Source organism: Thamnophis elegans, chromosome 9 (assembly GCF_009769535.1).
Source record: "Thamnophis elegans isolate rThaEle1 chromosome 9, rThaEle1.pri, whole genome shotgun sequence".
Taxonomy (NCBI): domain Eukaryota; kingdom Metazoa; phylum Chordata; class Lepidosauria; order Squamata; family Colubridae; genus Thamnophis; species Thamnophis elegans.
The window spans coordinates 27,707,456-27,995,813 of NC_045549.1; the positions used below are offsets into that span (position 1 = coordinate 27,707,456).

The 288,358-nt window shown below is 38.8% G+C and overlaps 2 protein-coding genes across 2 annotated transcripts; both read left to right on the forward strand.

Moving 5' to 3' along the window:
* Nucleotides 1-13,433: 13,433 nt before the first annotated feature.
* TMEM154 (transmembrane protein 154) lies at nt 13,434-45,842 on the forward strand. Its single transcript, XM_032223576.1, has 6 exons — nt 13,434-13,628; nt 20,356-20,664; nt 22,334-22,361; nt 29,902-29,987; nt 34,709-34,766; nt 45,547-45,842. Exons 1-6 carry the CDS (start codon nt 13,565-13,567, stop codon nt 45,590-45,592), a joined length of 591 nt encoding a protein of 196 aa, XP_032079467.1. The 5' UTR covers nt 13,434-13,564; the 3' UTR covers nt 45,593-45,842.
* Nucleotides 45,843-61,164: 15,322 nt separating this feature from the next.
* FBXW7 (F-box and WD repeat domain containing 7) lies at nt 61,165-196,109 on the forward strand. Its single transcript, XM_032224220.1, is given in 14 exon segments — nt 61,165-61,266; nt 116,060-116,233; nt 116,236-116,271; nt 116,274-116,605; nt 157,595-157,677; nt 160,829-160,970; nt 164,449-164,583; nt 179,428-179,551; nt 180,074-180,210; nt 182,413-182,526; nt 186,951-187,132; nt 188,279-188,504; nt 193,235-193,445; nt 195,781-196,109. Coding segments are annotated over 13 exon segments (2,097 nt in total). The 5' UTR covers nt 61,165-61,266; nt 116,060-116,127; the 3' UTR covers nt 196,050-196,109.
* Nucleotides 196,110-288,358: the final 92,249 nt, after the last annotated feature.

Below are 288,358 nucleotides of genomic sequence, written 5' to 3' on the forward strand. Positions count from 1 at the left end.
TGAGCTTCGCCTAAGGCGGTGTCTCAAAGGGGAATAAAATGTTAAGGTTCCACGTTTCTCTTTTCCAGAAGAGAGGCTGCGGCTGAGATTTTGCAAACAGCTTTTGTAAAGAGCAATATATATATATATATATATATATATATATATATATATATATATATATATATATATATATATATATATATATATATATATATATATATATATATATATATATATATTCTCTTACTCTTTATCAATATGCAGCTTTCCTACATTTACTTTCTAGAAAGTAAATCTAGGAAAGCTGCATATTGATAAAGAGCTAGAGAAAAAAAATATAGATGGCTTTGAATTATTGGTTTGGAGATTATCTAAATTTAATAGGATTACTATGGATGCAAGAAAATTCAGTCAATCAATTGCAGAAGAAGTAAAATATTACTATTTAAGATCATAATCAAAAGAGTATATTTCCTATGTGGTGAGACATTTGTTTATGTCTGTGAGGTACTTTGTCCTTGCAATAAAAGGTACAACAATGAAATAGAATAGATATTCCTAGTGGGAGCTCTATCTCAGTGCTTAAAGTAAATACTGTATTTTTACCGCACTCTCCATCAATGTTTTACAGGTGCAGTATATTCAATTTCAGTTTCATTCCTAGCCAGCCCAGGGTCTGTGTGGGTGGTAGCTGCTTGCACTTTTCAATAAAACTATTCAAAGCCTCAGTGCAACTTGTAAATTCTAGTTTTTGATTCATTTTTTTAATCATTAACCATAATCAGTAAGATATAATTCTGAGCCAATGTCAGTCTTTGCTGTCTTCATGAAAACTTTTAGTCAAACTTTATTTGAATGAACTTACTTAGCTTCTTATCTGGGGTGCCTTACATAAATCTCAAGTATGATCACCACATTCCAACTATATTGTTTTTTATTGTCACATAGCACATGGTTGTGATTTAGTTGAAAAATGTGTACAACAGTATTGACTGTAATATCCTCCAGTACTTATATCCCCAGATAATTTCCCATGTGAGTATTATCCAGACTATATACCTTACTTAACTTTCAATCTCAGAGTAGGTATTGTCCAGTACAGGATGGACCAGACTAAGAAATCAATGCTATGTAAGTCAGTACTATTATTATAACAACAACAACTGTATAATAGAATCTGAATCTGCTTCCCCCTTCATCACTTTTATCTTTGTATGAACTAAGTGAGACTCACCTGACGTGTTTCTCAGTTATGTTCTTGGCCCAGGTTCAGGCTGTTTTTATCTGACTGTTACCTTAGTAGCAGCTTTTCCTTCTCTCCTTCAAGGTCATTCCTTCTTTCCTCTAAATAAATTAGCTGATGCTGCCAGCTGTTAAGATTAAACACACAGACCAATAAGTAAAACATTCTGTTTTATGGGCTTATCAACATAACCTCCTTTCCCTAGTTTTGATACAAGCTGCCTATGGGTTTTTTTCCCCAAGGTATGTCCTCACAATGGCAGCATGGTAACTCAGTGGTAAGGACCCTGGGCTTGCCGGCTGGAAAAGCCAGCAGCCTGGGTTTGAGATCCGAGCACCACACAAACGGGTTGAGCTCCCATCCTTTCCTAGTCCTGCCAATCTGGCAGCTCAAAAGCATGCAAATGCAAGTAAATTAATAGGTACCACTTTGATGGAAAGGTAACAGCACTCTGTGATGTCATGCTGGTCACATGACTGGAAATGTCTTTGGACAGCGTTGGCTCAATAGCCTTGAAATGGAGATGAGCATGGCTGACTATAGTCAATGACCGGTGGAGTAAAATCTGCAGGGACTTCTTTATGTAGACTCCTTTATGCAATCTATGCAAGGTGTGCAGCTAACGAGTAAGCTAGCATGGTTGTTCCCAGCGAGACACTGATGAAGCGGGCACAGCAGCACCTGCATTTTCTGCATCACTTTCTTTAGAGGGATGATCAAGAGCATCCTGTCACATTACATTACAGTCTGGTTTGGAAGCATTATTGCTTCAGACAGGAAGGGGTGTAAAGAGTGGTGAGTATGGCAGAAAAGATTATTGGTAGTTCATTTCCTTCTATTCAGGACATAGCATAAAAGTGTGCAGGATCCACAGGATTGTCTGGACATTATAGATCCTCTTCACAACTTGTTTTCCTTGTTACCTTTTGGGAGGAGGCTTTGTGGGATCCAAAACAGAATATCCAGATTCAGGCACAATTTTGTATAGCATCAATCGTGTGAACTCTCTTCCTCTTTGTATTCAAAAAAAAAGAGTGATTTAAGTGTGTGTGTGTGTGTATGTATGTATGTATATGTATGGGTGTATGGGTGTGTGTGTGTGTATGTATCGGGTGGGTTCCTGCCAGTTCTAACCTCTTCTATAGAAGAGGTTCCACAAATCTACAGTGCCGTTTAGAACCGGTTCCAGCTCCCTCTCCCTGCCCGTCCGCACATCATCAAGATGAAGAGAGAGAGGAGGAATTCTGGGAGTTGAAATCCATAAGTCTTAAAGCTGTCAAGTTTGAACACCCCTGGGTTTTTTTTTCTAAAGGGTTAGGGGTGCAAGGGTCTTGTAACTTGACAGCTTTAAGACTTGCGTGCCTCAAATGCCAGTGTTTCTGAGCCAACATTTTGGTTGCTAAGGAAGAGCGTTGTTAGGTGAGTTTCACCACATTTTACAAGTTGGCCCACCCAGTCACATGACTGCCAAGCCACTCCCACTCAGTCACATGGCTGGCAAGCCACTCCCACCCAGTCACATGGCTGGCAAGCCACTCCCACAAAGCAGGCCACACCTACAGAAGCGGTTCTAAAAAAATTTGAAACCCACCACTGGTATGTATGTATGTATCTATGTATGTATGTATCTATGTATGTATGTATCTATGTATGTATGTATCTATGTATGTATATAGCATGTGTATATGTGTGTTATGTATGGATATGGACAGATGCATACTTTCTTTTGAGAGCAAAATTTAGGTATTTGGCAGCCTGCCCACATTTAAGCTTGCAAAGGCACTGCAACTCCCTGCACCCACCTGTCTCTCCTCCACTTTGGCTGCATCTCGGCTGCATGTGTTGATTGAAACAGCCCCGAAATAGTATGGAAAAGATCCAACAGGAGCCAAGCTCGAGTCTTGATTTTGCCACCCTGCTCCCTACACCACCTCACCCCACTCTCCAACCCTTATTCACCTGATGGGTTTTTCCTGGGATAAAAGCAGAAGTTCCTTTCCCCCAACCCTCTGCCATGAAGTCAGTATTCCGTTTGGTAAGTTCCTTGCCATAAAAGCAATATTGAGAAAGATTTCAAGCCCCAAGGAAATCAAAAAATCCAGGCACTTCAAATGTGTACAAAGATTTATTGCACGCTTAAACTCTCTACAAGAATCTGAACTACTAACAGTAAAAGTTGGAGGTAGATAAGAGTCAACAGAATTCAAGGTGGGCTGGATTTAGATCTCTTGTGGGCGTGAAAGGATTTGTGACTGATGGCTTGTTTAACCCCTCCCTCTGGCTCAGCCTGGTCATCTACAAAAGCGAAGACAACAACACCTCTGGTACCCTTCCTTCCCCAGTCTACTAAGACAATCCTCACAATGTATGCAGCTGAAGAACATGCTGCTTCCCAGGCTACTATAAACTTTCAACAGAGGCTCTATGTGGTAGGTAAAAAAGAGGGGGAGGATGATTGATTCTGGTAATAACAATCAGCAATTAAACCAAAACTAAGGGAGATCAAGATTGCATTTCTGAGTGGCTCTTCTATCTTACTATATGAACTGTAATAGCTAAGAGTTGGTCACAACTAAATCTGCTGCTGCCCCCTACTGTGTCCTTTACTTACCCCACTCACATGACATTTGTGCAAGAATCCATCACTGCTTGACTGACATCCTCTTTTAGTCTCCTATAGGGCTCTCTCCAATGAAGCATTTGACTCTGCCATAGGCTGTTGGGTGGTGGGAGGGACCAACTCCATTGATCTCAATCTTATGTAGCAGTAAACAAAAAAATAGTGAAGTGGGGCAGGTTAGTTAGTTTTGGAAATGGCATCTCCCCCCACCCCCACCCCCCCCATATTCAAAATACGAACAGATCTTTGTGCATGAATCTACATGTCTCTATTTTTCTTCAATTAACATGCAGGCAACAGATGAAGGAAACTTCACCCAAATGCACAGATGTTCACTTACCGTAGATAACTTCAAACAGTTCATCAATGTGGAACATGATCCTCCTATGTTTGTCTTGCTAAATCGGAATTTGCAAGTTATCTAGTTCGGATATGACCAACTTATAGCCTCCTAGACTGATTCTTCTCCAAACCTTCCTAACTCAATGTTTTCAGCTACAAAATGCAGTACCTTGTTGTAGAACTGGGGTTTTCTTCCTTCTTCAGATAGGAAGCTCATGAAAATCATAACTATAGACTTAGAGTACATTTAAATGCAATCTTCTGAGGTGGCAGGAAATCTGCATTTGTGGTAAGAAACAGGACATCTGAGGCTGTAGTTAAAACACATTTATTTATATTTAGCAATAGATAGAATTGCAGCCTGTTTAGGAAAAGTTGTGACTGACCACAGATCTAGTAAGCCATCATAACTGAACTTGAACTCACGTCTTCCCAAATCTAATTCAACAATACAAAAGCATTATAAATATAAATAAGCAAGAAAATGTAAAATATGCTGCAGTTCTTATTTTTTTTATTTTCATATAATTTACTGAAATGAAACAGGCTTTTTTCAGATTATTTTACAACAACAGAATGCAAAGAATTCCATAGCTGGGGGACAATCATCTAATTCTATGTTTCTGCATAGGATAAATAAATGATGCATGAATACATGACTATAACACTCTACAGAAGGGAAGGCTTCAGTTTTTTTTAATTTATTCCAAATATTTGTACTGTATCTCACTTTTATGTTGCAAGACACATAATGTAAATCTCATTTTTATGTTACAAAACACCTTATTATGAGTGGAGTGCTTCAAAAAAATTCTCTTGGTTCATTTAAGATACTCTGCTGGGAGAACAGAGGGAGAATTCAAACCATGTATATCAAATATCAATGTGGACATTTATCATATGTGCTTGTACAGGTAATTTCCTGGCTTTTGTTATTTGGCAATCCTTGGCTATAAGTGTAACATTCAACCATCAAGGAAACAGAATCTGAGCACTATGTGTTGCAGTTTATACTATATCAAAAAAATAAAGAAATTTGAGCCTGTATATTAAAATTCCTTATCAAGAAGATCCCTGCATTTTGTGGAGTAAAATTCCTATGCCATAGCTAAGTAAATCTTTCTTAGCAGTCCCTCTGACTTCTGTTCCATCTTCATTAAGCATTGCCTGCACATGCAGATAAGGCTTCCTGGATGGTTCAAACATCTGTTGGGATGCAATGCTTAACGATGACCTTTTCAATCTAATCTCAGAAGATCAGAGTTGTTATGAGAATAAAAGAGAAGCGCCATGGAAACCACCCATGCAAACCTGGTAAAAAGGATGGGGAATATTAAATAAAATGGAAAATGCTTTTAAAAAATGAACACTGATTATCCCAGACCTCACGTGACACACTTATGTGGAATAAACATATGCACATGTTTTGCCTTTCCCTTTTGCCTCTCTTCTACCTTGTTGTCAAATGGTGTTGGCCTGATTATGCATCTGTATGATGTGTTAAGCAAAAAAGATTGGTTTAACCAGGTGATGCCACTGCCTGTGTCTCTTTCAAACATCACCAGTGAGTGGAAAAACATCAATCTGTGATGACAGTAATATGGAATGGGGCAAATCTGTCTTCTGAAGCTTAACATCTTTGAAAATGTATTCCCTATCTCTTGACTGTTAGAGGCACTAGGCAGTAGCCATTATTACATAGGAGCTGAGTTGCTGAAATTTATATGCAGGTCTACTTATGTGAAAAACATAAGCATCAACTTCCCCTAGTTACAAGGTCAGAAAGGCCACCATTAGTCATTTCATTGTTTTGTCATTTTAGCTTTCTGCAAAATCTTTCTCTGAAACCGCACCTGGAAATGCAGTTAAGCAAGCGAGTTCAGCTGTAGCCCTTTTAAGGAACTGTGCCAGTCTGCTTTGCACAGTGGTGAAAAGCTGCACCAGCCTTGCACAGAGAACAGAAAAATAACATGGAAGCAAAATTATCCACAGCAACCCATGTTTGTATACTGCTTTAAGTGCTAGTAGAAAAATGGACCCGGAAAGTCCAAAATAATCAAGATGTAATATTTGTGATCAAAGTATAAGGCTTATATTTACAGTCAGAGTTTCTCAGGGCAGAAATATTGGTAATTTGTTTGGCTCCATGACTGAAAAGTTCAACGACCCATTAAACTGGGAAAATTCAGACTCTACAATTAATCCCATCCAGTATAAGATGGGCCTCCATTGTTCTCATAGGGAGTAGAGCTTTGATTGCCAAGACACAACTGACATCTTGCGTTTTCTGATTCTCTCCCATGATCTATGAGCTTAAGGGACAGGAGCAGAGGTGGGTTCCTACCAGTTTGCACCTATTCGGTAGAACCGGTTCGTCAAATCTACCGAACCAGTTAGACGAGGTTCCACCAGTGGACCCGGAAAGCAGGCCACACCTACAGAAGAGGTTCCAAAATTTTTTGAAACCCACCACTTGTCCTTGGATATGATTATTCTACACTATCATGCTCATATTTATAAAACTCAGAAAGGTAAGGATGACTACTGCGTTTGTGGTGCAATCAGAACATTGCGTGTGTTGAAGTTGTTTTAACTCAAACCAAAGATGCCTTAAAAAAAAAAAAAGTTTACAACATATTCTTATGCATGCCAGTGCTGTGTGTGAGGTAATTTAAGGTGGTTCTGACAAGTGTCGTCGGCATCGTCATATCCGGTCACATGGGCGGCAAGCCACTCCCATCCGGTCACATGGGCGGCAAGCCACTCCCACAAAGGAGGCCACACCCACAGAGTAGGTTCGAACAATTTTTGAAACCCACCACTGGACAGGAGGGATCTTTTTAGGATAGAACTCCTGAAAGTTTTCTTTTAAAAGAAAAGGGAAAAAGAAGGGAAAAGCCAGGTGAAGTAGAGAGCTTGCTGTATGCTGACTAAGGCATCTTTGGATATTTGTCGATGAAGTCAACAAATCATAATGAATGTTACACCTTTTGGTATCCTCAGGATCACTGGGAATGAAAGCCTAATTAGAGCTAAACATAGATTTTGGCTTCAAACTTGATAAAACCAAGAAACTTGCTGGGTTCCTTTTGTCAACTCTGTGTCGTGTATGTTTCATGTTACCTTCAGATTTGTTCTGTCTGCTGAACAGAACAAATTTGTTTTCTATTTTTTTTAATGGTACTAACATTTTCCCAAATTCTAATTTAATCTTTAAGTTGTTCTTTAGAGATATTTTTGCTGATTGTTTCTCCAGCTGCCATCCTAAAACTTAAAATTTACAACAGAAAGCAAACTGATTGACAATACACATCTGTAGTCCTCAAACTATTTGGAATGATGCCAGATGTTTTTTGTTTTAAATTATGGTAAGCAGCATCTCAATGACCTGGGAGCAATCCTGAAAGCTAAACAGAACTGGCCCTGGTTAGCACCTGGATGATAGGTCATTTGGAAGTCGAGGATTGCAGGTGGCACTGGTGAGAAAAAAAATCTCATAAGATAGCTACAGCAAAGCACTTCTGCATTACCATGTTTCCCTGAAAATAAGACCCTGTCTTATTTTTGTTTGATCCCAAAAGTAAGCACTTGGCCTTATTTTCGCAGAGGCCATTATTTTTGAGGTGCAGGAGGCCCCTTAACCTCAGCCCGTGGCCCACAGATCAGCTGATCCAGAGAGGGCTGGAACTTCTGTCTCTGTTTCTGGCACACTCTTGCCACCCCGAGTGTCACTGAGCCTGCCACTCTTTTTGTGGCTGCCACTAAGAGAAGAGACACGGAAGCTAGTGTTTGTGTGAATGGTCTCCACAAGGCTGTTCTGTGTGGATGTGGGGCATGTTCCCCCTTCCTGCCCCCCAGGAAATGGCGGGAACTCTCATAAATATTTTAGGGGAGGGCTTATTTGGGGGGAGGGCTTATTTTAGTGGATGCGCTCAAAAGTCCAATTGGGCTTATTATCAAGGGAGGTCTTATTTTCAGGGAAACAGGTTAGTATCAAGGAAACAAATGATGTGAATAAGAGCTGAGCTTTGCTGAAAGGCAACTTTATGAGTTGAAGATGCAATGGTTGCTAGAAAGAAGTTATCCATTTATTTGTTTATTTTTATAGTTCTCTCATACTTCATTTTATTTTTAAATGATAAGAAGATGTGCTGAGAGTGACTTCCATGTGAAATGTTAGTCCTTGCCATCTTTATATGGTAGATTCAGAATCTAAGTGGATCATAAGAGAAGATAATAGTAAAATATGTAAGTAATATTGTGGACACTTGCAAGTCATTGGCTTCATTGTGAAATATTTTTGTTAAAACAAGGAAGAAAAATATGACTTGCCATTGTTCTTATGAACTAGAAATGACAGTAGGTGAATTGAGGAAGATGTAGAGTTAACCCAAAAGAAAATAGGTGAGAAGATGGTCAGGTTAAGAGAAAGGATACTGGTCAAAAACACTTCTATCTATGGATTAGGTGTTGCCCTGCTTAATCCAAATATATAGGGTATCAGTTTGATTAAAGACAGGGGGCATAGGTATTCGAGTAGCAGTTCTTGGTCCCACCGAGGAATCACTTCACCAAAGGAGTTGCTCTTCTCACTGCTTCTCTGGCTATTCAAACTCAGAGAAGCAGGGAGTAGGAAGAGGGCAAATGAGGCTTTTTAGGAGCAGTTCCCTAACACCAAGAACTGCTTCCCCTACTTTCACTCTTCTTGAATCACCATTCCTATCAGTTAAATCATGTATGGCAAGAGAAGAGGTAGAAGTGAGCAAGGACAGTGCTTTTGGTGCCTATCCTCCAACAATGTAAAATGCCCTCAGTTTCAAGAGATGGGTTTGAAGCAAAACAGCAGAGGGCAATGCAGGCAACAGAGTTTTGAGAATGCTGTTTTCTAGGAGGAAAACACTTCAGTGCTGTCACACTGAAGAGTCTACAGTCTGTAACTCTGTCCCTAAATTCAACCTCTAGCGAATATGCTTCACAACTCCACCCTAATTCTGATCCCAATCTTGCTGAAACTTGTACTATTAGCAGTCTGCATGCTCAACAGATAAATATGAAAGAAAACCTGAAATGCCCAAGTACACAACGTGAATTTCAGGAAGAACACCAGGGAAAGAACAGTAAGGCTATTGTGCATACATAAGGTTATAAGGCTGAATGTACTTGCAGCTACATTCTTATCATACTTTATCAGTCTACTGTACTGTTTGGGGAAAAAACCTACAGCCACCAGAGACTTATATTTACAGATATCTGAACAGATAATTTATTTCTCCAGTTATAGTATGCATAACTCTCCCCACCCAAAAAACCTGGCAGGAAGTTCTATGAACTTTGTACTCCTTAAAAAAAAAAACCAATCATGTAACACTATCTGTCTTCCCTATTTTCAGTTTAACTTCAAATGTTTGGATTCAAACACCATCTTAAACCATAATATTTGGTTTTTGGCTTAGTTATATGAATATAAAGATTGTGGTTTACAAATCTTGCAATTTGTAGTGAATCTCACAATTATAAATTAGCCAATAGCCGTTGTTAAAACAAACATGGATAGTGCTATGTGTGAATCCAGCATGGGTGTATTGTAACTCACTTGTGCAACTCATAAGAAGTTCTGCAGTGATCAAGACAGCTGCAAATCTTGCACTGTTGTTCAACACAAAAGATGCAATTTTTTTCATATGGTTTCAATAAAAAGTAAGCTTGATCTAGAAATTTTATTTTGAAAATTTAAAGTATAGTTTCTCTTCAATTAACCATAAAAATATACTAATTTAGACATTGCAGATTAATTATTGTAAAAGAAATACATGAATACTGCTTTTAATTTTTAGTCCTTTTAAGCATAAATTTAAACAGTATAACTGAAGTTGTAAGACATCTCTTTATAGGCCATTAATGCAGCAGAAATGTTGAGCAGCATGATGGCCTACAGGTGAAGATGCTGTTTCTCATGGAAAGTTGAAAATTCAATCCTAGGTAGCAGTAGATATTTCTCTCCTAGAGCGCAAAGAAAAAAAATCTGTGAACTCCACATTGCATCAGGAAAGGCATCTGGCCAGTAAACTCTCAGCTCCATCCAGTCGCTCTGACGCCACCAGAAATTAAGGGATTACAGGGTCATAAAAAAAGGAATTTTTAATGCTGAAATGTATCAGCATTAATTATCATTGAAATTATATTTTATAAATGCTACATATTAAATTATGAATGTTATTATCTGTGCTATTTACTCAACATCATTGAATATAACTTGAATCTTGTTCAGCTTCCCACTACAGACATGGAAGTGCTTCACCTCAAATAAAATATTGTTTATTTAGTCGCTTAAATTTATTGTAGTCATCCATCTCAGCAGACCTTGAATAGCTTACAAAATCCAAAAATAATCAAAACAGTTAAACTCTGAGTTGTATTCTAGGGATAGTAGTGAACATAAATATGACAAAAGTGATGTTTATTGAGGAATGTAGAGAAACTTACAGTTCAACATTGGAGTGCGTGTTTGATCATGTATGATCATATTTGAAATGGGCAAATCATTAGCTAAATTCCTTTCTACACTATTGCTTTTTGAATAAACCACAATGAGTTAATTTAACATTACACAATAAGCTGTAAAAAACATAACTTACAAGTTATAATAACTGGGATGGCAATAACGGCTAAGCCAAAATCAAACTAATCGTATTATAGATTAATCCAGTGGTTTGAACCCGTCTTTCAACCTCATTAATCTTGTGGTTATTGAATGCATTTATTGATTGATGTATTTGTAATGAATATGCAGACTTTCAGGAAAACCTTTTACTAAAGCAATAAGCAAAAGCTGATTAAAGCAGAAAAGTGTTGGTGAGAGATTGGCCGAGCCAAGGGGGAGAAGTAAAATGGGGAATTGGTCTGCAATCCTTACTTTGACATAAGAAGGCAAAGCCTGACCAATATCCCTTTGAATGCTATTGAATTTTATATAATCTGGACAAAAGCCAGTCTGAGAAGATTCCTGTGTTATAAGCTTGAGCAATAAAATAGCTACCATATTTTTCAAAGTATACGATGCACCAGAGTATAAGACGCAGCAAGGTTTTGAAGAGGAAAATTTTTTAAAAAAGTTTTTGCACTCTGCAGACCTCCCCAAAGCAGCCCATTTTTTTAGAAAACAGGCCCATCCCCCCCCAAAAGGGGCATGAATAGCCCTTAGGAGGCTTGTAGAGTGCTCCTGAGGGGGGGGTGTCGCCCCCCCAAATGAACAAAAATGGTCCGTTTTTTGCAAAAACGGGCCCATTTTTTGTACAAAAAAGGGCATAGATAGCCTTTAGGAAGCTTATAGAGTGCTGCTTGGGGCTGGGTGGGGGGAGGCAAAAATGGGCCATTTTTTGCTCATTTCTGCCCTCACCAGCCCCCATGAGCTCTCTGAAAGCCTTCTAAAAGGTATGCATGGCCATTTTGGTAAGTTTTGGGAGGCAAAAAATGCTGTATTCAGTGTATAAGACGCACCCAGATTTTCAGCCTCTTTTTTGAGGGAAAAAGGTGCATCTTATACTCCGAAAAATATGGTAATTGAACTCTTAGAGGTGAGGATATGATTGTTCATAAGTGACAAAAAGAGATGCAAGAACAACAAAAGCCTCTTGGCATGGCACCACTAAGCCCAAAAGTTTTGTTAGTGGGAATTGATAGGATCATCTCATCATTGGTAATGTCAATGCCCATCTTCAGCTGCTGCAACAGCCATGCCCCTATCTGAAGCACTTAGACCTTTTATGTTCCTCTTTACACACAGGATATTGCACTGGCCTTTGAAGAGCGTTTGAAAACTACAACTGGCGCAAAGTGTATCAGCTCAGTTAAAGGGCAAGGATTAATGTCTAAGGGCTTATTATGCCGGCACTCGAGGCCAAAAGACTTCTGAATACAAATCAGAATGTTGAGTTTTGACCTATGAAGTCCTTTGGTAGGATTAAGGGCTTGCACTAAAGCATTTTCAGGACTCCCTTTTCTGGCAAGACTCAGCTCATCCTGTACATATATCACAGAAAAAGCTGCTGACAATCTCATATTTTCATAAGTCATGGGAGGGAGGGAGTTGAAAACTATAGCACAATGGCCATGGCAATGGCAGCACCAACACTATGAATAGATTAATATTATTTGTGATATTCATCCAGAAAGTATTAAAAACAGAATTATTCCAAAATGCCCTCAGGAGTTAAATCATTTATTGCCATTAATGTCATTGCATCTAATGGTGCATCTGTGGAGTATCTATCATATAATCCCACGATAAGGATTTTAATGTTAATATTATGACTATATTAGTATTATATTTATTGTGGATCTTTTATTGTTTGTAGCAGTATCTGTTCTGTGGGCACTTCCTATAAACTGTTATGAATTGAAAGACGCCAATGTTGTCTTTATTTAATTAACCTTTTAAAAAATCACCAATGTTAAACTTAAAATTTCTGGTTTCTAGTAATCCAAATGGCAGTTGACTTGGAGTTAAATGACATTCTAAACTGAAGATTTTGACTTCTAAATTATGTGCAAAAGGAACCTACTTTTGTTTTTAAAAAAATCCTTTTCGCATTGAACTAATTAACAAAAGAAAACCATCTTTGCTTACAATAGTGTTAATTAGATGATACAATTTCAATAATAAGATCAAAGAAGAGGGAGGGGAAAAATGTATGTGTGGGAGGGAGAAATATGCAAATAAACCAATTCATTGATGATCAAAACTGGGGGAAATGCAGACAAATCTATATAGCTCAGAAGCAGAGCATTGGCATGTTATGCAGCAGCCTTAAGGCAGGACTAGAAAATGCTTTCCTACAGCTACTAATTTGTATTTATTGGTTAATGGTCTATCTTGCTATAAGGTAGCCTCCTGCATAACAAATGAGGAGGAAACTAATCATACAGAAGGAGCTGGATAACAAAGCAGCACCCAACCCCATACATTCCTGCGTTGGTGTTTGTACAATATTTTGGGGGGGTCTCAACTTTAGTGTATTATATCCACATGTGATATACATTATATTGGTCCCACTTTAAAAAGTTTTTACCCCTTTTTCTCTCTCTTAAATACCATGATCTGGATAGCATTCAGGTTTTGAAGACACAAAAGGACGGAGAGAGAGATACTCCTAGGGAGGTTTCACTGTTCACTTTTTTTCAGTTGAATCAGTGCTTTTCCGGGAACCTTTTGCAATTGTTTTTTTGTTTGATAGGCCGAAACTGAATTACATCACTTCCTAAAAGTAATTGAACGTAGCACATCTTCCTAAGGCATCTTACACATCCACCACAGAAGCAGTAAGCAGGAAATGTGCAAAAGAATGAAAGCACTGTCACCTCTGCTTTAGAGAAGTAACATGAATAAGTACAACTTTTGGTTGTCCTTCTTTCTGTTTCTGAGTGGAGTATCTGACTTCCACGGTAAGTAGGAACATGCCTTCTGCATTGTTAAGAATAATCATGCAGACAATATTATGCTGCAGGCTATAGTACTGTTTTTGATGTGTCACACCCAAAAAATCTGGTCCCTGCAAAGACTCTACAAGCCTGCACCATTTCTTTCAGTGTTGTTTCCCAACTGCATGCTGGCTTGTCTTTCCATGGATCCAGTTTGAACTACAAATCCAAGGTGTGTTAATCTGTATGTTCTGACCCATTGTTAATTGTGCTTAAGGTATTAATTCACTTGAATTTTTTTTAAAAAAATAATGCCTGTATTCCTATTATTATAATATACTCTTAATAAACACAAGTAATTTCTTTTTCTAAGTTGATTTCTAGGAAACCCTGTGCTATTTATATATTAGAGGCAAATGAAATAAAACTGTAACAATCTACTAACATGATCGGTAGAATATATATAATTGTAAGGAAGGATTAAGTTCCTAAAATAATATATAACATGAAGCGTTGCTATTTAAGATAGTATAATTTAAAAGGTGTGTATTTAACTTTCAGAGAGGCACGCTGTCAAAAAAACAACAAAAATGTGTTGGGTGTTTTTGTTCCAGATAAAAATCATTAGAATAATTCTTTTCATTTCATCTATGTAGAATTATATACATAACCAAGTTTTTCTAACTTGTTTCCAAAGCAACAGCCTGTAAACACCATCATCTGTGGCCAGAGTGATGTAATCTAATATAATCAAATGTACAGATCATAACGGTTGGGAAGGCTGGACCAAACATTTTTATATTAAAATATTATTTGCTTTTCCTTTTAATTTTAAAACAATTATCTCTAAAAGGACTCTCTAAATATACTGTACCTACATTAAGCAAGTGCCTAAATTAGATGAGACATTTGGTTTCTGAATATTTACAGATTTTCCTCTCAATTGTTACGAAAGAAAAAATATATATCTAAAAGTTAATTGCAGAGGACAAAATATAGTCTGCTTCATGTCTTTCACTGCTGTAGATGTCATCATTTTTACCTGCTGAGTTACTTTCTGCACGTCTAAGCTTGCTGTTTAGAATAAAAGCAGTATCGGCGCATGTAGCCCTATTGCTACTTAGACAACTGTTTTGTAGTTGGGACTATTCTTGCATTGTACAAATCGAAACAGCAGTTCTTGAAGGCTACAGGAACAGAACTTCTGATGGGATATCACAGCAATTGGTGGCACTAAACTTTCTGACTCTTTTTTGTGAAATAGCTTAAATCAGATTTAAAGGCTGAAATAGGCACCTTATCACAGTATTCTTACACATTCATTTTGTTCCTTAATTTAGCAAGAAGGTATAGAGAGGAATGGAGAGAGGCAGGATGTTCACATCCACCCATTGGCCACTCACAACTAATTAAAATTAAGAATATAATATTCAGGTCATAAATAGTTATCTGGTATTGTTTATTTGTCACCTTTTAATTGTCATTTACAGTAGCTTTTATCCTACGTGAATCTCTCCATCCTCTGCACTTGCAAAGTGGTACAGTATAAACAAGTGACTATATAAAGACCAAATGTATAAATGTTTGTCCATGTTATCACTATAGTCTTATGACAGATATTATAAGCTTGTAAACTTTTTTACAAGGAGATTTTTTAAAAAGGGGCGTTCAAAAGAATGATAAAAGAATGCAGTTCTTGGTCAGGCGATTTCTAAAATGGATAAAGATTATTTGACATAAAATCAAAATAGTTTATGCAAACATGGACAGAGTGTATATGTCTTTCTATGAAAACTGAAGAGTATGTCATATCGGAATAGACAAGTGTGAAAAGCCCTGATAAGAAGAATCCGAAAATTTCAAGTTACCTAGGTTTAATAGCATTGCATCGCTCTGCTTAAATATATTAGATCACAGGTGTCAAACTCACGAGTTCACATTGCTGTCACGTGACGCATTACAACATTTCCCCCCTTCACAGAGCTGGGATGGGCATGGCCTGTATGGATGCATCCGGCCCGCAGACTGCCAATTTGACACCCTGTATTAGATCAATGCCATGGTTTGGGTGGCTCCATGATGAAACACATTTCATATGTTGATCTATTGGAAAACTGAACAACTATTAGTGAAGTACCTGAAGGTTACCCATTTGGGTTTCAAACCATTTGGAAGGTTCCCTTTCTTTACATTCTACCTATTCTGAGATTCCACCCTTTGCTGAAATTCTAACTCCTCGTCTATTTTCACTCCTCATGCAGAGATAAAGTTCACGTATAGCTGATCAAGGATAAATAGGCTTAAATTACTCCCTAGTGCAGTGGGTCTCAAACTTCCTAATGCCATGACCCTTTAATACAGTTCCTCATGTTGTGGTGACCCCAACCATAAAATTATTTTGTTTTCCGTGTTTTTTCAAAAATATGTGTTTTCCGATAGTCTTAGGCGACCCCTGTGAAAGGGTTGTTCGACTCCCAAAGGGGTCCTGACCCACAGGTTGAGAACCACTGCCCTAGTGGGTTCCCACAGGCTTAAGATTGTTCTTCATGGGGGGAACTGGAGCTTTTCTTTCCTTTGCAGCCTCTACTGTTCCCCATTTGGTCCTGGGGTTTGTGAGATCTTTAAAATAAGACATGGAAGGAAGCAAGCAAGGAAGTCAAAGTAATTCCCTCTAACATGCAAAGAAGAGCAGAATGAAGCTTATTGTTTTAACAGGTGAACAAGGGGAAAGAGAAGTATCTATATTGGGTGTCTTTTAAAATGGACTATTTACTTGACCTTGTGCAAAAAAAAGAGAGCTTGAAACAAATATTTTCTTCATTTAAAAAAATTGTATTAAAGCACTGTAATGTAGTGCTGCATATGCATTTATTAATCTGGTCTTATGGCTTAGTATGTTAAGCGAAAATATTGTGAATTTCTATTTGGTCTGGAGGAGCAATAAGTTTCATGTCTTCAATCAGTCCAAGATAAAGGAACTGAGTAGTAGCTCCTGCTCACTTCTTTAATAAAAAAGAGACTTTTTATGTGTGCAAAGAGTATTATCTGCATCTGGGATAACTGTCCACTGTTAGCATTCTAGCTTACACAAACGTAATTGCTGATAGGATTGAAATTTGCACAGCCAACATCCATGCTGTAAGCATGAATCTTTCTTTTTCACATCACTCCTTCAATTGTTTATTTTTCTAAGAACAATATAATGATGGCTTTTTAAGGGCAGGAGATGTTTATTCACCTAGAATGTTTATACCCCTAGAATGCTGAGAGAAGGATGTACTTCTGGCTTGTAATCACTGCAGCTGGGAACTCATAGGCTGGGATGCTTTGCCATGTAATTAATTTCAGATGGGAAGCTTTTATATGCGGGGAAAATAGGGGTTTTATTTTTTTATTAAAAATTAATTTATTTGGCTCACTTTATTACCACTATCCCAAGGCCAACGTGCATACATGTACATTCTTAGTTGCAAAAATACAAAGATTGCAAAACAGGGTCACATGTACTTGTGCATCCACTTCAGGGGTGGGTTCTGGCTTCTTTTACTGCTGGTTTACTCAGGGATGTGCTTTGGCAGTGCAGGCGCTTGATGCACACAAGGTGCGCATGCACAGTAGTAAAAAATTGCTTCTGTGCATGCACAGAAGCAAAAAACAAGATGTACAATATAAAAACAATATAACCAGTTCAGGTGCATGCAGCTGAGTTACTACCTACTCAGCCAAACCTGTCCAAACCGGTAGGAACTCACTCTAATCCACTTGCCACAACTATTTTCATCTACACATAATACCATTAACATGTGCTTCACTGGTCTCCATCCATCAGTCTCCCAGGACCCATTGCAGAATATGTTTGCTCACTCCTATCATGCATTTCCTCCTGTTAAGAATCCATACTCCAGTCTCCATCAGGCAGATGATCATGAATGGCAGAAGGAGATCACATGGATACAGAAAAAAGTGACATATATTTGATTGGGATGGCACCAGATTGACAGGAAAAATAAGAATTCTTCCTGTCCGGCATGAATAGGATTTAATTGAACTGAAGAAGCTTGCCAGTAACTGGATTTTAGCAACAGCAATAGCACTTAGACTTATATAACGCTTTACAGTGCTTTACAGCCCACTCTAAGCAGTTTACAGAATCAGCATATTGCCCCCAACAATCTGGGTCCTCATTTTACTGACTTCAGAAGGATGGAAAGCTGAGCCAGCCTTGAGCCTGGTAAGATTTGAACTGCCAAATTGCAGGCAGCCGGCAGTCAGCAGAAATAGCCTGCGGTACTCACTCTTATCACTGCACCACCATGGCTCATGTTAACAAAGGTTTGGTCAACATTTTTCTTGGGAAATCTCCCCTCTCATTATTGCCAAGACTTGCCTGCTGCACCCGCCATTAGTCAGTCTGTAATCATTGCCCTGTCACTGTCTGGTGCCCTTTCTTCCTTTTGATCCTTGTCATCATCACACATACCATGACAGCTAAGATCTTTTTGAAAGGCTAGATTGATCAATCTTCAAGTTTGATCATTTAAGGATCATTTAAGGATCCTTAAATGAGACTGGGACAAGGAGAGACAGGGGCATGCTAGTTGAATGTGTTTTTCCTTCTACAGAAGCGCATCAAGCAGCTCTTCATTGCAGACTGCCTACTCATAATCTAAACAAGGAACAGGCAACCTGGTGCTGTAAACATATTTCAGGGTCGGACCTCCATCTTCTTCAGCAAGGATGGCCAATAGCAACAGATTGTGGGAATTCTCTAAAATGGTCCACAGGCAACCTTACATATTTTCTTCAGAATTTCATGACTTTTCAAGAGGTCCATTTGCTTACAGACAGCTTTGCCAAACAATTTATGAATTGGCTAAGTAGAGTTTTCTCTGGAGAAACGTATAATATTTGTATGGTTGGATTTTATTGATCACTTTTGGGATGAATTCCAATAAATTGGCCAATGTAATTGTAATGGTTTTAATTCAGTCTTAGTGAATTCATTTGATATGCTGATTTCTGTTCTCGAACAAAAATGGATAAAGTTATCCTAGTCATATAGTTAGAAGATCTTTAACCATAATATTGGTATGCTGCAGCAATCAACTGTGGCATTCTTTTATCTCTCTTCCCCAGCTTTCCCTAAGCATCTGGCATAGATGGGGGAGTGACAGAGCTCAGACTGAAGTTATTTTGGGAGCAATTAATTTGCAAAGTGTCTGAAGTATGTGTGGCTGTTGAAGGCAAGAACAAATATTTACTTCTCACCAACGGTAACATCAAGCTTTCAGAATGCATTTTGAATTCAATACTTGGAGAGAATGGATTTATTATCATGGTGTATTATTAATTAATAAATCAGAATATCTTTAAAAAATGTTTTTTCATTGATTGCTCTTTTTTTACAGCTCCAGATCCAGAATTTTGTTAGCAATAAACTTTTTGTTATGAATTTGAAAGTCTGTTTTTGCCTGACTAATTGCAGTTATTTCAGAAACCATCTGTATTTGCGTGTGTACATATAGAAATACAAACATACACACCAGTGGTGGGATTCACTTACCTTCCCTACCACTTCACAAATGTGAGTGTGCACATGCCACGTCTACGCATGCACACCACCTTCTACTCATGCACAGTGCTCACGCATTACATTGGAGTGGGTGGGCGGAGCCTCCTGTCGGTACAGGTTTGCCCGAACTGGAGAGAACCAGCTGAATACCACATCTGATACACACCTATGTGTGTATAAGTTTCATTTGTTCATTCTTACAAAAATCAGAGGGAACCACACAATACTAGTACATATAAAACCAAATGAGTAAGGATTTGTTCAGTAATTCAGTTATTTTAAAACAAGCTATTTGGTATCTGAAAATTTAGGTTTCTAATGTCCTAGAAAGAAAAGGGATTGGTGGTAGAAATCAATCAGTACCCCACAAAGACTGGTTTGGCATACCCCCTAAACATTATTTGCTTTTCCTCTTAATACCCTCTTCTGTATGTTCTCACAGAAGGTTTGAGAGACCAAAGAGGGGGATTATTTATTATTGTAGGATGTGCAGAACATCAGAAATATTGAGAGTTTCTTCCATTGCTTAAAATACTCTTGCTTGAAAATGGATTGGAAGTAAACCTATGTGGCAAGGATTTTTTATGGGATACCTAAGCAGAATGCAAATGCTCACATATTTGATTTAAAAATATGAAACTCACAGAAATGTATCATTTGAGTGAAAAAGCAAATAATGCAATTATACTCAAATGCTAAATTAAACTTCAAAAACAAGCATGAAAAAATTGCCTGCTATGTGTGCATGTACTTAACTGAAAAACTTCCAGTAATTTACCTGCTAGTTTTTAAATTCAACTTTTTGTCACTGTCTACTGAGGTTTGTACAATTTGGGTTTAATTTCTTTTTCCTGAATGCTTTGTAGTTATTCACAAAAAGAACATTCAACTGGACAATCCAACATCAAGATTATTACCTTAACGTTTACCCTTTGAGCCTTGACCAAACTTGGTGAAAATGAATATCTATCGAAAGAGGAAGTATGAATCATTACACAATCGGGAGAAGATAGTTGCGAGAGAAACCCCAATATGATAATTTAACTATCAATAGCAGTTCTTGAACAGTTACATTGTACTTATCATTTTCTTGTAAGAATGTTAGAGATCAAAATATAAATATTCACAATAGTATGAATAGATTAATAATATGGGTTTATGGTTTTTCCTTTTTTGTAGAGTCCCTAAGTACAATGGCAGATCATGAACAGTCTGGTGATGGTATACTATCTACTGGGGTCCCTGAAGTAGGATTTACTGTTTTATTTTCAACTTCTGCTAATAAATCAGAAGAGCAAAATGCCACAACAACAATCAAAACTGAGGATGATGTAATGGAAGGTACTCAAACTACAGAAATGAATGAGAATGAACCCATTTTACATCCTGCTGTGATAATTGGAGTTTCTATAGTGCTGATCCTAGTGCTCTTGATTATCCTGGTCATCTTTATTGTAAGGTGTCGCAAACAGAAACAAAGCCAAGAAGGTAAATATTAATATCACTTGGGTAGGGAAATAATGGTCCCGTGGGAGAAAATAGCATTCATGCTATAAATGGAATGTCCCAATTAGACCTATGTCTTATAAAGCTCTCAAAGCTTAGTCAGCAACTGTGTAAAAAACTTTGTTTCACGTATAACCAGGTCTGATGTGTTATCATTGTAGTTTGGGTTATCATACAGGAAGAAAAAAATGAATGAACTATTTTATGGTAACGCAAAACATATGAAACCACTTCTATCTAGAGGAAATATCTCTGCTATGAGTCCTAGCCTCATTTATTTCCATGATAGTATAGGTTTCCCAATAATCCCACACTGTCCAAAATTTTAGTAATGGACCACAAACAAAAATCTTTTTTAAAAAGTTTCTTTGCTTTCCTTTCTTATTGTTGATAAAGCGTACTCCATGACTGTCACTTCCCGAATGTTATATGTAGAATTTCTGAACAAGGTGTGAAGCAATGCTCCATTCTCACTTTTATTTGGGATACCCATGATTTCCAATAAAATCTGGGTAGAGGTCCAGTTATGGTCCTCAGAAAAAAAGACAAACAAAGCGCTTCTTTTCTATTCTTTTATTCTTTCATCTGTATGTCAAAGTCATCCAATTCAGCTATTAATTTTTACCTGGATTAAAATCTCTCTCTCTGCCCCCCCTCCCTCTCTCTTCACATTCGTATTAGTTTACATCTAATATATCTTAGTCAATGGTGGGAATCATATAATTTAACAACCGGTTCGCCTAGGGTCAGGTTGGCTGTCATGGCCCATCCCTATCCTCCTGGTCTGCAGCACATGCGGGACGAGCCTCCTGCGATGGCCAACCTGACTGTGGGCAAACTGGATTGACCATCCCCTAAGATTCATAGTACATCTAATAACTGCATACCAAGGATATGTAAATGTGGCAGGTCTGCAATCCCCCAATTTCCAACCAATATGCTTTTGGTGAGGAATAGCACTCCCAACAATTCCTTTAGCAGACAAATGTAAAGGTGAGCTGAGTCAAGTAGAATTTTGTTTCTTAGCTACTCATTGTGGAATGTCTTGGACTCCCCAAGAGCAGAATGAAGGGACATATTAGCGTATTTGCTGAAACACAAATAACTTCATACTGGACTTAACTTGAAAAAAGAAAAGTGATGGAGAACAGAGCATTCCTTGCAGTGCACTTTCATAGTATCTATGTGATCATCATTAAGGAGTACTAAGAAAATAGGCTAAGGGCTATTATATGCAGGGGACATATTCTGTTGAAGCAGGCCTGTTGTTTCTTGATGGGGTTTCAAAACAGGTGAATAAAGATGTTAAACTACTGGGAAATATACAGTAAATTATGCTAGTGTAGGCCCTTCACTCTGAAGGGGGGAAAAGACTTTAACTACTGTTTTTCTAAGAGCAAGAGAAAGGCCTTAGGCCTTGATCTGTCTGCATTTCTTTTTATCAAAGTTGCAGACAAGTCATTATAGGGATATTTCTTCTGCTACATAAATGTGCTGTAGGTTATTGAAAGTTTCTTCACTAGTAACATTGGGGGATAGTTTGCATGAGCTAGTCTTTCCCAATCTTTGGTCTACTAATGTGTTGGATTTAGTTCCAGTGATTCCCATCCAGCTGGATTAAGCACGTCTCTCTTTTTTTTCTCCCCCTCAGATGAACTAGGAAGTGAAAATGTTAAAAGGTAAGAAATATATAGGTCTACTTCTTGTTGTTTGTTATTTATATTTTAAATATGGCACAGGAATTCTGGGTGTTGAAGTCCACAAGTCATAAAGGGGACATAGTTCCTCACCTCTGCTCTAAAGTTACATCATGACTCTTTTCTTTTTTTCTATAATCTGTCCTATCTAATCATTGAAACCATAGGTCATAAATTCATCTTTTTACTGTTTTATGCAAAAAAAAAAAAACTTAAAATTTTCCAGTCAACAATAAATACAAACACGGGTAGTCCTTGCTTAATGACCAGTCACTTAGCAACTAGAAAGAGCCGAGGTGGCGCAGTGGTTAGGGTGCAGTACTGCAGGCCACTTCAGCTGACTGTTATCTGAAGTTCAGCGGTTCTAATCTCACCAGCTCAAGGTTGACTCAGCCTTCCATCCTTCCTAGGTGGGTGAAATGAGGACCCAGACTGTGGGGGCGATATGCTGACTCTGTAAAACCGCTTAGAGAGGGCTGAAAGCCCTATGAAGTGGTATATAAGTCGAACTGCTATTGCTACTGCTAACTGTTTTAAGAGATGATGGACTTCTCCAGAGCTACATACAACCCATTGTGGAATTTTGATGGCAGCACACACATACGTACTTATACTCTGCATTTTGGGTGTTTGAAAACCAGTTCATAGGGATGGCAGTTGCAGCATCCTGCAGTCATAGGATTGTTTTTCTGCATATTTTGCCAGGTTCTGGTTTCCAGAAAAAAAAAATCCATACAAGTTGTTAAGTGTGGGTTGAGTGAAGAGGCAGGACACTCAGCTAAACAACAGCTCTTTATTTGGTAGACCAGTACAAAGAAGCATGTGCGCTGTCTGGCAGCTCCCTCTTTTAAAGGGAATCTGACAGCTCAGCCATTAGCTCTCTTGAATTTCCCGCCTGTAGTGTGAACCAATCAATTTAATCCTCCAGTCTTTTACATCTGACAGGCGGACCAGAAGGAAACCTTCATCCAAGGTTTCCCTTCCTATTATCATATTCAAAAGAAGTGATAGCCAAATCTGGCCCTAGGCTTGTGCCTCAGCATGCATAGATTCAATAAAGCAGATGAGTCAGGAAGATGATTTTATTATGATTTATTCAGAAAGTTCTGATAAAAAAATCCTCTCATTCAAAGAGGGAACCTCAAAACTCATAACATTCCCTATATTAATTAAGACATTAAAGGAAATTACAAAAGAAAAGTTGATTGGACAGGACAAAAGTATCTTCCCCTTTGCATAGGAAATCATTTACATGAAGTTAAACATATCACATATTTGCATCCGTAATACCACATTTAAATGAGTTCTGACGAACGAGGTCTTAAAATTTAAGATGTTAATGAAGGAAAATGCCATAAGGTTGCTTAGAGTTTACAAAGAGACAAAAACGTTGCCAATTAACACTAACAAACTCTTTTATCAGAAGACAAACTACAGTCATCCTATTTACACAGTCCTATTCTATTGTGGGCTGGAGAGCCATGACAGTTTTAGCTTGCAGTTTAGGAATGTTAGAAATTATCAATCTATCCATCCAGCAACAGAATAAAGATGTTTATACATTACAATCTGCAAGTTTGATAAGCTATTAACCTCAAATTAAAAGTGGTCAACAATCAAATTAAAATAGAAGAAAAACCCATATTTATCAAGTGCAACAATATTACAAAGCCCATGTTGTGTGGCCCCTAGAAGAAAATATGTTTAACAACTGCTGCATTTGTTAACAGCTGCTGTATTCACTTAATGACCACAACATTAATTTAACAACCTATGTAAAAAAGGATTGTAAAATCAGGCATGGTAATGTGATGACCTGCTTAATGGCTGCCTTATAACCATAATTCTGGGCTCATGGTCATAAGTCAAGGACTACCTGCATTGACTTTTCTCTAATCAAACAGGTCAATTTCACCATCTCAGCAAGTTCTATCATCTTCACCAACTATTTCTCCACTGTAGGTACTGCCAAATCTTCCCATCTTTGCATGTACAGTAACCTCATTGTGATTATTGTTGAATACTAGCGCGGGAAATACAAGCGCGCGAACAAGGACTCTTCCTGATTGGCTCCCGGGCAGAGCCGGCTCAATCCTCGCCCTGATTGGTCGAGCTACAAAGGACTCTTCCTGATTGGTTCCCGGGCAGAGCCGGTCCAATCCTCGCCCTGATTGGTCGAGCTACTCGACGCCCCATTGGTCCCTCACTCAAACCTGGAGGTATAAATGTAGGGCGCGAAATACGCCTCGTTGAATCGTTCCACTATGAGCTGAATAAAAGTCACTTTCCTTATACTTCTTGTCGCGTCCTTTCCCTTCGCCCCAAGATGTAAAACTGGCGACGAAGGTGGGATCCCGATTCCCGCGACCACGAAGAAGAACAGCCAGCTGCCACCGCGTCTGAACCAGCCAGAACGCTATCGTCAGACCGAGAACTCCGGCAGCGAACGCGAATTTTTCTTCGTCCTTCCTCTCCCCTCTCCGGCCCCACACCACGATGGCGTCATCGCTTCCTCCTTTCGCGCCATTCGGCGGAGCCACCGGAGAATCATGGGACGGATTCATGGAGCGGTTCGAGTGTTACCTGATCGCTTCGAAAAACCAGGCTCAGACCGATGAGGAGAAATGCAGCTTCTTCCTGTCCTGCTGTGAGCCGTCCATGTTCGCCTCTGCGAGAGCCCTGGCCGCCCCGAGGCCAGCATACAAACTTGGGTGGGCCGAGCTGATGTCCAGGCTGAGGAACCACTACGCTCCCTCACCCTCTTTATTTGCACGTCGTTTCGCTTTCCGCCGCCGAGTACAAAGGGCTAATGAATCCATTAGCCAATTTCTGGAGGCCTTGCGCACTGTGGCCGCCCAGTGCGATTTTGCAGACCTGGAGGAAAACCTTGCGGAGCAATTTGTGTGCGGGGTCCGCGACGCACACTTACGCGGCCGATTGCTCCGGAATCACAAGATTACCCTGATGCAAGCCGTGGAAATAGCGCGAGCCGCCGAACTCTCCGAGCAATCCACGGCCGACATGGAACGCCTCCAGCTAAACCCCCCCGCACAAACCGTCGCGGGGCCGCTCGCCCAGACGAACCTCGTCGACGACCTCTCCCCTGCCGAAAACGAGGAGGAGGAGGAGGAGGAAATCGTCGGCCAGATGAGGCTGCAGCCCAAACGGAGGCCACCCCAGCAACCACCGGCACCCGTTCAGCCGGCCTCAAACGCACCTTGCCGCGGATGCGGCGGCCGCCACAGCCGCACAGCCTGCCCGTACCGTTCTGCCGTCTGCCGCCGTTGCCAAGGAGAAGGACACCTCGCCAGAGTATGCCGGGCTCCCCTGCCAGCCCCGTCGTTTATGCAGCCCAGCGACCAGCGCCCGGCACCACCACGCCGCCAGCAGCCACGTCCCGCGAGGCGCACGGAGGACTGCCACTCAACCTACCAGCCCCCCAGCGCCGACTGCGTGGTCTACCAGGCATCCCCCGTTCCCGCCGGCCACCGGAAAATAAGCACCGCCGTCCGTCTCGAAGGTCAGCTTTGCCAAATGGAGGTGGACTCCGGTTCATCCCGTTCTCTCCTATCTTGGGCTTTGTTCTCCCGCCTTTGCCCCGGGGTCCCCCAGAGAAAGCTGCGCCCCGCCAGGGTCTCCCTCCTAGATTACCAGGGAAATGGGATTCCCACAGCTGGGTTATACCACATCCGGGTGGAATATGGAAATTTTAAAGGGAAACTCCCAGTTTTAGTCGTAAGGAACAACCTGCCCGCTCTCCTGGGGTTAGAATGGTTCTCCGCTTTGGGCCTCACCATAGAAGGGGTACACAGGGTAGTTTCCCTCCCCGTAGATAGCGTCCTAGACGAGTTCTCAGATGTGTTCGACGGGAAATTGGGTTGTTACAAGGGTACCCCCATTTCTCTCTGCCTCGATCCTCAGGTCGCCCCGGTTAGGCTAAAGGCACGCAGGGTCCCTTTCGCATTGAGAGCAAAGGTAGATGCGGAACTCGATAAGTTAATTGAACAAGGGGTACTCGAGCCCGTAGATCACGCCCGCTGGGAAACCCCCATAGTCCTCCCGGTCAAACCCGACGGATCGGTGAGAATATGTGCCGACTACAAGTCGACCATCAATTTGGCCCTACAGGCAAACCCGTATCCGGTTCCCGTAGTACAGCACCTACTCCACTCCTTAGGACAGGGCCGCATTTTCGCTAAGCTAGACATGGCACAGGCCTACCAGCAGCTTCCCGTAGACGACGATGCGGCTACAGCCCAGACTATCGTCACCCACCGCGGAGCTTTCCGTTGCCGCCGTCTGCAATTCGGCGTCTCGGTCGCCCCTGGGATTTTCCAGAGCCTCATGGAGCGGTTGCTCCACGGGCTCCCAGGCGTCGTTCCCTACTTCGACGACGTCCTGGTCGCAGCCCCCAGCCACTCGGAGCTCCTGAAAACGCTGCGGGAGGTCCTCACACGTTTCAGGGAGGCGGGACTGAAATTAAAGCGCAGCAAATGCGAAATTGCAGTTCCCAAAGTTGAATTCCTGGGGTTCCTCATTGATGCCCAAGGCATCCACCCCACTCCTTCCAAAGTTGCCGCCATCAAAAATGCACCCGCACCCACCTCTAGGGCGGAGTTACAAGCATTCCTGGGGCTCTTAAATTTCTACGCCCCTTTTATCCCCCACAAGGCGTCACTAGCTGAGCCGCTGCACCGTCTACTTGACCGGTCAGCAGCCTGGAAATGGGGTAGCCGTGAAGCGCACGCGTTCGCGGCTATAAAGGATATTTTAACTTCATCGGCAGTCCTAATCCAGTACAGCGATAGGATGCCTCTAATTCTGACTTGCGATGCCTCCCCCTATGGCGTAGGGGCGGTGCTGAGCCACGTCCTCCCAAACGGCTCAGAAGCCCCCATAGCCTTCTATTCCCGGACACTCTCCTCCACGGAGCGGAACTACAGCCAAATCGATAAAGAAGCCCTGGCTGCAGTGTCCGGCATTAAGCGGTTCCATGACTACCTTTATGGTAGAAAGTTCACCCTAGTCACGGATCACAAGCCCCTCCTGGGGCTACTGGCGGGTGACAAGCCGACTCCCCCCATCTTGTCCCCCCGCATGACACGCTGGACAGAGTTCCTAACGGCGTACTCGTATACGCTGTTATACCGTCCGGGCAAACAGCTAGGACACGCAGACGCCCTGAGCCGCTGCCCCCTGCCAGAGACGGACACAGCCCACGTGCCCGCGCTCTCTGTTCTGTCCATTGCCGAATCCGACCTCCCCGTTTCTGCCACGGACGTGGCAGCCTGCACAAAGGCTGACCCCGTCCTATCTCAGGTCGCTTCATGGGTTTTGAGGGGGTGGCCCACGGAAAAGGTAGCGGAACACTTCCGCCCATTCAAAGTGCGACAGGCCGAACTCGCCCTTCACGGGGGTTGCCTTGTCTGGGGGGATAGGGTAGTGATCCCTACAGCCCTACGAGCACGAATCCTGCCCGCACTCCACAAAAACCACCCAGGCATAGCACGAATGAAAGCCTTAGCCCGTAGCTACGTATGGTGGCCCTTGTTAGACACAGAAATCGCAGACTACGTAGGCCGATGCAGGATCTGCCAAAACTCTAGGCCGAATCCCCCCATAGCCGCCCCTCGAGAGTGGGAGATCCCTAGAGGCCCATGGTCCCGTTTACACATCGACTTTGCCGGCCCCTTCCACGGCCGGAACTTCATGATAGTGGTCGATGCTTACTCCAAGTGGGTGGAGCTAGTAATCATGACCTCCACCACAGCAGAGAGTACAGTAAGGGCCCTCCGTAAGATGTTCGCTACCCATGGGTTACCGGATGTGATAGTCTCGGATAACGGGCCCCAGTTTACCTCCACCACGTTCCAAGAATTCCTGGCCGAACAGGGGATCAGACACGCGGCCACAGCCCCCTATCACCCAGCTAGCAACGGCCGGGCGGAGCGCGCAGTTCGCTCAGCAAAAGAAGCCTTGGGCCGCATGGACCAGGGCGACTGGCAAGAAAGAGTAGCGGCCTATCTCTTGAGCCAGCACTCCATACCCTGCCCAACGACCAACAAAAGTCCCGCGGAGCTCTTGATGGGTAGGAGATTGCGAACCCCCCTAGACAGGCTCCATCCACTTTACGCAGGAGATCCGCCAAGCAACCTGGGGGCCCTTCCGTCCCACGCGTTTAAGTTAGGGAATCCTGTATGGGCCCGTTCCTTTTCCGGGGATCCACGGTGGGTTCCCGCAACCATCACAGCTCTGACCGGCCCCTGTTCCTTCAGGGTCGGCCTGGCCGACGGGACACAATGGAGGCGACACGTGGACCAGTTAAGGCGTCGCCTCCCTGCGGAAAGAGACGGCCCCAGCTTCCCAGAAATCTGCTCTCAACAGGAGCCACCCCCATTGACTCCTTTCCCCACGGACCGTTTCCACCCGGCGAACGGGGGTCAAGCCGTCGCGAACCTTCCGGGCAGGCGCACCCCAGCTGGTTACTCTTTTCCGCGGAGCCCTTCTCGAGACTCTGAACCTACACCCCAACCGGACTGCACGGGGCCCCTACCAGACACCCCGTTGGCCACAGAGACGCCACCCCAGGCGGACGGACATCGGGCACGGGACCCGGAGCCAGTGCCCTCTCGCGGGGCCGCGCCGTCGGCTCAAGCCCCCACCACGGACACGCCTCCGCCAGCGGTTCCCCCCCCGTCGACGACCGCCGGGGAACCACGGAGATCGGGACGAGAACGCCACCGTCCCGCCTACCTACAAGACTATGTTTGCCCCTCCTAAAGGAACTCTATGACTGGGGGGGGAGGGGTGTTGAATACTAGCGCGGGAAATACAAGCGCGCGAACAAGGACTCTTCCTGATTGGCTCCCGGGCAGAGCCGGCTCAATCCTCGCCCTGATTGGTCGAGCTACAAAGGACTCTTCCTGATTGGTTCCCGGGCAGAGCCGGTCCAATCCTCGCCCTGATTGGTCGAGCTACTCGACGCCCCATTGGTCCCTCACTCAAACCTGGAGGTATAAATGTAGGGCGCGAAATACGCCTCGTTGAATCGTTCCACTATGAGCTGAATAAAAGTCACTTTCCTTATACTTCTTGTCGCGTCCTTTCCCTTCGCCCCAAGATGTAAAAATTATCATATATAAAAACAACATTCCATGATTCCCCCCTCCCCCCCGTTGTTTAACCATTAGTCTCAAGAGCCAAAGTTCTGTTTCAGTTGTTCAGCATTAATCTTTATAATCCTCTGAATCAGTGTGTGCAATTTTGCACCCCAAATCTTCTAGCTTTTTGCATGTGCACATCTACTGTACCTGTCTTATCATATCTATGCTCTGCAGTTGCTAATTTAACTACAATGTAACCTAATGAATAATATTTATTTTTTCAAACTAAAGCCACCAGTTGCTAGACACTTAGCTATCCTTGAGCATGTGCCCGATATAAACAATTTTATCGGAAAACTAAGAAAAGCAATTCTAAACTGCCAGCTCCAAAATATTTTGTTTTGTTTTTGTTTATTAAGTCCTATTTTTGAGGAAGATACGCCTTCTGTAATGGAAATTGAGATGGAAGAACTGGATAAATGGATGAACAGCTTGAAAAAAAATGGTATGTATTTATTACTATCCGACTTACGACTTTTTTCTTCCCTGATATATCTGTCACTGACATAGATAAATATTTTAAACAGTTGTAGATAATAGCACATCATAAAATGAGAGCAGAAAGACATACACTATATTTTAAGAACCCTTAATTTTTAAAGAAGAGCTAATACAATAAGGTGTCCTTTACATTAAGAATATTTTATTCTGAACATATAAATGTTTGTGATATTTTAAAATGTACCAGGTGTTTGTTGAAATTAGCAGGCATTAATTTATAATATAGTTTACAACTGATTTACAACTTCTAGAGCTTTTTCTTCAGTTCTCTCTTTGGGATAATTCTACAAAATAGGCAGTGACCACATTGGGCCATTTGTGTAGATCTTTTAGATCAGTGTTTGTCAACCTTGGCGACTTTAAGTCCTGTGAACTTCAACTCCCAGAATCCCCCAGCCAGCTGTGCTGGCTGGGGAATTCTGAGAGTTGAAGTTCACAGGACTTAAAGTCGCCAAGGTTGACAAACACTGTTTTAGATTGACCACCTAACTACCATTTTCTGTGATGGAAGATTTTTTCCCCCCTTCATGTGATTCTAGTCCAGTCTGGAAGCAAAAACTGCATATACAATTATATTTAAGATGTGTTTCTTGGCTTCTTTATTTTAATCACTATGCATGGTTGTCTCTTTCGCTGGATTAAATCAAGTTCCTTGGCAGGGTAAATATAGGATCAAGTTGTTTGTCCAAGAAGGACTTTGACAATGTTTGGCTCTTAGAGAAAAATGACAGAATTAATCAGAAAAGGAGAGAAATATGTGTAGGCATCCTTGGCTGAGTATTGGATGGTTTGTTAGGGCAAGTCCCTACAGCCAATTTGACATGGCCAAATTGCCACAGCCAACTCACTATAGTCAACTCACTATGGCCAGCTTGCTGCAGGTCAACTCAGCACAGCCAACTCGCCACAGGACAACTCACGGTGGGACAAGAGTTACACTAATATGAAAGAAATGGTAGAATAGAATCATTAAAGAAAGGATGCAAGAGGAGGGACAGAATGAAATGCAAATGGGAATTTTTTAAAAAAAAATGTATTTACTTTAAATAATTAAATAAAATCGTGAAATTGTCCTGCAGTGAGTTGGCCATGGCAAGTTGTCCCATTCCGATCCCAGGAGGATGATTGGGGGCTTAGGGTTTCGTGTTTAGTTTTGTTTTTATAGTTTTTGCTATGTTTGTGATTTTATTGTTATTGTCAGCCACCCAGAGTTATTCTCTAAGATGAGAAGCCTTTACATTTCTAAAAAAAAAAGCAAGAAAACAAATAAAACAGAGGTTTAGAATCCCCCTTCCAGCCTAGCACCTTCCTGATAGATTGGATTATAACATTCATCACTCCAGTTGGGTTGGCCTGGGTAGCTATGAGTTTTAGTTCAATTGTTAAAACCCTGCACACCAAGAATCTAGTTTAGAATAAATGTGAAAAGACCAGTCATGTAAGGAGGAAACTACACATGTCAGGTACAATCCAGTTGCGCAACAACATTGACACTGGAAAGTACAGCCCATATAAAACCTATTCCTTGTTACTTTGCACAAAAGTTATCTTCTACTCAATGGCCAGAGTTTGATTCACTCTTTCACTCTTTCCTTATAGTAGGACTGAAGAAATGCACGACTTGCAGATCATTGAATTCCTTTACACAGTAGGAATTTATGTATTTATTCGCATAAGAGAAAGTAATGGAGGCAGGATATTAATTGATTATTAAAATGTGTATTATTGTTATCAATATGACCCATTTGTTGCGGATAGCCATGCAGACAATAATATGCAGATACAACAATATTTGTATATATGCATTTTTCTTCAACTAAGAGTAGAAATGTATAAGCTTTATAAATCTCTTTCTCTAGTCTAACATAGATCAATTCCACGCCTTGACTAAAAAATGTGTATCCTTAAAGGTGCCAACCCATGAATTTAAGTGAATATTTGTTCTTTTTTTTAATCCAACAAATAGTGAAATGATTTTATGATAAGTCAGGCTTGAGGAAGCATAATCACAGGTCTTGATTAAGCTATATGAAAATTAAGCTTCAGTTTTCAGAAACAGTCTAATTCCTCATTTGTTTATACAGCATTCATAAACCTGGCATCTCATTTTCTAACTCTGAGCCAGAACAGGAATAATTATTTTAATAAAGTTACTCACTTTGCTTACCCTTCTGTTTCATGAAGCTTTATAAAGCATAGATCAACTTGAAGACTGAATTAGTAAGAATTTCTATAAATTTGGGAGGGTGTTGTAGCCTTTTCATTTGCACAGCCATATTGGTACTAAGGACATCGTTAATATTGAATTGGAATGAAGGACATACTTAATCTGAATGCCACATCAGGACCTAACTGAATTGGACTGAATTTAAATTCAATTAATTATATATAGTTTAATTGAATATTTCACACATATTTAATCATTTCTCCCTTTCAATTTGTAATTTGATAATAACTTGCAAAGGAATTCTGAGACCATATACAAGACATCTCAAGTTGTGTGCTATAGAGCCACAGTAGTAAATCTATTCAACTTTCCGATACTGCATATATTTTTAATGATATTTTTCCTCTCTCCAAAACTTTCATGTCTCTTCAGAGAAATATATTTCCACTGCGCAACAGCAAAATCACTTGAAACACACAATTACATTGTGTACACCTACACATGCCTTATATAAGCAAACTGGTAGATACTCCTGCTAGGCAAATCATTTTGGAAAACCACAAAATATTTGGACATATGGCTTAGGACATAAAAGGAGGGTATATAGTTGTATACCAAAATAACAAAAGGGTCAGATTTTATAAAGGCGGAGAGCTTTCATTAGGGTTATGTAGGTAAACCTGTATAGCCATAACAACATTCTTTCTCTGGGAGTCAAGGACGTTCAGCCTGCACCTGGAGAGGCGTGACTGGAAAACAACTCCAGTTAGGATGGTGACCTGATTGGACCATGTGATGGACATGTGGGTGCAGGGCAGTGGTGGGTTTCAAAATTTTTTAGAACCTCTTCTGTAGGTGTGGCCTGCTTTGTGGGAGTGGCTTGCCAGCCATGTGACCGGGTGGGAATGTCTTGCCAGCCATGTGACCGAGTGGGAGTGGCTTGGCAGTCATGTGACTAGGTGAACGTGGCCAACTTGTAAAATGTAGTGAAACTCACTTAACAACGCTCTTGCTTAGCAACCAAAATGTTGGCTCAGAAACTCTAGCATTTGAAGCGCGCAAGTCTTAAAGCTGTCAAGTTACAAGATCCTTGCACCCCTAACCCTTTAGAAAAAAAATGCCCAGGGGTGTTCAAACTTGACAGCTTTAAGACTAAAACATTTAGATAGGACTCTTAGAGGTGGATGGGGCTATTGGTGAGCCAGCCAATCAGTGGGCGGTGGGCGGGGCAAGCGTGGTGCAGACGGGCAGGGGAGGGAGCTGGAACTGGTTCTAAATGGCATGGTAGATTTGTGGAACCTCTTCTATAGAAGAGGTTAGAACTGGCAGGAACCCCCCTCCCCGGTGCAGGGGAAGGGACTTTGACTTCCCTTTGGGTGGGGGAAACCTAGGAGATTTTCAGATTTGGGTTTTCACAGATGTGCATATATGACATTTATTAAAAAATGGAACTTTGAGGAAATGCCTCCTCAGAATCTTACTTTTGTTGGGGGTATTACTTGAAACCCTGACAATACCTCTACACTGCATACAATGCAATGTTTCTTATCTATGGTTTGCAACACGATCACTTGTCAAACAATATGAATAACAGTAATCGTGACCTTCTACTAGGGGGCAAAAGATGGAATTCTAGGTGTTATATGTGATAGCACTTTCCAGTAATTTGTTTATTTCTTTATTTCTTTATTTCTTTATTTGTTTATGCATTTATGCGTTTATTTACAACAATACAATAGACAATTTATTATTATCCATTTTATTTTTAACTGGTTGGCAAAAACAAAATGCTGGAGAGGAAAGCCGTTTTTATATACTACTCAGATAATGCATTGCAATAAATGAAACAAATGCTACTATGGCTTCTGAGACATCATACACACACACACACACACACACTGTATGTATGTATGTATGTATATACACACACACATACATACATACACACACATACACATACATATACATACATACATACATACATGTATATATAAATAAATGTGTGTGTGTGTGTGTGTATGTGTGTGTTCCAGGATAACTCTGAAATGCCTCAAGCTATTTCAACCAAACTTGGTACCCAGATGACTTACTCTCTGGAAACAAAAACTGTGGGGGTAAGACACCCATAATACCCCTTGGGGTGTGTGTCTCTGTGGTTCCAGAATAACTCTGGAATGCCTGGGCCACTGAAATGAAAAGGAATGGATTATATCTATAGTGTCAAATCGCAGTACTTTTGACAGTGATAGTGTGCATTTTGGATTCAAGCTTGTTTGTGTGTATGCGTGTGTCTCTCTGTGTGTGTGTGTGTATCTGTATCTGTATCTGTGTGTTCCAGCATTGCTTTGACTTGATAGTATAAATATAATTCATTCCTTTTTCTGTCTAATATAGGATGGGCATAAATAAATACCATTTGAAAGTATTAGACATTGCTATTCCAATTGAATGGCTGTCTCGCCAATTCTCAAGGCTAATAGTTTGTTGTCTTTTCACAGCAGAAAGTGATTATTTGCCTCCTGTAAAAGAAGAGAAAGATGGTAACACCAACCCAAGGTACTTACAATTCTCAGTTCCTAAAAGTGACACTGTCAGTAGATCTACAATTGCAAAAATGTTACATCTTCCTTTTTTGCCTTTTTCCTTGATATCTCGCTTGCTTCTAATAATATATACATATATATATTCCTCAAAGCACAGCCTATACAGGTAGCACTCGACTTACAACAATTGACTGTTGAAGTTACAATGGCACTGAAAATGTAACATATGACCCAGTGGTGGGTTGCAGGCGGTACGCCCCGGTACGCCTTCCCTCATTCCTTACCTGTATTTGAAGGAAATGGGCCATCTGCGCACATGCGCGCAATGTACGGTGCCTGCGTGACACTCCGCCTAGCAGCTGGAGCATCGCAGAGGCGTCATGGAGTGTCGTAGAAAGTAAGGACACATGCGCACACTGCACTCGTTAATGTGGTGGCCGCCGGGCCCCTTTGCACCGTACCGGTTGCAATGGGATCTGGAATCCATCACTGATAGTTTTTCATAGCTATGACCTTTGCAGCATGCCCATGAACATGGGATCAAAATCCAGATGCTTGGCAACCAGTTTATATTTATGACTGTTGCTGCATCCCAGAATCATGTGATTCCTTTTTCTGACCTGCTGAGAAGCAAAGTCAATGGGGAAGCCAGATTCACTTAACAACCAGTTTACTAGCTTTTCAGCTGCAGTTAATTTAATTTAATTAACCACATTTATATGCCGCCCAATCCCGAAGGACTCCGGGCGGCTTACAAAAATAAAGAGGAAAAAAAAGACACATAACGAACACATAACAAAAGAAAATGGTTTAAAATAGCAACACCTCATACATTCATTCTAATCGGGGCTGGACCTCAACAGTGAGGTCGACAGCCCCAGGCCTGCCGGAACAGCCAGGTTTTTACAGCTTTCCTGAAGGCCATGATGGTATGGTCCAGATCTCTGGGGGTAGCTGATTCCAAAGAGTCGGAGCAGCCACAGAGAAGGCTCTCCTCTGGGGGCCCGCCAGCCGACACTGTCTGGCTGATGGCATCTGAAGGAGGCCCAATCTGTGGGATCTTACTGGCCGCTGGGAGGTATGTGGCAGTAGGCGGTCTCGAAGGTACTCTGGCCCTAAGTCATGTAGGGCTTTAAAGGTGATAACCAACACCTTGAATTGCGTCCGGAGACCAATTGGTAGCCAGTGCAGCTCGTGGAGGACAGGTATAACGTGGGTGTACCTTGGTGCACCCAATATTGCTTGCATGGCCGCATTCTGGACTAACTGCAGTCTCCAAACGCTTTTCAAGGGTAAGCTGTCTTTCGGGGGCAGCATCCAATTATTCCAGTTATTCACCTTTGTGGCAATAAAAGGCACAAAATGGGGAAAAGCTCACTCAACAAATATCTCACTTTACAACAGAAATTTTGAGCTCAATTGTGGTCGTAAGTGGAGGACTACCTGTATTTATTTTGGCTCCTTCAGAAAACAATGGAGATTTAAACTCTTCTCTTGTGAGATTGAGCAGAAATGCCATAGAGATTCAGGTCACAGTCCTACTTCTGCCTGTTTCTTAGTTCTATAATGATTGAACTGAAGCTGAGCAGTTTTCCATGGACAAAACCAAGTCCATAGTCCCGCGGGAAATGGGCATTTTTCTTTTCCTCTACTTCCTTTTTATACTTTCTTCTAAACCTGAGAATTGGGGGGAGGACTTCTAAATTAGTTTTGTGGGAAAGAAGACCTAAGATGATCAGAGATTTTCTGGGTTGCTATGGTAGTAAACATGTTAAATGAACTTGCACTCGATTCTGCAAGCTATAGAGATAATTTAATTTTTTTCCTAATACAACTTATAATAATACTATAGATATTGTATAATATGAAAACATAATTTAAAACACGATTTTAATTTCCCCCCTCGCTATCACTGTCCAAGAATGAATGGGCCTTTACAAATTCAACCCTTAAACTCTCAGTGCTACAGCTCTTTTCGAGGTTATTAAAATACCATTGTAATTGAGAAGGCAAATAAATCCAATTTATTTGGATTACATTTTCAAGTGGAAAGTCCAGCAGAATACAGTACATTGGATGATGTTCCCTGACCATCTCTTGTTGATTTAAAAAAATCCAAATAAATAGAGAGGAAAAGAGAAAGGAAGAATGGCTGTTACCACTAGATGGCTCTACCTTATTGTAAATGATGGCACAACTATAGCTCATATTACTTGATTCTAATTCACAGAAATTGCCATGTTTTGCTAAAGTAAATGATGTAGGAAAAATAAGCTTCTCTGGGATAACTGCAGCATGAGAGGCAAAAAAAAATACTGAATAAAATCTCTGGGAAGGAAGATCTCTTACCATTTGCTCTAGTGGAGAGGTCTACAATCTAGTGCATATCAGAAATCATGGAAGTATGCTCATCCCACCTCCCATTTGCAGTCCAAACATAGCTAGCATTGCTAGTGAGAGACGGAGAAGAAAATCATGTACAACACGATCACTTCGAAAATGTTGGAAAAATCCCAATTATCTATTATACCACATTAACATAGAATGTGATCTCCTGTGAACTGTAAAAATATCATTTGAGTTTTCTCTAAAAATCAATGTTTTAAACACAATTTCTAGAACTAACCAAAAGATTTACATAAGAGTTCAGTCCAGAGCAACTAAGTCAAGTCTTGTATTCTATAGATCCCTGATGGCAAACCTATGGCATGTGTGCTGGAAGTGGCCCACAGACCCATCTCTCCAGGCATGCCAGCCGTTGCCTGCTGCTCTTTGGGGTTGACAGCTGGTTTTCACACATGCATGCGGGCCAGAAACTGGAAGACCAGGTGACTGGCCCAGGGGAACTGCTCTTCCGGTTTCTGGCGCTCCCACGCATGTGTGCCAGGGAGCTTCTCCCCCCACGCACACACTCCCATTTCGGCACTCGGTGCCAAAAAGGTTTGCCAACACTGCTATAGATGGAACATGAAGGTTAAGATATGTACAAGTAATCAATCTACGTGCAGTTACTACAGATTTTAAAAGATGCGTAATATTTTTTAAAATGGCAAATATAATTTCCAGCATCATAGATGAGAAAGATAAGAGTTTGTTGCCCATTGTTTCAGGGTCAGTTTGCTTTGTTTTGCTCCTTTAAGAGATAGGCAAGTATTTTTTGTATAACAGATAAAAGTTAAAACCTTTTGCCATATCACTGAACCTCATCTCTCTCTTTTTTTTTTTTTTCAAATACATTTTATTTATTTCATTTTCATTTTCATTTTATACAATCACTTATATACTGTGCGTAACAAAAAAACAAAGAGAAAAAAAAAAAAACAAAAAAAAAAACCCCCAACATAACACTTCAATCCCCCATACACCCTCTCTTCTCCCCCTCCAACTTTCATTTCACCCCTCCAGCATTCCCTTCTTCTACTTCCCTTCCCCCTCAGACATCTCCCCCTCCCTCCATCTCACCCTCCTTACATTCCCTCTCACTCCCTCTTTACTTCTCCCTCCTCTTTCCCTCTTCTCCTCGCTTTGGTGTATCCATCAGTTTGTTGTTTTTTTTTTTTTAAAAAAGAATAAAAGAGAAAAAGAAAAAAAAAAAGGAAAACGAGCCGCAGTATACAAGTGAATTCTTATTGTTCTAAGAATTATTCCACCCTCCCCCCTCCCCCCTATAATCCCCCCTCCCTAACCCCCTTACGGCTTCGCAGGTCCCATACCCGGCATAATTCTTTAACAAGCATTTGAGTATAATAAGGCCAGCTAACTTTAAAATTAAAAAAAGAAAAGAAAAGAAAAGCCAAAAAAAAAAAAAAGAGAATAATAAAAAATACACACACACCTAAAAAGAAAGGGGAAACAGAGAAGGGTCAATAAACCCACTACGTTAACACAGCTTCCCATTATCTGTAAATCTTAAACAATGTAGCTCATTCCAAATTTCGATTATTTTACTACTTGCAGGGTTTCAAACTATATTAGAGCCAGGTAAGTTGATCAATTAGGATTCCCCAACTAAAAGTCTCATTGCTTTGTCTATCTATTCAAACCTTTAATTTCTCTCTTTTTTATCCGAATATCCAAACCTTTCTATAAAACCATTAAACTCAAGTACTTCTTTCATTTTTCATTTCCAACACCTCCCTTTCTATCCTTACCCACCTCCACATGTAAATTTTTTACCTTCCACCCTGCCTTTATCCATGTCCATATATATATTTTATCCGCGTCCATTGCTCCTCCCATATTTACTCCACTTTCCTGAAGACTCTCCGACCAATCTTTCTTGACCTTATATTGAAATAGCAACTCAAACAAATATCAGCTTGCATTCTAGCCCCAAGTAGTCTAATTAAGCTTTCGCTACCCTTCCCTCTCCCACGCGCCTCCCAACTCCGTTCGTCCCAGACCACAACTCAAAAAGATCGCAATCTCCGCTCTCCTCGCCTAAGAAAATAATTCATGCGCAATTTGAGTTAGAATTCAGACAAATCTTATATACAATATGTGTCCACAATCAGCAACGCTTCTTTCAGTCTCCATGTCTCATCATCAATATACCACTTTTCCATTTTATCCCAGACGGAAATCATAAAGCTTTAAGAACATCGCTTAGTCTTTATTCTTTAGTCTTCTGCCCTTCCGGAAGAGGAAAGCAACACCCTCCGCCTTGTAGCCACGTGTCTCGCTGTTTGTCTTCTCCTTCTCCTTGTCTCTCTCCAGGTCCGGATGAATCAGGAAGTCCCGCCTTCAGGGTCTCGTAGTAAAATTCTCGGGCTTCACAGACAGAGTTAATGCGGTGTTTTTGGTTGCCAAATGTAACTGTAATACCAGCTGGGACTTCCCATTTGTATGGAATCTGAGAATTTCTGAGTTCTTCGGTTAAGAAAGCGTACTCTAACCTCATCTCTCTCTTGATCAGCATATTCTTTTCTATATTCTGCTTGATATTGTCTAGCTCTGTGATCCTGGGACACATTTTAGATGTATTTAGATGTATAATTACAAATATGCACATGGTTAGACCACCATAAGCTATTATACCTGGGTGGGTAGGTGAAATAGGAGGAGGAGGTATTTTGTAAACAAAAACAAGAAGTAGATTCAAGAGGGGATCATCTGATATGTGGGAATCTGTCAACCTGACAGAAGATAGCAATAGCAATAGCAATAGCAGTTAGACTTATATACCGCTTCATAGGCTTTCAGCCCTCTCTAAGCGGTTTACAGAGTCAGCATATCACCCCCACAGTCTGGGTCCTCATTTCACCCACCTCGGAAGGATGGAAGGTTGAGTCAACCTTGAGCCGGTGAGATTAGAACCGCTGAACTGCAGATAACCGTCAGCTGAAGTGGCCTGCAGTACTGCACCCTAACCACTGCACCACTGTAACTCTATAACTAATGAAGTATTGAAGGAAATATGATTAATTTTATATCACAACCATAGATTCATTTTAGACAGTTATGGGTTTCAGAGTGGCCCATAATTAATATATTATACATATTTTTGTTGAGAAAAAAAAATGAAGAGTTTATGAGAAAACAGATAGGCAAGGGGATCTCTTCACTCAATGTCTGTAGGAATCTTAACAGAATAACAGAGTTGGAAAGGACCTTAGAGATCTTCTAGTCCAACCCCCTTCTTAGGCAGGAAACCCTACACCACTTCAGACAAATGGTTATCCAACATCATCTTAAAATCCTCCAGTGTTGGAGCACCCACAACTTCTGGAGGCAAACTGTTCCACTGACTAATTGTTCTAATTGTCAGGAAATTTCTCCTTAGTTCTAGATTGCTTCTTTCCTTGATCAGTTTGTGTGCAATCATGGAAGATTACAAATCATTTCTTGTTAGATTTCACAACCATTCTACTACTTGCAGCAAATCCAGAATTCTGTTATTCTGTATGATAGTAGATTCTGTGTAATTCAGACATTTATACACTGATATTAAAATATATTCATGGCTTATATTTAATTAATGACAAATAGCCTTGAAAATAAGAAAATAAAAGTCTTAGTTAAACATTGAAACTGCACTTGCCAAAGGAAAGAAGAAATGAAGAATGAGCATTAATTTAAAAAAACCTTTCCTCAAATGTTGAGATGAAGTTTAATCTTTTAAAAATTTTATACAGTGACTGTGAATCTTAAGATAAAGAAGAAATTATGTGAAATAAAAGAAGAAAAGCAGAAGTAACATTGTTGCTGAGTTCCAAGATGCTCTGAATATGAAATATCTTCATGTCACCTGGTCGTGGAGCCCAGTGTTTCTTTTTTCATTGATGGATTTGTTTTATATATTGATAAAATTCTGAAAGATGGAAATCCTGAAATCAATTTTTAACACTGTGAAAGTGGGGAAGCATATGTAGAGAATGATATTCTTCCAGGTATTTCTCTAGAACACTTTGTTCTCTCAGCTCTTTTTATCGACACAAATGATATATTTTGTAAGATTGTCTATTACAGCAACGCCTGTAAATACAATAGTACTGTGCCCTTCATACTGAATTTCCTTGCTCTGGAAAGCAAATTTCACAGTTCTGAAATATGATCCTTGGCATTGATTTTACTGATGGCAATCCCTCATGGAGATTTGTACAGCTGAGGGCAGCAGAAATGAAGTTTGTACAAAGAATGTTTCACAACATTTCAGTTATTTCAGTGCAGCCAATAGTTTTGGAATAAGGAGGTAATTACAGAGGATTTGTTTAAAAAAATCTTTGTGGATAGCGTCATTGCACAGATTTGTCATTAGCAATAGCAATAGCACTTAGATTTATATACCACTTCATAATGCTTTTGCAGCCCTCTCTAAGCGGTTTACAGAGTCAGCATACTGTCCCCAACAATCTGGGTCCTCATTTTACCCAATGATGGAAGGCTGAGTCAACCTTGAGCCGGTGAGATCTGAACTGCTGAACTGCAGCTAGCAGTCTGCTGAAGTAGCCTGCAGTACTGCACTCTAACCACTGCACCACTCACCATCTCGGCTCATCATTAGATGGCTTTAATTTAATCTGGGAAGATTCTACAGTTTCCTAAAGCTTATGTCTAGTTTCTTGACTGTATGTTTTCTAACTCTTTTATCTTAATAATCACAGTCTTCACAGGACATAAGGTTTTAGTGCAAATTTCAGCTATGGATCTACTCAGCATGTAAAAGCCACCAATGGCACACTGTCCAGTCTCTCTAAGAGTAGGATTTTTTTAAAAAAAATAGTTTTTGGTTTTATGTATATATGTATGCGTGTGTATGTGTGTTTATGTGTGTGTATGTGCATATGTATGTATATATATATATATATGAACTGCACCATGATTGGAGTATGCTGTGATAGAGTCACCCCAGTCCATGGTAATTCAGCTGGCATAATGTCCTTTCAATCTGGATAGGAAAACACATACGTGCCAAAACCAAAATAAAACAAGTCAACTTCTGCCCTTTTAAAATACTAGGAAGTGGTAGGATGTAGGAGAAGAGTAGTAGAACCTGTGGGGGGAGGGGGAGGGGTGTGGCATTAAAAGGAGGATCAGCCTAGAATCCCAAACTAAGTAATCCAACCCCTCCTTGAATTCCCGTTGACCCTTATCTAACTCCAAGCAAGTGTTAACAGTTAGTTGAGAAGATTCCTGTGCATAGGCATGAGTAGCAATAAATCAGTTTAATTAGACCTTCATGTGTGGACTTATCTTTTGCTCCTGACATAGGACAACTTTTGCTACGTTGTAATATATTGCTCAACATCTGTGCTCAGTATGAAGTACTCTGGGTGTTTAACTTAAACATATTTAAAAGTTTAAATGAAGCATTTCCAAAGGTTTGTTAGTGGTGGTAGGAGAATCTCTTTTGTTGCTTCAACAGCAGATGTGAAGTATCTCCCCGGCCTTTGGATTATGACATCCTCTGAATAAGAAAGGATCTATCATGATTGCAAATGTCAAATGCAATCTATAAATATAAGAATGCCCATGTCCCTTATAATTTATGGGTGCTTTAGCATACAGATGTAAATTCTTACGTGAATTCATGTATTTAACTCAGTTTTGTATTTATAATGTAATACAGTTAAGGAATAGCAATAGCAATAGCAGTTAGACTTATATACCACTTCATAGGGCTTTCAGCCCTCTCTAAGCGGTTTACAGAGTCAGTATATTGCCTCCACAGTCTGGGTCCTCATTTCACCCACCTCAGAAGGATGGAAGGCTGAGTCAACCTTGAGCCGGTGAGATTTGAACTGCTGAACTGCAGATAGCAGTCAGCTGAAGTGGCCTGCAGTACTGTACTCTAACCACTGTGCCACTTCGGCTCTTAGGAACACTACACAATATGGTGAATCAGAAATTAGAAAAAAATAGTTATATAATATAGACTTTATTTTATTCCTGGGATCCACTTTCATGTTACTGCTGATCATCTAACCCAATATATAAAAGCCTGGAGATACACTCTCTAGTTCACTTCCCCCCTCACATGCCTAAATATGAACTTGTATTCATCTAATATAGATTGACTATGTTGAATGGAAATTTTGATAGCTGCAACCCTAAATAGCCAAAGGATAACAAACTGGGGAAACATGACTTTCAAGAAGAGTGAATCCTTATATTCAAGATAGATAGCATGCCTATCAGGTCAGTCAAATATTTATTCTCCTATTCAGGGTATAACAATATTGAGTTAAGTAGATTAAAGCCTTGAACAGACATAGGGTAGATTAATTGTGTAGTTTGTATAATTAACCTGATCTTTCCCCAAATCCCTAAATTAAAAAGTGAGACTTGACGCAAGTTATATTTTGGTCTTACTTAGTTGCTATGTTAAGGCTCTAAATTTGAATGACTATCCCTGCCAGAGAAGAGTTTCTTATTTATCACAACACATCCCCCCCCCCTCAAAATGACATTGCTCAAAATGCAGTAGCCAAATTGCTATTATTCTCGCAGGAAACAATTCAGAAATCCCTGAAGAGATCGCTAAAAGGGTACTGGCACTAGGACTAGAAAACGTTTGCAAAATCAAGGGCAACATTCAACCTTTGATTTATGTGCCAATAGGCATATTTTAAAAAGTCCTGTGTCCAAGACAAAGGAATAGATCAAGGTTAGGCCAAAAGTTAAATTAAATGAAATTAAAATTTAATTATGAATAAAATGATTACTTCCAATGCATTTAATCATTTTCTTTTATCATATTACAAATGGGAAACAATGTTTGGAAGAGCTCTACACTTTGCACCAGAGCTATTAGTAGTCTTATGTAGTCTAGGACCAACAACTTTAAAAGAGGAAAGGCAGAATGAAACTCCTGCCTAGTGGTTAGAAAGGCCCAGTTGATGGAGTAATGGATTTGAACTACTCATACCTAGATTAATATTTTGAGCCATGACATGTTATTAACTGTGTTATTCACTTGGATAATCAAAATAAACCATGCCTATGCTATAAAGTTGTAATAAGAGTAATATAATTTCATTTTACTTTGCTTGTCTTGAGCTTTGAGAAGGAAGATATATAGTAACAGAATGGGACAAAATGTTTATGTATACAAGTCCATATATAATCCATTTTTACACAAGATTCTATGTGGCTTATTATAAAAGTGTGAGAACAATGATTAATTCAAAATACACATTAAAATATGATCATTGCTGTTAGCCAAAGACCTTGTGGAAAAATACATTTTTAAATAGATTTCCTAGATATTAGCAGAGTGGGAATCATTTTGACTTTGGGAAGCAAACTATTGTAATAAATGAATAAATAGAGAGCTCCTAGTAGACTATCCTCCATGGCTTGGACTTATGATCTCTCAGGTTGTGTGGACAGATTCAGCATAGAGTGGTACCTTGGTACCCATCATTAATTGGTTCCTTGAGGCTCGACGTATACAAAAATGAGTACCAAACCGTTTTTTTCCCATAAGGAATAATGTAATGAGTCATAAGATAGCCAACACCAACAAGTTCTAGCTTGTGAGTTGAGAACAAAACATATTTGAATACCGGGACAAAAGTTTTGCATCAAAATGAAAAATTTGATGAGTTTCAAAGCAGTTGAATATCAAGGTACCAGTGTACTGCAAATCATTTCAAAAATAATGACAACTCAAGCTATAAAAGATTTAATAATTAACCACTACAGCATAGACAATGCTTTCAAATGAATTGGCACAAATCAGCTGGCAGATAGCCAGTTGTAGACTCTAGGTCATCTTCAAGAGCAGCCTTATGAAGAGTAAACTGTAGTAGTCGATTAAGAGATGACAAGGGCATCAGCCACAGTTTACAGAGTGTGTGAACTATATCTGTCACAGAAATCCCAAGATAGCAAGCTATTACTGAATTGTTTCTGTCAACCATTAAACTATACCATTGATTCCCTCCCCAAACCTTACATACAGTACATATATGCATATTTGTTATATACACAAATGACTCAACAATATATTTGGCAAGGTAAATGAAGCATGCTTAACAACTTTTGGTAACATTTGTAGAAACCAAGTTAACTGTAGTATATTCAGTTATTATTTTTTTATTTACAGCTTACATTGTGATTTTTTTTATACAATGTTTTATACTGTAATCATACATGTGTAATATAAATAAGAATAAAATATTCTTTTATACAGATGTACAGTGATTTTCTTCAGCACACTTGTGCTCAGTATAAAGTGCTCTGGATGTTTTGTAAGGAAAAACTAACTTAAACACATTTGCAAGTTTAAATGAAGCATTTCCAAAGATTTGCTAGTGGTGCTAGAAGAATCTCTTTTGTTGCCTCAACAGCAGATGTGAAGTATCTCCCCTGCCTTTGGACTATGACATCCTCTGAATCAGAAGGGACCTATCATGTTTTGAAGCCCTTAAACTGCAGCTTAAGACAAAAGATTCAACCTCATACTCAGAAGTCTCCTGGATGAAGAACCTAAAGGACCCTTCAGCAGAATCTTCATATTCCTTTCCTTTTAAAAGCATGAGGCTGAAAAATGAAGTAAGGGCTCATGAATAGTTTAGACCAGGGGTGTCCAAACTTGGGAACTTTAAGACTTGTGGACTTCAACTCCCAGAATTGCCCAGCCAGCCATGGTTGAAGAGTTGAAGTACACAAGTCTTAAAGTTCCCAAGTTTGGACACCCCTGGTTTAGACTCTTTAGGCACTGGAGTTAATCAAAATAAAGTCCTTGTTATCTAATATAAATCTTCACTGTGTGGAAGAAAGCATTAAATTATTGCTGTAACAGAAGAAAGCTCGGTCAGCCCAATTTATTTGCTGCTCTCCAAGGTCCTGGGGGTTTGGTTTGCCCTTTCTCTTTTGTCTGTAGATTCTGCCCTAACCTTTCCTGCAGTTTTAATTTCTCCTTCAAGGGTTACGGAGTGAATTTATATTTTATATTTAGAAATCAGATAGATAAAACAGATTCAAAGTGAGGCATCTTACATGTTCCTTAGCCAATAAAGGTAGCAGGGAAGGTAGCCAGCTGGGTGGCTTTGGGCCAGTCACTAACTCTTAGCCCAACCTGCCTCACAGAGTTGTTGTTGAAGGGAAAATAGGAGGAAGAAGGTGTTTTGGATACATTTGCCATCTTAGGTTATTTGTAAAAATAATAAAGGTGGTATATAAATAAATAAAAGGTTGTGGACTCCATCAGCTAAAGAATTCTGAGTTACAAGGCCCAGGATAGAAGCTTTCTGTATCATTTCAATTATCATGTAGTAGTTCATATGATGGAAAATATTGAGAATTGCTGAATGAACTTATTAACTTGTTAAAATTAATCCTGATCTGCAGGGCCTCAGACTTTGCTTTTGTATGTGTCACAGTTCAAGATTGCTATTATATAAGGCCTTCACCTCAGTGAATATGTCTAGTTAATGACATTTTTCCTTTTCAGATCTGATTTCTATACCATTAAAGAAATTGCATACCTCTGAGTCTGGGAAATCTATATTAAGTTTCAGGGGGAATACGAACACTAGATATGATGAGAGTAATGTAATTCAGTCAAAATATATAGCATTAAAAGATCTTTATTATAATGATCTTTTATAATAACAGCAAATTACTGATTTCTTTAACAATAGTCAGGGATTATTTTAAACTCATACACTGTCAAATAAATATTTAAAGCCCAACGAATATATAGGTAATATATATATGCAATATAAAAACATATAATTAATATACATATGTTAATATAGTATGTGCTATATGCAAGTGAAACATGGACGCTAGGTTCACAATTGATACAAAAGGTACAAGTGGCGCAAGGAGCCATGGAAATACATGCTCAGCATTACAAGAGAAGATAGAAAGACCTGCACATGGATTAGAGAACAAATGAAAGTATATGACAGCATCAAGAGAGTAAAAAAAAATATGAAATGGAAATGGGCTGGTCACATAGCAAGAAGAACTAATGGCAGGTGGACTGAGGCAGTCCTAGAATGGATCCCATTTTATAAAAAGAGAGAGGGAGAGGAAAAAGAGAAAAAAAACAGAAATGAGAAGGAGGGAGAGAAAGGGGGAGAAAAAGTGAAAGAGAGGGAGAGAATGAGAGAGAAGAAAAAGAGAGTAACAAATGAGAGAGAGAAGGGGAGAGTGGGGGGAAAGAAAGAGAGAGAGAGAGAAGGGGAGAAAAAAGAAAGAGGGAGAGAATGAGAGAAAGGAAAAAGAGAAAAACAAATGAGAGAGGGGAGAGAGAAATGAGAGAGAGAAAAGGGGAGAAAAAGAGAAATGAGAAAATGATGGAGGGAGAGAATGAGAGGAAAAGGAGAAAGAAATGAGGGAGAGAGAGAGAGAGAGAGACAGACAGACAGACAGAAGACAGACAGACAGACAGACAGACAGACAGACAGACAGACATTCCCAGCAGAAAACACCGGGAGCCACAAAACCTGGGTAGGCATGGCTGGGGGGGGGGGTCATGTCACTGGCTGGGAGTGACGTTGAGTTGGCCCCACCCACCCAGGTTTTGTGGCTCCTGGTGTTTTCTTTTCTGTGGGAAATGGGTCCAGATGTCTCTTTGAGTGTTTAAGGTTATAGATCTTAAAATGATGTTGATGATAGCAATAGTACTTAGACTTATATACCGCTTCACAGTGCTTTAAAGACTACTCTAAGCAGTTTATAGACTCAGCATATTGCCTCCAACAATTCTAGATCTTCATGTTACCAACCTCGGAAGGATGGAAGCAGTGACGTGCAGTGAGGTTTATGGCTGGTGAGGCAAGCAGGCAAAAGCCGCCCTGCTGCCACGGCGCTATGTCCAACATAGAGGCGGGATGCCTCTATGCCAGACATAGCGGCAGGGCGGCTTTTGCCTCTAGCACCGGGGTGGCAGGGAAGCTTTTGCCCATTTTCAAGAAAGCTTTCTTGAAAGTGGGCAAAAGCCAACCTGCCGCCCCAGTGCTATGTCCAACATAGAGGCGTCTCGCCTCTGTGTCGGACATAGCTCTGGGGCATCCAAAAGCCCTGCCATTATGTCCAAAAGCCCTGCTGCTATGTCCAAAAACCTTGCCGCTATGTCCAAAAGCCCTGTCGCTATGTCTGACATAAAAAAAGTGCCAGCCCGTGTGCCAGCAGAGTCGGGTAAAACACACACATACACACACACACAGACAAAAATTACTTACAATAATACAACTACTTACAAATTACATTAATTTTGAATTCCTCCCCCTCCCTCTGACCCACATACCTTTTCCAGCTGTTTCACAGAGGATTTCAACTCTGCTCTTGTCTGCCATGATGAAAATGTAAAAATGTAAAAGGAAAAAGGCAAGAGCTGCTGAGGTCAGGCTGTGTTAGCTGCTGCCAGAGTCCCCAATGGATGACTCTGCTTAACTGTTTAAAAAAAGCCTCTTAAAAAATGCCCTCTACAGGAGGAGGCAAGAGAACCACGTGCCTCATCTACATAAGGAATTTTTCGGCTTTTAACCCTTGCTTAACTCTGCTCGAGTGATCATAAAGGCAGACTAAATGAGGCACGTGGTTCTCCCACCTCCTCCTGTAGAGGGCACTTTTTAGGGACTTTTTTAAACAGTTAAACACTAAGCAGAGTCATCCACTGTGACTCTGGCAGCAACTACCTCAGCCTTTTTCCTTTTACATTTTTTTTCCTTTTCATGATGACAGTGGTGAGGCCCTGCCTCCCCTGCCTGCACGTCACTGGATGGAAGACTGAGTCAACTTTAAGCCTGATGAGATTCGAACTGCCAAACTGCTGACAGCTGGCAGTCAGCAGAATTAGCCTGCCGTACTGCATTCTGACCACTGCACCACTATGGCTTATGATGATGATGATGATGATGATGATGGTGATGGTGATAGTTAATACAACTTTCTCAAAGTGTGAAAGTTGTTTTACTGTAGCAGCACATAAACCTAATAATTAAATGCACATACAAATACATGGAAGCTGATCCCTATAAAAAAAACTGAGCTTGTTCAAGGCAATAAATTTTACAAAAACAAATTCTATTGTTAGTGAAATATGTCTTTCCCCATTTTTGGGGAAAACTGAGTTGGCCTGGCTGCTGAGATGGAACTGATATCTAGGCTCATGTCTTTTCTCAAATTTCACAAAATTTGCTTCCCTAGTCTGTATGTTGTAAGGAGCCTCTTTGAACACTGCCCTGCAAAAAATGTTGTCTACAGTGTAGTTCTGTCTGCCTTTCCTTCTGCTCATTCTGAATTTATCCTATTAAATTATAATAGAATAATAATTCAAACAGGAATGCCAGTTCAGAATTTAGTGAAGATGTAAGCATCACAGCAAGGTTGTGCCTTAGAAGTTGTTGTTGTTTTTTTAAAAAGGAGAGTGTTTTAAAGAGCATTTGTGATCGTAATTTTCATGCCATTATTTCAGAAATTTAGACATTTCAGAGGCATCATCCTAAACTGGAAAGATGCTAATTGGTGCTCGAGTGTTACAGTTGCTAAGAAACCTGTGCAGTTGCCAGTGATGTGCGGTAAGAAATAGTTCTGGAATTTCATTTTTTAAAAGAACTCTCTTTCAGTCCAGCTGAAATTGGGCAGCAATCTTCCACTGAAGAGGCTGTTTTCTTACCAACCACAGGCAGGAATCCTAAAGCATCACCTGGACTAAACATTGGCTTGAGCTGTTTGTGACCAAGCCCACGCATTGAGTAAATTGCTTGATCATTTTGCTATTGTCATCTGGTAACTTATGAATTGCATTTGATTAATGAATTAATTAATTGATTTCTTAATTACTGTAAAAATGTTTTAGATGCTTTTGATATTTCAGGCGGGTGATCTGAAAGAGTTTCAATTGCAGAAAAGATTAGAAATAATTTATCTTCATCTTGCAGTGCAAGTACCACACCCAGAAAAAAATACTGTATTTTTCATAACTCGATACCATGATTTTGAACTATTTTGGAATTTTTAACTCTCAAAAGTTGCTTATCAGGAAGGGACCTTAGAGGTCTTCTAGACCAGGAGTGTCAAACTCAAGCCAACCAGGGGTGGGGCTTGGAGGTTTTCTGAACCAGCCTAACTTTAGCTATGGGTTCTCCGGGCGAGAACCCATAGCAGCCCACTCTTGCTCTTAATAGAATGTTACTAAGTTGTGAATAACATTGACAGGCAATACTTAGGGACAACCTAACCAAACTATCCTTTGGAGTCACTCCTAAGCCTGCAAATAAATCAGGGAATTAAATGAAATCAACAGTTCAGAAAAGAGATCATGGACATAAGTCCATGATAAATAAAGAAATAAAATAATATATGCATATTATTTGTATACAATTTAATAATAAATATGAATTATCTTATGATTGCATTTTTAAAGAGATTAATCTCATCCACATAAGGTAGTTTAATATTTGTCAACTGGACTATATACTTTACCAAATGAAGCAGGGCACTTTGGACAATGACTGAGTACAAAATTATTCTGCTATTTAGAAAAGTTATATATTTACATTATTAAATTGTAATATGAGGTAAAAATATGTTAAGGGAATACATATGAAAATGCACATTTCCTTTCTTTTTATTTCTTCCAGTCCAGCACAATGTTGGAAATAAATTCTGTACTACTAGGTCTCAGGATTGATTATTTATCAACGGGATAACTCCAAGACCAGAGGAAGACTAAATTTGGGGTGCTAGGATAATGTCAGCCTCTGCTTCGCTTTCTTGCTATCGGCTGTCATAGAAACGGGGAGGGTGGGGGCATGGTATTGGGGAAGGGAATTGTATGGTACTGGAGGAGTTATGTAGTAGGGAGTTTTGTTCCCACCTGCACATGCTGATGGCTGATGTTTGGAGTTGGTCAAGGCCAACCATCCCGCATACCAACCTGATGAGGCTTTTTGAAGATGCACCCCACATGCCACCTTAGGGAGTTGCAGATTGGACACTGGGCTGGGGTAACTTGTGGGAGGGGGCAGGGTAATCATTTGATATGTGCTTGTTCGAGCCTTTTTGGCTCAGATCTTGCTTTCCTTTTTACTGCTATCAATTCATATCTAGTTAAAGTATTTTATCTCTATTCAAATGGAGTTGAGGTTTTTCTTTCTTGGATACTGAGGAAGACATGCCTGACAGATAAGCTGACAAAAGACAGTAGAGTTCAAAAATGGGATAGATCCAGCCAGAAACTGTATGGAAAAAATTTAGAAAAAAAATCTCTGTCATGAATCTTTAATGGAAAAGGAAGCAGGTTGCATTTTCTGACTATTCCATTCCCAAACCACTCTTTTTTTCCTCCCTTCTAATGAGGCAGCCAAGGCAAAAGGGTTGGATTAAACATGCTCTGTAGGCCTTCTTTCCAACCTGGCAAAATGTTGGGGAAAAATTACATTTAAAAAAATCACACAGAGAGTTCACCACTATGTGTATTTATGAACAAGGTCATTACAGTATCTCTGAATACTGAGTAGATCAGGACCAAATTTATGTGAGGGAGAAGACAGCAAAAGAAAGACCAAATTCAAAAAGAGGGTCATGGCCCAGGAAAGAAGAAGAAGAAAAAAAACCCCAGAAAAATGTTCCAGTGTTTCTCTATGGAAGGTGGCAGTTCAGTAGCACCTCAGAATGTTGCTTAGTGCTCTATTCTTAGCCCTCCCCCCATGCATTCTCAGTCAGGTGACCTTGAATAGAGGCATTTTTGAGAGGGTGGAAAGGGGTCCAGAAATCTTCAGATTTGCAGAATTTTGTGGAAATGTGATGAAACATACATACAATAAACTTCCCTTTTATGACCCTGTAATCTCTTAATTAGGAGTTACTGGATGGACCTGAGTGTTTACTAGCCGGATGCCCTTCCTGACACCACACACACAATTTGAAGACTTTTTTTCTTTGTGCCGTAGGAGAGAAATATCTGCTACTACCAGGATTGAACTCTCAACCTTCTGAATGGGAGGTGAGTGTCTTCACCACTAGGCCAACACACCACTCAAAACATACATACAATGTCTACATCAGAGGTGGTATTCTACTGGTTCGGACTGGTTCACCCGAACAAGTAACGGAAAATGCCAGTGGCCCCACTTCCCCACCCCAGCTCTATGGCATCCCTTTTAAAGTGAAAAGCTCATTCATGGAAGGCTTAGAGCATGCACAGAGGTGGGCGCTCTCACATTTGTGAACCGGTAAGGAAGATAAGTAAATACAGCCCTTGGACTACATGTAGGATGCAACCTGGACCTCACTTACAGATGTTACTTAGGTTTTTTTACAAAGATATTTTAACTTTTTCTTAAACTTTATTTAATTTATATTCTGTTAGATAGAATACGCACACACATACTGTTTATTTTCATTCATTCATTTATCCACAGAGCATTCTGCTTGCACTGATCTATGATTGCAATAACTGTTTGATTGATTGACCACATTTAAAATAGATATCTGTTCTGACCCCCTCCTCCATCCTGTAAAGACTGCCGAGACAAGCTTAACTAGAATGTACTTTAATAGCAAGAAACCAAAACCTCGGTGGCTGAAAGCCAAGCATAACAAACAGATAAGGACCTTGGCAGCAACTCAGACAAACTCAGGCAGCAATAAACACAGATAAGGCTTGGCAGCAATCCAGCCTGCCAAGCTCACAGTAATAATTGTTCCTGACGCCTAGTAGCTCTTCGATGGTGTGCATCCAGGAACAACTCACTACTGGCCTCCGGCTCACTCTCCCTTGTCTCCTCCCCACTGGTCCAAGGCTCAGGTGCCTCCTGGTGGCCAACCAGTCTCTCTGTGCCCTGCTCGGAGTCGAAACCCTGTCCAGGGTCCTCCACATTCTCCAGAGCCGACTCAGAGGGCCCCTTGCTGTCGGAGTCTGGTAGCAGCTCCAACGGCACCCGCTGGGCCACAACCGATATCATACAGATAAAAACCTGCTATATCCATTTAAAGTTTAAAGTCAACTGGGCATAACTATTCTCGTTTTTAAAATGATGTGGTGAAAAGTGCAGCATGGCTATATGTACTGCTCTACAATATAGTGTAAATAATTGGAAACATCTTTCTGAATAATGATGTATAAAAATGTGGCAGAAGAAACATACTTGGAAGAGCTTTCTTTTTATTGTTGCTATTAAATTTTTTAAAAGCTAGAACAATGCAAGGCCAACATCTGAAGTAACCACAGTCATAGAAGAATTATGAACTACATAAATAATTCAGCATTTCTTAGAAAACAACCAGCTATTTTCTGGGATAGGAACAATATAGTATGTTGAGAATCTGATGCCAAAGGGAGTGGGTAGTGAGGAAAAGATCCTTAGCCAAAATCTTTCAGATGAAATTCTTTAAAATGTAAGAGATCATTTGGGTTTGAAAGTTTCCCATCATAAATCCTACTCTTGGGAATAGAATCGTTTTTACCAGCCTTCTAGTAATAGCTGGTAGTGTGATAGTGTGTATCTATATCCATTAACCTGGACTGATGCATGTGAATCACCCTTTCCATCCAGATGTCCTCCAAATGTCTGAATTCCCAATCAATACACAGAACAATCTGTGGTACTGATATCCTTGTCTGATTTCCCAGTACAGGAACAACATGGCTCTTGTTAAAAGAAATGCTATTCAGCCCCTGCTGTGTGGAATTGTATTCTCCTTTGAAAATCAGATTTTAAACTGGCGGATACTCAGTTTGTATCTATGAGCCAGAGGATCAGAAATGAACATTTAAAATTCATTAATGTTTTGGCAAAATCCAGACTACTGCAACATACAGTATTGCATTTATAGGTAGCCCTCCACTTAACAATTGCAATTGGGACTAGCAACTCTATTACTAAATGATACGGTCTTAAGTGAAGCATCACATGACCCTGCTGGACTTATGACATCAGTTCCATTGAGTCAAGCAGATCACGTGACCACGTTACTACAGATACACTGCAACAGCTATAAGGACTGATCATGAAGCTACTTTTTCAGTGCTGTCACACTGCACTGAATAGTCTTTGAATGGTCACCAAACAGGGTGCCATTAATCAAGGACTACCTATACATTAAAATACCTTTGAAGTATGCGTCATATCAGATGGTTCACGGGGCAGAAACCAGACTTCAGCTGAGATTTACCTAGGAGAGTATATTTGTATACTTACAAATCTCTATTGTTCCAACACCACTGAAAAAGTAGTTTTATGTCTAGTCCTTAAACGTGTTGCAGTGTACCTGTGCTCATATGGTCTGCTTGACTCCATAGAATGGATGTCGTAAGTCCAGCAGGGTTATGTGATGGACTTGAGGTATTAGTGATACTTGGAATTTTAGACATCTTATCATGGCATTTATACCTCCTTTAGACATCTTATCATGGCATTTATACCTCCTTTGAAGTCCAGGAAATGATTTCTTTTTAGCCAGTCATTTCTTTGTTGATATGGCCTTTTCAGCATTTAAACAATAGGGAGCAGTAGGTCTTGAATAAACTTCCAAGTATTAAGAAAGATACAAACTTGATTGGGAAAAGGGATGATATTCACCATAAATTTGTCACTTGTAGAATTATCTACAATTATATGTTTTCTATTGTTTAATTTTCACTAATATCACTAGCATAACTTTGACAATCTATGGATCTTTTAGGCCATTCAGACAGTTAATAGAAATGCCTGAATATGATTACAATATGAATTGTTTGATATTGTTGTAGTTTGTTAAGTAAGATTTTTGAGTTAGTGAGAATTGGAGATGCCAACATCCAATATTCATGTCAATTTGGATAGTATGCATAATCCTTTATTGCCTTTGCCCAATATTTTTGGCCAATAACAACATTGGAAAGCTATCAGGCAAATGGAGACAGATGCAGTTGCATGGAAATCTAGGTATTTTTTAGGAGACATCATGATGTAAGTACACAATTGACACAGTGTAATTTATGCCATTGATGATGTATTTACCCTGCTTCTTCTCCCCTATGCCCCACCCCAAATGGATATCTGTGTGCAAGATGGGTAAGTGTTGAGTGGAAGACAAGGGCAAACAAAAATCAAAATCAAAAGCATCCTTTTCGAAAGGATTAGTGGAATGTACATGTTAGCTGACATTCTAAAGTCCCATCATTTATGCTCATGGTATTTTCACAGCTGTGCTGTGGTTCACTGGTGTTGCAATTCTTTTTGATCTGGCCTGTTTCATTTTTTAAAGCTTCATAGTTTTTAAAATTCTTGAAGATTTTATCATAATTGTTGAATTATTTTTGTTTTCATTGTTTTGAATTAATTCTACGTTGTTTTCAAGGAATTCTACATTTTAATATGAAAAACTGTGATATCATGATTTTATAAATATTTAAATTTACCCATTTTTGTAGAATTCACAGTCAAATAGGTAATTATCTCTTTTTAAAGAAACAGAAGCTTTTTCCCACTATTAGCATGCCCATGTTAATCAGATTTTATGTAACCATAATATGAAAATGTATTTTTATTTGCCCTGAAATATAAAAAAAAAACAAATGAACTAAATGTGCCTTTGTGTAAAGAATGCAGAATAAAATATTTAAAAAATTGTCAGAAACTGAAGCAGTTTTCTAGCTGTCACTATGTTTTTATCTTATTAAAAAGGTGGGTAGAGGAGCAAAAAATTGATTTATGATATAATGACAAGGCTTGCCATATATAGAATCTAATACAGTGCTTCTTTGGTGAGAAGGCATTATTACTTTGACTACAAATGTTTATTTTACCCCAGAATTCCTCCCCCCCCTACATGTTTTTTTCTTCCATTTCTGCAAACAAATGGTCCCAAGCATTTCTGTGTTCCAGTACAGTATAATTTTTTCCTGTTGAATTGTTAATAGACTAACCAGCACCTTTTAGCAAACCTTTTTAGCATGTTAATTGAATAGAAAGAGGTTCAGCCATTGCCAGGCAATCTGCAAAATGAAGATAAAGTTCATGAATAGGAATTTATTAGACTTTTCCAATATTAAACAGTCCCCAGTATAAACACATCGGGAAAACTCAGCATTAGATTGAGGGGTGCCATTATAGTTATGTTGTTTCTAAATGAACATAATTTTGTTCCATGGATATGAAATATTAAGCATTGCCATTGCAGCCACAAAAACCAAGGTGATGCCAAAATAACACAAGTAGTGACAACATCACTCAAATCCTGTCACATGAAAAGATACGTCTGTTGTGGTATTTGCATGATGATACCCTTCATGTTTCATCATTTGCTCCTCGTTACTGTTTCCTGCAGATGCCCTTAAAATCTGTTCAGGAAGACGTTAAGTAATTCGCCTAAAAGTACAGGTATAAAAGAACTCTTTTGTCAACCTCCCCCAGCTAGTCAATCAGAGGTGGGTTCCTGCTGGTTCACACCAGTTCAGGAGAACCGGAAGTGGTAATTTGGCCTGGGTCGCAGAGGTTCATCCACCTATTTCCCTGCAATTGGGTTACTGAAATGCACTGTGCATAAGGCTTGTCTGGAAAGTACTAGGAAATTACAATTATTTTAGTATTGACCACTATTATAACAGACAGATAGTATCATGCTACAAGTGGCTAATTTCATATCAGACTTGCAGCCATTCTTGATCAGCATGTTGTGCAAATTTTTCCCGGTAAGACAGGAGATAATGCAATTTATAATCAGACTATGGAATTATATAAAAAAAATTATCTTTCCACAGTACTGTGAGAATTGACAAAAGCTGAAATTATATAGACTTTATTAGATCACACAAATAAATAATATTAATACTATTTGCCTTTGAAGAAATAATCTAATATTAACTCAGGTTAGAATGCATACCTCTTTCTACAGAAATAGTCATTGTTCTTAGAACAAAGATCTCATGCATATGTAATTTTTTTTACCTGTAATTTTTTTTGCTTCTCTTTCTCCTGGAAATTCCAATATTAATCTGAGGTTCTGGGAAAATTAGTTGATTGCCTTTTTCTCATCCTAACAAGTATCAAATCTGGATGAGATTTGTTTGTTCAGATTCCTTTTACAGCTTTGAAAATATTTAGTGGCAAAAATAAGTATGCTGGAAAACAAACGTGAGGCTCTAGTGGTAAGGAGAAAAGTGGGCATCTTAATTCTCATTCCCAGAAATCCTCAAGGTTTTATTACATTCTCTGGCCCATATTTCTGCTTTGGTAGCTGTTTGATAGTTTTATGGCAGCCAACACCATCTCCTTTCACAATACTTTTCCTTGGTGCTCTCTGTTTTATACCCTTGCAAATGGGACAGATAGAGGTCCTACAGCTTGTGTTAGCAAATAATAGAACATAAAGACTGATAAAAGTGAAGAAAAGTTGACAATAATCTCTTACAAATATACTGTGAGCTTGAGGTGTGTGCTAAAATAAACATGCTTCAACATAATTTTTCCCTTCCATTTTAGCAGTTTCCTATGAAAACCATCATATTGAAGAACATAATCCTAGATAATTGTAGAGTGCTGTGCGAGTCACAGAAAATGCCTTAAAAAAATTCTCCCATAGAATTATAAAAGAGATGTTCTTGAGAAGGACAATGCAATGGTTAACTGCTTTGTTCTTGTTTATAATACTCTAATATAACAAGTTTCCAAAGTAACACACCCACCCACAGCATATAATTCACTGGGCATACAGTACATAAAATCAAGAGACAATTGCAGATACTAAAATCTCATACATTAAAGCATTTAATGTGCAGGCATGCATTAAAATAAAGCATAAAATCCCATAACAGTGCTGAACTTGTTTCACTGTATTTTACCGAACCATCCCTTGAATCAGATTTCCCTTTCTGATTCATTGTTACATTGACTTGCTTTTAGCTCTTGTTTCTGTGTGTAATGGGGAGATGGTAACATTCATTTTGCCCCAGGCACCACTTCTTACAGTTCTTTTACCCATTTGAGACTTTGATTTTAGACTGCTTAAGGGCATGACTAATTCATGACTGATTCCTTTAGGTTTCTTTACTTGGGAATGACTGGACTGGTTTTTATTGTTTGATCACTTGTTTTCAGACATTATCAATGTGCAAGTTAGTATTAAGTTCTCTGCCTAGCTAAAGGGGAAGCACTGTCAATCTTGTAGACATTGTAGGAAAACAGCCAGGTGTCAATATATGGTACCAAAAATCAGAAATTGCATCACGTGTTAAGTGAGCTGTAGCTGCGGTTCATGATAGGTTATGGCTTTGAATAAAATGTGTTAGTGTGAAAAGATGCTATCAGTTTCTTTTGATTTTGCAAAAGCTAGAATAAGTGAAATTAATAGGTAGGAAGAAATTTTGCTCATTTTTTAACGAACAGTTTTACACAAACAATTTTACAACATGTAACACTATTTGCCTATCTTAACTCAAAAGTGTTTGTTTCAACAGAACTTTCCCAGAGCCGCAGGTAGAGGTTCCTTTATCATTTGCTCTTTTTAACACTAGTAATGCTAGAAGTTGAGCAAGGAGCCTTCTGAATACTAAAACATTCTCTCTGCTACTTAACTGAATAATCAGCAAATGTTTTCTCACAGTCTTATTGAAAATACTGGAAAACTGCATTTGTATTAGATCCTGCAGCAAATGGGTCAAAAATCTTGCTATTTGACTGTAGTAATCAGATTCACAAGATTATCCATATGTGTTAAATATAGCAATAGCACTTATATATCGCTTTACAGTGCTTTACAGCCCTTGCTAAGCAGTTTACAGAGTCAGCATATTGCCCCCAACAATTTGGTTCCTCATTTTACCCACCTCGGAAGGCTGGAAGGCTGAGTAAACCTTGAGCTTGGTGAAATTTGAACTGCCAAATTGCAGGCAAGCAGCAGAAGTAGCCTGCAATACTGCAGTCTAACCACTGTGCCATCACACAGCTCATAAATATAGCTTGCTTAAGAGCAAGTAAGGCAATATTTTAAACAGATCATAGGCAAGATTCACATAAAAAGCCCAAATATGGTTCTTCTCAAGCAAATGTAAGCTATAGTTTGTGGATTATGATAAGAGTCAATCACCCAGCATTTACTTAATTAAGAAAATCTAGAAGCCCATTAGCATTTAATAGCCACAAAGAACTTAGCTAAAACAATATGTGAAGTGGGGACCTCTATTGTTAGCATTATGTTGTTAACTTCTCATTCCTTGTTCTTTCTCAAAATCAAACTTTTAACAGATTGGTTTGTGATGAAAGTTACAACATACTACAGAACGATTTGTGAACCATTATTGGTTTAATCATAGTGTGCCAATATGGTATATGCAATATGGTGAGCTTTGTTTTGGATTCATGCAACATAACAGAGAACACAGAGTACACCATATTGCATATACATAACAAACTAGTTCCATGGCTGAGGAAGCAATTGAACCCAGGTGCCTTCACTTACAGTACAGTGAATCCAGCAGTGAGCTTAATTTATTTATTTTATTTTGTCAAGCATTAATTAGATAACAGATATAAGTATAAACATGATCATGAACACAGTAAATGGATACAAATAAGTGGGGACAGTAAGACAGGGACAGTAGGCACGCTGGTGCGCTTATACACGCCCCCTAAAGACCTCTTAGGAATGAGGTGAGGTCCACAGCAGACAGTCTAAGGTTAAAGTTTTGGGGGTTTGGGTAAGAAACCACAGTCAGATAGTGCATTCCAGGCATTGACCACTCTGTTACTGAAGTCGTATTTTCTGCAATCAAATTTGGAGCGGTTTACCTTGAGTTTGTATCTATTGTGTGCTTGTGTTGCGGTTGAAACCGAAGTATTCATTGACAGGTAGGACTTGTGTGAATCCAAAAAGCCCTGCTTGAAGAAACGGAGAATTAACCATAGTAGGTGCTCTCAAGGAGCATAGCCACTGCATAGCCATTATATCAGAGCAGAACCGACTGCTTGGTATTAAGATCTCAACAGAATAGCAGGTTTGTGTTTGGCAAATCCGGTTCTGTCCCAACCCCAACTACTGCTCCCATCTTCCAGGTTGATTAGCTACAACTGCTGTCTTATTAACGAAGTAACTCTTTACCGAACTCCAGCCACTTTATTTAATTCGCCAACTGCGATTGCGCACAACCGAATAAAGGGACAGACTTTTTTTTTTAATGCTTCAATGATCTATCCCCGAGCCCGGGATTACACAACCCCTCCACGAAGACATTTAGCCTTTCAACTTCTTTACGTCATTCATCCGCGCCCGTGGGAGGCGGGTAGAAGGTTCCTGTTGCCAGGCTACGATCTATGTCATCTGCCTGCGCCGCCGTAGACGGGCCGTCCCTTCTTTGCCTCCTCCCTCCCACCGCTGGCTGTATATGCGAGGGACGGCAAATAAGCGGCTCTGGACCACCGGGCGGACCGTCTCGTGGCTCCGCGTCCCTCTCTCTTCCCTCCCGAGACCGAAGCGGGCTCTCCGCGTCCCTCAGGGTCCGTCCCGCGGAGTGACCGGAGCCCGCGCGGAGAATTAGTTACCCACATGCCTGGGTGCGGGGCGGGAGCGGCGCTGACCCTGGCCGTCCGGCGCCGCTTCCACGCTCCGTCTGCCTGGTTGGGGCCCTAGCACCCCCGGCGGCGGTAACTCGGGAGTGTATGAAAGCGAGAGCCGGTCTGGGGCCGCGGCCCGACCCTCTGGCCGCCTCCCCCTTCAAGGCCAGGGGTGGCCGGGCCGGTCCCGGGGGAAGCGGCGGGTAACGCTGTGGTGGAGGCGGCAGCGGCTGCTCCGCGGGAAGCGACTCCCGACCCATCGCTGCTGCTGCCGCCGCCGCCTCTACTGAGTTTCCCAGAAGCCTTGAGGCGACGAGAGCTTCGGTGACCAGTCCTGGAACGTCAAGCGGTGCCCGCCTCAGAAGCCCCCCGAGTGGAGGGGTCCCGCTCCCCTCGAACTTGCTACCCAATCCTGTTGGCCGCTGCTTCCTCCTCCTCCTCCTCCTCCTCCTCCCCCTGTGGGGTGAAGAAGGGTGATCCCGGCCAATCTCTCCGCTTGGTCCCAGCTCCGCTTCGTTATCCCTGGAAAGCCGGTTGGACGCTGCTGCTGCTGCTGCTTTAGCTTCCGAAGTGTGCAAGGCGAGTGGAAGGGAGAATGAAATGGGGGGGGGGGAGGTCGTGGTGGTGGTGGTGGGCTTATCTTAGCATCCTGGGGGGTCTCCAGGCCCGGTAATTTTGGGTGATGCACGTGGTGCCTCCCCCCCCTCCCTTCCCTCCACCCGGTATCGCATGAGAGGGAATGGGAAAGGATGCCGGGCTTCGTCCTGAATGGTTCCTGGTGGAATATAAAGGGCAGCCGCTGTCCCTTGTTTCATATGCGCCTCACGTTGCAGGACTGTCTGCATGGTCTGCTGCGCTCAGTGACCCACCCTGTTAACTACGGTGGGGAGTTCTCCCTCAGGGTCAGCCAAAAAAGAAAAGAAAAGGGGGGGAAAAACGCATTGGTGCATCTTGAGGGAACTTTTAAATGCCTTTGTTAACTAATGAGGGAAGAGAAGGGTTTGAGAAGGCCAGTTAAGAGACTCCGACTGTTTTCTTTCTTTCCGTAGAAACAAAGTAGTTTTAAGTACACTGATCTCTTCCACCATGGAGGCAAAGAGGCTGGTTAGTGGGTGATGAGAAGTATTCTGGTTTAGCGTTTTACCTTTATTTATCCAGAATGGGTTCCATGGTTGCAATAAAACTGAAGTGCATTTAAATATATTCTATCTACACAATGGGCAACATCACTTAATATTAAAACAATAGTGTGTTATGAAATAAAGTTTTCAGCAGTTATAGTATCCTAATCTTTATGTTGCTTAAAAGTTGGAGATTCCTTGTATCTGAGGAATCAAACACTCTTTCTTGAGTCTTGCATTCCTGTATTTTAAATTATATTTTAAAGTATGTTGCTTCAAAATCCCATATATTGTCTCAAACAATGAAAATGTGTATAATGCCTACTGGTACATTTGTTGCAGAATTAGCCCTCTATTTACGGTAGCCTTGTTTACCAGATGCATAGAATATTCTGAAAGAAAACCATATTTGTGTGTATGATTTAGTGTATTTAAATTGTATGTATAATATACTACCAATGTTTATTTTGCTAACATTAAACTCCATATGTTATGAAATGAGCCTTAGTTATCAAAAATTATCCCATAATACATTTGCTGGTCTTAATGATGACAGAGGACTTTGCTTTTGTTTCAACTAACACAATGATCTTCTGAAAACAGATACCTTACCTGTAAAGTGTTTGGTGTATACTTTTGATTACATGTATAGTATGTGAAGACTCAGGTAATGGAAGGGCAGACAAAAACAACTGTGACTATATATTTACTTCTCACTGATTGCTATTAAATTCAGTGGGAAATGTCTCTGAATAGATTATTTTTTCTACATAGCATTTTACAATTATACTATTTTCTCTGCACTGATTTTAAATGAACTTAGGCATTTACATCAAAGCAAACATAGTTTCATTCACATAATTAAATAAGGCCTAGTTTGATTATCCATGATTTATTAAATCACAATTATATGAGTTTGCAATGCATATGTAAACATAAGGGGTTTGTACAGTATATTGAGTCAAAATAAAATCACATTGGGTGGAAGTTGAGTCATGGGAACTGTACTTCTTTTCTTTTTTAATTTGAAATGTTTCACTACTTATCCGGTAGTGTCTTCTTCAGTTATTACAATGGTAGTTCAAATATAATTTGTTTATAAAAACAGTTTTTAAACTTTATTGAGATACATTATTGATAGAAAATGGAAAGGGCTTGAGTAAAAATGATTTTTTAAAATTCTACACAGTCTTCACAAAAGTTAATTTTTATATTTTTATAATCTATTTAGAAAGGTTAAACCTTAAATTATAGGCTTACTACAGAAGGAATATATGTAAGAATGAATTGGTTTACTCTGGAGGGAAAAACAGGTTATGGCCTCTTCTGTCATCTCTTTATTATACATGCAATCCTAAAAGAGTACCTTAGATAATACATTTTACTGGATTTAAAAAAACATGCTTCTGAACAAACATTTTTTGAATGTTTGGGTAATTGCCAGTCTTGCATCAGAAAATAATGGAAATGAGTGTACTACAGTTTTTATGAAGTACATAAATTACTTTTATTGCAGTCTTAATGCTAAAGACTGATAGTGAAATACTTGCATATTGCCTCCTGGAAGCAATATGAAATAGATGCTTTTCCCAGATCCTTCTAATTAGTTCTTATTAGTTTTATTTTTTACTCGATCTGAATTTGTCCTTGTTTTCAGAGGTTACTTTATCAACAGACCTGCAGCTTGCCTTTTTGATTTGACTATTTCTCAGCAATTATGGATATTGCTTGGCATATCCCTGTTTTACCTACCCTAGCTCAAGATAACAATATTAATTTCTTATATTAAGTTTTAAGATTTTATCTGAAGATAAGGGCAAGATTAATTCTTACTCTTGTGGCAGTTATCCTTTTCACTTCTCTGTTATCTTGTTCTCCCCTAAAATCTGCTCTTTCAAACCTCTGAAAATGACAGATGTTATCTATGATGTTATCTATGAGTAACATAGAAGGAAGGAAACTCCCTTTCCCATTCACTGATGAATTCGAAATAATAAATATATGTAAAACATATTGATAGTTGACTAAGTTATTGAGCAGACAATTTGAATACTTGTATAAGAATGGGAGAAAATGTGCATTTACATACACAATGTAGAAAATAAGTTATTTGAAATGGAAAGCTGCTTCTGAGATGTTTATATAATTATGTGGATTCATCCTCCTTTAAACAAAGCAAATATCTTGTGTAAATAAGTGAGAAATTTGGCAAGTGAAATAGTTTCTGCTACTTCTTTTATTGATGAGGAACTGAATTTTTTTCCACCACTAAATCTAGTGAGTTCACAAAAAGAGATGAATAAGTAGAACACTAGTATGTATATTCTCATACTTAGATACCTAAAAATTATGTCAATTTCATGCAATAAAATTATTCACAGTGTATCTTTTACTATTGGACTTGATTTCTCATTAAATGTCTTCAAAGTTATTTTAAGACTGGTAGATCAGAGCATACAGTAATGAAGCTTACATTTTTTAAAAAAATTATATAATTTATTTCTAAATTGTACTTTTTGTGTACTTTTTGAATCCTTAGGGAGTAATTCTGCTTTAACATGATTGCATTTTCTGTGATTTTTCCTGAATGGATTTCAGCTTCACTTGAAGTATATGAAAGTCCAAGTAAAGTCCAAGTAAACCAAGTATGATTGCTAGCTTGTTATAAATGTTAATTGATGTTGGGGTTGTATAGCAAAAATTGCATATGTCTATAATTAAAAGCTGTATTGTAATGAACATGCACAATAGGACAGAGTTCTAGTTTTCAGTTAGTATTTCACAAATTTGTCAGGCTGTTTTGATTACAACATGCAAAATTGTTTTGCTTTTTAACATTGTGTTGAAGATATAAAGAATGCTGGCTATATAAGTTTTGAAAAGTGTCCTTAGATAAAAATATACATATAAGCAGTGCATCGTATTTTTTGTAGATGGAAAGGTTCTAGATAGATTATCAGTGGATTCAAGTTCTGAAATTGTTTTCATGTTAGTTTACTATGGGCAGAATCTTTTTATGTTGTTTTTAAATTTGATAAATATCCTCTTAGTTATAGAGAGACATAAGATCCTATGGTAGCTTTGGTGATAAGCAATTTGAGGGTCTTTACATTGAAATTTAGAGTAGTGTATTCCATAATAAAGAATTAAAAGACTATTTTGTGTATCTACATTTTTAATACGAAATCACTGTCTTCCTAAAAGTTGTTCTAAGATGGTCCAGTCACTAGGTGCTACTTACCTCATGAACTTTTTGCCTTGAACAACTCCTCATCAGTTTCAACTCAGACAGCTAAAAGTATGTTGTAAGTTTTTCTTTAGTATTCATCAATTAAGTATTAAATTTATAGATTTGGATACAATATTACACAGGGAGATATTGGTCAGTGATTGTTTTTATACAATATATTAGAATAATGAACATACATAGTTTTTATGTGCACTATTTGTACCTCAGTAACAAAATTTACTGCTTGTTTTGACTTTGTAACCAAAAATTACAACCTGTGACATATTAAGTCACAAAACCTGTTTGAAGGGCAGTGTATCATGGAGAGTTAAATTGTAGTATATATGTGTTACAAGCCATGTCTTTTAACTTAATTTGTCCATTTGACTGAGCATTGAATATCCTTACTATTATTTACCAGGGTTGCATCACACTTTTATATTGCCATACTAATTAGCAGGGCCAAGTCGTTAACACACTTCTGGAAAACCAGGGGAGTAAGTGCTTGCCTTACTTCTGTGGGTAAGATGTTCCAAGTGGCGAAGGTCACAGCAGAGAAGGCCCTTTTAGATCCCATTAGGCAAGGGCATTGTTTTACTTGCATTTGTCTCAAGATATATTGTAGATGTATTTTTACCAAAGTTTTAAAACATACTTGACTTTCCTAATTTAATTTTTTATTTGCTGGAAGGAAAAAGATAGTCAAGACGGCTTTCAGAAAAAAGCTGGAAGTTTCCAAGAAAAGCATAGACATTGAGTTTGGATAGGCCTAGAAAAAAAGTTGATTATATGAAAAGGTGCAAATGTAAAAAAACAACAACCAGAAACATCAACTATTCAAAGTGAAATTAAGTTGGGGTTTATTTTTGCTTAAAACTGCAGCTTTAAGTATAGTAGATATCTATAGAAGAATGTATGGTAGATTCAAAGGAGATAAATGATGTGGATGGATAAGAAAAATGGTATGTTGAAATTTAATTTGTAGTAATGTAGTTAAATAAGATACATATCTTTAAATTTTATTTTTATATTGCTTTTTTAAATATGGTCTCAAATAGCAATAAAGCAAAAAAAAAATTGTGTATTTATATTGAGATTGTGACTTCTTCAAAGCTGACATCATTTTAATTAAAGAAATGTTTTCTAAAATAACTTCTATAAAAATTTTAAGCTAAATTTCTCCTGTAATCACTTAACTGCAAATAAAAATGGTTGGGAAACATTTAAATAATTAATCTAAGTTAGTTAATCTGTTAGTTATACATAAGTGCATAAATATTGAGGATTCACAAGACCAGGGCATTGCTGATGGAAATTGCATGAAACATAAACTGTCTTTATAGTACCATAAATGCCTTTCCTACTGAAATAGCAATTCAGAATCCTTTTATTTAAATTTAATAGCTTGCTCATCATTTGTGAGATACCATGTTCACTGTAAGTACAAGTGATTTGTTCTTTCCTAATTTGCTTTAGACATTTTAGAAAAAGAGTACAAAGAGGCAAAAGACAAGTAAGGTAAAATAATAAAGATATAAATAGTAAATATTTATAGTAAAATACCAATAAGTAAAGCAAGGGATCTAGAATGTCATTGAATGTATGTTAAACTGAGATCCTGATTCCACCTGCCTTTATATTCCATATGTTCTATATAAGCAGCCAAGTTAACAAAATATAATTTCCTGAGATCCATTTGAACCCCCCCCCCCATCTTGCTGTTCTTTATAACAACTTTATTTTAGAAATTGCTTTTCAAAAACAGTCCAATTAACTTATGGCCTGAAAAAGAATTCTATAGCTGCATGTTCCATTATCCACTTGCACACATAAACAGAGGCATGATAAAGATAATCCTCAAGTTACAATCATTTAGCGACCATCCAAAGTTATTACAGTGCTGAAAAAAGTGAATTATGATCAGCCCTCACACTTAAGACCATCTCAACATCCTTACAGTCACATGATCATGATCCAAGAACTGGGATTTTTATCATAAGTTGAGGACTATCTCTATACCAATGTTGTTTTATTTAAGTACAATGACAATAAAAATTATACTTACTATACACACATACCTCTCTATGGTTCCATTAGAAACTTCAAAAAATATAAAATATTGTAGATAGGAGGAGAGGCTTATATTACTGAAAGGAAACAGAGAAAGAGAAAACTGAAAATGAGGCAAAGGAAGAAATAGCTGTGCAAAAGAAGAAATAGTTTAGATTATTCTTAAACTTTGTGACTTCCTAAAATGATAAAAAAAAATTCTGAGCAATGAGTTGAACTAATGAACATCCTTTTCAGTCTAATCTGTTTTGATTGTGAGAATCAAAACTTTGAAAAAAGAAGCTTAAGAGCTGAATGACGAAGAGTTTAGCCCAATTCGCATTTTGAAATAAGGTAACTGAGGCTTTTTATTTTCAACTGACACTTGGATTTTGATTTCACCCCTTCAGTAGTTTCACTTGTTCTAAAAGTGTATGGTACAGATTATACCTCTTTCCCTGAATAACTGCTGCTGATTATTCTAAGCATTCTAAATCTTAATTTTATAAGTAGTAAAGTCAAAACAAATGCCCCCAAAACCAAAACCAAAATTGAAGACTGCTTTCCTTGTTGTATAGCTCACCCATGAATGCTAACAGATCCTCGTGATTGGCTTCTCAAATTTTATTTTATTGGGCAATGTTCTTTTCCTCTTCTAATTTTTAATGTTTCTTATTTGGAGTTTAATGGTTGCCTTCTATACAATTTATAATTTCTGTGTTGCTGGCCTCTGATTGATTGATTAATTGATTAGCTGTCCATCTTACCATAGGGTACCTCTGGGTGGCTTACAATATTAAAATGATAAATCTGTATAATAAAATACTATAATATTCAAAACACAATACACAGTCCTAGATAAAATACAGGAGAAACTAGGACGAGCAGGGGGAAAGGTGGGATCTATATATTAATCTGTTTTATTAATCTCTGAAGCCCCTCCTTTTGTGCCCCAAGCCAATTGGCAGAGCTAGGTCTTTAAGCTCTTGCGGAAGGTCAGGAGGATTGGAACCGACCTAATTCTGGGGAGAAGATCTTCCAAAGGGCGATTTTATATATAGAAGAAGCATATAAAGGATCCTCTGGCTCATGAACTCTCTTCACCTATTTCTTCTCTCACACTATAACTAGAAGATCCAGTCATATCATGTATACATAGTTAGGTTTGACTTAAATATAACACTTCTGAGAAGTATCTAATACAGTATTTGTTTAAGAGAAAGGTATGAAAGCACATGAGGTTTATGCTGACATAGGATACTTGTAATAGTAAATCATTGCTGAATATTTAAGGATTGTTTATCACTATTCCCAAAAAGCAGTACATCAATATTTAATAAATGGGTTCCTCCCAATGATGAAATTCAATTTTTTTACTACTGGTTCTGTTGGCATGGCTTGGAAGGATATTGCAAAATCCCCATTTCCACCCCACTCTGGGGCCAGCCAGAGATGGTATTTGCCGGTTCTCTGAACTACTCAAAATTTCCGCTTCCGATTATCCGGAACCTGTCAGAACCTGCTAATTTCACCCCTGCTTCCTCCATATTTTGGATTTACATTATTCTGTGTCTATGATTTCAAAACATTTTCCTTGTTTGGCAATTGAGCCAGTCTTTCTCCATAGTGAGGGTAGGAGTATCCAGGATGGGTTGACCTTGTCCTCTCGTTGATTGGACCGAGTCAGATAGGCTTTTTGGGACACGCCCCTGTCCACCAGATACTGCCCAGTTATCGACTCAGTCCCTCAACTGGACGGTTTGCCATACTGGATCTCCATTAAATTTGGGGAAAAAATATTCGAAAGGACGAAAAACAGCAAAAGGAATTGCCTCCCTGCTGCAAGAAGCCGCATGCGAGCTGGACAGCTCCCCGGGCTGTGAAAAGGACTGCTGTAAGCCCTCAGGGGTGGCACGCTGCCCAGGCCACTGAGTGAGACAAGATCACTCAGTGACGAATCCTGCTGGGCAAGCCAGAGACAAAAGGCACAAGCCTTACCAAGGCAAGCCCTGCTGCGGAGGCTCCAGCAGCGCCGGAGCGCTCTACCGCTCCCCACAAGGGTCAAGCGGCGAACCGCGGCTGTTTCAAGCGCTGTGGAGTGCCGGCGCCACTTCCACATGACCCAACTGGTTGGGGCCACGAGCAGAGCCAGCCTAAAGAGGCGCTGGACTCCTGCCACCAAGCCAGAGGCACAAGGTAAGCCTTGCTGCGGAGGCTCTACCGGCGCCAGAGTGCTCCGTCGCTCCCCACAAAGGTTGAGTGGCGGACCACGGCTTTTCCAAGCACTGCGGAGTGCCCGTGCCTCTTCCATATGGCCCGACTCATCAGAGGGGGCCACGAGCAGAGCCAGGCTACAGCGGCCCCGGAAGGAGGCAGGAGGCGAGGAAAACCGGTGGCAAGAGCGCGCGGCAGCCCTTGTCTGTGAGGACTAGAATGTGCCTGTCCTTGACAGAGCAGTGGCATTGTACCAGGTCCAGACGGACCGCCCTGAGTTCCAACCAGTTGATGTTGTGAGTCAGTTCCGTCTGGCTCCATTGTCCCTGCACCATCTGATCTTGCAGATGGGCGCCTCACCCCAACAGGCTGGCATCCGTGTTTACCGTCACCAAGTCTGACGTTCTGAAGACTTCGCCTTGGTTATCGCTGAGGACGTCCACCAGGTCAGTGAGCAGGAGACCTCTGCTGGGAGATGGACCATGGTCTGGGAACAGCTCCTGCGCCTTCACTGGAAAGGCAAAAGGAACCATTGTAGGCCTCTGGTATGGAGGCTAGGGACAATGCCAACGGTGGAGACCATGGTACCTAGCAGTTTGGACAAAGTGGCTAAGGACACCCTACCTCCCGTGACTACCTGGGTAGCTAGCCGTCTTAGGGAGAGCTGTCTTTCTGATGACAGAAAAACCCTGCCTTCCTCTGAATCTATCAGAGCCCCTAGGTGGATTAGACTAGTGGATAGGTGGAGATGGCTTTTGGCCAGGTTTACTGAGAACCCATGGTTCCTCAGGATTGTCATAGTGGTGTCTAGATCCCTTGGAGTCCCTTCAAAGGAGGATGACTGTATCAGCAGGTCATCTAAATAACATTGAATCCCGACCGGGACCTGTCTCAGATGCGCTGCCAAGGCAGCCATTGCTTTGGTGAAAACTCGGGGGGCGGAAGACAGCCTGAAGGGCAAGGCCCAGTATTGGAAGTGATGCCCTAGGTAGCAGAACCTGAGATACCTCCAGTGCTCCCGAATGATTGGAATGTGTAGGTAGGCCTCTGTGAGGTCTATGGAAGTGAGGAAGTCCCCCTGCCTAATCCCCTCCAAGATGGAGTGGAGTGAGTGCATTTTGAACCTTCTATAACGGATGAAAGATGTTTCAGGTCAAGAATTGCTCTCCAGCCCCCTGATGCCTTGGGGATTACAAAGAGGATAGAGTAATACCTCTGACCCTGCTGGTCTAGAGGCACTGGATGGATGGCTCGGATGTCCAGCAGGTGCTGTATGGCCTCCTGCATCAGTAACCTCCGTGCCGGGTTATTTGAGACCGGGCAGATCCGGAAAAACCCTGGGGGGCGGAAAAGAACTCCAGTGACAGGCCATGCCTAATAGTGTTCTGTACCCACTTATCAGAGGAGGAGCGGTCCGGTGATCAGCGAAGTACGCCAAGCACCCCCCAATGGGAGGTGAATTGGGTCTAGAATTAGTTTTTGCAGAAGGAGCGTCCCCTGCCCCCTCCTCTGCCCCCTCAAAAGGGCCGCTTCTGCTGCCTGTCTCTCTGCTGTCTATCTGGGTATCTCTGCCTGGCTGAGAAATCCCCCTGGTACTGCCTGGCACCTGAGTACCCCGCATCTGACCCCCTGAAAGAATCCTGACCCTGGAAGGAGGACCCGAAGTCTTGCCCCCGGGAGTAGGACCGTCTGGGGTAAGGCGTCACCCTGCACTGTCCCTTCCTTGGAGCAGTGGGAAGCACCTTCTGCTTGTCCTTATTCTCGCCCAGGTAGGGGTCCAGAGCTGCCCCCAAAAGGGCATCTCCTGTGAAAGGAGCAGATGCCAGGCGCCACTTGTGGCATACATCCGCCTGCCACTGTCTCAGCCACAGCAACCTACAAAATGCAATGGCTGAAGCGATCACCCTGGAGGCAAACCTGGCTGCGGACAAGGTGGCATCCGCCGAAAATTGGATGGCTGCCACCAGTTTGTTGATGTCTTGGTGCGCTCTGACCTCGGTGATGGGGATTCGTTGCTGCAGCTCCTGTAGCCAGAGTAAGGAAGACTGGTTGAAGAAGGAGGTGGTGGTGGTGGCTGCCTTCACCGCCCATGCAACTGCTTGATGCTCCCTTTGGAGGGTGAGGTCTGCCTTCCTGTCCTCCAACTTCAGGGCCTCCTCTGGTTCCCCTGGCAGATTAGTGGGGGTATGCAGTGCCAATACCAATAGCATCGATGGAAGGCTGAGATAGTACCCCGGCCATGTCCTGGTCCACACTGAAGAAGGTCTTTTCTGTGGATGTGGGCGTGGGTCCCACTGTGGGGGCTGCCCATTGGCGCTTGACTGACTCAAGAAAGGCCTTGGGAGTTGGCACTGTGTTGGTCTCAATGGACTGCTCATCAAAGATGGTTTCTGCAGAGAACCCCTGGTGTTGAGGTGGTGCTTCTGCTGCTGGGTTTCCGAGCTTGGGGCTGCCTTGGCTTTGAACAGGAGTGACTTATACAATGAGGGCTGGAACAACTCGGTGAAGGCCGGCTTAGGAGGGGGCATGCCTTCGTCTTCGGATAGTTTATCCTCCCTAACTTCCCTTTCCTCGCAATCAAGGTCACTGTCCTCTTGTGATGAGACTGAGGAACTAGAAATGTCTTCCCCCTGGGATTCCAGGCCCTCTGGTATCCTAGGAGAGGATGCCACCTGAGGCTGCATTTGTGGCTGCTGAAGTGCCGCTGTCATGCATTCCTGGAAGGCCTGCATCATTAGGTCCTGAAAGTTGGGGACCCCTATGGGGGGTTGCTGGCTGGAACCCATGCCCACCTGTGCTGGAGGGAAACCCAGAGGTGGTAGCCCCGTGGGCAGGGCTGAACCCAGTGAAGCCATATGTGGGGGGATTGCCACCCCTGAGCAAGACCCCAAAGACCTGAAGTGTCAATAGGGATCCTTGCTTGCAATGTGGGTTCCTCCCCTGTGGCCTTGCCTGTTGCAGGGACTCCAGGGGCCTTCCCCTTCTGTCCCAGGCCTGGGATGGACTTATGGCACTTGCCTTCTTGTAGAGCTGCTCCGGCCTCCTGTGCCTTCTCCTTTCATACTTAGAGGGTTTGGAAGGCTTGTGACCACCCTCTGCCTCCAGCTCTGCCCTGGGGGAAAGGTGCTTTTTCTTGTCTCTAGCCTTTGTCCCCCCCACCTTCTGGGCAGCCTCTGGGGTGGCCACTAACCTGGGTTGATCCTCTGCCCCTCAGGTGGGGCTTCTGGCTGTTTTCTGGCAGCTTGTGCTCCAAGGAGCTGCTGTGCGCCCCTGCTGCCGGTTCTTCCTCCTTCTGCCTCTTTCTGGCGCTGCTAGAGGCTTGGCTATGCCCGTGGACCCCCTCCAATGAGGTGGGCCATGTAGACAATGACGTGGGTGCTCTGTGGCATTTGGGAAGCCGTGGTTCGCTGCTCAAGGGGAGCAGCAGAGTGCTCCGGCGCCCGGCAGAGCTTCCGCGGCAAGGCTCACCTTCTGGGTGGGAATCCAGCACAGCCTTTGCTTGCCGATGGCCCGATTTGTGCCCCGCGGCGCTTGAGAAAGCTGCGGCTTGACGCTCGACCCTGTGTGGAGTGGCAGAGCACTCCAGCGCCTCTGGAGCCTCCGCGACAGGGCTTGCCTTTGGAAGATTTGTGCCATTTGTCTCCTGCTTGCTCAGCAGAGTTCCTTTGCTGAGTGATACTTGTCTCACTCAGAGACCTGGGCAGCGTGCCGCCCCCAAGCGGGCTTTTGGCAGTCCTTTGTGCAGCCCAGGGAGCTGTCCAGCTTGCATGCGGCTGCTGCTGTAGGGAGACGGATTAATCCTTTTTCTTTCTTGAAATTTCTTCCAAATTATTAGAGATCCAGGATGGCAAACCGTACAGTTGAGAGACTGAGTTGATAACTGGGCAGTGCCTGGTGGACCAGGAGCGTATCCCAAGAGCTTATCTGACTCAGTCCAATCAACGAGAGGATAAGGTCAACCTATCCTGGATACTCCTCCCTCACTATGGAGAAAAAGAGGTTTTTCAAGTGATTTAGACAAAAGTTTAGCTTTCCCTAGTTTCATGGATATGTTATGTGTTGAGATTATATTTGTGTTAAATATTACAAACAGCAGTTAAGCAGGTCTTTTTTTTAACATTTGAACTCAAGTGCAACAAATAACTGCATGACTCACAGATTTTCTCTGTATTAACAATCAAATCTCTATTTCTGACTGTTATTATTTCTCTTGAAATTTATTATTATTTATAAAATTTATTGGCTGCCAATCTTATTATAGGCCAGTGATGGGCAACCTTTTTGGCGTGGTGTGTCAAAAATCGGCAAAAAATCGAGCATAACTCGCGTTGTGTGTCACTTCGACAAAAACATAATTTTGCGCAATTTATAGTTTAAACTACAAAAATATATAATTGCAATATAATTGTATTTAATAAACCAAAAACAAATTATTTAATATACCTGCTTAGTAACTTCTTTGTTCATCAGTCGATTTCGTATGTTGCCCTTGATATTATTGAACTTGTTTGGGGTGCCGTGAACCAGGGCTGTGGAGTTGGCTGCCGTGAACTGAGATAAGTGAGGGGGAGGGCGAATTCTTTAACTAACCTGCCTATTAGTGACTTTTTTGTTGCTGAATTTCATTGGCTAAATCTTCAATTGAAGGTTGGTATTTTGTACACTTCAGGCCCAAGAAAGCGCTACTAACCTCATCTGTCAATCTGTTTCTTTTGTTGGTTTTGATATTATTTAATGCTGAGAATAAGGTCTCACAAAAGTACGTAGAAGGAAAAATTGTGAGTAAAGCTGTTGCTTTACTTCATTTACTTCATTTCTTTTGCCTATCTACCTTCTCTGTCTTTCTGCTCTTTCCCTGTCTTCCCCTTACCTCCCTCCCTCCCTTCTTTCCTTTCTAGTTCCATCTTTTCTTCTTTCCTCTCTCCCTCCCTTTTTCTTTTTTCCTTACTTCCTCTTTCCTCTTGCCTATCAACTTCATCCTCTTTGTCTTTCTGCTCTTTCCCTCTCTTCCCCTTTTCTTCCTACCTCCTTCCCTCTTTTCTCCCTCCCTTCTTCTTTTTCTTCTTTTTTTCTTCCATCTTCCTCCTTCTCCTCCCATTCTTTCTCCTTCCATCCATCTTTTCTCCTTCCATCTTCTCCCCCCTCCCTTCTTCTTTTCCTTCCCCCCTCCCTCCTTCCTTCCTCTCCTTCCCTTTCTCGCACACAGGAAGGGGAGGGGAGGCTTTCTAGTCACTTTCACAGCATAATTTCTTTATCTAACTTTTAAAAAACAGCAAATCAAACTTGAGATTTTCGTAATCTGCGAAGCACCAAGTTATTATCTTCTGTTGTTACAAATTCGCAGCTACTCCATTCTTTCCGATAGGGAACTGCATTTCCCAAGATGCCTCAGGTCCTCAAAGCGCTGAACGCGGTTTTGCAATTGACTCCAGCGAGGCCCGGTAGCCTCGCTGGGGTGGCTGTCAAGGCGCTGACAGCGGAGCAGACGCGCCGTTTGTTACTGCTTCCAGCAATCGAGACGGACGAGGGAAGCGGCGGTGGCGGACGTCAGCAGCGACTGTAACGACCACGCGGGCGAGGTGCGGAGGAAGAACGGAAGGTCGCTCCCGCCCGCGACGACGGCTCCAGCCATGGACGAGCAGGCTGGCCCCGGCGTCTTCTTCTTCAACAACAACAACGCGCTGCTCTTGCCGCCACCTCTGGGTGGGAAGCAACCAAGCCTTGCAGACTCGCTTCCCACCGCAGCACAGGGGCCGCACAGGCGTGGTTGCTTCCCATCCGGAGGTGGCGGCAAGAGCAGTGCGTTGTTGTTGTTGGGGCCAGCCTGCTCGTCCATGGCTGGAGCCGGGCAGCGACTGTAACGACCGCGCGGGCGAGGTGCGGAGGAAGAACGGAAGGTCGCTCCCGCCCGCGACGACGGCTCCAGCCATGGACGAGCAGGCTGGCCCCGGCGTCTTCTTCTTCAACAACAACAACGCGCTGCTCTTGCCGCCACCTCCGGGTGGGAAGCAACCAAGCCTTGCAGACTCGCTTCCCACCACAGCAGGCTTCTGGCGGCTCCCGGGCAGCGATCCCACTGCCATCCGCCCGCCCCAGACTCCCTCCCTCCCTCTTGCAGCCCGCCCCATGCGAATCCCCCCCCGCATCTTCAACAACAACAACGTGCTGCTCTTGCCGCCACCTCCGGGTGGGAAGCAACCAAGCCTTGCAGACTCGCTTCCCACCGCAGCAGGCTTCTGGCGGCTCCCGGGCAGCGATCCCACTGCCATCCGCCCGCCCCAGACTCCCTCCCTCCCTCTTGCAGCCCGCCCCATGCGAATCCCCCCCCGCATCCCAGGTTTCTCTCTCAGGGTAGGGAGGCTGCGGGCTGGCAGTAGCCGCCGCGGGCTGGCTTCCCCCTCCCGCCCCGCCTCACCTCGCCTCCTCCACTAGCCTTTGTCCCTCCACAGTAGGGTGGCTGGGGGGAGGAGACGGCCCGCCCGCCCAACTCCGCAAAGGGGGAGAAGGAGAGGAGGGCTGTCTCCTCCCCCCAGCTGCCCTGTGGAGGGACAAAGGCTAGTGGAGGAGGCGGGGGGGGGGAAATCCAGACTCCCGAGGGAAGGCCTTCCCTTGCTAAAGGCTGCCGCCACCCACTCTAAGCGGCAAAGCCTCCCGATTCCCACCGGTTACTCACCAGTGAAGCAGCAAAAGCAAACAGCGAAGGTGAAATGAAATGGAGACTCGTGCGGCGTGCTTAAGCTGACTCCAGCCAATCAGTGAGCTGGCTAGGATGCCGCGTGCTTAGTTTTCCATCCCAGCCAGCTCACTGATTGGCTGGAGTCCAGGCCAATCAGTGAGCGGCAGACGGCTGGCTTAGATGGGGGAAAGGAATGAGCGAGCTAGCGGCAGCTAATGATGGGCGGGAGAGCCAGCAAGCGCCGAAATAAAGCGGGGGTTTTTGAGAAGCGGGCGGGACGCGGCAAAAATGATGAAAGATCGTTCCTGTCCCACCAAAAGTGGGACGTCTGGTCACCTAGGGATGAATCCTGTGCGTGTCACCCCAAATGGCTACGCGTGTCAGCACTGACACGCGTGTCATAGGTTCGCCATCACTGTTATAGGCTAATTCTGGGTGGCTTACAGTCATAAAAATATATTTACACATCTACAATTAAAACATAAATAAATTAAAATCAAACATTAACATCTAAGGACATGTGGGGAGATGGGGGCAAAGTAGGATCTGTTGTTACTCAACCAGCGACCTCCACTGTGCTATTTCACCGCTGGGTCCCCAAGCTGACTGGCAGGTTCTTACAAAAAAATAGGGTTGGGGCCAACCTCACATCAGTGGGCGAGATGTTCCAGAGGGCAGGAGCAACAACAGAGAAGGCCCTCATCCTGGACCCTGCCAGCTGGAATAATCTGACAGGACCTGCAGCATGCCTTCTCTGCCGGCACAAGTGGGACAGGCCAATCCCAGTGGGGTGAGATGGTCCCTCGCGTAACCTGGACCCATGCCATGAAGGGCTTTAAAGGTGATCACCAACATCTTGAATTGCACCCGGAAGTAGACTGGTAACCAATGCAGCTTGTGGAGCAATGGTGTTACAAGTGCCATTCTTGGGGTTCTCAAAACTGCCCATGCCGCCACACACTGCACCAGCTGTAGCTTCTGAATGATCTTCAAAGGTAGCCACATGTAGAGCTCATTACAATAATACAAGTATTTTGGATATTTCATTAGCATAGGATTATCGGCCTAATTAAAATATTTAATACATGAAAGGAACAAGAGATGTTTGATAGTTTGGGATGTTATTTTAATCTTTTTTAGAATGGACACTTGAAACTTGTAATGCTGAACTTAAAATGAACTGTTAGCTGTGAGATGAAAAAATGCACAAGGAAAGGGAAAATCACTCAATACAAAGGGCAACTGCTATGTTTCAGTTTCAGTAATGGGGATGAATCCTGTTGACTGTTGCCTATTGGACTAAAACAGACATGTAAAAGTTTGTCAAGTACCATCGCAGTAGGACTAATGTCTCACTTAAATTTGTTTCAGTCTTTTTATTTTTGCCGACCAGTTTTGTTTTTACATATTTGGGATTAATGTTAAAAGCACAGTACATTCTTAATGTGCAGTGATTATAAGGAGAAAGTTTGATTTTTAGTTATGAATAAACTGGAAAAAATAGGGAATTGATAATGTTTTCAACCTATATAAAAATACTAAGACTTCAAGAGACATTTCTAGACTTTGTGGGAAAGCCAGAAATATTGCAGTTTGATGCATTCTCCAATGCGTCTGATGTTTCATAGACTAACAAAAGGTTGCTTTATTAGTAGCTTTAATGAACAAATCGCTTTATTGGCTTAGGCATACTGGTAGCTTTGTCGGTCCAAACAGCAATGAGTTCTTATTTCAATTCACTATTGTGCTCAAGTAGTGAAGTGATAGCCATTGACCTTCTACTAAAGCACAATAAAAAGTTTTTTTGTGAAGAACAGAAGTATGCAAGGAAAATGGCAATGCCTTCATAGCTTGTGTGTTCAGATAAGCTCTTGTTTGGTTCTCAGTATATAGCCTTAAAAATATAGTATTAATTGTCTTTTAGTGGACCTGCTTAAAAATGTAACTTCATATTTAATTTGCATTTCATCCCTGAATTGTTACTCTTGGATTCAAGGCACATTGACATTTATATAACTGAAAATAATGTTATATATAATAATATATGTTATATAGCTTTTATACTACATTAGTATCCCAGATGAAGAATTTTATAATTTAAAGAAATTATACTTTGAAATTAAATTGAAATGTTGTTATCACTATGAAATGGCTAGAAAGGAGTTCAAAAATAGTACAGATATATTTTTTCATGAAGCTTTATCATAGTAACCTTCCATTCAAGAACTAACAATTCTGCTTATTTTTTTTCTGAAGACAAGCATAAATGGCTAGGTGCTTTCATAGCTCTTCAAAACAGCCCTTCACCAAAATAATTAAAGTGCAGAATTAAAAGATGGTGCATATACACACATTTCAAATTGCTTAATGTCAATTAGCGTTACTACCAGAGATGATTGTGAATAAATAATAGCCTACATTTTGTGTCCTATTGATTGTTTATGGGCTAGGTTTCAGCTGAGCACTCAGTTGAACTTTGAAATACATAACAGTAGTTACAGAGGAGGAAGCATAGCAGTGCTCCTTTTTGTTTTCCCAAGACAAACCCTTACACATTTTAGGATTAGCTGCTTAGGTTGTCCCTTTTCTGAAATAGAACTGCAGAACCTATTGTGAGAAGGTGGTTGAGGAATTTCTTCTTCTTTCCCGCTTTTCTCATTTATTGGAATATTTGTGTAAATACTTGTATGAAGTAGCCTGTATGAAAATCAGTTAGGATATCTGAAATTCATGTTCAGGAAACAGGGTATTTTTTACTACTTTTTAAATCTTATTTTATATTCCTGCATAAATGGGAAAGGTTCCATTGAATAGCAACTTGGTTTGGGGTAATATATTTTCTTTGAATTTAACTGAAATCAGATGAGCATAGCTTAGGTGAAAGATTTGTCAATAGCTGCAGAAAGGCAAGTGATAGTAAGCAAAAAGTGATGGAACTTGGAAGTAAAGAGAAATTAGATACTGAGGCTTTAGATCAGGGGTGTCAAACTCGATTTTATTGAGGGCCGCATCAGGGTTGTCTTTGATCTCGGGCAGCTGGGGTGGGCATGGTTGGGATGGGCATGGCCAGCTCAATGTCACTCATGTTGGGGAGCTTGTGGCGTCCCAAGAGCTCTGCCAGGAAAAACGGGCTTCTGAGCTCTGTTTTTGACTGAGAAAGTCTCCTGCAACCTCCTGCCAGCGAAAACAAACCTCAGCAGGGCTGCATGCGGCCTTCCCGAGCTCTGTTTTTGCTGTCAGAGGCACTATGAACTTGTCTTTCACTGTTTCCAGGGTGGCCCTGTGGGCCAGATCTAAGCATCCCACAGGCCCGAATCCGGTCACAGGCCTTGGGTTTGACACTTCTCCTTTAGATGGAAAGTTATTGACCCAGGAATACAGTAGAAAATAAGGCAAGAATTAATAAAGATTAATGCTTGTTCAGGGGCACAGTGGCTCAGTGGGTAAGATGCTGAGCTTGTTGATTGAAAGGTCAGCAGTTCAGCGGTTTGAATCCCTTGTGCCGCATAACGGGGTGAGCTCCTGTTACTTGTTCCAGCTTCTGCCAACCTAGGAGTTCGAAAGCATGTAAAAATACAATTAGAAAAATAGGGACCACATTTGGTGGGAAGATAACAGAGTTCTGTGTACCTTCGGAATTTAGTCATACTGGTCACATGACCACAGAGACATCTTCTGACAGTGCTGGCTCTTTGGCTTTGAAACGATGAGCACCGCCCCCTAGATTTGGGAATGACTAGCACATATATGCGATGGGAACCTTTACATTTACCTATGAGTTCATTAACTTTGCAGTCTGGCTTTTTAGTTGTATTTTTGTGTGTGTATTAAGGCACAGGAGTATATTAACTGAAAGATATATTCATTCACACACACACACACACACACACACACACACACCATAAACATAAACAAACATACATACATTCTAGGATAATTCTAGGATTATCAGCATTCTGATCCTAGGAATGAAAGGATTCTTTCTGTTCAAAAGTGATCCAGAATCTACCTGTTTCTGGCAACTGACGGACCTGAAAGGCTTTCAAAGGGAGCTGGAGCTAATATCTGATGACCTGCACGGTCCTGTGAATAACCTGGCTGCTGCCTAAAATAGGGAGGTGGCTGGATCCTTGGACAGAATTGTGTGTGCACAACCTCTCTTTTCTCCCATCATTCCCAGTACTCCCTGTGAGGAGTTGAGGGGGTTAAAAAAGATCAAGAGACATCTAGAGCACTGCTGGAGAAAAACAGGATATGAGTCTGATTGGGTACAAGCTAGAGCTGCTATTAACACCTATCACATGGTGGGAAGAGCAGTGAAACATCAGTATTTCTTTGCTTTTGTCATGTCCTCAGCATATCAACCAGTGGGTCTATTTAGGATTCCCTAACCCTTTGGGGGGAGGGCAGCTCAGAGGCCTACTTTCAGGACCATATAGAGGAATTTTCTGTGTATCTCGCAGATAAAATTGTCTGATTTTATTCCCAGTTGGATGCTAACCCTGTTGAGATACCAGAGGAGCAAACATATCCAGTTATCTTGGAATAATTTCACCCTGTGTGTCCTGAGAAAGCGAACAAAGTCAAAGTCCTCCCAGAAGGAGATGTGGGTGGGTCCGACTGATGGTGAATTCATCCTTGATGGAGATGATGTTTTTGACTTCTTTAAAACAGGGCTGATGTCCCCTCTCCTTTAGAAACCTTCATTGTTGCTCTTGGCAATTTTTGTCCAGGCTCCCACCTTCCCATTTTAGGGATGGTGGTTGAGAAGATGGTGGCATTGTGGTGCATCCATCTTAGCTCTTCTTGATCTCTTGATGACTTTCAATACCACTGATCAGGATATCTATTTAGACCGATTTAGGAAATTGGGATATGGGTAGGGGAAAAGGGAGGGACGGAAGGGGGGAGGAGAGAGAGAGAGAGAGAGAGAGAGAGAGGGAGGGAGGGAGGGAGGGAGGGAGGGAGAGGGAGGGAGGGAGAGAGAGAGAGAGAGAGAGAGAGAGAGAGGGAGAGAGGGAGAGAGGGAATGAATACCATTTTCTTGGTATTAATAATGTCTCAATCTCTACAGATAGATAAATAAGGTATTACTTTTTTTGGACTGGACAATGCAGTTATCAATATACAAATATTTAAATGTGAGTTATGTTTGCAAATGTTTTATTTTTTAATGAGAAATAATTTCTGCAAGAGCAAATTTTACAAATGCAAAAATATTTTTAATGCACTTTATAATTTCTACTATTTTAATATTCTAAATTCTGACAATCCTGCAATTATTATACATATGATTAATTTTTTGATCTAACTGCTTTTCATAATGCAAGAGACAGGCAGAACTAGTGATTTTATAAATGGGTTATCTTCTCAAATAAACATAATGATTAATTATGAAATTTTAGATATTATTAATACACATAGATTTTAAGAGAAAAAATGAATGTGGAAATGAATAATTCCTAGAAATATAGAGGGATACGAAATACAAAATTACATTTGGTCACCCAGAAATATTTAATGTGAATTATGCCCATGAAAGTATGCAAGAAAACTATAATTTATTTGAGGAAAATGATTTTATTTAGAGTTCCATGAAATTGACAATTATGACCATAGTAGTTTAGAATTTCTTTATGTGTTTTGTCCAAAATAAAACACTACAGAGAAAAATGTATGCTATTGATTACAAGGTAGCTTCTATATTCAAGCAATAGCATCCTCCCAAAATTTAAATATGATTATAGTTATATTGAATTGTTATTATATTACGTAGCCTCTGCATATGAAAACAAGGAGGAAGAAAGGTTCTCATGCCTCCATTACCATTCTTGTTGACCTCTCTGGGAAGGTGAGGCTGTAACACACTATCGGTCTATCAGTGAGTGGGAGAACATGGTTCATCTTGTTCATCTTGCTCCACTTCCTTATGGATTGAGATTATATGGTCAATAATGCCTCAGAAGGGTTATGTTTGTAACTTGAGAGAGTTGCCATTAATATGGCAGTAATGCTTGGCAATACTAAGTCAATTTCTGACTTAGGGAGGGTGTTGCTTGCTACATTACATTACATTATATTATATTACAGTTCATTTTTAAATCTCTCAACAAACCTCACATATGAAAGTAGGAAGAGCTACTGGCTAGTCCAGTAATAACTGTTGTCCAGAATTACTGGATGGTTTTTAGCATTAAGCTTTGGTTTTGGTTTTCTTCAGTTCTTGTATATGCACATGTTTTCTCTTTAAATGCACTCTTAATTTCTTGTTTCCTTTGGCTATTTTGACCATATTAATTTATTAGTCATGTCACTTATTTATATGCTCCTTGTTACCCTTTAAAGTAGGGGTGTCAAACTCAAGGCCGCATTTGGCCCCCTGGAGTACTTAGATTTGGCCCTTTCTGGGCTGCCCTGGAAACTGTGAAGGACCAGCCTGCAATTCACTCTGCTGAAGACTCCTTGCTTAGCCTTTTTCATCTAATTCAAAAACAATTTTGTACTTCTGTCACTAACACTTTCTTTCAGTCTTAACTGTTTTCACTGTTTCACTCCATTCTTACAACCATATTTTTCTCTGTATACATATTGTATCTTTTATGCTTACTTTATTTGCAGCAATCTGTATCTGATGTGTATTTTTTATCATCTACAATCTTTATACGTCATTGCCTCATCAAGCATTCTTTTTTATATTCCCAGCATACTTGAGTGGTACTCATAACACCATGCTTTTTACTCTGTTTCAAACACAATCCACAGTATCTTTTCTCTCATACCTATTCATTCTGTAGATATTAATATATCTAGTAATAATATTTTAATATATGACTTATTTGTTTTCTTCCTGCAGTCATTCTGCTTTCATTTCTTTCACCTTTCTCTCTTTTCTTCTGCGTCCATTTTGACACTTATCAATATTTAGAATATCTCATTACTCTTGTATCTTTCACAAATTCTCTGAGTTTTTTATCATAAATAACTAAAAGTCATGTTTTTTCCATTGATTGCTTTTCTGTGCATGAATAGACTTATTCTTAAAGTAGATATTTGAAAACAGGCTGTTTTGTAAGCTGATGATCATCAGTCATCTTATTCATTCATGGGTCTCTGAAAGACTGGTCACTGTTTTTGTACATTCATTAAATTTCTTTCAGTCCATTTATATCACCTAACAGAATAATCTTTTAACCTGGGTCACATCATACAGAATGTTGCACAATTTCCAGTGAAACTTCAATTTCAACACCCCAAAATGCTCATTTGATTTATTATCATTTTAGGAAATGAAACAGTCAGCTCTCATCAACCACTGAATTCTCATTTTGATATACATTCACAGCAATCTAATGATATCTTATAATACTTTTTGGATGTTAATTTTTGTATTCATTATAAATCCATATCTTTGTTCCCTGTATGTAATTTTCAAATCAACCCCAATCAATCAGACTACCTCTTCTCAGATGTAGTACATTCTTCCTCCTTAGTTTAGCAAGCATCCCTCACCCAGCGCCATTGCAACTTTTTAAACAATCACTGACCAAGTGGATGATAAATGAGGATTACCTCATTTAAGAGCAGCAGCTAAAAATACTTTAATATATTCTAGGGAAAAACAGAGAGGACATGTTGAGACTATAAGAAATAAAATATAAGAATATTGCACAGAAACTCAACGAATTATTTGCAGTTGTCTTCATTTCTGAGGATGTTCAAGTACAAACTTTTTTGGAAGGGAAAACAAATGACTGAAAAAGTCAAAATGACAAAATATGGATTTGATAAATAACTCTGCAGATATATTATTTCTCTGTATTTCTTTAGAAAATGATATTCCAAAAAATCATTGGCAACTATATTAATCCTAAAAGGAAGGAAGTCTTTTAAATCAGGTAGTTTACTTGGGTATATTTTGGAGATTAAAGATAGGGAATTTTCTTTAAGAAGAAGTATGTTACAAAATGATAGTTAAGTAGTATGATTGTAGTGGTTATTGAGAAAGGAGAGAGAAGTAAATGAGGTAAACCGAGGCTGAGCTAACTTAATTGATAGTGGAATTAGACAGAATGGGTGTAGGCTGGAGAGACAGTGAACAGAATCCAAAAATTGTGCCGTATGAACTCTGCAGCAGAAGCAGTGGCAGAAAAGCAAAAATGGAAATTACCTTTTGCAGAACCATTGTGGCTACATCTGTCTGGAAATCTATGGACTTAAAGGACTGAGGTGAAGGTGGAAGTTAAATTGGTTGCGATTAAAACTTGTGCTGTTTAGAGAAAAAGCAAAAAAACCCAACAACACCAAAAAACGTTTTGGTGCAGTTTAGAAATAATTGGGAAAAGCTTTAGTGCAGCCAGTTAGGAGATGGCGTGCAGGCACCCAGTGTGAAACTTCTTTGGGTGGGAAGAGAGAAAGAGTCAACAATGGAGAAAATCAGAAAGAAGGGCTATGCTGGAGGGTTGAATTGGAGTTAGAGAAATGAAGTCAGCAAATTAAATTGAAGGACTATGAAGGTGACAATGGGAGTAACCAGATTAAAAGATTGTATTAGAAATTGGAATTATATAAATAAGAGAGAAGAAAGTGCAGGAACCTAGGCTGAAGGATTAAATTAGAGAATAGTACCAGAGTGAAGAAAGAAAAAGAAAGAAAATCTTGTTGAATCTATGGGAGAAAGAAGAGATTAAGATGGAAGATTGGAGGGATGATGGGGAAGTGCGCGGAGAGATGTGAAGGAGGGAGGATTTTGAATATGAAGAGCAGCTAAAGAGATTACTGGCATCCTGAGTGACAGGCGGGGAGTTACCTGACCTGTAGTTAAGGGCAATAGGCTGAATTTGGGCTACAGTGAATGACTTGCTCTGAGAGGGGAAAGTGCTGATGCCTTTGAAGAAGGTATTAATGCATCTTCTCAAGAAACTATTAGAAACTATTAGAAACGATTTAGCTCTACTGGTCAATTCTTGCATAGTGGCCAATCTTTTGTTTTTGGGAGGTTGTTGAGAAGGTTGTTGGCAGAGTGAACAACCTCTGATGGAAACTGATCCAGGAGAGAGATTCAACCTAGAAATAAGGAGAAATTTTCTGTCAGTGAGACGAATCAATCAGTGGAACAGCTTGCCTCTGGAAGCTGTGGGAGCTTCATCACTGGAGGCTTTCAAGAAGTGATTGGATTGCCATTTGTCAGAAATGGTATAGGGTCACCTGCTTGGGTGGGATGGATAGGTGGACTAAATGACCTACAAGATCCCTTCTGTTAATTTGTTAACAACCTAAATTCTTTCCAATCAGCATTCAGACAGCAGCACGGGATAGAAATTTCATTGATTGCTCTTGTTTTCAAAACAATTGAGCCCAAAGTTTCTGTTGCTAAGTGAGATGTTTGTTAAGTGAGTTTTGCTCCACTTTACAGCCTTTTTTATCACAGTTGTTCAGTGAATCGCTGTAGTTGTTAAGTTAGTGACACAGTTGCTAAGTGAATTCCCCATTGACTTTGCTTATTAGAAGGTTACAAAGTGTGATCACATGACCCTGGGACACTATCATAAATATGAGTCAGTTGCCAAGGACCTCAATTTTTATCATTGACCATGGGAATGCTGCAATGGTTGTGTGAAAAAGGTCATGTCACTTTTTTCAGTGTCGTCGTAACTTTGAATGTTCATTAAACGGAACTATTGTAAGTTGAAGACTACCTGTACTTTTTCTGAAAAAAATGTTTGTTACAATTAAGATGATGATGATTTTTAGCCAATTTCATGAAGTTTGGTTGGTCATTTTATGTTGTAATACAGGTACATGATTATTTCAGTATTCATAATATATTTACATCCAAAATGGTTATCATACATATCTAATAATTTTTAAAGTTATGAAATTACTCACATTTGTGATAGTGAAATCTTAATATTAAATTATATTAATGCATAAACAGATGTAATAATAACTATACATATGATATTTTTGTCTTAAAAGAATTGTTTTAAATATTGAAGTAGATTTATGCAGTTAATAGCTTGGTTTATACATTGTACTAAACTAGAATGGATTGTTATTTTGGGTTAGTATAATGTGTGAGTTTACTGAGTATCGTTCAGCGTTAAAGTATCTTATTGTTTCTTGTTCAACAAGTCATGTTTAAAAGTTTCATTTAATGATACTGATGCTTTAATTGCTTTAGAAAAAACTGGTTCATATTTAGTATTTGCTTCAAAACAGTGCTATTTGTATGTTTGTCACTCAGAATTTATGCCTCTCAAATTATTTGTGAAGATATCTATGTAAGCCATAACTTTGCTTTATTTCTTGGATGGTTTCCTATGTGTGGTCTGTCACTGGCTCCATCTTTATGCATCTTGAGAATCAATAGTACATTAAGGAGACTGACATGAGGTGAGAGGGAAAGCACATAAATAATGAATATCGGCTTTAATTGCTAATCTTTCATTCCTGTTAAGGGAAATGTAAATTTCATTGAATAGCTATATGTTTTTTATTCAGTGTAGTCCAAATTATTATAACTAGTAATCTTGAATTATATGTAGTATAGATTAGAAGTGGTTTCTCTTTTAACCAGACAAGTCTATGCCATTAAAATGGCATTGGATCTCATGCACATTAAAACCTGATTTTCTTGAAGAAAAAATACAAATATTGATGAAGCAGCCTTATTAAGTGGATTATTTTCGTCTCGAGTCAGTACCTGTGTTTAAAGCAACAGCTAAGTTTTTACAATCTTCCAAAAACTAAAACTTATTTTGCCTTCTCTGGCCCAGTATAAACTGATCCTTACATTTTCATTTAAACTATGCTATCAGGTATATGGGTTTTTTTTGTAAATAAATTCTATGATAGTAGTGGTGGTTAGCAAGCTAAAACCCAGGTTGGAAAAAGGTCTTTTGGAATTGCATGGGATAGCTTTAATCATATTTGTTAGTATTATGCACCTGGACATTCATGAAAAAGGTGAAGGTGGAAAACAGTCATGAATTTTTTCCTTTGAGATGTAGGTGCTAGAAAAGATACTTTTAAGTTATCAGGCGAAGGATTAGCAATGAATTTTAATTCTGCTTATCTTTTTTATTAGCTTCCCGTGATTTCATGTGCTGAATATCAGTGCAACCCTGCATAAGCAATAATACTTTATTAGCTCACTAACGTGACGACACAAGATGTGGTTGACTTTTTCCAAGTTGACCTGTTCCATGTCATCTTGAGTGATTCCACTTAATATTACTTTACATTTTCCCTGTAATGTTTTTCTCTGATGAATAGCTGTGTAGAATCAGCACAGGAAGAGCAAAGTCCTTGGCAATACCAGCTCAGTTGCATCTGCAGATGAGGATTTAAAATTCTATGCAGCAGACAGTACCTCCAGCAGGCAAGTAAAAGGTTACTGCATTATTTGCTTGTTTGCATACAGAATCTTTTTATACAAAAGGCATTTTTATTTAATTTGCACTGGCTGCTTGAATTTAAATATTACTGGAAAATGAATTAATAAAAATGTGAATATCAAAAGGGCAGAGCAAGGTTGAAGGAAGAAGCAATGCTGGCACAATATAGCTGTAACCAGTCTCTGTGGAGGGGAGGAGGCAGAACAAATATAGCTTTTGATGCAGAGTGAAAACAAGAAGTTTTGCTTAAATATGTGTCCTTAAGCTGCTGTCCTGCCCCTTGCTTATTAAATTACCTGATGACTAAGGTTTTGTAGGTAGCTGCTAATAGTGCTATCAGTATAAATGACAATTATTTCAAGTCGGATTATACTGTAGTTGGGTTGAGCATCTTTGTTAATGTGAGTGCGCTCTTTGAAAATACTTTAATGTATACTGCATTAAATGAAATAAATGCATTGCTTTTAAAAGCTGAAGGACAGCATGCCATCTTTTAGTATATAGGGTTTTCACTTAGTACTGCTTCAAGTTTTCTATATGCATTTATTTTACATTGCAATTCACTTAAGTGAAATTTGAAAAATTACTGTTATTTAGGCCACTTTTTAAATATTTTATCAGTACTTTTGTATATAAAGGACAAACATTTTATTTTTGTTTACTTTTCTCTCCAACTTGAATGAACTAGTTTGCAAGCATATGTCTGTTGGAATTGCATAACAATACAATATTTTCTTTGCAAGGATTTTATTTTTAATTCCGTTGGGTTTTCTTTAACTGAAATTTGTTTTCTTCTTTGTTATTGTGTTGTCTTGCATTAAGTTGTCTCTTTGTTCAGCTTTATGTTTAGGAAATAGCTTTCTACTTTTTTAATTTAAGTACAGTTATGTTGTAACAAAGGCAGAACTTCAAAGTTTTAACAAAGCAAAACAAATCACTCTGTCTAATTGATACTCTATTAAACACTAAATGGCAGGTATTCTTACAAAACATATTTCAATTGTAATTTAAATTGCTCACGGTTTCTATTCCCACCAATGCCAAATTTCCCTCCCCCCCCCGATATTAGGCGGATCTTGCATAGTGAATATGGGAACAGAATAGGGCGTGGTTATTTTCTGTTGGCTGCTAAAGGACTGAGCTTTCAGAGCGGGAATAACTTGGACAGAGAATGTCATTGCAGACACGAAGCTACAAAACAACAAACTACTTAGTGTATAGTGTCTGTTACTTTAGTTAATAGCTCTTTTACAAAGCAGTAAACATTATAAAAATTGCTTTTCTCATGGAATTGTAGTTGTAAAAGGCACTTTAAAATTGCAAGCTTTGCTTAGCGTAGAGAGAGTGGCTAGCATCAGCTTTAGAGAACCACTTTAAAATATTTTTTTGCAGTATTAATTTTTGCCAGAAAGCTGCAGAATGAGGCAGTCAGCCAATTTTGGTTGTTTGTGGGCCAGTACCAGTACTGATTTCTTAAGGAATAAACTCATCTAATGAGCAAGTCAATGTGTGGCTGTGGCTGCAGCATTATTTCTTCTTTAATGAAGAGGCTGGGCCGTTTGACCTGCTGCTCGGATCTCCTATCTTGCAGCCATACATCAGACCAGTTGCAGAGATTATCCACCAAATGTCCTAATCAGCCAAAGAAGGTAATTATTTAGATTTATTTAAAATATTTATTTTAATATGAATACAATGTTGAGCTAAATATAAGCCACATTTTAAAGTGCCTTTAGGTTTCTTGACCTTGCAGCAGCTATCTAATATGCTTTTGCAATCTCTAGGTTGTGTAGCAAAAGAAATGTGCTGCAGTAATTGATTTTATAATGGAATCAGGTGATTTACTAGCTTCCCTGATAACCACTTGCTTGCTCTGAATTGTGGAACACTTTAAGAACATCCTGAACTCTAAAGTATGAAGTTGCTGTAAGAGGGTTAGACATTCTAGAATGTCTCATTTGAGTTAAAATTGCTTAATTTCTTTCTATTGTGGTTCTCCTATATGTGCATTATATTCTTTAGAACTTGGGTTCTAGTTTAAAAAATACGTTTTGTAGGAATTTAATAATACTGTGTTTTTGTAAACATATATTTATGATGCTGGTTTTAACAATATCCTTAAACAATAAGAAAGTCTTTGACCAAATGTGGTTTAAAATAAAACTATGGCTTTGGAAGCTTGTTGGGTTTCAGATGCCTTCTATTACTGACCATAGCCAAGATAGTCAGGACAGTTGGTATTTTCTCTTCAGTCCTAAGTGTGTGATTCTCAATTTTATGTCTTGTTTAAAATTTACATTTCTTCTGTTTTTTTGAATTAATGGATAAATTTATTAACACAATTGAACATTGTGACTTACAATGTAAGTTAGTATAGGTACAGTGGTGGATTGCAGGTGGTACGCCCCGGTACAGGTGTATCGGTGCCTGCTGGGACACCGGGTACCGTTCTGGTACGATGCTCCAGAGGGTCCACCCGTTCGCCCTCGTTCCTTATCTGTATTTGAAGGAAATGGGCCATTTGCGCATGTGTGCTCAACGTACGGCACCTGTGTGATGCTTCGCCAAGGAGCTGGAGCATCGCAGAGTGTCACAGGAGGTAAGGATGCATGCGCGCTGTGCGCGTTCATGTTGTGGCTGCCAGAACCCACCACTGTATAGGTACTAAATATATAATGATTATTACTGATAAATTTAAGGAAGCATACATACATATGTTGCTGTTTTATTTGTGTTTTTTATGTCTCTATTCTATATTTTGATATGTGGGAGATCTGAAAGATTTAGCATATCACCATTTCTAATGTGTCTCTAATTATTAATAATTATTCCTGTGTCGTAGATAGATATAGCCATGTGGAAGGAGGAAACTTTTTATTGGCTTAAGTCACATCCAATGTTCCCTCTAATTTTTTTTTCAGTGTGAGCAGAAAAGTATAGTGTTTGAGTGGCATATTTTCATGCCTGAGCACCTGAATTTTTTTCACAGATGTCACCTAAGACAACAACAAAATCAGTATTATTTGAAACTCAAAGTTATGTTTATTCAAGGTACCCGCTTAATTAAAAGTGTTATATAATATCAGTATCACTTAACAACGCTCCTGCTTAGCAACCAAAATGTTGGCTCAGAAAGTCTGGCATTTGAAGCACGCAAGTCTTAAAGCTGTTGTTACAAGACCCTTGCACCCCTAACCCTTTAGGGAAAAAAAAACCCAGGGGTCTTCAAACGTGACAGCTTTAAGACTTGTGGACTTCAACTCCCAGAATTCCTCCCTGAGGGGAATTATATATTTGGACTGTTTCATAGTTACATTAGAGAACTACATTGTTAGAACTTAGCACAAAAGATACCTTTTATCTGAAAATCCAAATAGAGTAAACCTGCTATTATCCCAGAGCACTAATGTCATTTGTCCCAATCTGTTTTACGAGTCTGTATTAAAATAGATAGAAATATTTTCACTAAATTTTATACATCTATATTTCAGGAACCTATCAGAAGTTAGGGCAAGATAAGAGTGGAAGAATGAATTTTGTTGCAGGTCATGGGGATTTTTTCAGCATCTTAAAAGGGGAGCGCATGTGCATTGAACTAGCAATACCCATTTAATAACAAAAGGAAATGGCTGAATTAAATTTGGTAAAGTTGCAAGCGAGCTGTAAAAAGCTTGTGGTTTTTAAAATCATAGAATCAGAAGGGATACTGGAGGTCTTCTAGTCTAGCCCCTTGTCCAAGGCAGGAGTCTTTATATCATCTGAGACAAATGGCCGTCGAGTCTTTTGAAAACCTGTAGCAAATGAATTAAGATTCCATTGATTTTAATTGTTCTTACTGTCAGATTTCTCCTTATTTCCAGCTTGAGTCTCCTCCTGACAAGTTTCCATTGGTTCTTGTCCTGTCCTCAGGTGCTATTGCTGCCGCCTCCTCCTCCTCCTCCAACAGCACCAACACATTTGCTGCCCAGCGCTGCGGCTGAGATGAAGCCGGCAAAGCTCCCGCTGGCGCCCCGGCAGCGTTGGGCGGAAATCCGGCAGTGCTGTTGGAGGAGGAGGAGGAGGCGAACCAGCCTGCCACCACCGTCCACCGCCAGCCCCGCCGCTCTTCCCGCCCCCTTCCCAGCCCCACAGTCCAGTGGACGCAGCAGAAGCAGCCCCGGGGCTCCGCTGCCGCTCCCCGCATTTTCTGGACGGGGTCTCGCAGGAAGGAATCCCCCTTTGAAGAGCCGTGCTCTTCAAAACAAGTCTGGGGAGGTCCTTTGCAGGCGGCCAGTTGTAGCCGCCTGCAAAGGACTTCCCCACGTTTACTTTACAGAAATCTCTGCGCGGCAGTTAGAAACTGCTGCGCGGGGGTTTCTTTCCACGTGCGTGGCCGCGCAGCCGCACACCTTAGAGGGAACAGTGGTCACATCAAGGAATCCACCTGTAAGGATGGGTTTGTATATGTCCATGTGTACACACATTGGTAAAACCGAATTATTTTATATTAACAATTCAGCTAATGTGGCTATATTTTTGTACACACTTACATGTATAATACAGATCAGGATTTTGAAATAAAGAGAAAAAGCTGCTTCAGAGCGCACAAGGCTATAAACAGCAATCGTATGCAAATTTCTGAAAATGTACATACATTTTCTTATGTTCACATGGGATTTGTGTTATTTTGCATCACTATGTTGTTGTTCTGAACTATTTTTAATTTCTTTGGAATAGAGAGATAATTCTTAAAGATTAGGAAGCATGGGTAGTCCTCGATTTACAGCAGTTAGTTTAGTGTCCATTCAATGTTACAATAGCACTGAAAAAGTGACTTATGGTATGATTGTTTCACACAGCATCTCCATAGTCATGTGATCAAAATTCAGATGCTGGCAACATTCATATTTATGACAAGGTCATGTGATCACCTTTTGCAACTTTCTGACAAACAAAGTCAACAAGGAAGCCAGGTTCATTTAAACAATCATGTCAGTAACTTAACAACTAGTGATTTTAGAACTAGTAACAACTGTGGAAAGAAAGGACGTAAAATGGGGGAAATTCACTTAACAAATGTTTGCTTAGCAGCAGGAATTTTGGGCTCAATTGTGATTGCAAGTTGAGGATTACTAATAGCAACTTCGAGATGCAGAGATTTTGTATAGTACATACTGCAGTGCTATTTATTAGATTGTGAATTTCAATCAGATGTTATGATTAGCACCATGGCCTCTTAAAGCTTTATAAAACACCTGTTTGGATAATATTTTGAGGTTTTAATTTATTTAATCTACTTTATTTTATTAATCAAATAACTATTGGGTTCCATAGAATTTGTAAATTCTAAAAAAATAGAAAAAATAAAAAGGTAAATGAAAGTAGTGATGAAATGGGAAATATATGACTTAATAGGTAAGTTCCTGTTTCTCAATAGATGGGGATAGCATCTATGTATGGGTTAACACTGTCCGTTCTCTGATTTGACTGAGTCTGATTAATAATTAATTAATACCCTTTATAACCTGTCCCTGTGGGTAGCTCCACCCAGCTTTCGACTCAGTCCACTCTGAGGACAGTCGTGTTATCCTAGATAATTTCTGCTTGATGTTCCTATTGAGATAAATTGGAAAATTTTAATTGGAATTTCTATGAGTAGACATATATACTATTATATTGCTGAAGCATTATTTCAGAGGCCATCTGGACTGTGCCTCTTGCTGCCCTTCTGGCCGCGTTGGGCTACAACGGCGCAGGCCTACCAGACCCACACATCACTGAGGCTCTATCTTAAGATCCATTGGTGGGGGAATGAGGAGTTTTTGTTGCTACGCTCTGTGATACTCATTGACAACTACCTGTTGCCTACTCTCCCACCATCTCCTTTATAGCTGTGGTGTAGCAAAAGCTACAAAGCTCGCTGTGTGGTCAGCCTTGCTGGTGAGAAATCTGCACGAATGGAGGCCGCTGAGGCTTATCTCCCCGATCGTGGCCGGCGGAACACTGCAACAGCTGCACAGGCACCCTCACCAAGCCACCACACTTCTGAAGTCCCCAACGGTGGCAGGGTTGGACAAAGGAGCGTGAAGAGCATTATTTTGCTGCGGGTGGGCGGCAGGAGCGACACGGCGACCATTGACCGTCAAAGCCTCGGGAGAGTGAAATAAAGGCACAAAATGCCATTTTTGAATAGTGAATGTTAATTAGAGGACCGCGGGCACCATTTTGAGACGCAAGCAGCAGCACCTGGGGCTACTATAATGGCAGACAGCAGCATGCCAGGACCCTTCCTGGAGGCAATAAGGGCCCTCCCCCATATAGATCCCACGCAGCCTGTCCCCTGTCTCTGAAGAAGGGGAGATCAGAGAAGCGGAATGGTCTGAGGGGGAGGACGCTATCCCAGGAGACAACAGTATAGACAACAGGAGTATAGGGGCTCGTTCCGGGGCTATGAGTATAATCCGTCAGGGTTCCACTCACAGGGCAGCTTTGGCCAGTGCCAACGCCAGCAACTCTATAGACAGCAGGTTAGATTAGATTAGATTTAATGAATTTATAGGCCGCCAATCCCGAAGGACTCCGGGCGGCTTACAGCAAATACATTTAAAAATAGAAAAGTTAAAAACAAAGTAACATAGATTAAAAAAGCCACAATATACAACCAGTCTAATTGGGAGGGGGCAGTCAGGCCAAGCGGTCCTTTCAAGGAGGGGGGAACCGGTATGGTTGTAAGCCTTGATCACTTACAGGACGGTTCCCCATTGGTGCATGTTTGCTCCATTTTGTGGATCAGTGGGACTCCACAACTGTAGATATTTGGGTTAGATCCACAGTTAGGGCTGGTTTGGCCCTGGAGTTCGTCTCCTCTCCTCCCGGTTTTTTATCCATTCCCCCGTCTCCCCTCAACTCTCAGAGGCAGCTTGTGATGCGCATGGCTATCCAGCACCTATTGGATATCGAGGTCATCCAAGCGGTGCCGGAGGGCCAATGCCATCAGGGGTTCTACACTATCCTATTCGTTATCCCCCAAGTTCTCGGGGGTGGGTGGGGGTGGAGGGCTATATTGAACCTAAAAAAGGCTAAATAGGTACCTAAAGTTTAAAAAGTTTAAGATGCATTCAGTACATACTATCTTGGAATGTTTAAGATGGGGGGACTTTTTAACCTTGATCAACCTAACAGAGGCGTACCTGCATGTACCTATACTCCAGAGACATTGTTGGTATTTATGTTTCTGTTACGCCAATGTTCATTACCAATATAGGGCTATGCCCTTTGGTCTTTCTTTGGCTCCTCATGCATTTTACTAAAATACTGGCAGCCCTTGCTGCACATCTGAGGACTATACCTATCTGGGTTCATTGTTATCTCGATGACATCTTGGTACAATCAGTCTCAAGAGACAGGGCCAGCCTGGACCTGGCAATTGATTCAGTCACTGCAAGCACATGGTTTCCCTATTAATATGCCAAAGAGCCACCTTACACCCACGACCAGGATCCTACACTTGGGGACCTGGAACGACACTCAGGCGGAGGAGGTGTTCCTCTCTGAGGAATGTTGGGATAGCATATGTCAACTGGTGACACAGGTGATGGGTGATAGCAGGGTTCCCTTAGCTACACTCTCGAAACTGCTAGGGAAAATGGTGTCCACCATTGTGATCGTGCCTGGGCTAGACTATATTCCAGGGAACTTCAATGGTTTCTTCTACCTTTCCAAAAGCAGAGGACAAGCACATCTTTATCAAGGGTTCCTCTGACGAGGGAGGTGCGTAATTCCCTTCACTGGTGAAATTCCCCAGCTATTGATCAGGGATGTCACTTCAGGGTAGAACATAGGATCACCATTACCACGGATGCTAGTCTCATGGGCTGGGGCTCGCACCTGAATAGACACATGGTGCAAGGTCAGTGGAGCCAGGAGGAAACTGACTTGAGCATTAACATGTTGGAACTCGGCCATATATCTGGCTCCTCCAATGCTTCGCTCCATATGTCAGGGGCCGACACGTTCTGATCCTGCAGATAACATGATGGCTAAGGCACACATGAACAGGCAGGGGGGCACGAGGTCACGACAGCTCATGCAGGAGGCCAGTGAATTGGGAGGTGGGCAGAGGCTCACATCCAGCTATTTCGGCTGAGCACATCTCAGGGGTAGAGAATGTTGAAGCCGATTGGCTCAGCAGAGCCATGGTTGACCAAGCAGAACGGCAACTAACCCTTGTATTTTTCCAGGAGGTCACGCAGTGATTTGGGGTTCCAGTTGTTGACCTGTTCGCCTTCCTGTCCAATGCGCAGCTGACCAGGTTCATCAACAGGTTCGCACATCAGGGAAGAGGGAGTGGATGCCCTTCATCACCCCTGCCCTGGGGGCTCCTCTACACCTTCCCTCCGGCTTCGTTGCTGGCCAGGGTTGTACGCAAGAGCATTTACAACAGGGCAGAAGTCATCCTTATTGCCCCACACTGGCTACGCCGCCCGTGGTTTATGGACCTCAGGGCGTTGTCCGTGGAGAGGCCCTGGAGGATTCCACCGGACAAGGTGTCCTGCTGGAGCACCCGGACCTGCAATGGCTCCAGCTGACGGCCTGGCAATTGAATGGAACGCTCTTGACGTGGGAATCGTTCTCCACTAGAGTCGTGGACACCATTCAGGCTTCCAGGAGTCTTCCACGGTCCATATTTATGACATGACCTGGCAAATCTTCTCTACGTGGTGCTTGTCCAAAGGTATCAACCCGACCATGGCCTCCGTACCTCAAGTCTTGGATTTCCTCCAAGACAGATTGGATATGGGTTTATCCCTGAATACAATCAGATGCCAGGTAGCTGCTCTGACCACATTTTGACCAGGGTAGTGGGGCACCCCTGTCTCAACATCCCATGGGGAGACGTTTTTTGAAAGGGGCATCCAACCTTAGGCCGCCTACAGTAGCTGCTCTGACCACCATTTTGACCAGGGGAGTGGGTCAACCCCTGTCTCAACATCCCATGGGGAGACGGTTTCTGAAGGGGAATCCAACATTGGGATTTGCCAAAGGTACTCTTGGCCCTTACCAAGCCTCCCTTCGAACCCCTTTGCACCGTCTCGATGCAGTTCCTCACGTGGAAGGTGACCTTCCTGGTGGTTATCACCTCCGCCAGGAGGACTTTGGAATTGAAGGCCCTGTCAGAGAAGACCTGTGTACCTTCCACGAGGACAGGGTGGTGCTACGGCTTGACCCATCATTTATATCTAAGGTCGGTTCATGGTTTCACAGGGCACAGGAGGTCGTCTTGTCTAATTTTTGCCCGTCCCCTGCTCGGCCATTAGAACAACAATGGCACAAGTTGGATGTTAGGCATGCGCTGAAGATTTACATACAGAGGAAGGCAGATTTCTGACCTTCTGAGTCTTTCTTTAGCTCCTTTCAGTTCACGTCATTGGGGCATAAGGTTTTGATATCCACAATAGGTAGGTGGGTCAGGAAGTGCATAGCTACAGCTTACCTGTCTTCCCAGGAACGGTACCCCAGGGAGTCACCGCGCACTCTACAAAAAGTACTGCGACAACGGCCGCTTGGGCGACTCAAGCTTCCCTAGATGAGATTTGCAGGGTGGTCACATGGGCCTCGCCTTCACCATTCATTCACAATTATAATTGGATAAATTTGCATCTTTGGATGCGGCGTTTTGGGCATTGAGTCTTACAATATGACATAGGGACAGATGACTCGGACCTGGTTGATCTCTCCCATATGGGCAATCCGGCTTGGGTATGTCCCATACATGGATGCTATCCCGACCTTATTGAGAAAGAGTGTTGGTACTTACCTGATATGCCTCTTCTAATAAGATGGGGATAGCATCCGGCCCATTCTAGTAAGTGAATGGTCCTCATTCATACATTTTGGATTGGCCCTGGTGTTGGGATTTCTGGAGCCCTGGGTATTCGTTGGTTGCATTTATGGTGCCTTTGGTTCATTAAAAGTTTTCTCAGTTTCTGGATAATATGTTGACTCTGTGTGTATGTTTTTCCTGGTTTTCACCGAAAGCTGTGTGTATGTTACAGGGGCAGGTTATAAAGGGCATTAATTAATTATTAATCAGACTCAGTCCAATCAGAGAATGGATAGTGTTAACCCATACATGGATGCTATCCCCACCTTATTAGAAGAGGCGTATCAGGTAAGCACCAATGCTCTTTCTTCAGCTCTAAAGCAAAAGCTTTTCCTGTACATTACCCTGGGAAAATGTTGGGTTCAAAAATATATTTGAGCCTCAGAGTTGAAAAGGACCTAAAGATCAAATCCAATCCTTTGCACACTACAGGTTTTAAAATATTATGTTTAGTAACAATAAAAAGAAAAACTTTTGTAATATCATTTCTCTCTTTCCCCTCCCTCCCTCCCTCTCTCTCTGTCTGTTTCTCTTTCCTCCCTCCTCTCTTTCTTTCCTCTCCCCTCTTCTGCCTTTCTCTGTTTCTCTCTCTATCTCTTTCCCTCTCTCTCTCTTTCCCCTCCTCCCCCTGGAAGGGGAAAGGAATCCCATAATTGGTGCTGGGTGGTGGGTGTCTGATGTCTGGAGGCTGAGGAGCCCAGGAGCAGCATGCCCACACTCAGCTGGTTGGCGGAAAACAGAGACCAGCTGGACATCAGGGAGGCGGGACATCCTAACACCGCAACCCTGCAGTAAAAGCAACTGACATCCGGGGAGGCGAGAATGAGCCCACGCAGACACAGGGTTGCATTGTGGCTCCGCGTCATAATGGTCTCCAGGCGGAGGATGGGACCCATCTCCCCCATTGTTAAGTACACTAAATTTCACTGTGCTGAACAAGGGCAAGCCATGGAGGCAGCACAGCAAATGGCACCGCAACTAAGGCAGAATGCTGTTTTCAACCATTTTTTAAGCCTGCAAATGCCGGCGAGAACGGATGGAGAAACGTGATGGGGCTGGGCTGGGCCGACGGCATGCATGCCCACAGAGAAATCTCTGAGTGCCACCTCTGGCACATGTGCCATACGTTCACCACCAAGGATCTAGCCTGTTTGTATTCCTCCAGTGAAGGGGAAGAAAATATTCTGAGGTCAGCCTATTCCACTGACTAACAGTGTTGATTGTTTAACAGATTTTTCTTAGTATCTCTTTTGTACAGGTTTTTCTTAATATCTCATCTGTACCTACACCCTGAAATTGCATCTTGTTAGTTTCTAATCTACCTTCTGGAGCAAGCGACAATAGGCTTGCATCTCTACAATGTGACACCCTTCAGTTCTCTGAAGGTATATTTTTCTCTCCTTTTCTCTGTCAAACATTTCCAGTAAGTTTGATTGCTTACCTCTCTTCTACGAACTGTGAAAGGACATTTATTAGTAGCATGTATTCAGGGGTGGGTTTCAAAATTGTCGAACCTACTCTGTGGGCGTGGCCTCCTTTGTGGGAATGGCTTGCTGCCCATGTGACCGGATGGGAGTGGCTTGCCACCCATATGACCGCATGGGAGTGGCCTGCCACCCATGTGACCGGATGGGAGTGGCCTGCCACCCCATGTGACCTGGTGGGAGTGGCCAAGACGATGTTATTACTAGATATTACTAATTACTAGATATTATTAATATTACTGGATCATTATTAATGCATAGATAACTGCGGGACATTACACACCCACCCACACCCACAAACTATGGCAGTGCTAGGAAAACAAAAAAAATAAAAATCCCCCCCCCTCCCCCAAAAGACTGCCAATGAAACCAGTTTTTTCCCTAAGCCGAAGAAACAGGAAAGACAAAGTCACTGGAATAAAAACCATCAAGGCAATGTGGAAAATTATAAAGGACAGGCGCTGAACCATCAACCACCTCAGAATTACTTAAACAAGGCGGGTGAAACACACTGCCTTGCAACCAACCTGGCCTTCCCATAGCAAAGCAGCCACTTTGAGACACATAAACCTGGTCTGAACACTTTAAAGCAACATATTGCATCACAAAACATTTGCAAAAGGAATAACATTTCTTGTAATAAACTTTCTATAAACAATAAATAATAAAATTCCCTAAAACTAATTAAAAACTACCACGTTCAGAGAACACCAAAGGACCCCACAGTCCTCTCCCTTCTTATCTTTTCTTTTTTGTCCTACCTTTCTCCTCCTTCTCCCCCAACCCCACTCCCTTCTAGCACTGATGATGTTACCAAACTAGGAGTGCTGGAGAGGAGCTCTCACAGGGCAAAGAGCTTCCTGCTACAGGCACAATCTATCTGCAGCCGTAACTGACTGCAAGCAGCAGCTTCAGGCACCTGCTCGCAGCTGACAGTTGCGTTTGGGAGCGGAGGTGGCGACAGCAGAAGCAGGCACAGATGGGATGTCCCGCTTGCTGAGTAGAACGAGGCGGCGGGGGATGCGTTGTTTCAGGGCGCCCCAAGCCCGGCTCCTCTGAGTGTAGCCCATTCCCCCTCCCAAGAAGACCATTTTCTTTTTAAAAACGCCTCTGCAGATGATCTTGAAAACCTGCGAGGTTGCTTTGGGAGGAGGAAGACAAGCAGCATTCCCCCACCCATTTCTGGTGCCTGCAGCCTCGGAAGCTTCCGCAACTTCACAGTAAAAGCAATTAAGAACTTCTCCTTGTGAGATTTTCTTTACTGTGCAAAGGCTTGCTTTAAGGCTGCCGGATCCCGGGGAGGGGGGCAGGGGGAAATGCTGCCCATCTGTCCCCTTCCAAAGCAACCTTGCAGGTTTTCAAGATCATCCGGAGAGGCATTTTTTAAAAAGAAAATCCCTGAAAAGCCACAAGATTTGGAGAGATGGGCAGCTGGTCTTTTTTTTGGGGGGGGGGAATCCCCAGAACCAGGAGCGCAACCCGCCGGCGGGTTGCGCTCCTGGTTCTGGGGATTCCCCCCCCTCAAAAGACCAGCTGCCCATCTCTCCAAATCCTTTTCAGGATTTTCTTTTTAAACAACGCCTCTCCGGATGATCTTGAAAACCTGCAAGGTTGTTTGGAAGAGGTTGCTTTGGAAGAGGTTGCTTTGGGAGGGGGAAGACAGGCAGCATTCCCCCACCCCATCTCTGGTTGCCTGCAGCCTCGGAAGCTTCCGCAACGTCACAGTAAAAGCAATTAAGAACTTCTCTCACTCGTGAGATTTTCTTTACTGTGCAAAGGCTTGTTTAAGGCTGCAGGCTCCTGTGGGAGGGGGGCAGGGGGAAATGCTGCCCATCTGTCCCCTTCCAAAGCAACCTTGCAGGTTTTCAAGATCATCCGGAGAGGCGTTTTTTAAAAAGAAAAACCCTGCAGGCACCCAGCGACGGGGGCCAGGAGTGGTACCCGGCGTTCCGGAAGTTAATTATTTCCGGGTTCACCAACGAACCGGTTCGCATGAACCGGTGCGATCCAGAAGGAACCCACCCCTGCATGTATTGCATGTGGAGTTGCATTTTAGTATAACACTATTGAGTCTTATGAAGTAGAGTCCTGGGAATTCTTATTTGATGTGTTTTCATAGCGACCAATAGGAAAATGCTCCCCAAATTATGCAGGATTTTATCCTTTTTCTAAACACATGTCTTGTCTAAATATTATGCTTCTTTTGAATGCTGGAATTTTAGTTGCCGATACCTGACTTAGTAGCCAGGACACTATGAATAAGATAATTAAATCAGAATACAAGAGAATTAAAATGTAGCTAGCTTGGCTTGGAGGTATACATAAACAAGTACCTGGATGGCAAATAGGAGATCCCAGAGACAGAGGAAACCTAGTGAATTTCAGATTGTTTATTGAAACTTCAATAAGAGAACTAGCTATCAGATCTTTATTTTTGGATTTGTTGATGTTTGTGTCTTGTAACTTGGAATATTTCATAGTGTTATATCTGTACCAGAAGTGATCTGAACTGTCTACAGTATTCTTCTGTCTTCAGACTGCTCAAAGTAAATGTATACCAGATGGTCATTTCCAAAGTTTTGGAACTAAAACTGCCATAAAGCCATATAACACCAACATTCAAAACATCTGGAGGGCATTGGATTAAACTACATATCAATTATTTGTTAAACCAGGCTCTAGGGCAGGGCTGTCAAACTCTCAGCCTACAGACCGGATGTGTCACGTGCTAGCCCTGCCACGTCTGGTTTAGCAAAGGGGAAAAAATCCTGATTATGTCAAGTGATGCTGCTGTGACGATGTGCGTTTGACGCCCCTGCTCTTGGGAATATGTTTGTCTAGTTCCTTCAATTATGTATAAATAGGATAATATAATTGTACAGATGGCATAGATATTTCTATTTTGTCTTAATGGCTTAATGGCTTCAAGCTTTTCTTTTTGGGTGGGAAGGTATAGTATATTTTTGAGACATCACACTACTTTTCTTCCTCTTCAATCCTATCTTGATTCCTGGAAGTTAAATTGAAATGCCTTCTAAAGAAAGTCATAATGATTACAATATTTTATTTCAACTGCATTTTAAAAAGAACTACTATTCTTATAATATACTTCAGAAAATATTGTCCTGGGAACAGACTATAGTTAGATAATTGTAATGAATGCATCAACAAAATGGCTAAATGTAATGAGGTAAAAAGCAAGTTTTCTGACACCATGCAACTTTTTATGCTAGTTGAATAATGTATGATGGCTCACATGTTTAGTATGCTTTCTGTAAGAGGACACATTCACTTCATTGTCAGGGCCAATTTTCATCAACTTCTGAAGTTCCAGAGTCCGTGCCAAATGAATCACATATGGGTGTAACTTATATATGCTGTTACTATATTGGCAATGAACACAGGTGAAAAAATGTAATGAAAACAAATATGTTTGCTTTGTGAAAAAAGTAGAGATTGGGATATGATTGACTTTTTTTCTAAAGGAAAACATTGTTTTGTTACAGAATATTCATTTTCCTATAACAACATAGAGAGGAGTGGTTTATGTCTAAGGCAGGATTAGAATTCAGTCTCTAGAGCAGTACTTTAACCACTACACCAAACTGCCTCTCCTTTTACATTCAGTTCTGACCTTTACTAATAATCGGCTTCTTCCTTTTCACTGTTTCTCCTCTCACAAACACATTCTTTAGCTCCAATCTCTGCTGAAATGGCCCTTTTGTAAGTAGTGCACTATAATTATTGTCCTCTAGTGTTATTACTTTCCTATCATAATGTAGAGTGAAAAAGGTGGTTGTCTCACAATTATGAAAGTATGTTGTTCTTGTTTTTTTTTTCCTGCATTACCTTGTGTCCCAATATATGAAGACCCAACACTTAATCTGCTAGAAAGAGTCTACTAATGTAGCGCAATTAAAACTGAAAGCTATTCATACTATTTTCATTCTCTTAACTGTTAACCCCATTCTATATGGTTCTTCAGTATTCAGAAAGATCTCATTTAAAACTTATGTACCAGGCTGCTCAGTCAGAAAAAATCTCTGAGTAATATGTGTAGCAGTGAAAAAGAAAAAATCCTGTCCTCAGAATTTCAATCTAGAAATATTGGAACATATTTCTAGATTGAAATTCTGAGGACAGGACTTTACCTTGATTTATGATGGGGAGAAAGATAGATTTTTCCCTAATGACCTGCTATAGTAGCAGTGATTTACTTATAGTATAGAAATGAAGTTCTTTATGTACCCAAGAAATAGCACGTTAAGCAAGTTTTTTTTCAAAGCAGCTGTGTGATATGTTAAAGAATCTTGGCCTCTTTGGAATCTCCTGAAAGCAGCTTGAGGGGAAGAGGAATCTGTTCTGGTAAAAAATGTTATTAGATTGAAAAAAAGACTACATTAGGGACACTGTAACAATTTTTAGTGAAAGGAGCAAGCATTCTTCACTACAAAGCACATACACAAAAAAGACATAGATATGAAAATAAACTAGAAACTATATTTATATCAATAAATAGTCTGTTTCTACTTCTATTTTACATGTACATTTGGTAACTAAAATATGTAGACCAGTGGTAGTCAACCTGGCCTCTACTGCCCACTTGTGGGCGGTTCCAGCTTTCATGGTGGGCGGTAGGGGTTTTGTCCGATATTGAAGCACTTTCTTTTTTTAAATTTAATTGACTTCCCTACTTTATAAATCACCATTACTGGGGAACCGGTGGATGGTTAGAAAATTTTACTACTAACAGAGATACAAAAGTGGGCGGTAGGTATAAAAGGTTGACTACCCCTCATGTAGACCATGTCTAAAATATGTTCTTACATGTATTGAAAAAGTGAAATTTGAAATTATAGAATATTTATTTTAAGCCAAGAGATGGATCACTTAAGACTTTCACTTCAAATCAGCACAAGTCTCTACTGCAGCCACTTCAGCTGACTGTTAGCTGCAGTTCAGCGGTTCAAATCTCACCGGCTCAAGGTTGACTCAGCCTTCCATCCTTCCGAGGTGGGTGAAATGAGGACCCGGATTGTTGGGGGCAATATGCTGACTCTGTAAACCGCTTAGAGAGGGCTGAAAGCCCTATGAAGCGGTACATAAGTCTAACTGCTATTGCTATTGCTATATATACCTAACTATGAAGGACTATTGTTCCTAAAAAGTTTTTTCCACGATGCTTGTAAATTCTGGGTTCCTCTTCTAAAGGCTACATAATTGTGCATTTACATTATATATTATAATAAAAACAAAACTATTCTGGAGGTAAAACAGTTATATGGTGGCAGGAAATCTTATTTATAAGAATAATATTGTTTTAGTCATGTTAATGGTTGAATATATTCTTGGCCTCATTTCATTTCATTCATCTGGAAAATTTAAATCTCATTACATTAATAGATTAAATTGGTGGCATTTATGACTGTTCTTTTCTTTGGAGTGCATATATCAATTTACCTTGAAACAGAAAGTAATCTAATTAGTTCCGTGAAGCATCAATATTGCTGCTTCAGCTGTTACTAAATATAAAGATGATGTACAGTCAGAAGAATAATTTTTTAGGTGTTCTTTACCATAGCTCTATGGTAATAATATTCTTATATTTTGGTCTCAGTAATTTTAATCTATTTATCACTTTTCTACACTGCCCATCTTTCATTAAAAAAAATCTGTATTTATTTATCCTATTCACTTACCTCATCTTAGTTTTCTTACTAAAAGAATTTTATTCCTGTTTATATACCACTACTTTATTTTTGTTAGCTGTGAACCTTTACTCAGTGATTGGCCATCAATGTTAATATTATTTGATTCACAAAGGAAAGAAATAATCAAATGAAATACAGGAAGGTAGAATATAAATTAATCTACATTTTATTTTTTTGCTGGAATTTTAAAATGAATTAAAGGGTATAAAGTGCATACATAAGTTCTGTATTAAAGATGCATCCTGACATCAGATAACACTATTAATCTGTATGGAGGGTGGGATTAGCCTTTAAAGAGAAAGTAGGAAAAACATTTTGGGGGGAAAGTAGAAACAGTCTTGTTATGTTTACTGCTGGATGAATGGATGGAAAGAATGAAATAGAGCGACATATTAATTAAAAAGAATTGCCTTCTGGAATGTCCAGTCAGAGTAGCAGTGTCTTGTTTTGATTCTATTCCATTCACATAATTGTAAATTATACTTCTTAGATATGACAGAACAAATACACACACACACACACACACACACACACACACACACATATACAGAGAGATTAATTTCTGTTATATGTGTTAATATATACAATACATGCTATTATAAAGCATAATATTTTATCATTTCAAATAATACATTAAAAATCACATTTAGATAAGAATTCCAGTGGATTCTAATTATATTGATTGTCTAGTACCCTAGTATTATGATTATTATTATTATTATTATTATTATTATTATTATTATTATTAGTGCTATAATTATGTAATACTGGTAGTGGCTGGATAATGTAGTGGTTAGAGTGCCACATTTGATGCAGAGACTGGGGTGGTGGTAGTCAAAATCACTTCTGGTACCTAACTTACCAATAGGGGGTCCTTGGGCAAAGACTTATGAATTGTACAATGCCTTGTTTGTTGTTAGTTGCGAAGTCATGCCCAACCCATCACGACCCCATGGACAATGTTCCTCTAGGCCTTCCTGTCCTCTACCATCTCCCCGGAGTCCATTTAAGCTCATGCCTACTGCTTCGATTACTCCATCCAGCCACCTCATTCTCCTAGGCGCTGCTTGGAGTGTCCAAGCATGGGTTAACTTCAGCTTGCTGCCCAAGGAACTGAGTTTAATTTTGATTGTAGCTCCGCCTCTTGGTTGCCTCAGAGGCTCAGTTTCAAAAAACTCAGTCGCCCTACAGGACATCTTTTCTGGGGCTCCAGTCCTTGTGCAGCAAGCTGGACCCCAAACTATAGCTTGATTAGTGTATTGTAGCTCCCTTAGTTTAGAACAGTTAGATTAGGTTGCAGATAGTATCTCTTTACAATTGCCTTTCTGTTATCTCCTTCTGCCTCACATCGCACAGACAGGCTCCCTGGAGCGCTGGCAGCCAGGCATCGCCTTGGGCTGCTTTTAACGTCGAATTTCACCAGGAGCAGCGATTTCTGTGAGTACTGGGGAGGCAGCCAGATAGCTAGAGCCCCCCTGAGCACCTAGACAGGAGCGTTAGGCTCCGTTCCAAAGCCCGATGATGCTCCAGGCGCTGCGCGAATGGCTGCCATTTTAAAAAATCATTTTGACGCGCTTTCGTTCCCAGGCTCCAGCCTTTCCCGCGCTGCCTGTCTCACCCAGTGGATTGCTGCGGAGGGGCCGCCTTAAGTCCGGAGCCTCGCGGTTGGGTGGCCAAGCAGGCTCTTGCCCTCCTACTCAAGCCAGCTGCGGGGAACCTGGGCCTAATCAGCCTGCCTACCTGCCATCAGCGTGGATCCGCCGGCGCGAGGCTGCCCGTTTCAGCGAGCTCCAGCCTCCCTCTCCTCTCTTCAAACCGGCTAGGCCTCGGAGTCCCTCGAAGGCCCTACGTGTGGATCAGGTTCTGCCTTACATCCTGGTCTACTGCCACTGCTAGAATGAACAGCAGCTCAGCCCTCGCAACGTAGAAGAGAGGCAAGGGGATAAGACCGGGCCCACTCCCAGTAAACGTAGCAGGCCCAATCCATCGGCCAAGGGAGTTGGGGGGGTGTTTCCCCAAGGGAGAATCAGCCAAAGGCAGGCATGGCCTCCAAGGCTGAAGAAAAGATGGCACTGCGCCGCCAGAAGGCCCTGGAAAAACAGTTCCAGAAGGCCCAGGCCGCACAGCGCAAGAATCCTGTGGAGTCCTCCCCAAGTGAGATAGGGGGTGGGTCTCCCAGAGGTGAATCCCAGCGAGGGGAATCTCCCTTAGGCCAGGCAGTGAGGACTTTGGGTTTTCCCCCAACCCTCATAGGGCATCCTTGGAATCTCCTACCCATTCCATGGCTGTAGATTCCCTGGCAGACTTGGATTCAGGGGCTGAGGAGGAATCCTTAGCTCCCTCAGAATTTGAGCCCCCTCCCTCTCAGGGTCAGGAGTCTATTTTGTCTGGGGCCATGGAGGAGGTTGTGGCTCGTGCCATATCAAAAGGCATTTTCTGATGCATGGTTCAGTTAGCGGCCAAGTTGCCCTCTGTGGCGCCCAAGCCAGCTGCCAGCCAGGCCAAGGGCCCTAAGGCTTCAGAAGCCAGGGCACCATCCCCCACCCCAACGGGGCTTAGTGAGGTGTCAGACCTGGAGGAGGCTGAGATAGAAGTTTCTGGTTCTATCTGACGATGAGAACCCCGCCCCGGAGCAGGCTACCAGCTCAGGGCTGTTTAATCCCTCCATGTTTAGGGCCCTTCTTACTAAGGCCCGGGCAGCGGGGCCCCAAATGGGTCTTCCGGCCCCCGAGACCAAACCTGCATCTGAACCAGGCACGGGCGTAACCATAGACCCCCAGGTTACCGGTGCAGGCCTTTTTAAAGAGGTGCCTCCACCCTTGGACCTTGTTTCAGCCGCTCAATTATTTATAGACATTATCCAAGGGCAATGGGCTCAGCCGGGGACAATGGCCAATCCGAGTGGGACGAACAGAAGGCTGTTCACCCTGGACGCCCCTCTGGAGGAGCTCCTAAAGCTCCTCCAGTGGATGATCCTATTGTGTCCATTACATCCCCCTCTTCCCTTCCAGCGGAATTGCTGGAAGGGCTAAGGGGGAGGACAAGAGGGCGGAATCCGCGGCACTAAGACTCACCAGGCTACTGCCTGGGCCATGCGCGCTTCTGCCAGCTCTCTTATTTTGGCAGGGCAGCCCTCTTCTCGCTTCGCAAGTTGTGGGCCGGGCTCCCGGCAGGGAACTCCAGGACTAGCAGGACATCACTAAAAAATTTTTTTCCTCACAAATTTTTTTTCATTTTCATACACTCACGTGTATACTGTACATAGCCAACACCCTACAGCATTAAACAATAATGGCACCAATCCTCTTGTGAACAAGGCCCCAGAAAATAGAAACCCACTATAACTCTTCCGCTCTCCATACACCTCTTTCTTCCATCACCACCAACTTTTCTATCTTCCCTCCATCATCCCCCTATACGCTACTTCCCACTCCCCTTCTACCACTCCCTCTCTCCACATCCACTCACACTCTCCTTCTCACCTTTCCCTCCCATCCTCTCTCCCACCCTCTGTGCCCATCTTTCTTCTTTCCCACTCCTCCGCTCCTTGGTGTATTTCACTAGTACATGTATTTCACTAGTACATCACTAAAATTATTGCTGCCATGGAGTATTCAGCCGACGCATCCCTTGCAGCCACGAAATTTTCCTCCAGAGCCTTGGCCTCGAATGTCACCTCGAGGCGCCTGCTGTGGCTCTGCCACTGGTAGGCTGACATGAAGGCGAAATGGAAGGTGGCTTCCGCTCCCTTCAAGGGGGGGTAAGCTTTTTGGGGAGGCCTTGGATCCATTCCTAACTGAGACCAAGGACAAGCGCAAGGTGCTCCCACCGGTCACTAAGAAACAGGAGCGGAAGGGCCATCCCTTCCGCAAGAATTCCTTCGGAATAACGAGCCCTCCACTTCCTCAGGCAGTCCCAGTCGCGCCTACAGCGCCCCCCAGGATCGCTCCCCAGGGCAGGTCCTCATTTAGGGACAGAGGGAAGCAGCAGGGTTTCCGTAAGCCCTTCCGAGGGGGCTATTCCAACAAGCCCTTTCGGAGTCCAAGTGACCGTCACAGGGCTCCCCCCATAGGCGGCTGCCTCCAGCTCTATGCCGCCCAGTGGGAGGAAACCACGATGGACAGTTGGGTCAGGAACACGGTCGCCACGGGCTGACCCTGGAGTTCCTGTCCTTTCTCCTGAGAACCTTCCTCCTTTGCCCGTCCCAGGTCCGCTCACAAGCTCCACTGATGAGGGCAAAGATAGACACCTCCTGGAGATAGCGGCCATAGAGGAGGTCCCCAGGGGTCAAGAAGGCAGGGGGTTCTATTCCATTCCTCTTCCTGGTCCCCAAGTCATCGGGGGGTGTGTGAGGGCGATTCTGGACCTCAAGAAGCTGAACAACCATCTGGCGTAAAGCGCTTCAAGATGCAGTCCCTCCAGACCATCCTGGGCTGCGTCAGACCGGGCAATCTGCTGACTTCGATCGACCTGAAAGAGCGTACCTGCATGTTCCGATCCACCCAGCGCATCGCAAGTTCTTGAGGTTCCAGTTAGCCATCGCTATTACCAGTACAAGGCCCCTCCCCTTCGGACTCTTGTCAGCCCCGCGGACTTTCACCAAGCTGCTGGCTGCGGTGGCTGACACGGCTCCGGTCTCTTCCTGTGAGATTGGAATGCTACCTGGATGACATCCTTATCCACTCGTCATCCAGGGGGCAAGCCCACACAGACCTGACCACCACATCAGACCCTGCAGCTTCACGGGTTCACCGTCAATCTGACCAAGAGCCCACCTGAACCCGACCTGCAGGATCCAGCACCTCGGGACGATCATTGACTCCGGAACCTGTCAAGTCTTCATCATCCGGGAAAGAGTCGACAGCACCTGGACCATGGTGAGGACCATCCGCTTGACCGGGTCTGCTTCGGTCCTCTCTCTCTCGCAGCTGATGGGGTAAGCTGGTGTCTTGCATCTTGGTGGTCCCGTGGGCGCGGTTGCACACGCGAGAACTGCAATGGTTCCTGCTTCCTCTCCAGAGAAAGAAGGCTAGCAACTCCAGATGGGTTATACGGGTCCCCCCGAAGGTCCTCCGCTCCCTCCGGTGGTGGCAGTCGGATGCCCTCCTTAAGGGCAGTCACTTCAGGGAGCCGGAGCGACTGATCATCACCACAGACGCCAGCCTCTTCGGCTGGGGCGCTCATCTGGGGACATCGGTGGTCCAGGGTAGGTGGTCGCAGGCGGAGCTCGCCCACAACATCAACTGGCTGGAGCTCCGGGCCGCAAACTCGCCCTGTGCCACTTCCTCGACCAGGTCAGGGGCCGCGATGTACTGATTCTGACGGACAACATTGCCGCCAAGGCCTACATCAACCACCAGGGCGGCACGCGGTCCCTGGCTCTGATGTCGGAAGCGGAGGCTCTGGGTCGCTAGGCAGAGAGACATTGGCATCAATTCGAGCAGACCATATCTCCAGCGTGGACAACGTGACGGTGGACTGGCTCAGCAGAACCACCATCCAGAACTCAGAATGGCGGCTGCACCCGGACTGTTCTAGCTGTCCCAGAGGTTCGGCCACCTGGTGGTCGACCTGTTCGCCTTGCCAGCCAACGCCCACCTTCCCAGGTACTTCACCTGATTCCATTGCCCCGGGGCGGAGGGCACAGACACTTTCAGATCCTGCTGGCCCCCGGGTCGACTGTACGCCTTCCCCCCCTCTTCCTCTGATTCCACATGTCATCCGGAAGATTCTGGAGGAGGGGGCGGAGGTGCTTCTGGTAGCTCCTCACTGGCTGAGGAGGACTTGGTTCGTCGACCTGGTCAGCCTGTCAGTGTCCCGGCCGTGGCGCATACCTCAGGAGCAAATCTCCCTCAGCCAGGGGGTTGTCCAACATCTGGAGCCCCAGTGGCTGCAACTGGCCGTCTGGCACTTGAGGGGGACCTTCCTGAGGCTTCATCGCTTCTCCGACAGAGTCATTCAGACAATTCAAGCCTCTAGATGACCTTCCACCGTCAGAATCTATGAGGCAACCTGGTCGGCCTTCTCCTGTTGGTGCCTCAACCATCACCTTGTGGCATCCTCCGCGACCATTCCGCAAGTCCTTGAATTTCTACAGGACGGTTTGGACAAAGGGCTGGCGCCAAACACTCCGTAGACAGGTGGCTGCCCTGAGCACCATTCTGTCTTCTGACACTCAGCTACCGATTTCCCGGCATCCTCAGGTAAAGTGTTTCCTAAAAGGGGCGTCCGACCTCTGTCTGCCCCCATCCATAGGTACCCTACCTGGGACTTGACTGTCGTTGTGCAGGTGCTTGCCGCGCCACCATTTGAACCATTGCCTGCACCACCTTACACTTAAGACTGCCTTTCTGATCGCCATCACCTCCGCCCACAGGATATCGGAGTTGGCCGCCTTGTCTGTTAGGGGTGACCTCTGCATCTTCCACTCCAATAGGGTCATCTTAAGACTGGATCCTGCCTTCGTCCCGAAGATTAACACCGTCTTCCACAGGGCGCAGGAGATGATACTCCCAGACTTTTGTCCTCGCCCCAGGCACCAGAAGGAAGTAACTTGGCACAAGTTGGACATGCGGCGGGCGGTGCACATCTACATCAAGCGGACCTCTCCTTTCCGTAAGTTGGAAGCCTTATTTGTGTCTTTCCAGCGGCTTCCATGGGGAAGAAAGTCACGCCCTCTACCATCGGATGCTGGCTCAGAGCGAGCATCAAGATGTCTTACGAGACTCAGGCCAGACTGGTTCCTCCGCATATCACAGCACACTCTACAAGGAGCCACAGTGACTTCGGCTGCCTGGGCTACTCAAGCGCCGATTGAAGAAATCTGCCATGCTGCGATGTGGTTTGGTCTGTCTCCATTCATCCGTAATTACAGACTTGACACTTTCGCCTCCGCTGAGGTATCATTTGGGAGGAGAGTTCTACAGAGAGTCGTGGCAAGCACCGCGGCCCCGGACATTTCTTCTTCCCTCCCAACTTCGACATAGCTTTGGCATGTCCCGTGCTTGGACACTCCAAGCAGCGCCTAGGAGAAAGACCATTGGCTTACATGAATGGTCGTTCTCTCGGCGCTGTGGAGTGTCCAAACCCACCCTTAAGGTGGGGCCGCGAGGTGTGTTATTAGCACCTTCATGTCTTGGATTTGGACTTGGACTAGTTCGGTCATGGACTATTGATCTCCTTCATTTTTTGAAACTGAGCTCTGAGGCAACCAAGAGGCGGAGCTACAATCAAAATTAAACTCAGTTCCTTGGGGAGCAAGCTGAAGTTAACCCATGCTTGGACACTCCGCAGTGCCGAGAGAATGACCATTCAGGCAAGCCACTGGTCTTTCTCTGTTGTTCCCTTCTCTTTTGCCCTCAATCATTCCCAGCATTAGGCTCTTCTCGAGTGAGTCCTTCCTTCTCATTAGGTGGCCAAAGTATTTGAGTTTCATCTTCAGGATCTGGCCTTCTAAAAAGCAGTCAGGGTTGATCTCTTCTAGGACTGACGGTTTGATCGCCTTGCAGTCCAAGGGAATATGAGAGTGATGCATGAACTGGGAGAGTCATGAGTGGAGAGGATGTGAAGGCGAAAGTGGTCCCAATGGGGTAGTAGGAACACTCGGGATTGCGACTCCTAAGCTGGGAGAGTGGCTTATCAGAGCTCTCTTCCCTGAAGAGTGCAGTGCTAGGAACAGCTAAGATACCTCATAGAACTCTCAACCGCCCCGGCTTCTGGTAGAACTGAGATTGAGGAAGACACAGCCATTCATAAGGATGGAAAGGACATTTTTTATGTACTATATATAAAATCTATTACTATTAGAAGTGTTCTTCGGGGAGTTATGAATGGGAAAAATGTATTACATTTTTTCTTCTTCTTACAGACATCTAGCTTGCATGAGAAAGGATGTTGAACTAGACCAAGCCTTGCCTCTGATTAAGCATGGGTCACGTTTGTGTTATTATACCCATACAACAAACTCTCCTTTTCCAACCTGCATAGACATTTCCCCGATTTTCTTCAGCTAGCTCTTGTCTATGATGATGGTATGAAAGTGAGGTGAATTACATTAGTCCAGCCTAGTGATGTTATCATGCATAATTGAAATTACATCTATTCCTGTTTAGTTTCAAGTACACATACGTGCCTAAACTAGTAAAAACACTTCTTACTTGAACCTGCCCAGTTAGCAATATATGTTGGTCACTTGAGAGAAATGCAGACCTGACTTTGCAAACTGCTCCCAGAATAGTTCAGTTCAATTTCAATTCAATTTATTATTACAGTCATAGACCAAAGACTAGAACAATAAAAAACCTCAGTAAATACTTAAGTTTCTATACTCATACTTCCACCCTCTTCTCCAAACACAATTTCAACTGGTTCATGTTCATGAGAATGTCTTGAAAAATATGATTCAAGACTTTCAAAATATTGGAAAAATAATAATATAGGTAGTCCTCAACTTACAACCGTAATTGAGTCTGGGAATTATTAGTCCTATAACATCACCAAAAGTTAACTTTTTTTTTGTGTGGCAGTTACTAAGTGAACACAGCAGTTGTTAAGTGACCTCATTATTCTCCTCTGGGGCATTCCCCCCCCCCCCGCCCAAACTGGAAGTAATGCAGGTGTTCAGAAAAAAGTGTAAGAACAGTCATGTATAACGAGGGTGTGCTACAAATGATGCCTAAATGTGGGCCAGTTGCCAAACCACCCAATATGGTGACATGATTGTATAAGTATAATTTTTATTGTCATTGTACTTAAATACAACGGGATTGATTGTGGGGAGGGCTATCATAACTTCAGGACTGGGTTATAAATAGCCTTTTGGGAGGGTTTCATTGTAACTTTGCACAGTCGCTAAGCAACCCAGTCATGATGTCAAGAATTACTTGTAGGTTTTTTTAGTGAAGTAAAAGGGGAGCGCAAGTTGAATCTGGATCTTCTGGTCTCTTAATTGCAAAACTAATTTTTAAGTAGCTCTGATTAGGAAACTGGGAAGAAAGATTTATAGTGTTCCTTAAATTTGAATCCCTTTTTCCTAGAATATAGAAACCAACGACCTTTCCAGATTTAGCCAGGACAGATATATCAAATTAAATAGAAAAAAAAATAGGAATTTGGACTTTTGAATAGTTCTGATTCTGAATAACTCTCTGTTCTAGTAACTATGTATTTGGACTTCTTTTGTATTCTAATTTTAGGTAACAATTAACAAAAATATCTTATCTCCAGCACAACATCCTGCAATTTGAGCTGCTGAAACTTTATTTCATGCATAAATAGATATTAATGTAATTAAGATAATCTTAGAATTAAGCAATCTTAAGACAAAATTTAACATTTATGGAAACAAATGCTATAGAAAGATTCTTTATAGATACTCTGAGATCTCTATACTCATTATTTAATTTCCATAGAATGAAGATGTATTTTAAATAACACATTAACCATCTGGCTGTAGTGGTTTTCTTACTTGATGATCTCAAGTTACATCTTACGCTTATTTAAAATAATTTGTCAGTTACTTCAATAAGCAGAAAGAGCTACCCTCTAGTGGAGTAATGCGAAAATACATCTAAAGTGATATGTTTTTCATTTTTAGTCTAGCTTGAAATCAAATTCCATATCATTGCATACGCAAAAGAATTCAGCGGATAAAAGTGTATTACTTTTGTTTATTACTAGAGAACAAAACTTAGCAATGCAAGAGTGGTAGTATACTATAGCAAGCTAAAACATTTTCATAATATCTCCATAGAATCATACATTAGCTATTTAATGTTATTTTTTGTTCATATATAGCATTATTCTCCTTAGAGTGGATCAATTGGTACATATCTCCTGTTAACAAATTAAATTAATTGGATTTTCAATGTTATATTGTATTATCATTATGTTGTGGGTTTTTTTTTGGGGGGGGGGGCAGAATTTAAAGAACCAAATAGTAGTTTGTGTGATCAAAGATCCGTTGGTTTTGATGTCTTGATTACGACTACATTTCTAAAATGGTTTGGTTTAACTGGAAGAATTGAATCTCAATATTTCTTCCAATCTTGCCATATTTTCATCCAGTTTTATACTAATGTTATATACTAGCCAATTAAAAATGTCAATAGCCAGTGCTTTATTACCTCTTAATGTAAATTAGTATTCCATAATCTGGTTTTTCCTAGGTCCACAAATCTTATTCCTACAGTCAGTAAAGCAATAAGGCATAAAGATTTAAATATAGTCACATGCTTCTGAGACTATTGGAAATTACTCTTTTGAACTGAAGATTTAGTTTATATTTAAAATGAATATTTAAGAAAATATTACAACTTAAATATTTTAATAGCACATATGACTTTTCATTGCTTATATAAATGTACAAAATTTTAAAAGTTCATTGAGAACTTTCAATGTCATTTAAATTTTATATACAGAATAGTGTTTGTTATACAGTATACACTATCAAATTGATGGCAGGTGGTTTAAAACAATTTTAAGGGCACTTTTATTTTCAAGCCATCTCAGTTCTTAAATATTTTTGAAAATTAGGATTGGGGTCAAAAGATTCATTAGGGATTACTAATTGAAATCTTTAAGAATTTACAGAATGATTTTTGAATTGTTAATACTTTTTGTAATCTTTTAGCCAAATGTATACTTTGTAAATCTTTTACAGTTTTTATGTTGTCAGTTACACATATGTATATATTATTTGATGCATTTCGATCCCCCTAAAGCAGTGGATAGTGAACCTTTGTGGCTCGATGTCAAAAGCGGAGGGAACATAAGGGGGGTCATGTGTGGGCGTGCCACACCCATAATGCTATGCACATGACCCCAGCGCGCATGCACACATGACCAGCCCTCTCCCCTCATTTTTGTTGTGCTTTTTTCTCCCTCCCCAGGCTCCAGAGAGGCTTTATAGGAGCCTGGGAGGCCCTCCGGAGGCTTTCAGGAGCTCCCTGAAGCCTCCGGAGCGTGACAAACCAGCCCTATGGGCAAACCAGAAGTTCGGGAACAAACCTTCCAGTTTGCTCATAGGGGCGTTCTTTTTGCCACTTCGGAGGCTTCAGGGAAACTCCTGAAGCCTCCGGAGGGCAAAAAAATGGCCTCAAAAGAAGGCCGAAGACAACTGGCCAGTGCGTGCGTGTGTGTTGGCTAGCTGACAGGGCAACACCTTGTGTGCCCAGACAAATGGCTCTGTGTGCCACCTGTGGCACCTGTGCCATAGGTTCTCCATCATGGCCCTAAAGTATTTCCATAATTAGAGAAAATACATCCATAATCAGTTGTGAAATAGATTTTCCAAAACAATGGATGCCTTTATTAAATATTTTCATATACTTGACATCAATGTCAAATTCAAATGCAATAGTCTATAAGATTCTTACCGTGTTATTGTGGGCATATAGTGTTTTGTTCTTAATATTTCCTCCTTGAATTTAATTTAATATGTAAAACAGAATATTTATTAAAATGCATAGGAACAGATTTGTTTGCAATAAGTGCACTGCAATATAAAGTTAAGTTGACATGCTCCATTATAAATATTCTGTGCTAAGAGATATCCTTAATATCTAGATCTATATAATTAAGAGTATAATAACATTATAATTGTGACAATTCTCTTCTTTTTCTCTTCTCAGAATGTAAAAACATTGCATCTTCAGATAGTTTAGGGAAGGTCCAAGAAGTAGCAAACTGGCTTTTGGAAATGAATCAGGAACTGATATCTGTTGGCAGCAAGAGACGACGAACTGGTGGGTCTATTCGAGGTAATACTTCATCAAGCCAAGTGGATGAAGAGCAGATGAATCGCGTGTGGAGGAGGAACAACAGTTACGACAACAAGATGAAGTTGTGCAAGAAATGGGGAAATTGGTGGAGGCCAACCTGGACTGTGTCATAGAAATGAATCTCAATTGGAAGAAAACAACAACAGATTTATTGAAGTAGATGAAGATTATTCTGGCAACCAAGAAGAGGAGGAAGAAGATGAACATACTGGCATACCAGAGGAAGAGGAGGACATGGAGGAAGAAGAAGAAATGGACCAAGACAGTGATGATTTTGATCAATCTGATGAAAGCAGCAGAGATGAGCAAACTCATTGTAACAGTATCACAAATTCAAACGGTAACCTGGACTTAGCAATACATCAGCAGTCATCACCATTCTATATTAAATCTAAGGTGAGTAACTTTAAATACTTCTAAGTACAGTTTTAGAATGTAGAGAGTACAGTTCCCAAGATAAATATATTCAATTTACTAGTAACTATTTGTAGCCTGTTCAAACATTTTTCTTTGAAAGCATGTATAACTAAAGAAAATAGCATTACTATTTCTGTTCTTGCTTCTTAAAAATCTGTGCTATGATTTACGTCAAGCATTTTTTCTTTTTCTAATTTCTGAACTAAATGTTCATATTTCTAAATAGGCTTATTCCCATAATTTCTGACACATCAGATTTTGCAGGAAAATATTTTAACTTCTTATTTTTGTTTATAAATCTGTATTTGCAAAGTACTGGTGCAATAGGCTGTGAATAACAAATTGTTTTTTCTGATAGTCTGATGTTTTGCTAAGAAATGCTTCCATTTTAGTATTCTGGGTTTTATATATTAGAAATTATGAATTTAATTTGTCTGTGATTTTGCTTGCGAGACTTGCTAAGCCATGATGCGGTTAAATCTAGCATGACATCTGAATGTGAACTTTGGTTTAAACTGTTTAAGAAGAAATTGTAATTTGAACATTACTGTCATGGGTGAATTCACTTAAAACACAGTGCAAACTCATATATATATACATATATTGGACATGGTTTTCTAGATCAGCCTTTTACCAGCGTTGTTAAAACTGGATCATAGCTCCCTGCCTTTCTGAAATGAAAAGTACCCAAACACTTTAATATAATTAGTTCCAAAAACAGGCTTAACATAGCTTTAACAAGCAAGAAAAAAGAATCATCCCTAAGAAAGATGGCCTTTCAAAAACAATTTCTATTTAAAAAAAATCTCTTCTATTCATTTTGCATTATCACAATTCACCCCAAAAATATAAAATGTGATTCCTGTGCTGATTCCTGATATAGTATACAGCTGTGATTACCTTTCCTTCTACTCTTGCCATGAAAAAGAGGAAATTCAAAGAGGAATTGTTCCAGTTCTAGTCTGCTATTCTCAGGTCTGCCAATGTCAGTGAAATTTTTCATTTGAAGTATTTACAAGTTAAAAGAATCAAGTAAAAAACCGGATATGTTAGGTAGCCATCAGAAATGTTGCTGTGGTTTGTTTTATACATGCCATGGTTGGATAGGTAGGTAGCTTTTAGTAGTACTGCCAGATGTAGTTTAACGTATCTGTGAAGATGTTCTCTTTGTGGATTAATTGTTCCACGACAGTTCCATTCCAAGTTCAAACAGGTAAGATGTCAGGGAGGTAGCCTGTGAGTTACTGATATTAATTTGAAACCTGCTATTGGAACAAAAATACTATTTCGAGTGCTGTGAAGGTGAGACAGGGCGCCACAGTGTAAGTAACAACAGAATTTGTTGTTAAGTAAGATATGAAATGGAAAAAAAATCTGTATAGGTAGTCCCTTAATTTATGATCATTTGTTTAATGACTGAAGTTATGATGACATTGAATTATGAGGCTTACATTGGGCCCAAAGTTTATGGCTATTGCAGCACCCCCACATTCACACCTCATGTGATCAAAATCCGGGTGATTGGCAGCCCTCCTGCTTTTAGACCACAAGGTGGCTGCAACTTGCCCTGCCTATTTTTCCATCTGTGCCCTTTTGGCCCGCTGCCATCCTGCCTTTCTACTGCCCTTGCTGACATTCACCAAGGTCTTCACCAACTCATGATGAGGCGTGCCTGTCCTGCCTGCTGGGGTTGACTTGATATGGCATAAAGAAAAGAAAACCCTGCACAAAGCAGCTGAAAGGCATCACAGTGCATGGAACTTCCTTTTGTGCCAGGCTCCTGCCAAATACTGAAATTTGCTGGCAAGTTAATGAATGCTACCATTGCTGGGGCAGGATGGCGAGAGAAATAATGACTTGCTGGGGAGTGAGGGCTTCCCAGGATGTGACAGGCAGCCCAGAGCTTGCCTGATTCTGGGGCTGTTTGCAAGGCTGGGTGGCCAGAATGGCATAGCAGGGACAAGTTAGGTGGGTGGGAGGAGTTGGAGGCTGCCCCTTATCTCAGCTCATGGCTGGGAAGGATTGGGGTGGATATTTGCTTAAAAGACCCGTGATTCCCAGTTAACTGCAACAGGAAGAACTGGGGTTGCCATAGTAAGTCAGTGCAGCCATGTGACATTTCACTTTACGGCTATATGACTTACGACAGCAGTTCTGATCCCAATTGTGATTGTACCATAGGTAGAGGACTATCAACTTTTTTAGTTAATCAAGAAAAAATGTGGAAAAGTCTTACCTTTTCTACATATAATTACAAACCTAATTTGATCTTGCAGCTGGCTTGGGTTCTTGAACCAAAAATGGTTTCCTATCATTTGACTATAGTACAATAGCCCTTTACGATAGCCTTACAATATAGTACTATAGCCTTTGTGTACAAGTCATTTTTAGCATCATGCAGTTTAGTTTAACAACTTAGCCAATGTTTTCCTTCTGTTGGAAAGGAAAATGATGCACAGAGCATTTCATTTATTTGTCTGATTTTCAGGGCCACTCAATTGACTAACAACTCAAGGCAGTTTTCAAGAAAGAGGGTTAAAATATGAATTGAGAAGCAATAAAACATTACTAAATAACTCCATAATAGGTTGCTGTATATTTCCTAAACTTATTAAAATGCTATTTTCAACTATGAACACTAGAGGGTGCAGTTAGATGCCTTCATATATAACATTCAGCGATGCTCCAGAATAAATAATAGTTGTACTGTTTTCATATTTTTGATATTTTTCAAAGGGTACAGGTAGTCCTTAACTTACAACCATTTGTTTAGTGACTTTCAAAGTTACAATAGCACTGAAAAAAGTGACAAACTACTATTCCTCACACTTAATGACTGTTGCAATATCCCCACGGGCATGAGATCAAATTCAGTGCTTGGCAACCGGCATTTTATGACAGTTGCAGTGTCCCAGGATTATGTAATTGCCATTTGTGATCCCCTGTCTGGCTTCTGACAAGCAAAGTCAATCAGGGAAGCCAGATTCACAACTGCATGGTTTACTTAACAACAGCTGTGATTCACTTTAAAACTATGGCCAAAAAGGATAACTATGGGCATGACTCACTTAATAACTGCCTTGCTTAGCATCTGAAATTCTGGTCTCATTGTGCCATACTTTTTAAACTATGGAGTACAGATAGTCTTCACTTTGCAACCTTAATTGGAACTGGCAAATCCCAATCCCTATCAGTAAATGAAGTGGTGTGACCGCCTGCTTCACAATGGCAGTACCGGAAGTCTTGCTGTGAAACAAGTCCTGCAGACTGTTAGGTGGAGGACCGACTGGATCCAACTTGGTCCTTCCAGCCTCAAGCCTACATTCTTCCAAGGCAACGGACTAGCTCCCCTGCATCTCCCCTGTTAGTCTGTCTCTCCTCCATCCCTGCCCTTTTGGCCACCCAAACATCATAGAAAAGCTGCTTTATTCTCCCACCACCATTGCATGTGGACCTTCCTCCTCAGCTTCATCGTTGTGTGTCCTTTCTCCCTTCCCCTGGATTTGTCACTGTCATTGATGTGTGCAATCTCAAATCCTATAGTGCAGCATATCAAAAAGTCTCTGAACAGTGTTGTACAAACAGAACTGCAATGCAGCGAGAAGCACTGGGACATTTTTGCCACATCATGGCTTGAGAGCATCTTGTCCCAAATGATCTCTGAGCTGCAGCATGACTGGCAACCCCTGAGCACTTGGTTAGGAGCCCATTTCTTCTTGTGTCTCATCAGCTGGTTCTCTTGCAAGGAACTGGTTGCAAGTTCCATTTTTTCCCAATATTGTCATAACACTAAACTATGAGAACTACCTGTAATTGTGTATTATATGTATGTAAATTATTATTTACATACTACATACAAACTATGGATAATTTGTCTCTTAGATTTTGACTATAACAATTTAATAATGGAATGGAATGACATTTTAAAGGAATATTTGTCCTGATTTTTGAAGATATCATCCAAACAAATTGATAAGAATCATTTAAATTCTCTCCAATAAAAAGAATTTGGACTCACTAGCTACATAGTAAATTTACATTACTCAATAAGACTGAGACTGTTTGCTTATGCAAATTGTCAGCAATTTAAGGCAACTGCTTCCTGTAATGATTAATTTGTATTTGTGTGTATGTGTCAGATAATATTAAAATCAGTTATAGAAAAGTCAAGGCACTTGAGTGTAAAGAATAAAACATTGGATTTGGAATATAATGAATATTTTTATAATGGTGTATTTTCAATATCCTTATAAATTTTACAACTTACAAACTAATAGGTTATTTAATGCGAAATGTGTTCTTTCTATATTCTTGTCTTGTGTTATCTGGCTATTTAGAGTTTGATAGATTTATTCCACTTTTTTCCTGGATATGAAGATGGTGTACAAAACCTTCCCTTCAACTTTCTTAACCAAGAATTTCATGTAATATACAGAGAGAGAGTGAGTGAGTTCCAAGTCACTTCGTCAGCTTCAGTGTTGGGTTGCAGGTGGTACGCCGCAGTACGGGCATACCGGAGCTAGCCCAGAGCACCGGATACCATTCCGGTACGGTGCTCTGGAGAGCTGGCCCACCCGAGCTCCTTACCAGTGTTTAAAGGCTTCTGCGATTCCGTGCAGGTGCATGACACATACAGTGTCTGTGCGACACTCTGTGAAGCAGCTGGAGCGTTGCAGAGGCACTAAGATACACGTTCGTGCATGCGTGTCCATGAGGACGCCGCCAGCCCCGTTCCACACGTACTAGTTGGAACGGATTTGCAACCCCACCACTGGTCAGCTTCATATGAAACAGTAAATTTGAATCTTAGTATTCTCAGCACAGTCTTCTTAACCACAATACTGTAGTACTCTGGTACGTGTTTTAACATTTGAAACCTAAACAGGCACTGGATACTGTAAAATAAAGCTTGTTTTTTTTGTATGAAAATGCTTGCTTTAATGAAGCTTATATATCTGAAATTATACCTAAAATGTAAAAAAATGTGAGGGAAAACTGAGTATTGATATAGGTTCCTTACAACTCTCTTATACTTAAAGTGAATAGAGGTTACTAGAAAGAATTAATGAGGATTTATAGGGAAAGAGGAAGACAGTACTCTTTTCAAGTTGTGTGAATGGTCCTTTTTCCTTAAAAGCTATTTCGAAAATTTTGATGCTGATACAAATCTTAAAGATATTTATTAAGTGCTTATGTAGGTGTTGTACAAATTGTTCATTTCTACTTAATATATCTATCTTTATTGAAGAGAGATGAATATATTTATTTAATTGGATCTGTGATGGCACAGTGGTTAGAATGCAGTACTGCAGGCTAATTCAGCTCACTGCCAGGAGTTCAATCCTCACCAGTTCAAGGTTGATTCAGCCTTCCATCCTTCCCAGGTTGGTAAAATGAGAACCCAGATTGGTTGAGGACAATATGCTGACTCTGCAAACTGCTTAGATAGTGCTATAAAGCACAAGGGAGCTGTATATAAGTGCTATCACTATTGCTATTAAGTTGGGAGTCATTAAGTGTAGTTCGTTCTGTTGTTGGATATTTAAGCTTTTCCTGTTTAGTTTAAATGTATTCTTGCTAGTATTGTCACTATCTTACAGTAGTCTATTTGAAACTGCTTAAAACATTTTATTTTTTTAATTAATGATTTTAATTTACCTTTATTCAGACACTTCATTATAATATTTGAAAGACTAAAGCAGTATGTATTTGAGAAGTAAAGGACTATTCCTATTGACTAGAGAGATTCATCATTTTCAGCTGCCTGGAAAGAGACAATCCAGAAGCTTCCAATAGTCCAAACTGTAGCAGTGGGAACAGTGGTGAACATGCTTGATATGCCCATATAACAATCTGCTTTGCAAGCTGCACTGGTTGCCAGTTTTCTTCTGGGTGTGGCAGCTGTTATCTATAAAGCTCTACATGATATAGGGCCTGATTACTTGAGAGATCACTTTTCTTTTATAGTATCTGCCCAACCACTTTGATTTTGTAGAATTGGTATCCTCTGGGTTTCATTAATTAAACAATGTCATCTATCAGGACCCAGGAAATGTGCCTTCTGTAGCAGTGTCTGCCCTCTGGAATTTCTCTTAAGATCCAGATGGGCCCCACTCTGCTGTTGTTTAGAAAGAGTCATGAAGACCTGGTTATTCACCCAGGCCTTTGGTAAAGGAGAGTGAGATCTTTCACTTCATACCATCATTCTGTTGTTGTTGTCTTGTTTTATATTTTTTAAAAAATCAATTATATTGTAATTTATTGTGAATCACTCAGAAACATTGGCAGGTATATCAGTATTGTTATTATTAAGTGAACAACAGCCTTATTCCCTCTATCACTTTCTCTGCTGTCAGTGGAATTATTTGATATACATTTGAAGGTTTCCAGATGTTCCTGAATCCTAATAGTGTAGGCTTTAGGTCTGTATGGCAGCTAGTATAAAACAAAGTTGACAAGGTATGAAGTACTTATGGGAATCACTCTCACTTAAATTTATTTGTGAAAGGCATCCTTTTGATTTCTTGACGCTTAGAGGATGAATCACAAATATTATAAAGCAAACTATGATAATAAGAAAAAAGGTGTTAGTGGAATGCTCTCCAGCACTTACTGGACTATCAACTCATTTTTTTATTATGGCCATAAGGCCAACAGATGGAAAGAAATAAAATAGTTAAAAATGAAAATAGATAACATTTAAAATGAATATACGTTTTCCAGACCCAGGGAGAAATGAATAGTAGATGCAATGCAGAATTGGGCAGCACAAAGTATATTTATAAAATGTGGCGAGGCAGGAGAAAGGACAAACAGAATGTATGATCCCTCTCAGAAATGTCTTAAAGGAAGGATAAATGAAAGATATACAGGCGTGATGGTGAACCTATGGCACGCGTGCCACAGGTGGCACACAGAACCCTCTCTATGGGCACCGAGCCATCACCCTGGTCAGCTCCACCACACATGCATGTACTCCTCCCACTGGCCAGCTGATTTTCGTGTCTACTGTGCATGCAGGAGATGTGTGCACATGTGTGGGAGGGTGAGGGGAGCACAGGGGGTGCAGCGCCCCCCCATACCTAATTTTTGGTCCCAGGAGGCTTCAGGGAGGCTTGCTAGGCACAAAGCAGAGTGCAGGGGGGGGGGTTGCATGCATGCATGGAGAGAGCGCAGGGTTGCACGGATGCATGGGGTTGGAGGGAGTGTGGGGATCATGCATGTGCGTGCAGGGGAGCATATTGCATTATAGGTGTGGGCACACATGCGCCTGCTGTCCACACATGCACATGTGATTTCAGCAGTGAGGAGAAAAAGGTTAGCCATCACTGATATACAGGATTTTCTGTACAGATAGAACTGAAAAAAGCTTTGCAGTCCATACAATTAAATATACATTGAAGAAGGAATATTTTTGTGACATTGAACCAAGATGGTATAGGACACTGGCACTGAACTAAAAAAATGCCTCATCAGTTGAAAAAAGATGTTGATGCTGACTTTGAATAGGTGCAGATTTGAAACTAGACAGGATTTGATTGATTAGTATTTGGATCAGAGACCGTAAATAAATGCCTATACATTAAATTAAGAATCCAGAAAGCCTCTTTGATCAGGGGTGTCAAACTCACCACATCACATTGATGTCACGTGACATAATGTGACGGTTTTTGCTTTCATGGAGCTGGGGTGGACATGAACATCATGGCCTGCGGGCTGCCAGTTTGACACCCTTGCCTTTGAAGAAAAAAGTGGCCTATTGCTTTCATAACACACTCATGTTTATCTAGCCACAAAATGTTGACACCTGAGGACATTGTTATCTTTCTATCTTGTTGAAAGTTTTGTTTGCAGGACTGAATTATCCAGACAAACCATAATATTGGACTTAACTTTACAATCTCAATTTTCTTCCTCAGAACTTTTGCCTTTATTCTTTGAAGTACCCTAAATAAGATTCCTCTTGATTTGTCAGACACGGTGAGTGAATCCACTAATTTGTGTGAATTATTTCTCACAGTGATAAAAAAAAACCTGACAGACATCAAAGTAAATTTATTTTGTAAATTTATATAGCTGGTCATCTCATAAATATGGAGGAGCAATGTACAAAATTAAAACAATACAAAAACATATTTAAAAATCTTTTAAAAGATAAAAAGTAATTTAAAAATAATAAATACTCACAAACTGCCCTTCCTTCTGAAAAGAAGCAAGAAAGAATGGGAACAAACAAACATAAACAAGCCAGTTTAAAGTTGTCTTTATGTAGATTTTCATTTGAACAAAGAGCACTCAGTGGAATCTTTCCTCTAATAGATTCTGTTAATTAGACCTCTAGGAAACCAGAAAAGTCCTAAAAAGTTTAAACTGAATAAAGAGATCTTAATTTCCAGATCTAGACAACTGTCAGATATAACAGCTAGAGGCTGCCAACATGTAGTGATCTCTTCCAATTGTACATTATGGCACCTTTATCTGACCATATTTCTATTACAAGTATTACAATACACTAATTGTAATTGGGATTGAGAATTATCACTGAGCAACACTGGCATAAAGCATGATCTCATGAGCGCACTGACCTATGATGGCAGTTCCATCAGTCCCAATTGCCATGTTAGGTGAATCTCGTGGTCACTTTGAGCTGGTTTCTTTGTTTGTTGGAATCCAGCAGTGAGTTTTGCAAATGTTGGTCATGTGATTATGGGATGTTGTAATAGCAAGCTGGTTGCTAAACTCCAGAATCATGATAACATGTCCATTTGGGGTAGCTGCAATATGAACACTAGTTGTAAATCCCCTTTGCTCAGCACCATTGTAACTTCAAATAGTCACTGAATGATTGATCGTTAAAGGGGATTACCTATACTTCAATTTTTATTCTCTTTTCTATTCAGAAGCACATAAGACAGTTTAAATGCTAATGTGAGGGAACTTATTTACAGAGGATGTTAAAGAACTCTTCAAGAAATTACATCAATACATAAAGACTTACTTAAAACAGGTAGCAGTTTGCATCAGAGAAGTAAAAAAGATATCCTTAGTTTCCTGCAGTTAAACTCACAAGAAGATCACACAGAAACCCTGTAATAGTACCTTAGTTTGCAAATGGAACAATTCTGTAATTCATGTAATTCCAGGAATTTAAATAGGGTACTTTCTGGCAGGCTTTCAAGATCTGATATTGTACCTAGCAATAATTGACTTCAAATAGTTTTTGCAGTGTCTGTTTTCTGGTCTGGCCTATCTTGAAGAGCTGACACTAGTGAATCATAAAGAGTTTGTGTCTTAATTGCATTCTCTTCTGTTCAATTGATGGAACACTGACAGCCTTTCATCTGAGGTACTATCAAATAAAGCTACAGATAGCTTCCCTGTTTATTCCAGAAGCCGTAACAGGGATTTCTTACCTTCTTACACTTAAGTCTATGAAAAAAACAGGAAAAAGAAGTGCCATGTTGACACTGCATGTTTAATCTGTTTCACTTGTGGCCTATCAGGATGGATCAAAGAAAAAGACCATCTCAGCCATTTTTAAGCAATTGAGAGATCATGAGGCCGTGTACAATAAACTATCCAAGCACAGCACAAATCATTCAGTGAAGGGATTTCAGCAGATTTCAAGAACTTTCCTTACTATAAAAAAAGGATAAGGTAACAGTCTGGTTTATCACTTTCTTCAGCTACTACACAATGCATGACATTTTTTTTTCCCATATTAAAGGACTACTGTTTATCTAAGTGCCTTATCATGCAGCTGCCATTGCTTGTTAAAATGGCTTCTGGTCTAATTTTCTCTTTCTGTTCATGTTCAAATAGCTTTTAGGCACATACGACTGTAAATTATAGTATTTGGTTTATGGAACTCATTGAGAAAAACAATAGTTGTTTTTTTTAAAGTAGTATTGTTATCATTTTTACCCTGCTCTGTTCCTTAACAAAAACCCCAAAGGTGATTTACAAAGTTAGTGATATGATTTAAGTCTTATAATCTTCTAAACTGTATAAATTGGGATGGAAATAATTTCTGATAGCTGGCTCTCTAGATGAATTTGAGCACATCTAGCAAAAGAGAGCCTACCAGTTTCATAATTATTGGTTTATTAAACCAGTCTTACTGTTTTCTAACATTCAGTTGAAACTATAATCCATTAGTTTATGTTCTGCACTCTGGAACAATGGAAAACAAGTTTTTATCTTGTGTCACATTCTTTCAGATCCTTGAAAAATGTTCTCATATACCATCTCAGTCTTTGCTTAAGAAGGTTAAATGCCCACGGTTCTCATATTTTTTTTTATCTAGTAACTTGATCATTCTCTTTGTTCTTTTAATGATCATATCAGGTATATAACCACCTTTAACTTCATTATGTACACAACAGTCAATATATCTACTGAACAACACAGAGTAAATTACTTCCATTATTTAGAAATGATACTTCTGTTGATATACCCTAATACTGTATTTTTCTTTTATGCATTATCGCTCTCTGAGTCTTTAACCTGTTAAAATTAGGGTCAAATGCATATAAAAGAAAGATTTCCTGTATTATTGCATATATTTTAAAGGTGTACCAATACACAACAAAACAATCACCAAGCACATTCTTCAAGAGCAACTGTAGTAGTTATTCTAACAGCTGGTACTATCCTAAGACAACCAAAGACTTTAACTTAATCACATAAATCATGTTATATCCAATAAGGATTGGAGTGACATTTCTAGAATATTTGAAGAACACAAGATGATGCAGCTGGGTTTGTGTTACATATTTGAAATAGTTTGTGGAATATTTTAATGTAGGAATGAAGACAAATGTTCTTGAAACACTAATTTAAAGCAGGTAGGGGAAGTGGACTAGAAGTTGGGGTTCTCTTTGAAGAAACGCTGAAGTTCTGTGCACAAAAATAAACCTCCCATGTTTAACTTATTTACTTAATGAACAACGTTTTTCATTATTTCATGTAGAACTGTCAGATCATTTCACAGACACACACACACACCATAGGACATATGATGTAACAAAAAGAGGGTAATCTACTAGATAATTTATTTAGTTTGGGACTAGCATGTGGTTAACTGAAACTTATTTTGCAAACTGTTGCTACTGTGTTGCTGAATCAATCAAAGAATGGATGAAACCAACTTTTCCCTTCCCTTCCTCGTCTAATTTGGAATCCCCTTCCAGATAAATTATAACACCAATACACTTACCTGAGATTATAATAAAAGGGACTATCGAGAGTAGAAAATCAGAATTCAGGCAGTTCAATGAATGTAGTTACCAAAATCTAAACTACTAATGGTCAAAGCAAATTGGCAGTAGATAAGAGTCAATGGAATTCAAGGTGAGCTGGACTTAGATCTCTTTGGACATGAAAGGACCTTACCTCAAACTTACCTTGGGTTCAACCTGGTCATCCTATAGGTACAGGGTTAATTCTAGTAATATATGTCGTAATAGTCTCTTAGCATCTTACTATCTACGTACAAATGAGATTAACTTGTATTTAGATATTTCACAAAATGATGCTGATGGTACAGCATACAGATATTAGATATATTGAGATTTTATGTGCCATGCTGATCAGCTTAGAGCAATGTAATAGTAATTAAATAGCAAGCAATATTTTCAATAAAATGTAAAATCAAGGTATTTAAAAAAATAAAATATCTGCATGAGGGAATGAAAATATGTTCAAAACAGAAATATTCATGAATAATGTAAGGTTTTCTGAATAAAAAGTTTCACACATTTTCACATGGCAACAGAAATAATATTATCCTTTATAATACTATACTGTATTAAAAAGTTTACAAAAAAACTGCTTCCTATGTTTTGTTTGAGATTAGCTCTCAGTAACTCAGGATTTGAGATTTTGTACAAGTACATACAGTATACCTTTTATAGTATAATAGGAAGTTTACTACGAGTAATCTATTTGAATGGAAATCCTACTGTTGAAAAGCTCTTGCATGTTGCTACATGAACATGTAAAGTACTTAAAATAAAATATGATCTCACTTTAATGATTATTTTTGCACTATAGACTTTCTGACATAAAACTTACAAAACAAAGCATGTTTACCTATAGCATGGCCTTTAAAATAAGCTTTTAAATAGAGGCAGAAGTTTCAAATCTCTCTATGTGAGAAATCTGTTATTGAAAATACATTTCTATGTTTCTATGTTATATGAAAATATATTTTTAAGTTCCAGATATTATTGTATTAAAGATCTCTCTCTCTCTCTCTCATAGTATTTACTTATAGTACAGAGTAGTACCGTGAAAATAAAATATGCACAGAAAAATGAAAAATAAGTAATTCTTAACCTGGATCAAACCTTTTCCCAGATCCTTACTTTCAGAAAAATGTGCACCTACATAGGGAGGCAGAAGACTAATCTGCGCCAGGCATAAATATCGGAGTTATGGTAGGGAGAAGAACAATGGTATTGAAAATTAGGAATCATAACAAAATAACTTCAAGATGAATGCGTCTTCAAAATTACTGGTTTCTAGCAGAGGCATTGTGGTTTGACAATGTATAAAATCATATTTTTCCATTAAACCTTGTAATATCTTTCCTTAAACAAAAGAAAACTGAATAACTTCATGGTTATGAATACAAAACAATATTTGAAGAAATATGTGAGTGTCTCATGCCCCAATTTTTCTGTTTTTTTCAGTTACCTCTTCAAAAGAAAGCCAAATTGTAACAAATAATCAGTACAAAGCAAGTTGAAAAACAAAACGAAACGTAAATGATCATAGGAATGCCCTTAAAGATTTATTCTTTCAAGAATGTTCAGAGTTACCTTGAACCACAAGATGGGCAGCAAATAAAATTTAAAAATAAATAAAATACCCATTTGCTCTTTCACAGACATAGAAAACTCAGGAAGCAATGTATCTGGTACCTTATACTGTTCTTTAAATTGAAGATCTACCACATAAGTTAGGAAAAAAAATCTAAAACAAACACACATAAGAGATTTACATTTTAAGCAGCAGAGATTTCTGCTTAACTCAATCTAAATAGCGGGGTATTTCCTTGAAAGATTTAAAGAGGAATTGAAGGAGATACAAGTGGATCAAAGGGAAGGAGCTATGCAGCAAGAGATTGAGGAAGAAACTACTATGATGGACATTACAGGTGTAGACTTTTTATGTTCATAAAGTAAGCATGGTTTTTAAATACCTAATATGGAATATAAAATGGGCAAATACCTTGCAAAAAATTTTTTTCACTATTTTAAAAAGTTAAAGCCAGATGCAATTTGTTTACAGGAAACATAAGAAAAAGGATAAAAATATTTGATTCATAAAAATTTGAGGCAAGAATTTATTATCTCAGGGACAAGTAAGCAAATAAAGTTGTTTTGTATATAAACCTACAATTATGATAAAAACTGGTATTGACTGGAGATTATGGTGAATATGTGGAGGTTAAAATTAATTTTAATAAACCAAGATTCTGATATATGTCTCAAATTATAACAAAGCTGTATTCTTTAAAGGACAATGAAAAACTAATAGATTGCCTTATGGAAATTGGTGGTGTTTTTGGAGACTGAAATGGCATAGCTTGACCACAAAAATATAGAATCTCTGTGAAAGGCAATAGCAATAGCAATAGCACTTAGACTTATACACCACTTCACCATGCTTTACAGACCTCTCAAAGTGGTTTATAGAGTCAGCATATTGCCCTCAACAATCTGGCTCCTCATTTTACGGATCTCAGAAGGATGGAAGGCTGAGTCAACCTAGAGCTAGTCAGAATCGAATTCCTGAAGTGAGCAGTGACTTAGACTGCAGTACTGCATTCTAACCACTGCATCACCATGGCTCCATTAAAACAACAGATGGCTTTTTTTTAAAAAAGGATAACTTTGAATCTATAGAGGCATTAAAATGGTAACTACAATAGACTTCTCTGAAAAACATAGATCTTGCTGATGAATAAACATGTTTTGAATTTTAAAAATCTTGTTACATGCATTAGCAAAGTGGAGATACTGCTAATGACTTTCAATATTCCAGTGACTTTAACATAGAAGAGTTAGAAATTATAAATGGAAGCTAAAGCAAACTTTGCTACAAAAGGAATCAGTAATGGAGGATTGTAAAAAAGAAATTGAAATATTTTTTTGAGATCAATATTTAAAAGTTAATCGTCAGAGTGAAACCACAACTTTTCTGATGAGCAGCCAAATAGAAAATAGTTATGGAGGATTTTTTTCCCAATGATAACAGTGGCAAGGCTATTACATGCACAAAGATGGAAAAATGCTGAAATATTCCCCAAAGGAGAAATGTGAAGAATGGCAGAATTTGCAGAAATGGCAAAAGTGACCTGTTTGATTGGGGATTAAACAATAAATATGTTTATAAAAGACTAAAGATCCTTTATTAAGTTTTGAAAATGAAAATAAAACGAGTTATTTTTGAATTTGCTGATTAAAAAAAGTTGACTATAGGTAGCCAGAAATATGTAATATAATCTTGAAAGAGGAGAAGAGACTGTCCATTTGTAATTGTTGTAAAGATGATCTGAAGTCATTTCTTTAAATAATCTTGGCATTTTTTTACTTTATACTGTTTCTTGCACTTTTGTCTTTTTCTTAACTTTTCATTGTTTTCCTTTTAATTGTTATTCATGTTACAATATATATATTAGAGGAATTATATGTTAGAAGAATTTTGCTGCCAGTATCACATTTGGAGAACAAAATTATGGAATATGTAGTCATGGCAAAATGGAGAATATATCCATAATAGTCTAATCAAAAGTAAATGGGACTGGCTGGCTCCCTTATGCACTGTATATTACAGAGCAATACAATTTTAGACTCCTGAAATATGATTTCTAAAAAAACATGAGACTAATAGAAAACTAAACAAATAATAGCAAGTGTTTACTGCAAAGCACAATATCCAGATTGTGAGAAATAGATGGAAAGAAATGAAGAATGTATTACTAGAAAATTTTCCCATAATGTTTTTATTCATTCTTCATTTCTCCCTACTTCAGTCTACTGTTGTAATTTAATGCAGACATTTTTCATGTTATTATTCTAACAATAAATATATATTTCAAATTAATTAAATCTTACATAAATGAGTTACACAGACACATATGTGCATACACCAAGACAGGGGTACACAATTAATTCAAGCCCTAATTGGTATAACTTATTCATGGCTTCTGTGATTAAGATTTAATAGTGTATTTGTTTGAAATAGTTGTAATTGGAAACGTACAGCCTAGTCTCACTTAAAACTCCCATCAGAACCATAATTGACTTTAATTTGGTAACTCAGCTGTTTTAGTTCTAAGCATTTGCTTTTTTTCCATGTCGCTTATGTTGATAGTATATGTGTTAGTGATACTGCATGGGTGGGCCAATCGCTATTTGATTGGCAGGGACAGTCTGTCGCCATAGTCATTTATAATTCCTGTCTAGGCTAGGATAGCTTGTACTTCACTTAGCAGCAGACAGGTCAAGACACTCACTAGGAGAGACTGAGACAAAGGCAAAGCAGGCCCTGAAAAGCCGAATCTCTGCTTTAAAATCCTCAGTTGTACCAGATCCTATTTTGTATTACTATTTTTTAGTAATGCCCTTTGATTGCAAATAATTTTGGACCAAGTGACAATAGTATCATGTCAAAACCAGGGAAAACTTCCTTAAATCATGGCTTGGTTTCTTTTGATCTCCCAAGTACAAAAGAGCCTTTGCCACACCAAACTGTGATGAAGATATTTAGCATCAGCATCATTACCCAAGGTCTTCCTTTTTGTCGTAGACGGGTAAGTGTGAAAATATTTGCCCCTTTTATGGGAAAAGGTATACGTAAGATATGAAATTACACATCTTAAGGTAACTTGGTTGTAATTATTTCCAGTTCATAAATCCTTTATTTTTTTAGAGTAAGAAAATAAATAAATAAATATAATATGGTTTAAGAAGGTTTGATTCCTTTTTATTAGCACACTTGTTAATCTCAATAAATGTAAAAGAACAAATACAAGACTATAAAAAATAATGTATAGCATTTTCTTGAAATTTCCTCAGTGCTGCAGCAAGATAACTCTCTGTAACTGCTGATACAGAAGAGGAATAAATAAATGTTATTTGAGAAACGTATTTTGTTTAACTGTATTGAAATGTTAACATTAATATTTTATATGATTAAAGTGCACTGAACATTTCTATGTCTTATTAAAAGTCTTGGTTTCTCAGTAATAAATTGCTAGCTTTTAAGTTACTGTAATTTTAAACACTAATAAAGTCAATTAATTATTTCTTATATTGCTTTCATATTTCATTATCTTAAATGTTTCTTAGTTCCAAAAACTTTTTAAAAGAATTCTAATTAAATTATACTTCAACAACATGCTTTGATCACACAATAATACATGGGTTGTTTAATTTAACATGGCATATTTGTATTTCTAAATACTTCTTAAGTTTTGTTTGTAATTTTGAATTAATTTCCCCTGTGATGTGATTTGATATCAAATCAAGCAAGATATTTATTGTTCTTCTAAAAATTTAAACAGTGAAACCACTGAAAATAATGATATTTAAATGATCTTGCTTGCCCATAATGCTAGAAAGTTTCCTTCTCATTTAGACTGAGGTCAGATGATCTATCAGTGAGGTTACCTGATATGTATGCTACAGTTTACTTACATTAAAACAGATGTGATAATGATGCTTAGTAATGCTTTTGAAAGGTTAAGACTATTTCTCTTTAGGGAAAAAATGTAATTCTTAGTTTATGGGTAAGAGTTGACTGATAAACAATTTGGAAGCATATTTAATTTGAAATACCATCAATATTTAGAACATTCTTAATTATTTAAACTATAGTACCAGTTTTCTCCTTGTTTGAACTCAATCACTGTATAGGAAGCAAAAGCGTACAGCAATCCTTGCAGTAAAAATACTTTCTGTTAGGAGATCTGACAGTTCATGTCTTATGTGTCTCTATCACTAGTTATATTCAGCTTCCATTGAGCACATTACTATAAATGGCAATAGAACACAACAGTAGTCATCTATATTTCTGTTACTTCAACCAAGAAGCATAAAGAGGTCTAGCTCTATATATTAAGTGCTGGATCTGTTCATTTTAATATGGAAATGTATTTAGCTCATAACTGAGACATCTATAGGTAAACTATTTCTCAAATGAAATCCCACTTCTGGCTATACAATATTTCTTAAGAAGCTCATCATTAGGGTTGATTGAAATTTTTATCTTGCTTAATATTAATACTAAAGAAAGTTACATTGTCATTTTGGCTTGCTCATTTCACTGCAAAGAAGCATTTTCCAAATAGTGTTCCTGCCTTGATTCAGTCTTCCATTAAGCAGAAACATTAAGTTCCTGTCAATTTCTCTATTCCCGTGAAAGCCTGCAATTTTGCAATATTATTCAATGGATTTTAGAAGCTACTGCCTTTTACTAATAACTGAAAACTGAAGTTATTGTATTTTTGGAGTATAAGACGCACCTTAGTTTTTGGGGAGGAAAATAAGGTTTTGAGAGCGCGCATGTTTTTTATCCCCTAGTTGGGGATAAAAACAGTTTCTAAAGCACATAGCACAGAAGACAGCTTCACTCATTAGCGCCTCATTAGGGCTGAAAAATAGCTTCTAAAGCATAGCTGATCTTTGAAGGGAGCACCAATGAGAAAAGCAGGCAAAGCACAGAAGATTGCTTCACTCATTAGTGCCTCGTTAGGGCTGAAGAAAAGCTTCAAAAAAGCTACATTCGGAGTATAAGACGCACCCAAATTTTCAGCCTCTTAGAAGAGGGAGTGTGTCTTATACTCCAAAAAATATGGTATTTTAATTTTATCTAGTCATATACCTGTTATTTTACACATTGAAGTCTGCATGTTTGTTTATTATCTTTCTAGACCAGGGGTGTCAAACTGGAGGCCCATGAGCCAGATGTGTAACATGTAGGCCACGCCCACCACAGGTCCACAAAGGGAAGAAACATCACGTGACATCAATGTGACACGGCGAGTTTGACACCAGTGCCCTAGACAATTAGTACTTCTACTCATCTTGCATAACAGTAAAAACTTATGCTAATATAGTGCAAGTTTGATAGCCATCATCCTCTGTTTGGATTATTGCAATGCAGATTAAATGGAGCTAGCCTTGAAGAATATCTGGAAGCTTCAGCTCCTACAGAATGCGCCTCTGTGAGCAATCTTGGGTGCACAAAGAAGGGTGCACACAATACTTCTGCTGCATAAGTTGTACTGGTTTGCTTCCAGGTCCAATTCAAGATGTTGGTTATGACCTTTAAAGCCCTATATAACACGGCTATGTTGCCTATGGGGCTGTCTTCACTCAAGTGTTTTCTATGCGCAAATTCTGTAAGAGGAATAGACTAATAGATACTTAGTGTGCAGCAACCTAAAGTAATGCAATACTGAAATGATTGGGTGGTGGTGGTATGATTGGTTGTTCATACATTTTTGTGCACAATTCAATCCAGTAAAATTTATATATGATTTGTAGCATTTGGAAGAATTATTTGCTCTATGGAGCTACAAAGTTCCAAAAGTTTTCTTGATAATGTCATTAGTGGTAGGTAGATAATGATATAAAAGTAACATTTATAGACAGTGTTTAGACTTGACCTTTATATGCATTCGTTTTGCACTCTTGGTGCTATGTACTGTAGTATACTTAGTGAAAAACACTGAAAAACACGTATAACTAGTTCATATTGAAAGTGTTATAATTTTAACTTTACTCTTTTGAGTATTGTAAAGCAGTAATAACTTCATAAAATTTTAATGTCTATACTTGCAATAATCAAGTAGATCCAAATGGAGGCACATGGCTAGTCATAGGGTACTAGAAAGCAGACAAGTAAAGTTGATCTTGCTCATCTTTCTTATCTCTGAAATGACCTCTATCTTCCCAGCTTAATTTTTCTCCCTAACCTGAACAGCTGAACACATTTTGAAACTAGTCAATGAACTGTAGGCACCTTCAGATTTTATTTTACAATAAATAGGTAAGGTATCCTAATACAATAAAGTTTATCCTAGAAACTAATACATCTGTGAAATGGAGCATTATATGAATGTTAAAACTAAAATTTATATGCAAAAGTTGCATGGGGCAAAAGTGTGATGGGCTGCACAGGAAATGTTTGTAACCTCATTTAATTATTGTTTGATTGATTGATTTCTACCTCTTGGAATAAAAATACACTTGGCAGGTAACATAAACATCAGATTTGTTCTAGATGGTTTCAAACATGTAAACCAACCATTTGCATCTCTGCTTGGATTCATAGTTAATATCCCCAAAACATTGTTCAATGAATCAAAGATTAGCATTTATATTTAAAAAGTGTACTGTTTGGCAGCTCTTACTTTTTACTTCTATCTCTTTCAATCTGACAAGCTTTTCCATTAGTTGATCTCAGCAAAATGTATGCCCTCAGAAAAATGTATTCTCTAACTTTTTATTAATGCCAGACTTTTCCAAGTCGATATATATTGCCAATCATGAGAGTCCTTATAAAGTGCCAGCTTAAAAAAGACAAGTCATTTGTGACCATAGGAAGTTTACATTCTTGGATAAAGACTAAAAACTAAACTATTCATTTGAAAGAAAGGGTTTATTATTAGGCTTCAGTAGTTCCCAAAGTTTGCAGAATTCAAACAATGTTTTGAAAAACATACACACAACTACACGGAAATTAAATTTAGCATTTGGCCAAGTTGCATAAGTGTACTCTATATTGTAATAGTGCACTTTTACTATATTAAATATGTTTGTAAAAATGCATGCTGATAAAACATTTCATTCTGTGTTCTGATGAAATTTGAAAACAGTTCTTAGTTTGCATGAAGATTCCACCCCTTTTTCTTTGAGGGAAGGGGACCCTTAAGATGACTGCAAGGCAGAAATTCATCTAGTCCTGTGAAAGAAGTCTGCCCTGTTTAACATTTTGTCTGCAAATACCAAATCACAGACTACCACATCTGTTTATTAAATATTTGCCATGGAATGCAATGTTAGTATTTTGGTGGTGCATAAATGAATATGCCGTTCTAATTGTTCTGAGCTACAAATGGCAGACATTCCTAAAAGCAAGTTGCTATTAATAACACTGTTATACATTTTCTTCTCATGATAACGCCAACAGCTGACAAGAATGCAGGCCATCTTGCCTATTTGCTTTAGTGCAGTTGCATTCCATCCACATTTTCCTCATAGCATGTTGTTCTTGAACATCCCATTTTAAGAGGTTCCCTAATTCCAAGATGGGTATCAGTTCATAATTTTGGCAAAGTTCCCTGCACTTGAGAAAGAAAGAAGTGTTTATTGCAGACCTCCTCTTTGATGCTAACAATATTTATCTTGCTGATGTTAATTTCATTTTGGTTTTAATTATTTACTGGTTGCATATATCACTGATCTTGTTCCTCGAGAATATGTCTTCTTCTTTAACAGCATTATTATTGACATAATTGTATTTACTGAATTTTCTAATTCATTCAGTTTAACTATTACTTTATCAGATAGGTGAAACAAGGTTTGGAATATTTGTGGTGCAAGGGTTGATTTAAGGATCTCAAGATAAGGTAATAGCTAATGTCTGGACTGATGCAGTTTTGTTTCATTGATTTAGATTTTCAGTTTCTGCTTGCATATAGGCATGACAAATAAATAGTTGGCTTTGTATGTACTTTCAGTGTAGCGCTGCCAGTACATACAAGTAGTTCATATTAACTTATTTGACAAATATTGTATGCTGCTCAATCAGAGGCTCTTAAAATGTTCACAAAAAATTAATGTAAAACAAAGTTTTTTAAAAAAAAAAGATAAACACTATCAAAATCAACACAAAAACCAAAGAATTAAATATAGGCTTTGTACACACTTAAGCAATGATCAGGACAATATATAATAACATTCTATCCAACAATCACCTACATTTAAGTCTAAAAAACTATGATATCCTTTTCCTCTTTCCTAAATAATATTAGAGAGTATAAGTGTTAGGGCCCAGAGCACTTGATATGATGGGGCATCCCCCAAATGCCCTTTTTCTATGATCTATGATTTTATGATCTATCTATGATTTCTATGATTCTCAAGCGAAGAGAACATGCCCTGAGGATTACCCACACAGTTCTTATCAGTCACACTATCAACATAAATGCAGCTGGAGATCCCTTCCACTTCCTGATGGCTGCTGGCAGAAAAGTTGTCTCTTGCTTTAGTGGTCAGTGCAGAAGTCTCATAGGAGCCACTATATCACCTCAATGTATTGCTCCCTTTCCCTCAGCAGTAATCAGGCAGCCTTCTCTAAGGTAAAGGTAAAGGCTCCCCTCACACATATGTGCTAGTTGTTTCTGACTCTAGAAGGTGGTGCTCATCTCTGCTTCAAAGCCAAAGAGCCAGTGCTATCTAAAGACGTCTCCGTGGTCATATATCCAGCATGACTAAATGCCAAAGGCGCACGGAACGCTGTTACCTTCCCACCAAAGTGGTTCCTTTTTTTCTACTTGCATTTTTACATGCTTTCAAACTGGTAGGTTGGCAGAAGCTGGGACAAGTAACGGGAGCTCACACCATTAAGCAGAACTAGTGATTCGAACCGCCAAACTGCTGACCTTTCTGATCGACAAGTTCAGCGTCTTAGCCACTGAGCTACTGCATCCCTTCATATATAAAATGTATATTCCTTGAAAATTGTTCATGATTTTTGGAGTTTAGGAATTCAGATTTTTTCCTTATTTGTCCTCTATTTTTCCATTCCAGTTCTCTAGTAATTTTCAGAGACTACAGTTCTGCCATATTCTCCACTGGTGTTCCCTTAATTAAAGTTTCAGTTCTTCTGTTCTCTCCTTGTTGATCCTAAGCAGCTATCTCCTTTAACTAATGATGGACAGTTAGTGCCTTGTTTCTCTTCTGAGAAAATATATAAATATGAATAAGACATTCTGCCTTCTTACTCATTATTTTCCCATTTGTTTCTCCTTCCAATAGTTTTACAGACTCTAGCCTTTCCTTTTAAGTTCTGACATACCTAAAAAAAAACTTTTCTGTTTTGGGGCATTTCTATCAAGCCTCAGTTCATGTCATAGTATATTATGGAAGGAATCCCCTACATTAGATTTCAAGAAACCTCTTTCCTAAATAATATTAGAGAGTATAAGTGTTAGGGCCCAGAGCACTTGATATGATGGGGCATCCCCCAAATGCCCTTTTTCTATGATCTATGATTTTATGATCTATCTATGATTTCTATGATTCTCAAGCGAAGAGAACATGCCCTGAGGATTACCCACACAGTTCTTATCAGTCACACTATCAACATAAATGCAGCTGGAGATCCCTTCCACTTCCTGATGGCTGCTGGCAGAAAAGTTGTCTCTTGCTTTAGTGGTCAGTGCAGAAGTCTCATAGGAGCCACTATATCACCTCAATGTATTGCTCCCTTTCCCTCAGCAGTAATCAGGCAGCCTTCTCTAAGGTAAAGGTAAAGGCTCCCCTCACACATATGTGCTAGTTGTTTCTGACTCTAGAAGGTGGTGCTCATCTCTGCTTCAAAGCCAAAGAGCCAGTGCTATCTAAAGACGTCTCCGTGGTCATATATCCAGCATGACTAAATGCCAAAGGCGCACGGAACGCTGTTACCTTCCCACCAAAGTGGTTCCTTTTTTTCTACTTGCATTTTTACATGCTTTCAAACTGGTAGGTTGGCAGAAGCTGGGACAAGTAACGGGAGCTCACACCATTAAGCAGAACTAGTGATTCGAACCGCCAAACTGCTGACCTTTCTGATCGACAAGTTCAGCGTCTTAGCCACTGAGCTACTGCATCCCTTCATATATAAAATGTATATTCCTTGAAAATTGTTCATGATTTTTGGAGTTTAGGAATTCAGATTTTTTCCTTATTTGTCCTCTATTTTTCCATTCCAGTTCTCTAGTAATTTTCAGAGACTACAGTTCTGCCATATTCTCCACTGGTGTTCCCTTAATTAAAGTTTCAGTTCTTCTGTTCTCTCCTTGTTGATCCTAAGCAGCTATCTCCTTTAACTAATGATGGACAGTTAGTGCCTTGTTTCTCTTCTGAGAAAATATATAAATATGAATAAGACATTCTGCCTTCTTACTCATTATTTTCCCATTTGTTTCTCCTTCCAATAGTTTTACAGACTCTAGCCTTTCCTTTTAAGTTCTGACATACCTAAAAAAAAACTTTTCTGTTTTGGGGCATTTCTATCAAGCCTCAGTTCATGTCATAGTATATTATGGAAGGAATCCCCTACATTAGATTTCAAGAAACCTCGGCAGCACAGAGAAGCTCTTCTAAATTATTCTGAGAAAGCAGTTGAAGTTAGTAAAAAAACATACTTTAATTTTTGTACATTATTTCTGCAGACTGTACCCATTTGTGCTTAATTGGACTGCTTGTGGTTTTTAAAAAGTATATTTGGTAATGCTTAAACTTGTTTTATTGTTCTCAATTTGATCGCTTAGCAATGAATTGCATGGATTCTGTCTAGAGAGATGTTATGTGTAACTCTATCAAATTATTTGCATCCTTGGAATAACTACAAATGCAACAAGAGTAGATCTGTACTATCTAATCCCTCTAGGAATCTCCTGCAGTTTCTTAGAGTCTGCAACAGATTTACCACTTAGGCAGTAAACTAATAGCTCCAAAACCTTCAACTCAATTCGCATTGGTCTAATTCTGATGAAGAAATTGGAGCATGATTTCCAAATATCACACTGCCATATTTGATCCCAATTTATAAACAAAACTGAGGATACTGAAACAGTTCAACAACTGTCATGAACGCCATGAAAGCCTGACATGTGAAACAAGGTGGTTGAATATTGAAATCAGATCCATAGAATGTTAGCAACTTCTAGACTATTTTTCTTTTCTATTAATATCTCAATATTTCACTTAGATAAATTATGGTAGTTTGCTATTTCATTGTATATGATTGTTTTCACATGCAGTACGGCATAAAATAAATGCAATATTAAAAAACATAGTATTCTAGTACTTAGCAAGTACTAGCAACTTTTGAGACCTTTACATGCTGTTTAATAATAAATTGACATGCCTTTCCATTACTGAACATGTAGGGGCACTGCAACTCTGTAATAAAAAGTGTTGAGACGAATTGGTACAAACTCTACAAGTACATTGCAGAAATTATACTTTGTTAAACAAATTCTGCCTGTGCACAAATATGTATATCCCTTGCAAATTTTAGGGTTTAAATATTGTATTTAAAGTATTATTATGTAGATTGGTATGGAAAAATAATCTTATTAAACTAATGCTAATTTTTCTATTTTCTTTCTATTCTATTTGACCTAAACTGATTTGATGATAAGAAAGAAATATATAAATACATCTTAATTAACATGTTCTAGAATTAATAAGTATGATAATTAGTATTTATATGTATCTACTCAGATACATACAATAAAAATCTAGTTAAATCTAATAATCCAATGTACTTAAAAATTCAAATGAACAAACAGAAAAATAATATAATTTTTCTATATTCAATAGCAATAGCAATAGCAATAGCAGTAGACTTATATACCGCTTCATAGGCCTTTCAGGCCTCTCTAAGCGGTTTACAGAGAGTCAGCATATTGCCCCCAACAATCTGGGTCCTTAATACTCTTTTCTCTATTTGTTTCACAGATATACTGAGCAAAGAAAAACTGTTAATATCTCTTCTTCTTCTCCAGCAGTGATCAGTGAAAGTTTATTATTGACTATGATATGCTTAGCAGTCTTTGAGGACTGGTGGGCATTTAGATATTAGAATTAGCATACTAAGTTGACTGGATTTATATGTTGCTTTTAATGCAGTATATGATGAAAAACATTATGTATAGAAATTAGGATTGTACAATATAGGCTAGATTTATTATAAATAAGATTAAGGAAAAATGGCCATAGCAGCTATCCTATAACCATTAAAATACAACTACATTTTAAGGAAAAATAATAACATTGAGATAGGAAAAATATCAGCCAATATACATATTTCAGCGCAAGTGTGTAGATGTATACTTTGTATAGATGTATACCTTGGTCGAAACAAGTTTTCTCTGAATTAATATACAGGTAGTCCTTGACTTACAACAATTCAAAGTTACAGCGGAACTGAAAAAAGCGGCCTATGACCATTTTTCACCTTTGCAGCATCCCCATGATCATGTGATCAAATTTCAGATGCTTGGCAACTGGTTCAGCCTCACAGGATTTTGTGACCTTTTGACAAGCAAAGTCAATGGGGAAGCCAGATTCACAGAATAACCATGTGACTAACTTAATGACTGCAGTGATTTACTTAACTGTGGCAAGAAATGTAAAATGGGGCAAAACCCACTTATCAAATTTCTCAATACCATAAATTTTGGGTTCACTTGTGGTCATAAGTCAAGGACTACCTGTATATATGTAATGTACAGATATGTAGTGTAGACATATTTCCTCGACTCTCTGGTTTTCATAATTCAGTAGTTTTATAACTCAAACACTGAAAATCTATGAACTGCTGGATCTAACTTTATCCTAATCTAACATCATTAATACTGGCAAGGTAAATCTGGAAAGCTCCCAACCAAGGGAGGATGATCATGATGATAATGAAGAAGAAGATGATGATCATTGCCTTCTCCTTCAATGAGTGCCATAATTTTTACCCTTTATGACTAACAATACAAATTATACAAATGTATACAATACTGATGATAATACTGCTTGTAAGATATTTTGTTGAATCCTTAACATAAACATGCTTTTATCATGGCTGGAGTTTCAGGTAATCAAAGAATTGAGCAAGTATATACAGTGTGATTTTGAAAAACAAAACTAACATTTCATGAAGCATACATTGAAAATACTTTTTCTTCCCTGTTGGGAGCCTTTGAAATCATTTTGGGAGTGGAAATAAATAAACAGAAGAATGTGATTGATACTTCTCACTGAAAATAGAAAACTTTAGCTATGAGAAATAATGCATGGTAATTTATAAATATTGCTTTCATCATAGCCTCTGAAGATCCCAATGATAATTTGTGAATAGACAACTTTTATAGGGAATTTCTTCCTTTTTTGGAAATAGGCTGAATATGTAAATTATCGGAATGGCAATTGGCATATCATTAGTACATCAGAAGTAAGCTGTGGAAAATGTGAAGAACTGATTCATGCATGTTAACAAAAGTACTTTAGAATTTAAGCTTTTCATTCAGCACTTGTACCCCTTCTTGAGTTTCATTCTTCCCCATGGATTGCCCCCCTTCTTTAACTATCTGTACAGGCCCTTTTCTTCCCCCCCCAAACCTCCCCCATCTCTGTTCAATGGATAATCTGTAAAGTTCATTGCTGCCACTGCTGCTTTGAGTGGGAGCGTTGTTTTGCCCATTTCGTACCAGCTTTGTTACTGTGCAGTATTTTTCAGCTATTTTTGCTCATTATCATACAGCTGGTATTTAGAAGAGTGAGGCAGGCAGAAGCTGCACTGTCTGCAAGTATAAGAAGTTCTATTGCATTTGGGAAACTGGCAGATGGGGCATGTGTTTTAAACGGATTTTGCTGATAGCAGACTACATTAAAAATCATTCTGAGAAAGACTAAGGTCAGCCTATGAATTCAGAACTTGAGAGGTATTCAGCTTTTGGAAATCCTTTTTAGAATATAAATTAACAGACAAAAGTGGATAATGCACAACAGTCTACTTAATTTTCCCATTTGATGATATGACTTGTTCATTATCTATTAGCCTTTTTTATCTCACTGAAAGGCAAAGCATAAATATTTTAATAAAGAAATTAAAGTTATAAATTAGGTAAATAATCGCAAGACCATTGTAAAATATATCTTTGCACATAAAAGGACCTAGTTAGTAGAACCCAATATGTTCCGTTTCAGAGTTTCAATGGACTACAGAGCCACTACAGATAAATAAACGTGACCTGTCAAAACCGCGGTCCACAAAAGCGCACTCGACGAAAGCGCGTACGTGACGTCATCACAGCGCGACGAAAAAAAAATAAAAATTGAAATAAAAATAAAATTAAAGCAAGCCGATTCACATAAAGGTAAGGGTTAGGTTTAGGGTTAGGGTTAGGTTAAGGGTTAGGGTTAGGTTTAGAGCGTTAGGGTTACGTTTAGCGTTAGGTTAAGGGTTAGCGTTAGGTTTAGGGTTAGGTTAAGGGTTAGGTTTAGGGTTAGGTTAAGGGTTAGGTTTAGGGTTAGGTTTTCGCTTTAATTTTACATTTATCGATCACAGCGCGATGTTTTCGTCGCGCTGTGATGACGTCACGTACGCGCTTTCGTCGAGCGCGCTTTTGTCTACCGCGGTTTTGTGGTGGAACCATAAATAAATAGAGAGCACTGACCAAAAATCTTACACAAATCAACATCTTCCTATTTTGAGGGAGGGAAGTTGTTTCTACTTGAAGATAGATTTTATCCAATATTAAACTGAACATATTTAAATAAACTGCTTGCATAAATATCCTAGATGATATTCTATTAGATGATATTCATATAATTCTATTAATAGCTGCAATCAGCAGGCATCCTTCAGACGCATTTTTGTCCTAAAACTCCAAAATCATCAATAATAATTAATTGAATAATTGAATTAATTATTTAATAATTTATTTCAAGTTCAAACTCTAGAATAAATGTAGTCATGCATAAATTGAAAGATTCTGTTACATTTGATTCATCCCATAGGAATTATAATAGCAACATCACAAAGAAAAGAAATGCAAACTTTATATTTTAAAGTAATAAATATGAGATAAAATAATAATAAATATGTTGACATTATAAAAATAGAGAAATAATACAGTCAGAATTTAAAATTACCAATATAAATTTCCCATATGATATGAATTGGGGGTTTTTTAATGCAAAAAAATCTGGGAATTTAAAATCCAGAAATCTTGACCAGCTAAGTCAAAATGCCTTTCTTTTGGCTGAAAAGAAAATTTAACATGCACATGACCCATTGCAGGAAATCAGTTATAAATTTATCCTTCTATGATAGAGATTATAAGAAGCTATATTTTTTTGTTTACATCATCCCCAAACTACTTCATGTTATAATACAGTTTTATTGTTTCTACTTGCTTGAATGCCTTTTCTCATACTATCAATTGCAGCATCTTAATGGAAATATTATTTGAACTGAGATGCAGCAGAGAATATTGTAGTGAATCTATTCATATTTGAACAGTTATTTTTGAAAGAGTAGTCTTGGGTATTTTTTATTTATTTTTTGGGATTAGTTTTTAAAGTCACGTAAAATTCCACATTTTCTACAGAAAATAATAAAGTAATGATTTTATGTACAAATCTGCTTTTTTCTTTGTGATAGAGGTCAAGCCATGGGAATGCTAAAACAATGCCTAGCCATAGTAACTGATTTTAGATCCAGAACAATAAGACTCAGATCAGATTTGTCCAGAAAAAGGGCATTCAGCCTTCAGTTATTATATGAGCTGTATGCTCTCCAAGTGAATAAGACTTCCAGTTTGGAAGCTGATTTATTTTTGTCCTAAAAATATTTGTTATTTTTAAATGAAAGGATTATTGTCTTTTCCTTAAAAAAAAAATCTTATGAGAGCATGCTAGCTGTCAGCTTATTGAAGGAATTGGAAACGTCTAGCTCAAAGTTGCTTTGGCCTGCCAGCTCAAATTATCAATCAGAGGTTTCCAAACTTTTTCAGACTATGGAACCTGTTAATTAAAAAAAAATTCACGGAACCCCTTATCAAGAGATAAAGCTATAAGGATAGAAAAATGGCTGTATTTGAAAGCTTTTTTAATTTTATTTTTGCCTTTCATCTCTCAAAAAAGTATGTAACTGAATTGAATTGAAAAACTGCTAGAGATTGTCAAATGACAATCTACCATTATCTCAATTTGCTGTTCTTGCCGTCATTTTTGAAGGAATATTGTTAATGATCATAATTTACTAGAGCAGATTAGCTAAAAAACTATTAAATATAAATTTATCTGCAAATATTCAGTTGTGATGTTTTCAGTCAGATATCTAATTCTCTAAAACCTTTCATTTTTCCATCCCCAGACCAGCCTGGCCCTTTTCTTTAAATAGTGGATAATCAAAAATGGCAAGTATGGGGAAAATCAAAGACAAATTGTACAATTTAATATAATTTAAGTCCTCTTTTTATTATTAAAAAGGTATTAGTCTTGCAGATTGTTTCATCCTTATTTATTTATAATAAAGTATATGCTGTTTGTATCACAAAGACCCCATACATAAAAAAATAAATACAGCAGTGTTATACATTATAAGTAGTAAAAGAAAGGCAATAAGAAATGAAATCAATGGTGCTGTAACTTATTTACACCACATACAGATAATCATCAACTTAAGACCATTCATTTAATGACAGTTCAAATTTACGGTGCGGAAAAATGTAATTTATGACCCATTCTATAATTTACAACTGTCACAATATCTCTACTGTCGTGTGATTTCAATGTGGCTACTTGGAAACCAGCTTGCATGTAGGACAGTTGCAACTCTTGCACTCCCAGGATCATGATTTATGGCCTTCCCAAGCTGGCTTCCAACAAGTAAAGTCAATGGGGAAAATCCAGATTCATTTAACAACTATATATTTGCTTAACACCTGCATAATTTGGTTAATGAATACAGTGATCTGCTTAATAACTGTGGGAAAAATGGACATAATATTGAATCACATGATGATTCAAAAACTGCATGGCTTAGCAACTGGAATTCCAGTCCTAATTGTGGTTGTAAGTCAAAAACTATCCATATTATTTTCTTCTATTCCCCAAAGGCCCTGGGACAGTTAGATATTAACAAACTTATGAAATTAGAAAGGAAGGAGACACTTCTCTGTGAAAAAGCATCTTTGGGACAACCATGATATGGATGACAGAGAATCTCCATAGACATGGAGGTTGGAATCAGAGGTGGGTTGTTCCAGATTCGGCCCGAATTGGATGAACCAGTAGTGGCGGCGGCGGCGACAGACTCTACCGCCCCCCCCCCAGACACTTCTGTGTATACGATTCTGGTAATAAAAAAAATGGAAGCCCACCCCTGGTTGAATCCTTACGCAGCTGCAAGTGCCTATGTCCAGTTCCTTGTTAATTCCATTGACCGTTATCTAGCACCAATTTGCCTTGGTTCCACCACAAAACCGCGGAGGACAAAATCGCGCTCGACGAAAGCGCGCATTTGACGTCATCACAGCGCGATGAAAACATTGCGCTGTGATCGAAAAATGTAAAAATAAAGCGAAAACCTTACCCTAACCCCCCCAAACCTAACCCTAAACCTCCCAAACCTAACCCTAAACCTAACCCTAAACCTAACCCTTAACCTAACCCTAAACCTAACCCTAAACCTAACCGTTAACGTAACGCTAAACCTAACGCTAACCCTTAACCTAACGCTAAACGTAACCCTAACCTAACCCTAACCCTAACCCTAACCCTTACCTTTATGTGAATCGGCTTGCTTTAATTTTAATTTTATTTCAATTTTTAATTTTTTTCGTCGCGCTGTGATGACGTCAAATGCGCGCTTTCGTCGAGCGCGATTTTGTCCTCCGCGGTTTTGACGGGTCACGATTTGCCTTGACCATTAGTGGATTGTATTCTTGGGGATAGGTAGCATGTAATAAATGGTTACTGCTTTGAACTCAACTCTGTTTCTAGTTACTTGTGTCTGACATTCTTAATTGCAAGGTATTTCTTCATGATGAATGTATGTATGTGGGGACTTAATGTTTTATTACATTAATGAAGGCTTTTCTTTAAGCATTGAGAATGATTTAGTGAATAACATCTTATCATTAAATTATCAAAAGCAATTTAAGTAACAATGACCTTTCAAGATAAAAGCTTTATTAGCTTTGAACTTGTCATCTGCTACTTTTGAGTACTATCGAGTTTATTCTGTCACCCTCAAGTAGATTTATTTAGGTGAATTGATGGAGATTTTGCTGTTACACAATCAAGCAAAGCAAGTTGTTGCAAAAGCTCCTGACACTTAAAAAGGTCACAAAACATTTCTCCTCCTACTCTAAAAAGACATCGAATTCAACTTAGTTGTTAAAAGGTAGTAACTCTGTGTTCTAGTCTTTCCTTGGGCATGAAAGATGCCTGGATGACTTTAAACCAGTAACACACTCTCTCAGCCCAATTCATCTCACAGTATTGTTGGGGGAAAGTTGGTAAAGGAAGGAAGGTATGTTTGCTGCCTTGAGTTATTTATAAAAAATAATAAAAGGTGGGATAAAAAAATCTCAACACCCCCAAACCTTATGGCCAGGGCAAATGCCTTTTATATAAAAAAGTGAAATGCTTGTGAATCAAGGTCTCTATCACTCTTTTATCAGAATAAAAAGAGGCTTGTTTTCTTGCCATGGGAAAATCTCTGAGAATACAGATTTAAAAGACCTCTACTTTATAACTCATGTATAGAAATTGTTCAAATAAATTTTCCCATCAGCTTGAGGAGTATTTTCTGGCCTTGCAACATCGAAAAGTAATTGATTTGATTTGGATATAATGTGTTCACTTACCTTTTCTGTTGAAACCTTGGTCTGTATGAGCTTTTATAAGACCCTGAGTGACAATAAGTTTTTTTTACAAAAAACCCTTAAAAGAAATTGCTGAAACCTCTGCATTCTAGAGATTTCTTATTTTTGTAATTACTTCAGAGAGATCACGCTTGGATAAGGTGATATACCGTAAATTAAAGTAGGATTTTGTTTTCATTTTTAAGAAAAATATTGTCAATGGGCATATATGAAACTTTTCTCCTTCATCTTTCTTGGATTTGCAGTATTTTCTGATCAGAAGGTGACCTAGCCTAACTATATATTATGTAGACATACATCTGTAACGTAATGCAATACCACTTTGATTTAGTGGTTAAGGCACCATGCTAGAAAATGGGAGACTCTGAGTTCAAGTTCTTCCTTAGCCATAAAAGCTCAAGTACACCATCTACTTCCTTAAGACCCAGCTAATGAAGCAAAAAAAAATTTTTTTTACTTTGACTGGAACAACTTAATCAAAATAAAACTATCAGCATTTTTTGAGAACCTTTTTCACCAGATTAATTTGGATTCTGTGATTTCATTAATCCAAGCAAAGGTTCATCTGAAAGAGGGCTTTTTGTCACCTAAATGTGGATGTGGTAACCATATATAAATAATTATATTTCAGTGCTCCATTACAGCAATGTAATCTCTAATATGAGAACTTGGACAAGCTTTTAAGATTTTGTTCTTACTCCTATAATAATAATGCAGCATTTCTGCAATTCTGGTATCTTATTTTTTATCTGGTATACCTCAGAGGACTGATAGCCCAGATGCAAAGCCCACCAGATCTTTAGGAAAAACTCTAAGCTCTAGCTGAAATCCTCCAGGTTCATTATTGCCTGGGCCAGACCTATCTAATGGTTCTACCTAATTTTAAGGGTGGAGTAGCTCCAGCAAGCTGCAATATCATTAAAAGACTAATCTGATTATGACAGAGGAGTAATAGTAACATCTTTACCTTCAAATCATGTTGCAATGCCCCAAGACAAAAAACAGATCATGTGTTTTCTTTTTCAGGATCTTAAATGTTTTTCAATCAGGATCATAAGTGATAGGTCTATGTTCTATGTTATCCAGAAACGTGTTAAAATCCTCAAGGACTATCAAATTTAGGCATTCCACTGCCAATTTGTAGATAGAATCATCTTTTGCATCAAGGTCCCACATCCAATTTAAATGCATTACAGAACCTCTGAAAGCCATCAAGTTTTCCCAAATGACAACTACTACCTCATCTTTGATAGTGACACCGTGGCTCAGTGCCTAAGACGCTGAGTTTGTCGTCAGAAAGGTTGGCAGCTCAGTGGTTTGAATCCCTAGTGCCGTGTAACGGAGTGAGAGCCCGTTACTTGTCCCAGCTTCTGCCAACCTTCAATTCGGAAGCACATAAAAATGCAAGTAGAAAAATAGGAACAACTTTGGTGGGAAGGTAACAGTGCTCCATGCACCTTCGGCATTTAGTCATACCGGCCACATGACCACAGAGATGTCTTCGGACAGTGCTGGCTCTTCGCCTTTGAAACGGAGATGGGCACTGCCCCCTAGAGTCAGGATCAACTAGCACATATGTATGTGGGGAATCTTTACCTTTACCTTACCATCTCTTCCTTGCTCTGGAGTCCAAGCTGATAACACATAGGAAATCCAGACAGGCACAATTTTGAAAGAGAAACACTGGACCTCTGGGTCTACCCAGGTTTCATTTATATATGGCAAGTAGGGTGCTTTTTTCATTATCATTCATAAGGATGGTCTTATTGTAATTGTTCTGGTCTTTAAGAGCAACAACCAAGAACAAGCACTATCAACAAAAGGCATAAAACTATAGGAATAGCCTTCTTTCCCCCTCAACATTCATCCATTAATTGGATGAATAGCAAAGAAAATAAATGTTCCTTTTTTATCCAAAATAAATAAAATGACAACTATATATTCATTTTAGACTTCATTTTAAGACCTCATTTTAAGTAATTTGCTTTCTGTATAATACTATATAATACAGTTCTGAATCAGTCTGTCTGCTTGCCTGTCTGTCTGTGTTTCTAAACCACCATGGGAGTTTTAAGGTATGGCGATGATAGCTTATATGCTTTCAAAATTCTCAACTATACCAACTGGAGCACTATTTTATTATAGGTTACTGGTAATGAAGAAATTATAGAGAGGAACTCAATATTAGTTCCTCAGTTTTGAACTTTGGCTTCCTAATAAGTTTTCTTCCTCTTCCTCCTCATATAATTTTTATAATTAATAATGTCACCTTTATGTTTGCTAACTTTAAATATTAAAAATTGTTCTTGTAACTATTTAAAATAATTATGCATGAGTAAATAATCTGCACTTACTTAGGTTGCAGCTTGAGGGAGCTGATTGCCTTCTTTAACAGCTCAAAGTATTAATGATTCCTTCATCCTCACTTGATTCCTATTGATGTCTGATTTATTTATTATTACTACTGGAAAGTTGTTAAGTTGTTAAATAAGTATTTGTTTTTGACAGACTTAATCTTGGCCCCTCAATTCCTCTTGTAAATTGTGGGTATAAGACTTTCTTTCTTTACTGTGAGACAACAGCCTAATTTCCTGTAAAATTTAATGTTTATTGCCTTATTTAATACCAGCTTTTCCCTGAATATTTACTCCTTTTGGAGAATTTGTCATAATAAAATGAAATACAGGAATCCATTAAATTATGCTACATAACAGTTTTTAAGAGAATAGAGGTATATCCAAAAAATAATGATTAAAATAGCATTAATTTCTTTCTTCCTGTAGAATTTTGTTTTACATGCCAATGATACAAAATGTATCTAATAACTGTATCAAGAATCACTGGAGAGAGGAGGTGTAATAATTCTGATTTGCTATTTTGTGGTATATTATTAGTACAATAATTTGTGAGATGCCTAGTTAATGCAAATTTCATATATATACTGTATAATTCAGACTAAATATAAAGTTATTTTTAAGCATCTATTTGGACTTGGACAGTTGGGCACAGGAAGGAAGATCCTGGCCAAACCTTTTCTCTGACATATTAGATTTTGTATTTAAGGATGTAAAGTGAACATTTTGTTTGACTTTCCCCACAGCAAGTCTATCACATCTATTATCGACAAATATACTTTTAAACTTTTTAAATGGTTTGAATCTAAGACATGTATTTGGCCATTGAGTTACTTCTTGTCTATAAATCTGTTGTGTTCTAAATTGAATATTGTACTGTGTGATATTTCAAATAGATTTTTCCATTATTTATTTTATTATTACATTTAATTTATTAGATGTTTATCCTATCTTTATTACTTTATAAGTAAGTCAAGATGATAAGCATACATAATATACCTTCTATTTGTACTGTAACTCTATGAGGTGGGGTAGTCTCAGAGAGATTGGCTGCCATGCTTGAGGATGGACTACAATTCATTGTCTCTAGATTTCTAGACTACATCAAACTGGTTCTGCTATTTGTGAATTATGTATGTATCTATATATGTATGTAGTATGTATGTATGTACATAATATACAATATACAACTTATACTGTATTGGTGCCCCATGTTTATCCTGGGGTACATATATGTACTCTCCTATTCTAAACTGTTTCTACCATGAAATAATATAGAAACAAGTTTTTTATCCTCTAATATTATTGGAAAATCAAATTTTCACCAGAAAATCTATCAGGGTTTTGAATTGTAAAGGTTCTACATAAGCTGGCTTCCCATTCCATACTTAATTTCCAATATTCAGAGGGTACATGGATGGATGGGTGATGTGACTGATCAGGGAAGAAAAGCAAACAGGATCCCACTATCTATTGTCATGAGATTGTAATTCAAATGGGTTAACCTGAGCCAATTATTTTATCTTAGCTCTAGGAAGGAGGCAGTGGTAAACCACTTCTGCAAAACTTTGCAAGAAAACTATAGGCAGTCTCTAAGAATTGTACACAACTGAACAGAAGAAAAATATACAGAATTATATCTTATGTTTCATAATATGGCAAGAATTGTACTGTTTTAGGACTGTATGCTAAGCAATTATGCTAAGCAATAGCATAAAAAGCAAGCATATAGCAATCATTAAATGGTTTAAATATCTTTTAGTCTCTGCAGCTTCACTGTTATCTGGTTAAACAGATAGTCCTCAACAGGACCACAATTGAGCTAAAATTTCTGTTACTAAGCGAGAGAATGAGTTTTGCCCCATTTTATGACTTTTCTTGCCACAGTTGTTAAGGGAATCACTGCTGTTAATTAAGTTAGTAACAGTTGTTAAGCAAAGTCCTAATTGACTTTGTTTATAAGAAAGTCTCAAAAGCTGATCACATGACCCTGGACACTGCAACTCTCATAAATATAATTCAGTTGCCAAACGTCTGAATTTTGATCACATGATTGTTGGATGCTGCAATGATCATAAGTGGAGAAAACAGTCATAAGTCACTTATTTCAGTGCTGTTGTAAGTTTGAATGTTTGTCACTAAACAAACTGTTGTAAGTCGATGACTTACATATATAATGTGTATAATTCTTACATTGCCTATGATTGGCATTAGCAGAATGATGCAAATGTGTCACAACAATCATGGTGTGTGGAGTTGCTTACTAATAGATAAGTTAGCAACTCACATATTCTATGCACACTTAAAAAGCAACAAGCAAGAACTATTTTTAGCGTAACAAATTACTTGAAGGGAATTTTATTCAAGTAACTAATAGACTGTAGACAAGTTAAGTAGTATTTTAAAAAAATCAAAAGCATTTTCTTAATATTTTATACTACAGTATGAGGGAGGGAAAGTACAGTATTAATGGCAAGGATGCCATCTGGAGAAACTGTGAGCATACCTTCCACACAAGTGCCATACGGCATACTGCAGTTATTAACAGTAGAGAAAAGCATCATGTTCAGAATATGTGATAGTTCTACTTGATTTAGCAAACTTCTGCTGATCATTTTATGTTTGCATCTAGAACATACTGAATAATGTTGTACTGCTTTTATCTCCCTGCAGTATAAATTATTCTCCTTTTATAGGTGTTGAACTGCTGTGTTTTGATAAATTCAGTTAGCTCTTCATAGCAATGGCCATGGCTTTGTCCATGATTACTTAGACCAGTGTTTCTCAACCTTGGCGACTTTTAAGTCCTGTGGACTTCAATTCCCAGAATCCCCCAACCAGCAAGAGTGTTAACTGAAGAAGTAATGTTTGTTTATTCCTCTTAAAATCAACATAAGAAATCAATAACTTCCAATTGAAGCTTGCTCTGAGTTGATACATATTTTAAAAAACAACTTAGTTCCTTTTCTTCCTTTTATTAGTTGAGCTGTACTTACTAATAGTAGGAACTAATCAAAGGGAACAGGGCGCTGCTTGTTTTCTGATAGGATATGCAAACCTTCCCTTTGAATGTCCCTTCTTAATAGGCTAGTGTGGTGTATCTAATGGTGAAAGAGAAATGGTCACATGACCCCTGAGATATTGATTCAGTTAGATTTCTAAGTAATATTCATTTTTTCATTTTTAATTTCACACTTTATGAATAAAGCCTACAATTAGTATATCTTAAAAGAAGGAATACAAATTTAAAAACACACTTTAAAAGAAGTATGATGGAAGCCAGTTACCATGGAAAGTCATGGAATAAACATTTTTCATTTTAGTTTTAACCAAAAAGCAATTAGAAAGCATTTTTGGCGTGCCACATTTAAGGTGATTAGATGATCTCACGTTGGAATTGCAGCTTAATAGTTGTATCTTCCTGGTGGATGATGCTTAATAAGATTGGACTGAATGTTAAATATTCCAATGTCATGAGATTTTTTTTTCTCAAATAAGAAATGAGATTGCCAAAAGAATGCTTATGTCAGGTTATTATACAATTAACTGTACTTTATGGAGCATTTTCTGTACCCATTAGATTTGGCTTATAGGTTCAGACAGCTTGCCTGAGGGCCACAGTACACTTGTAATGAGAGAAAATTAACTTGTTTGCTGCAGCTGGCAATTTAGAATTAGCCAGTCCTATTCTGCTTACCTAAAACGAGGGAGATAAATTATTGGCCTCGGAACGATAGAGTTTCCGTGTTTCCCCAGTCCCAGTGGCCAATGTGAGCAAGGCATGGGGCTGCTTTAATTTCCTGCCGAAGTCCTTCCCATGCTGTATGCTCACAGGCTCCTTGGAACGGAGCACCATGTAATTGATGTGCAGTCTGCATTGCTGAAACTTGGACTGCACCATTCTCAGCGTGAGGGAAGATGTAATCCGATCTCTCTGCGCCGCTGAGGGAGGAATCCATTCAGTCAAGGCTTTGACTGGGCAAAGTCTCCTCCAATAATCTTCCCTCCCGATCTCATTATTCCCTCAAGTTCTTCTCCGACAAGCCCTTGCGTATGTATGTATGTGTGCCGGGCGAAGCTGTTGGATCGCGGGCTTCCTTCTCGTTCGCAGCGGAGTTTGGCTGCTGGTTCTGTTGCCCAGTCTTCCTCTTCTGACGTGCCCGAGCATGTCCACATTAGAGTCTGTGACATATCTACCTGAAAAAGGTTTATATTGTCAACGACTACCAAGCAGCCGGATACTTGGCGGCACAGAATCTCTAAAGGGGAAAAATACCGACAACATGGGCTTCTACGGCACTTTAAAGATGATTTTTTACAAAGTAAGTAACTCGCGCGCTTTCGAAAGAGGCATTATTATTCTGTATGTTAGGCAGAAGAGGAAGGGAGGAAAAATCCGTATCATTGTAGATGGCTGCAGTATCTCCGAGGTCCCCCCCCCCTCTTAGTGGGTTGGCTGGATGCTTAAAATTCTGTGTGCTGTATAAAGGCAAATAGCGAAAAGGCTCAGTGAGATGCGAAATGCTTTTATTTTAAAATCAGCATGAGAAACCAGGGGAAGATCAAATTATTTACCTTCGACTGAAATGGGTCTTCACATTCAGCTCAGCACTTTAAGCTTTTTTTAAAAAAAAAAAGACCTTCCCCTCCTTATTCTCTTTTGCATATCGTCTTCACAAAAGTATTTTTATTTTATTAATGCTGCTTCCCTTGAAAAACATAATTCTATTGCTTCTATGTAAATATTTGCATCAGGGAGGAATTTTAAAGATGTGCCTGGTGCATTCCCAGTAGCAGTGCAGAAAACAGGCTTCAGGATCTGTTCTTTCAAATAATAATGCTAATACTATGTAATACTTCTCTATAAAATTCAAATGTTTTCATGAGTATTTATGAATTATGTTTTACATTATGTAGTAGCTCTGCATTAGATTACTCTGGAGGGAATAAACTTCTTTATAAGATGATGTATGATAATTTATTACGATCTTTTTTTAATACAGTGTGCATTGCAGAGCTACTGCATATTTCACAATCTAGATTAAATCAGGATAGAAAAAGTTTATAATACAAATATTGAGGAAAATTAGAGTTTGATAACATTCTTTGGCAACTATAGAAACTGTTTTGAATATATCGTGTACTTTTGAGACAATGAAGTTGTGTTTAAAGTGGGAGTTTATGTTACAGCTCTGACTACCAAAATTTGCCTGAAGAAATCTTTTCTGTGAACGCCTTTTTTTACTACTACTATCAAATTAAAGATTGAAAAAAAAATCCTGAATAAACATGTTAATGTTAATATGGGGTTGGTCCAGAGTAATATGAGGAATCCTTTTCCAGTGGTTTCCTTATTCTCCTGCACATGGGTAAAAATATGGTTTCTGTTATTTTGTGTCTTGTTTTAAAGAAGAGGCATGCTTGTAAAGAAGGTTGTTTTCTCATTTTGGTTTTTAGTTTTGTTTGGTAACATGCGGAGTTCTGCTCCATATGAGCCAGAATCATAAGATAGGTTAAGTATAAGAACAGTTTCAATACTGAGAAAGTGAAATGAATATGCAGAACAATTTACATAGAATATTGTCCAAAATGAAATGTAATGCATTGGGTGAAAGCTGATAAGTACATTTTAAAGCCTTGGAAAAATTACTGTATCTTTGTTATCGTTACCAAAGCACCAGTACCAGCTCAATAATTAATGTATATCCATTTAATAGAAAAAATAAGTATAATTTGCTTTGAAGGGCAGTGTACCTTGGACATTACAAAAGCTATTTTCAAAAACCAATATGAAAATTAGTATTGGTATGATAGCAGTTATTTAAAATATCTACAATAATAAAATCCATTGATTTCTACATTCATCATTCTGCTCAAACATATATGCTATGTTACTTAGCCACGGTAGCAAGTCATGGCTGCTTTTCAAATTGAAATTTGAATAGATTTTAATAAACCTGTTCTAAGCAATTTCATACAGTAATGAAACTGTATTTTATAAAATTGTTGCACACAGTTTTAATTTCAATTGCTTCCTTAGAAGTTTCTAAAAATCGCTCCGTGTACTAATAATTTGTTTGACTCAATATGTTGATTACTGGGTTCTTTTTCTTTTTAGATTTACTTTTAAAACAAAACCTTTTTAAAAATATTCTCTGGAAGTTGGAGTCAAATCTTCAGACGTTCACACTCCCCTCCCACACTATTCGGATTAGGAAAAAATAGTTTTATTAAAGCTGTCAAGAGGAGTTAGAAGTGCAAAGAAAATCTCACAGAAAAGGAATTTAATGTCCTTGATTCCTTTTCATAAAATGTTTCCCAAAGAATTATGCAAGAACCTTTTCATATATTTATTCATTCAGTTATAGGAATCCTCGAACTCTAAACAACTTACAATTAAAAAGAAATAGCAAAAAAAACCCAAATATCAAGAATACAGCTGATCGAAAAACTAAAACAAAACCTTAGGACTTCCATAACCATCCAATTCCAAGGCTTGGTAGAATAAGCATATTTTAATCCTTTTCAGAAAGTTATTAAAGTGGGGGCAATGGGGATCTCATTTTATTCTCATCCTTTGTATTTTTATGCATTTTTTTTCATTCTGAGCAATTTAAAAAGCTAGTACTTGTAAATCTATGTAACCAGATTATAGAAGACAAATTATAATATAGAAGCATGTAGCAATAAATATAGCAAATATTTTCGAAGTCTAATAACTGTGGCATGCAAGATTGCACAGAAGGATGAACTGTTGGAATTATTTATGTTGTGTTTTTTAAATTATAAAAGAGAGTGGTCATTCAAAGGGACTAACGGGTCAATAAAAAGAGGGTTTCTCCCCGCCCCCCAAAAAGTAATATAAATTGTTTATTACAGTTCTACCTTAAGGTGGTAAGCTAACATCTTTTCCCTTGTCCCATTTTATAGATGAAAAGAAAGTTAGACCATGGTTCGGAGGTCCGTTCTTTTTCACTGGGAAAGAAACCCTGTAAAGTCTCAGAATATACAAGGTAATTTGCTGTAATAAACTGTCACCTGTTTTCAGATACTTTATCATATGCTGTCCAGGCACCTATTTCATGTTTACACTCAAACTAAAATTCAGTTCTCTGCAAAGGACCGAAATTTGACATTTAAGTGCTAACTACATAATTTTTTTAATTCTGAATTAGAAATAATGGGTTATAAGACTTTAATAGCACTGTTTCCATGCAAAGACTCTTGCAGGTCAGGACACTTAACAGTTTACTGGATTGTTTGGAATATAGAATTGACAATATATCTGATGCTAATCATAACATTCTTGCATGCAACAGCATGATACTTTCTGACTCATTGAATTATAACCATACCAGAGTGTGGAGTTCCATTTATAAATTAAAGCAACATACATCCATCATGAGCCAGCCTTGTCAGTTTATCAACCCTTTAATTTCTTTTGGCCAGGAATTTCAGTATCAGTGCATTCAGTTCAGCTTTACTACTAACTGGTTGCCATAACAACTAAATACAGTTCTGCTGCATTTTGTCATGTACAAATCTGCATCACTGTAAAACTTGCTTTTAACAGGCTATTTATCTATTATTGAAATATAAATTCTTTTCTAAATTCTTTATGCATTCAAATATATTCATGTATATGTTATTCATAATTATGTCTTTAACACTGCTAATTCTTAAGAAATTTTAAAAAAATCATCTACCATACTCAGAATTTCCTGAACTGCAAGATGGGCAGCAGATACATTTGATAAATATTGAGCCAGCCAATTGAGATTGAAGTTAACATTAAAAATATGAGAACTTTTTCATTCTAGCATAATTGGTTTTAATTGTTTCTATTTGGGGGGAGGATATAGATAACTCCTATAAAAGAATGCATTTTGAACACAATATTATTATGAGGCAATGTTACTTTTTGGATTTGAATTACTGACGGAATATTTGGAATTGATTTCATATCATTTAGTAACACGTATTCATGAAATCAAAAAATGCATGAATTTTATTAGGCGAATGAAAATAGTTAATACAAATGAATTCTTATTATAATCTTAAGATTATTTTATTTATTATTAAATTTATTTAACTATAAAAATCAAATAATTTGCACTGTAATATCATCCTTATTAGACATTAGATCCTAATTTTGCTTTCAATGGGAGAATGTAATGAAAAATGATAAAATAATGCTGTTAAACACAAAAAGCTATCTTATACACTGAAGCAGTTAACTCATCCATTTAGAGCAGGGATGTCAAATTTGTGGCCCGCAGATCGGATGCATCCACGTGCTGGCTCTCCCCCCCCCCACTCAGGTTAGGAAAGGGGGGAAAAGTCCTGATACACCACGTGATGTTTGACACTCCTGATCTAGAATGTTTTTGACCTCTGGCCTCCGTAACCGTAGTCTCTGAAGTAGAAGGGTTTTTTTTTTCCTTAGCCCTACTTCCTGAAGTCCTTCTAGCTAGAAATACTTGAAAATAGAAACCATAGCGCCGTTTTTCTTTTAAATACATTTAGTATTCCTACACAAATGTTTTTCAAATATTTAGCCATATAGTAATTGAGTCTTAGAAGAACCGGGAAGGAAATAAATTAGCGGCTCAGTATTCAAATGTATGTTAGCAATAAATGCACTGATTAGAAAAACTGAGTTTAAGCTTTGAATTTCTGAGCAAAATTACTGCTATTCAAACATTTTGTATGTATTTTTATAATTCAGTCTGTTCAAAGGCAAGTCCATATGAATATGCTTGTAATCAACAACATACCATAGAGGTTAAATTATTTTAAAACTTGAATTTTTTCCTAGCTTGTTTAGTGATCGTTCAAAGTTACAACGGCAATGAAAAATGTGATTTATGACCATTTTTCACAGTTGCAACCTTTATAGCATCCCCATGCTCATGTGATCAAAATTCAACAGGTTCATATTTATACTGTGTCCCAGGGTCATGTGATCACTTTTTGCGACCTTCTGATAAGCAAAGCCAATAGGGAAGCCAGATTCGCTTAACAATTGGGTTATTAACTTATCAATTGCAATGATTCAATTAAAAACTGAGAAAGGTCATAAAATGGGCCAAAACTCACTTAACAAATGTCTCACTTAACAACAGAAATTTTGGGCTTAATTGTCATAAGTTGAGGACTACCTGTACTTTTAACCTGGAAGATGATTACAATTTTATTTTTAGTTTTGATTAATATTTATATAAAGATAATTCTAAAATTATATTTTCTGGACAATCCAGAACAGATTGGATAGCTATAAAGGGGAGAAGGAAAAAAAGAAAGTTGAATTAGTCAGTGGTTCAGTTACATAATGATATGGTCAATTAATTAATTATTACATTAATTATTCACAAGTAAAGATGCAATAAAATATTTGTGCATTATGCTTCTACTTTGGGTAGTATTGCCAGCCCTCTGTGTCTTTCTGAGCATACTATAAGCTATAAAAAACTCAACTAGGATATTTTACTCCTTACCACTCTGTTTCAGTGGACGGTCATCATTCCATGATAATGACATACTAATTCTTCCTGACACGTTTTCAAAACTTTTATTGGTTTATTTGTTTTTGCATTTCAGTGTGCATCTGGAGGGGGCATGTTTGTTTGTTTGTTTATGAAAAAACAAGTTTCATGTCTATAGTGTTGCTCTCTTTAATTCTCAGTGGCTATGTTTTTGTTCTATTTTTGTTTGCACTTTCCACATGAATTCACTTTGAGGTTTTATCGCTAAGATTCAGCATATTACCATGCAATGCCCAGATGACTATAAACTGATATATAAACACCAGGGATTGTGAGATTTAAAGTAATTTGAAGCTGAAAAATACTAGTGAATCAGTGTAAGCTCTTTGATACATCTAAAATAATACTTCAAATTCCTTGTTTTTGGATAACATCCATTAAATAAATTAAGCTAAACTTGATTCACTTTTTAATTTTATAGGGTTTAAATACAGCTTTTTGGAAGTTTCATAGCCTTATAAACTATCAAAACATTGAATTTGTAAAAGAGATGGGATTAGGTAAAGCGTGCTAATAATAACAAAATTTGCTTAAATAATTAGAATTAAGCTTGCTAAAGGAAATTTTATATTAGAAATAAATATTTCTGGAATCTGAATTAATTATTTTTCTGCCATAGCACTACTGGGCTTGTGCCTTGTTCAGCAACACCAACTACATTTGGAGATCTGAGAGCAGCCAATGGTCAAGGACAGCAACGTCGTCGCATTACATCTATCCAACCGCCAACTGGACTTCAGGAATGGCTGAAAATGTTTCAGGTAATAATAAGTTTCTTTAATTAGCTAATTGTAATAATTCAGAATAGGTTTTTTTGAATCTATTGCAGAATATGAAGAATATTTCACTACAAAGTTACACCACTTTACTTTTCTCTCTCTACTCTTCTTTTGAAATAATCAGAATTAATAATCCATGTGTTATGTGTATCCTGCTCTTTTTTTCTTTTTCCCAGTCTTTTTATTATAATAAAGTAAAGGTAATATTTACAAAAGGTTTTAAAACCTTTGAAACCTATGGGTTTTGTCCATAAATCATAGCCAACTTTAGGGGGAAGTGCTCATCTCTTTTTCTAGGCCATTGAGCCAGTGCTGTCTGAAGATGTTTTTGCAGTCATGTGACCAGCATGACATCACACTGCATTGGAGAGCATGTGGCGAAACACAAAAACACTTATTTTCCCACCGCATTATATACTATCAAATTGCTAGCATGGAAGGAGCTGAGGCAAGTGATGGGAGCTCATTCTGTCATGCAGTGGTAGGACTTGAACCGTTAGAGTACAGACCTTCTCCAGCATCTTTAAAGCCATTGAGCCACCGCACCTCTTTAATTAAATTCAACATTACATTATAATGCAGTCACACATTTAATTGGTCCTGTATGGAGGTATTTAATTAAGTGTATTTAAAGACACAGTACCAAGTATAAAACAAGGTGAAAGGACTTAATTACAATGGAGATGGTTGCATTATGAAAAACTAGGTGAGAGACAGATAGTCATGGAGAAAATCTATCTTAGGTGGTTGCTACGAATTAACCCTGACTTGATGACATATAATCAAAAGATTAAAGTTTTATAGTTCTTAGTTATAAATTAAAATGAAAGATTTCTATCTTAAAATACTCAATATATTATGTTTTTTAAAAAACCACTTAATATAGAAACCATTGCGTAGTACTGGTTTAAAAAAGATTAAATGCAATAACATTCATCCATAGAAGTTAGCATGTTGTAATTTCAATTTTTAGTGTAGTTGAATATAGTTACTGCCATTGTATATTTAAAAATATCAGTTCATCATGTAATATACTACTCTCTAAAAACTAAAATCAATCATCCTTATTAGACTACATTGAAATATTATAAAATTTGTGAATAATAGTAACAAAATTAATATTTCTTGAATAAGCTTAGTTATATAATTCCAAAATACTTTTTAAAAATATACAGTCAAACAATGAACATGCATATTATTCAAGAACAAAAATGCATATTATTAAAACTGCAAACATGTTTTGATTCCCTAAATATGTTAGAAAATGTCCCATATAGGATTTCTGCTTCCTAAAAATCTCATCTTAATGCAACTTTCTTGAAATAAATATTTTTTAAAAAAAAAGGTGAAGTGTCACAAGGGTGGAAGATAACAAAGCAAGAAATACCGGAAAAAATACATGTACTAGATGTATCTCCAAGATGAGCAGAGTATAATGCAACCTGGGTGCTTAAATAGAGGAACTCTCCAGCATTCCTGAGATGTTCAGAACTAATTGACAGAGTCAGATTTGGCAAAAGTATATCTCATACTTGTAAACCTGAATAGAGAATTCCCATAATACAAAAGAAACATAATTGTTCATCTTTAATGGACATTCAAGACTTGGGTATCACAAAGAGAAAGCTATTTATTGTGCCAAACTTTAAATAGGATTGTTAATTGTTAATCCTATTTTTGAGTATAGAAGGGTGAGCTGATTCAATCATTAATATGTATCTTAATTATAAGGTAATTTCAGTAATACCTTGCATGTTCAGATATTTGACAGCTAATTGTCAGCAGAATTTTCATACAGTCAAAGCAAGCATATAAAAATGCTTAACCGTCAGGGATTTAAATATCATTAAATTATTTTCTGTGTCCATATAAGAATGACCTTATTTGCAGTCAGTGAGCAAATTGCGTGCTCCTAAATCTCAAATGATACTTTTTGATTGTTGAATCATAATGCAATATAGCAATCTATGCTTATCAGTATAATTTGCAGACTAATGTTTAAGGAAGTACATTTAAAGACTGAACGCATGGCATTTTTCATTGCTAACTAACTACAGGAATCAATAATAGAACAGAATAAAAAGTTGCAAGGCACCTTGGAGGTCCTCTAGTCTAATCCCTGCTCAAGCAGGAGACACTATACCATTTTGTACAAATGGTGTCCAATCTCTTCTTAAAAACCTCAACTTTGGAGGCAAGCCATTTCATTGAGTAATTGTTCACACTGTCAGGAAATTTCTCCTTAGTTTTAGATTGGATTTCCCCTTGATAAATTTCCCATCCATTACTTCTTGTCCTGCCTTCAGATGCTTTGGAGAATAGAATGACTCTCCTCTTCTTTCTCACAGCCCCCTAGATATTGGAAGACTGCTATCAAGGCAGCTCTGGTTAGATTAGATATACCCAGTTCCTGCAACCATTCTTCATACATTTAAACCTCCATTCCCCTAATTATCGTTGTTCTTTTCTGCACTCCAGAGTGTCAACTGCATGCTTCTCTCCATATAAATGGAGTTCCATTAAGGACTACATGTTAAGTACAGTTTGTCAGCCAGTTACGAATTCATCTGATTGTAATGCTGCCTAACCCACATTTAGGGGGAAGCTCTCAAAAAAGTCAAAATGGTAGTCACCTCCTTTGTTATCTGAGTTGATGTCACACAAAAACACAAAGGAGTACAGCTTTGATCACATTGTTATCTATAGATAACAGATAAAAACTATGAATAAAACTATGAAAACAGAAAACTATGAATACAGAACACCTGTTTTAATGTTTTCTTTTTATTTAAAACTTTAAAAAAATTGTATAACTGCACGTCTGTTTTTGCTTACATTCTGCTAACTATAGCTATTATGTTTGTGCCTTTGAGTCAGTATTGACTCTAGTGTCTATCTGGACAACTCCCTGCAGTTTTCTTGGCAAAATTTCAGAAGTAGTTTGCCCTTGCTTTCTTCTCAGGGCTAAGAGAGACTGACTGGCCCAATGGCATCATCTGGCTTTGTTATTAAGGTGGGACTAGAACTATGAACTCCTGGTTTCTTGCCTGCCTTATTCCTTAACCACTATACCAAACTGTTTCTCTTCAGCTTAACTGTTAGGTTTTTAGTAATTTTAGTGATCTTTCTTAGGGTTCCAGAAAGCCTTGAAAACGTGGCTCTAGTCCCAAACAGGGGTTGATATTTGTCACATTTAATGGGCCCTGTTTTATATTGTGTGATTTGTTAACAGTGTTTCAGTCTAGGATGCCTGTTGATTTAATATTTCTTGCTGTTTTTTGTTTATTAATTGTACTCCACTCTTAAGTCCATTGGAGATAGCTGATCAGTGAATTGATTAAATAAAATAAGAATAAATATTTTTTTTTACTTCAAGAGTTCATTATAACAGTTTTCAAATGTTATAAAGATTTTCTAAGTATTGAAACAATAGTATGAAAAGTATATTTGTATCTCTCAGAGCTGGAGTGGACCGGAGAAGTTGCTTGCCTTAGATGAATTGATTGATAGTTGTGAACCTACCCAAGTGAAGCATATGATGCAAGTGATCGAACCCCAGTTTCAAAGAGATTTCATTTCCTTGCTCCCCAAAGAGGTGAGGATTCTTATTTAATATTGGGCTATGGTTACTGTTTGACTATATAATCTATTATTTGCCACCCTTAAGCATTTCCTAACTAATTATAGTCCTCAATATTTTCAGCATAACACTGTTAATTGGTGTTAAAAAAGTCTGGAAGATGAAAACTGCTATGATTTAATAATGTAGTTCTTAAATAAAATGCTTGCAAGACCAATGACTTTTTTCATTGATTAACTTGCTTTTTGTTATGGTTATTTTTATTTGTAGTTTTTTTGAAGCTTTGCAACTGTTTCAAAATAATTTAGATTAAATGTTGTTGGCATTTAGCTTCCCAAAAGTTGCATATTGTCTTTCGGGGGGCGGGGGGGCTAGTTTCATTTTATGTGGCATAATCTCCTGTAGAGTTTGTTACAATTTTCCTTGAATAAGTTGACAATTTATTCAAATATATAATCTTATTGCAATCTTAAACAGAGACAAGTCTTATTCATTCATTATTCAGTTTTTATGGCCACTTATTCATGCATCACCCTGCTTAGCTCACAAGTTTTTAAACAGAACAGTTAAAACAAAATTCTTAACAACCATATGGGGGAGGGTGGGTAGACAATTACAAAATATTCACCATACTAAAGGGCATCTCTTATGCCTTATCTCAGTGACTGCAGAAAGAACCTGATCTTCAGTGCTTTCTTCAAGGCAGATAAAATTGGGTTTGTGTACATGTTGAAGGAGATGTTCCAGAGGGCATATACAATGACAGAGACAGTACACTTCATGAGCTGACATTGTTTAATAGATGAGACCCAAGCATACTGATTTTGTTGGATATTATCAAATGGGCAGACAAAATAAGATACAACCAGTCCTGCCTCTAATTATGCAGGTCATGTTAGATAAGCAAATCTGACTTCCCTGTTGATTTTGCTTGACACATGCTGGCTGGGAAGATTGCAAATGACTCTAGGATGCTTCAACCATTGTAAATGTATGCCACTTGCCAAGAGCCTGAATTTGACCAGGGAACCATGGAGATGCTGCTACAGTCGTAGGTTGTGAGGATCAGTTGTAGTCATTTTTTTCAGTGCTGTTGTAACTGAACGGTTCTAAACAATTATGTTATTCAAGGTCTACCTGTAATAGTGTTATAGGAGGGTACCACATGACAGCTTGCGACAGCCATACCATGTTGTAACAGTTGTAATTTCTGAGTGATCTTCAGGGTATCTCAGGTTGAGCATATTGCAGTGATTTTAATGGGAGGGGATAAGGCTGTCGCAAGCTGTGAACATGAGTAGGGCCTCCCAATCCATACGCATTTGGCGTATCAAATGAATATATAAAAAGACCTTCCTAACCAAAGATGTCATCTGCTCTTTGACCAGGAAAGAAACTGATATATGAGCTAGCTTTGCCTGGAGAAATGCTACCCAATCCACAGATATAGTTGGTAAAAGCCCAGAAATATGTAACCATTCTTGCTAGATTGAGTTGTTCTGTAGTTAAAATAATTTTGCTTAAATGGAAGAACCTGCTATTATTTCTTCAAATCTTTGCCTAAAAGTTAAATGTTCGGTTTACCTAAAATCCTGTCCTCCATAGAAGGATGTCTACAATGCCTTTGAAGAATATCAGTAAAGTTGTCACAGGGATGTGCTATTAATTAGAAAGGAAAGATTAAATGGACAAGTAGGTTTTAATCATCTTTTAGTTGACCATTATTCTAAAAGAATGCTTTATGTTTCAATTAATTGTTTTTTTGCCGATCTGTGAAAGTAGGCTTGAAAAAATGTGTAATAATTCTGTGTAATTTTGAGTGCAAGCTTATTTTGTCAAATGCCTATCCCCTCCTAATTCCAATATCTTTTGGCAAATTTTAATGAACACATTTAACAGTATATCGGCCTATTTTGATGGATGTATTTTTAAAACCCAGTTTTGAACAGCCACATTCAGCCTATCAGGATAGATGTTGTTGGTTGGCTGTATTTTTAATCATTTCCATCACCTATACTATATTTCAGGAAATCGAACATTCTAAACATATTTGAGGTCTTAACGTTTTGTTGCAATGTGCATAGGGAAAGGAAGGCACAGAGTGCAGGTATTATGGTGCAAAAAGATGATAATTTTGGCCTAAAGGAAAGTAATTCATATTGCTACATTCCTGTCTGCTTCCCAGGAATATCTTCAATTTTGTTATTCAGCTTAAAGAATGCTTACTTAACTAATACTCTGATTCAGTCTTAATTGTGGGATGGAACATTGTCTTGTCTCATATTATGAAGATCAAATTTAATATAGAGGGAGATATTAATAATTCACAAATATGTGTTCTGTGGTCTTTGGCAAAGCGGTAGTCTTGACATAGGAAATGGAGAGAGTAAATAGCCTGGATTCAGAACAATTATATCTTCTCATTTGAAAAGCTTATTATAGCAGTTAACCAGTTCCATAGCCAGTGTTGAGAGACGGATTGAAGCCTAGGGCCTTTTTTTTTTAGCATTGCAACTACCCAATTACCTAACGGCTTCCCAAGCAAGAGTCAGGTGAGGTTTATTTGGAGGGTTTCTTTAAGCTAGGTATTTTTATATTTTTGTTTTACTCTTAGCAGCTGCCTGTACAAGTCCCTGCAGTTTTCTTTGAAAGATTTTTCAGAAGTTTTCATCATATTTAAAGAAAGTCTTGTTAACTACATCCTGTACCCGTGATTTCTGGTTGTATTATTTTTCTAGTTGTGGAAATAGTTCATGAAAGTCTTTTCTAAGACACTGTTTTATGTACCTAAATACTAATGCCACATTTCACTTCTTTCTACAGGCTGAACAGAAGTTCCTTTAGCCTTTTCTAGGTCAATCTATAACAATGTATAATCATTTTATATTGTTGGCCTTTCTAGGAACTGTCTCATGTTCAGCTCACCCCCAGGTCACAGTAACCGTCATAAGTATGAGTTGGTTGCAAAGCATCTGAATTTTGATCACATGATGATGGAGATGCTGCAACAGTCATTTATAAGTCACCTTTTTCAGTGCTGCTGTAACTGAAATTACATTAAATGAACTGCTGTAAATTGAGGACTATCTATATAGCCAAATGATTTATTACTCTTAAGTTTAACCCTAGATAAAAATATGCATATGCATGCATAATAATAAAACATTAAAAAACACAATATTTCTATAATCATAACAGATCTAATCATCAAATCCAAACTTCATTTTTATGTTTCTCAAGGAAGAAGTCTAAAAATGGTTTCCAAGTAGAAACCAAGCCAGATAGGCTGTCTTCATCAAAGTAATTAGTTTTTCTTTCTTGTCCCTTTTTATCTTTTTCCTTTTTATTTAGTTTTTTATCTCTCTTTGAAACTTATAAAGTTGATTTTAATAAAGGATTTTTCTAGCCTAAAGCAAGTAGGTCTACATTAGCAATCCATATTGCTTCAGATATATTGTTTACATATCTTACATAACATATCATACTTTCCCTGGCCTTTTGACTCAAATTAGATATTGTTAAAATCTTGTTCAAATTAAGATTATATTCCCAGTATTCCCCTTGTCTAAAAAAAACATGCCTTCATTTTGAATCCATTTTGTCATTTATATCCAAGAGGTAATTTAATGGCCCCTAACTCTAATTTTCTAAAGCAGCCTGCAATTGAGAAGATAGGATTATGATTAATTCAGAAATATTTTGAATTTGTTATAAATTATGCTCCTTGCACTCATATATATCCCTTAAAGTGGAAGTGTTTAGAGTCTTAGACTTTATAGTTTTATTTTAGAAGTACTAAAATAGATTTAGAACTACTACTTTACTTATAATTTGTCCTGATTCTCAGAATGATTTTGTTCATTTCTATGATTTGAGTGTGATATATAGTAGTATTTTTCTTTTATATTTATTCATTTATGTGCTGTTTCTTTCCAATCATGTTCTCATTTTTTCTTTATATAATTGCCATGAATTAGGTTTTTAGCCTATTAAAATATCTCAATACCATTAAGGACATTTAGGACAATATGCACATTTATAGAGCATAAATTGCCATATTAAGAACGGAAGAAATTAAGTGCAGAATTATACATATTTTTTATTAAATCAAGGAGACCAAAATATATAATGCTTTATTAATAAGCAAGGCAATAAAATATTGTTATATAGAGTTTGACAACTCAGGATCACCTCATAATGAACTTGCATTTATTTTCAGCAAATATTAGAATCACAGGTTATATGTGCAGTTCTATTGCAATTGTTTTCCTCAGAAACAGTTCTTATCAATTCATTGTTTTAATTAGGTCTTCAACTCTTATTAGTTATATATAAATTCTACTTATTCTCAAAAATTATAGTCTGTTCTAACTATTTTAATATTTTACCATAACCTGGTGATTTCAAATACATCAGTAGTACCAATAGAGGAGACTAGTAAGTAGTTCATGGTTGAACTGTGGAATCCTTGGTGCTTTCTGAGCATGGTTGATTGCGTAGTTTCATTACCGTGCTGGGTAACATCATCAATGTGAGTGAGTATGGATTTGTGCTCCCTGATTAACATTCAGTAGTGTTCCCTACCAGTTTTGGTGGAAATGTAATTTTTTCCCCTTGATAGTATCTTGATTAGGATATTGTTCTCTGCTTAAGTGTTTTATCTGGTATTAATCTCTGTGTCAGGGTTCCAGATAGCATCCTCAATCAAATAAAGTCCAAGGCTAGAGATTCCTCAAAGTTCTAATTATTACAGAAGCCATGCTAGAACATCTGGGAAACCCGAATCTGAAAGCCTCCAGGTTTTCCACATCCTTTGAAAGTTGAAGACCCTGCCTCAGCACCCACATGTCCATCACTGGCCCAATCAATCACTGTCACAAAGAAAGATTCCTCCTATCCATGTCAGTCCAGGTGCAGGGACACGATGACCTTGAGAAGGAATTCATCTGAGATACTCTGAGAAGGAATGTTATTTTGGCTATATAACTCCCATGCTCCATACAACCCCCCCTCCCAATTTCCCACAGCAGAATATTTTTCAATATGTGGCAGACTTGAGGCACAATGCCAAAGATGGTTTCAAAGCCTGACACTCTGCTTATTTGGATGTTGGATGCTGAAGAGGATGTGTTCTGGTCTTTTGGTTTCCTTCTTGGCTTTCTTACTGTCTCTTTTTAATAAAATATGGTTTATTTCTGTGGTGTCTATTGATGGCTGATTTGTCTGAATCTTCCTGGAATTCCAGGAATTCCCTAGCATTTTTGGATTTACCTTGAATGCTCACAGTTTCACAATTGAAATTGTGGTTGAATGTGACCATGTGTTGTGAGAGTTTTGTGTGTCTTTAGTCATGGATAATTCTCTGCTAGCTTTCTATCTCTCTATACCACACTCCTTACACAATAGCCGTGATGGTGAACCTACATGCCATATAGGTGGCCCGCAGAACCCTCTCGGCAGGCATGCCAGTTGTCCACCCCAGGACAGCCTCCTGCCAGCCATGCTGGTTTTTTTGATCTCTGCCATGCATGCACAGGGGCGTGGTGTATGTGGGGGTGTGGCATATGTCCGGAGGGCACTTGCATTGTATTTTGGGGGTTTGTGTGACCCCTGCACCCTGTTTTGGGCCTGGAAGGCCTCCTGCACAAACTTGGAAGCCAAAATGGGGCACAAGGGGGGGAGGCGTCAGGCTGCACTCTTTTTTGGGCCTGGAAAGCCAGCTACACAACCTGGAAACCAAAAATGGGAGAGAGGGAGCAGAGAAGCACAGGAACGGGGTGCATGAGTGGGGGTGCTCACATTACATTTTGGGGTTGCGCATTTACATGTACATATGCACATTTCAGGCACTTGGCACCAAAAAGTTAACCATCCCTGCACTACAGCAATAGCACTAACAATAGCACTTACAACTATGTGTTATAAATCGATCCTGTTTTGTATTCTTGGGCGCCTGGATCATTTATTTAAGATGTTTTGGAGGGAATTGTTTGGTTTTTTATACTCTGGTGATGTGTGGTTATAATTGTAGGTTGTTTCCAAGATATTTCTCCATAGTGAGGAACACGACTGCCTATATAATATCTTCCAATAAAATGGAAGATTTATCAAAAGTACCTGACCCGCTCAACCCACTATAACCCAAGGTAACCCAAGGTATAAAATGGACAACATACCAAAAAGGGCATTGGTACTTACCTGATACGCCTCTTCCATAGTGAGGGAGGAGGAGTATCCAGAATGGGTTGACCTTGTCCTCTCATGATTGGATGAGTCAGATAAGCTCTTTGGGCAACGCCCCCTGGCCATCAGGTATTCCCAGTTATTGACCTCATCCAACTCACTGGAAAGGTTCACCATTCTGGATCTCCAGTAATTTACAAGGGATTAAGGAAAATAAGCTTGGACCTGGCGAATCTTGCCTCCCTACATCGCGCACAGCCTCCTCCTGCAAGGACTGGACTGCCACAAGCCCCCTGGGGCGGCACGCTGCCCTGGCCACTGAGTGAGACTGGAGTCACTCAGTGAGGACCTTTGTCGAGCAAGCAGGAGGAGAGGGCACAAGCCTCCCTGGAGGCAAGCCCTTGCCGCAGAGGTTCACAGACGCAGGAGCGCTCCCCTGCTCCCCTCAGGAGGTTGAGCCACGAAACCGCGGCTTGTTAAAAACGCCCTGGAGGGCTTGCGCTGGCAGCGATCACCAGAGAACAAGGTGAGAGCGGGAGAGGCTCACAAAGAGCTACGGGAGGCAGGGGGGGGCGAGAGAGAGAGCCCCCAGCGGCAACCACAGGGCAGCCTGCAAAAGGCACAAGCCATTTCCATGTGCTCCAGCAAAGAGCAGCTTTTTGAATTTGGAGCCCGGGGCCATCTTGAAACTACATGGTCCAGATGGCGGCCCCCAGCAGCTCAGAGGAGGCCGTCAGGAGCCGAACCCTGCAGCAACAACATTGGAGGTTCCGAGGAGCCCTTAAAAAGGTTAGAGACCATTGCAGAGGCATTAGCCAAGGGCGGGGGAGGCAGGCAAAGGCCAAAAGGAGGCATATCTCCATCAAGGGGGGTTAAAGAGGCAGGCTGTGGATCAATTCCCCACCCCAAGCCTACCTCCAAGTAGGAAAGGCAGAGGCAGCTGCCCACAAGACCGGCAGCAGGAAGAACCACCCCCACCCCCCCGGAAACTGAGGAAAGATTACTAGTTTTCTCTTCAGGCAGCAAGGTCCCCTCCCTCCAGGGGAGGATTCCCTTTGGCTTTGTCATCCGGTGTTCCAGCAACCTTGCTATCACGATTTATGCAAGCCCTATTCTGTCCCTTTCTGATTGCTGAGTAGCAATCTCCTTTAAGAACACTTCTCCTTTAAGTAAGAGAAAGAGAGGGGAGGGGCGAGAAGGCTCTCAGCTATCGGTAGTTAACAGCAGGAGGCCGGCAGCTCTTAGTAGCACAAGCTGTTTTTTGTTTCTTTGTTGCTAAGTCCTGAGGGCGGGGCTATGGTATTTGCCCCACAGAGCCATTTGGGAAGAAGGGGGAGGAGAGGCCCCACGTGGCCCAAGTTGGCAGCCCCCTGCAGCTGGGTGGACACAAGCAGGAATCAAGTCCTCGCTGCTAAGGCCTGCGGCTCCACTGGAGGCCCATCAGGTTAGAAATTACCCCTGAAGGCCCGTCCAAGGGTGGGGGCGACTAGGCAAAGAGCAAAATACAATGTAATACAATACTATACAATACAATAGCAGACTTGGAAGGGACCTTGGAGGTCTTCTAGCCCAACCCCCTGCCTAGGCAGGAAATCCTATACCATTTCAGACAAATGGCTATCCAACATCTTAAAGACTCCCAGTGTTGGGGCAATTCACAACTTCTGGAGGCAAGTTGTTCCACTGATTAATTGTTCTAACTGTCAGGAATTTCTCCTCAATTCTAAGTGCTTCTCTCCTTGATTAGTTTTCCACACATTGCTCTTGTTCTGCACTCAGGTGCCTTGGAGAATAGTTGGACTGCCTCTTCTTTTGTGGCAACCATTGAGATATTGGAACACTGCTATCACGTCTCCCCTAGTCCTTCCTTCATTAAACTAGACATACCCAGTTCCTGCAACCGTTCTTCATAGGCTTTAGCCTCCAGTCCCCTAATCCCCTTTGTTGCTTGCCTCTGCACTCTTTCTAGCATCTCCACATCCTTTCTACATCATGGTGACCAAAACTGAATGCAGAATTCCAAGTGTGGCCTTACCAAGGCCTTATAAAGTGGTATTAACACTTCACGTGATCTTGATTCTATTCCTCTGTTTATGCAGCCCTAAAACTGTGTTGGTCCTTTTTGGCAGCTGCTGCACACTGCTGGCTCATATTAAAGGGTTGTCCACTAGGTCTCCAAGATCCCTTTCACAGTTAATACTGTGGAGCAAGGTATACTTTACCTGTGCATTTCGTTTTTGTTGCTAAATGTAGAACCTTACTTCATTGAATTTCATTTTATTAGATAGTGCCAATGTTCAGTGTATCAAGATCCTTTGGTATCTTAGCCTGTATTCTGGAGTGTTGGCTATTCCTGCCAGCTTGGGGTCATCTGCAAATTTGATGAGTCCCCCCACCGATCAGCATTTAACAACAAGAGAGCTAACATGTCATTCTGGCTCCTTCTTAGGGCCACCTGTGGTAACAGCATCCAACCACATTTGCAGCAATACTTAAAGAAACAGTACTACTATCATGCATATTATATTGCTAACCCAACTGTTTGCTTACATACCTAACACCCTCATCCAAATCACTGATGAAGATGTTGAAGAGTACTGGGCCCAACACAGAGCCTTGTGGTACTCCCCTGCATACTTCCCTCCATGAAGAGGCAGTTCCATCGAGGACTACACGTTGAGTGCAGTTGGTCAACCAGTTACAAGCCATCTGGTGTGATGCTGTCTAACCCACATCTTCTACTTTATCTAGTAGTAGGTTATGGTCTACCTTGTCAAATGCCTTACTGAGAGTCCAAGTAAACTATATCGATGGCATTCCTCTGGTCCACTAGTTTTGTCACTTTATCTAAGAATGCAATAAGGTTAGACTGACATGATCTGTTTTTGACAAACCCATGTTGGCTTTGGCTTGTGATCTGTTTTCTTCCCTTTTCTGAAGATGGAACCACATCAGCAATCCTATGGTAGTTCCCCAGTACTGCAGGATCTCTGAAAGATATAGTTCCGTTGTTTGGAGATCTGTCTGCCAGTTCCTTCAGATCCCTGGGGTGTAATTCATCCGGTCCTGGGAATTGGATCTTGTCTAAGGGTAGACAGGTGCTCATATTATCATTTTCTTCCCTATCTCAACTTGGGTTCCTAATCTGATTTTTGTGGTGCTGTTTTGACAGGTTGGACTGTTTTATCCCTTGTGTAAAGACAGATGCCAAACATGAGTTAAATAGTTCTGCGTTACCCCTGCTGCTTATCACCTTCTGGCCACTTTCTCCCAGCAATGGACCAATTGTTGTCTTTAATCCTTTCTGTTTTTAACATGTTGGAAAGATGCCCCTTTTGTATTTTTTTTCTTATCTTTGTGGCAGGCCTTTTCTTTATTGTGAGCCTAGCTTCCCTCACTTCATCTTTACACGCACTCTAGTGGCTGACCATTGAACTCCGTCTATGTTTGCATTCAGAATATTTCCGAGCTAATCCTAGTCATAGAATCATAGCACCCTTATAGCCAGGGGAAAAGGTTCAGACAGGCTGGTCCCCATGCCAGAACCCACCACAAACTCAGAATGGAATGTCCGACTATGAGAAATCGCAGAAGCACCTCAGATAGCCTATGATCTTAGATAACACTCGCTGAGGGCAGAACATAAAGCAGAGGTGGAGAACATCAGAGCCGACTGGCTCAGCCGGACCGAGATGGACAATTTGGAGCGGAAGCTGCAGCCAGCAATCTTCGAGGAGGTGGCGGGGTGCTTCAGACGCCCGCCCCTCAACACTCAGCTCCCGAGGTTCTTCTCCAGGTACCAGACACGGGGGGCAGAAGGGGCAGAAGGCCCTGGAGAATCCCCCAGGAGAGGATATCCCTCAACTAGGGGTCGCTGGAGCACCCAGACCCTCAATGGCTCCAGCTGACCGCTTGGCACTTGAGCGGAGCATCCTAGGGAAAGAGCTCTTCTCCCCCAGGGTGATACAGACTATCCAGACTGCTCGCAAAAACTCCATGGAGCATATCTATGGCTCCATGTGGCGGGCCTTTGCCTCATGGGGTAACTCTCTGGGGTATAATCCTATCCAGGCCGTGGTGCCACAGGTTCTGAACTTCCTCCAGGCAGGCCTGGACAGAGGGTTAGCTCCTAACACGATTAGGAGACAGGTTTCAGCCATCTTGTCAGTCCTCCTGTGTGGCAGGAACCAGAGTTTGACTCACCATCCTATGGTCAGGCAATTCCTCAAGGGGGCTTCCAATCCCAAACTGCCCACAGTACTCAGGTACCCTTCCTGGGACTTAAAACAGGGTAGGGGACGTTCCAACAGGCGCTCCGTTTGAGCCTTTACGAACAGCTTCCCTTAAGTTCCTGACTCTTAAGGTGGCTTTCCTGGTGGCCATCACCTCCGCCAGGCAAATATCCGAGCTGCAAGCTCTGTCCACCAGGGAGGATCTCTGTGTCTTCCACCAAGACAGGGTGGGGTTATGACTGGATCCGTCCTTCATCCCCAAGGTGTGCCCCTGCTTCCATCGAGCCCAGGATCTGATTTGCCCAACTTCTGTCCAGACCCTTCTCACCCGTTGGAGAAGAAGTGGCACACTCTGGACGTAAGGAGGACTCTGAGGATTTAGCTTAGGAGAACCAGGCCAAACAGGAAATCCGAAGATCTGTTTGTCTCCTTCCAACCAGGGTCCCTGGGTAACAAGGTAACTTCCACCACAATAGGCAGGTGGTTGCGAACCTGCATTGCCACTGCATACCAATCGCAGGGCTTACAGGCACCAATCATATCACAGCTCACTCCATACGGAGCGCAGCCACATCCACGGCCTGGGCCACGCAGGCATCCATGGCCGAAATCTGCAGGGCAGCCATGTGGGCTTCCCCCTCTAACTTTGCTAGGAACTATAAACTGGACTCTTTTGCCTCAGCAGAAGCCTCATTTGGCCGCAGGGTGTTGCAGGTGGTTCATAGGGCGGGGCCCACACCTCAACTGGTATGAGTTGGGGGCATGTGGTATCAGGGGTCTCCCTCCCTAGGGACTTGTAGGCTTTGGTACGTCACATTCTGGATACTCCTCCTCCCTCACTATGGAGAAAGGGCGTCAAGTACTTACCTGATACGCCTCTTCTCATAGTGGGGGAGGAATATCCAGCCCCCCCCCCCCCCGACTATGTTTGTATGACTAAGAGTCATGTTCATTGTTTATGAAGTTATATAATATTGTTGTTGGAAACATTAAAAGCTAAGAAATGAATTAAGAGTCTGGAGTGAATGGTGCAACGAGTCAGATAGAGTTCTTCGCCAATAACTGGGGAATACCTGGTGGCCAGGGGGCGCTACCCAAAGAGCTTATCTGACTCATCCAATCATGAGAGGACAAGGTCAACCATTCTGGATACTCCTCCCCCCACTATGAGAAGAGGCGTATCAGGTAAGTACCAATGCCCTTTTTGGTATGTTGTCCATTTTATACCTTGGGTTACCTTGGGTTATAGTGGGTTGAGCGGTCAGGTACTTTTTGATAAATTTGTATGGTTATCCATTTTATTGGAAGATATCATATAGGCAGTCTTGTTTCCTTTTTCTGGTGTTTCCTGTTGTTGCTGTATAACATACAAATTCACTTGTGTGAAATTGGATTGTTGCTTGGTAATGGAGCACTTGGTTAGTGAGAGTCATTTTTCAATAGAATTAAATTTCTAATTTGCCATTGTTTCCTTTTCTGATGAAAATATCCAAGAGTACTAGTGTGTTGATATTTCCCTCTTCCCTTGTGAAATTTATTACTTTGAAGATGTTGATTGGTGTGTCTTCTCTAGTTGTTTCTTTTTTATTATGATGAAGGTAGTGTTTACATATCACATCCATACTTGTGGTTATGTGTGTGGAATTGCTATAGTTTCTAGACATTGAATTATAATCTATGAGTCCTAAGTGTAGTGATCCCTTAAGTGTTCCTCTGATTTGTTAGTATATTTGTTTATCAAAATAAAAGTAGGTACTTAGACAGAAGTTTATGAGGTCCGTGATTCCAGGCATTTTGATCTTAGTGTATTTGACTAGCTTGGGTGTGCTGAGTAGTGCTGCTGCTATTAGTTCTTGATCTATGGACATATAAAAACTATGATGTTGAAACCATAATTTCATGAGCTTCTACTTTTAGCTCTTTGATTTTCTGAAGGCACAATAAGGGAGATTTGAGACTATCACTTCCCAAAAAAAGAAATCCAAGCTTGTTTGTAAGTTCTTTGGCAGTGTAGAATGTTGGGATCCCTGGTAATAATATAATTGGACAATGAAGTATGTTAGCTTGTGTATTTTTGGATGTCCATAGAAGAGTGGCAGGATGAGTTCACTGCTTTTCATCCAACACTGTTCTTTTTTATTTGACATTTCTTGGTTAATTTATTGAGGATTCTCTTAATTGGCCTGTGCAGTGTTGGGTTCGTGTTTGCTGAAATGTAGAGTTCTTTGTCCTCCAGGATTTTTGTATGTATTGCATTCTGTCCACAATAACAATGGTTAGTCTTTGTTTTTTGGGTGGATGGTCCTTCTTTAGGTTTTTGAGGGCTTGTTCTCTCCTCTGCTTTGAATTGGCTTAGCTTAAATATTCTTCTGATCTGTGGTATGATTGGTCGATTGCTTTATGTTTTCTTCGATTTCTATGGGAATTCCTGTGATATTTAATGCTGCTGTTAAGATGGCAAAGAATTCTAACTGATAAGTAGTGTCTATGTTATGTAGTTGATACCTTTCTGGAGGCTATTGTGCTGTATAGTGGGCAGCTGGATATGTTGACTACCCATTTGGGTTCAAGTGTGTCTTTGCTTATTGGTTTAGTTTGTACAGTTTGGTTTGAAGGCTTTCCCCCCAGTTTGTCTTAGAGATAGATGGGTTATCAGCATTTTTCTGTATTCTGTGGTTAGGGATTGCTCTAGTTTCTCCTTGAGATTATTTATGGTGTGCTGATGTTTGTGAGCATCTGTGATCATTAGCCACGTCATTTATCAATTGTTTTGTTGAGTTATTTTCCATCCAGCTGTGCAGTTTATTAGAGGTTTATATCTGACTCTGGTGGGCAGGGCATGTTGTCGTAGGCATTCATGCAAAAAAAAATAGTCATTTCTTAATTGAGGTTTGCTACATGCAATTATCTCCCATTTGCATGCCTTCTGAAGCATTTGACACCCATATATGATTCCAGTGGAGGAGAATATATATAGCTTAGGTTTGAAAGGTAGAATCTTCGGTGTTCTCTGCGCTTGATAGAAGAGCGCATCCAATGAAAACAATAGAATAAAAACTCCTTGATCTCACCACACATAGATTGACTAAATCACAATTTCAATTGGAAAAACGAGCATTTTTTTATGTGTGATGTGCATAGATATGTGTTCAAGTCAAGGCAACTGCCCAGATAAGTCCCTGCAGTTTTCTTGGTAAGATTTTTGGAAGTGAGTTATTCATTTATTTTTATTCCCCATTTATTATTTTATTATTATTTTTTAAATATTGTATCTCAACAGCGCAAACATACATAATACTCCTTCATCCTCCTATTTTCTCCACAGCAACAACCTTATGAGGTGGGTTGGACTGGGGGAGAATGAGTGCTGAAGTTAGCTTTCATGCCTAAGGAGAGACTATACTTTTTCTAGCCTGATACCTTAACCACTAGATCAAACTGGCTCCCAGTGGTTTGCCATTGACTCCTTCCTAGGGCTAAGAGAGACCCCAAGAACCACCTAGCTCAATAATGGCAAACCTTTTTTGGCTCGCGTGCCATAAGTGGGGGGAGCGCAGGGGGGGGGTCATGCGCAGGCGTGCCACACCCATAATGCAATGCGCGACTCCCCCAATGGTTGGAGCGTCATTTTGAGTGCTCCAGAGGCTTCAGGGAAGCTCAGGAAGCCTCCGGAAAGCCTCTGGGGTGGGGGGAGGCTCTTTTTGCCCTCCCCAGGCTCCTATAAAGCCTCTGCCGCCTGTGGCACGCATGCTATAGGTTCGTCATCCCGGACCTAGCCACATTATGTCTAATGCGGATCTCCTGTTTATAGCTGCTGACTATAAATTGGCTTGTGAGCAAGCTGGCCTGTGAGCTTCCAAGACCAATGTAAATCCAAAAACACTATGGAATTCTTGGAAGCTTAGCATTCAGGAAAATCAGCCATAGGTAGACACCATATAAACCATTTTTATATACCGTTCAAACAAGACAATAGAAAAGTAAGAAGGAAACAAAAAGATCATAACACATTTCTTCCAACAGCTAACACTAAACTGGAATTTCCACCAGAGAAACAATCAAGCAGAAAACAATACCCTAATCAAAGAATTACCAAGGACAAAACCACACCCTCACCAAAACTGGCAGGCTACCGATTATTAATACGGGAGCAAACCACATACACATTCATATTGTTGATGTTACCCAGCATAATGAAATATCCGTAAGCAAACCATTAAGAGAGTGCCAAGGACTTCACATTAGTAGTAGCATTTGTAGAAGCCTCTAAAATTCAAGGCTATTTCTTGGGATTTTAGAGAAGTTGGGAAGATACAGGCATTATGCATGTTGTGTTAGTTATAATAACTCTTTCTTGATTATATAAGTGAATATATAAAGCCCAATAAATTACCTAATTCTTTCAATGAGTTTCAACTTCCACTTTTTTTTAAAATTTTTGTAGCTGGCTCTATATGTGCTTTCTTTCCTGGATCCCAAGGACTTGCTGCAGGCAGCACAAACATGTCGATACTGGAGAATTCTGGCAGAAGACAATCTTCTATGGAGAGAAAAGTGCAGAGAAGAAGGTATGGTTAAAATTTTTATCTTCTTGGACATTGAAAAAATGCCTTTGGTTATGGAAAGATCATTATTTTGAATAGTTATATTTCACCAGCAAGATCCAAATATATGTTAGCTTGCTACGTTAAATCTAACATAGCAATAAATACAAATTCTGGTATTTGAGGCTGGAATTCCATAATTCACCTGAGAGCTGCTGAACCTTTTGTTTGTAGATTCAAAGAACTGAAAGATCATATATAAAGCTTGAAAATGAGTAACAGCAGCTCTGCTATTATACAGAAAATAGTAAATATTTAATTCAAAAAGTTTAAATGAGATATTTGAGATAGCAGAAGTAAATAAATAGGAGTTGTAGTGTAAGGCTTTAAGATAAATTGGATGCATGATGGAATAGTTTTGAGTTGCATGACAAACAGGTGAGACATCACTAAGTATATTACAATTGGCAATAGTTTATCATTTTGGAAAGGAAGGTTAATGAAACATGCAACTAACATCATTTTGGGTTTGTTTAAAATATATAGGAATTGATGAACCGTTACATATCAAGAGGAGAAAAGTAATAAAGCCAGGATTTATTCATAGCCCATGGAAAAGTGCTTACATCAGACAGCATAGAATTGATACTAACTGGCGGCGAGGTGAACTTAAATCTCCTAAGGTAACCAACCATCTTTGAATAGACTATTATGAACATAGTAAAATCACATCTTAGTATTGATCTGTTCTGATTATTTTTAATATTTAAGAATCTAACTTTGTTCAAATAATTTGCAAAAGTTCAGCTTCAATATTTTGTATTATCTTTTTCTCTCACATGTTATAAGTACTGCAGCTCAAAACAATGTTATCAATTCTTGTTATGCTGGCAGTTATATCCATTTTAATGCATACATGCAATTTAGCATATCCTATACAAAAAAGTATAAATGCTTCCATTTATATGTTAATTTTCCACAGTTAACAAAAATTGAATTTAAAAGTGAGCTGTGTTCAGTTTTCAATGCTATTTATTGAGAAATTCAAGCTAGAATTATAGTAGGTAAAACTGCTCAGAACACATCCATTTTCTGAATAATGGAAGCTACTCTATATCTTACTGGTCTCTGTGTGGCTTTTCTTCCTTTCAGAGGCTCCGTAGCAGGAATAATAGCCTACATTAAGAGGATTTCTGCAATTGTCAGGGTCTTACCAAATTTGGGACACACACACACAAACAAATATTTCTAAAAATAAGACAAATTTTAGAATGCAAAATATAACAAATCATCAGTTCCAATGGTGTTATCCTTTTGTGAACTTTGCAAACAGTTAAAGGTGCTCCTTCAATATGCCAAGGCATCAAGCTATAGCTGTAATTCAGTGTGTATTAACAAGTGTGGATATTACTGTAAATATATGCCACTTAACCAATAGTGTTATGGTTAATCATAGCTTAGAGAACTTGAATTTTGGTCATGATAACTCACAGATTAAGTACTAAAGAATTCAAATTAGGAGAATATTTAACGATGATAAATTGAAAAGCAAAATCTCCAGTTGTTTTCAAACCACAACAGATTGCTACAAGAATCTCCTAGGAAGATGTATATGTCCTACCTTAATATGTCATAAAGATGAAATGAACTTTTTCACAGTAAATTTAATACTGCCAGATTGTACTAATAGAATAATCATACTGCCAAATCTTCTGCTGTTTAAATAATTGCTACAGATGTTAATTTTGTGGCCTTTTCAGTTAAATTTATTTGTTTCTAAGACCAAGATTAGTCCATAATTGTAGTGCATAATGAAAACTATGTTGCTGTATCTTAGTGAAGAGCAATTCAGTTAGGCATTATTTTATTTCAATATTTATTTTTACAAGTCATAATATAATAGATTTGTATTCAAAATATTTGATTAAGATACAGAAATTTTTGAGGAATGTTACTGGGGCTTATTAGAAAGGAAAAATAGCATTATTTTAATATATGTTAAATCACAGCAGTATCTGCAGGCATATAAATTCAGCCCTGTACAAATTAATCAACTTTAGATCTATTATGTCTATGGAGATTCTCAGTCATCCAGGTCATAGTTGTCCCAAAGGTGCTTTTTCAAGAGGCAACTGGATTTCTTGATTTTCTTTGAAGATGTTTCTCTTTTCATCCAAGAAGCTTCTTAAGCTGAAGGAGCTTTTTGGATGAGAAGTGAAACATCTTTAAAAAAAAAACACACACACAAGGAAGTCCAGTTGCTTCTTGAAAAAGTATCTTTGGGATATTTAGATGTATTAGTTGCTCTAGGAGAAGAACTAGTTAGGGACTTGCCTATGCAAACATTATCATGGAAATTTACATAGAGCTTGTGAATGCCTTTTAATTTTTTTATGGAAAAAGTATGATATAAATTATTTCACCAGTGAATAGAGAAGTCTGCTTTTTTGAGCCAAACATTTTTGTCCAATTTCACAATGGGATTGCCTTTTTTTTCTTTCTCAATCCAGTGAGTAATGAAATCCAGATATCAGATCAGTAAAAAGTCAACAGTCGAAGCTGGATTTGTAATGTTGCCCATTTGAAACAGCCTATAGATATAGAAAATAGAGTCACAATTAATAGTAGGAAAATGATACTAGAAAGAAGCATGGAAAGATAAATCATGTTATATATTGCAGTATGACAGCTTGCTATGAGTTGATTGCTACTTGTTCACATAGGTAAACTGGATTAAACAGCCAAGAGCTAAATGAAAAACATGTTCTATTGTATTAGCAGAAATATATCCTAATTAAAAACAATAAAAACTACAATTTTTATTTTAATGGTAAAATCAATTCTGGTTTTGTCTGAGATGTGTGGTTTTTTTCTTATATTGTTAGGTGCTCAAAGGTCATGATGATCATGTAATTACATGTCTACAGTTCTGTGGTAACCGAATAGTCAGTGGTTCTGATGATAATACATTAAAGGTTTGGTCAGCAGTTACAGGAAAGGTAAATCAAATATATTTATTGCATTTTCAATAAAGTTCACCCAAAATATATTTCTTGCTTTGCAAAACATGCTGCCTGTAGTTCAGTCTGATGTTTGTAATGCATAGTTCTATTTCATCTTCTATAGAGTTTAGAGTTTTAGAGTTTTATTAGAATTTGTAGGCCGCCCTTTTCCCTGAGGGGACTCAGGGCGGCTCACATAAAACTGGGAAGGGGGGAATACAAACATCAAGAAAGAAACATACAATAAAATGGTAGGCAACATACATTCATCATTCGGGAGGGGTAACTATCCTTATCCCCAGGCCTGACGGGCGAGCCAGTTCTTCAAGGCTATGCGGAAGGCTTGGACGGTGGAGAGGGTACGAATCTCCACGGGGAGCTCGTTCCAAAGGGCCGGGGCTACTGCTGAGAAGGCCCTCCTCCTTGTGGTTGCCAGCCGACACTGGCTGGCCGATGGGATACGGAGGAGGCCTAGTCTATGGGATCTTATTGGTCGCAGGGATGTAATTGGCAGAAGGCGGTCTCTCAAGTATCCAGATCCACTGCCATGTAGGGCTTTATGGGTGATTAATAGCACCTTGAAGCGCATCCGGAGATCGACAGGCAGCCAGCGCAGCTCGCGGAGGATAGGTGTTATGCGGGTGAATCGAGGTGCACCCGCAATCACTCGCGCGGCTGCGTTCTGCACTAGCTGAAGTCGCCGGATGCTCTTCAAGGGCAGCCCCATGTAGAGCACATTGCAGTATTCCAGCCTAGAGATCACAAGGGCCCGAGTGACTGTTGTGAGAGCCTCCCGATTCAGGTAGGGTCGCAACTGGCGCACCAGGCGAACCTGGGCGAATGCCCCCCTGGTCACAGCCGTTAGGTGGTGGTCAAATGACAGCTGTGGATCCACAGGATATACTTTCCAATTCACTTCACTTTCCACTTTAAATCAGAGTTTCCTATTAATATATGAAATGTGGTATTCTGCTTTATAACAGAGCAGGTCATCTTGCAAGATGGAGAACAAAACCCAATACCTGGGGCTGATATAAGGTTCATAACCCATAATTTGAGTTCAAGTACTCTAAACTACTTCTTGAGCAGTGTTACATGATCACTGTAATGTTGAAGTGGAGATTTAACACCACATATTGCACTACATATGCACTATTCTTTTATATGAATCCATTATTGTCACTGGCAGTATATTAGCAGTTCTTGTTACCCTGTCCCATCCCCCCCACCCTAAATGATTTTAACATAATTGTAGTCCATAAACAGAAAAAAAATGCAATGTTATAGATAGAATGTGGCATTTAATTTAATTTAAATAACACTTAAATAAATATGTGTTTATTTACAATAATTTGTGTGTCTCCTACTCAGAAGATGATGTAGCTAATTCATTTAGCACTGTTCACTAGAATTCAGAGTACCTTTAGGGTGGTTTTTAAGCTACTAAACCAAACCAAATACAGCATTACTAGGATTTAACCCATTTCATTTATTACAGTCTGGGTAATACCTATTTGAAAACCACTATATTTAAAATACTGTGCATTTTCAAATTTCAATTAAATTGCCTTTCATATTTCCAGCAGTTATATACAACTAAAATTAGTACCAGAAAGTGCCCAAAGAAACAATAGGGCTATTCAGAATATTTTCCAGCCCAAGGCAAAGGACAATTACCATATGTACCAGCCACAGCTTAGTTTTTAAAATTAGGTCACTGGCCAAAATGTTGAATTTGTTGCAAATTATGAATCTTTTAGAATTATTCAAGCAAAACATTTAAAAACTATTTTCAAGTAAAACCTGTCTATCTCTAGTTCTATCTCTATAGAGATCTACCTACCCACCTACCTACCTAGTAATTTAAGATAATCCATATGAAATTTGTGCATGAAAATATCTACTCAATTGGTTCAAGTTAATATATCAACCCCTCATGGATATGATTCTGCCAGATTGCTGTAAGCCCTCTTGGAAAAAAAGAAATAAAATCTATATCATTGTGGCTTTCCTACATGCTTGTTAATTTCTTGGAATTTGCAAGTTCTTAGTTTATACAAAAGTTATTTCAAAACAATCTGAGTGGCTATCCCTATTTAAGGGAGGCTTGAAAAAACTGTAATCTAACCAAATATTTATTAATATTTTCCGCAGAAGAGTGTTAATTCTAGCATGGTTTAATGCTTTACCCTCTGTGTTCTTGGAAGGGAAATGCTTCTAAGAAAGGAAAGTACTCTACATCTGAGTTTATTTGTTCTTATTAATTGGGAAGAATGATCAATTGGGAACAATGAATACTTCTGCGAACCTCTTTCGGTAGAGATGTTTGAGATAATTTGAGTCAGTCATATTTAATGTAGACCTAGTTTCAATTTTCATACATTTCCTCTCTAGCATAGGAGAATGGGCTGCACATTATACTAATTATAAGGAGTCCTTAAGTTAGAAAAAACCTAATGTCTAGACCTGTTGCTGTTGGGTGGCAGGACCCTTCGTCAAAGCCAATTCTGATTTGAAGTTAGGTCTGCATTTGCATCCCAAGAATATTGAGGTTTTTATATATATACAAATGCACATTAGTCTATTAATCAGCAATGTACTAGAATTCTGGAGAAAAAAAAACCAAAATAATTTGACTTAATGATTACATATCCATATATGCATTGTGAATTTTTTTTACTAATGTCCTTGTATAGAACAACATTTGTTTGTATTTATGACTACTAGTTTACAGTGATTTATAATATTAATAAAACTATTAATTTTAATGTTAATTTTTTAAATTCTAAGATAACCAAATTTAAACCACTGTCATTTAAAAGTCTGTTCATTTTAAGCTTGGATGTTTGAATGTTTTCAGCATAAGAGCACTGCATCCTTAAAGTGAATTTTTTCTAAGAAGGGGTAAGGCTGCAGCTGGTAAAATGTGTTTCTGCCTGTTGTGTCAGCCTGAGAGATCTGGATGCAGTAGTATTCTCAAACATATATTTATTCTTGGTAGTATAATATAAGTCTTTAGTATAAGCAGTGACAAGCGGTGAGGCACTGACACAGGGGTTTCAAATTTTTTTAGACTTGTGGACTTCAACTCCCAGAATTCCACAGCCAGGCATGCTCAGTTCCGATTTAAAGTGACAGCACTTTCCCCCCTTGCAAAATAAGTTTTTCTTCATTCTTTTTCTTCTCCCTCCCCCTCCTTCCTCCCTCCCTCCCCCTCTCTCAAACAGACACATGCACACAGAGAAGTTGGATCCCTCTCACTCACTCACTCTCAAACAAACACAAACACAGAAGTTGGATTGGATATATTTTCCAATGGCTTGAAAGCAGCTTCTCTGCCTTCCCTTGCTGCCTTCCGATCCAAGCCTTTGATTGCAGGTGGAGCCACGTTGCCTTTTCAAACTTGTAATCAGTGAAGCTGGGCTTATATACTTTTATCCAGGTGTGTGTCTGTGTGTGTCTGTGTTTGAAAAGGCAACGTGGCTCTGCATGCAATCAAACTTTTTGAATTCCTCCCCCCCTCCCCACACACAGACCTTTTCCAGCTGTTTCAGAGAGGATTTCAACTCTGCTCTTGCCTGCCATCATGAAAAGAAAAAAAAATGTAAAAGGAGACAGGCAAGAGCTCTGAGGTCAGACTGAGCTAGTTGCTCCCAGAGAACTCTAAAAAGCCTCTAAAAATGCCCTTTACAGGAGGCGAGAGAACCACGTGCCTCCTTTGCATAAGGGATTTTTCGCCTTTTAACCCTTGCTTAACTCTGCTCAAGTGATCATAAAGATAGAGTAAAGGAGGCATGTGGTTCTCTCGCCTCCTCCTGCAGTTAAGCACTAAGCAGAGTCATCCACTGTGACTCTGACAGCAACTACCTCAGCCTTTTTCCTTTTACATTTTTTTTTTCTTTTCATGATGACAGTGGTGAGGCCTTGCCTTCCCTGACTGCACGTCCCTGAGTATAAGTATAGAAACTACTGTAATTCTAGTCTCATTCTTCTAGAATTATGAACTCTTCCCATAGGTGAGCAACCCATGGGTCTTATGAGCCTCTCATCCAGGGACATAAATTAGTCCTGGACAGCAAAAAACAACATTTGAAAATGCAGTAACATGAAAAAGCAAACTGTTCCTTTCTTGCACATGTTGCAAAAACATACAGCTTTATGCTGCTCCTGTATCAGATTCAAATCAAGTATATATTTCAATGTATCCTGGCTAACTTGCTGGTAGAGTTCCATAATCCATTTGTATATAATGAGACAATTGAAGAAGGCCAATGAGAAAATTGTTGTGTTCATGTTACATGGAGACATGACTATCTCAAATATCAGCCTGAAGAATATTACTATGTGCAATAATAATCTATATAGGTTCATCTGTTTTTTGTTTGTCTAAATGATAACCAGATTTAATTGTCTATTTTCAGTGTTTAAGAACACTTGTTGGACATACAGGTGGGGTCTGGTCTTCACAGATGAGGGACAATATAATCATCAGTGGATCTACAGACCGGACCCTCAAAGTGTGGAATGCAGAGACTGGAGAATGTATACATACGTTATATGGGCATACCTCAACGGTGCGTTGCATGCATCTCCATGAAAAGAGGTAAGCATTTATCTTACATCCTTTGTTTTGAAAGTAACAAACATACTTTCAACATTTAAGTATTATATTTTATGTAGATAGTTTGTTGAAGTTTTATATTTAATATAAAATATTAGACAACTTGTAAATATAAATAATTATGCGTTATACATTGCATTCTTTAGTTTACGTTCAAATTCAGAAAAATCAAGTTTCCTGAGGAAAAAAACAATGCAAAAAAGAATACAAAAAGATGTGATAGAATACTGCTCCATTTAATTATTCAATATGAAGGCTCTTCCTGCTGGGTTTTTTAACTGTATAGTTTCTAAGTCAAGATTTTAAAATATAAGTCAGATCAATATACAGAAGCAGCTACTTTCAATTCATTATTAAAAGGTGTGACACATGCAAGTAGTTTAAACCTGGAATCATGTTCAAGATGAATATTTTGTAATCAGGTGTTCCAAGTAAAATAATGTAATATTAAATAGAACTTACAACCATTTGTTTAGTGATCATTTGAAGTTTCAGCAATACTGAAAAAGAGACTATTTTTCACACTTACGACCTTTGCAGCATCCCCATGGTCACTTGATCAAAATTCGGATGCATGACATCTGGTTCTTATTTATGACAATTGCAGTGTCCCAGGAGCCTTTTGATCATCTTTTGTGGCCTTCTGACAAGCAAAGTTGGTGGGGAAGCCAGATTCACTTAACAACCATATTACTAATTTAACAACTGCAGTAATTCACTTAACCATCCTACCAAGAAAAGTCCTAAAATGAAGCAAAACTAACTTAACAGTTGTCTTGCTTAGCAACAGATATTTTGGGTTCACTTTTGGTTGTAAATCAAGAACTACTTGTATAAAGATGTTTAGAGGACACATTTTAAGAGTCTTAATCTCAAACTTTATATTTTAATTCATTGCTAAATTCCATATCTCTTGATCAAGACAATTTATTTCTGAAATCCAGAATTTATTGCAAATATATTTTCTTTTTCAGACTAAAAATCTGATTGTAATAGTTCAGTGAAATATTTTTTAATCATCTATAAGTTGGGTCGATTTAAGTGTCTGCTTAAACATACAACCCTGGATTTAGTCTGGACTAAATACTGCTAAAACAGCCACATTGTTTTTATTTTTCCACTTCCTAGAGTTGTCAGTGGGTCTCGAGATGCCACCCTGAGAGTTTGGGACATAGAAACAGGCCAGTGTTTACATGTTCTGATGGGTCATGTAGCTGCAGTCCGATGTGTACAATATGATGGCAGGAGGGTTGTTAGTGGAGCTTATGATTTCATGGTCAAAGTTTGGGATCCAGAAACTGAAACCTGTCTACACACCTTGCAAGGGCATACTAATAGAGTCTATTCATTACAGGTAAGCGTTTTGTACTGTGCCGTCAGTATTCAACAAGAATAATTAATTGGTGCCTAATATTTGCTGTGCAGCCAGTACACTACTGGCAACTAAAGAGGTCAAATCATTTGGTCTATGCATTCTATATTTTTCTTTTTCTTCTTTTCCCTATTCATCTAATCTTTTGTGTTATGACATTGAAAAACAGAGCATAGCCAGAGTGCTCAGAATTCTTGTAAAAGTGCCACAAAGCACTTTTATAAGAATTCAGTCCAGATAATCTGGAGTGTGCTAGCTGTTCTGACTATACATCCATATATTTGAAGTGAGTTTCTTAAATTTAGCTTAAATAGCTAAATTTAAGCATATCTTTTAAAATTGAATAACTTAGGCAATTAATAATCATTTGGAATGAATAGGGATGTTTATTATATATTATTATGGTGTTCTCTTGTGTTGCAGAAAGATCTGGAAAGATTTTTTTAATAAGTTACTAATGAATTGATTTTAGATGGACTCTTAAATTTTAAATATACTTAAATTGAAAAAAATTGAATAATTCTTATAGGATGTACCTGTTAATGACAATAAATGTCTATTTACATTTAAAGCATTTCTTAGAGTGTCAGATATTTTTGTTATTACAAGAAATAAATTAATAAAAAACATGAAATAGTGGCACTTGTGTTTAAAGAAAGTGCTTTGCAAAGAATTATACCAGTTATAACAGTTTTATTTTAATTTTCTTCTTTTTCATGCACATACTTGAACATATAACTACTTCTAAAATAGAAAGTGTAAATATAGTTGCATTGATTACCGTATTTTTCAGAGTATAACCGGAGCATAAGATGCACCAAGGTTTTGAGGAGGCAATTTTTTTTTAAAGTTTTTGTACTCTGCAAACCTCCAAAAATTGTCTGTTTTTCGTGAAAACAGGCCCATTCCCCCCCCCCCAAAAGGGGCATGAATAGCCCTTAGGAGGCTTGTAGAGTGTTCCGGGGGGACATTTCTGCCTTCCCCAGCCCCCAGGAGCTCTCTGAAAGCCTCTTACAAGCTATGCACGGCCATTTTAGTGAAGGGGCGGGGTTTCAGGAGGCAAAAAATGCTGTATTCAGTGTATAAAATGCACCCAGATTTCCAGCCTCTTTTTGGAGGGAAAAAGGTTTGTCTTATATTCCGAAAAATACAGTAACTTGCTTCATTTAATCAAATTGAAATGTTTTAAACATTAAGATGAATTTTTAAACCAGTTTAATGGAGATTATTGCATATTTTATTTATTGGATCCACGTCTACTATACTTGCTACAAAAAAAAGAAAAACATGAAATTATTTTAACAAGGATTCATATTTTTTTATTTTTCAATTGCATTGTGGAGATTAGTGAATCTGATTTATAGCTCTTGAAGTCACATTCTTTTTTTGACAATTATACTTGTGTCATGGCATGCTATACATAACCACTGATTGAGGTTCATTGAAAACAAGTTTAATAACAGAACATCTCTCATATATATTCATCATAGATGAAGTAAGGAAAGCTAAGGCTCACAATGAAGAAAGGCTTGCCACAAAAGTAAAAAATAACAAAAAAAGCTTCTTTCAACATGTTAAAAACAAGAAAAAAGTTAAGGAAACAATTGGTCCATTGCTGGGAGAAAGTGGCAAGAAGGTGACAAGCAACAGGGAGAAAGCAGAACTATTTAACTCATTTTTTGCATCCGTCTTTACACAAAGGGATAAAACAGTCCAACCTATTAAAAACTACCACAAAAATCAGATTAGGAACACAAATTGAAATAGGGAAGAAAATGGTAAGTGAGCACTTGTCTACCCTAGACGAGTTCAAATCACCAGGACCCGACGGATTACACTCCAGGGTTCTGAAGGAACTGGCAGACGAGATCTCAGAACCATTGAACAATATCTTTCAGAGATCCTGGAGCAACAGGGAACTGCCAGAGGAGTGGAAAAGAGCTGATGTGGTTCCCATCTTCAAAAAAGGAAAAAAATAATAGATCCAGAAACTATAGACCTATCAGCCTGACCTCAATACCAGGAAAGATCCTGGAAAAGATAATCAAGCAACGCATTAGCGAACACTTAGAAGTAAATAAAATAATAGCCAAAAGCCAACATGGGTTTGTCAAAAACAGATCATGCCAGACTAATCTTATTGCGTTCTTTGACAAAATTAGTGAACCAGAGGAATGCCATCGATATAGTTTACTTGGACTTCAGTAAGGCATTTGATAAGGTAGACCATAACCTAATACTAGATACCTCCGAGCAAACTGGAAGACCTCCAAGGTCTCTTCCAACTCTGCTATTGTATTTGTATTGTAATTGGAAACTGCTCTGTTTCTGTGAACAGAAATCTTTCATACACATATTCACATATTTACATATTTGCACACCCATCTGTGGAACAAAATTTTGAAAGGAGTGAGATTTCAGGGTAGTGAAATGTAGAACATATCAGTGACTATAATATTGGCAATAGAAGTATCACAAAACAGTTATTAGATATGACATTGGCATTATTATATTGAGCTAATTAACTTGTACAAATCTGTACTGTAATTTATAAGAAAACTGAATCCCTTAATGGAACATAGCTGAGGTATTTGGGAATAAAATCTTGTTTGCTTGCTTAAGGCTACCCACATCAATATCAGGAATGGGTTGTACTAGGGACAAGAAGACTTACTATTACCTCCTTTTTGTTACTGACATTTCAGTGCTAGATTTGAATCTGGTTATTCTTTCGCATAGAGATGGATCAATTTATACAGTGCAAAGTATAAGAGATTGCTTACAAAGAATTGCATGTGTATCATTAGTAAATGAAGAAGTGTGCAGCTGCTGGCACAAGTAACTGTTAAATTCTGTAACAATTATTAGATTCTGTCTGATAGAAATTAGATATAAAGTCCACTATGTAATGACAGTGTATCTTGCAGGGTTTGAAGCAGCATTTAATCTTAGTATGTCTGAAAGGATTTGATAATAAAATAAACATGTTTTTCATTTATAATACAAATTAGAATCACATATTCATTGCCACATATAGCTTTTGACAACTATAAGTGACTTTAAAAGTTAAGAAAAAAGGCCTGTAGAATAAAAAAATATGTGAAATAGATTAGTATTAGGACAATTCCAAAAGGTGGCAAGCTACCTGGCATTCTGTCATACACATTCATCCAGTACATTAATTCATATATGCCAGGTTTAGGCACTCAAGGTCTACATGCAATGCACAGTTTCCATTTTCCAACTTAGTTCATGATACTATTGAAATGGTTAATTTTCGGTGTTTTGTCTCACTCCTCTCCTTTTGCAATGGAGACTAAAAATAAGGGGTTATATTTCTTCTCAATAACTTTTAAATGCTTTTTTTCAAGTTACTCAAAATTGATACCCTGCAGAGAGGAAAGAAATAAACTGTCTTATGCAATAGTGAAACACTTGAATTTTGCTCACCTGTAATTCTATATCTGAAAGGCATACTACAGTACAGGCCACATTAACGTGTATTTTCTTTCATTCGTGTTATATTTGGATTTCAAAAACCATTCAAATTGGAAGCACTTGTTCTTTTTTTTTAAAAAAAAAAAAGCTAGCCGATATGGGTTACTAATTATAAAACACAGACTATATTCTCAACTATAGTTAACTAAAACTGACAATGATTAGCTGAAATAAAGGTCAACACAATTTAAAATTCTCCATTATACATTTAGAATTTAGAGTTTAGAGATACATGTTTTAGAGTTTTAACAGTTATTCTATATTTCTTATGGACAATAAGTTATATGTATGTCAAAGTGTCAACATTCCATACCCTGAAAGAATTGCAATGGAGAAATTTTAACAAGGTGTACTTTTACTTAAAAAGTTCCCTCTTTCTGTCAGAGAAAACATCCTTAGATATTTTGTTATACTTTTTAGTAGTCTGACTAAAATCATCAAAACATTTAGTCATGACTAGCCTATCCCAGTAATTTGCGTGGATTTAGTTTAAATCTGACAGTCTGGATCCAACCCACTCAATCAATCAAAATATAAAATGTTAAATTTAACTATGACATATAGCTATGAAGAAATTGTAGCCTTTCAAGAATGTCTAATAATTTGAAGATTGCTTAATAATTTGATGGTTCCTTTACCATTAAAAAATACATTTGCAAATAAATATTTAAATATGTACTTTAAAACCAAATTAACAAGATTTTTGTCCTTCCCAAAAGCTGGATTTACACATTTATTATTCTACAAACAAAGTATCTTACACATTTATAAAGCTTGTTTTTAAAAAATTGTTTTCAGTCTGTTAGTAGATATTAGAAAATAAATCTTGCATCTTGTCTAAATCATATTAAACTTAAATATATGAGAATAACTTTCACTATGATAAGATTGTTCCAGGTTGCACTTCTCCTATAAATTATAGAGGCACATATGCTCCGAACCATTTTTAAAATAAAAAGTTACTCCGTGTCAAAAACTGACTTCTTGTTCCAAATGAGTAGGAAGTAGCTTCCTGAAGCAAAGAGTTTATCCTTAACAAAAAATGGATAATTTTGGTAAATTTATGATAGCATATGTTCTCTTAATATGTATTCATAGATTTGTATCAATTTATATTCTGAAGAGATTAAAAAACTGTGAATATAATTAGGCAACTAGGAATAATCACAATTTAATATAAATATGTTGATATATGTAAACTTCTTTTCTCATAGTTTGATGGTATCCATGTGGTGAGTGGATCTCTTGACACTTCAATCCGAGTTTGGGATGTGGAAACAGGAAATTGCATTCACACATTAACAGGTCACCAGTCATTAACAAGTGGAATGGAACTCAAAGACAACATTCTTGTGTCTGGAAATGCAGATTCTACCGTCAAAATCTGGGATATCAAAACAGGACAGTGTTTACAGACGTTACAAGGTAAGATTTCACAGCCTTGTGTAACTAAGTCATAAAATTGTTTTAGTGCTAATCTATATACATGTATGCATGACTATATTGCATATTTGTGAACTATATATAATTTTAAAAAGATTGGTTCAAAGGTACTGTTTATGTGAATCCATACTGTGTTTTTTTGCACTGTTTCTGGTAACAATATTTGATCATGCTCTAGATACATTATAAATGGTTTAGAAATAAATGTTCAATTTGCTTAAGGTGGTATTTTAATGCTTCACTCTTAAATTGTCAAGGTGGATTTTGATGTTTGAGATATTTTTCTTCAATTAGTCAAAACAACCCAAGGGTTTTGTTGGGTGCTTTCAAAGATCTTATAAGGGTAGATGCTTCATGGAAGGAAAAATCTTATTATGTAATTTGGAAAGCAAGGTTAAAGAAACTGCAAATATTTATGTAAGAATTCCTACCACAGAATTATATAGTAGTTTTAGGTCTGCCAACCTGATGCTTGGCTATTTGTATGACTCTGAAATTGAATGTTAATTCAAGAGTTTTAAGCAGATTTTGGGAATAGGAAAAAAACTGAAAAAATGTTGGCTTCTCAATTAAAACAACTGAACTATACTATATCTATACTGAAGCATTCTGTGAGAAAAATAATCTGAGACGTATTTTAGTTTTTTGAATTTTTCTATTTTCTCTCATAAATAAAATCTGCAACTACTACTACTACTACTACTACTACTACTACTACTGGAACTGATTTTTTAAAATAATAAAATTTACAAGGAAAGTACCTTTGGTACCTTTAATTGTATTCATTCCGGTGTGGGTTTCTTATAGAATAAGACCAAAACAAAACCTGTGCTGTATTTTTCCCCAAATAATTTTATTAAAGCTTTGAATAAAACAATTAAAGATAATAGAAGCTAGAGGGAGGGGGGAGAGAATTGCAAGAAAAATAAATATTAAAAAAACCCATTCCTTCCCCTAAGAAAACAACTCCTGCTTTATGGCAAATATAAATAATTGTCTAGTCTCTTTACCTCCTCCTTGCTAACAAATGTAAAACTCTTCATCCCATTATCCATTTCTTAATAGCAAATCAGATAAGTAACATCTTCAATCCAGTTACCAACAAAAATATCCATTCAAAGCTTTAACCTTAATTAGCATATATAAAACTGAACATTCCACAATTCACCTCTTAACCCATTTAAAAGTCATGAAATTGTCCCAACATACATAATATAAACAAAATATAAAAAACAAGCTTAACTTGACAAAGAGGAACCACCTCTTTACAAAAGATAAACTCCAATGCACAATATTCCAAATAAAATCTTATCTTCAAATACACATTCATATGTCCACTCTATTGACAGATCCACATTTCACCAGTCTAAAATAATCCCAGTATCCTAATACAGAGAAAAATCTAAAGTTAAATGTATCAATAAATTATTTTTGCCTTTTTTAAACCAAAATCTCCAAATTTTAACCAAAGAAAGTAGTTAAATGTAAAACCAGTGTAAGTATTATAACATTAGTATTAGTAAATTATTATTTTAATAAATTATAATTATATAAGGAAAAAGTTTTTGCATCACATCTAGTAAGTAAATACCCCCTTTCCCAAGCTGCACTGGTTGTCTCCAAACCTGGGTCTGCAGTTTGGCCTGGATCTCTGATGGCATTCCATGCTGGAGGACTAGGAGAAAGAACCCACCTCCACCTATTGCAGTGATGGCGAACCTTTTCGACACTGAGTGCTGAAAAGGGAGCGTGCGCACTCATCTGGCTTGCAACCCAGAAGAGAAGCTGTCCAGGGGTCATGCGCGCACCAAAAAATGAACTTCCGATTTCCTGCATGTGCATCAAGCAGCTAGTATTACGGTTACTTGCGCGCTTGCACGTGTGATGATGAGCTGGCCAGCACGCATGCTCTCACCGGAAAACAGAAGACCAGCTCTTCTAGTTTCCGGCACTGCCGCACGCACAAAGGCCAGCTGATCTGCTCATGCACACCAGAAACTTGGAAGAGGAACAGGCAACACCGCGCATGCCAGGCGACATGACTCTGCATGCCACTTCGGGCACACGTGCCATAGTTTCTCCATCACGTACCTATTGTATTTTGGATTTTAACTCATTTAATCTCCCCCCCCACACACACTCTGCTAAGAAACAGACATAGGGACCGCCTCCTAGAGTCAGACACTATCGAACAAGGGAAAATTCTTTCTTTATAGAAAAACAATAGTATTTGCTCTTGGGGGAGAGAAGGGCTAGTTTAGTAGACTGTGGTGTTACTTTTTTTGCTAACTTAATTTTGAATTTTTATTTGCTCTAGGTCCCAACAAGCATCAGAGTGCTGTGACCTGTTTACAGTTCAACAAGAACTTTGTAATTACCAGCTCAGATGATGGGACTGTAAAATTATGGGACTTAAAAACGGGTGAATTTATCCGAAATCTAGTTACATTGGAAAGTGGAGGAAGTGGAGGTGTTGTATGGCGGATCAGAGCCTCCAACACAAAGCTAGTGTGTGCAGTTGGAAGTCGGAATGGGACTGAGGAAACCAAGCTGCTGGTATTGGACTTTGATGTGGATATAAAGTGAAGCTTGAAAAGATTATTTTGTCCAGAAATGCAAATGATGTTCTTGTCCTTTCTCCCTCCCTCTACAAAAAGGAAAAAAAAACAACCCTTGTCCTTGGTGGTGCAGGATGTTGGCTTGGGGCAACAGATCCTAAAGACCTACAGGCTACAAAAGAGAAGACACAAAATTGAAAACTGTAACTGACAAAAGAGGCATTTGCTTTTCTCTTTACATCAAAGACTTCACCTTGGAAAGGGCCAGCTTTGCAAAATGTGACTTTCTGTATCAAGCCAGGTGCAATTATTTCTTTTCTGTTTTCCTCTCAATGATCACTGAGCTTTGTTGAGATGTAGAAGTTGTTACAATTCTTGTTAATCCTGTTCTTTTACTCTACCTTATTCTAGAAAGGAGATTCATATCTCCATTATCAGTTATTGTCTTTCAAACAAGGCAGCATCTGGAAAAGCAGAGTCCTTTATGTGTGGAAAAGCTAAACTTACTGTGAATTGTTTTGTACAGTTTTACAGCTTTTTTTTTTTTTGCCAACCATTGCCAATGTCAATCACAGTATTAGTCTTCGTTGATCTCTTTTACTCTTGCTTCCATCTATGTTCTTCAATGCATAAGTTACTCTGAGGTGGCAAATTGTCCTGGATTTGAAGATTTCTCAGATGGATTTAATATATGATGCTGGTGCTAGAAGTAGGTCTTCAATTATGGGATTGTTGTCCCAGCCCTGTACTGTATTCCCAGTGGCCAAACTTATTTATGCTGCTAAATGAAAGGAAAAAAAAATATTTTTATTTTTTTTCTGCTGTGACGTTTTAGTCCCAGACTGAATTCCAAATTTGCTCTAGTTTGGTTACAGAGAAGAGACTTTTTTGCCACTGAAACTTGAGCCAACTGTGCCTCTAAGAGGCTGTGAATGGAAAAGTTTCAGACAATTTAGAGTGAAGTTTGCTTGCAAGTAAAGAGAGTGTGTGCAACGCTTATTTTCTTTTTTATTTTTTCTTTTATTCTTCTTTTTTTCTGGGCAAAAATTAAATACATTCCTTAGAACAAAGCTCTTGCAGCCTGTTCTGTGGGGAAGTTTCTTTGTGAGGGCTGTGGTGAATGGAATAAACAGACACGAAACTGACAATATATTTCAAAAAAATATTCAAAAATGAAAACAAAATTGCTGGTCGGTTGTAGTGTTTTACAGAATTTGAGAATAGCTGTTACAGTTGGGTGAGTAACTGACAAAGCAAAAATGCTTCAGTTTTTCTGTTAAAGTTGTCATATAAAAAAGAATGCAATTGTCAAATTGATTTGCCTCATTCTCCAAGAGCCACAACTCAAGTTGAACTGTGAAAGTGGTTTAACACTGTATCCTAGCTGATCTTTTTTTTCCTCCTTTTTTGGTTTATTTATAGTCTGTTTCTTTTAAAGAAATCAGATTTCAATTTGTTAATTTTAGATATGTAACAACCTGACAGGATGGAGGAAAAACCTTTAAAGGGATTGTGTCTATGATTTGATTCACTTAGAAATTTTATTTTCTTATAAATTAAGTGCAATAAAATGTGTTTTTTTCATGTTAAAAAGTCTTCTTACTGTGATTTAGTACTGCAATATTCCAAAGTTTGGATGGAATGGAACATTACAAAAGCATTTATCTACTTGTGTGATAGGATAAACATACAAATTTTGAATCGATTTTTCAGATTTCCAGCAAAATCCTCATTTCCCTGAAAATCCTCATTTTCCCTGAAAAACATTTTTGATTCCATGTTTTGAAGGAATTGGAGCAACAGTTGGATTTTATAAATGTAAACAGCCTAAGTTAGGTAAAAGTAATAAAGTATTGAATATTTTTCTGCATGACCTACAAATGAACAGAGCAATAAGAACTCTCCTTTCTGACATCATAATTACCTAAGGCAATTAGAATAAAAACGTTAATCAAAAGTACCAAAAATATATGTGTAAACTGGAAAAGTAGGATATTGATAGGCTAAATATGGTTCAGTATTAGTCATTGTTAAAGTGATGCATGTTGGTACACAAAAGGGCTAATTTCATGGTAATTGGTAATGAATAAGAAAGAAATCTTGGAAACACAACTGGTAGCTCAATGAAAACAAACTAGTAGGCAGCTTCTGTGCAAATAGCAAATATTTTGGAGGTAAGTAGAAATGGAAATAAAACAGTTTTTATTACACGTTTAACCAGATCTAGAATATTTATTGTAAAACATTGAGATATTGTAGAAAAAATTGCAAAAAGACATAATAATCAATAGAACGGTGTTGCTCCACTATGATGATACTTGGAACATGGGGGCTTTTGGGATTAGAAAAGGGGCAGCAAGCAAAGGGACAGGAACTTTCACATGATTAGAAGATGGGTACATAGAACCTTTTTTCCCTTGATAAGCAGAATAAAACATTGGATCACTAACTCAAGGTGCATTTTGGATGAAAACTTCTTTGTATCATGAGTTTTAATAACAGCTATCAAAAGGAAGTTAAAATTCATAGAGAATAACCCTATTAGAGGTTTCCGTTTATTACATGTAAGTTGATATACTTCTGATATACTTTTTATTGCCTAAGACTCAAGGTTGTTCATAACAAATGAACAGCAAAATACAATTCACAGAATCTCTGTCAAACTAAAAGCTGTCCTATCACCAAATAGGGAAAATGTCCTGAAAATTTGATACTCATCCAGGAAATAGTGGGATATTCCTCACCATAGAAAGCTATTTGGAATCTATGGGGAGCCACCAAGGTCTGTTGGCAGATTCCTATCTTCATTTCATAATGGGCAATATCTTTTAGTATTCCTTTTTTTAATACTTGAGATGGGCTGACCCTTACCTTGAGAATGAACTTCACATATTTCTTCTAGTTACTAGTTATTAGAAAATTATAATAAGAAAATACTAAAAGCTGTAATTCAGAAACTCGCATCAATAATATTCAGTTTAATGAAAAATAAGCCCAAGGTAAAGAGCATAAAGTAAATAAACATATGATGAAAAAAGAGTTTTATCAGCTTGCTATTTTTTTCACTTGGGGAAAATTATACAACATCTAGGAAGTATAACAAGCTAATTTGGAATTTTTGGAGATAGGAGGAAATGTCTACAGTCTTGAAGAAAATAATTGGAATTTGCACTAAATCTAAGTGGTAATTAAAACACTGCAATATAATATTAAAAATTCTTTCAACCCTCTATGTGCACACACACACAAGTGAATTAATTGGAATAAATAACGGGTGATTAGTCCATATCGTGATATTCATGTACATGCCTGCAAATAGTATAGGTGGACTTAAATAATTAGAAATAATGTCTGTCTATAGACACTACGGAAAATTATTTTGCCACATTGTGATCTTTGTCATATGAGCATAAAGGTAAATAATAGTATTTTGTTTTATTTTGTTCTATTAGTCGTCTGTCTTCCAATTTTGTCATAGAAAAGAAATTTGAAATTGAATAAACAAAAAGGTAGAAACAACACAAAGATCCAAATAAATTTAAGTCACTAATGTTAACAGGTTTTTTATATATACCATATTTTTTTGAACTATTAAGACACACCTAGCTTTTGGAGAGGAAAACAAGAAAAGAAATCTGCCTCCCAGCATCCATCTGGTATTCCTCTGGCCCGTTTGCCACTGCTGCCACCCGTTCAGCATGATGCATTCTTGAACAGCTGATCAACGCTGCACTAACCCCCCTCCCCCCACCATAGTATTTGCTGTATAAGTCAGACTTTTCCACCCACTTTTTTGTGTGGGGGCAGGGGTGGATTGCGTCTTATACTCCAAAAAATATGGTACATACACATACAAATTTTTGTAGAATTATTTAAAGCAGGGATAGTCAACCTTTTTATACCTACCGCCCACTTTTGTATCTCCGTTAGTAGTAAAAAAAAATTAACCACCCACCAGTTCCACAGTAATGGTGATTTATAAAGTAGGGAAGTAAATTTACTATATAAAATTTATAAAGCAGAGTTACAGCAAACCCCTACCGCCCACCATGAAAGCTGGAACACCCACTAGTGGGCGGTAGGGACCAGGTTGACTACCACTGATTTAAAGTATAGAACTAGGCTAGATGCAAAAATTGAATAAATCTCAAGGATGGGAAATTGCATGTTATAGTATGTTTAATGTTTGAGTGTTTAATAAGTTTATAGGCCGCCCAATCCCGGAGGACTCCGGGCGGCTTACAACAATACAATTAAAATAGAAGTTGAAAAACACAAAAACATAGTTAAAAAGACCACAACATACACCCAGTCTAATCAGGGCTGGAACTCAAATGTGAGTTCAACAGCCCGGGGCCTGCCGGAATAGCCAGGTCTTAAGAGCCTTACGGAAGGCCATGAGAGTGGGTAGGGTCCGGATTTCTGGGGGCAGTTTATTCCAGAGGGTTGGAGCGGCTACAGAGAAGGCCCTCCCCTGGGTAGTTGCCAGACATTGTCTGGCTGACGGCACCCGGAGAAGGCCCTCCCTGTGCGATCTTATCGGTCATTGGGAAGTATGTGGCAGAAGACGGTCCCGCAGGTATCCGGGTCGTAGGCCATGTAGGGCTTTAAAGGTGATCACCAGCACCTTGAATTGCATCCGGAGGCCAATGGGAAGCCAGTGCAGCTCGTGGAGGATAGGTGTGATGTGGCTGTACCTTGGTACATCCAATATCGCTCGCACGGCTGCATTCTGGACTAATTGTAGTCTTCGAACACTTTTCAGGGGCAGCCCCATGTAGAGCACGTCACAGTAGTCAAGCCTCGAGGTAACAAGGGCGTGAGTGACCGTGTGAAGTGCCTCCCGATCCAAGTAGGGCCGCAACTGGTGCACCAGGCGAACCTGGGCAAAGGCCCCCCTGGTCACAGCCGACAGATGATGCTCTAATGTCAGCTGTGGGTCCAGGAGGACTCCCAAGTTGCGGGCCCTCGCTGAGGGGAGTAGATTTTACCCCCCCCAGGCATAAGGATGGACTAATCGAACTGTCCTTGGGAGGCAACATCCATAGTCACTCAGTCTTGTCAGGATTGAGTGCGAGTTTGTTCACCCCCATCCAGACCCTAACAGCTTCCAGGCACTGTCACATCACTACTACCGCTACACTGAGTTGGCACGGGGCGGACAGATACAACTGGGTATTGTCCGCATATTGGTGGTATTTGATCCCGTGCCGGCAAATGATCTCACCCAGTGGCTTCATGTAGATGTTAAATAGGAGGCGGGACAATAGCAATAGCAATAGCAGTTTAGCCCTCTCTAAGCGGTTTACAGAGAGTCAGCATATTGCCCCCAACAATCCGGGTCCTCATTTTACCCACCTCGGAAGGATGGAAGGCTGAGTCAACCCTGAGCCGGTGAGATTTGAACCGCTGAACTGCTGATCTAGCAGTAGCCTGCAGTGCTGCATTTAACCACTGCGCCACCTCGGACTGAGCCCTGTGGCACCCCATATTTAAGTGGCCTAGGAGTCGACCTCTGTCCCCCGACCAACACCGACTGCGACCTGTTGGAGAGGTAAGAGGAGAACCACCGCAAGACGGTGCCTCCCACTCCCACCTCTTCCAGCTGTCGCAGAAAGATACCATGGTTGATGGTATCGAAGGCCGCTGAGAGGTCAAGGAGCACAAGGATAGAGGAGTGTCCTCCATCCCTGGCCCGCCAGAGATCATCGATCAGCACCACCAAAGCAGTTTCGGTGGAGTATCCAGGCCTGAATCCAGACTGAAAGGGATCTAGATAATCTGCTTCATCCAAGGTCTGTCAGAGTTGCAGGGCCACCACCTTCTCAACAACCTTCCCTAAAAAAGGGAGGTTGGAGACCGGCCAATAGTTGTTGAGAATGGCTGGGTCCAGAGACGGCTTCTTAAGGAGGGGTCTTACCACCGCTTCCTTCAAGGAGTGTGGGAAAGATCCCTCCTGCAGAGACGAGTTAGTAATTCTCTGGAGCCAGCCTCGCGTTACCTCCCGGCTGGTCAAGACCAGCCCGGAGGGTCACGGATCCAGCAAACAGGTGGAGGCACTCATCGCTCCCATGGCCTTGTCCACTTCCTCAGGGGTGACAAGTTGGAACTTGTTCCAGGAAATCTGAGCGAGACCTTCCCTTGGTACTTCAATCGGTACTGTCCAACTGGAGTCTAGGTCTGTCCGAATCCGAATGATTTTGTCCGACAGAAACTGGACAAACTCCTCAGCCTGTTCCTGTAAGGGTTCCCCCGCATCCTCCCCTTTTAGGAGGGAGCGGGTTATCCTAAACAAGGCGGCTGGGCGTGATTCTGCGGACGCAATAAGAGCGGAAAAATGTGCACATTTTGCCGCCCGTATCGCCACTAAATAAGTCCTAATAAAGGCTCTTAGTAGTTTTTGGTCGGATTCGGAGTTGCTAGCCCTCCAACGTCACTCTAGGCATCTCTTGGTGCTTCATCTCCTGGAGTTCCTCGGTGAAACAAGGTGCCCTCCTGGATCCACTGCCGTGGAGAGGCCGCAAAGGCGCAATCTGATCCAGAGCCCTAGTCGCCGTTGCATTCCAGCTGGCGACCAAGGCATCTGTCGGAGTGTGGACAAGAGAGTCGGGTATCTCCCCAAGCCCCATCTGAAACCTCAATGGGTCCATCAGGTGCCTGGGGCGGAACCATTTAATCGGCTCCACCTCCCTGCGGAGGGGGAGTAGCTTCCGAAAATCAAGTCTCAACAGGAAGTAATCTGACCATGACAAGGGTAAGGTCTCTATCCCCCTTAATTCAAGATCACATTTCCACTGCCCCGAGAGAAACACAAGGTCAAGTGTGTGTCCCGCTCTATGTGTCGGACCCTGAATTACTTGGGTCAAGTCCATGGTTGTCATGGAAGCCATGAACTCCTGCACTCCCTGAGCATTCGCCCAATGATGGCAAGTTGAAGTCCCCCAATATTATCAGTCTGGGGAACTCAACTGCCAACTCGGCTACTGACTCTAGGAGGGCAGGCAGGGCTGTTGAGATGCAGCTGGGAGGTAGGTACGTCAAAAACAAGCCCACTTGAACCCCTAGGTCCAACTTCAAGGGCAGAGACTCACACCCCACAGTCTCTGGAGCAGGGATCCTGCGAGGAACTAACGATCTTTGGATAATAACTGCCACTCCCCCACCCCTTTACTGGTGTCAAGATTGATGGAGCACCTGAAACACTTCTGGGCACATTTCTGAGAGCGGGGCTCCTCCCTCATGTCCCAGCCAGGTTTCAGTAATACATGCCAGGTATCCCCCCCCCCATCAAATATTAAGTCCCGGACAAGGGGAGCTTTATGAATCACAGACCTGGCATTTAGCAACAGCAACATGAGGCCAGGGCCCAGGCTTCTCTTGTCACCAGGTCCTGGAGTTGAGCTTACAGGGCCGGAACAAGGGATCACTGTAACGTAGCGAGCCCTTCTTCCCCGGCAATGGCTAGCTCTGTAGCCCCCATCATACCTGCCTTTCCCAACCATGACCAGGATGCTCCAACCCGTCCCCATCCCCGTAGACCCCCCTCTCCCTCCCATGGCCCCCGTATTCCTCGGCAGGCCACACCTATCAGTCATTCTAGGGCCAGGGGTAAGCCTGGGCCCCCTACCACTTCTGCTTATGCACTCAGCGGAGGGGGCATCAGGCTGTGTTCCTGGCCCTCTCGTATATACTACAACCATTCTCTCATTCAAACCCCACTATGAGTACAGTCATTTCACTCTGATTCCTACCTTCCTGATAATATAAAATTATACATAATTCTCACTTTAGCCTAATACAATTAGATACTTTAATGTATGCCTTATAATAATTACAAAACTATAATTTTATGCTTTCCAAATTCCCAATAAACAGTTAAATCATAACACAATTCGAATTTGAAAAAGCAAGAAATGTTCAATAACACTTTGTAAAAATAAATTATGTTTCTTATACCACTGATACCAATATTCCACAACAGTATTAGATTTCCCAAAAATCAACTATAAATACTAATTTATTTTGTTTAGATGAATAAATATACACACAAGCTATCCTGTGCTGCAAACTGCTACACTAAAAGTTCCAAGATGGATTTAATTTGGGAAAATCTTAAATTTCAGAGTCTTTTATTCAATGTACTGCTTTTCTGACTACATGTGTAGGTAAAGTTGTATTTCAATGCTAAAAATCCTTATATTAGTTGGATGCAATATACGGAAACCTTTTATTTTCACAATTCATTCAAAGCATGGAAAATCACAACTGTAACAAAGGTAATAATTCAGTGAAAATTAAGTTTGCAGAAAATATATTTAAGATTTTGAATTTTGAAACACATTACTTCCCCGTCTGAGGGAAAGGGCCTTATAAAATTATTTGTTAGAACAGTTTGGTTAATTGACAAAAGGTTAATCCCGGAGTCCTTCGGGATTGGGCGGCATATAAATATATTTAATTAATAAATAAAATAAATAAATAAATAATTTTCAACTACCCTTTAACTATTCTCTGCTGCCTAGAATTTTAATTTATTTATTTATTTGGTAACTTCTGGTCAGTGTTGAATCCTGGAAACTGCTTGCACAAGTCCTTTCAACCCCTGCAACTAAACTGACTCCAAGTCTGCTCTTTGCAAATCTTTTAGAAGTTAACATTTTCTGCTTATCAGACTTCAAGTATATGACATGATCAATCAGTCTATAAGAAACCAAGTAATAAGCACAAATCACCTGTCTTATTTAATACAGAATACAAATATTCTTGATTGTTCACTTTTCACTGCATAGAAGTACTGGGCCACTGATCTTGCCAGACACAATCCCTAAAGGCACATGTTGTTATAGTTGGAATATCTCCATTATTTGGGCTATTATGATTGGCATATTGGGCTAAATCACTGAACCTCATCTTAGCAGTTAGGTTTCTGCCTACATGCAGAGGCATTATTATTCACAATAGGAAATATATTTTTTAATTCACTTTATAAAAGTTTGATCTGAGAATGCTGGCTTTATTGGAGCAGCAATGTTAATAAGTAATGAAACCAAAATGTTTATATTCCAGTTGCATGTATGAGCCCTGAATTAGCATAAAATCATGCCTAAGCAACTTCAATTTGAAGATGCTAAAAATCAATGGTTTTATACCACTCCTAGGTCTGCCTTTTTTTCTGAACAAGAGAAGAGGCATTATTCAAATTTAAGCAGTAACTATTTGCAATATATTCAATATTCCCTGAGCACAAGATTCCTGCTTAAATAAAACATCTAATTTGGATACATTTCAGTACTTGTAGCTAACCATTCACCAATGCTCCATGAAGTGAAGGAGCTACATCAATTTGAAAAATTTATTGGCCTACAAAACAAAGTTATGGAGGGGTACAAGATTAACAGTCAAACCTCCAACATATAAATAAAATTTCATAAAAAAATAAAACAACCAAATCACCCAATTAAACCACAAAGATAAAAATTAATTCAAAAAGCAATAAAAAGACATGGCATTATTTATAAATATTAGGATATTTCTAGATATTATCTCTGGAAGATGTCTGAATTTTGGATAAATGTCATCAAGACAAATATTCTGCCTCGTATAGATGTTGGGATAAGTTTTCATTGATACTGCTATTTTGAAATTAGTAAATAGTACAGAATTAAAACTTCTGGCACACAGAAAAATTACCACCAGTCAACTGCAAAAGGCAACTTTCTTTGGAACAGTTTATATTCTGAAACGGTACCTTTAAAATTATTTTAAAATATGCTATCCCAGGTCCTTAGGACTGACAAATCTATCTGGCTGACTATGATCAACCATAATCATTTATTAAAACTATATGCTACCTCACTCATAATGACTCTGGATGGCAAGAATGTAAAGCTGGAAGCCAGTGAAGTGAATATTTATGGCTACCATTGAACTTTAGCTTCTAGTATATTACTGATAAGTTGGTAGGAAAGTAGGTAGGTACATAGATGAATAGATGAAAGAAAAGGAAGAGATAAAAAGAAAAAAGGGAAAAAGAAAAAACTAAGAAGAGAAAGAAAGAAAAAAAGAGAAAGAAAGAAAGAAAGAAAGAAAGAAAGAAAGAAAGAAAGAAAGAAAGAAAGAAAGAAAGAAAGAAGGTTAAAATGTTGGACTAGGAATAGGAAGATTCCAGGAACTACTTGTCGATGAAACCTCCAGTTTATAAGAAAGGGGTTCTAAAAATTGAGTCCTGCCAGTTATCACCTAGATCAATCTTTTGGGCACCAGAGAATAGTTCCGTGGAGAGAGGTTTTTCTGTGGACTGGAGGGGTTATGGTTTCATGTGCTGCCTGTATCCTGTGAATGAGGTTTCAGTTGTTTGCGCAGCCTGATTTCTGGCATGCTGCGGACCGGTGCCGATCCATGGACCAGGAGTTAGGGACCTCTGACCTAGATCATTAATATTTCCCTTTTGAAGCATGTGTTTAAAGAACAATTTTTCTATCTACTTAATTTTAACAACTATTAGACATCCTCCAGCATTCCATACTGGGATTAAGTTACAAAGGTTAAAAAAAAAATGTTGATGCACCTTTGATGATATTTGGGCTATTGTTTAAGTCTGAATTTACAATTGGATTGCTAGATAACAATGCTTATATATGGATACCCTTAGTTGTACATAGAATACAACACACTTGGGAGGTTTGGTAAAAATATCTGAAAATTACTGTATTTTTCAGAATATAAAACGCACCAGAGTATAAGATGCACCAAGATTTTGAAGAGGCAATTTTTTTAAAAAAAGTGTTTGCACTCTGCAGACTACCCAAAAACCAGCCTGTCTTTCATGAAAATGGGCCAAGGTTTTTTTTTCCAAAAAAAAGGGGGCATACATAGCCTTTAGGAGGCTTGTAGAATGCTCCTGGGGGCGGGAGGGGGGAATTGAGCAAAAACCAACCCGTTTTTCACTCATTTCTGCCCTCCCCAGCCCCCAGGCGCACTCTGAAAGCCTCCTAAAGGCTATGCACGGCAATTTTGGTGAAGGGGCGGGATTTGGGGAGGCAAAGAAATACTGTATTTAGTGTATAAGACACACCCAGATTTTCAGCCTCTTTTTTGAGGGAAAAAGGTGTGTCTTATAATCCAAAAAATACAGTAACTCCCTTCCAATAGTTAAAATAAGGGGTTGGATGCAGTTGATCTAGGCAAAAAAAATAGCGCTTCCTACTTGGATTTTTCCAATACCTGTTCTGATTTGGCAGCTGAAGGATGACTAGGTTAATATAACTTAAATGGAAGAATTAAAAAGTGCGATAGAGAGGAAACATTATAAATAAATAATGCAATATTTCACATTGATATTATGCAAAGCTTGCTTTTTGTTTATTTCATCAGGCTTAAGGTTGACTCAGCCTTCCATCCTTCCCAGGTCAGTAAAATGAGGACCCAGATTGTTGGGGGCAATACGCTGTTTCTGTATACCACTTAGAGAGGGCTGTAAAGCACTGTGAAGTGTATAAGTTTAAGTGCTATTGTTATTGCTATTATTTATTTACTTATTAGGGTAATGTTTAGTTGATAAATCCCTTGCAACTGTTTGCAAATATGAAAGCAAAAGCAAGAGAATTGTGAAACTTAAAATGAGTATTATTTTAAATGCAACTTAAAAAGCTGATAATTGTTAACAGAGACAAGTTTGCCAAGGAAAGAAAGCTTTTTTCCTTCCTTTAAATATGTTGTTGTGAAGATATGTTGTTGTGGCAAGACATATGGGTAAGGATATTACAAAAGTAAAAGTACTTTGCAAGGAAAATTAATTTCCTTTTCAAACATTGAAGCTTTTAGGAGATAGTGTCTAAAAAAAATCTCTGAGACTGATCTCTCATCAATCAAGCAAGAAATAGGGCCTATTCAAATAAACATCCTCTTCACATCCTATCTATTCAGAGCTTCAGAACCAACATTTTCAGTTGAACTCAAAATCTAAGTAGCAATTAATACATTCCAGTCAAGTGGAATGATATGTTCAAAATCACTATGTCCTTTTCTTACTGCTATGCATTGACAGGAGTTTAGATATATCTTCACATGTAGCTCTGCATATAACATACTGCAGTAATCCAGGTTTATTTTATAAGGGGAAGCTAAAATATAAGTATTGCTTAGAACAGGGGTGTCAAACTTGCATCATCACGTGACGAATTGTGACTCCCCCCCCCTCACTAAACCCGGTGTGGGCAGCATGTGTCACAACTGGCCCATGGGCCGCGAGTTTGACAACCCTGGCTTAGAAGAAAAATAGAAGAAGGTTAGTGTTATGGAGGAAAGAAGCTGAAAAACTCTGGTTCATAATCTAAGACGTGAGAACACATCAATTTTCTATTATTTGGTTTCATAATTCAAACTATAGAAAGCAGATCAAGGGTTTAAATACACTATCCAGCACCAGTTGCTCAAGTTTGAAAGAATTAGGCTTATTTGCAATTAACAAAAATAACTAAAACAATTTCCACAATTTCCGGGATTACTGACATCCAGTACAGCTGGGATAGAACAAGTTGTCAGCGTGTATTAGAAATAATGTTTAAAACCCTGCCCAACATAATCTGGTGCACACTGAGTTTATGAATGTCTAATACACTATGGCAGTTTATGGGGCTTCATTTTATGATATTTCTTAACTATACTGTCAATGCATTTGCAATTCTCAGGAGATTTTAAGGAACATTTGAAAACCAAGAATCCGTTTTTATTACATTAAAATAGTATAATGGAATTCAAAAGACATTAACATTTAGAACATACAACCTGTCAAAAGATCAAATTATACACAAGAAACAATAAAAAAAGAGGCAAATGTTATTTTAACTTTTATCTTTGTGACACTTTTAATTCCATTTTAAGAACTTTTTATACACCTTTCAGTGTGTTATCATTTTACTTCACGTATATTTGGCTCAAATACTTTCTTCTTTTTTTTGCTTTTAGATTGTGGTTGTTTACAAAGGCAAAACTTTCAAAGGATTTACTTAGCATTTTTGGTCTGTTTCTCATTACTATGACCTCTATATTAGCAGAGGCCTTACACGAATAAATTAACAGAAAAATAGTAATTGCTAATTTATTCTTGTGGTAGAAACAGGTGTGGTACCAAATCTGGCTTGCTGTTTCTGCTTCATTATATAAAGACAGATTTATGTTTAGCAATTGGAGAGTTGATTAAAATGGCATTTGATGCAGAATCAAGATCCAGTATGCATAGCATATTTGTTGAGTCTTTTCTCTTTATATCCCTGATGTTCAAACTCAACAGATCTAGCTCAAGTTACTACATATATTAATCTGGTTGTATGGCAAAACATATTTCTTTTTATTAATTATTTCTTCCTTTTCATAAAATCTCAAAATAAAACTAATTGAAGTATCTGACTGATTTGCAGAACTGCTCACTTACACAATATATAATACAACCAATGATGCATGCAGGGAATTCCTTTCGTCTTTTCTGTCTTATTATATTCTATTTAGTACCCGAGTCCCTTTATTTATGCACACCCATTCAAGATGTATTTTCTGCCTCAGTGACACATCTTCATTTAATGAGTGTTGATGCCAGCAGCAATAACAATTAAGCCTTTGCTTCCTAGCTTTGTCACTAAAAAACACTCAAATTTAGCAAAAACAGACTCCCAAATAATTCTGACATATTCATAGAAGAAAGGTTTTAATTAGCATTTGGTATAGGCACTATTACTATATATTAATATGACTAGGAATGACTAGGAATGCTTCTTGTGACTCCTATTTACTAATAATTAATTGCACTTGATTTTCCTATTTCATGAATTTATAGTATTTCTAGACCATAACTTCTAAAACTAGGTCACTGGCCATATTGATAGCAGAGGAGAAAAACAAAGGGAAACACTTGGTAAAGAAAATATGGCAAAAGAAAATTGGAAAATATATCTCTTTCTCCTATTTTCCTACACCAGCATAATTTATAGTGATTAACATGTCAGATTAGGATTAAAGAGAAAAAGCAATAACAATTCACTAGTGACTTTGGATGAGGCACTTACTGAACCTGAATCAGAAAAAAACTGGTGGGATAGCAAATATCAAGATGATATTTTAATTACTATTATATACAAAAGTATTGTACTATCTCAAAGGTAGAAGATTGTGCAATAATGAAAGCAGGAATAGCTAGAGCTTTTGGGCTAAACATGAAGATACTTTCTAATCTAATCTTATAAAAGTGGAAAAGTTGATATCTGGAATAACATTCAGATCATGTTCCATAAAGATTGGCCTGTTGAAACTGCTATGCCAAAGAACAAAAAATGACATACATAATTTGTTTCTAATTATATCCATGTGCATCAACTGCATGATGCAGTTGAAATATGAGTTCACCAGATACAAACACATTGGCAGAATATGTTTGTTTGGGGTATCCTTGGCAAGAAGCATTCGTTCCCGGCAGGAGGGGTAGAGGAGAATGAATGATTAGGTTTAGAGTTTATACTGGGAAGAATATTAGTGAACTATTTACCAAAAAATGTAAATTAGCTACTGCATTGTAATGCAGTAAATTGCATTATTGGATGCATGTTTTATAGAATACATTGCAAGAGACAGATCTATTTGTACCCAGTTAATGGGATGATTTCTCTTATAATTCAGTTGCAGTAACTACAAGTTCAGGAAAGACCTGTAAATGAAGCTATTTTTAAATAATTGTTAATTAAATAAAATGCTTAAATATGATTATTAACAATAAAATACTGAGAAAGTAGTTAAATATCTTGATACTAACATAAGAAATCATACTGGTCACCTTTTTGTGGTCACATTATAGACATCTAAATGATGTGTGCATATATATATATATATATATAATTATCTAACACAAATTATTTAAGTTTCCTTTACTTTCTTTAGCATTGAAAGAATCTAAAACCAATTTCAACACGTTGCAAAAGTCTGAAAGGACAGTTGGGTTGCAAAATCTCCAGTGGTTCATTTGAAAGATACTATAGAGACTAATGAAACTAAGCCAACAGAAAACTGGCTGAACTTCATGGCAATTTAGACGGCATCCAGTAACTGGAAAACATACCTCTTAACACATCTTCAAAAATGTTGTATCTTCCATTTTTATCTAACTTTCCTTTTTATAACATTAGTGAATATCAACAACTGTTATGCCTAACTTTTAATGTCTTTTCAGCAAGCTTATTTTTTTCTGAATTAAAAGATACTGAACGCTATACCACCTTCTGAATGGATTTCTAAAATTAATTTTTAAAATTATTATTCTCTTCATTTTTTTGATCAGTAATGAAATCAATATAGGGCTACCTTTTGAGAGCCATATCTGTTCTTTATTATCTAAGCCTGCTATGTGAATAGCCAACATTGCAGAAAGGAATCAATATACAGTGAAAGAAGCAATGGAATTAGGCCTTCAATGATGATGGGAAATGAAATGTTTCCTGAGGTAAATTAAGCTTCTTTTTTCTTTTTTGGACAAAGAGCATACATCTAGTTCCAAAATGTGTATTGCTGTAGGCAGACAAATGAGAGCCAGGGGTGGGTTGCTGTTGGCGTTACCACAGGTTCGTTGCATGTGTGTGCACAGTTGCCTGTAAATTGTTCTGCGCATGCACAGAACATTAAAAAAGGACAAAAAAAATGGCAGCCGTGACCAAGGAACCAGTTCGGAGGCATAGCCAGCCCAGGTCGCTGCCAGTTCTGTGACCCAGGCCAACATACCATACCAGTTCGCCCGTATCCACTTCTAATGCGAGTAGAGAATTCTCATATTTGTTGACAGCAAACTATCATGTGCCATGATAAGAATTACCCAGTGAAGATTTTTTTTATTACTGATACGTTTTCCTAGAATGTCATATCTTTAGAGAACAGAGTCATTATTAAAAATTATTAAATTATTTTTAGACAACTCATGGCAGTATCAATACATAAAGTTCTTCTTCTCTACTTTCTCCAGAATAACAACCCAAAGTCACCCAGCTGGCTTTCATGCCTAAAGGAGGCCTAGGATGTACAGTCTCTTAGGTTCTAGTCTAGTATCTTACAAATTACACCAAACTGGCTCTCATTTCACAACTGTTTTTACTTTTTCAGTAGCCAAAGTGAAGACTAAAGCTTGGAATGAGATGAATCTATTATGCTTGTAAAAGAAGATTGGAAAGTGATCAACGACAATAACACTTAGCAATAGTACTTAGAATAATATACCGCTTCACAGTACTTTTCAGCCCTCTCTAAGCGGTTTACAGAGTCAGCATATTTTCCCCAACAATCTGAGTCCTCATTTTACCAACCTCAGTAGGATGGAAGGCTGAGTCAACCTTGAGCCTGGTGAGATTTGATCTGCCAAACTGCTGGCAGCCGGTGATCAGCAGAAGTAGCCTGCAATAGTGCACTCTAACCATTGTGCCACTGCAGTTCTAGCAATAGCAATAGCAGTTAGACTTATATACCGCTTCATAGGGCTTTCAGCCCTCTCTAAGCGGTTTACAGAGTCAGCATATTGCCCCCAACAACAATCTGGGTCCTCATTTTACCCACTTCGGAAGGATGGAAGGCTAAGTCAACCCTGAGCCAGTGAGATTTGAACAGCCGAACTGCAGAACTGCAGTCAGCTGAAGTAGCCTGCAGTGCTGCATTTAACCACTGTGCCACCTCGGTTCTAGGATTAAATGGAAGTGGTTAACATCTTTGGTTTGTTTTTTCTGTCAGAAGAGAAAATGAATCCTTCCTAACAAGAATGAGGAGAAGAGAGAGATAGAATGTAAGTGATATGGCTCTCCTAAAGAGGTCATCCTTGGACATAGTTATATTACATAACTTTTGTTCAATCTTCTCTTTGGGGGGAAAGTTATTGAGAGGCACATACATAGTTGGCGCATAGCCACAAAAGGCCCTGGATGAAGCAGATTACCTGGACCTTTTTCAGTCTTGATTCAGACTGGGGCACAGTGCTGAAATGGCATTGGTTGCATCAGTTGGTGATTTGGAGGTCTCAGCATGGAGTAAGTATAACCATTCTGGTGGTCCTAGACCTGTTGGTCATGTTTGATACTATCAACAATGGTATTCTTCTGAACTGGCTTGAGATTGGGTGTGAGAGTCACTGTTTTATGGTGAATCTCTTTCCTCTATGGCTAATTCCAGTCAGTGTTAGTGGGAAAGGAGAGGCTGAGTCCTAAGCCCTTGAAATGTGGAGTGCCTCAGGAAAGCCTTTTGCCTTTCCTTTTAATATCTAAATGAAATTGCTTGGGACACCATCAATCAGTAAGAGTTGTGGTATTATCAGTATACTAACGATAATGTTCATGCCAATTATATATCATATCTATCCTTGGTTAGACTGTTGAGGTTGTAGCAGTGTTGGCCAAGTGCTTGGAGGTATAAGGGTCTGAATGGGGAGGAATTGGTCAACGTCAACTGTGGCAAGGCAGAGTAGTTCTCCCCAGATCTACATGATATGTCCTCTTTGACTATGGATGGGGTTGCCCTCCCCCAGACTGAATTGGTGCGCAATTTGGAGATCCTCCAGCTGTTCAAGGAATAGATGACAGGCATGGCTGGGGGTGGGGAACATTGCACAGATTCATCTGGTGCACCAATTGTATCCTTTCCTGGACCAGGTGCTTTTGTTCATGGTCACTCATCCATTAGACATTTCCCATTTAGATTACTGCAATATGCTTTACTTGGGGTTGCCCTTGAACACCTGGAAACTATAACTTGCTGTCAATTTCCTTGTGGATACAATTCAAAGTGCTGATTAGCACCTTTAAAACAGAGCCAGGTTACCTACAGGCCTGTCTCTCCATAAGGACATCTACCCATCCTACAACATCACCTGGGGTAGGCATGCTCCTAGTCCCCTCCCTGAAACATTGACACTTCTGGGGGCTTTTTCATAAGTGCGCCTGCCCTATGGAACACACTGACATTTAGCAAGCCTCTACCTTCCTAGTCCTCCAAAAAGCACTGAAAATCTGTCTTATCTCCCAAGAACTAGAAAAGGATGAGATGAGTGAGAAGATTTAAGAGAGAACATATGTCTGAAGTAACTTTGATGTCAGGTTTTTAATGTTTATGGCTTTAATACAATTTTGTAATATGTTGTTTTATTATTCATATTGTTTTAATTGTTGTTTGGGAACCACCCAGAGTTTGATCGAAGATGGACGAATATAGAAATGCTTAAATAAATTATGGATTGATAGATGTATAGTAAGAATCAATCTTGCTACTTTAAATGAATCTAAGTCTCTCAAATCAAATGAATTATGCACCAGGGTATTGAAAGAACTAGCAGGAATGATCTGTGGACTGCTGATTGTAATCTTCAAAATCTTCTAAAGACTGAAGCATCCAATAATGTGCTGGAAGACTTATTCAATACAGGGAAGAAGTATCTGGCAAACTATGGATGAGTTAATTTAAAGTCTGTACTAGAAAGATAATAGAATTGATTATCAAATAACATGACTGGCAGTATGTAGAAAAAATGGTACTTTACAAGGAGAGAGCACAGAAAAAAAACACCTTATAAGGAGCCAGCATATTAGTCAGGAACAATTTTTGGGGGGGTGAATGGATCTTTGAATGGCAGAATAGTTTAGTAGAAGAATGGGATATACAGTAGATTGATCTTGATACAGCATTTGATTAAGGATCTCACAATGTCCTTGTGTATATTAGATAAATATGGGCTAGAAGATACTGCAGGCTGTGGATTTGCAACTGATTAGGTAATTAAACAAAATAGATATTTGTAAATAGTTCTGCATCAACCTGGTGAAAAAGTATCAAGGGACCCATGCTTTTCAACATGTTTATCAATGATCTATTGGTAGATTTAAAAAGATTACATTAATTTTGCAGATGACCCCAAGTGAAGGGGTTGGCTAATATCTTAGAATAAAAAAATCATGAATGAAGTGGCTTGAGTAGTCTGGATATTTCACTCACTCATCACAAAATCTCCAGAACTGTAAAGCCTACAAACTTGAAATTTGGCACGTATGTTCCACTTGACTTCTAGTTGCTTGCTAAGAAAGAATTTTTCAAAGTGACCATCAGATCATTAATATTTCTTATACAGTCATTAACACTGTATAAGATGCTCTGATGCTAAGGAGTTCTACTCTCCCTCCTCACCTGAAAAGAACTCTGTTCCAACTGCCAGTTGCCTTATATTAACATGCTCTGATGCTAGGGAGTTAGACATTCTACTCCCACCCCCACCTAAAAAGAACTCTGTTCCAACTGCCAATTGCCTCACATTCCATTTTCTCAATTCAAACTGGCAGACGTTCCACTCCTTCACTAAGGAGCCGTTTGGGGCTCCTTACAATACTAAACTTCAGTACCTTACCAAAATGTCTATGTCTTTCACCTATGGAACTGCTTCCGGACTTACAAGGCAGCGGGAGTGATATTTCCTTATGCATTTCAATCACCGAACACCATTGAGCCAACCGATTTTCTCCTGCATAGCCCGATCACATAGTTTCATCGCGAAGCACGGGTATCCAGCTAGTGACAAATATAAGGAGTTGCATCTGACAACAAAAATTCAAATAGAAAAATAGTGTATGCGAGAAGCATATGCAAAATAAATAATTGAAACTAGCAATTACTGGATATGTGTTTAGAGTTGTAATAATGTTCTGAATGACGTTTCTCCTCAAGAAGAAATGGCAGACAAAAGATCACTAAAAGCCAACAACTACAGGAGAATGAATAGCTGGCTCTTCATAATTGTCTGCATAAGGGGATGACATGATATTGCTCAGAAATGCTCCAGATATTGGAGTCAGCAATTTTAAAAAGAGACTGAATTCTCATACTTCTTTTTATAATTATTTTTGGAAATTGTCTGCTTTTTAGCTATTAGGGACTTTTGGATTGATATGTTTTATACCACTGGTGAATGTCCCTTAATATTTAGTGGCAGAAATATTAAATACAAGTTTAATGACTTAAAAATTTGGAGAGAAGACAGAAAAGGGTGATTTTAGAATATTACAAATGGACTAAGGTTCCAGATAAATTAGAAATAAGATTTTGGAATTAATTGTAAGAATACTTCCCATGGCAAAATACTTTTGACTTGAATTCTTTTTTTATTTTTTAAAAACCACTTTTAGAAGTGGAAACTAGAGGAAATTAGAGGGAACAATTAAAGGAAAATAGCACATTTGAATTAAAAATAGAATGTTGCAAAATATTTTATGATTAGACATATTGAAGAATATTTTTGAATAATGTACCCAGACGTCTACCTATATAGATTGTGTTTAAGTGATGCTATGGAAAAAGAACAAGTTTTACCTGACAAGGCTGAGACTGATTTGAAAGTGGATTTAAAAATGACATGCTACAAGAATGAAATGAAACAATGATATGTGACACTGGACATATAAAGGAACCAGTAGGCTTCTTAATAATTATAAAGGGTATACAAAAAATAAACTAAGAGAGTGACCTGAATAATTTCCCTATTATTTTAAAATAATTTTTAAAAAATGCTTGCTAAATCTTGGAAGAATTTTGTGAAAAAGGAGAAAGGAAAATACTAAATATTAAAAATATTAGTATGGAAATAATTTTAATAATTGCGAACAGAATTTTAATTCAAACTTGAATTGATTCCTGTACTGTTTCTGACCTCCTTTTGATCATCAACATGACCCACAAGTAACCAAATTAGAAAACTGTTGCAAAGATTGCTAATCCACTTCCTCCTCTGGTAATTAGTGACCAGACTAAACTAATAAACCTATACAAATAATAGCAGACAGGGAAAATCCTTTCACAATACAAACTTCCCTAGGAACACAAATAATGTACCTGATGACCAAAACCACCACATAGGCACAGATCATAGAGAAACAATACACTCAGCAAAGTAGGATAACATTTCCACCACATCTGCACACCCATCAAATTAAACATTACTGAGTGCAAGTTCATATAAGCACCAGAGCTGGTATTCTACCAGTTTGGACTGGTTCACCCAAACCAGTAGCGGAAATTGTGGGTGGCTTCACTCTATGAGTGCCCTGGCTCTATGACATCCCATTTAGGCCCTTTTTGGGTGAAAAGCGCATGCGCGGAAGGATTAGCACATATGCGGTGGTGTGCGCTCACATTTGCGAACCAGTAGGGAAGGTAAGTAAGTACCATCCCTGATAAGCACCCCATCCCACCAAAGGACCACCTCTCCTATAAATATTACCAGCCTCTGTAGTCCAGTTTGTAAGTATCTTCAAAGGCTGTCTGTACGCTCTTAAATAAACTTTTTCTTCTTCAGACAACTGGGTCTACTATAGTTCCTATGCAAATCCCAGCTTGAATCAGGGTCCCAAAATTCTTGTGACACCAGTTAGATTTATTCAACTTAATATGCAGGATTATCAGTTTACAGACAAATGATAGTCATTTTGCTGCTTATTTACTATTAAATAATTTGTGAGTATCTAAAACCCTGCAGTTCAGAAACTTAAAAAGCATAGTTGCCTGCCGGTTTAGTGAAAAATCAGAGCACTTACTTACTTGACTTTACTTTTTTTTACCCCAAATTTATTTTCTCCATCTTCTCTACTCCCCCATTTATCAATATATTGCCAAAACTTTCCTAACAGGATTAATAAGCGAAGAACATTTGACTGTCCAAGAAATAAGCATTCCATTTTTTAAAAAGTGCAATACATATTTTTTGTTTGCTAATTGGAATCTATTTAGGCCTGGCATAGTAATGACTGCATATGTGCGAAAGAACATGTATGCTTAAATGCCTTAAGGCCTCCTGGCTCATCACTGTTACAGTTTTGACAGATGAGGGAGACTGTTTTAGGAAAGCCTTATTAATTTTTAAGCTGGAATACATAGATTGACAGTTGTGGTTATTCCCTACAATAAGACCATTCAGATAGTACTCAAGGTTAAGCAGAATAGAAATGGGATTTGACCTTTTATGTATTTTGTGGCAGATCATAAGGAATCAGTTAACACTTATATATTTGAGAGCTTACACAATGTATAGTAATTTATACCTATGTGAACAAGACATACACAGATAGTTTTGGGAAAAAACAAGTCTTGTGCATAATTATTAATTATTATTTTGATCCATTCTTGCCTATTTTGCTTGGCAATTGCCTATTTGGATCTTCTGAATATTAACCAGAAGTCATTTAGGTTTAAAGTTCCAGAACCATCTCAGCCACAGAAGCTAGTAAAGAGGAAAGTCTTAAGCAGATTCTGAACAAGCATAACGATATTATTAGCTCACGTTTTGTGGATCTCTTCGATTCTGAAGTATAAATCAAAGCATCCAGAAGAACAAAGCTATTAAGTTTGTTTTGATCCCGTGTCCCATTTTTCTTACTCCTATGTCATGCTATCATAACTTTGTGACTTTTAAAGACTAAAAGGATGTGTGCATGTGTTTTTACACACTTATGTAAATTCACATACATGGACACACACACATAGACATACACACCTAAATAGATGCACAGATATTTAACTATGGCCTTTTTGTGGACAGCTTTTCTCATACAGAGAGGAAATCATTTTTTGAAAATGCATTTTTAGGTACTTTCTCAAATACAATCAGAAAAGAAATGAGACTCAAATTATATTTTTTTGTATTTTTTTAATACTATAATAACCCTGTGTTTTTCTCAATTATTTTGTTTTCAGGTATCTTACTTGTTTATTTTTATTATTTATTGAGTCTCAAAAATTAGAATTGGCCAATCCCTTTGGCTTTCTAAAATAATGAGCACATTCTTAGGATACCATGTTTCCCCAAAAATATGACAGGGTCTTATTTTTTTTTTACCTATAAAATATGGTTTGGGCTTTATTATGGGGGGTAGGTTTATTGTTTTGGGATTGCTGGGCAGCTGCTCTCTTGCGAATGGGCTCCCAAAGAGCCGGGCACAGCCTCATGGGTGAATGGCTGTGTTGCGCTGTCGCAGCAGCGCAACACAACAGCCATGAAACGACCACGCTCATGAGCAGCCACCTGGAAACACCCCTTTGCAGCCAGGTACAGCCCATTCACTGACCTAGGGGTATCACCAAGCTGTGTGACCGCTTGTTCGCTGCTGCCTGGCTCCTGTGACTTGGCCCCTTCCAAATGCCAGTGAATAGCGCTCTGCATTGCTGGAGAGGGGGGGTTGCGCGAGCGGCTGTTCCGCTCTCATTCACCCACCTCCCAATGCATGGCCCAGCTCTCATTACAGAGCCAGGGCACCTCCCCCACTGCTGCCATCCAGGGCCTGGCTTTTTCCGTGGCTTCGAACCTGAGTCTTTCAGCAGTGGTCGCTCTGGGCACACGCTCTATGGTTGTGGGCCAACTGCCTGCAGAGCGTACAATCATAGAGCGTAATGAGAGCTGGGCCATGCATTGGGAGCTGGGTGAGCAAGAGCGGAACATATGCTTATGCAACTCCCCTCTCCAGCTGTGCAGAGCACCATTCACTGGCATTTGAAAGGCACCAAGCCACGGGAGCTGGGCAGCAGTGAACAGGCACTCACGCGGCTTGGCAATGCCCCTAGATCAGTGAATGGTGCTGTGCCCAGCTACAAAGGGGGTTTGCTGGGTGGCTGCTCGTGAGCATGTTCGCTTCATGGCTGTTGTGTTGCACTGCTGCGACAGCGCAACACAGCCATTCGCCCATGAGGCTGTGCCCGGCTCTTTGGCTTCTTCAGCTGGGCACAGTGCTGCTCACCAACCTAGCGGTATCTCGAAGGTGCCAAGCAACATGATCAGCTTTGCCTCTGCCCCAGGTTCCTGCGGCTTGGCACCTTCGGGATACTGCTAACTTGGAGGTGGGGGGTTGTCCAGGGGACTTATATGCGGGAGGGGGTTATATTTTTGCCCACCAGAAAAATGTGGCATGGCTGTATTATGAGGACATGTCATATTTTCGGGAAAACACGGTATGTAGTTATTTATATGCATATTTTGAATTATTAACTACATTGCAAAATTTTAATACCAACATAAAGCTATTCTCCTAGGTTAAAAAGTAAAGGTAAAGTTTCTCCTGCACATGCATGCTAGTTGTTTCCAACTCCAGGGATGGTGGTCATCTCCATTTTTAAGCCAAAGAACTAGTGCTGTCCGAAGACTTCTCCGTGGTCATGTGGCTGGCATGACTAAACACTGAAGACGCATGGAGCACTTTTACCTTCCCACCAAGGTGGTCCCTATTTTTTTACTTGCATTTTTGCATGCTTTCAAACTGCTAGGTTGGCAGAAGCTGGGACTAGTAACAGGAGCTCACTCAGTTATGCGGCACTAGGGATTCGAACCGTTAAACTGCCGACCTTCTGATCGATAAGCTCAGTGTCTTAGCCACATCACCGCATCGCTAATTATGCAGGTTGCATGTAAACCTTATTCAAGGATAAAATGCAAAGCAGTTTGTGATATTTTTTGTCAGGTAGGATTGCCAGGGGGCAAATCAGAGATGGTATTCAGCCGGTTCTGACCAGTGCTGGTGAGCCAGTAGCAGAAATTTTGAGTAGTTTGGAGAACAGGCAGATAGGCTGGCCCCGCCTCTGCTGCTTCCCAGCTGATCGGCATGGTCAGTCTATTGTTGTCTTCTTTTGTTCTCCTACACAGGAGAATGGAGAATGGAGTGGAAAACAGGTTAGTGGGGTGGGGAGGGAATGGGGATTTTGCAGTATCCTTCCCCTGCCACGCTTACCAAACCACACCCACCAAGCCACGCCCATTTTACCGGTAGTAAAATTTTTTGAATCTCACCGCTGGGGGGGGGGGGAATATCAGAAGCCACATGAGCAAAGCCCCCACCCCTTTATAATACGTACTGTGATGCATCCAAAAAAGGGGACTTCATTCATCATGGCTACCATTTGACTTTTTTAAACTTGACCCTCTGTGGGTGCCTTTCTTATTTGTTGCATTGTTTCTTTTTCCTTATAGCTAGATGTTTTATTTGTTGTATATTAAATAGTTTTGCATTACTTTTAGCATTTCTGCATGGCTACTTTTGAACCTTTTTACAATTTTAAAAATAGAGTTGATCTCTCTGTCAATCCAGTTTTGCATTGTGTTTTCTTGCTGGCTGTGACATTCTGAAGAGTGAATCCAGGAAAGCCAGAGGAAACATTCATATTATGCATATCTCCAATCATTGGCAGTGAGACAAAACAGAGGGAGAGAGAGAGAAAGAGAGAGAGATCAGCACTGGTGCAGCAAATTTCATACCAGTATAATTTTTTTGCTAACTCAAGGATAGATGGAGAGCACTTTAATTCAGTAATGGGGAAGCATCCAAAGCTTAGTTGTACACTGCTATTTCCAATTTTCCAGTTTACTGAGGCTATAATTTTATAAGCTTACCTGGAAGTCTGCCAAACCAAAGTACTGATTCAGAACCTATGTGAGATGAGCTCCCCTCTCCCACACACATTTATTTGCATGATATCATAAATGGGTGAGGATTGCAAGCAATGTTAGTATATCCAGGTTTCTATGGTCTGGGAAATGCTGATTCAAGGCAGGAATATGAGGCTCAGTTCATTTTTTTACCACAGGGATTATTTGCTCAGTCCACCCCTCAACTCCTAGAATCTACTTTATCTTTGTGTGGTTGTGTTTTGCATAGGATAATACCTCCAATGTAGAACACCTCCATGCTAGCATTACGAGCTTTGAAGGCAGCAGAATTTGGCCATCATGACAAGCATAGAAAAGGTGGCAAATTTATTTACTTTATCAAATGTATTATAGCTGCCTACTCCAGAAAATTATGGGTGGCTTACAAAGCCAAACAATTTAAAAAGTTTTAAAACACATGAAACAAACATGGCAGCACAGTTTACAAAACCACCATACCTATTAAAACACAACAGGAAACACTTTCAAGGCTACACAAACATGGCTTCCCAGGCCTAGAAAGAAAGGTAGACCATATGGGCCTTCTGGAACCCTGGAAGAGTAGACACCATATGCCAGTGTTTCTCAACCTTGGTGATTGCTATGCTGGCTGGGGGATTCTGGGAATTGAAGTCCACAGGACTTAAAGTCACCAAGGTTGAGAAACACTGCCATATGCATTTCTTGGGGGATGCTGTTCCAGCAGGCATAGGTGGGAAGAGAGGGCATTGTTCCTTGGTCCTATAGGGGCATGATGGCGAACCTATGGCATGCGTGCCAGAGGTGGTACGTAGAGCTCTCTCTGTGGGCACACACACTGTCTCCAGATCCTCTTCACCAGAGTACCAGAAAATGGCCTGAAAATGGCCCCAAAAACCTGCCAAAAAACAAGTCAGTTTTTGAGCCGTTTTTGAGCTGTTTCCCATTTTCTTGGGTCATTTTCAGGCTGTTTTTCAGGTTGTTTTCAGGCTGTTTTCAGGCTAAAAATGCCCCCCCCAAACGGCCTGAAAATTCCCCCCAAAATGTCAAAAAAACAGGCACGTGTGCACCAGCCAGCTGGTCTTTGGGTTTCTGGTGCTCCAGCACACACACACACACACACACACACACACACACACACATTCTGGTTTGGGCACTCGGTGCCAAAAACGTTTGCTATAAGTGCTATAGGGTAATCATTTTTATTTGAGTGCACCCATTCTACCATGATGCAAAGAGAAGGCAGAAACAATCGGAGGTAGGCAATCTCTCCAATAACTAAACCCTATGGGCCTATGCCATGGAGAGTTTTCTAGGTGAAGCCAACCTTAAGTTTGCAGCCTAATGTAGCTTGCAAAACTGTGATGATACATGGCTGTAACAAGAAAAGCCCATTACTACATTGCATCTTCCTTTCAAGAGTTTGTGAAAAAGTGAAGGTGATTCTTTTTAGGCACGGATTGGAGAAGCTGAGTCAAGACATTCAGCTTCTGTCTGGCAAGCAAGCTTGATTAGCTGCAAGTTCTTTGCATGAAGTTGTTAGCCAGAAAGTGCATCATTGCTTGGCTAGTGATTTCCTGTGAACTCATAAACATGGGAAAGATTCCAAGGCACTTTTTTTGATACATGAATTCATGCACACATCAAATCCTTCTTTTCCCCCCTTTTTCTTTTTGGAATCTCATATATTCCAGTGCATGGTTTTTGAACTGTCATAGTATTGTGTAGTAATTTTTAGATTAGGCTTTTATCTTGTAACAAATTATTCTTTTCTTCCTCAGAGAATGTTTTTTTTAAAAAGACAGAATAGAAAGAAAAGGTCCTGGGAGTAGACTTGACACTTCATAAACTCTATAAATTCAAAGAATTATAAATAAATCATGAAAACCATTTGAACATGTGATTTAGCTTAGTTCAATGTGCAAGTGAAAAAAGCAACTACAAATTAATCATAAAAATGGGCCATCTATTATTCACCGAGTTTGCTATGCTGTCATTGTATTAAAATATTTTTATACTGGAGAAAGGACCTTTGTAACAAGTGAAATTTTAAAGTCAAGTCTGTCTTTGCTCTTCAGAGATTTTTTTTTTTTGCCTTTGATTTGATTAGAGCTCCAGGTCAGAAATGAAAGTATCCCTCATAAAACAAATTGGGCTGGCAAACCATCTTCACTTTCATTTCCAATAATTATCAGACCTGCCACAAACATAAGTAAGTAGAAAACAATCCTTGGCTGCATTTGCTGAGAAAGGTATATTTTTTTATTAGAGATCAAGTATATTGCAGTAATGCATAGCCAGAACTGAGATTCGCACTGCAAAATCCCTATGTTATATTTTCCCCTCCATTCTCCTTCTTAATGGTCTTTCATTTCCCACACCAAGGTACCAATTAAAATCTTACAAGCTGTTTTCCTAATGATCTGTTCCATGCTCTGGTAAGCCACTCCTTTCTTCTTCCAATTCGGCGACCTTGAAGCAGCTTCTCGAGATAGCATAGTATCTACTTTCAGTTTCTCAATCGTTCCCCCCCCCCCTTGTCCCTCTTCATGGTAGACTGTCACCACATATTAGTGAAGCACAAGTAAGCCTAAGGTGGCAGCTGACAATAGTCCCTACTGTTTGTTTAAAATAACAAGCCAGTTTTCTCAGAAAATCTGGATGTATTGCTCAGAGGAGTATCTGTAATTTATATCTATAAAAAATCCACCTGTTGCTTGCTGACTTTCTGGTACAAACGTATTTTAGGCCAGGTGAACTGCTGAAATAATGGAAAAGCAAGGAACGTAAAATTTACAAGTAATAAGGCAATGCTTACATAGTTCTTTTTAAAGAAATCTGAAACCAAATTCTCAATTACTTCTTCAAAGTTCATCAGTGTTGCGTCGTCATATTACTGCTACTGTTGGCTTGGCAATATGTTGTAATTGATATTTGATTTTAAATTGATATAATTAAGACAACAGCAGCTGACTCCCTTCGCCCTGTGCAACTAAGAATAAAACCAGCCAATCACCCAACTCCTATAAAAAGATATTGTACTGCTTGGGATGCAATATTGGATTATTTAAAGATATTATTTTGTGATAACAGCAGGATAGCTGAAACTATTACAATATGCTGTGAAAATTTTACACTGGTATAAATAACTTGATTCCAATTGGAACAGACTGCAAAGAAAATTAAGAACAGAGAGATTGATGCCCCGGAAAGATCAATGATCCATCCAGTCTCGTATTCTGCTTCTGACAATGGCCTGATGATCAGGAGAAGAAAAATACAGCCAGTTGTGGGACACTGTACCAGAGGGAAAAATCTTTTCCTATACCCAGCTGGTGATCAGTATCTGTTTAAAAGCATGAAAATTGATGGCCATTGTAAATTTCAGCCTAGCTATTGCAACTAAATTGGATAGCTTCTTATTGTCCCCCAAACTGCTCTTTGCCTGTCTTCCTCAAAACTACAATTCTGTTTACCATAACTAGACATTGTTTCTTTTTAATAGATGATGGCTGAACATGCTCTTCTATTTTCATGGCCTGGCAAGTTTACTGTTAGATTAATTGACATTGAAGGGTTTTCCTTAAAAAATGAGTTAATGAAAAGATGAAAAAATAATAATCATAGCACCATCTGGCCTGGGACGACTAGCATTGCATGCAATAAAAGTGCAAAAAAAGTTTATTTATTGTATCCTTCATTTTACTGCCAGAGGATAGTTGTAACTCCTCTTCCTTCTTCTCAGGTCTTAAAATAATTTAGCTAGTCTTGGGTGCTTCTTCATTAGGTATGGTATGCCCCATTTCCTGCCTGCCTCAGGCAAGAAAACCAGGAGCTATGGACTTCCTTTCCTCATTTCTCGGTTACTCAGTACATTTCCTTGTTGCGGCAAAGCTTTGTTGAAGTTCTACTTCAATATTCAACTTTACTGCAAAAGCTGTTAGGGCTTAGAGATAATTTGAAGTGTGAGAATGGCAGAAACTCATGGCAGTACTATGTCTGCTCATTTTCTCCTTCTTCCAAAATTCATAAACTTTCAACTAAATGGGGCCATCTCAAGATACCAGTGTTAAGGAGTGCCTACTCACATCAGGTTGCATGGATAACTGAATAAGCTACAGAGAATATTGTTTTAAACAGGAACATGATAGAGCATTTCATGCCAATGCCAATTGGGCACATGGTGCAGAAGGTATGGCATGTGGAGCAGATGATCCTCCCATAGCTATTGGTCTGCATGCTCTTTAGCTCCAGGATTGTCTCAAATATTTTATCCATGGTTTTATCCGAGTGGTTAGAACACAACATTGCAGGCTAATTCTATTGATCGCCGGCAGTTCGATCATCAACGGCTCAAGGTTGACTCAGCCTTCCATCCTTCCAAGGTCAGTAAAATGAGGAGCCAGATTGTTTGGGGCAATATGCTGACTCTGTAAACTACTTAGAAATGGCTGTAAAGCATTGTGAAGTGGTATACAAGTGCTATTGCTATACCTACCGTCTGTGATTTCTATCTTAAGATTTGTAGTTACCTCAAGTTTTCCCACTTTTTTCCTGAGTTGTCCTAATACACAGAACTTTTTATTAGAGTAAGAAGTGTCCTAACTATGAAGATCTTTATGGATTTGGAAATACTCTTATCCATTTCCTTTAACAACTTCATCATTGATATGGGAGGCCCATCAGCCTAGAGGCCTGTTCCAATAGCAAGACCTCATCTCTTCTTCCATATTCTTTTCATTTGAGACATTGGAGTCTGCAATGGCTAGAAAGAAGGGTTAGAAATATCAGTGTTATGCACAATTTCTTTCTGTGTATGTATATAAAGGCTATTACATTTCAAAACATTAGCCTACTAACAGATTTCATTAAATCATTATATTGCTATACAAACTAGGAATAAGATGATAATTGAATGTAGTTTACCTAAAAGAAGCTAGCTAGAATCTTAAATATTTAATCCCAGGTCCTTTTTTTACATCCTTGATTTTTAAATTCCCATCATCTTATGATTTATTTATGTTTGCTTTGAATGGACATTGTTCTCACTTGTTCTAGATGATTGATTCATTGATTTGCTGACTGATTAAGTGCCATAAAGTCAGTGTCAACACTTAGTAATAATGTAATAAACAGTGCTTCTTCAGGATGATCTGTCCCCACCTTGATCCTTCAGGTCTTCCAGTGATACACTCATCACAATTTAATTGAATCTAGCCAACTCACTGTGGTCAAGCTCTTTTTCTCTTTCCCTTTTTCCCTTTCCTTCTATTGCCTAGCATTAAAGACTTTTCCAGACAGTTAGCTCTTTACAACATCTCTTGTCTAAACTTGAGTCTTGCTGTTAGTATTTCAGCGATTGATTTGTTCTAGGATCCATTTTTTTGGTTTCTTGGTATTCTCAGAAGTTGTCTCTAGATAATATGGAATCTTGTTGCAGTGCTAAAATTGAATGTGCTAAGATAGCAAATTGCTTACTATAAAAGCAAGCACTTTGATATCGTTAGTGAAATCTAATAATGTATTTTACATAACCTCGGGAAACCGTAATACAATTAAGCACTCATCTTTGCCTTTTGATTCTCTAATAATACTTCCTCTTTCACAGTCGTATGCATATGAAATAATAAAATAGTCAATATTTGAGATTCCGATACCTAAAAGCATTGTTTCCTGTAATTTCTTTTCCCTCTAATGCCAGGAAGAATTTGAAACTATCACCACTGCACATTATTCTCTGGTATATTCACTAATATCCACTAATTAAGAAGCAGTTTGACAGCATCTTCACTTTCTATTCTAATATGAAAATGTTGTATACTCAGGCCATCCTTGATAGTCTATATTACCACTATTTAACTAGAATTAAGATCCTTCATTTCTGCATTAATTCCTTCTCCTATGCCTCCTTCTCCTTCAAGTGTTCTATTATATATTGCTATTATTGTTAAAGTTAGTATTACATTTAACATTTGGAGTGAGGAGGATGAACACTGGAATATTATTTGAGGTTTTATTTGTATTGTGTTTATTTTGCCTGTCTATTACTTTTTAAAAACTAGCTTTTATTGCTATTAATGCCACCCATATTAATATCGTTCAATCAATTATTGTTTAATTTCTTTAAAACTATCACCTTCAACTTGTCTAGAAGTAATGGGAATTGTAATTCGATGCATAGGTAAATATTTATCTTAGACATTGTACAGAATTATTACTTCACAGTTTCAGAAGTGTTATCATATACAATGAGACAGAATCATAAAACCATAAACAGAACAAATATGCACCATCTTTCTTAAATTCACTTCTGATCAATGTTGTAGGATCAACATCCTTAGATGTAGAGCTGGCCTTTTGATTATATTCTTGGGGCATGTTACTCAGGATGGAAAGGAATAAGTGTGCCATTTTGAAACATTTTTGCTATGTCTGATGGCACTTCTTCTGGTACTGTGCTAATGGGGAAATATAAATGATGGGCAGTATTAGTTTCATTGCATTATTGCCACATTGGGATCACAAGTCTATTTAAGAAGTTTGAATATACATATTTAAGGATGTTCAACAGGCATGAAGTTAATAGATTGTCTGGATCCTGTTGTACCCTGCCAGGAATTCCACGGCAGAGGTGGTATTCAGCAGGTTCTGACCAGTTCTGGAGAACCAGTAAATACCACTTCTGACTGGCCCTACCCCCATCTATTCTCTGCCCCCGAGTCCCAGCTGATCGGGACAAAATAGGAATTTTGCAGAACCTTCCTCTGGAGTGGGATGGGAATGGAGATTTTACAGTATCCTTCCCCTGCCACGTCCACCAAGCCATGCCCACAGAACTGGTAGTACATTTTTTTGAATCCCACCACTGTTCCACAGGGCATGAATATGAGAAAACAACACTAGAAATGGCTAACAGATACTCAATTTCCTCCCAAAGTCTGCAATGGTTTTGAGAATATCTCTTGCATCTATAAAACTGTGAAGAGTGTCGTGTATTTTGTGGAATATATTGTAGTACTCGGGATTGCAAGCGGGGATTGTTCACTTTTCATTGCCTTAGTTACTTTCCCTGGAGAGTGCAACTGAGAACAGAAAATCACCAGTAGTTGAGTTCGGTTCACCAGCTGCTCACTCTTCCTATCAATCAACTGTAGAAATTGTTAAGGATTCTTGTAAGAATATTCAGAAGCATCATAACCTAGCAAGGTCATGACATTACAGTTTAAGAAAAGTTGAATAAGCAGATCAATAAGCTGCCTGTCTTGTTTATTATTAACAAAGTAAAGGTTATTCACTTTCTTTAAGCAGATAGAGGAATTAATGAAGATACAATATATGACCCCACTTTGATGAATTAGTCAACCTTCTCATTTTCTTTCCTAAATTCCAAAGAACAAAATGAAAAACAAACCTTCTAATGGCTTCTTCTTTGTATCAACTCAGTGAAATTGGTCGAAGAGTTTTAGAGCTGGACCATATGATTGTAAGTATAAGGTCCCAATTTCAGTTCAGAACAGTTCAGTTCTGGATGCAATTCAAGTTCCTGGTCATTACATTTGAAGCCTGGAAATTGGATGGATGAGGAAGTCAGGATCTGAATTCTGCAAGAATAAACCTGGTAATCTCATCACCTAAACCTAAACCCCACTTTTCTGGGAGGTAAGGCTCACTGAACTAGTAGATCATCTTTCATTGTCTTCCTGGAGATATCTGCCCATCCCACTACATTAGAAAGTTCCCTTCCCTGAATATTGTCATCAAGTAGGACCTAGGAAGTATGCCTTTTTTGTGGCTGTCCCTACCTTATGTAACAGTTTCCCCCAGGCAATCTGGCAGACCTTCACCCTTGTAATCTTCTGGAAGACAAATACATTTACAAAAATTCCTAATCTAGCTTGAATGTACATTGTGAAGATATTAGGCACTAGATATCTTCAGATCTATTCATCTGTTTCTTCAGATGACAAAAACTTAGATCTTAGACTTATACTTCTTAAAAATGAGTTTTAAAATAAGAATAAAAATTGTGATTCATTATTTATTCAACATATTATAACCAGCACCAATATGAAAACCAAAAATTCGGGTTAAAAAGGGGACGGGCGCTTTTTTGTTTTTGCTTTTTTGTACAAGATGCATTTCTTCTTCGAATTCCACTTTTGCCAACCTGACAGCTCACCCACATCCCAGTTGAATTCTTTGGACTTTTTTTTTTGTATCACAGCAGTTAAGAAAGTGAAAAATCACTAAAAACCTGTCTGCATTGTTGTCTTCAATAGTAAAGCAGTTTTATATGGCTAATTTTTTAAAAAGGATTTTTTGTTTACATCCATAGCATCTGGTAATATATGAAGGCGGCACAAATCACTTCACTCCAGATGTTTAATAACTTGTCTACATATTTTTAAAATACAGAAGAATTCTTGTCATTCTTCAATTTGTGAGTTTCTCAGACTTTAAAATGAAAGTTTCCTTTAAAACAGGGGTCTCCAACTCCCCAGTCTGTGGACTGGCACTGATCCACATTATGCCAGAAACCAGGCCACGCAAACAAGCAACACCCCATCCATAGGATGCAGGCAGCACACAAAATCATGCCCCTCCTGGTTCATGATAAAATCTCTCTCCACAGAACCGGTCCCTGGTGCCCAAAAGGTTAGTGACCACTGTTTTAAATCACAATTTTTAGTAACATACCTTTTCCTAGTTTTTTTCTCCAAGATATTTTTTACTGCAGATCTTTGAAGTGTTAGGTGGACTTCAAAACTAACATTTGCTTAGTTATGAAATCCAGAGGGAACAAAACTCACTAAAGTGCTTCCAGAAAAATTCATGATGCAATCTTTTACATTGCTAATGGCTGTCTACAGGGAAACAGTCTTAAAAGAACTAGGAACTGTTAAAAGCACTTTCAACATTATAGTCCAACTGTGGTAATGATTAAGGCATGGCTACATTCTACAATAACAATGTCTTATTAAATAGGATTATTATACAATTGTATCACAGCAGCCAGTTGTTTCACCGGATTTGGCATTGGTTACTAGTCTGGCCCCACCCAGGGGCCTAGGATGTCGTAACGTATTTTCGTAATATGCATGCAGATCCAAGCAGTGCGGCTTTTTGCATTTGACTGATGGTGATTTTGTCAATTTTTAACTGTTTTAAATGTAATTCCAATGCTTTTGGAATAGCACCCAGTGTGCCACCCAGTGTGACCTTATTTTTCTCAACCAGTGTGATGTCTGGTGTATTATGCGCCAGTATTTTGTCCGTTTGTATACGGAAATCCCACAAGATCTTGACCATCTGATTTTCGGTGACTTTTTCAGGCTGATGTTCCCACCAGTTTGTTGCTGTTTTAATATTAAAATTTTTGCACAAATTCCAATGGATCATTTGCGCTACTGAATTGTGCCGCAATTTATAATCAGTCTGTGCGATTTTTTTACAGCAGCTGAGTATGTGATCAACAGTTTCATCAGCTTCTTTGCAAAGTCTGCATTTGGCATCATCAGAGGATTTTTCGATTTTGGCCTTAATGGCATTTGTGCGGATAGCTTGTTCTTGCGCAGCCAGGATTAGTGACTCTGTTTCTTTCTTTAATGTACCTGTTGTTAACCATAACCAAGTTTGTTCACTGTCCACTTTATCTTTTATTTTTTCCAGAAATTGGCCATGCAGTGCTTTGTTCTGCCAACTCTTCATTCTTGATTTTATCACATCTTTTCTGTATTCTTGTTTTGTCTGTTGGGCCTTCAGTAGATTTTTGTTCTTTACTTCGATTAATAGATGTTCTTGACTTTCTTTTAAATAATCAGCCAGTGCATGTTTTTCTTCTTCAACTGTTTGCTTCACTTGTAATAATCCTCTGCCACCTGATTTTCGGGGCAGATATAGTCTATCAGTATCACCACGTGGATGTAACCTGTAGTGCATTGTCATTAGTTTCCTGGTTTTTCGGTCCAAAATGTCCAAATCAGCTTGTGTCCAGTTAACTATACCAGCTGTGTATCTTATAACTGGTATTGCCCAGGTATTTATGGCCTTGATTGTATTTCCACCATTCAATTTAGATTTCAAAATTTTCTTAACTCTGTTGGTATACTCTTGCCTGACAACAGTTTTTACTTCTCCAACAACAGTTTTTACTTCTCCATGGCTGGTCCACTTGTAGCCCACTTGTCGACGGATGTCCAGGGACCCCAACATCCGCCGCGGCCCTTGTTAACCCGCGCGACGACCGATGCGGTATGGAATTCTTATTTGTTTTTTTCACCATATTGTATGGGTTGGCGGGTTTTTTTTACGGGACCAGATGCCAACCTGACCCCAACCCTCCTCCTTTCTCATCCGGGCTTGGGACCGGCAACGGCGGAGTTGGACCGGCAACGGAGGAGTTGGACCGGCAACGGCGGAGTTTCAGAGCTTTCTTCTTCTTCTTCTTCTTCTTCTTCTTATTATTATTATTATTATTGTTGTTGTTGTACAATTGTATCACAGCGGCCAGTTGTTTCGCCGGATTTGGCATTGGTTACTAGTTGGGCCCCACCCAGGGGCCTAGGACGTCGTAACGTATTTTCGTAATATGCGTGCAGATCCAAGCAGTGCGGCTTTTTGCATTTGACTGATGGTGATTTTGTCAATTTTTAACTGTTTTAAATGTAATTCCAGTGCTTTTGGAATAGCACCCAGTGTGCCAATTACCACTGGAATTACCACTGCTGGTTTGTGCCATAGTCGTTGAATTTCGATTTTTAAGTCCTGGTATCTTGCGATTTTTTCATGTTCCTTCTCGGCGACCCTGCTATCACCTGGTATTGCGATGTCTATGATTGTGACCTTATTTTTCTCAACCAGTGTGATGTCTGGTGTATTATGCGCCAGTATTTTGTCGGTTTGTATACGGAAATCCCACAAGATCTTGACCATCTGATTTTCGGTGACTTTTTCAGGCTGATGTTCCCACCAGTTTGTTGCTGTTTTAATATTATAATTTTTGCACAAATTCCAATGGATCATTTGTGCTACTGAATTGTGCCGCAATTTATTATTATTATTATTATTACTATTATTACTATTATTACTATTATTATTACTATTATTACTATTATTACTACTACTATTACTACTACTATTACTACTACTATTACTATTATTACTATTATAGCAATTGTGACTTCTCTTCCTAAAATCAATGTGCATAGTTTATTTTTACTCATTATTCCACAAAAGGGAATGGGGAAAGTGTGTGTGTCTCTGTGTGTGTGTCTCTGTGTGTGTGTGTGTATTCTCTTTCTCCTAAACTGCCTTGGTCCTTTAGCATCATTGTTATCAATAATAATTTCAGATGACTGTGTGACAAACCTACTGTGAAAGGCAAGTTCAGCTGCCACTTGTCTGGCTTCTACTAGATACCCAAAGAACAATAACAAGACCATTTTAAAACCTTAAATATTTTGTTCTTCAACAATGTCAGCCTATATGTGAAAAACTATGAGTCAACACTGGGACTAAATTGAGAGCTTTGCCAAAGCAGGTAAGACATGGGGGAAAAATAGTTCCCTTCAGTCAGTAAATCTGTCAGAAAATGGTCTCTTGAACTATTGGTTATTTTCTCCATTCTAAGGATTTTGCTAGCTCAAGTGCCTTAAAACTAAACTATAAATGACTCATCACATTGACTTTTCAAGGAGATGCCCTGTTATAAAATGATGCTGACAGTTTCTTCTGTAATTATTTGAAACTTACACTATTGGAAAACCTTAGCATTAGATGACTCTTCACAGTATTTTTTTCTAACATTTGTACCTAATTTTATTTATAATTAACTGTTGGATTTCTGTTAGTTTGTGATGGTGATAATGCTGTTAGACTAGAGAATATTTGGAGATATTTGGTGATGAATTTGCTATACATATTTTTCTATATATATTCGAAATATATATATTTGAAAATTAAGATTTAGATATATAATAATAATTTCCCCTAAAATAGCCTGCTTGCTGCTTTTGACTTAATACAAATGGACTCCTTCTTTATTGTCTCTGTTAGTTAGTGGAGATTTAGTTTTCTGTTTACTCAAAATCATTTTTATTTAGAAATCATGTTTTCCAATTGTATCCAAGAAATATTACATGTGTATTGCTAAATAAGATCCATTGTCAGATGTTGAAAGGATAATATGGGGTTGAGATTTCTTTTAAAAAATACAGAATCATTAAGATAATATCTTTATTCAATGCATTCAAAGTAGATAAATATAAATATTAAAAATAAATATTAAAAATAAATAAATAAATAAATAAATAAATATTATAGAAACATTGAATTTCTAAATAGCTTCATAGCTTTCTTTTTTGTAACAGAAGATACGGTAAGTAAGAATGCTATCTATAAAGGAAGCTACATTTTCAATATACAGTTTGGCCTGCATTCAAACAATGCAAGTCCCAGTTCTTGCTTGATCTAAGCTTGATCATATAGGTAGATGTATGTTTACAAAAAATGCACATACAAACATATTCAGAATATAGGGAATGTTTTTTATCAAAACCCAGTCCTATGAGACATTACATTGACATTGCACATTATAAAGTCAGGTGAGCAACATATACATAAATTTTATTTGCACAATAAGTTAGGTCGCAGAAGCAAATCAATGAGGCTGTATTATTGGTGTCTTACATTATCCTGCAAGATCCTTTAACAAATATGGATTCTCAGGTTATGTATGAACCTACTATTATTACTAGTGACATGATGCATCAGTGGCTAAGACACTGAGCTTGTCGATCAGAAAGGTCAGCAGTTTGGTGGTTTGAATCCCTAGCGCCATGTAGCAGAGTGAGCTCCCATTACTTGTCCCAGCTTCTGTCAACCTAGTAGTTCGAAAGCACGTAAAAAATGCAAACAGAAAAATAGGAACTACCTTTGGTGGGAAGGTAACAGCATTCCGTGTCCTTCAGCATTTAGTCATGCCGGCCACATGACCACGGACATGTCTTCAGACAGCGCTGGCTCTTTGGCTTTGAAATGGAGATGAGCACCGCCCCCTAGAGTCGGGAACGACTAGCACATACGTGCGATGGGAACCATTACCTTTCCTTTTATTATTACTATGAATAAAAAATAAATAGAAATCAACAGTTAACTATGATCTCAAATTCTGGTTCCTGAAAATTGAAAACAATTGTTGTCAGTATTTTGCATATGGAATCTAGACAACCATAATGATCTGTTATTTGATGTATTATGGATTCTATTGAGAAGCAATTTTGGGAAATGGGCATTTTATAAATTGAAATAATAAGCAAGCAAACAAGCAAATTGAAGACATTGATCCAATGGAAGGAAAGATAGAACTTTTCATATTAAAAATTAGCTATGTTTGTCCAGTATAGTTTACCTTCTTAGAAACAGCAGCAACAGCAATTTGAATGAATAACCAGATCTAAATGCTGAAGAAGGAAATATGGTGAATTCAGTATACAACTTTTTTTTGCATCTTAATAAATGCACATTAGCACTGGATTAATCAAGAATAATTATTGGCAACTAACATTTGAGAAAACATCTGACTGTATGTATTTTATCAATTTTGTTATTCATAGAAAAATTTTGTACATATTTAATTGTCTAACTTTGTTGTTCTATCCTTATGCCAGAGTAATTACATGTAAAGATAATGTTGCTTTATATTCAGTATCATATTAAGTATCACTAGCTAGGAAGAGCAATTTAAATCACAGATAAGAAAACAATTAGTAAGTCCTGCTACACATGTGTAGGGGAACCAACGGGAGATTTTTGCTGTACTTCAGAGCCCATAACACACCTCTAATGCTATTGTCATCTTAAATGTTTTTAAAAACCACTTTTCTTTACTCTTTATTGTATCACTAATAAGTTCTCAGCCTGAACACCTCAAACCTTAGGCTCCAGTAAGTTAGAATCAATTATGTAAAGCCAACTCATTTCAAAATGATGCATTGAATTACATTTTTCTTGGGGTTTTTTTTGTTTCTTTTTCTTTCTTTTTTGAGAAATCTTTACAATTTCCTTGCCTATATTCAGTCTTAACCTCTTCTGTTAACTATATTATCCACTGTTCAATATGCTGTTTCTCTATGCAGCTTTGTCGAAGGCAGCATAGATAAAAACAATTATCCATAGAACATACCTAGGGATTAAATTCAATTCCACATGTTAACATAGTTGCCTATGAGCAAATAATTATATTAAGGCCACACAGGATCATTATTACAGGAAATGAAAGAGTCAGTTGGCAAGATTGCTTGGAAAGGAAATGTATCTGGGTATACAAATGTGCACATATAAAACGCATTTGCTTCATCTTTTAATGTCATTGCATACTTTAATTTTAAGGCAGATATATCATTTCAACTTTCAACTATTTGCTTCTCTTCCTTTTTTAATTTTGCTTTGAGATTTAGCTTGAATTTTAAGGCAGATATGGATAATATAAGCATCAGTTGTTACAGACTTTTTGTGTTGCCCTGGACCTCATCCTAATTGTTAGAAATTGTGAAGCAAGTTCCTGAATAGGCAGAAAATACATGCAAACTGAAATATAGCTTAACTAACGAAAGTAAATTTAAAAAAATCAATCTCTCACAAAAGCAGAAATAAATAAATAAATAAATAAATAAGGAGCAGAGGTCATTGCATTTTGTATTGTGAAGCTTCCAGAATCCAGATACTCTTCAAGGGCAGCCCCTTGTGGAGCTCATTACAATAATCAAATAGGAAAGTGGCTAGGAATTCTTATGAGAATGAGTTGGAGAGAGTCTGAGTAAATCACTGGGAGGAGTTAATGGAGAATTAGTCTGGAATCATTACATAGGCACCAAGAGCAAGGTCTAACCCTTTTATCATTGAACACCATTGAACCTTATCTAGTCTGGCCTAGGTGCAAACTGCTAGTATGGCCTAGGTGCAAACTACTAGTCTGGGAAGATTCCTGTAAACTAGGCATGAGCAATAAAATAACTAATCAAACTCTTCATGTGTTGCGCTGGTAGTTTATGGCTGACAAGAGTATAGGATTGTAATTAGAGAAAGATAACTTGTTATTTATTTTTCTATTTGGCTTTCTCTTAGGCTTTTTTACATAATTACACAATCCCGACTTCTTGCAAGACACATACAGTAGATCCAGCTATCTACACTCATATACTGAAGCTCTCACATGAACCTATCCATACATGTATATCCATCTGTCCAAATACGTTCTTCCATTAACCCAGCTTCCCAGAACCTGAAAAATAAAATGGAATCTTTACCATTTACTACTTGCAAGAATAACTTGCACACAGTGAGGTATAATAGGAAATGCTAATACAGCCAAGAAAGAGCTTAGAAGGAAAGACTTTATGATATGTGCTAAACTTGTTATAGTCTGAGCCACTACAAAGATGCTTCTTTACTGAAAATAAAATTATTGTTTGTGCGTTTGAACACAATATATTACAGAGTCCCCTTCAGCTAACCTTATGAACCTTTTTACTTGCAGAATTCTTTCTAAGATCAAATTGCACTTTGTTCTGCCATAGGATAACCTCAGGCTAGGAGACTGTACTGACTAGTTTTCAGGAGCTAAAAAAATAAACAGATCTAACCTTGCAAATAGCACCATATTTCTTATATCTGCTGTAAAGGAAAATTGGAAGTCATCCCTTTGAATTTGTTTTTGTATTTTTGGCTTTGCTTTGCTTTCCATTCTTTACTTTTACTTAATTATTAGTTTTGTTAGTTTTTTTTATTTATTTAGTTGAAAATATAATAAAGCTATTTTAAAAAAAAGCAAATTGCACCATATTTCAATAGTATGGAGATTAATAAAGAATCTGCCTTTTGAATAATTTCAGTCAAATACGTCTACTATGCTGTTAGTGTTTTTTTATATATATTTATTGGATTTATATAGCATTTGTACCCACAAAAGCAATTCTGGACACTTACAATTTGCTAGAAGCATCAAAACCAAGGGACCAAAAACAAAACAAAACAAAACAATACATATAAAAGAAATACTGAACAATGAATGGCCTTCATTTCTCTCCCTCCCTCCCTCCCTCCCTCCCTCTCCCCCTCTCTCTTTCTTTCTTGTGTTATGCTGCCAATTAAGTTCCAGACAACTCTGCCCAATTTACAGTGTAATAACTGTAATGGAATAAAACATATAGGAAACAATCTTTGGTTGTTGTTTTGGACTTCCAAATTATGAATCTATCTTGATGCTTTGTTTGTGGTATTTTGTCCAGAGATCTTCACGGGCCTAGGAACCTCTTGTTCTTGAAGAAGAAGCTGAACAGACTTATGCCTTTTGATGCAGCTGTAAGCTGAATGAGGAAAGAATGGTTTGTTTTTACATCATAGAATCTCCCATATCTTTTCTTTTTTCCTAATCTCCTTGGCCAGCTTGCACTATGGTGTTCTGAAATAATATCTTCCTTACACACACACGCGCGCGTTCGCCTCCCCCTGCTAAATAAATAAACCATTATTGCCCTCTAAGTTTCTGTGACAATGGATTAATCAAGGAGCAAACTAACCTAGAACCAAGGTAAAATTTCATGACAGAACAATTAATCAGTGGAATGGTTTGCCACCAGAAGTTGTGGGTTTTTCAACAGTGGGGATTTTAAAGAAGAGATTGGACAATCATTTTCCTAAAATGGTATAGGGCTTCCAGCTTGAGCAGGGGGTTGGATTAGAAGATCTCCAAGATCCCTTCCAACTCTGTTATTTTATATCTAGATACAAAAACCAATTATAAATATAAAAACGGGTTAAAATTACAGAGAATTGATTAAGACTATTCTGAATTATAGAATCCATTCACAAACCTCTCATTCTGAATGGATTCATCTCTTGCCCAGAGACTGAAAGAAAAACAAGCGAAAAGAATTAAGGCCAGCAAGGTTGGGACTATCTAAACATAGGGGTGGGGTGGGGGGTGTTGAGGAATGTTTATCAATTAGATCAGTATTACAACGGAGAAGGCACACTTTTTGGATCCCACAAGATGACATTGTTTTATAGAAGAGATCAAAGAATGCCCATCATATCAAATCTCATGGTATCAGCCCCAGTAAATAAACCAGGGTAGTAAAACAACTTTTCAGAAAGACTAAAACTACTTTTAATTGAGTTTGGCAATAATAAAAGATGTAAGTATCATTGTGCTATACCTTCTGAATTAAGGAGATGTCTACCCAAGCTTCTTCTGAATATTATCCTATGCTCTGGACTTAAAAAAGTGTTTCAGTGTCATTTCCTTAGGTAATATCTTGCATATGTCTGTCAAGGTCACCTTCCTTACTTTCTACATGGGATGAGCAGAGACAACTGGAGAGAAACCGTCTTGCAAATAGCCCATCCCTGTGGCATGTAGGGCTTTATAAATCATAACCAGCTTTTAACTGATTTGGAAGTCTATTGGGAACCACTGCACCTATGAAGCATGAGTGTACTGAACTGTGCCATAACTATATGTACTGTTGAATTCTGGACCAAATCCTGTGATATTTTAAAGGCAGCCATATGGAGAGCATATTTCAATAATTCAAACAGAATTCAAGAGATGGGAGACTGAACAGAACATCCTGGTATAGAAATAGACAAGCTTGGCAGATGTGATATATCTGTGTACTGATTTCCTGGCCATGTCCATCATCTGCTCTTTGAGCAGAACCTGAGAACCTGAGTGGAGTTTATTGTATTTGTCCTCAACTGTGTATCATAATTTAAATGGAGATTGTATATTTCATATGATGCAGAGGAGGATTCCTACCAGTTCGCACCTATTCGGTAGAACCGGTTCGTCAAATCTACCAAACCGGTTAGAAGAGGTTCCACCACTGGACCTGGAAAGCAGGCCACACCTACAGAAGAGGTTCCAAAAAATGTTGAAACCCACCACTGATGGTGTCATATCAACTGTGAGGTACTATGAGGAAAATAAAAACCTCTCAGTGACCCGATTAATTTAAGGCAGGGGTGTCAAACTCAAATTTAATTAGGGCTGCATCAGGGTTGTGTTTGACCTTGTGGGCTGGGATGGGTGTAGCCAGCTCAACATCACTTATGTCGGGGGCGCCTGGGGTGGCCCAAGCACTCTGCCAGTGAAAATGGAGTTCGGGAGGAAATGCTCCCAAGTTCCATTTTCACTGGCAGAGGCCTGCTGGCCTGTCCTTCACAGCTTCCAGGTTGGCCTTGCAGACCAGATCTAACACCTTGCAGGCCGGATCCAGCTCACAAACCTTGAGTTCAACACCCTTGATTTAAGGAGTCAGGTCCAAAAATTATTCTGGAAAGAAATATAATTAAGCCTTGTAGGTCCTCCCCCCCCCCCATAAATTATGTACAAATACAGCTATAGAAGAAGATTGGTTAGTTGAAAGAAATGAGGAGGCATATTTGGAATCTGAAACTCTTCAGTACTTTTCTAATATTGAGATAGATATGGGTAACTCTACTAAAGATCTAAAATACCAGCCAGAATAGAATAGGAAATATGTTCTTTAATGTCTAACAGAGCATCATTCTCTTTAAGACAGACAACTTTAGGTAATATAATAAATTCATACTAAAAAGCTTTTAATTTGACAGTCTTTCTGTTTTGTAGGAAGATTGCAAACATTCCCTAAGGTAATCAAACAACGGGCAATTTTCTCACAATGGATATGCACAAATAGGATTCATTTTGCATCATTATTTACAAAAGTATTTGCTCATTGGTAGCGTTTCTCATCCTCAACTTGATTCTTTCCTGCTGTATCGACCATAGCATACCAAGTTAGCCATAGCAATCTAACTAGGAAAGCTATGTTCACCTGCAAAGATGAAGTGGATTAATACCTGCATCTTTACTGGGCCTTTCGAATGGCAAATCCTTTCTTGGGAAAAAAAAGGGTGAATTCTGTTCTGCTCAAACTGTATATTGGAGAAACAAAAGAGCTGAAACCTTCTGTTCTCAGTCTTTGTAACAGCGCTAAGACTTTTGAGATTTAATGTTAGTACACAAAACATTTTGCTCACTTTCATTTCTTCTTTTTTTACTGAAGCATTAGTTGCATAGCACTTTCAGAACTTATTTCTTCAACACCTCTGAGCCTCCTTTCAATTCAATCTCAGCTGCAACGATCATTAAAAACAATGAGCATGTCTGGCGCAAGGAAACGTGCTCAGACTATAAACCATTCACTAAGTACCTGGCATTGGATCCATAAGTATAAGATTCTGACATGGGAAGAAAAGCTTTAGCTCATTGAAAAGACTCAGCTTTCCATGCAAAGGCGTTAAATGATGCACCTTTGGCAGGGCGAGGAAAAAGACCTTTTGAAGTGATATTGATAGTCTCATAATTTATACATGCTAATTTTGCCTATTTAGGATACCACCTTTTTGAAATCACAGATTAATTAACTCAACTTTAAGCTAATATGGTAATGATTTGTAGTGAGTGGCAGATATTTCCCTGTAATTATGCATGAATCAATGTGTGATTTCCTAATGAGCTTAACTGAGGAAATCATCCTTTTATGAAAAAAAAAAAAAACGCTTTATTTCCTAAAGTACTAGTGACACATTTTTAGTAAATTCAGTCAAAGGGCCCTTACTCCTGTAACATGCATTATTATATATTACTTACTGCTTTATCTGGCTACAGGATGCAGAAGTTTAGTATTTCTAGAAAAGGCCACAATAATTCATTATATTATTTTCCTCATAACAAAATATAAAGTGTATTTAATTTTATACTTCAGTTCTGGTGAAGAGTTTCTGCCTTCCCAAGGGCTAATTCTTTGGGCTGTTTAGTTATTAAACTAAGCATCACAGAAACAGATTTTTCATTACCTTTCATCTCGCAGCCTTGTTTACTTAGAAGACGAAATGAAACAGAACAGACCTTTGCTAACCTCCTAAATAATGTTCTGCCTAATTAATTATTTGTTTATTCAGCTCCTTGCATCCTGAAAATGTACAAATGAAGAAATCATCTTCTTGTCAAAGGGATATTTCTTGATAAAGTAGAAGGAATCTCCATTTCAGTGGCGAAATTCAATTTTTTATACTACTGGTTCTGTGGGCGTGGCTTGGTAGGTGTGGCAGGGGAAGGATACTGTAAAATACCCATTCCTTCCCCACTCCTGGGGGAAGGATATTGCAAAATCTCCTTTCCCACCCCACTCTGGGGCCAGCCAGACATGGTATTTGTCAGTTCTTCGAACTACTCAAAATTTCCGCTACTGGTTCTCCAGAACCTGCCAGAACCTGCTGAATTTCACCCCTGCTTCATTTGTGACAGGATGATCCCTTACCATAATGAGAGTAGGTTCTCCAAAAGAAAATTTTTGCATTTTTGGAGATGACACAGTAAGAGCTCTTAATAGAATGTATGTGGAAGGGAAAATAATTTGCTCTAATTCCATGTATTCTTTGATATTTTTCTAATGAAATCAGTATGGCCTCTCCTAAAGTTACTAAGGGAGCAACACTAAACCAATAGCAGGTAAAACTATTCACATGTTGAAACAAGTTTGGACTCACAAGGTTGCAGGTCTTCATCTCCTCTCCTAGAAATCCTCTGGGGCTCCCCATTTCTCTGCATAGCCTTTCTGCTTAGCGCAGCTGCATGGGGATTACCCATCCATGCTAACTTAGATAAGTGGGACCAGTAGAGATCCCATAAATTGACAAAGTAATAGATGGTACATTGTGGTTGTTGTCTTATTAGGACTGTTTCCTGGCTCTGCAGCATTAAATGATGTGATTAGAGAACTCAGTCTCTTTGGAGTCTGATTAATTATTTAAAGGATTATTTAATTTAAGGGGTTTTTTTTTAAGAAGAAAAGGGAAAAGAGAATACAGACCTTTTTTGGGAAACTTTATGAGTTAAAACATTCTGTAATAAAATACATTGGAAATATATAGCTGATAAATGATCTCCAGAGAAACCTCCTTCAGAATAAACTAATATTATCAATTTAAGATTATAACATTTTGAGCATAACACAAGATTACATTGATTTGCTCATTATCAATGCAATTTTGATTGACTAGACCTAACTATAAGGCCGGCACAGAGATTAAAAAAAAGATAGCTATGAAAATATCATCAAAATATGAAAGACCTTTAAAAACACAAGGTCAAATTAAAGCACAAACTCTTAAGGTAGATTTTTTGTTAATAGGTTTATCCATTTCTTGAAGACAGAGTTTCTGAAGCCAAGAGTCCCTGCTGAGTCCCTAGAATCCCTGAATTTCATATACAGGGCTTCCTTGGTACTCATTGTTAATTGGTTCCAGGTGATGCAATAAGTATCAAAAATGAAGAGTACCAAACGCATCTTTCCCATAAGAAATATTGTAGTGAATCACAAGGCACTTGACCCCAGCAAGTTCTAGCTTGTGCACTGAGTACCAAAGAAACTATGAGTACTGAGATAAAAAATATTTGCATCAAAATTTGAGTACCAAATTTGATGAGTTTCAAAGCAGTTGAGTACCAAGGTAAAGAGAAACATTAAAAGAATCTCTGAGACCTATATGCAGGTTTTAACTTCCCTGCTTGAGATAAAGATTTACATTCAGAATGTCGCCTTCATGACATACACTTGACAGTTTAAGATGAGGGCATCTCTGGAATATTAGTGAATGCAGACTGACTGAGTTTATAACTTCCCCGATATCCTTGTAAATATGCATTACATCTGTAGTACGTATTCATGCTAAAGAATAATTTTTCCTAGAGTAATTTTAGGAGGAGAGATGTATTAGGTATGGTATGCAAAACTCAGGAGGATTCTGGTATCTGTTTTTAGACTAACAGATTGTTGCATCAAAATAAATGGGGTTTCAGCAAGTCAAAACAGAAAAACCAATTTTAATATCCAAGACAACAGACATGGCAGTAATGATATATTGTTAGGTGAAAAAGATTCAGTAAATTGAAAAGAAAATGTAACCCCTAGAAAACTAAAAAGGGAATAGATTGAGAAAAAGTATATGCTTCATAGTTCATATTCATAGTATTTTCAAATTCTACAACTCCCTAAGTTTATTCTCCCCAACTACACACAGTATAAGTCGCATAAGAAGGATAAATTCTTCAATTTTTAGTGCGACATTAAATCATTTTCATTTCTGAGACATTCCATAAAATATTTTAGACAGCTTTAGTAGATAGTTCCTCTTGAACCAAGAAAAATATTTCATCTGCATTCAGCTGCAGCGACGGACATATTTCTTTAGATATTTCTCTCATATGTTTAAGAAATGCTCAGTGCAATGAGTAAATTGGTATTGGACATCTGTAAGCAAGCTGCAAAAATAAATAAATAAATGTCAGACCTGATTGCTAAGACTGAGTACCATCAATTTAGAAGTTGGCCAACTTAACAGATGCTAATTTCATCCACAGACGGGGCTGCTGTATGTCTGAGTTTTTACAGAATATTGAATTCCTTCATATTTTGGTGCCAGGAGGATTGCATACTAATTTTCTTTTCAAGCTACTGTACACAGAAAAAGGATGTTCTACAGTGTTGCCAAGATTTCTTCTTTTGTTTCAAACAGTGTTATAAATAGAATGAAGGCTACTTCAACTTCTTTTCTCTCTAGGGATCAATGTATATGATCAGCTAAGACAGTGTTTCCCAAACTTGGCAACTTTAAGACTTGTGGACTTCAACTCCCAGAGTTCTCCAGCCAGAAGAGCTAGCTGGAGAATTCTGGGAGTTGAAGTCCACAAGTCTTAAAGTTGCCAAGTTTGGGAACCACTGAGCTAAGATGTCAGCTAGGAATAAACATAACGCTTCATGAATTAGGCTACAAGGAGAGAAAATATGGAAACTTCCAGTAAGGAACAATTCCTAACTATAATTCAACAATTGTAATTCATCATCTGTAAACAATCCAATAGCTATATTTTAAAGGTGTGAAATATAGAAGAAATGAAAGAAGAAACGAATACTTAAAACATGTTGTATACGACTAGAAAATAAATATTATCTCACATACATTATTTTTGCAATTGTCCATGGTTAATCAAATTAGCAAATATTTCAACCTGATCATTTGGGCTGCTCAGCTTTTAATGCATCATTCTGTCATATTAATTTTCCATTCTCCATATTATATCACCAGCATTTTTTGAAAATCTTCTGCCTTTGCAAACTTACTTCACTCTGTCACTCTTACAAATGGAAATCATAGTGGAGCCTCTGGAAAAGAGCTTGAGAATATATTTGGCTTCAGCGCAGATGTGCCAGGATTGGCACAGTTGCAAAAACTCATGACAACATACGATAATCTTCCCTCCCCACCCCATTGATTTATTTTGTAGTATCTAACTAGTATGGAAGACATTTTATTCATCCCTCTAAATAGATGTCCTTGAAAAAAAAAGTTATAAAAATGTGAAGTGGTGGAACTGTTGAATGAATATCTATTGTTCTATAAAATTATATAAAAGATGTTACTGGCTGTTTCAAACAAGTTTGGACAATGTAATCCACAGTTTGTTTCTGCCCAAAAAGTCCTCACAGATAATACCTTCAACAATAAACATTTCTTATTTAAAAATACTTCATCTTGACATTTTGTAATTACAGTTTCTTAGCAACAGGACTTCATACTAAAAAACCTCTTGCTGTGTAAAAAAGCTGTATTCAGAATATTTTTTTACTAATCTTTAATTTCCCATATGCTTTCAAGGTCTTAATTCCATGTGGGTGTGCCCAATAGTGATTGTTCAAAAGTCTCAGATGTTTCTCCCCAAATGGGGTATTGTGTTACTTGCTAGTAACACAATATCCAGATTCTGCATAGTTCTGCTGCCATTTTCCTTTTATAAATCTCTCAGCAATTGTTCTAATATTACTCCCTGCATTTGAAAACGCTGAGCAGTTCTTCCTATAAAGAATCTGAATAATTATTCCTCTGTAGAAGGGAAGTATCCATTTTGTTGCTTTTCTTCCTAAGTTACAAAGTTGGTCTTGAATCATTTTTTATCAGAGCATTCATACCATTTAATTCCAACTAAGTCTTCTATCCATAGAAAACCACTACTCATAATTCTCTGTTGTATAAACAGTCTGCAGCAAACAATTTGCAGCAAATACATCAACAGTGGCCATTTTAATTGCATATGTTCTTTTGTGGAGTTGCTCATCTTCTCTCCAGCCAATATGCAACATTTTTATAAGCTCCTTTGAATGCACATATGGAGTAGGTGACATCATGCCCAGCATAGTGTTGGAATAAAAAGAATCTTTGCTTGGCCACATAACCTAGTTTTTATAGGCTCACTAGCCGATAACCTGGCATTGCCCGGGTATTTATTTATCCTAATTCTGTATTAGGTTGGAACCCTCTTGTGGAGTATTGTGAAGCAGTTACCATAGCAGCTCCACGGTGCTGTACAGTAGATACCATCTTAAGGCACAACAGGCTGTATCCTAACACTATCACACTAATGCACACTATCGCTCTCAAAAGTACTGTGATTTGACACTATAGATATAATTCCTTTTCATTTCAGCGGCCCAGGCATTCCAGAGTTATACTGGAACACACAGATACAGACACACCAAGGAGTGTTAGGGATGTCTTACCCCCATAGTATTTTTTTTCCAGAGAGTAAGTCATCAGACTTTCAAGTTTGGTTGAAATTGCTCAAGGCATTCCGGAGTTATGCTGCGGAGTTAAGTTCATCATCAGCTTGGAATCATTACGTTGCCACAAATGATCTAACTCCAAGCCCTCTTTAACTCAGTTGATCCTCATCTGGCGCTAATTTAATATTGAACATTAGGTGATTAGATTTTTGTGCATAGGCTTGGTAATAAATCTTTGAACTGCAACTTAATGTATGGTCCTGATTCTTTGTGCCTGGTATGTCCTTCCTTGGTCTTTATTCACTAGTAGGAAATAGTCTACATATAGCAACCAGAACTGGGATTGGCAACTCAGTTGTTAAGGGAAGTGGACTCTAAGTGTACATCACAATTTTAGAATCTTATCTCAGCTTCCTTTTGATTACAGGTTTGTGGAGAGCGAAACTGGTCACAAAGTTATTTTTTCATCATTGTTATAACTGGAAGTAGTCACTAACTGAGGTAATCACTATGTGAGGCATACCTGTATTGCTTGTCCTGTTACTTTCTCTGATTTCCCCCATTTTCATTTTCATTCATTCCTTTTTCTCACCAAATAATGTCTGATGGCAGAATTCCATAGGATGGTAGAATTGTGTTTCCAACATTTAGTTGGGGGCATTCCATTCTGAATTAAGTCTTGTTTATTTGCCTATTCATAAAGTCAGCAGGAGGTTTGAGGCTTTGGGCTGCTAATTTCTAACTGTGAAATTAATTTGCTGGTGAAAGCATCCTCTGTTATCAGGTGTTGGGATCATAATCTACTGCTGGCATCCGATGTTTTATGGTTTGGATACTGACAATGCATCTGCTTCTGTGGCTACAAAGGTAATAAATAACATGCATGAAAATTTTGCTTCCTGTTCATCAAAGCAAAATGTATTTAAAGATATAAAAATAAAAGTTTTGACTTAGAAGTTTAAACATTAATGCATTTTTTTAAAAAATTGCATCAGTTTATTTTGCATTCTTTCCCTTTCCTGGAAACATAATAATGAATTTATCTGTACTTCATGCACAGTCAGATAAATTATTATGAATAATTATGCCCTAACCAATAATAATTCTGTACATTTTAATTTTATGGAGAATTCTGCCCTATGCAGTTTTTATGCCGCACTCATTAATTAATGCACTATCCATTCACCTTCTAGCAGTGCATTAAGCTTGTAAATAACATCTGTTTTGTATTTTTCTTTCACATTCAGTGTTATGAAAAAATGATAGAACTTTGCAAAAATCCTAACGGGAGCTTCTGAGTTGCTACTTGAATACATTTTTATGCAGCTAAATAATTTCCAGTTTATTTTAATCATTCTAAATTCAGCCAGTATATGGTTGAATAAATGATGAGAACAGTATAACCACATTGATCACTATTTTATTTACATATTTAGTATAGGTATTATTGTGACTTCAGATTATTCTTGGCACCTGGAGATTACCTGGACTGATTCTTGCAGTTTTTTCCACAAGATTTCAGAAGTGGTTTGCCATTGTTTCTTTCCTGAGGCTGAAAAAGTGTAACTGCTCCAAGATCATCCAGCAGCGTTATACATAAGAGACTAGCACTCACCTACTTGCATAAATACATGCCTTCCTCTTCCTCCTCTCCCACCAGAACCAGCACCGTCACCACTGCCGCCACCATCACCACCATCACCACATCTTCCTACTCCTCTTCCTTTTTCTTATCCTTCCTTCTTTTCTCTCTTTCTTCCTTTTCCTTCCTTCCTTCCCTCCTTCCTTCCTTTTGTTCTCTTTCTTTCTTTCTTTCTTTCTTTCTTCACTTCTTTCTTTCCTACAGCTAGGATTAAAAATCTATTGGCATTCCATTATGGTAGAAACAGTTTTGCAAATATCTGTTTCTCTTTTTTCTGCACATAGATAACAACAAATAAGATTTTGTTGGCACAAATATTATTCTCTGCGTAACTATCTACTGTAAAAATATACAATAGGATTTGGAAAACTGTCCAGTGTTCCAGTCTATATGCCCATTGATGAGGGATGGGGAGAAATGTAGCAGATTTTTCTATCCTCTTCCTGCTAATATATCTTTTTTAGTCCCTGCATTTATTGTCTCCATGAAGATCTGGTATACATTAGCATTTTGGGAAACTAGATAAAGGTAAAGGTTCCCATTGGACATATGTGCTAGTCGTTCCTGACTCTAGGAGGTGATGCTCATCTCCATTTCAAAGTCAAAGAGCCAGCACTGTCCAAAGATCTCTCCATAGTCATGTGCCCAGCGTGACTGAATGCCAAACATGCATGGAATGCTGTTACCTTCTCACCAAAGATGGTTCCTATTCTTCTATTTGCATTTCTTATGTGCTTTCAAACTCCTAGGTTGGCAGAAGCTGGGACAAGTAACGGAGCTCATTCCCTTACGCGACACTAGAGATTTGAACCGCTGAACTGCCAACCTTTCTGATCAACAAGTTCAGCGTCTTAGCTACTGAGCCACCACGTCCCTTTTTGGGGAAAACTAATGCAATACTAAAAAAAAATCATATAATCTAATTTTCTGTTATCAAAATGACAATAATGGCATTATTCTGATATTACTTAAGAAATATTAGATAGTATTCCATACTTATTTCTCTGTACATCTCAATAAATTTAATCACTTCTAAATCCATGCACTTCCAAGAAGACTTTATCTACAATTGTGTTGTAAATTATGTTTAAAAATAGTTTTAAATGTTTATTTGTAACTCACTTTAGTTTTAATGTCACTAAGTTAAATAATCAATAGTTATTTAAATAAATCTTTTGAGTATGTATTTTGAGTTACTTATACACATGTCTATGAAGTCAGACAAGAAATATGTAATAAAAGAAAACAAATGCATAAACCAACAGATACTAGTAAATCAAATAAGAGCAGATACAAAACAGCAGATGGTTAAAATATGAATATGTGTGGGATTCCAAACTCCATATTCTCTTCTACTAAAAGAAAGATCACCTTATACTAGCTATTTGCTGGCAATGTTAAAATTAGACCTTTAGAATTTAGTCACCATGAAAGCAGTGAACTCATATAGCTCAAATGTATCTCACCCACTGTAAGACTGATTGTACTTATAATACAATTTCCTCCTACTTTTTACAGTTGTTAATTGACAATCAAGGCATTTAAAGGAATTTTTCTTTCCTGGAACACTGTTGGTAGGCATTCTAAATGTTGAATTAGATCATGGATTATATTTCTAATTGCAATATTATTCTGTTCTGATCTATTGAGATTATTCTGTTCTGATCTATTGAGAACATAGCATCCAGAAAATACTCTATACTGTAAATTTCTCAAAGATACTAGAACTAGGAAGGAGGAACATCAAGTGGGACATGATGTTTTATGTCAAGACTCAAGCGATGATTACATAGAAATCCTGCATCCTGTTTATTATGGTTATAGGTCTCCAATTCAGATTTGTCCATATTACAGTTATTAATATTTACAAATTATTGAAAAAGCCTCAGAAAGGTTTTATAACTCATATTATTGCCACATTTTAAATAAGTATTGATTTGTAAAGCTGGTTCAAGCAAAAGAAGATCCAATCACAGTTTGATGAGGAATATGCAAAAGTTCAGGAGTCATTAACTGACAATGTCAGTTTATTATTTGTTTATTTATTTATGGTCCATATCTAAACACAGGCTTTAAATAGAGATTTTGCAAGCTTCAATTTCTTTCAAAGGCTCCAACTGCGGTTTGAATAAGATGAGAGACTTTCTCTCTCACCAATGTGCTCTCTCACCAATGTGCTCGATTGCCCAGGACATCAAACTATGTGGTCCTGCCCACTATTAAACCATCTTTCCAAACAGCCTCCATTGTTTTCCCCTGGAAAACAGTTTCCAGTGTCTTTCTTCCCACTTGGAACTGAACCCAGTTGGACATTTCTTCCAACAGAGGAAAAATCAATCAATCACTCAATTGATGGATCCAAGATTGAAAAACCAATGGTATTATGAAATTTATAGCGTTACTTTTTACTTGAATGAAGTCACTAAATTGACTAGGAAAAAGTATGCATTTAGAAAAAATGCTGCAGAATATAGAAGTTTTTTATATTTGATCCAATAGTTCAATCAACAGTTAACCCAGCAGAGTTGAAAGGTCACAGGTTTTCATTGGGAATGAAAATATCTTCACTAGTTTCTATATGGTTTATTGCTTTCAATCTTTTCATTGAAAAGCTAATCAGAGGTCATGGAAAGTTTATGAAAAATAATAGTATTTGCCTCTGATTTCATTTTATACTCCAGTAGATCATAAGTGAATTACTTTCTTTAATTATAGCAAAATGTTAGCAGGAGCAGTAGGGCAAGCCAAGGACAGAAAGATGACTCCCGCAGGTTTACATTGGCAAAGAGGAGCAGATTTTTTAAAAATTTTGCTTCATTTTGCTTTTTCCCTTTCAGGCTATTATTTTTAACAAGTCGCTTTGTCTTGGTTCAAGCGGCAGGAAATTAATCTATATCAGTTCTAGAAATAAATACTAAATACTAGTAAGACAAAGGAGATGAGCTAGATTTCTGGAAGCACAGAGAGGAATCTGCCCCACTGTATATCGAGTGGGGCTTTGTGGAGAGGGTTTCCTCTTTTAAATTCTTGGGAGTGCTTATTAGTCAAGATCTCACCTGGAAAAACAACATGTCTCTGGTGATTGGAAAGGCCCAACAGAGACTACATTTCCTTAGAGTCCTGCAAAAATATCAGGTGGAACAACGGCTGATGACCTCTTTCTACTGTAGAAAGTGTCCTTACATATTGTATTACAGTGTGGTATGCTGATTTAACAGCTGTGGACAGGAAGGCACTACAGAGAGTGATCAATTCGGCACAAGAAACCATTGGTTGTCCTCTGACACCAATGGGTGACATCACCAGATCTCGCTTCTTTAGCAGAATAAGGAAGATACTCAGAGATGATTCATACCCTGGTCAGTGTCTCTTTGCACTTCTACCATCAGGCAGAAGACATCAAAGTATAGCCAGCCGAACAAACAGGTGTAAAGATAGTTTCTATCCTTGGGCTGTGAGACTTTTAAATACAACCACAATCACTCCATGCACACGCTAGTTTCTTTTTCTTTCTTTTTTCATTTCTGTTATAATTTTGCACCAGTGAGGTTAAAACCAATTTTGTTGTATTTGAGTACAATGACAATAAAGTTTATACTTATACTTAATGTCATAGATCTGTTGTTGGTTTGGGTCCCTGTCTTTGCCCTGGATGAGCTAAAAATCTGTTCTCATTCTTAGTGTGCCTCTTATACATGAAACCGCTGGGCGAGATCATCCGGAGGAACGGGATAAAGTATCACCAATATGCGGACGATACACAATTGTATCTGTCCGCCCCGTGCCAACTCAATGAAGCGGTGGACGTGATGAACCAGGGTCTGGAAGCTGTTAAAGACTGGATGAGAGCAAACAAACTGGTGCTCAACCCAGACAAGACCGAGTGGCTGTTGTGTTTTCCTCCCAATAATTTGACCACCGTACCATCAATCAGGCTGGGGGGACAAAACTTATACCCCTCAGATAGGGTCCGCAACTTGGGAGTCCTCCTGGATCCACAGCTGAGTTTTGATCACCATCTATCGGCTGTGACCAGGGGGGCATTTGCCCAGGTTCGCCTGGTGCGCCAGTTGCGGCCCTACCTGAATCGGGAGGCTCTCACGACAGTCACTCGAGCCCTTGTGATCTCTAAGCTGGAATACTGCAATGTGCTCTACATGGGGCTGCCCTTGAAGAGCACCCGGAGACTTCAGCTAGTACAGAACGCGGCCGCGCGAGTGATTGTGGGCGCATCTCGGTTTGCCCACATAACACCTATCCTCCGCGAGCTGCGCTGGCTGCCTGTAGATCTCCGGGTGCAATTCAAGGTCTTACTTACCACCCATAAAGCGCTCCATGGTAGTGGATCTGACTATCTGAGAGACTGCCTCCTGCCAATAATCTCCCTGCGTCCCATCAGATCGCATAGAGCGGGCCTCCTCCGTATTCCATCCGCCAGTCAGTGCCGACTGGCGACCACCCGGAGGAGAGCCTTCTCAGTTGCTGCTCCGACGCTATGGAACAATCTCCCCGTGGAGATTCGTACCCTGACCACAGTCCAGGCCTTCCGTACAGCCCTCAAGATCTGGCTAGCCCGTCAGGCCTGGGGATAAACTCTTCTGCCCCTCCCGAATGCTGAGTGAATGTTGTGTTTTAGTACTTTTTAGTTATTTCACATTTTTTTTGTATTTTGTCTTTCACTCCCCTTCCCTTACTATTGTAAGCCGCCCTGAGTCCCCTCAGGGAAAAGGGCGGCCTATAAATGCTAAATAAAATCTAAAAAAAATCTAAATCTACTTCAGTCTGGAAAGCCTTATTCCCCAAGTTTCAGTGCTGGAGATTCAATAGCAGAGAAGTAGCCGGGGAGAGTAAACCCTACTGATGTGATATTCTGGGGTTGGATCTCTTGTTTTCTGCTTCCAGAAAGTTCACTCCAGGTTTCATTTAGATTGCAGGTTTAATGCTTATAATAAGCTATTTTAATTTTGGGTCCAAAAAGACAGAACAAGAGTTTTGACATTGGGCAGTCAATACAGTTGAATGAATGAATGAATGAATGAATGAATGAATGAATGAATGAATAGCATAACATATCAAAAAGCAACAAAACACAATAAAATTAGAATCAAATGCTTATCTAAAAGGCTTTGAGTTAACTCAATAGCTAAACAATTGAGCCTCTAACAACGATTGCAATTGCAATGAATTTAATTGGTCTTTTGGAGATTCTGCATTATATGTTCTTCTTAGACGAAAGCTGGCAAATAAGATGATAGATGGATTATTAAAGGGACCTGCCAGACTGCATAGAAGAGATGATATAGTAGCACATAAAAACTGTTTCTAATTTTTCCACTAAACAGGAATATAATCTTTCTTGTGCAGAGATGTATTATTTCTAGGAGTAAGAATGTCAGGATATTATAATGGGCAAGGGTGAATCCTTTTCTATTCTACGGGCAAAGGTATTTGCTAAATATTAAGCACTCAGGAACAGCTTCCTGAAGAGACTAGATCTGTTCAAAAACAACTTCTTAGACTGAACTGTATATTAGTGCCAAAAAACCTAACTGACCATGTCAACTGAAGTCAGATAGTGGGCCTATAACTGGCAGTTTTGTAACTCCATGAAGTTGACTGTCTTCCATGAGGCTATTTAGTTGTGCTGCAAAGATTGGGAAGGCCAGCTTGTTACCAAAACAACAGCAACAAAGATAAATTTGGCACAAAAATTAGACTTGATGGCTGTTTTACCAAAAAATTAATGTGGTTGGCTTAAAATAAATATTTCAAGAATTGATTGCACAACTTCCACGGGGCTTAGAATATGACACTAACAAGTCCCCATTTTCTTATAACAGTTTCTGAAAAAAATACAGCAGCTGGAATGTGGTTATTACATTAAAAAAAGTAAAACCTACATTTCAGATGGTTCAGAATAAAGAACAGAACAGAACAGAATAGAATAGAATAGAATAGAATAATTTATTGGCCAAGAGTGATTGGACACACTAGGAATTTGTCTTTGGTGCATAAGCTCTCAGCATACATAAAAGAAAAGGTACACAAATCATAATTCAACATTTAATGAAAGTCATAGGGTACAAATAAGCAATCAAATCATATTAGGAAACAATATAAATCGTAAGGATACAAGCAACAAAGTTACAGTCATACAGTCATAAGTGGGAGGAGATGGGTAATAGGAATGAAGCTTATCTGTGGCTCAGTTCAATTGGGTATGATGCAGATTTTGGCAGTCTTAAAACTGTGGAAGTCTTTAAGGTTTTAAAATATAAAGCATGATGTATAATTTTGCATAATTTGTTTAGCTACCTAAATATAATTTAGTTACCTTGTGCATAAATCCAGAGTAGGAATAAAAAGCAATTTTTTTCACTGCTAATTTTTGCCTTGATGGAATATATGATGAAGATTAAACATACATTCATGCATACATTGATAAAAAAAGATGTGTGTGCAAAGCATGCTCATGCCTTATTATACTATTTATGCTTTTATGCTACAGTATTTCATAAATATTGACTTCTTCTTTATATTTCCTAATGGATTCTTCTTAGCTATGAATTCTGAATTAATAAATGTACAAAAGTTTATGAAGACAACTTTAAATTTTGTAATTTATTATATTATGTAACTGAAAACCAAGCCTAAGAAAACAGAATATAGAGATGCTAGCTGGAGATGTAGCCCAAGTAGAGGTGATAAAAGATTTCAGGAAAGTAGCATAGAAAATACTAGACTCCATGAAGTGAAAGTATAAGATTTTAGTCTGATCATGTAGCAGCTGTTTCTCTAGAGCTGATTGTTTACCCCTTAGGCAAGACATTGATTACTTTTTGTGATTAATCATGGACTAATATCTATTTACTAGGCTTTGAATGTCATCCTTCCATGGCATTATAATCTTGCAAACATTTTAGATATAAAATTGTCAGAATTCCCAGCCAATGTTTCAATTTTTAACATGGTAGTTCTGATGCTCAGAAACACTTAATAACAGAATAACAGAATTGGAAAGGACAGAGAGAACTAGAGAGGGACAGAGAAGGGACAGAGAAGAGACAGAGAGAACTAGACTAGAGAACTTCTAGTGCAACCCCTTGCTCAAGCAGATCCTACAGCATACCATTGTAGACAAATGGTTATCTAATCTCTTCTTAAAGACTTCCAGTGTTGGAGCATTCACAACTTCTGGAGGCAAGTTGTTCCACTGATTGATTGTTCTCACTGTCAGGAAATTTCTCTTTAGTTTTAGGTTGTGAGCCGAGGTGGCGCAGTGGTTAAATGCAGCACTGCAGGCTACTTCAGCTGACTGCAGTTCTGGAGTTTGGCTGTTCAAATCTCACTGACTCAGGGTTGACTCAGCCTTCCATCCTTCCGAGGTGGGTAAAATGAGAACCCGGATTGTTGTTGGGGGCAATATGCTGACTCTGTAAACCGCTTAGAGAGGGCTGAAAGCCCTATGAAGTGGTATATAAGTCTAACTGTTATTGCTATTGCTATTGCTTTGTTCAGATTCCATCCATTGCTCCTTTTCTTGCCTTCTCGTGCTTTGGAAAATAGATTGACACCTCCTCCCTCTTCTTTATGATAGCCCCTCAAATATTGGAACATTGCTATCATGCCACCCCTAACTGGCTTGAGAAAGGCTCACATCTAACATATTGTATGGCCTGGATGCAGGCATTCCATATTTGTTTATAACAGCCTCAAAAGATCATCTTAAAGACAGTAAAATAAACAATTGAACAATATATATTTCTATAAGTTAATACTTTTGCAGAAAAAATAGAAGATACTGAACGTTCTTCAGTCATAATCTAATTTGTATATTATTACTTGGTTCTACATGAATAACAAAGGAAATGCAATTAATTAAATGATAGTGCTATTATTAAATAAAGAGAGGTACTTTATCTCCCTGAAGAACACACACAGAATTATCCATCAGAAAGAAATAATAAAATGGAAAAATCTGGAATTATTGTTAGTTGTGAAGTCATGTCTGACCCATCGTGACCCCATGGATAATATCCAGGCCTTCCTGTCCTCTACCATCCTCTGGAGTCCATTTAAGCTCAGGCTGACTGCTTTGGTGACTCCATCCAGCCACCTCATTCTTTGTCTCCCCTTCTTTTGCCCTCAATCTTTCTCAGCATTAGGCTCTTCTCCAGTGAGTCCTTCCTTCTCATTAGGTGGCCAAAGTATTTGAGTTTCTTCTTCAGGCCTTCTAAAGAGCAGTCAGGGTTGATCTCCTCTAGGACTGACCAGTTTGATCGTCTTGCAGTCCAAAGGACTCACAGGAGTTTTCTCCAGCATCATCGTTCAAAGGCCTCAATTCTTTGGTGCTCAGCCTTTCTTATGGTTCAACTACCTTTAAATCCTACCTAGTTAACTGTGTTCAGGATAGAAACAAAAAATAATGTTGATTGATTACTAGGGTATGTTTTAATAGCAATCATTGGTGGAAATAAAATCTCTATTCCATTGAGTAAACCAGGGTCACTGCCTTTGAAAAATTGTGTGAATTGTTTATGATATCACTAAGATGAGACTGAATAAAACAATTATTATATAGCACTGGAAGGAGAAATCTACACTTGATTTTCATCAATGAATTGTTGGGGTATATTGTCAGACTTTTTTTGACAATGGAGCAAGGGAAATGACTTTTGAACAATATAGTCAATTTTATAGTTCTTTTTGTAGCATAATTTCCCAGGTCTTTTATCCCTTTTATTATTTTTGCCACGGTTATTAATTTTGATTTTATATTGTGTTTGTAATACTGTGTATATATGTATATAAGCCAGTATGGTTAGTTTGTATTAAAACTTGTTCAAATCAGAAGAAAATGATTACTAATATAAATAAGCACTGGTTTTCTTTTTAAAATGACACTCAATTCTCTTAGTGCCGTAAGTCGTTTTGCATTCATAATTCTCTTTTGCAATATTCACATTTGTTTCTATTATTTATTACATATCTGTACCAAATTTGTGATGAAGTCCTTGGATCCTAAATATCTCCATCGTCGCTGAACCCAGAATACTATACATGAAGGCTCTTGAGTGGTGATATAGCATGCAGATGGGTTCGTACTGCTATTCATAATTTACATCTTCTTTCTGCAAATGCTGTACATGAAGATTGGTCTTCTACATCCAGAAGAAACTAGGCAGAGTCCAATGGTTAATCAAATATAACTGAACTCCTAAGTACTCCTAAGAGTTTGCTGCATAACCATAATCATTTGGCTGATACTGGTTTCATCCTTTACAAATATGCATTCTTTGTATATACCTAATTCTTTTTGGAGAAGGTTGCCCTGCAGAAATTCAGAGAAGTCCAGTTTCTCTGCCTGCAAATTAGATAGAGAATTTTGAATTATTATTTGTGTTCACTTTCTCTAAAACAGTTAGGGCCATGTGATCATTTTGTACACCTACTCTATGAGAATGAAGGGCATATTTATGCATCGGATATACACATCATTTTCAGGTTATAACAAAAAACCCAAACTTGAAAAGTGAATGCTTGTATAGTCTTGAACATCATTAAATCTTGCACACATATTAACCTTGTCTTGAGCATTAATATTAGCCAGTGAAATAGCTGCATTTTACCATTTATTTGCAGATGAATGCAAAGAAACAATATACTGTGCGATAGTTTCTGAAGTCCTTCTAAAAATCTAGCTGTGCTGCATTTCAAGCCATACAAAGACAAGTTAGCTATTGACTCAGAAATGTTATTACCTGGATTAGATTGGGACTTGGTGAAGATAATATAGGTAAGCTATAACCCTTCCTCATAGTAAACATGTAATTTCCCCAGTGATCTACAGGGTAATAACAAAAAGTTATATGTAGTTCACATTGTTTCTATTCTTTGGGGTTTAATATTGGTCACATAAAAGTTATTTTCATGGATCATGCAATAAATATGCATCCCAGAATCATCTGGTGAGATGGGCAATTATATCATTTGAAAATAAATTAAGTAAATAAGTAAGTAAGTAAGTAAATCTGCATTAAATTCATCTGTGTAGGCTGTTTATGAAGAATTGAGAGAAAACTTCTGATTAGATGCTGTTTTCATTAAATCTCTTTCATTCTATAGAAGTTATTAACAATATTAAAAAGTTTACTTATTATGCTTCCTTCCAATTTTCCAATTTAATGTTAAAACATCAAAGTAGTTTTGATAGTAAGTGTAGCAAGAAATAGTGAGAGGAGCCAGTGGACCAAGGAAAGGGGATAGCATTGTTTGAGACATTATTTAAAACTTTATCTATTTGCAAAGTAAAGATTCCTTGGTGGTAGAAAACCAGCTTAGCAGACGGCTGCATTCACATTGCTGTAATTTACCACATGAGAGATTTAATTGTAATTGTGACCCTCATAGTGAAACATACACCTAGGACTGTTTTGGGTAAACTTTCCTGTATAGAATAAGGATCCATTTTATTCTCCTGGTTTTGTATGAAGCTAAAGGTAAGTAATGGTGTCTCCCCCTTTAACAATATTTTCATTAAATTGATTGTTGCTAGCTAAAGTTATTGGCCATAATTAATAGACAAGAAGACTAGCATACAGTAGTATATCTCAGTATCCCCATGCTGGTATTCTTCTTAGTCTGTTGAATATTCAAGGCTTTCTTACTATACTTCCTCAGCCAAAGGATACATTTGTTCTTGCCCAGATAAAAGCTAGTACTTTCTTTAAAGACAAAAACAAAAACTCACCTCATAATTATAATTGTATAAGAAGGTTTAATGTTTAAATGAGGCTGGTTGCAAGAAATGAATTAGCCTGGGAGTCCATTTGAAGGAAATTGGACCACCAAGTTCCTGTTTCTTTGAATAAAATGCATGCAGTTACAGGCTCCTTTTCAACAAAAAACAGAGGAAGGCTTGATCAAAGACTGTTTTCATTTCCATGTTTATCCCTAGTTAAAAGAAAAAAAGCCAAAGTTTCCTAGAATAAAATCTTTGAGACTCCCTTTCTTAGTCTGGGTGGAACATGTTTTATTTTATTACACATTATATGAATAATAATAATAACAACAATAATAGCCAATAGGGAATCTCTCTGTATTTTTTTTTAAAGTTAGACACCAGAATAATATAATGTTCACATTTCTCACGACTCAAATCTCATTGTTTGGAACTTTGTTCATATATTTAAAAAATAGGGATTTAAATGTCTAAAAGTCATTTTAACGTACATAAACATACAAATGCAGGTTTTTAAATGAAACATATTATTCATTGAAAATATTTAAATATAATTTTAGCATTTTTTTTTAAAAAAAGTGGATTATTTTGGAAACAGTATATTCAAAGTTATATGAGTTTGAAATAGGTGAACTATCTTAAATTCCCTTAAACTTATATCAAAGAAGAAATCTTTAGTTGGTGATTAATTATTGTGTCAGGGATTATTCTCTTTCTCTGCTATACACTACCATTCATTTTGCAACTATATATGACACTATTTGGATAAAGTGATGTTCTCATTTCAAAGTAGAGTAATATAACTTTATGGCTGTTTGGCCTTCAAAAACATGAATTGTTTTCTCATTTGGATGGAAATTCACTTTCTGAATCACTTCCCATTCTTTTGGGCAATAAAATGCACAAAAGAATGCAATCCAGTGGCCCTAAGAAGGAATGGAAAAGTGTTTCTCAACCTTTCAACTTAAAGAACTCCCAGAATTCTCCAGTTAGCATGCTGGCTAGGGAATTCTGAGAGTTAAAGTGAAGACATCTTTAAGTTGCTAAGATGGAGAAGCACTCTTCTATAGAAGTTGTAGGAGCCTACATTCCAGAGGGTTAGAGACTTGATATTTGAGAAGAGGAGCAGAGTTGGGGAAACATTAGAGGGTATTCAAACATTGAAAGATAATGCCTTTGTGCCTCCCAGCACTGTGAATATTTTTAACCTAAAATATAGAATTGTATTTTTAAAAAGTTAGGGGCAAAAAGTCATATAAGTATGATTTTCTATCCTCAGTTCCATCTTGGGTCTCCTCCCACAGAACATTAAAAATGCTTCAGCCTCTAGACTCAGACTGCTGCCATTGAAAGAACTGCATTGCCCTTCATGTTTCCCAAATAGAATTATCTATAATATATTTAGCAGCTTGTGCTGATGTTAGGCAGTGCAGATGGCTCATTTTTTCCTCTAGGTATGCAACTGAACCAGAAATATTTCTCTCTAGCCTCAAGTGGGTGTGGGAGTCAGCTCCAATAGAAGTAATAAAGTCCCTGAATTTAGCAGATTAATGTTCACAGCTAAACAATGCCAAAATCAAGGATGCAATCTGTTCATTGGCCATGCTATCTTTAAACCAACTTGCAGAGCTACACCTATTGTTTATGCCTATGTTTGTGTATAATATATGGATTATTAGATCAATGAAGTCCTCTTTGAAACTGGAACCACATGTTCCTAGATCCCTATTATGACACTAATTATATTATAATAGCTATGGATTTTCTAGTGTTAAGCATACCCACTTTCTTTAATATTAACATAAATCTTCCTCACTCTAAATTTATTCAAATGCCTCAGATCAATGCAATACAGAGAACAGAACAGTAAATAAAATCTACCAGAGCTATCAACAGCAATAGTTTCTAACAGAAATTGCTCTATATATTTAATATTGTTCAGATGATGAGAATATACATAGAAATATCATCAGAGTTAAATTAAATTTATTTTTTGTTCTTTACCCCAAACCTCAAGAAATGCAATATTTTTTCTCCAAGTGTGTTTCATTTCATATAATTGTTGATTTGATTACAGTTCAACTTTCTGTACATTTTCTTATTGTTGACTTTTAAACTTGACTATGGTTGCATCTTACCATAGTATTGATTCTATAGATTACTAGACATACAATTAAGCAAGGGAAAAATATGGATTGGAGAAATGGTTAGCCAGGTCACAGAGGCAGAGGAAAGACATATGTTCCTCAACTAGTACTATATTAAAGGAATAGTAATAGAGAACCATACTCTCATGGGTTACATGTTGCCATGGACACTCTCCATTGTGTCTTCTTTTTTTAAAAAAAGTAATCCTTTTAATTAAAAACAAACCAATCCTCAGTACGTTGTGGCATTTGCACAGCAATGCATTCTCCTCCAACAAAATATTTGTTCAAAAGAATTCTTCCAAGCATTAGTCATCCTTAGAAAATAAAACACATGGGTACCTGCACCCCAAACATTTTTTAAAAAAAGAAAATGTAGAAATCAGCCTAAAAAGAAAAATGGTGAAATAGCAGGAACTTCCTGGAGGGAGGGAGGGAGGGAGGGAGGGAAGGAGGGAGGGACACACACACACACACACACACACACACACACACACACACACAGAGAGAGAGAGAGAGAGAGAGAGAGAGAGAGAGAGAGAGAGAGAGAGAGGTTGCCCTCTGCCAACGCTCTTCTCCAATTCTCTCAAAATTGTAAGTGACAAGCAAAACAATGTTTGCTTCTCCTGTGGAGGATGGGAAGCATCTAAATGGCAAGTTTCTAATTGCAGGGTTCTTGTTACCTATCATTCAGCCTGATGAAAAGTTTGCTTGTTTCTTTTTAATTAGACTCAAAGGAACTTCTGATAGTCATCTGTAAACTATGCAGTGTTTTGTAGCTTTGGCAGCCCATTGCCACAATGGGAAAGTCAAGCTCATGTTGTGATGATTATGAAAAGGACTGGAAAACTAATCAACTTGGACAGGAGAAAAACAAACTATCGCCCTTTCTGATTAGAGCATTGCTGTCAAGACTATTTATAGAATCCAGATTGTGATCTTTTCCAAGAGAAACAGCCTGCACTGAATGCTCCACTCTAGCCTTCCCTAATCTGATAATTTCCACATGGGTTGTATTTAATACTTCTAGCTAGCAGAGTCAAATAAATTCTGGGATTTGCATTCCTAATAATTCTGAGGAATGTTATGTTGGCAAAGACTGTTCTTTTTATGTAGTGATCTCTTTAAACTTTAGGAAGCTACATGAACTCCTAACACAGCTTTTGTCCAATTCCATCATGGTACTGTGATTCCAAGTGTTCCTTTAAATGATTTAGAGGAGTGGGTGATGACTTAATAAAAAAACATTTCCATCAAAAGATAAAAGGTTATGCCATCATATTATTTTATACAGGCATCTCATATGTCTATTCATTTGACATTCAGTTTTATGGTTGAAATAACTGAAACATAGTGACTTTAGTATCTATTTCTGGGCCAGTATTTCTTTTTTATAAAATACAAATATTCAGAGATTAGAGATAAAGGACTAGAATGGGACAATGAATGCTCAGGAAAAAAAATCATGAAGAAGTTTAACATGGATTTAGTTACCTAATTTTTTTACACTGGCATATGATAATATTTATGCAATTTATCGTTCCAAAAATTTGCCTAGAGGTTTAAACTAAAGATGTATTATCCCACCCAACAGATGTGTTGCAACTTTCACAATCTATTCTAAACTATCTCCAATGATCTAAACATGAACAACTTTTTCCTCCAGTCCAGCAAACCAAACAGCATAATAATATTTACTGTTTCCAAATGAGAATTGTGGACTTCTTTCCAGATCTTGTAATAATCAATTGTTTAGACCATGCTGACTGGGGAATTCTAGGAGTTGAAGTCTACGAGTCTTAAAATTGTCAAGGTTGCAAAGGGAAGCATCCAGGTTTAGGGTAGGGTGGGGAAAATATTTTCTCTTTTTATGAAGTCTTTAAAATGATCGTGCCAATAACTATCTCCAAGGTCACCTTGTTTGCTATCTTCAGTTTACTCAGTTTTTATGTTGTGCCAAATAAAGCAAACTTTGTTTCATTAATATTTAAGAGTCATTTAGATTGTTCCAGATGAATTTAAAGTTCATTTAAATCACTATCAAGATAATATTAAGATTCGGCTCTGCATAATCTACTAACATAAATGATTGAGATGTCTGCATATAAATAGAAAGCTAAATATGATAATGCAGTACAAAGTTTATCAATAGAGAATGATAAATGCAACTTATTTAAGACTAGTTCTCTCAAGACTGGTGATAAAATGTATTGTTTAATCGCTAGTATTTTGAACAAAAACATAACACATAGGATAAATGGAAATTTTTAGTTGCTACAATAAGGGATAACTGAGTGGCAATAATAATATGGTTCTGCAAACAGGTTCTGAAGATAAATGGCACATGAAATATTTGGGAAAACCTCTGTAACAGTCAGGTTGACAATAAAAGATCTCACCCATCAGCCTTATTTATGTTTTTTAAATGTTGTTGTTGTTAGTGTCCTATCCATCACAATCTAATAGACAACGTTCTTCCAGGCCTTCCTGTTCTCTACCATGCCCCAGAGTCCATTTAAGATCATGCTGACTGCTTCAGTCATCTATCCAGCCATCTTATTCTCTGTCATCCCCTTCTTCTTTTGCCCTCAATCTTTCCCAGCATTAAGCTCTTCTCCAGTGAGTCCTTCTTTCTCATTAGGTGGCCAAAATATTTGAGTTTCATCTTCAGGATCTGGCCTTCTAAAGTGCAGTCAGGGTTGATCTCATCTAGGACTGACCAGTTTGATCACCTCGCAGTCCAAGGGACTTGCAGGAGACTTCTCCAGCACCATAGTTCAAAGGCCTCAATTTGGCGCTAAGCCTTCCTTATGATCTAACTTCCACAGCTATACATTGCAACGGGGAAAACCATAGACTTGACTATGCACTCTTTTGTTGGTAGGGTGATGTCTTTGCTTTTCAGTATGCTGTCTAGATTTGCCATTTCTTTTTTAAATAAGTCAATCAATTATTTTAATTCTTTTTTTTATTATTAAATGTTTTATTCATTTTCATTTTCAATTTTGTACATTCACTTATATACTGGATATTTGCAATAATAATAATATAATAGTAAGAAAAGAAAAACCCCAACCTAAACACAACTCATAAACCCAACCTATCGCTTTCATACACTCCTTCTTCTCCCCCTCCAACTTTCCTTTCTCCCTCCAACGATCACCCCTCCTACTTCCCTTTCCCCTCCTATCTTCCTTTCTCGCCTTCCTCACCCTCCTTCCCCTCTCATCCTCCTTACATTCCCCTCTTCCTCCCTCCTTACTTCTCCCTCTTCCTTTCCTCTACTTCTCACTATGGTGCATTTCTCTATTCCTTAATCTATTCAGTTACGCTAAAAAGAAAAAAGAAAGGAAAAAAGCAAAAAGAAAAAAAAAGAGAAAAATAAAAAGAAAATATAAGGATCAACAGTATACAAGTGTATTCTTCTTATTCTATATATTGAAACTATATCTCCACCCGCCCACCCACCCCCAATGAACCCCCCTCCCTAACCCCCTCCGACTTCCCAGGTCCCACACCCGGCACAGTTCAGTACCATTCACCTTCAAAATATCTTATTAACAATAATAATGAAAATAAGATAAAAAGAACACTCCGAAAAAGAAAAAACAAAAAACAAAAAAGTAAATAAAAAAAAAATTAAAAAAATCTTTTGCATTATGCTCAGCCTCCCATCATTCTTAAAATTTAAACAGTGTGAATCATTCCATTTATATTTTGTCCTCGTCCCTTACTTCTTTGATATTTACCCCCATCTTCCTGTAGACTCTCCAGATAGCCTTTCTTAACCTTATATTCAAATATTAGTTTATACAAAAATCAATTTATCTTCAAATACAGAGCAGTCTAATCATACTTTCGCTACTCATCTTCCTACCCTTCGTTTCACGTCTCCATTCCTCCCAAGCCCAAATTGCATAAGATTAGGATCTCGCTCTTCACTTTAAAATTATTTTAATTCTTAAATCACACATGAATTCTTATCGGATTAGTGCAAGAAGGGCTGGTTTAAAATATAGCCAAACAGAAACTTCTATGTGATGCATTGCTTTGTATTTTATATTTGCTTGGTCTATGGGAACATCATTTGGTTGAAATAACTATGTGAAGAAGCCTTTCTTAGACTTTTTATTCTGGTGGAACCCTTGAAATAATGATCAGGTCTCAAGCAACTCTTTCATAAAAATTGCAAAAAGTGCAAAAACTTCACAGTACAATTCATTTCCAATTTACACAATTCATGTTTTACAATGTTTAGAACAGGGATGGATTGCTGCTAGCATTACTGCCAGTTTGGGGTGCAAAACATTTTTTCGCATGCACGAAGAAGATGGCAGCATCAGCAGCTGCTTTCTTGCCGACCAGACGACTTTAAAGTGGCCGGCTGTGGCCAGCCGCCGGCCTCTTTGAGAGCTGCTATACAAAGAGGTGGCAGCTGGGAGGCTTCTTTACTAGCCAGCCACTTCCCAGCAGCAGCGGCTGGCTGGGGGCCGCTGAAAACTCCGGTCAGCTTGCCTTCTGCACTGCACCAGCTGCCATGGAAGGTAAGCAACTAAAGAGGCGATGGTGGGAAAGAAGCGGGGAAATGAGGGTGTCTAGTGAAAGGAGGGTAGAGGTAGATAGGGAAAAATCCTAAACATTTTCCTCTCTTTTTCTGTGGGCGTGGCTAGGTGGGAGGTATATGACTGAGTGGGCGTGAGTGATGTCAAGCTGGCCATGCCCACTCATTCCCTTCCCCCACGTAGCGATGCCCACTGAACCAGTAGCAAAAAAAATTGAATCCCGTCACTGGATGACATGTAATCCTCGTTATTGTTGAACTTAACTCCATTCATAATGCACAATTGGCCATTCTACAAAACTCATAAACACTTGACCTGAATAATATCTGGACCACATAAGTAATGATAAGTGCAGACTTTGGGTTTTTGACTGAAGCAATCTCCCATAGAACTTTATTAAAGTCACCTCCACTTCTAATAATTTGGTTCATAAGAGCTATTTTATAAGTATTTATTTATAGTTCTTCTAGAGTTCTTCACCTAATTTCTCTTTCAAGTTCGGGACTATATGGTGATAGAACTATAGCTTGAAATAAAGATGTCACATGCATTTCTTTTAAAAAGTGATCCCTTTGTTCATTTTTAAAAACACAATTGCACTGCTATTACATAACCTTTTTATACTGAGAATATTAAGCACACATGAAAGGATAAGTTCTTCCAGAAAATTATTAAAAAAAAAATAGGTTTTATAATGATTCCTCTAGTCCTGTGGCAGATACCTAAGGGATTTTCCTTCTTTCTTCTGTAGACCAATTTGAAAAAAAAAGTATGATTCTTTTTGCAGGAAATATAACAATTTTTTTCTACCTGTTCTGATTTATGAGCTAAGGCAATAGCGAACTTGTTTTTTGCATATTATTTTTATAAATGGCTTCCCTTAATGATATCAATTATCAATGATATCAATTCATCAATATCCAAGGATTGTACTCAGATATGTTGGTGAAGTCTTTTATGGCCAATAGCAATCTAGTGGTAATATCTAGGGTAGTCCACCTCTTGTGTGTGTGTGTGTTTGTGTGTGTGTATGTGTACCAGGGGTGGGTTTCTCATCCCGTTCCCACCAGTTTGGTTGGAACGGGGCTGGTGGCGACCTCGTGCACGTGTGCGGTGCACGCATGCGTACTAGCGTCTGTGTGATGCTCCAGCTGCTCCTGGAGGATCGCGCAGGCGCTGTATGTGTCCTGCGCATGCATGGAAGCGCAGAACTCGTCAAAACCGGGTAAGGAGCGTGGGCGTGCGGGTGGGCCCTTCACCGTTCCCGGAAGTTACTTACTTCCGGGTTCACCGACCAACCGGTTTGCGGGGATCGCCGCGAACAGGTTGAAACCCACCCCTGATGTGTACATACATACACAAGCTTTTTTCTTAAAAATAATAATATAGAAAATTCTTAAAGTGAATATAGAAAGAAAAGAGAGTTTTCTTTTGGGTTCAATGGAAAAAGACATGGACTTTTTTTTAGAACTTTGATGTTATATATGTTGATGGCAGCAAGACTACTTTATGGCAAGAAATGGAAGGTCACCTGCAAAATCTGATGGAGATGGATAAATTGACTGTTTTGATTAAAGAGAAACAATACAAATGCTTTTATTTCTACTTGGAAACCTTTTCTGGACTTTGTGCCTGAGGTGGATCCCAATGAAACTTTTATTTTACCGATTAGATAGATTTTGTTGTTATAGAAATTGCTAGTTTATACTATAATGTAAAAGTAAAAAGCTGAGGTTTGATGTTAATGCCTTATTTTACTGCACCAAAGGGAGTTGGAAGTCAATGCCTTTTCTCCCCCCCCCTTTCCCTTCCCTTTTCCCTCTCCTAACTTCCCAACTATTTACTTTTGTATTTTTTGTATGCTATGGTATATTATAAACTAATAAAAAATTAAAAAGATTAAAAAAAATTATTATTACACTTTTGGTTGCTGTTTTTGGAGGCAAGCAGCAAACTGTTGTAGCTGTCTATGTAACATGGTGTTTCAAACTCCATTTTGTTCCAGAAATGATAATTTCACCAGCCTAATTCATAGTTATTTTCTTAATTACAATGGGCATCTGACACCATCATCACACCAATGCTATGACTTACCAATTGTAGCATTGGAGTAATAGTGCCATCATTTTGTGTTCTCCCTGTTTGTTAGAGATGCCACTGTCCCTCTATTATGAAAACTTTTTCCCATTAACGTGTCAGATTTATAACCAGGTACAGATATAAATCTGCAACTGAAGGAAGTGTGGACTGATTTTTATCGGAGTCCTTGCCTTCTAATTTAGAGGGTACTCTGAAGCAATACTGTATGATCTTAAATTGTACATCTTTTACCCAATCCCCGCATAAGTTCTCCTTTCTCTTTGCTCAAGCATTCAGCATCTTTGTGGATTGAAATGTTTTCTTTGTACCGTGAATGAGTCTGCTTGCGTATGACGAACATAACTGTGGAGGAGTTTTTATTCTAACTGTGATTTTAGACAGTTTTCTTTCATTTAAGAAGGAGTTATTTCCATTTTGTTAAAACGGAACACATAAATGTCCTTTCTGAATGTCACCCATCTAAAAGAGATGCCTTGTGCCTGCATCATTTTATACACACATTGAGTGTTTTTGCACATGCCTGAGCACAAAGCATGAAGCAGTGTCCTTGTATTCCTCAGAAGAATTATGAGAAAGGCTAAACTCTGTTTTTTACAAGGACTTGTGTAATTGATGTTACCGTAAAGAAGCAGTAAACAGTGACAAATGACTGTTTCTATTGCGCTATATAAAATATAGAATGAAAGATACTAAAAACAAATAGTTCACAATCAAACAATGAAGGATAAGCTTGAAATAGTAAACATTTTTCTTTTTTTTTTCTTCTGTTCAATCGTTCCCATTTCTGGAAGCTTGACTGTACAAGTCCCTGCAGTTTTCTTGGCAAGATATTTTTCAGAAGTGATTTGTCATTCCCTCCTTCCTCAGGCTGACAGAGAGTGACCAGCATCACCTAGCTGGCTTCATGTCCAATGTGGTACTAGAACTCACGATCTCCCAGTTTCTAGCCTGATGTCTTGATAATTGCACCAAACTGGCTTTCCTTTTTAATGTACTGTACCCACAATGCTATTAGTCTGTACAGATTCTCAGTCATCCAGGTCATGGTTGTCCCAAAGGTGCTTTTCAGGAAGCAATTTGTTTTTTTCTTTTGGAGATGTTTTGCTTCTCATCCAAGAAGCTTCTTCAGCTTTGACAGGATAATGGGGAATGGAAGCATTTATATTCCTTGCAGACAGCTGGTAATCTGCATCCTTTTAGAGCAGGGGCCACCAATCTTTCGGACTTCAGGGATCACTAAATTCATAATTTTAAATCCCGCGGATCACTAATATAATCTGCCTAATGACTGGGTGGGCTTGACTAGATGGTCATGTGATGGGGTGGGTGTGGCCAACTCGATGTCCCTCACATTGAGGGGCATCTTGCTGGCCTCTACTCACTCCTCCCCTGCCAGCCACTCCTCGCCTCCCGCTTGGGCTCCTTAGGGCCCCAACAGGAAGCAGTTGTTGGAGCTCAGCAGCCACCACAGAAAGTTGGCAAAAAAAGCTGGGTGTGTTCAAGTTGGATCTGACTGAGATGGAGGCTCAGCAGAAGCACCTCACTGAGGACTACGAGCATAGGCTTTCCAAGCAGAGGGAAGACCTGTGGGAGTACAAGGCCGGATACCGGAGCCTGGAGGCTCAGCAGGGCAAGATGATCAGCCAGTTCCAGGCCATGATGCAGTCCCACTGGAACAAGGCCCTCCATCTCTTCATCACCAGCAGCACTCCAACTTTCGCCCAAAGCCCCATACCAGGAGGCTGAAGCAGATCCCAAGTCGGAATTTCTGCCCTCCTCTGACCCATACAAAAAGACATTGAAGGGAGATATTGTCTGCAGCAACACAAACATTCATTGCACATATCTGTCCCAGGGCCGTAGTTTGAGGACCCCTGATTTAGTGCAATATATAACTGCAAATAATGTTTCTGTGGACCACTAAAGTTTTCTCACGGACCACCAGTGGTCCATGGACCACTGGTTTGTGACTGCTGTTTTAGAGGGTTGTTGAAGCACCTGGAGGTTTATCTGTGTCCTTAGGGTCACCTGAGTAGTGCTCCTGGTTCCTGCGGTCTGCAATTTTTCCTCTGAAAATCCATTCCTACTCCCACACCATTCAACGGCTATTCATCCCAAATTGTATAGCTAAAAGTCTGTAGAGATACTCAGTCATCCAGGTCATAACTGTCCCCAAGGTGCTTTTTCAGGAGACAACTGGGCTTCCTTGTTTTTTCTTTTGAAGACATTTCGCTTTTCCTCCATGATGCTATTATTATCATCCCAAATCAATCCACTTCAGGATGAAAGGCTCTTCATTAAAAGTTATGGACAATAATCTGCCATATTGATCCAGTCCAAGTTGCTAGATAGAGGTTTCTTATACGTAATCTCTAGTAAGATGGCTCTTGCTGAGGATGAAATAGTTTGATAAGTAGCAGTTTGAGGGAGGTTCTATTAAGAACTTTAGAAAACGTAATTCTTTTAGAGTATGCTAGAAAGTAGGAAATACTTTGAAAAAGTGGGAATGGTTAGCAGCATTACCTAAAAGAAATATGGATATCATAAGATAAAGGTAAAGGTTCCCCCGCATATACGTGCTAGTTGTTTCTGGCTCTGGGGGCGGTGTTCATCTCCATTTCAAAGCTGAAGAGCCAGCACTGTCCAAAGACATCTCCATGTCATGTGGCCGGCATGATTAAATGCCGAAGGCACACAGAACACTGTTACCTTCCCACTAAAGGTGGTTCCTATTTTTCTACTTGCATTTTTACATGCTTTCAAAATGCTAGGTTGGCAGAAGCTGGGACAAGTAATGGGAGCTCACTCCGTTATGTGGCACTAAGAATTCGAACCTCTGAACCTCCAGCCTTCTGATCGACAAGCTCAGCATGAGCCAACTGCATCCCACCCATAGATATCATAATTGCTATTAAACACAAGTGTTACAAAAGAAAGTGCTCGGCCACAGGAGTCAAGTAAACATAGCTCAGGCTTGTGTTTGTCTTATCACGTAACCACAACTTGTTTTTATTTCAAGCTGTCCGCAGAAGGTGCCAGAGTGTGAACCACATAAATGCATTTGGTACCTTCAACAGCTGGGTCTGGGCTGCAGTGAGATTCCAAATGTTCAGGAGAAGTTATACAAAACGTCTGTCTCAGATGGCTAAGAGCAGCTCCAGAATTTGAAACATCTACTTGTCCTGACATTAAATTGGGTCACAATTGATACCCATTTTGTAACTTAATATGAGATGGCTTGGAGGGATAGGCAGAAAGAAGGGATATTTGGAACCTGGCTTTGTAATTCCAGCATATTTAAAAGGAAAGGGCCACACAGAATTTGCTATGCAGCTGATGAGCAAGCACAAATGTAATTTTGATTGATACACTAAGAGAATTTGACTGTGTACCCTTCACACAGCTTTACTAGCTAACTAATGTGTTTTTTGAGTCAGGAACAAAAAAATAGCCTTCAGTTTCTCTTTCTTTTTCTGAGATGGAAAATCCAAAAATAAAAACAGTAAATCTACATTTTATTGATTTTTTTTCTTTGCAACCTTGCTTTTAATATAAATGGATAGGGTTGTATGTAATCCACAATAAGAAAACAATTTCAGCATCAGATGTAAGTGGCTTTACATGAAGCATTTTTAAAGCTGCATTTTTAATTACAGTATGCTAGGAATACACAAGCGCTGTAGCAGGCTTTGTGTGGCACCCCAAAGGTCACACTTCAAAAGTAGAAAGGACTAACATATTTGGAGACAGGTTCAGGTGACAAGGGGTGGGATCAGAGATTGTATTCTGCTGATTCTGACCGGTTCATCTGAACCAGTAGTGGAATAGCAATAGCAGTTAGACTTATATACCGCTTCATAGGGCTTTCAGCTCTCTCTAAGTGGTTTACAGAGTCAGCATATCGCCCGCACAGTCTGGGTCCTCATTTCACCCACCTCGGAAGGATGGAAGGCTGAGTCAACCTTGAGCCGGTGAGATTTGAACCACCGAACTGCAGATAGCAGTCAGCTGAGATGGCCTGCAGTACTGCACTCTAACCACTGCGCCACCTTGGCTCTTCCTCTTCCTGGAAATTGCGGGTGGCTTCGCCCACCCACCCCAGCTCTACAGCATACCACTTAGGTCCCCTTTTTAGGCAAAGCTCATGTGTGGAAGGCGGAGCGCGTGCTCACTTTTGTGAACCGGTAGGGAAGATAAGTCAATATCACCCCTGGGTGGGATGGAGGCCTTAAGGCTCAAGTCATTGTAAGGTTAATGTCACCTAATTTACTTCTAGTTCTAAAAAAAATGAGAAAAGAGGGGAAATATTTGGCCTTCTCTTTTGTGAGAATGTTCTGGGGCTATATACTGTAAGTGGTTGGCTACACGTAGAACTGAGTCACAATTTTGGTAACCTGTTCCATGGTTATATGGTTGAAAATAAGTCTGGGCCTTTTCTTTGTACAGTTCTACATTTTAAAGTAATTATTAGTAAACAATGATTAAACAACCATTGGCATGATAAGTTTATCATTATCTTATGAAAATGAATAGGATTGAAATGTGAACATGCCTCATTTAATACTATATTATTTTCATAATGACTGGTGATGGTGGTAAATTTTTTCCTTCTTGCCAAAAAGCAATTTATTTCTTACACCAAGGAATTTTACTAATTAACTTTGTAAAATTGAATTGATTTCTTTGTGTATAATGATAAAGCCAATTATTTTAATCCAATTTTTTTTACAGAACTATAACATGGTATGCATATTATGCGATAATTTATAAGTCATAGTTCATTAAAAAAAACCACAATAGGTTTTTTTGATTGAATGTAATTCAATCATGAATTACAAAGAAGAACATTTAAACAAAATTACATAGTTCACACATAATATTAAAAAATGTGAATGAATTCTTATAATACACAACCATTTATACTGTACAGTTTTATAACTCAAATCAATAAAATGTAATTTACTCCTACATAGGTAGTTCTGATTATTAGAATGTATCTTTCAACTTTTAGACAAAGATGATAGAAGAAGAATTTTGTCTAAAGCTTGACAAATATAGCCAGAGTCATCTGTGCCATTTATTTTATAGTTCGGTCTATATAATTAATGATGTGCTGTGCAATATAGGCTTATTGCTAAAGGTCCTCCAAGATTTATTTACAGCATGACATTCAAAGGGAACAAATTACATATTAATAAAAACGGCACAAAATTTTTTTAGAGCAATGTTTCTCAGTCATGGCAACTTCAAACCCCAGAATTCCCAGGCAATGTGAATTGAAGCCCACACATCTTTAAATTGCTAAGATTGAGAAACACTGTTACAGATAAACATCTCTGCATTGCAATAGAGCCAACCTTGTCCTCTTCTTTTATGGCCGTTTGATAGCAGTGTTCCAATATCTCAGGGGCTGCCACAAAGAAGAGGGAGCAAAGCTATTCTCCAAAGCACCTGAGGGTAGGACAAAAAGCAATGGGTGGAAACTAATCAAGGAGAGAAGCAACTTAGAACTGAGGAGAAATGTCCTGACAGTTAGAACAATTAATCAGTGGAACAACTTGCCTCCAGAAATTGTGAATACTCTAACACTGGAAATTTTTAAGAAGATGTTGGATAACCATTTGTCTGAAGTGATGTAGGGTTTCCTGCCTAAGCAGGAGATTGGACTAGAAGACCTCCAAGGTCCCTTCCAACTCTATTATTATATTATACTATATTTTCCTGGAAGGAAGAGAAGCATCAAAGTCTAATTTTAAAATAAGAACAGGTTATGTGAATTAAAGGTTAAAACATTGCAGCTTATATTCAGGACCCATCAAATGAATGAATGAGTACAAGTGTGTGTATGTGTATGTGTATATATGTATGTATGTGTGTATGTATGTGTGTGTGTGTATATACATACATATATATACACACACATGTGTGTGTATGATGTTTATGCATATTTTCAATTATCCAGGTCCTGGTTGTCCCAAAGGTGCATTTCCAAAAGGTAACTGGCCTTTCTTGTTTTTTTTTCCCTTTGAAAACATTTCATTTCTCATCCAAGATGCTTCTTCAGTTCATGTTCAGTCCAAATTCCAGTTCAAACTACATTTGCCTTTTGGAAAAGCACCTTTGGGTAAGTATATGGCACAACTTTTAACAAACTGGCTGATTAAATTAGACATGGTGAAATTACAATATACACTCAGCCGTAGAAAAATGTAATGCATGCAGCTGTAAAGCAATTCATAGTTATTCATGGCACTTGATTCCTTCCACCTGAAGACTATATTGTGATCTAGGCAGGAAACTAAGTAACCTTTAATGTTAAATATAATATATAGCCTGCACAGAGATTAAGCTGCTAACTATTTGATGAATGTGATGTGTGATATATGTATATATATATAACATTCATCACATTCTTGTTCTAAGAATAAAAGGACTGGGTGTAGTTTCAATTATAAATAGTATTTTGAAGGGGGTTATATTTTAATTCATTCCACACAGTCAGATGTGTTTGTATTTACAGTGATTTACAGAATATTACATGTTTCCAATATTCTGTTGATGTGGTATTTGTAATTTTTCCCTTTATACCTTTGCCATCTTAACTGTTTTCAGTTAAGTTTAAAAAGTGAATATGAAAGGAAGACGTGTGTAAATAATGAAACATAGATGTTATGTATATTCATAAATATTAGTTATGCATTCAATTTAAGCTTCCTTCCATATAATTTCTATCCTAATAACAAGTTAAAGGCATTAGACCAATTAACACAAACTTGGGATTCAGCTTTATGACTGTCAGAGGTATTATTGGTTCAGCCCTCAAGTCATGCCTGTATTCCAGATGTGGAAATGCGTTTATTTGTATGTCCAATCAATTTAGGCACTATCACACACACACTTGATTTTAAAACTAAATAGCTATAAAATATAAACGCAAAGCATATGAACAGACTGAATATATTAAGACGGTTTAAGTAATGTAAAATACCCAACCAAGCAAAAATGTTTGATATCATTTCAAAGTTGACACCAGTCACATTTCCATTCTTCTAAAAATAGAACACATATCTAAAGATATATGCTTCTTAATTTTTATTTAAGTAGAAGAGACTCTGAGAAGAATCAAGAATCTCCATGAAAAGCCCAAGATAGTAGAATAACAGAGTTGGAAGGGACTTCAGAGGTCTTCTAGTCCAACTCCCTATCAAGAAATCCTGTAATATTTCAGACAAATGCTTGTCCAATCTTTTCTTAGAGATTTCCAGTGTTGGAGCACCCACAACTTTGGGAGGCATGTCGTTCTACTGAATAATTGTTCTATCACTAAATTTCTCCTTAGTTCTAGGTTGCTTCTCTCCTTGATTACTTTCCATTCATTGCTTCTTGTCCTGCCTTCAAGATGTAGTATAAGTCTTTTAAAATTTTAACACTTTGAATTGTATCACTTGGCTCCAAAAGCAAATTAGCCACAATAATGGGACATACTGTATCCTTTACTTAATCAATGATTCAACAAATAAATGACATTATTTTATTTCTGGCTGGGGAAACTTATATGTATAATATCATCACAAAATAGAGGGGATGGGGAATAGCAAAGGATTTATGTTGGATTAAAAAAAACACAGCACTGCAGAATTATAAGATGTTATTTCCAATCCTTTTTTTTTAACTACAACTATGCAAAATAGAATCTTTTGAACTGCCAGACATGTCGTCCACTTATCCAGGTGAAATACAGCCTTATATTTCAAAAACATATACTTTAGAAAATTATGTGTTTGAGCTACTGCTAGGTAGTAGAAAATAGATGCAGATAAACCTGAAAGTATTTGAAAACAAGACAGCCGTTTTGATTTCCATAGAAGAGAAAAAGGAGCACAGCTGAGAAATGTGATGTTGAGAAGGAATTTATCCAGTTGCTGATGTTCTCTTCACAGCGGAAGGCTTGTTGAAGAGAGAATAGCAATAGCAATAGCAGTTAGACTTATATACCGCTTCATAGGGCTTTCAGCCCTCTCTAAGCGGTTTACAGAGTCAGCATATCGCCCCCACAGTCTGGGTCCTCATTTCACCCACCTCGGAAGGATGGAAGGCTGAGTCAACCTTGAGCCGGTGAGATTAGAACCGCTGAACTGCAGATAACAGTCAGCTGAAGTGGCCTGCACTCTAACCACTGCGCCACCTCGGCTCAGAGAAAGGAAGAAGTCCAATGGACAGACTTAGCCATAGTTTCAATTGGGAAACTATGACCACCTTAGACCAAGCCATGTTCAAAAACACTAGGGAATTTCTAGAAACCTAACACCGTGACAAGTTAGCCATCAATAGACACATAGACATAAACAATATCTATATACTTTGCAAAGAGACAATCAACAAGCTAAAAAGAGAACCTCCCCACCAACAATCAGCACACAGATGAGCATAGATTAACTCCAAGATTAATATCAGACCAACTCTGAAGCAAACAATACCCCAATCAAGGAACTGCCTAAGAAGACAACAGTAAACAGCCCAACCAAAGCCCCTCTAAGACCATCTCAGGACAAGTCATTAAAATATAAACTGAGAGCAAACTCCATTCCCTTACTAACACTGATGATGGTATTTAGTTTGGGCAATGAAACATCTGCAAGAAAACAACCAAGCGCAGAGAACACCAAGGATGCTAATTTCAACCCTGAGCTACAAATACTCTCCTTTATAAGAAGCCCTTCCTTCCATGTCATACATTGTCCTACTGCGTTTCTGTGCTGAAATGGATTTTTCAGGACTGGAGGGCAATCAGAAACTTAAATAATATGGAAGAGTAATTGATGTGTTCCATGTGAAAAGCAATATCTAGAACACTAATTAAAGAAAGATGTAGACATCAAGAAGAGACAAGGGAATAATCAAAATGTTGCTGAATATCATTGTTCTTCATGGGAGATATGAAAAGAGCCTCCCCAAAGTAGTGGTGGGTTCCTAACTGGTTTACTACTGGTTCACTGAGAGGGCATTTTGTGTGCTTACTGCTCGCTTCGTACATGAAAACTGTTCTGCACATGTGCAGAAACATGCTGGCAACAGCAGAAGAGACCGGGGAAGTGGTTCGGGACATGGCAGGCCTGGGTCACTGCTAGTTCCAGTGACCCAGGCCGCCATACAACTACGGTTTGGCCAAACCGGTCCTAACCGATAGAAACCCACCACTGCCCCAAAGGCTGTGCATTGTTAATATATTTGGGCGTCCCCTGGACAACATTTTACGGCTGAATAATCCTTTCAATCCAGAAGCATCCAAAACATAGAATTGTGATGCTTCTGACATGAATAAACAAGCAAACATTGTTCCTCATTGGTATCTTCACTGGATGGGAATTATAGTTCAGTAACTATAGTTCTAGGGCAAACATTTTCCTGCCTCTGACACATGAATTATGGACCAAACCTATTATTAAGCAGTCTGAAGTAATCTGTGTCATATACAAAATTGTGGGACATGGTGCTCAGTGGCTAAGATGCTGAGCTTGTCGATTAGAAGGCCCACAGTTCAGCAGTTCAAATCCCTAGCACCATATAATGGAGTGAGGTCCTGTTACTTGTCCCAGTTTCTACCAACCTAGCAGTTTGAAAGCAGATAAAAAAATGCAAGTAGAAAAATAGGAACCACCTTTGGTGAGAAAGTAACAGCAATATGTGGGATTCAACTCCCTTATACTAAATCATGTCTGATGACAAATTCAACCCCTTTTCATCTTATTGTTTTTTAATATGTTCCTCTAAAGCTGAATGAAATCTTCCCCAATTCATTGCCCTTTTAACATAAGAATTGCTAAAGATTTTCCTTCCAATGCTGTGTCCATCCTGAAAACCCTTTGTTTTACAAAAACGTTAATCTAAACTGTGATTGGATTATTAGTTCTATTCTTACATATTAAAATTATTGCGTTATTATAATTAGGATTTTTTCCTGGTGATTTCTCTTCAGTGGCAGCCCTGATAGGAAGAGAGGTAAAAAAAAAAGGTCATTAATTCAAGCCATCTTTTTTATTTTTTCCAGTACAGGTAGTTCTCAACTTAAAAAACTTCATTTCGTGACCATTCAAAGTTACAACGGCATTGAAAAAACTGACTCATGACCATTTTTCACATGTACAACCATTGCAGCATTCCCCATGGTCACTGGTTGAAAATTCAGATGCTTGGCAACTGGTTCATATTGACGATGGTGGCAGAGTCCCAGAGTCATGTGATCAGCTTTTGCGACCGTCTGACAAGCAAAGTCAATGTGGAAGTTAGATTCACTAAACACGTTACTACCTTAACCATTGCAATCATTCACTTAACAAGGGTGGCAAGAATAGTCATAAAATGGGCCAAAGCTGACTTAACAAACATCTCGGTTAGCAAAATAAATCTTGGTCATACGTCAAGGACCACCTGTACCAGATTTTTCTTGTACGTGATTCTTTTTAACCCATTGCTGATCTTACAAGATGACCCAGGCGGCATAACAAAGATACCATATATTCAAGGCACATTCTATCTAGTCCCATAGCACAAGGACTTGAAGTCAGGATTATATATATAAACCTGTCTTGCTGTCAGCAGCAGCAGTAAAAAACCAGACAATTAAATACAGCCTAAGATGTAATTAAAACTACTTACAATATATGGGGGGAATTTGTCAGCATGGAGATAATAGACTCGAGGAGCACTGTTTATCTGTGAATAACAAAAGGATGCGCCTTGCATCGTCTCTCCCTGCTGGAAGACTCCTCAGTGGTTAATGAAATCAAGTGCTGGGTTTATTTCAAAGTCCGTTAGCAGAGAGCACGGCAGTGAGCCAATTGTCCAATTAGGAGCAGCTCCTGATGGCAAATCTAACCCTGGTTTGGACATTGTCCAGAAAGGAAATGTTCTAGCTCTTTCATTTTCTTCCCAGTTTTGTTGCACCACATGTGTGCTGTGTTTCAAGCGTGTTGACAAACTCTGCCTTGGCTGATCCCAGCTAGCCAAATCCATGGTTGCCGCTCTAGTTTGAAAAGACTTGAAAGGGAATAGGCAGAACACGAGAGTTGGTTCGTTCTCAAGCTCTGCTAGATTTTGGCTGACTCAAATAGATCCATCTCACTTGGTTTTGGCAAACAAGGTGCATATTCATTTGATGTCAGATTTTCTAATTTTGTACCTCTTCGGTGAAGAATCAAGGTTTTCCTTAACTTAATCAAATTTTCCACTGGGTAATTGATACAGTCCCAAAATATGTAATGTTTTTAAAAAATCATGCATAGTTCTAATAGCAAACTATTTCTAGTGGTCAAATTAGATAAAGCAGCAGTAAACATTGTCAGCTTTACTCCTAATCTCTACAGATGCCCCTAATGAAGTTGTTGATGAATAAAAAAGCATATCAAGATGTAAATATTACAAGCGTGCAGTATTTCGGTTTCATTCTTCAATACTAAACATGACTCGGAGTGTATATAGACAGTTGACATTAATCATATAAGAAAGACAGGAGTGACAAACTCAAGGCCCATGGGATGGATCTGGCCCTTGGGGTGCTTAGATCTGACCTGGGGAGGGGGCACCCTGGGAACAGTGAAGGACTGGCACACGGTGCCTCGGCCAGATAAAACGGAGCTTGGGAGGGCTGTACGTGACCTTCCTGAGCTTCATTTTTGCTGGCAGAGGGTTGCAGGAGGCCATCAAAGCCAAAAATGGAGCTCATGAGGGCCATGCGCAGAGGGTTGTAGGAGGCCGTTGCAGCCGAAAATTGAGTTTGGAAGCCCGTTTTCAGTGGCATAGCACTTAGGCCACCACAGGTGACCCTGATATGAATGATGTTGAACTGGCTATGCCTACCCTGGCCATGCCCACCCCGCCCCCCTGAGGTCAAACACAACCCTGATGCAGTCCTCAATGAAATCGAGTTTGACACCCCTGATATAAAACTTCCAGCAGATGACTATGTTGGTGCGTGTTTAAAATTTATTAATTTAACTTCATTGTTGAATGAAATTTATTCTGTATAAAATAATGACTATATGTAGCAGGCCTGTCAAACTAGCGGCCCGTGGACAGGATGTGTCATGTACAGGCCACACCCACCATAACTCCACAAAGGCAAAAAATGTCATGATACGTCATGTGATGTGATCAAAATTGACATCCGTGATATGTAGGTTTAGATATGGGCATAGATACACATATAAATACAGTACTAAATAATTTGCTCTTTGGCCATTAGTTGGCAAAGGCTGTTATATATTTGCAGGCTCACATGTTACATTAAACCAGTTTTTAATTATAACTGGTTGAACAAACCATAATTGCTTGAATTTACCCATCATGTAAAGACATACCGTTTATTTCACAAACCAATGACTACATTATTGATTAATGGGATGAACGAGCAACTGATCTATTGTCTTAGCACTGGAAAGGAATAGATCTGTGGTTAATGGCTAAAGAAAAAAAAAGGATTGCTTTTGTTCTTTGGTTTTTGCCTTTTCCCTTCTCCTTCTCTCCCTTTGTACATTCCCATCTGGTTTTTAGAGTTGGAAGAGCTTATGGTGATTTAATATATTATATGACCCCATTTGATGTGAGTTAATCAAGTGTATTACACCATATGTGAACTGAGCCAGTGAGTAACTTCAGGGCTATGCAATTGCTTGATCCTGTCTTTCTCCTTCAATTTAAACACCATATATCACTGAGTTAAAAATAAAAACTTTTGTCATTTGCCGCCAATACCTAAAGACAGAAAGAAAAAACATACTTCAGTTAATATTTCCCATATCCCATCTATATTCCATGCTATTGTCATATGACTTATGCAGGAGAGCTGACAAGTGATTATTTCTTTTGAGAAAACAAGGAAGCAAAATCTGAATTTTCAGGCTTCTTTCTTCTTCTTAATTCCCCAATAGTTGATTCAAATAAGCAGGCTTTATTATTTTTACATGTTTTTACTGCTCCCACCCCATGAATGCGGATTTTTGGAAACCAAAATGAAAAAAATATATCTTGAAATACCAGTCACTAAGTTCCAGAGAATTTATTACAAAAATAAGAGATTCCTTCAGAAAGAATTTCAGCTTCTCTGATTAAATCTGATTTTAAAAAGGTAGGGAAAGATCTTCACTAGGCCATATATTTTTCCCTGATACTCTATTCAGGAACAACAGAACTAAAATTCATAGCATAATGGAGGACAGATTTCAAAAACCATTGATTTGCATTCGCCTTAAAATATAACTATCTGACTAATTTGACATTGACTGATTACATAACTATAAAAGTTAATTTTTCATAGATCTGATCTTATACAATTCATTAGAAACAATATGTATGTACATTTATACTTTTCGAAAGTCAATACACTGCAGTAGTTTATTTACTATTCTGAAACACAATTTTCAAGTTTTCAATACCCCAAGAAAACATTTCATGTTCTAAAGTTTCACTCCAAGCTATTTAGCTCAGGTCAAGAAGAAGCTCAGTTGCAACAATTGACTGTCAGAGCCAATGCTCAGAGAACTGAGCATTTTAGATGTTTAAAAACCCCATAATTTCTTGTCTGAATTGTACATTTACTGTTGATTTTATATTAGTGCCTATTTAAATTTAGGATTTAATTTTCATGTGCTACAATGTCCTCCATTTTTTAAAAAAAATTATCCTGCTTTGGAATTTCTTTTAGTGAAAAGTAATATATTTTCAAACATAAATTATATCTATTCAGGACTTGTTTTTGTACGAGTTGCTATTTTTTTAAAAAGACTGTTTACAAACTGTGTAAGAGATACAGAATACAGCATTTGCCTTACAGAAAGAAGCTTCAAATCCAAAGCATGAAGTGTATTTTTATAGTTGTGATGTTGTTCATGCTGGTTAGCTTGTGTTTACAAAACACACTCAACTTATGCTTTTATTTGCTATAGGGATTTTATTTTTTAATGTTTATTTTCATCTCATTTAGAAGGGTTGATAGGTATTACATAGTATAGATAACCCCTAACTATTTAAGTAATTGTAAAATGAAAAATAAGGATGCAAGAGATTGTTTTGCGTTCTTATTGTTCTCAGTGGTGAAATACTCAAAATGTTCTAAAGAACACAGCATTCAAAACACTCTGATTAATTTCTGAATGATGCTACTGTGTTCTTAATTTGGAACATTTTATTCTTTATTTTGCATATACCTCTTTTCTTTCTTTCCTAGTGACTTAGTCCTGGCGTTAAAATGGGAAGTGGTGGATAAGCTGAAATACTACTTGTGTGGGAGAAGTTTGAAGTCAAGATCAACAACAGTCCATTGGTGTATTCAGCTGGTTTGGACTGGTTCGGGTGAACCAATAGTGGTGGGTGGTGGTGACATCCTATGTAGTCTCATTTTTGACACTGTGTGTGAGCAAAGCACATGCATGGAAGGCCACGTGTGCTCGTGAGGTGAGCTTGCACATTTGTGAACTGGGGGTAAAGTTCTGTGAATCCCACCTCTACTCACAATGACCAAGCACAATAGCACAGGGCATTAGTGGTTAACTGCTCTCTCTGGATTCCATTTCAGCCCAACCATTTGTTTCAAAGAGGAGTAAAAGAGGCCATTTATCTTAACATTGAGCCCCTCTCAACAAAGGGGGAGGGTTAACACACCACTTATCTCCTCTTTACAGTCCTGTCAGCAGTTCCAAGAAGATTGCAATCACATTTGCACTCTGATATGGGTGACTCTGAGGGCACAGATTAAACCCCCAAATGGCCTCAAGATCTCTTAGGCAGAGTGCTAAGACCAGATGACAGCAAAGAAATATGATCCTTCCTTCCAACCCTCCTCCCCATACTGTAAGAACCAATCCCTCCATAGCCCCCACCATCCTCTCAGAACCCATTAATTTTCTTGGATGAGAAGCGAAATGTCATCTTCATCTTCCTCAAGGAGAAAAACAATCTCGGTGCTTTTTGAAAAAGCACTTTTGGGACAACTATAACCCGGATGACTGAGAATCTCCACAGCCATATTTACACAATGAAACAAGTTAAAGAAACAACCCAAGAAAAGAGTCAACACAGAAAATCATTTTGTAATACTGTTCTAATTGTTGCTTTAGGTAAAGTTTTGGACTGAGGTAATTATATCAATGCAGCAATTTCCCAGGGTAGATGAAAAATTCAGCAAAATTACAGCTAAATCCATAAAAGCTGGACTTAGCACAGTCCCCCCACCCCAAATCTATCACAAACACAAATAGGCTAAATTAACTAAGGTCTGTAACTTTATGGAATCCTATCAATATGTTCTTACGTATTTTCTCCTTATCATGAGCAGTAATTCAATAAATAAATCCATCCATTGTCTTTTAATGCCTTGAGGTATTAAGGCCTTGAGATGTTGGGGTGAAAAGTAGTTATAGAAATTGGATTCTTTTACTCACACTATTTTCAGTCATCATATTACAAATACTGTTGTCCTTACAGATGAAAAAACAATTTTGAATCAAGTAGTGCAATTCTCCATGAAAGGAAAGAAAGTTTAAAGAATAGAGATTGTTGATTATCTGTCATCCACAGGGGCCATTGTATAACTCTGAGAAGAACTGTGTTGTTTTTATAAAAAAAAGAATTGTGGAAAAATAACTGCAATGCCTCGTTTAAAAGACTAGCTTTTACAGCAACAGGACCAACAGGAACTGTCGTTTGTCTTTCCAGTCATCCTCTTCAGTTGAATGTCTCAACAGAACTTTAGAGGTGTTTTTTTTTTAAAGTTCAGAATTTTATCCAGGGGATATTCAGATCAACCTTCAGGATTGTGAAGTTTAATTCAAAAAATCATTAATGCCATTACAGTTATAGGGCATGAACTTCCCCTCAGCAATTTGATTCAGGTTTGGTATCACTAAATACCTTTTTGTAGGCGATGTCCAGGCTGAACCTGAGGGAGGGGTCAAATGCATCATCAGTCATGAGTCCAGAGGTGGTATTCTACCGTTTTGGACCGGTTCACCCAAACCACTAGCGGAAATTGTGGGTGGCTCTGCCACCCACCCTGGCTCTATGGGATCCCATTTAAGCCCTTTTTTTGCCAAAAGCGCATGCGCGGAAGACTGCACGCACTCACATTTGGGAACTGGTAGAGAAGATAAGTGAATACCACCCCTGCATGAGTCCCTTTGTGCCCAGAAGAGCTCTAAGTCCAGCCTTGAATTTCTTCTACTCTTGTCTCCTGCTAGTTTCCCTTGGCCATTAATAGTTCAGATTCTTACAGAGAGCTCAAGCTTACAATAAAGCTTTATACCCGTTTTAACTGTCTGAATCTCCTTATTTTGCTGGTGCTTGGCACTCTTCCCCATAACCCATGTTAACCTGTGTTAAACTGCATTTTTTTCTTAATTCACATCCCTTAACATTCTCAGATAGAATGACAAGGTGTAAATCCTATTCTTATTCTCACCAATAACATAACCACTACCACCCACCTGATTGATTTTAACAACAGCTGTTGCTGCTGCTGCTTTGAGTGAATAATATCTCTCATTTCCTTCCTGGCAAGAGTTTGGCATAAATGGCCTTTTAAATTTCTCCATGCAATTTGAGCAGACAAATTGAGTGGAAGCTCTCTCCAAAATTCTTTAGAGGAAAAAGATTTTTTCCTCCAAACAGTTTCTCAAGGACAGAAGTCTTGCTGAGAAGCGACAGCAGAGATATTGCTGAAAAAGTCACAAAGAAGAATTCCCTTCTGAAATATTCTGTAAGACTTACGGATGCATGACCAGCCAAGAATGTGGCAGGCCACTGAAAGCAGAACCATGGAAGTCAGGCACAATCCTTGGGTACATAATTAAATAAATGTAAGAAACATCAAGGCCATATTCTCTAAAACTCTCTCCCCGGTGTCTTTGAGCCATCTCAGCTCAAATTACCTTGCAAATGAAAAGAATTAATTCTCACATAAGTTCCCTGGAGCTTTAGAGGGAAGTAAAAGTATAGCAGGTATCTTCTCTCCAAATCCATAATGATGATGTTTGTCCATCCTGTCCGAAGAGGACCTTGACATCTAACAGGTTGTGGGGGCTGTCCTCATAGACCTGAGCCACCTGTGTGCAGATCCGCAGCTACAGCTCCCAGTGTATCTTCTCTCCAAACCAGTGGTGGGTTCCAGATCCTGGTGCCTGCATGCATTGTACTTGCCTGCAACGCTTCCCAAGCCTGCTCTAGCTGCTCGGCGGAGCGTCTCACAGGTACAATACGTGCCATGCACATACGTGGAAGCACCAAAGGCATAAAGGACAGGTAATGAGCTCAGGTGGGTGGATGGGCCCTCAGGAGCACCATACAGGAATGGTGCCCGGTGCTCCAGGCAGGGTCCAGTACGTTCGTACCAAGGCATACTGCCTGCAACCCACCACTGCTCGAAACCCATAAGCATGCTAGAGAGAACCCTTTCTATTTTGTTATTTTTATTCTTCATAGTTTTATCCTTTTTATTCTTTGTAGTTTGTATTAGTTTATGTTTGTATTACTGTATTTTTTTAAACAAAAGTATTATACAAAAAAAGACTGAAGCCATCATCGCAAACCATGCCTTCTTGACAAATATGTTCCAAATTGCCCACTGCCAAAATACTATCTCCAAACGGTGTGACTCAACACATCACAGTTTGACTAGGAATGTGCAGTGTTTTGAATCCAAAGTTGAAAATGTGCTTGAGAGTGGGTGTGGGCTGTCACGCCACACCTGTCATCTTTCAAGAAGCTGAATGTTCCCTGGCATCACAGGGTAGCCATGCAGTTTTAGAAAAATACATATTTCAGCTGAGGAGGCGCCAACAAGGAGAGACTTGATTGATTACAGCATGTATGGGCATATATCTGAAGACATATTAAAAGCCTTCTTAACTCAGACATGTACAGGTATTTTTTGCAACTCAATAGCCACTAGGTGAATGCAAGAAAAAGATAAAGCTTCTTTAAGGCTATGCTGACAGATGAGTGCCCATCCCGTCTTTGGTTTTATGTACAAAGGGGTGCAGTTTTATGATTAGGACTCTTCTAGCTATACTGATGCATGAATAGATCATATGTTGATGAGTACTTAGGGGGTGGAAAGGCAAATCCAAGTAAGTGCAGCTATAGCCAGCTGTTTGCAAAACAAAATCCAGCATGGGATTGGAAAGAGGGGATTCTTAATTTTCATGGCAGAAGGATTGTTATAGTTCTAGATCTTACTCAGAGCATTCAAGCAATCTGTTCTGCCAGGCATAAAGTCCTTTCCACATGTCACTAGACCCACATCTTTCTTCCCAATATTATGCAGAATTTTCCCATCAGTGTGCACTGCCAGCGATTTCCTCAGCTTTTTCTCCTTGCGCTATCAGCTTTCCTTCTAGCTGGACAGTTGCAATTCTGACTGCCATCTTCCTTGTCCTTCTGTCATGATGTTTCGTTTTTGTGGTGGGGGAAAAAGCAGCAGCAAGCTAATGTCTGAAGACATAATGGGACAACTTGTTGCAGCTAACTCATTCCAGTTATCTTACCCCAGCTGACTTGCTCTGGCTGACTTACCACAGGACAACTTGCCATGGGACAATTGAACACAGGACACCTGAGGAGAGGGACAAGTAGAATTGTAGTTCACCCAACAAGGACAAGGCCCTCTGTGATTCATTTGTCCATCTCTTGAGTTATCCTGCATTGAATTGTCCTGCAGAAGTTAGCTGGAGCGAGTTGTCACAGATCCATCTAGACTAGTGATTGGAGAGATTAAGAGATTGTGATAAGGCATGATGGGATTCTAGTTACAGGAGGCAGAGAGAACTCCTATAATGGGGAAATGCTCTTCCTTGATTTTTGGAGAAAACACAGCCACTCTGTCTTTGTAATGCTCCCTCTGCAGTCCAGGTCTTGTCTATAGTATAGGCTTAGTTTCCAAGGTCCAACTGATAACTTTAGAAGAGGGGTGTCAAACTCACATCATCACAGTGGCATCATGTGACGTATTGGGACTTCCCCCCTTCACTAAACCGGGTGTGGGTGTGGCCAGCATGTGACGCATCCAGCCCGCAGGCTGGGAGTTTGACAGCCATGCTCTAGAAGGTGACAAGGAGGTGCTCAGGAAAGGACAAACACCATCTCTGGAAAAGCCCTCTTAACTCCTGGCAAATAGATGGGGAAGAAATGGAGGTAGCGACAGATTTTATTTTCCTGGACTCCAAGATCACTGCAGATCACTGCAGATGTTGGACCTCAAGGGTCAAGTGGGTCTGCTGTTAACGTACCTGCCTCCCAACAGCATTGCAGCAGCCCTCCCCTCGCTCCTCGAGTCAGTAGCCGAGCTAGCAATTGAGTTCCCCAGGCTTATGGTCCTGGGGGACTTCAATCTGCCTTCGCTCGGTGAACACTCTGATGGGGCGCAGGAGTTCATGGCTTCCATGACGGCCATGGGCTTGACCCAGGTAATTCGGGGCCCAACCCATTCAGCGGGTCACATGCTCGACCTCGTATTCCTCTCGGAGCAGTGGACTTGTGATCTTGGTCTGAGGGGTAATGAGATCATACCCCTGTCGTGGTCAGACCACTGCCTACTGAGGCTCGACTTTCGGAGGCCAAACCCCCACTGTAGGGAGGAGGAACCGACCAGGTGGTTCCGCCCCAGGCGACTTATGGACCCTTTGAGGTTCCAGACGGAGCTTGGGGTTATTCCTGATACTCTCGGCCACAGTTCGGTGGAGACTCTGGTTGCTGCCTGGCACTCGGCAGCATCGGAGTCCCTTGACCGGATTGCGCCACTATGGCCGCTCCGGGTCGGCGGATCCCGGAGGCCTCCTTGGTTTACCGAGGAGCTCCGGGGAGAGGAAGCGCCGGAGGAGACGCCTAGAGCACCTATGGAGGTCCGATAAATCCGAATCGAACCGAGCACTCTTAACAACCTGCACCAAGGAATACATCAGGGCATTGAGGACAGCAAAAAGAACGTATATTGCCACCTTGGTTGCGTCCGCTGAGTCCCGCCCAGCCGCCCTGTTTAGGATAACCCGCTCCCTCCTAAATAGGAGGGATACGGGGGACCCCTTGCAGGGTAGGGCTGAGGATTATGTCCAGTTCTTAGCAGACAAAGTTGCTCGGTTTCGGTCGGATTTGGACTCCACCTTTGCAGATCCAGCCGAGGCACAAGGGGATAAATTGGCAGACCATCTCTGGGTTGAGTTTCAGGATGTTGCCCCTGGGGATGTGGACAAGGCCATAAGAGCTGTGAGTGCCTCCACTTGTGTACTAGACCCGTGTCCCTCCTGGCTGGTTGCCAACAGCAGTGAGGTGACACGAGGCTGGATCCAGGCGGTCGTTACCGCCTCCCTTCGGGAGGGGCACTTCCCCGCCGCACTTAAAGCGGCGGTGGTGAGACCCCTCCTGAAGAAACCATCTTTGGATCCAGCCGTTCTTAACAATTACCGTCCAGTCTCCAACCTCCCCTTTGTTGGGAAGGTTGTTGAGAACGTGGTGGCCTTCCAGCTTCAACGGTCCTTGGAGGAAGCTAGTTACCTTGACCCTTTCCAGTCCGGCTTCATACCTGGTTACAGCACAGAAACCGCTTTGGTCGCATTGACCGATGATCTCTGGAGAGCCAGGGATGGAGGCCATGCATCCATCCTGGTTCTCCTTGACCTCTCGGCGGCTTTCGAGACCATCGACCATGGTATCCTTCTGCGACGACTGCGGGAGGTGGGGGTGGGAGGCACTGTTTTGCAGTGGTTCTCCTCCTACCTCTCGGACAGGTCGCAGTCGGTGTTGGTTGGGGGGCAGAGATCGACCCCTAGGCCCCTAACATATGGGGTGCCGCAGGGTTCGGTCTTATCCCCCCTACTATTTAACATCTACATGAAACCGCTGGGCGAGATCATTCGGAGGCACGGGATAAGGTACCACCAATACGCGGACGATACTCAGCTGTATCTGTCCGCCCCGTGCCAACTCAATGAAGCGGTGGACGTGATGAGCCGGGGTCTCGAAGCCGTTAGGGACTGGATGAGAGCTAACAAACTGGTACTCAACCCGGACAAGACCGAGTGG

What these genes read in the sequence shown, in the direction of transcription:
- TMEM154 (XM_032223576.1), top strand. Translation starts at nt 13,565, where the DNA reads ATGAATAAGTACAACTTTTGGTTGTCCTTCTTTCTGTTTCTGAGTGGA. An exon ending in TGGAGTATCTGACTTCCACG is followed by an intron (nt 13,629 to 20,355) that starts GTAAGTAGGAAC and finishes CCTTTTTTGTAG; the next exon opens with AGTCCCTAAGTACAATGGCA. An exon ending in ACAGAAACAAAGCCAAGAAG is followed by an intron (nt 20,665 to 22,333) that starts GTAAATATTAAT and finishes TCTCCCCCTCAG; the next exon opens with ATGAACTAGGAAGTGAAAAT.